General features: G+C 42.5%; 7 protein-coding genes across 18 annotated transcripts in view; 1 reads left to right on the forward strand and 6 right to left on the reverse strand.

Annotated features, from left to right (window-relative positions):
* Positions 1-393: 393 nt before the first annotated feature.
* AKIP1 (A-kinase interacting protein 1) lies at positions 394-8,368 on the forward strand. 3 transcript variants are annotated; one of them, XM_047691172.1, is made up of 6 exons: positions 394-551; positions 769-996; positions 1,476-1,556; positions 4,654-4,758; positions 5,846-5,917; positions 7,927-8,368. In XM_047691172.1, exons 2-6 carry the CDS (start codon positions 775-777, stop codon positions 8,065-8,067), a joined length of 621 nt encoding a protein of 206 aa, XP_047547128.1. In that variant the 5' UTR covers positions 394-551; positions 769-774; the 3' UTR covers positions 8,068-8,368. The 3 variants fall into 3 exon arrangements, with proteins under 3 accessions (XP_047547128.1, XP_047547130.1, XP_047547127.1); XM_047691171.1 differs by lacking the exon at positions 394-551 and having other exon boundaries at positions 582-996; XM_047691174.1 differs by lacking the exons at positions 394-551; positions 5,846-5,917 and having other exon boundaries at positions 580-996.
* On the reverse strand, positions 8,366-17,094 carry C10H11orf16 (chromosome 10 C11orf16 homolog). Of its 6 annotated transcripts, none has more exons than XM_047691167.1 (7): positions 17,023-17,094; positions 16,300-16,451; positions 14,874-15,030; positions 12,825-13,059; positions 11,344-11,988; positions 9,232-9,452; positions 8,366-8,707 (listed from the first exon to the last, which is right to left on the reverse strand). In XM_047691167.1, exons 2-7 carry the CDS (start codon positions 16,446-16,448, stop codon positions 8,660-8,662), a joined length of 1,455 nt encoding a protein of 484 aa, XP_047547123.1. In that variant the 5' UTR covers positions 16,449-16,451; positions 17,023-17,094; the 3' UTR covers positions 8,366-8,659. The 6 variants fall into 6 exon arrangements, 5 of the variants coding, with proteins under 5 accessions (XP_047547123.1, XP_047547122.1, XP_047547125.1 ...); XR_007120896.1 differs by having other exon boundaries at positions 8,648-8,707; positions 9,232-9,504; XM_047691166.1 differs by lacking the exon at positions 8,366-8,707 and having other exon boundaries at positions 8,924-9,452.
* A 1,216-nt stretch (positions 17,095-18,310) lies between these two features.
* ASCL3 (achaete-scute family bHLH transcription factor 3) lies at positions 18,311-19,527 on the reverse strand. The gene is made up of 2 exons (XM_047692848.1): positions 19,471-19,527; positions 18,311-19,258 (listed from the first exon to the last, which is right to left on the reverse strand). The coding sequence occupies exon 2, from the start codon at positions 19,241-19,243 to the stop codon at positions 18,701-18,703; it is 543 nt and encodes a 180-aa protein (XP_047548804.1). The 5' UTR covers positions 19,244-19,258; positions 19,471-19,527; the 3' UTR covers positions 18,311-18,700.
* A 7,909-nt stretch (positions 19,528-27,436) lies between these two features.
* Positions 27,437-42,224, reverse strand: TMEM9B (TMEM9 domain family member B). Of its 2 annotated transcripts, XM_047692635.1 has the most exons (5): positions 41,991-42,224; positions 39,775-39,866; positions 35,382-35,490; positions 33,146-33,280; positions 27,437-28,643 (listed from the first exon to the last, which is right to left on the reverse strand). In XM_047692635.1, the coding sequence occupies exons 1-5, from the start codon at positions 42,093-42,095 to the stop codon at positions 28,488-28,490; spliced, it is 597 nt and encodes a 198-aa protein (XP_047548591.1). In that variant the 5' UTR covers positions 42,096-42,224; the 3' UTR covers positions 27,437-28,487. The 2 variants fall into 2 exon arrangements, with proteins under 2 accessions (XP_047548591.1, XP_047548592.1); XM_047692636.1 differs by lacking the exons at positions 39,775-39,866; positions 41,991-42,224 and adding an exon at positions 37,384-37,517.
* Positions 42,225-55,715: 13,491 nt separating this feature from the next.
* NRIP3 (nuclear receptor interacting protein 3) lies at positions 55,716-80,944 on the reverse strand. Its single transcript, XM_047693781.1, has 7 exons — positions 80,707-80,944; positions 62,567-62,728; positions 62,002-62,084; positions 59,882-60,021; positions 59,242-59,294; positions 59,032-59,126; positions 55,716-58,731 (listed from the first exon to the last, which is right to left on the reverse strand). The coding sequence occupies exons 1-7, from the start codon at positions 80,878-80,880 to the stop codon at positions 58,716-58,718; spliced, it is 723 nt and encodes a 240-aa protein (XP_047549737.1). The 5' UTR covers positions 80,881-80,944; the 3' UTR covers positions 55,716-58,715.
* A 16,291-nt stretch (positions 80,945-97,235) lies between these two features.
* On the reverse strand, positions 97,236-164,901 carry SCUBE2 (signal peptide, CUB domain and EGF like domain containing 2). 4 transcript variants are annotated; one of them, XM_047692332.1, is made up of 23 exons: positions 164,461-164,901; positions 162,977-163,099; positions 155,956-156,081; positions 150,578-150,712; positions 145,077-145,202; positions 141,895-142,011; positions 140,967-141,056; positions 136,370-136,486; positions 135,298-135,420; positions 132,524-132,640; positions 131,045-131,167; positions 130,545-130,661; positions 130,197-130,283; positions 128,320-128,424; positions 125,511-125,666; positions 124,887-125,093; positions 110,331-110,501; positions 108,450-108,617; positions 107,550-107,711; positions 105,335-105,532; positions 103,976-104,128; positions 99,133-99,212; positions 97,236-98,444 (listed from the first exon to the last, which is right to left on the reverse strand). In XM_047692332.1, exons 1-23 carry the CDS (start codon positions 164,714-164,716, stop codon positions 98,292-98,294), a joined length of 3,210 nt encoding a protein of 1,069 aa, XP_047548288.1. In that variant the 5' UTR covers positions 164,717-164,901; the 3' UTR covers positions 97,236-98,291. The 4 variants fall into 4 exon arrangements, with proteins under 4 accessions (XP_047548288.1, XP_047548289.1, XP_047548290.1 ...); XM_047692333.1 differs by lacking the exon at positions 145,077-145,202; XM_047692334.1 differs by lacking the exons at positions 130,197-130,283; positions 130,545-130,661 and having other exon boundaries at positions 164,461-164,899.
* A 34,255-nt stretch (positions 164,902-199,156) lies between these two features.
* DENND5A (DENN domain containing 5A) overlaps positions 199,157-288,358 on the reverse strand; it is a 102,110-nt gene continuing 12,908 nt past the window's right edge. Inside the window, exons 2-23 of the mRNA XM_047747391.1 lie at positions 263,914-263,985; positions 263,048-263,157; positions 260,940-261,594; positions 251,323-251,510; positions 242,444-242,761; positions 240,615-240,830; positions 239,876-240,110; positions 231,194-231,344; positions 230,423-230,516; positions 228,026-228,157; positions 219,466-219,618; positions 213,387-213,471; positions 210,873-210,957; positions 210,290-210,418; positions 206,234-206,355; positions 204,893-205,038; positions 204,222-204,340; positions 203,651-203,832; positions 202,988-203,070; positions 202,394-202,517; positions 201,676-201,844; positions 199,157-200,191 (exon numbers count right to left, since the gene is read on the reverse strand). Coding sequence (XP_047603347.1) covers positions 200,008-200,191; positions 201,676-201,844; positions 202,394-202,517; positions 202,988-203,070; positions 203,651-203,832; positions 204,222-204,340; positions 204,893-205,038; positions 206,234-206,355; positions 210,290-210,418; positions 210,873-210,957; positions 213,387-213,471; positions 219,466-219,618; positions 228,026-228,157; positions 230,423-230,516; positions 231,194-231,344; positions 239,876-240,110; positions 240,615-240,830; positions 242,444-242,761; positions 251,323-251,510; positions 260,940-261,594; positions 263,048-263,157; positions 263,914-263,985 — 3,752 coding nt within the window. The 3' untranslated portion in view covers positions 199,157-200,007. The remainder of the gene's footprint in view (positions 200,192-201,675; positions 201,845-202,393; positions 202,518-202,987; positions 203,071-203,650; positions 203,833-204,221; positions 204,341-204,892; positions 205,039-206,233; positions 206,356-210,289; positions 210,419-210,872; positions 210,958-213,386; positions 213,472-219,465; positions 219,619-228,025; positions 228,158-230,422; positions 230,517-231,193; positions 231,345-239,875; positions 240,111-240,614; positions 240,831-242,443; positions 242,762-251,322; positions 251,511-260,939; positions 261,595-263,047; positions 263,158-263,913; positions 263,986-288,358) is intronic.

Consider the following 288,358-nt stretch of genomic DNA (forward strand, 5'->3'; position numbering starts at 1 on the left):
TGCCAGCTGCCCAAACTCTTCTCCAAGAGCCACCTGGGCAGCTGCACTGTTTGGCCTCTCCTACTCATCTCCTCAAACAAAAGCGTTTTTTACAATAGCGATACCCCAAGATAACAGACCAGGCGGAAAGAGTCGCCTGGAGGCAGGTGTCTAATTCCCCACAATTTCTTAGGCCTTAAGGAGACCACCTGACTTTACACCGGGTCCACTATGTTTGGCGTTGGAGACCACCTCGAAGGGTAAGGCAACAGCCCACGGGCTCTTGGGATGGAGCAGACAGGTGGCCCCGCCACAGGATAGACTCCAGCCTCTACGCCCCGCACGCCGCCAGGCTCCGCCCTTGCGCCCGGCAGTTAGCCAGGCAACCGGCATGCAGGGGCCGCGGCAGGGTCGCTGAAAGAAGGCGTAGCCGGCGCTGGCCATAGGCCCCGGCGCTGGCCATAGGCCCCGCCCCCCGCCGATGGCCTGCTGCGCCGGCGCCGGGTGCTCTAGGCCCAGCCCTCCCTCTCTCCGACACAGTGCTGAGCGCATGCGCCTAGAGAAGCGGGCGGGTGAGGGGTCCCCACCGAGGGGAGGGCGAGACGGAAATGGAGGGGATCTGTGCGCACCCGCTCGCCCCCGGCCGGGTGTCGGGTGGAGAGAGCGTTAGGAGCAGAGCCGGGGGCTGTGGGAACCGGGGAGGTCGAGGCTAGGGCTCCGACTCACAGCTGGAGCAGGGTCGCGGAGGCCCGCTGACCCGCCGGTGTTTGTGTGTATGTGCCCGCGCAGGGTGACATGGAGAACTGTTTGGCAGCCGCGGCGCTGAACGGGGTGGACCGACGTGCCCTGCAGCGCACGGCTAGGCTGGGTCAAGAAGTGCTGGAGCGGGCCAAGAGGAGGGCGGTGGACTGGCGTTCGCGGGAGCTTCCCAAAAGCGCCGTGGGGGCCACGTCCCGGGAGCGGCCCTACCGAGAAAGATGGCTGGCAGCCGGCCCCCCGCGCTTTCTCTCGGGAGAGGTGAGGGCTCTGTGATAGGGGATGAGCCCATTCGTTAGCTCCGTGGTAGCGGGTCGGGGCCACCAGGGCACGTTGAGCCCACGCACGGGATCCAGCCCTTGGCGGAAGCTGTAAAGTAACGGGGCAGTGAACAGAAAAGTCTTTTGAAAACTATTGACATTTGACAGATTCTTACTGGGTAGTTTACGGTACCGCTGATGCTCGGCCCTGGCTGGTTACTTTTTTTTTTTTTTTTTTTTAAGTTCTTACCTGCTACCATCCGATATTACAGGAAAGCTAGCAAGCCTTTCTTTGTCCTAGATAAACTGCGTGCCTGTTTATTCCTTTTAGAGTGGAATTCTTTCCCAGAAAGATCTTTCTTCTTGACTTAAATTTGCAGAGGCCTTTCAAAAAGTAAAAAAGATGCTATTCCCAAAATGACTTCATTCTCCAGCAGGGAATACCAGATCTCACCTGTGATCTGCCATTTATTCAAATAGAGAGAAGAAAGACAACCAACCCTTAGTGCTTCCTTCAGAACAATGGCAGAATTCATGGACTATACTTCAAGTCAGTGCGGGGTAAGTTGGTGTAAGCCAAAGCATACCCCGGTCCACCTGCAGATGGACCACAAAGGGGATGTTTGGGGAATATAAGGAGAATCTGGAGACTACCCGTTTATCCTATCCCACTTTCATGGTTAGACTGTAAAGAGGGATTTAAACCAGGTGATAAATCCAATTTAAAATTTATTCAACAGGTACTTACTGAACATCTAACTCTGTAGGTATTATTGAGGATATAGCAGTGAACAAGCCACAAAAGGTCTCTGTCCTCCCTATTGTTTTCAGACTAGTTGAGGGGTGGGGGAGTTTGTGGAATTTCAACAATCAAGTCCAGATATTAGGGATTTTTTAAACTTTGAAGTGAACTAAAGTTAAAAAACATCAGTAAGATCTTTCTAAACTAGAATTGAGCCTTTCTGGTTTTCAAAATTTATTGAAACAAAATCCCTTCACGAGAATTTAACTTCTGTTTCAAGTCCCCGGTAATGTAGTTTTTAATTTGTCTCTATGAGTTTGTATCACTTGCTGGCCACAAAAGTGGTCCTGTGGAACAGATGCAGTGCCCTCATCAGAAGTGCTGTGGCTTAATGCCAGGAGCAGCCTCCCAGGAATCAGACCCTTGTTCTGCCACTTAATGGCTATAATGCCCTGGGCCAGTTAGTCCCACTCAGCCTATCTTCCCTGTCATAAAATGAGGATCTCTGAAGTGCTTTCCAGCCTTTAGATCTGTTTCTTTGGTTTCACTGAGAGATGAACACCAGAAAATTGTCATAAACTATAGCATGAGGGACTTGAGTGAAATTTTTGGTACCATTCATTGAAATGGGTGTACAAAAGCCCACATGTTAAGCTCATCTTTAAGCACTTTGAGGGAAGGGGGAAGTCAGGCCAGCCTGCATCCAGGGAGGTCCCCTGCATGAAGGTACTCTGTTGTTTGGGAGTTACAGCAGGTTCTGGTCTCTTTCAGCCTTAACATGATGTGATTCTCTTGTGGTTATAAGGATGCTGGTCTATAAGGAAGAAGGAAGAGAATACTTTGTTTCTGTCCTGATTTTCATTTTTTTTTTAAGATTTTATTTATTCATTAGAGAGATTGAGAGAGAGCACAAGTAGGCAGAGCATCAGGCAGAGGCAGAGGGAGAAGTAGACTCTCCACTGAGCAGGGAGCCAGATGTGGGGCTCGATTCCAGGACCCTGGAATCATGACCTGAGCCGAAGGCAGGCGCTTCACTGACTGAGACACCCAGGCGCCCCCTGTCCTCTTCAATTTCATATATTAAGATTTCAAAAAATCTCTAATCTCTTTACATCTTTTGTAAAGTACCCTATGACTTCAAGAACAGGATTCTAATAAGTGAGATGATCCAGAGAATATTTTTATGTTATTCTGCTAAATGCTTTTAGAAAAATCCGTAACTTCAGCTCTTTTGTGAAGAGAGCAACTGAAACATTTTGGTTCATGGTTCACTAAAAGGAATAACAAAAAGTCTTTGGTCTGAGGTTCAGCAAATTGGTGTGTTGTTCATTTTGAATTTCAGTCCATACTTCAGGTTCCACTCTGGAAGGGAGTCTCAGAACCCTTGGGCTTTCTAGAGATAGAATTAGGAACAGTGTTCTGAGTTTGCCTTTACAATTTTGAAGCAGCCCCCAAAGTACATTATTAGACCTATATCCTGAAGTACTTCCCCCAGCTTCCCATTCTTTTGGTCTCATGCCTTAAACACTGTTCGTACACTATGTTCAAAACAAGCAGATTTGTGATGTCCTCATCATTAGTCATAATCAGGGGCAAGTCTAAGGTTAACTTCGAAGGGGAGGAAGGAAGTAGACAAGAAAAAATGTAACTGCTTTCTGAGCCTTTGGAGTATTCTCCTTAAATTAGAGACCTCTTTCTCCCCTCCACATGGAGAGAACTGTTGCGTAGCTATTGAGTTTTTGTTACATTTCCTGTTGTATTTGTAAATCTCAAGGAGATGCCCCCCTCTTCCTTTGTCATTGTCTGAAACTCAGACAATAACCATGGAACAGTTCATCAGAACTTGTGATGAGAGGAGTTGAAAAGGCATATGTCTTTGACATTGGAGCAAAAACGTTGTGAAAATTATTTAACCTGGCAGAGAGCCTGGTTCTGCCCAACCATAGCTGGCCAGAGTTCTTGCCCTACAAAGGCAGCAGATGGCAGCAAAGTCATGCCAAATGCAGTCTCTGCAGCCACTTCACAGGGGCTCAGATTTGTTCGATGACTTCAGAGGCCTGTTAAGGGAACAGGTAATTTACCTTTGCTATGTTGCCTCCCTCCTTAATCATACTTACCCCAAGTCATGGAGCTTTGTTTTGTTTTTAAATTAACATATAATGTATTATTTGTTTCAGGGGTACAGGTCTGTGATTCATCAGTCTTACATAATTCACAGCAATCACTGTAGCATATATCCTCCCTAATGTCCATCACCCAGCCACTCCATTCCTTCCACTCTCCTTCCCTCCAGCAACCCTGTTTGTTTCCTGAAATTAAGAGTCTCTTATGGTTTGTCGCTCTCTCTGGTTTCATCTTGTTTCATTTTTTCTCTCCTTTCCCCTATGATCCTGTCTTGTTTCTCAAATTCTTCATATCAGTGAAATCATATGATAATTGTCTTTCTCTGATTGACTTATTTCACTTAGCATAATACCCTCTAGTTCCATTCACATCTTTGCAAATGGCAAGATTTCATTTTTTGATAGCTGCATAGTATTCCATTGTATATATATACCACATCATCTTTATCCATTCATCAGACAAAGGACATCTAGGCTCTTTCCATAGTTTGGCTATTGTGGACATTGCTGGGGTCCTCAAGGGGGCCCCTTTGGATCACTACATTTGTATCTCTGGGGTAAATACCCAGTAGTACAATTGCTGGGTCATAGGTTAGCTCTATTTTCAACTTTTTGAGGAACCTCCATACTGTTTTCCAGAGTGGCTACACCAGCTTGCGTTCCCACTGACAGTGTAGGAGAGTTCCCCTTTCTCCACATCCCTGCCCATGGAAGTTGTTGTTGTTGTTTTGTTTTGTTTTTTAATTTGACCAGACTATTTGCTAACCCAACATCTTTCACGTTACTTCTGTAGAGCTACTATTCATCTGTGCTGGAGGAAGGAGGGGCGGCCCACGTCTCTCGTTATCACAGAGGGAAGTCCAAGCTACACTGCTGCTGGGATAGGGGGAACAGTCACGTACGTATCCTCAGCTCTCTGTGCTGTGTCCTCAGCTCCCCCTCCCTTTTAAAGAATTATTTTCCTAGAGCATTAGGAAATAAGCTATTAGTATTAGTAATGAATAATTACAGGCCTCTCACTACAAACTTACCTTTTACCACATGTTCTGGGGAAGCCCAAGATTCTACTTGTTGAAATGATGCACTAGGAATTCATTGTTGTTTTTGAAGAGAGTAGGCATGTTACATTGTTTTATTTTTTTCTTTTTAAACATCCCCTAGTTATACTCAAAGAAAGCAAACTTACGTTCAGAGTCTAATCCACAAGTTGGATTCTTGACTTCCTTGGCCTATGGATTTAGGGAAAGGATGGGATAGTGACCCCAGGGATGTGAGTGAGGGCTGGATGCACACTGGAAGTTTCCTCCTCTTTCCCTGGCCTGGGACGTGTGGAACAATGCCAAAGCCCAAAGCCTGGGTTTCTTTTCTAGCCTGACCCTAAGGGGGTTAACATGTGGGCAAGAGTCATTCCTGTCCCTCCCATTCCTTCCTATAAAATGTAAGTTGGTGCCTCTAGAGGAAATTCTGCCTTTCCCTGCTAGTACCTGGACTCCTGGGAGAAGCACAGAAGATAATTCTATTTTCTGAGAGCCTGTTAAGTGTCAGTCACTCTTGCACTTTAAATCTCCAATCTAGTAACCCCATGTTGTAGACTAGGAAACTAAGGCTTAGAGAGAACTTCATCTGCCCTTTTCAGTAAAGTAGGAGATAGGATTCAAATTCAGGTCTGACTCCAAATCCCATGGAAATACAAAAAGTAATCACAGTAAACATCTGACTACAAATACCTCACAGAATTCACTCAAAGTCTTTTAACAATTAAGAAACAACTTAGAAGAATCCGACAGAACAATTATTAGTTCCTCCCATCCAAGTACTAACCAGGCCCGACCCTGCTTAGCTTCCGAGATCAGACGAGATCGGGTGCGTTCAGGGTGATATGGCCGTAGACCAATTATTAGTTCCTAATAAACTAAGAAATTTTCTCTTTACAATCCAGAAGTCAAAGTCTGGGCACTAATCAATGTTTCTGCTTGTCTCTTCAGAGAAAAGACACCTCCCTCGGTCTTGGAGGCATCTCTCACGTGTCAGGGTGTGCTCTGGCGGCGTCCCAGCCTGTGAGTAGAGATCTCTCCTCTTTGTTCTGGGCTTCACGGCCAGTGCCATTGCATGAACCAGTTGAGCCAGTTACAGGGTCCTTTGTCCTAGATCCATAGTATTTCTAAGTTGGGATGTTTCATTCTTGAGAGAGTATAGCATTTGGATTCAGTGGAAAATTATGTTTTCTCATTATCCTTCCTTCACTTGAAGCTTAAGGGATACTTTTTGTGCCTGAACTCATAGTTGTGGTTGGAAAGAATGTGAAGTATTCACGTTGCAGTTCCTCCAGCTCAGCTGGGCTGGCACTGGGTCCTGCTGGAATTCCACCATCTGTTCAAGCAGCAGGAGGGGCCTGACCCTCCTGCTTACAAAGTGAAAACCATTGCTGAAATTCTGAAACATAGAAATTTGGTTAGATCGAGTTCCAGAACATTTGAAGGGATTTGTCCTTATTTTCCACAAATGTTTCTCTGTTAAAAACACAGTGATGAGTTTTTCATTTTTAGTATAAGGAAGTACTCATGAGTTCATGAACCCAGGGAATTTTTTGGAACTTAGAAGGGCTGGAATTTGGAGGAAAGGAACTCCAGCATGTTGCTGGAATAGTTTGCTTAATCTTTGTTTGTATACAGTGCGCTATTAGCCAGGACTCAGAATATACTGGAGTTAGTAACAACAAAGAATGTTCTGCTTCTTGTACAAATATAAGTTAGATTAAGATGCCTCCCATACTTGCTGGATTTTGGTAATGCTAATCTTCCTGATACTCGGGGTTTTGGAATCAAGATGTCAGTCTCATCCCCCTTGTTTCCTTTTATGCAGACAAATGAAATATTCCTGGCTTTCCGCAATTCTGATATGGCTGTACTTTCTGAAATCGACTTTTGTGTATTTACATAGTTGAAGACCAACAAATAGTTGTGGTGTAGTCATTTACACTCATGTCAGTTGAATGATAAGACCACCAACTTTGCAGTAACTGGATATGAAAGGATAGAATGTAAAATGGCTTTGCAAAAAGTTGGCTGTAAATCTATGCAAGGTGGGTGGGGAGAAAGTGTCATAAAAGTGTAAATATCACCATTTATTCCTCCTAGTGGAGTTTGCTGGCCAGTAATTTGTTGTTCTCCCTCTGGGTGTGGTGGCAGAGAGGACAGCTGCTGCCTGTGGCTCCTTCTGAGCATGGAGGAAGTCCGTGGTGGGTAGGGCAGGAGGGGTAGGGGTTTCCCAGCTGTGGGATAGCAACTTTGGCTCTTAATTACAGGCTCTTTTCTGGTTTGCAACTTTGCTGTCTGCTGTTTGAACTGAGACACCTCCTCTGCCTACAGTTCTGCCCACTTCCCAGCCATGTGTCAAGTCTGTCTTTGGAAGACAGTCTGTGCTCAGCACTGCTTTCAACACCTATCTTTCCATTAACTCTAGCTTTCAGTGTTTGGTACTATAGCTATAGGAGAACCAGTCCTCCAGGGGAGGGCTTTGGCCAGGCAGCTGACTTGCTGCATGACGACTTGAAATCCACACGTGTGTGCTCAGCTTTTGCAGAAAAGAATATTTCATCTTCCTCATCATGAATTTAGCAAACCAAATACAGTTAAAAAGAAAAATTCTCATTATTCCATGGTGCCTTGTCGTTACTGCTGATCTGTACTAACAAATGCCACTTTCGCTCGCCAAAGCAATGACCATTCGCCTTTCCTTCTACCTAATTCTCTTTCTACCATGGTTAGGCATGTCCCCTTTATGACCCTTCATGTTCATATAGCATTCTGACACTTGCCAAGTGTTTTCATGTACGTACTTATTTGTGATGTAGGTATTACCACAGCTTTAGAAATAAGGAAACAAGCACAAGGAGTGGCTGAGACTTACCTGGCATTCCTATTGTGTGGCCAGACTGAGCCTTGAAAGCAAGACCTCTGTCTCCCAGCCCAGGGCTTCATCCCACTGCGCCGCTGGCACACAAAGGTGGCCTGGTAGCGTTATGACCTACAGTCTCTCAACAGCTAATACGTGTTTTTCCTTGCAGGCTGAGAACACCTCTAAGGACCTCTACATAGAAGTATATCCAGGGACCTATTCTGTCACTGTGGGTACAAATGACTTAACCAAGACTCAGGTGGTAGCAGTTGACTCGGGACAGAGTGTGGACTTGGTCTTCCCCGTATGATGTGGACCATCATGGCTATCACATCACCTTTTTTTTTAAGCAGCAAGAAGAATAAAGTCACTGTATGATTCTTTTCATATTTACACAGTGATCCTGCTTTCAAGGCTGAACTGTAGAGGGTCAGCCTTCCTGGGACCTAGAGTTTGTCTCTTTCAGTGCCTATTTTAACTTGAAGTCTAGAAGTACCTCCCACTCCCCCACTTTCTGCTGAAAGTCATAATGTAATGATGCTATCTGAATAGTTTTTAACTGCTTACTTTCCAGATGGTTAATTATGATAATAAAGGGAACGATTTGGAAATGAAGAGTTCCTTTTTATTGGCATGAAGAGGTGAAACAGGGTCGCTCATCTATGAGCTATAGGTTTACAAGAAGGTGGCAGAGAGGCTGTGGACACATTTGCCCAAAGCCACGCCCTGGTGCGTCTGTGGAAGAGGCGCTCTGGAGCAGGTCCCCCAAGCCCCCCCCCCGTCACCCCCCCACACCCCGCAGGTGCCTTTGCGCTGCCCATCTGCGGTGACATCTAGTGCATGAGGACACCACTGCTCCTGCACCAGTCACGTGTGGCCTGCGCTCTGCCCTTGGTGGCCACTTAGCAGCACCTCCTCAGGCAGTTAATCACCACTGCTCTTTTACCTTCCTGGAAGAAAAGAAAAAAATCCTTAGAGTCTGATGCTGACTGTAATTTTAAAGCTCAAAAGTCGCTGATTTTAAAAAGTCCGTGATGTGCCCTGAACTCAAAGCTACCAGGCCAGCAGCAGGGCTGCATCAGCCAGTTTGGTTGCCTGGTAGTTCATCTCATTCTGAACATGACAAGTCTTCCCTCAGGATAAATGCCAGTGTTTTATATGATGAAAACCAAGTTTTAAGTAGGGCTGTGTTAGTGTTCCTAGTGAGGAACAGACTCCCACGGATGGAGGGCCTAGTCAGGCAGACCCATGCCCATCACCATAGGGTCAAGTGTCACTTAAATGGGATCCTTGCCTCCTTCAGGAGTCTGTGATCAGCTCTGTGGGTTCTGTAAGCCTTCTGAAATGGAATGCAAAATTGTGGGTATGTGCATTTTCCTGGGAGAAGACAATAGGGAGTACTCATTCTCAAATGGGGTTAGGAACCACCATGTGAGGAGCCCTTAGCAGCCCCTTCCCAGCCATCCTGCTTTACCTGGCTGCTCTGGGCTTTCAATCTGAGGGCATCCTGGTCCTTTTGCTGTGTCACTATTCCCTGACTCCATTTTCTGTGTTCACCGTCCTCTGGCAGGATCTGTGGTGGCTTCACGCCGCTTGCTTCCAGGACCAGCTCCTTCGTATTCCCCAGCACTACACTCTGTACCCTTGGTGGTTTGTTGTCCCTCTTTTCTCTCCAGATGGATCCATGTCTTGTTCCTAAACCCCAGATTCAGTGAGTTATGTTGCATGTGCCACCACGGGATTAGGCCTGATGATTGAAGTAGAAATATGTCAAGGGTCCCAGAATCTAACTATCTGTAAGTTCCTACCACTGCTCTCTATTTTTAAAGAGAAATAAAGTTTGTGAGTCAGTTTTGGCCATTATGTGTTTTGGATAGGTTGTATCTGATAACCACGTTTGGAATTAGGTGGGAGAAGGTATCACACGATTTTCAAAACAGCCAGTAGGAGAAGCAAAGGTAGCCAACTATCACCTGTTGAAGGAACTTCTAAATCACACTGATTACTAAGAAGAGGTAGTGGGGGGCAGAGAGCGCACTGCTGGTGCCTGAAGCCTTTGTGACTACCATGGCCCCTCTGGTTACCCTACTAGCATTCCCTCCTAAGGCTAGGCTTCTCTTTTGCTCCCTACAGACTCCTGTCTATGGGGTAGGTACAGCTTTCTCCAGTCTGCTAAGGCAGGAGGCAGCGGAAGCTATGGCAAATTTAGCATGAAAGCTCTAGGCTTGGGCACCATTTTCTTTAGAAAATGTTCCTGAGAGGAGCAGTTATTTCCATGTAGCTTCTGCCAGCACATCTCACAGCCTCTCACTGTGAGATCTGTGGCCCATCTCTCAGAAGCCGAAGAGGCTGCCCAGCTTTATATTTTCAATACAAAGTCTCCTCTCACAGAGACGGGAGGAGGAGCTCAGCTGCACACAACTGGCTTCTTGTTCCTCTGGTTCTCTCCCTGGGGCAGGCCAAGGAAGGTCTAGAACTGTCCCATAGAGTACAACAGCTGCCAACTTATATCCATTCCCACGTGTCTCTCCCCCCAACCCCCTACAAGGCCCAGGGGTCAGGAGTCACCAAGAAAGTGTCTCAGTGTAGAAACAGTTTCTCGACTTTCTAGACATGAAGACCAACAAAGTTCTTAGCCCTGGGCCAAGAGTGAAATCCTCATGGGCTAAGAGGTCTGCCCTGTCCGCTGAACAGCTGTCCTGGAAACAGGGCAGTCAGTGGCTTCAAACAGGGACCCACAGTGAGTCCCAATGTGGGTGGTGTCTGGGGATCTTTAAGCCCTTAGCCACGGTACTCTTTAACCACGCAGCCTCCCTGCCCTAGACTGAATGTTTAGTTCAATGTTCAGTTAGTGACCCCAGGGGCCCAGGAAACTAGTCTAGGGCTGGGCTTATCCCAACCCCCTCTGCCTGCCAACTTGGGCTTCTGCTCTTTCTGGGCCTCGCTGAGAATTTAGATAGGACAGGCATGAGGCATGTCGATGATAATGGCTTCTAAATCTATGAGGGCATCTTGTGGTTCTTAGCTCAAGGTGAAGATGGGGATGGCTGTGGATTGACAGTAACACCACCTTCCCTTCTTTAAGGAATGAGCAGTATGATGCAGGGCCCTACCTCTTCCCACTTAGATTTACTCGGGACCATTGGAGAGTAGGGCCTACCGACCAATGAACTTAGTTTCTGTGCTTCTCAGGGCATTGAAAACTAAACACCAGGAGACATTTTGACTATTCATCTAGAGAAAAGTCAAGGGCTCCAAGAAAAAAAGGCGGGCGGGCCGGTTGGGGATTTGCGCTTAGCAGGCAAAAACAGACAATGGCAGCGCCCTGTCAACAGAGACTAGTGAAGAAGGAAGAGTTAAACAGGGATGCAAACCTTCTCACAAAGATCAGCCCATCCTCTCCTATTGGGTTCTATTGCTTAGATGGAAACCTACTATGTCCTTTTTATCACAGCTTCCCCTTCAACATGGCCACACTCCTAATTGTTACTTCCAATCCCAGTACAGTGACATGTGCATGAGATTCCTAAGAGACATGGGAGGGAAGGGAGCAGGCCCCTCAGCCCTGCCTTACAAGAAGGTATACCTGGCTTCCCAGGATGCGACTCAGACCTGTTTCTCCTCCAGTACCTCCACTCGGGCTGGCAGAGGCCACCTTTTCTCCTCGGAGACTTCTCAGGAAGGATGGGGTCTGTGTTGACTGTGCTGTCCACTGTCAGCCTCTGGGGGAGGCCCATCTGCAGATCATTCTCCAAATCCTCTTCAGAGGAAGAGGAAGAAGAAGAAACACCCAGGGGAGCTTGCACTGTTCCTTCCTCTTCTCGGGGACTGTCTAGGGGCAAATGCTGTGCCATGGGCTTCAGTTCCACCTCTGGATGTTCTTTGGCTGTGACCCCCGAGGCCCTGGCTAGAGGCCACCAGGTAGGTCCAGCCAAGGGGCAAGAGCAGAGGCAGCCCTGGCATAGCAGTTGGCAGCAGGCCTGGGGGACGCAGGGAAGACACAGGGATGGAGTACCCAGAAAAAGCCCGTTGGTGACACACCCTGTGGCTGGTCCCAGCAGAGAGCAGCAAGGGGCCCAGAGAAGGGTGCTGGGGGGCTCCTTGGTGAAAGGCTTGTGCAGCCTCTCCACAGCCTTCTTCCAGACAGCCGGGGGCACCCACCTGACCCCGCCTCGAGGCACAGTAGCTGTCTTGCCATTCCAGAAGTGAACAGTAATTTCTCCTTTTGATGCTATATAACAGAGCAACATTTTGTTAAAATTACCACTTCTATATCATGGGGAAAGGGTGCTCCTAGCCCCCAGAGCAAACCTCAGTGAGGCCCCCTGCTCTGCCAGCCTCCTTCAGTGCAGCTTTCTGTGGAAAGCCTGCCAGGAACATTCCCTCACCTGCTCCCTAGTTACTGCCACTTCCCGTGCACTGGCACGCACCTCCGGGTCTCAATTTTCATGGGGAAAGAGGACATGCCTCCTCCTGTCATTCTGCTGACTGGCTTTGCAGAAGGGGCCTGCCCCAGTCCATGGATAACTTGATGGGGGGGCTAGTCATGAGTACCATTGCGGCTCCAGTTTAACCTCGTCACACCAGAGGTTAGCTAACCCACAGAAGACATCATAGTTTTAGGCTATTTTGCCCTGATGAAAGGTGTTTAATAATCTGAAAGATAGGATTTGCCTGTCTGTTGCCATACTCAGGATTAAGGTACAGGTGAAGGGGTAAGGATTTTTTTTTTTTTTTGATACCTTTATTTTTTTTTTTTGAATTTTTTTTTTTTAAAGATTTTATTTATTTATTTGACAGAGAGAAATCACAAGTAAGCAGAGAGGCAGGCAGAGAGAGAGGAGGAAGCAGGCTCCCTGCTGAGCAGAAAGCCCGATGTGGGGCTCGAAACCCAGGACCTGGGATCATGACCTGAGCCGAAGGCAGCAGCCTAACCCACTGAGCCACCCAGGCGCCCCTTTTTTTGATACCTTTAAGAGGCCCAGCTCACCTTTAAGACAGTTTTTACTCTCTCCTACCAGCCTGGCTCCCCCCTGGGGACCGCTAGGCCACACCAACTCCCCTTACCTCTCTGGGGGTCTCTTGCCTCCGAGGCCAAGAGAACGGTGCCAGGGCCATACCGCTGTTCACCTGGCTCGCAGAGGGCAAGCACCTTGTCCCCAGGTCGCAGCGAGCATTCCACGGATGGCAAGAACTGAATGACATCATCTTCTAAGACCACGTTCTGCCGCTGGGCTGGCAGCTTTGGGTCTGTGATGAGGGGAACCTCGAATTCCACCAGCAGGGCCCCCCATCTCTCCAACTGTGGAAAAGAAAACACAATAAGAACCGGCGTGCGGAGCACCGTGGTTCCCCGCAATGCCCTAGAGCCAGGCCCAGGGCCTTCCTTACAAACAGTGAGGGCCATCTAGAGAAGGGACAGGGACAGATGCTCTTGGACCTGATTGTGGCCAAGACAGGCAAGCTGTAGTGTGGATGCTCTTCCCTCTACCTCTTTTTGCCACCGGCAACTCTTGGGTTTCACTTCCCACCATTCCTTTCCCATTCTCCTCCTCTTCCTGTTTTTCTGTGTTCCTCTATATATTTGGCTTGCAGTTCCCAGGGACAACCTGGGTCCCTTGGATCTTTCTCTGGGGTACTTCCCCTCCTCCCAGCCCTTCTGAAAAGTGTTGTCCCTGTGTCCAAGACGAACCCAGGATAGTGCGTTCACACACAGGCCCGCACAGGCGACAAGCAGCTGTGGCCTAACGTGAGAACAGCCCTCGGCACTGCCATTACAGCAATGAGGAGAGGTTTGGCAAAGCAAATGAACATTGTAAAAGAGAGTGCAGGAGAAGCCTTTAAGCTAATTGAAGTATAAGCTGTTTTGAGAACTCAGTATGATTTGGAAGAGAAAATCTGGTTACAAATTAATCATTCAACAGTCTGTTATTTGAGCAAAACCCTAATATGTCATTTGGATTCAATATTAGTTCCTTGAAAACAACAAAATGACTTTTGAATGGAAATTCTCTAATTCATTTTTTGGAAGTCACACTAGTCTTCTCTCCATGAATCCACAGTCACAAAGTCTGACTCTGAGAAGAGAAAAATCCCAAAGAAGGAAGCAGCCACGGAAGTAAAGCACAGGCCTGTGGGGGACCAGGCTTCTGTGGGTACAGGCACAGAGACATGCATGTGGGCATGTTTTGTTTCTCCTTCACTTTGGCTGGTGCCCATCACACAACACACTGAATTTTCCTGAACAGAGCACTTTTTCCTTTCAATTTTCTTCACTGTCACAAGTTCAGTTGTATCCCCCCCATCAAATGCATCCGTTAGAACCCTAACCCCTAGTACCTCAGGTTGTGACCTTATTTGGAAATAGGATCACTGCAGATATAATTAGTTAAGATAAGGTCATACTTGGCTGAGTAGGGTGGGAGACTAATCCAATGACTGATGTTCCTATAAAAAGGGGGAACTTTGGACACAGACATGCACAGAGGGAAGACACTGTATGAAGGTGGGGCAAAGATTGGGGTGATGATTCTATAAGCCAAGGAACACCAAAGATGGTCAACAAGCCACAGGAAGTTAGTTAGAAAAGGCATGTCGAGCAGATTCTCCCTCACGGCCCTCAGAAGAACCAACGGTGCCAACACCTGGACTTCAGTCCCCAGAACTGAGAGATAATACATTTCTGTTCTTTAAGTCACCCCATTTGTGCTACCCTGCTACACAGCCCCAGCAAATTAATACATTCATTAAAACACTCATACATCAGGGCGCATGGGTGGCTCAGTGGGTTAAGCCGCTGCCTTCGGCTCAGGTCATGATCTCAGGGTCCTGGGATTGAGTCCCGCATCGGGCTCTCTGCTCAGTGGGGAGCCTGCTTCCCTCTCTCTATCTCTGCCTGCCTCTCTGCCTACTTGTGATCACTCTCTGTCAAATAAATAAATAAAATCTTTAAAAAAAAAAACACTCATACATCATTACATTGCCCTTCTAGAACCTGGCCGTGAAAGATGTGCACTTATCCAAGAAACTGTCCTGCTGGGCACACACACAGTTGAGGCCTAGGCAGGTCTGACAGAGCCACCCTGAGGAGTGTGCCAGGAGATGTGAGGAACTTGCCTCTGGAGCAGTCTTTATCTGAGCACGGTAATAAAAGCCATCTGGTCCCCTTCTTGCCAGGACCCATGTGTCAGCAGCATTTCCCACTCTTCTCAACCAGCCAGGCCCCTGCCATGCTGAGTCAGCAATGTGGAGACACGGGTGGTAAGACACATATCTGGGAAAAAGCAAATGGAATTAGGGAGGTGGAGAAGACCAAGCCCTAAAAACATCAAGAAATGCATCTCGCAGATCTAAGCAGCACTACCATGTGCATATGACATAGAGGATCATGTGAAACAAATCCATGTAGACAGTTGCTGGCGATCTGTGACCACCAGTAAGAAAAGATAAACTGCTGGAAGGGGCAGAAGGAGAGGACAGTGAAGGGAACTATCATTTGGGGATTGAGAACTGTTTCAAGGTCATCAAAATGTGATTAGCCTGGATATGTTCAAGTGAATTAATGCTGGTTCTGAGACTGAACAGCAGACCAGGAAAGAGCACTGGGGAGGGATATCCAAAGGCACTGCATGGGAATCCAGGATGAGGTATGCACATTTGGATGGTAGTACGAAAGGAGTAACACAGGAAGGATGTTTGGTGCTATGGGGTCAGAAGGGAGGAGGAAGTGTTTGAGCAGAGAAAGCACAGAGGAGCTGGCCGAGGGGCTGAGAGACAGGAAGAAGGACAAGCTGTTCCTGGAGAGGCTTGTGGACAGGGCCAAACCGGGAGGTGCAGGGGTGAGGGAGGACTACGGAGTCAGGGTTTGGGTTTCTGAAGAAGCTGTTTACTTTGTAGGCAGCCCTGTAGGGGCAGGGATGATGAACTCTGGCTTTGAACAAGATGGTCCACATAGGTGAATCCAGAAGGCAGGCTCTTAAGGGTTGAAGCTGGAATGTCCCTAACCTGGGCAGACGGAATTGAGTGGCATGGACACAAGCGAGTCTCTGGAACTGACATCACTTGTATATGACTGAGGGCTGAGCTTCCTCTCCCTTCTGCAATCACACTTTAGACAGCCCACCAACGATTTAATTCAGGAAAGGCCAGGATCCCTGAGGGTTACTGAGGGAACCTGAGGAGCACCCGGAGACCTTGCCTCAGCTCTTGGTTGCAGAAACCTTAATTTCTCACGTGGTGCCAGGGGAGGCTTGTAGTTGCCGGTAAAATGAGCTAGAGGCTCTTTAACTGGTGATGCCTGCATTCTCTGCATATGCCAACTCCGACATCTGCCGCCTTGCTACCAGTGCTACAAGGAGCACAGTTTAGACAGGAGTGATAGAACACCACAAGCAAATCGTAGCCCACACCGTAAAGAACCCTTTCAGCCTTCCCAGGAAGCAAGTTGTCTCCCTCATGGCCCACCATGGAAAGCCAAGCAGAGAGAGGAAGAGGGGTGCAGAGGGGTGCACATCATTGCTGCCAGAGGGGCCGAGACTAGTACCTGGAGAGTGGGTTGTGCCAGGTGGCAAAGGGGCAGGTGAAGGAGAGTACCCAGGGAGGGGCAGTGCCAGTCCAGGAAGGGGACTTCAGGGTCCTCGCCACACTGCAGTATTTGGCCAAAGGCGTCCCAAGCCCTGCAGAGGATTCCATGGCCTTCGGAGGAGAAACCTGGTGAGAACGAGCACCACCATGGCCCGAGTTGCAGCCCGCAGCCCAGCAGAGAGGGCCTGGCTGGTGCAGGGCTCCTTTCTGGGGTTAGCCGACCCCACGTGCTCCAGCTCAGGCTGTTCTCTGAATCACCTGCTCCAGGAACCTCAGCTCAGGAGGTAGGGGAGGGGTTGAAAGAACAAGTGTTGTGACTTTAGAGAAACCCAGCTCTAAATCCGTCACAGTCTGCGGCTGCGTGCTTACGTCACCACGCACTTCAGTGGAAAGCACCTGGCTGAGCAGTGGCTCAATATATGTTAGTTTTTTCCTCCTCCCCAGTTGTAGGGACTCCCAGGGGGTAAAACAGTACTTCCCTTCACAAATATGGCTGGCCTAACCCCTAATCTAAGCCCCAGACTCTCTTCCTAATCCAGTGACCTCCAGGAGCAACTCTAGCTCCAGCTGAGACCCCAGGGTTGTGTCCTCCACACACCTGACTCCACTACCCCAACCTACCAGAGCTCTGTTAGGGTCCGCCCCTGCCCAAGTCCCCAGGTCTGACCCCGAAGGGACTTACCACGGCCCCAAACTCTTCCACCTCAGCCTTCCCCTTCTGACAGTTGGGGCCCAGGGTCTCAGCCCAACTGACTCCAGGTTGCCAAGCAGGTTGCCATGGCTTCGAGTCAGCGGGAACGCAGCGCACGGAATGTACTGAGCATGTGCAGAGAGGGGGGGTGGGGCTTGGGAGGCATGGGCGGGGCAAGGGGGCAGAGGGTTTCTCCCGGGAAAGGCGAATTGGGAGCACTGGAGAGAAGGATCCTCGCAGCCTCAATTCCTCAAAGCTCAGGCTTCCCCACTGCTGGAAGAGGTGGGAAGTCTTCATGAATCCCAGGGGAGTCCTGTGAGGGAGGCAGCTGCAGAAACTAAGGGCTAGTGATCTGCCTCCATCCTGTGCAGACAGATGTGACCCAGATAAACCGTGACAGGACTGGAATAGGAAAATAAGAACACCAAATATTTACCCACAACATCTACCTGATTTGAGGCTCTTTGCTGGGTGCAAGGAATATAGGAGGACTAAGACTGGCCCCTGTCTACAAAGAGATAGGTGTGTGAGACCGTGTGTAAAGATAGTAGGATAGGAACTGTGAGGAAATATGTGTACAAAATAAAGGAACAAGTAATGGCTGGAATGGGAAGACTTCACAGAGATGATAGTGGAGATGAATGTGCCAGTGTATGGGATGTCTTGACTGGGCTTGGCGACCGATGGGACCTGGGAGTTAAGGGAGAAGGAAGAGCTGACACTAGTCATGGGAATGGAAATAGAGACATTTTGAAGGCAGACTTCAAGATATGGGGCAGTGAGGGTCCTTCACAGGGTGAAGGACAGGTGTGGCCCCTGCACATTTTCTGGCCAGAAGAACCTATAGAATGGTGATGTTATGGATAATACAAGATTAGTAATAATAATAATAAATGGTTAGGAATACTTATGTATCAGGCAGTGTTAATACTTCTAATAAACATAGGGGGGAACAGTTGCTGTTATTATTATTCTCGTTCTGTGGATGAAGAACTGAGACATGGAAAGGAGCGACCAGAGTCATAGTTTAAACTGAGGCAGTTTAAACTGCACAGCCTTCTTAACCCCCAGATTAAGCTGCTGTGAGGAAGTCTGCCTGCAGGAAAAAGAGGACTCCAAAATAATTTCAAATGACAACAAGATTTTGTTAGCTACCTTTGCTTCAGCCCTGGGACATTTCCCATCATGATGTGGATAGGGTATAGATGTAGATATCTCTTGTCAACCCCAAATTATAATAATAAAAACTACCAGACTTTGACAAATCAAGGGCGGTTCATTGTGATCACTTAGCACGAAGTGTTTGCAAAGGGCATTACAAGCATTGATTACTCATTGATCAGATCTTACAATACTCTCGTGAGGGTTTCTCACAGCTGAGACTCTGGCCAAGTGTGTGAGAAGGGCAAGGTGAGGGGTATAGAGAATCCTGGGGACTCCTGCCCCTCTAAATTTCTTGAAAGAAATCACCAAAGCTTAAGACACATCTCTTCAATGTCCATAAGATCATGTTTAGTACATCTGAAACTCTGGCAGGAAATACCCAGCACAGGTGGACAATTGAGCTGTTATCTCCCTATGCAGAAATTACACTTAAGAAAAACTACTGAATGATGCTGTAAGAGACTCCATTTTGTGAAATTATTTGTTTCTATTCAGAAACACTGAATCAAATAATTCTAAAAATGGGGTCAGGGTGGCGGCTGGTGACTGCCATTATGGAGGAAACTTTCCCTGGGTTATTCTTTGTCTCCGCCTTATCAGGATACAGAAGAGACTGCAGGTAATTAATATACTTGATAGCAGCTCTGAGGGTTTCCACTTTGCTGAGTCGTTTCTCCAAGTACTCCTCTGGCAGATGATGTCGGAGCTGGGCATAGCCTTCATTGACACTCTTTACCCGCTGCCTTTCCCGCTCATTCCTTTTCCGGATAAAGGCCGGCCCATAGGAGTATTCACACCTTCTGTAATTTGGATAAGGCACTGGGAAGGAGAAGGGGCAGGGTTCACCATAATTTTCCATGATCAGGGAATCACTGGGAAAAGACAGCAATGGCAGGTCTTCAGAGTAAGGGGATGGCACTGGGGCATCAGGATACAGGTGGAACGTGACCATGGGGTCCAGATAGAAGGACCTGGTCAGCGGCAAGTGGGTAGGATCAGAGAAGGCAGGCAGCTTTTCTGGCAGATTCAAGTAGCTTCGATTGTCCATCGTTTCCTCCTTAGCCTGGAAACAAACCAAGTTGATTTATTTGGCCAGATCAAGAGAGAGCAGTACCGTTCACTTTCTCAGAGATCAATGTTTTAAAGCTTCTGTGCTTTAATGACTAGTTTCTGAGCTCACTTTGGAAATGATATGAGGTTACAATACGCTGTGGGTAGTAAAAGAGACGATTTCTTGATGGTACAGAGAAACAGCATTAAATAACATTGACTCACTTTGTCAATTGACTCATTAACTCCTTTCAACTCTTTCAATCCAGGTGATTACAAAGATACAGATTTAGTTGTGTAAGAGAGTCTTCCACACTCCTGAATGCTTTCTGATCCTCCTCAGATGGAAGTCTTCAACAAATGATACTATCTATCTAGAATTCAATAATGGTTTGCTGTTGATTGCTATTAATTTTGAATTATACTGATTTCACACTTAGGGGAATGACACAAAAATTTCTTTTAAAAATACATCTACTTGAGCAAAATGCATCACTTAAAGAAAAATAGTAAGTGAATAAGAGTACAGGTGGAACGCAGATAATGAAGACCATGAAAGTGCATGCAAATAATTAAAGTTTGGGAAACACTGAAATACCACAATATTCAAATACATGTTGGAAACGTTACAAAGGAGTTAATGATCATGCAACCTCACGGGGATAGCCTTCTTAAATGATACCTGATATGCCAGGGGCAAAACCAAAAATAAAAATAAGAAAGGAAACTTTGGCTCTTAAAAATGCAATTTAAGATCCTTTGAATAAGGAACTCCCTAAATAAATTAAAAACAGTCAATTTACATATTTTTACTTACACAGAACTTCAAATATATTGAATGAAGTATATCTATTTAGGGTTTTTTGTCCATTGAACATAAGGATAAAGCATGACACCCCAAGAGGTCCCACACCAAGATAGTCATTTTTTCTGAATAGGTCTTCATGCACCTCATCGATTAAACCACCATTACTTTTTGCATTTGATTATAATAATAAAACCACAACAGATTTTACAGGGATACTGCAACTCAGCTAGTTAATTGCGAGACAGGGTAATGCTGTAGGAAAAGAACAGTTTTCTTTCAGTTATAATACCCTTGAGTTTTAATCTTGGCTTTGCTCCTTTCTAGCTGTGTATCCTTAAGCAAGTTTCTTAACCTTTCTGAGCTTCACCTTTTTCCTATGATCAACTGAGGTATTATTAACTATTCTGCAGAGTGGTTAAGATCAAATGAAAAAAAAAATGTACAGGCTTTAGTTCTTTTCCTCTTTCCTTTCTTTACAGATGAATACTTGTGCAGTGTCCTTTTCTAAATTGCACCTTCCAGAAAAACCTGGTTTATATTTTCCCTAACACTGAAAAATCAAACATTGATGTATGCAAAGCATATTTGTTGAGAGAGAACCATACCTAAAACGGAAAAGCAACATGAAATCTTCCCGGGGGCCTCCAGGAAAGAGGGAAATATATCTTTCTGTTCATTCCTCAGGATGTGATTTTTCAGCATTTTTAAGAATGAGGGCTTGACCTCTATGCTTGGCATGTGTAGAGAAAAAGAGGCCATACTCCTCCCCCCAACCCTGTTTATGAGCAAAATCAGATAACATTTTCCCTTGCTTCTCTACCTGAGCACAGCAACAACCTGCAGCCCCACTACGTAATGTGTGGAGCAGCCTCTAAGCCCCAGAATTCAAGCACGATGAAGTGTATTACTTTAAAGGAAAGTATGAAAAAGCCTATCCTATCTAGTATGGCTGCTGAAAGACAAAAATGAAAGGAGTAAAAAAATACCAGGCAAAGCTCTTCCTCATAGGGGTTTGGGGATGGGGGTGGGGTAGGGTGGGGAATGAGATAAATGTGAAATGTGCAATTAAAAATCAAAACAGGGGCACCTGGGTGTCTCAGTCAGTTAAGCATCTGCCTTCAGCTTAGGTTATAATCCCAGAGTCCTGGGACGGAGTCCCATGGTGGCTGCTTCTCCCCTTCCCCCTGCTCTTCTTCCCTCTCTTCTTTCAAATAAATAAAATCATTTAAAAAACAAACAAACAAACAAAAAAAAACAAAGATCTGGGCACCTGGGTGGCTCAGTGGGTTAAAGCCTCTGCCTTCGGCTCGGGTCATGATCCCAGGGTCCTCGGATCGAGCCCCACGTCGGGCTCTCTGCTCAGCAGGGAGCCTGCTTCCTCCTCTCTCTCTGCCTGCCTCTCTGCCTACTTGTGATCTCTGTCTGTCAAATAAATGAATAAAATCTTAAAAAAAAATAAAGATCAAAACGAAGGAACAAGAAAGGAAAGATTCCAAATTACTGACCAAATGGCCTAAAATAATTAAAACAAAAATCTCTAGAAGATTAAAAACTAGCCAAGATTCTGTCAAAAATAAAAAGTTGTTGAGAGAAAAGTTAGGAAATTCCCAAGGCAGGAATTCCAGGCATTAAGACATCAAGAACAGGTATAGCAGAAGCTACAAATTGATGGCACAATGGGCATGGAGCCTGTATTTCTACATTTCTGAGAACAGCAGAGCCTGATTTCTGCCTATGGTGTTTAACAAGCCAGACCTGGCACAACAGAGTATCAAAATGCAAAGCAGATGTCAGCAAAGCCAATCACACACAAGAGTTCTTTGGGTATAGTTTTATCCTGACAGATCATTTTAATGTCTTAAACCTTGATCCAGATGAAATCTGAGTAATATACATATAGGCCACAGGTACTTAAAAGTTTCTAGGCTTTAAGAAGGCTATGCATAATTCTTGGGGGAAAAAAAGCTTAGTGTCTCTGTAGACACACCGATGAGAAGCTTTTTTTTATTGAGCATTTCCCAAAAGTTCACCAATCAGTGTAGTAGCATTTAAATACGATCGTCTTTTATCCAAAGAAGAACATTTAATCACAACACAACAGAGTGATAGCATGAAAAAGGCAGTAAAGAAGAGAATCAAGATAGGAAGCCCAGTGGAGGATGGGAGTGTTTGTAGAGATTGAATACAAGTTTTTAAAAGAAAGCAACACAGACTATTGGTGCTGGGACTTGGCAGCTCCAGATACATGCAAAGCTAACAAATGCACCTATCCTGGAAAAATCTTGGATTTCTGTTTTCTGGGAAATAAATGATGAGGCCTTAAAGATAAAATCCTAAGATTCCGGTAGTGCTGCTGAGCATAAGAACCTCAACTTTCCAAAGATATTAAAAATATTTAGCATGCAAAAACCACAAAGCTACAACTGCACATATAATTGCTTCATGGAATGTTAGGGATGGCAGGAATCTTAGAAATCCTCTTAACCAATCCCTCATACGCTGTGAGTTGGCTAAGCTTGCAGAGCACGCAGCTGAGCAGGGGTCAGAACCTAGGACTCCTGATCTCCAAACCAAACACTACCCACGTTTCCAGATGATCTAATCACCAGCAAAATCCGGACCCTTTAACATGTGGACATAGGTGATAGTTTAAGACAATGGAATATTCAGCTCATAAAATTCATCATGTATCAACTGTGCCTGGGAATTTTCTTAAAGGCCATGTTCCTATTCTCCCCCTGTGGGCTACTCTGAAGAAGAGTCTCTTACCTGTTTTGTCGCTAAGATGCTGTATTTTGGGCTGTGTCAGACTTAACGTGATTTATAGGTGATCATTTAGTAACTATATGCAAAGTAGCTTACAGTTAAACAGAACTGCTTAGTTCTGGTTTAGCTATTTTTTCTACCTAATATGTAGGTATGACAACACATAACAATACTAAGTAGAAAGGTTTGCTTACAAAACTAGACTCTTGTAACAAATTCTTTTGTAAAAAGAATGCCTTCCCATAGATCCTATTTATATGATTTTCTATCAAAATTATTTATGGAAAATCTCTGTAAGTAAGAGTCTCATAATGTTGATCAATATTCTTTTAAATAGAAATTAAGGCCATAACCAGGAAGGTCAATATGAACCTAAATTTTATTAACATACTTTTAAAATTTATTTTCCTCTATTTAGACTTTATATTTTAGGGTAATTTTAAATGCACAGCTAAATGAAGCAGAAAGCACAAAGAGGGGGCACCTGGGTGGCTCAGTGGGTTAAGCCTCTGCCTTCAGCTCAGGTCATGGTCCCAGGGTCTCATGGTCCTGGGATTGAGCCCCGCATGGGGCTCTCTGCTCAGCAGGGAGTATGCTTCCCCATCTCTCTCTGCCTGCCTCTTGGCCTACTTGTGATCTCTCTCTCTCTCTATCAAATAAATAAACAAAATCTTAAAAAAAAAAAAGGCACAAAGAGATCCCATATATACCTTCCCTTATGTATGTATGTCCTCCCCCACTACCAACATCTCCCCCCAGTTCTCCATTGTATATTTTTACAACTGATGAGCAAATATTGATGCATCATCACTCAAAGTCCGTACTTTACTGTAGGGTTCACTTTTGGTGTTGTACATTCTATGGGCTTTAACAAATGCATAATGACAGGTAGCCACCATTATAGTATCATACAGAATAGTTTTACTACTCCAAATAGCCTTTGTGCTCCACCTTTTCATCCATCCCTGCTCCCAATACAAGACAACCACTGATTTTTTTTTTTTACTGCCTCCTTGGTTTTGCCTTTACCAGAATGTCAGAGTTGGAATCACGCGGTATGTAGCCTTTTCAGATTGGCTTCTTGCTTAGTAATATACATTTAAAGTTCCTCCATATATTTTTATGGCTTGATAACTCATTTCTTTTTAATAATGAATAATATTCCATTGTCTGGATGTATCCATTCACCTACTGAAAGACAGCTTGGTTCCTTCCAAGTTTGGGCAATTACGGATAAAGCTGCTATAACCATCCATGTGCAGGTTTTTGTGTAGACATAAGATTTCAACTTATTTAGGTAAATTCCGAGAGTGTGATTACTGGATCATATAAGTTCAGGTTTAGTTTTGTTAAGAAACTGCCAGACTGTTTTCCAAAGTGGCTGTACCGTTTTGTATTCCCACCAGCAATGAATGAGAGTTCCTGTTGCTCCACACCCACACCAGCATTTGGTGTTGTTAGTGTTCTGAATTTTGGCTCTTCTAATTGGTGTGTGGTATCTCATTGTTAGGTGTGGTGTGTGGTATCTCATTGTTGTTTTAATTTGTAAGTCCCTAAGGACATGATGTGGAACATCTTTTCATATGTTTATTATCCTCTATCTTCTTTGGTGAGGTGTCAGTTCAGGTGTTTGGCCCATTTATAGTCAGGTTGTCTTATTGTTGAGTTTTTTGTTTTTTGAAGATTTTATTTATTTATTTGACAGAGAGAGAGAGAGATCACAAGTAGGCAGAGAGGCAGGCAGGCTCCCCGCCTAGCAGAGAGCCCGACACAGGGCTCGATCCCAAGACCCTGAGATCATGACCCAAGCCCAAGGCAGAGGCTCAACCCACTGAGCCACCCAGGTGCCCCTTATTGTTGAGTTTTAAGAGTTATTGGTATATTTTGGATAATAGGACTTTTTCAGATATGTCTTTTGCAAATATTTTCTCTCAGTCTGTGGCTTGTCTTCTCATTTTTTTCACATTCTTTCACAGTACAAGTTTTAATTGCAATAAACTCCAACTTATCATTATTCCTTTCTTTCATGATTCATGTTTTTTGTCTTTGATCTAAAAGATTATCACCAAATCAAAGGTCATCTATGTTATCTTCTAGGAGTTTTAGTTTTATGTCTTTCATTTAGGTCTATAATTCATTTTGAGTTAATTTTTTGAAGGGTGTTAAGGTCTGTGCCTTGTTTTTTTTTTTTGTTTTTTTTTTTTGTTTTTTTTTTGTTTTTTTAATGTGGATGTATAGTGGTTCCAGCACCATCTGTTGAAAATGCTTTTCTTGGGACACCAGGGTGGCTGCAGTTAAGTGTCTGCCTTTGGTTCAGGTCATGATCCCAGGGTCCTGGAATCGAGTCCCACATCATGCTACCTGCTGAGCAGGAAGTCTACTTCTCCTTCTGGCTCTGCCTCTCTCCAGTGCTTATTCTCTCTCTCTATCAAATAAATAAATAAAATAAACTCTAAAAAAAAAAAAAGAAAAGGCTTTTCTCCATTGTATTGCCTTTGTTCCTTTGTCAAAGATCAGTTGGCTACATTTGTATGGGTCTATTTCTGGGCCCTCTGTTCTGTTTACCTGTCTATTCTTTTTTTTTTTTTTTTAAGATTTTATTTATTTGACAGACAAAGATCACAAGTAGGCAGAGAGGCAGGCAGAGAGAGAGGAGGAAGCAGGCTCCCTGGCTGAGCAGAGAGCCCGATGCAGGGCTCAATCCCAGGACCCTGGGATCATGACCTGAGCTGAAGGCAGAGGCTTTAACCCACTGAACCACCCAGGCGCCCCTACCTGTCTATTCTTTAGTCAATATCACACTGACACCCACTTGATTACTGTAGTTTTATAGTTAAGTCTTGGAGTTAGCATCAGTCCTCCAACCTTGTTCTCTTCCATTAATACTCTGTTGGCTTTTCTGGGTCTTTTGCCTCTTTGTATAAGCTTCAGAATCAGTTTGTTGATATCTACAAGACAACTTGCTGAGATTTTGGCTGGGATTGTGTTGAATCTATAGATCATTAGAAAGAACTAAGATCTTGTTAATATTGAGCCGTCCTATCCAAGGATAGGGAATCTCTCTCCATTTATTTAGTTCTTTGATTTCTTTCATCAGTTTTGTAGTTTTCCTCATGTATATTTTTTTAGATTTAATACCTTTTTCATTCTGGGAGTGCTAATGTAAAAGGTACTATGTTTCTAACTTCCCTTGTTCATCGATAGTATATAGGAAAGCAATTGACCTCTGTATATTAACCTTCCATCTTGCAACCTTTTTATAATCACTTAGTTCCAGGAGTTTTAGGGTTTTGTCAATTCTTTAGGATTTTCTATGTAAACAATCATGTCATCTGTAAACAAGATAGTTTTATTTCTTCATTCCCAATCTGCATACCTTTTATTTCCTTTTCTTATTATTGTATTAGCTAAAATTTGCAGTTTGATGTTGAAAAGAAGGTGATGAGAGAGGGTGTCCTTGCCTTATTCCTCATCTTAACAGGAAAGTTTTTGTTTCTATTAAGTGTGATGTTAGCTATAGGTTTCTGTAGATATTCTTTATAAAGTTAAAGGATTTCTCCTCTATTCTTAGTTTACTGAGTTTTGGGGTTTTTTTTGTTTTTAATCATAAATGGGTGTTGGATTGTGTCAAATGCTTTTTTTTTTTTTGCACCTATTAATAGAATCATGTCATTTTTCTTCTTTAGCCTGTTGCTGTGATAGATTTAATTGATTTTTGAATGTTCACTTAGACTTAAATACCTGAGATAAATTCCACTTGGTTGGTAGTTGAACTTACTTACATCTTTTAATACTAACAATAAAATCTGGATGCCTGGGTGGCTCAGTCAGTTAAGCATCTGCTGGGGGTTAAGGTCATGATCCCAGGGTCCTGGGAATCCTTGCTCAGCAGGGAGCCTGCTTCCACCTCTGCCTGCTTTTCTCCCTGCTTGTGCTCACCCTCTTGTCTCTCTAGCAAATAAATAAATATTTTTTAAAAATCTGTTTAAAAAAAAACACTAACAATAAAATCAGTAATTTCAGGTTTGGTTTGTTGGTTTAAATTTTTTTTTTTTTACTAACCAAAAAACCTATTAAGAACTCCTTAAACCGGGGCGCCTGGGTGGCTCAGTGGGTTAAGCCGCTGCCTTCGGCTCAGGTCATGATCTCAGGGTCCTGGGATTGAGTCCCGAATCGCGCTCTCTGCTCAGCAGGGAGCCTGCTTCCCTCTCTCTCTCTCTCTGCCTGCCTCTCCATCTACTTGTGATCTCTCTCTGTCAAAAAAAAAAAAAAAAAAAAGAACTCCTTAAACCTCAACCTTACTAATTTAATGTGATTTATTTATAACTTTTTGCCAAGAATTTCTTTGAATAAGCCATCCTTCATGCATTTTTTTCTTCATGAATTTTAATCTCTCAGTTCATCAAAATAATACTTGTATACTTTCAGAGCCCCATCTAAGTACCATACATTTCTACTTTCTTCCTTTTTCTCCACATGCACATGCACACTCATATAATTTAGTACCGATATTTTATGATGAAACACTGTTATAAAACAGTAGTCTCATAACAGGGTACCAAATGTCTTTGTATCTTTGAGTTTATTATACAGCAAAAAGGAGGAGAGAAACACTGGTGTTTTAAAAATTATTTTTATTGTTACATTCCAAAGAGGACATAGGAGGAAAAAAGCCAGTTATCCAATAACTGTTATACCTCTCAGAGAGAGGCACCCAGAAAGGAACTCCAGTCTTAGTTCAAAGCTGCACACACTAGAGCTCAAACAGCTGCCTCCCCACCTGACCGGAAACGTTGACAAATGTGTGTATGTCACCAATCCAGAGATGCTTGGGGTTCAAAGAAAATTCCTTTATTGCAAGTGTCCAAGCTCTTAGGATTCATCCTTAGAGACACTAGAAGATGAGAAAGACCACACACACACTGGACTATGTTTAGTCAGTAGAGTAAACCAGCAAATTGCCAGTTTGTTCTAGGATGCATTGCATCAGACATCACAGTACATGAAGAAAATATGCATTTTATGAAGAGCCACCAGGTAGTTCAGATCCACTTTACCATGAAGTGCAGTCACAGGCCAACCAGATACCTAGATAATATAGTCAGTGCAAAATTCAAATGGGTAAGTCAGGGCTTTGATGAGGCTGGCTACACTGCAAAATAGAAATGAAACTTGAAAATAGAATGTTGAATCTATTTACAAAAGCTTGTTTGGTAAAGTGACTTGAGGAAAGTTATGTTAACCACTTCCCAGCATCCCTGCCCTCCCCTGCCAGAAAGAAAAACAAACAAACAAATAAACAACAACAAAAAAAACACCTGAAAATTATCTTGAAAACCAAGTTAAAACTGTGTGATGAAATAGAGAGTGCTTGTTCCAGGTAAAGGACTTCAAGATAATTTATAGGCAGGCTTATTTTTATTAGTAAAAGTCACAAATAGGAAGAAGGTTAATTGGCCGACATTGAGGTGTGTGCTCTTAAAAATGTCTGTATTAATACGTTAACAAGAAAAGAAAATACCAAGCACATTTTTGTTTCCAATTCTGAATTTCCCAGCAAGAGTTAGTGAACTCAACAGGGTAGTAAAACAAAACCCAGGAAAACTCAGTCTATTTTTTTCAGTTGTCTGCCTCATTTCTTTCTAAACACCTTCAATTTGATTTCCAGTTAGCTGAGGACAACATGACGGTCAAAGACGGATTTTCGCTGCTCTTGAACTTGAAGCTTCCAGCGCTGCTGTGCATACTCTACCTTATTCAGTACATTGGCTCGACTGCGGGAGCGGGCCAGCACGTCGTGAGCATTTGCAAAAGGCTGGTGGTCCTGCAAGTCCAGGAATGGTGAACATCAGAGATGGCATTATCAGGGTACAACACACACAAAAGGGCAATTATCCAGCCAGAGATAGGGGCAGCTAGATTTTACAAACAGACCATCTCTTGGGCCAAGGACTCCCAGGCACTCAAGTGCCAGAAGTAGAATGAACTCAACTACAGAAATGGGTGGTTCAAGTAGCTTGAGTGATGAGAAGGTATTTGTGAAATGTTTCCATGAGTCATCATTTCCAAAGACATTTCCCATAAGAAGCAAGCACCAAGACAAAGACAGTGGTCATTTATGTTAAAGACCAGCCTTCCCTGACAGGTAGGGGAAAGAAAATCTACTTTCATGTTAAAATTCACATGTTACAGATATGGAAAGTAGAGCTTTTCCTTGCTGTATTCAATACTATATAGCTAATCTGGCAGAGGAAAGACTTGTCTTTTAATTTCCTGACTCCCGTTATATTAGAATTGTTACTTGTCAGCTTAGGGCCAGCCACATTCACCACTGGGAGATGGGTCTGATCTTGACTGGTTTTAATATTTCCCTGCACCTTTAACACACACACTAAATGGACTGGTTTCCAAAATCCTTTACATTTCCCTCTCCTCCAATCTGTAATGAAGAGACGCAACTCAAGAGCTACAATCACCCTCTATTACCAAGGACAGTAAGGATTTATTACTTGAGCATTTTTATTAGATGAACACCTGAATCTTTCACTGCTGAGCACTCAGGGGCTTCCATGTGAGTTGCTGCCTTAAGAAAGAGGATATTGAAGGGTTACCCAAAACCAACCTATCCTGGTCAAAGTAAACCAATGCCACTGATGTTTGTAGTCATGACACAGGAAACCACCATGCTAATCTATCTATGAAAGAGATATAAACACAGCTGCCTAAATGACAAAAAGCATTCAATACTAATTTATTGCTTTTGTTTACCCTTTCCTTGATCTCTTTTTCCTGGACCCTGTGTTAGCAAAGCTTCTAAATGTTCCAAAATAGGATCCAAGTCAACAAGTTGTACCTCTTACATTAAACCTTGCCTCAAAGAAAGAAATATTATTTTGCATGCATGTTTGCCAAAGCTCTATTATACATCCAAGGCAGGAGTCAGCATGTCTGTAGAAAGCTATGCACAACCACATAACTATATATACAACTTTAACTCATGGAACTACAACGCCTGGTTGTCTTTCACTTATACAATGTCTACATTTCAAAGACTTCAAAAAGTTTTCTATAAGGAATCTTTCCCTGCCTTCTTTACTGAAATTTCCTCAACTTTTCCCTTAATTTAGGTAACAACTGTTACAAGACAGGGAAAGAGGAAGACCCATTTTTAAAAATTTTAACCTTACAAATGAAGATAGTAAAAACAATTTCATAAAGTTCAAAATGTTTCAAAGATTTAAGAAAATAAAAGTCAGGAATGAGGGAGGCTAAAGTTGTTGGATTACTTGATTTCCCATAAGGAAATAAACCGATCCGAGGTCATCTAACAAATGAACACAAGACTTAGCTCACCTCACCTTGACTTGGTGTCATATCATCTCAACACACTGATTTTGTTTAAGAAGATTAAAATGACTCTATGGGAATACAGTGCTTCAATGAACTTGTATATAAAATAGTATTACCATTAGTTTGTTTTGACATAAACAAGACTGGGAAGAAGGATGTACTTTAACAGGAGAGCAGCTCTCAATTTCATAGACCTGTTGCCTACCCTTCAAGGTAGAGGGAGAAAAACTTTCCTAACGAACAAATTTAAAGGACTAAACAAACTGGTTAATCCTTTTGGTCCATTTTCCATCTATCAGAACAAGAATGAACTAGCTGCTCGTGGTCATGGGTGCTAGAAGAATGCAAATAGAGATTTACCCTTTTTATATGTTTGTTCTTTTTACACCTGATAAAATTACAATAAACACAAAACATGTTTTAATGCAATGCTTTGATAATAGCAATGATGTGTCATGGATACATGATAGGATAAATATTGTGACTACTTGCAGTGAGTTTCTTAACTATTTGTGCTACCTCTCACTTGATTTATTTTTTTATTTTATTTTATTTTTTTAAGATTTTATTTATTTATTTGACAGAGAGATCACAAGCAGGCAGAGAGGCAGGCAGAGAGAGAGGAGGAAGCAGGCTCCCTGCTGAGCAGAGAGCCCGATGCGGGGCTCGATCCCAGGACTCTGAGATCATGACCTGAGCCGAAGGCAGCGGCTTAACCCACTGAGCCACCCAGGTGCCCCTCTCACTTGATTTAAAATGCTCTACAGTGAACAAAAATGAAAGAATGTAACTGAGAATTTAACAAAGACATTTTTAAAAGCAGATAAACAGTCAAGAATTCTCATGTTAAGATAAGCAACAACTGTAGGAATTTAAATTTAACTTTTTTTGTACAGAGTTGTTACCAGAAATTCACAGCTAGAGGTTAGAAAACCTCTCTCTGCCCAGAATCAATTCAATAGATAGCCCAGAGTCAGGACTCTCAGAGATAATGTTTTCAGTTAATATATACACAGAATCGATTACTGATGAACAAAATGGTTAGTAAGCACATGACCCCACCAATCAAATGTCTTTCCTACATGTTTTCATCTACATATTTGTGCACACATTTCTTTTATGTTCTATGTGCACTACATTAATATTATTTCTAAAATCAGGAACCAAATATTTAATACTGTAAAGGATATAGTTTAAGTCAGACTTTCTATCTATCCATATGCCTATTAAGAAATAGTTTATGTGGCTTTTGATACATAACATTTTCATATGTTAGTTCTCAACTGGGGGTGATTTTGTTCCCCAGGGACATTTGGCAATATCTGTGGACACTTCTGATTATCATGATTGGGATGACAGGGGTAACTGGCATCAGGTGGGTAGAGGTCAGGGATGCTGCTCAGTATCTTACAATGAACAGGAAACCCCCCACAACAAAGAATTATCCAACCTAAAATGTCAGTGTTGTTGAGGCTGAGAAAAATCTGTCATATGTGAATGAGAAGTGACATGAGAACAGTTTTGGAGACTCTAATGCTTCTGGTACACAACCTCCTGTCCTTCTAGCTCTCTTTCCCTATTTGTCCCATATGCTTAGTTTTTGACCACAACAGATCTCCAGTCTTGACCTTTCTCCCAGCCTATCAATAATCCCCTCCTGGAATTCTTCAAAAACAAATCGGCATTTCTTACACGATTAAAAATAAAATGTGGAAACATACTATAATTAGTCATTTCTTTCACATGTCTGTTTCTGTTTTGTTCATCTCCCTATTCCTAGTTCCTAGCAGAGGACCTGATACAGGTCCAACTCATTATGTGTTGGTCGAACTCATAAGGAAGCAAGGAAAAAAGAGGCAAGCAGAAATGTATCTTTATAAGTTCTTGACAAAACATAAATCAAATCTTGCCTGAATAAGATGAGTATTCATAACTGATATTTGTATGATAACAATATATTGATCAAAAAGCAGGCTCTGTTTGTAGTAATAACTCAAGCCATCCAGTGAGAATTCCCTCTTCCCATCTTTTCTCAACAGGTCCACAAGCCATTCCAAGATAAAAGAACTTTTGACTATAGTAAGCAAGTGTTCACCCTGGGTTTAGCTTTTAGAATTGGTTCTTGAAACTCTTGAATTTTATCAATTTTAAGGAACGTAGGCCAATAAAGTAATCCAAAATAAAAAGTAATTTCTAAAAATAATTATATATATAGAATAATAAAATACTGGAAAATTTGAAAATAGGCCCAAAGAGGTTAATGATAAAACAACAGAATTCTAAGCTATACTGAATAACAACTTTGTGGACTATGTCAATTACCAGACATCTTTTTTTTTAAATTACCAGACATTTTTGAATGAAGTAATGTTAATACAAAAAGGAAACCCTAAAACAATTTACACACTGATTAAACCAATTATATGTATAAATAGAAATGTGTTTTTAAGAAAAGAAGAGAAGCGGGAATGATGGTTTTATTTTTCTCTAGAGATCGCAGATTTTTTTAAGGAGGAGAAAAGAAATATAAAACATCAGCAGGTTATCAAGCTGCACTTCATTAAGAAAAGAACACTGTCTTCATGCTTCCCTTCACTAAAGCCTCTTTGCCTTCTATATATTTGGTCATGTTGCCAGGAACAGTATCCAGGCAGGAGCTTGGGGAGAAATCTATCTCAGAAGCTTTTCTCAGTGTAAACATGGAAAGGCAATGAAAATTGTGCCCTTGATACTAAAGGGCAAAGCCTTATACAGCACAGTCACCAAGGATCATCAATTTAGACTGCCATATTGATGGCTATCCAGAGCAATTTCCTCATGAAGAGACATACTAAAATTAGAACAGTCCTTAGCTTCCCTAGTTGAAGATCTGCCCTAGCACAGAAACATCTATATGTAACTATTTTTCACTTGCTCTTTATATCGGATGGTGACAGAGATTGGCCATACACCAGCTGAGGCATGCCAAGTACTTACCCCAACATCGTCATCGCTCTGTATCAATTGTGAGTGTCCAAATAGGCGTCTCTTTAGTATGGGCTCAACCAGGGTAAGGTACACCATGTACAGAAGCAGAAGGCCCAAAATGGAGAGATAAATTATAATGGTAACCTGAAGGAAGTTGAAAGTAAGTTACATCTCTATTCAAGCCAAGAAATCAGAATTTTGTGTAATAATAGTGAAACCACAGTGAAGACTGATTTTTCTGCTAAGCATATAGGATTTCTATACAAACCAGATTCCAACATAAACTCAACTCTTCACCAAAATATTATTTAAAGAAAAAGAGAAAAGAGAGCATTTTGTCTTTGGGATCTTATTATGAGTCTTTAAAACTCCATCTTCACCTACTGCAAATCATTTGTCACCACTACTCACACACCAGTTTTCTTTTTTGACCTGAATACAGTGTCCTAGATTCAGCAGCATGGTGTTTAGATATCTTAAAAGAACCCTAACAAAACAACAAAAAAAAGAACCCTAACACCCTAACAAAAAATGTAATTCAGATGAATTTCCACAGAATACTCTTAAAGATTAATTTAGATATACAAAAACACATTTCAGGCCAGTGATTTTCCTGAGATCTTAATCTGTATGCTGTGAAGAAGTACAGTGTGACACCTTTCTCCCCCCATTTCTAGGATGGCTATAACTAAAGATAGTACCAAATGTTAGCAAGGATGTGGCAAACTGAATCCTCACACATTGTTGGTGGGAATGTAAAATGGAACAACCATTTCAGAAGACAATCTGGCAATCTCTTAAAAGGTTAAAATAAACTTACCTCTCTAAGGAATCTACCTGACAGGGAAACATATATCCACACAAAGATATGTGCACAGATATTTATGACAGCATTATTCCTAATAGTAAAAATCTGGAAATAACCCAAATGTCTATCAACTGATGAATGGATAATGAAAATGTTATATTCATATAATAAAATGATATTCAGTAACAGAAAGGAATTAAATACTGATAACTTGCTACAACATGGATAAACCTCAAAAACATTATGCTAACCAAAAAGAACCAGTCACAGAAGACTGCATGTTGTATGAGTCTATTTACATGAAATATTCAGATCTGTAGAGACACAAGGCAGAATAGTGACTGTCTAAGGCTAGGGGAGGAAATGAGATTAACTGTAAATGGGCATAAGGGATCTTTTTGGGGTGACGGGAATGTCTTAAATTTCCTAAAATTTATTCAATTGTACACTTACAATGAGTGACTTTTAGAGTCTATAAATTACACATCAAAAACTTAGCTGAAAAATAAAAAAGTACAGTGAGGATTTCTCTACAGGACAGCACCCTGCTGGAGCAGGAATTCTCCCACAGAAATCTTTGTTACAGCTAACCACCCGATTCCCCACAGGCCTTTTCTCAGGGGGAAATGAATGGGAAGCTCCATATAAAAATATTGGGGAGAAGAACTGTTAGTCACCAAAATAAAGTAATTGAATCCATTAGAGGTACAAATGGTGACGAGAGTGATCTACATTCTATTTCCTAAAAATAAAGAAAGGAAATCTTAGAATCCAGAAATAATATTTCTAGAATAGTCCATATATATATATATATATATATATATATATATATATATATATTTATTCATTCCCACCTCCATCCCCTGCCAAGGGTTGAGAGGACAGGAAGAAAAGGGCTTAGTCATGCTGTGCTCTCACCAGCTTCTGGCATATGTGGCTCATAGAAAAGCTGGGATATCTTTCAGGATATGCTAATTACACGCAGGGCACTTTGTGCCATTTCACATATCACATCCACGTAATATGTCCTAAGCAATCGACAGAGCATCTCAATGAGGCAGGCAAAGAAAAGACCCACGGTTCCTATGGGGCTGGTATTGGGGATAAGGAAGGAAGGGGTTAGTGGATGGTGGGGATGAAAGGGAAGAACAGTGATTGAGTGAATGAAATAGAATTCAGATGTCCAATGGGGCGCCTGGGTGGCTCAGTGGGTTAAAGCCTCTGCCTTCGGCTCAGGTCATGATCTCAGGGTCCTGGGATCGAGCCCCGCATCGGGCTCTCTGCTCAGCAGTGAGCCTGCTTCCCCCTCTTTCTGCCTGCCTCTCTGCCCACTTGTGATCTCTCTCTCTCTCTCTCTCTGTCAAATAAATAAATAAAATCTTTAAAAAAAAAAAAAAACTATTCCAGAAGCAGATGAGATGAAATTTTTTTATTTACCTTGATCGTAACAGAGCTTCTTTCCTCATATTTGCATTCACAGCGTAGACAGTATGCTTCTACATCAGGCCCGCGCACGGGCATGGGATCCACAACATGAAGGCAATCGCTGAAAAAATGAGGATAGAATATTGTTTGGCCTACCTGGATTTTCTACTTATATTGATCAAAACTTTCATGAGATCCAGAATAATCACTGAACTTAAGAATTTAAGGAACAAATAATAAGGGAAGTGAAATCATTTGCTCCCTCAGTGTTAACAATTTGGTGAGATTTAACAGTCTAAGAACCAAAAAGACACATATGTAGTAGCTATTTCCAAAAGTGCTGCTGTTAACAGTTACAAAATGCACCTGAAAAATCTCAGATGGGTTCAAAACCTACTTAGCACATCAAGTTATATTTAGACTTGTTCATTTACCAAGAAAAAATTGCTTTAAATGATTTAAAGTATCTTGGGGCATTGCTCAAATATAAGATTATCTCTTTTATGAATTAACATCAATCTTAACTGCCACAGAGTGGTATATGCCTGGCTAATCACACTGAACAGTTGCTAAATTCTGAAACTCTGGAAACAGGTCAAAAGTGCAATAAGAAACAATTACTTTTTTAAAAAAATTATCTTTCTAAATGAGCAAAAGCCTATTGAAAACATGGAGAAATAGGATTATGACAACAAAAATATTTAAAAATGAAAACTGATTACCCAGAAGAAGTATATAAAAAATAATAGAAGGCTAACTGTTTTTGTTGTTGGATGTTCTTTATTTTTTCCCCATTTTCTAGGCCACTTATTTATGGCTTATGAAAAAAGCAACTCTATAAAAAAAAATCTCCCCCCCCAAATCTTTTCCCAGAAACCTGCCAATTCTAGGAAATAATTAAATTATTAATTTCCCCAACTATTAAGAGCCTATTACTCTGTTCACTTTCAGCAAAAATAGGCAAAACTCTCCTGTCCCGTCAACTGCTGGGGTAATTTTCTTTTGTCATCTCTCCCTCGGGCACTTCTGACTGTCTGAAGAACCATGATAGGATCCTGTCTCATTCCCCACATCTTTCTTAGGGGCACCCAATGCTCTAAGCTACATCTTTCCCTCTGCCTGGCAAAATTTACTTTTTCATGTCCTGCTCCTTCTGAGCCATGGTATAAGAGAGAAAACCCAAAATGGCATAAATGATAAAAATTCAATCAGTTATCCCTAACAGGTAATTTGATTTTAACAAAGATACTAATGAAAAAATAAGCCTCAACTGGTAGTATGTAAGGTTCCACACTCACACCATACAAGTTTGTTTTATCTGTTCCAAGCATATAACAAAACCAGAAATGTATCCCACTTGATACAGGCATGAAATGGACAGAGGAAGCTAAATCCCATTCAATCACAGAGGTCATCCAGGCCAACACTTCCAGAGAAGCCACCTGCACAGGGTCACAGAGTAGATTAGAAGCTAAAAAGACCAGAACCCAGGGTTCCTACCACCTAGGTTGGCTCTCCTGTAGCTCTCTGAACCTCAGGAAAATAAGACTTACCTCCTAGTTTCCCATTTCAGCTTCAGAGCCTCCATAATAATACCTAGGAATTACTTGGGGGAACTAAGTGTTGAGTATTGAGTGTTTCTTTTTAAGTACAGATATAGTTTAATAACAAGGAGATACTGAGCCCTGTGCAAAAGTTGTGTACTGTGGGAGAGGAAGGTTGGTTCTGGCTGGCTAGTCAAAAACACAGAACCTAGACACAGAATTCAACCACTCTGAAAACTAGGCAACACCTCCCCCTAGTGCCAAAACAAGGTTATCATCAGCTAACGTCACACTCCAAACACAAACCACAGAACTCAAACTTTCCTTCTGTCAGACAGCATAAGTCAATAAAGAATTAAAGCTAAAAATGGGAGAAAATGGAAGCCAGAAGGTAAAACTGTATCTAGGACCAAACAGGTATCGGAGGCTTTGTAAAGTCATAACACCCTGATTGATCATAACCTGCTTACCCTTCTGAAACCAGTTAACAGCTGAGAACTTATCTCCAGTAAAAGGCTGAGCTGCAGGAAGGAAGCAAGGGAGAGGGGAAAGAAAAAATCGCAAAGTTGTTTCAACTGTTTCTTTTCAAAGCTCCCTATTTTGACCAAAAGCCAGAGTGAATGCCATATGGTTCCGTCTGAATCTGGAATTATAAAAAGTCAGTGAAAAGATTAGCGCTAAATACTTGAACAGTGAATTCACCTGCCACTCAAATAATAGACATCACATTCTATTCCTGATAATAGATTAAACTAATTATAAGTGCTCAGTGTATTTGGAAAATGTATAGGAATAACTTAAAAACTTATATGAGCTTTCTTGTATCATAAAAGTAACTTGATGATATAAAATCTATAAGAATATAGTTAAATCACTTTTTAAAAAATATTTTATTTATGTATTTGAGAGAGAGACAGAGCATGAAGGAGGGAAGGTTAGAAGGAGAAGCAGACTCCCTGTTGAGCAGGGAGCCCAATGTGGGACTTGATCCTGGGACTCCAGGATCATGACCTGAGTCAAAGGCAGTTGCTTAACCAACTGAGCCACCCAGGCGCCCTAAATCACTTTTTAATGTGAGACAATTTAAAGTGGAGCACAGAAGTTCAGAAGAAGTTTTCAAGAATACGCTTATCTAATATCAGATTGAACTATATATATACCATTGGAAGAACAGAAAATGGCATCAGAAAAAAGAAACATGCTCAAAAAAAAAGAAAAGAAAAGAAAAGAAAAGAAACATGCTCAAAGGCTGCCTTTTCTTTTTCAAGGTCAACCTGAAATATTGTAACCAAATGAATTTAATCTTGCTTTCAAAGTTTTGCTGATTATTTAGCTATGAAATCGGGTACATGTAAAATTTCCAAGCACTAGGAGCTATTTTTCTTATATGCCTACCCCAGCAATATTCTATCATGTTTACAAACCATAAAACATCGCAATAACATGAGAAGGAGCCCATCCATTTTGCTACAAAACAACTGCTTCGGTGCCCCTGGGTGGCTCAGTGGGTTAAGCCTCTGCCTTCTGCCTAGGTCATGATCTCAGGGTCCTGGGATCGAGCCCTGCATCAGGCTCTCTGCTCAGCAAGGAGTCTGCTTCCTCCTCTCTCTCTCTCTGCCTACTTGTGATCTCTCTGTCAAATAAATAAATAAAATCTTAAAAAAAAACTGCTTCCCAATCATTTTATGCTGTATGTAGAAAAGCTATCATTTGTAAGATCCATAAATAGAGAAGGCTGCTGGTGACTAGTGAGTCAAGATCCCAGTCATCACAGGCCTGCTTGATACTCCAAGGGCTGAGGGAGCAACTTCTTGATATAGGTAAATCCACAGCACACCAACAGGGAAACGATGATATACGTGGCTCATTCCCATTCCTTCCTGAGCCTTTTGAATTTTTTTTTTTTTTTTAAAGATTTTACTTATTTTTTGAGAGAGAGAGAGACAGCGAGAGAGGGAAAACAAGCAGGGGGAGTGGGAGAGGGAGCAGCATGCTCCCTGCTGGGCAGGGAGCCTGATGTGGTTCTTGATGTGGGGTTTGATGTGGAGCTTGATCCCATCCTGACCTGAGCTGAAGGCAGGCGCTTCATGATTGAGCCACCCAGATGCCCCTCCTTTTGACACTTTTAAACATAGTCTCCTATATTTGACAATATATCATTAAAACCTACAAGTTGTGCAAAGTATAACCCAGATAAAGGAGGCTTGCTTACCTTCCACAGAAAAGCAAGAGAGACTAAAATTTAAGAGGGCACAGGAAGAGAGCTATGGCCAGTGTAGGTGCCACAAACTCAGCTCCTTCCATTACAAAACCCTCCCTACTTGGGGCTTAGTGTTTTGGCTATATTCCTTTATGTTTATGTCACATACTCAGTGCCTTACTCTCGCTTTTTCAAATAGAAGTGGAATTTGACACACTTAAAAAGAAATACAGGTGACCCTTGAACAACAGGCTGAAATGCATGGGTCCACTTGTATGCAAATTTTTTCAGTAGATACAGTACAGTACTGCAGATGTATTTTCTCTTCCCTATGATTGTCTTAGTAACATTTAATCCAGTTTACTTTATTGTAAGAGTATAGTATATAATGCATATAACATGTAAAATGTGTGTGAATCAACTGCTTGTTTTATTGGTAAGGCTTCTGGTCAACAGTAGGCTATTAGGAGCTAAGTTTTGGGGGAGTCAAAAGTTACTTGCAGATTTTTGACTGTGTCAGGTTCAGCACACCTGAGCCCCATGTTGTTCAAGGGTCAATTGTATTTAAAAAGGAAACAATACATTGGATGAACATTCTGGGCTAACAAAGACAATCACAAAAAGAAATCTGACAGGCAATTCAGTAATCTAGAATACTTACCAATCTTTTTGGGATATGTTCTTATTATAAATATGCCCAGAATTATCTTTATAGGGCGGACAGATACATTTACATCGGACATCCTCGAAATTCTGCAACAAAAATGGAAACTTAGTATAGCTTGTTAACAGGTTAGCAACAATATTTTAAAAAACTGCACCATATACATTTTGCTAAGCATCCGCTGTCAAATATTCTAAAACAATTCATTTTGACAGACAGAAATTTATAAAAGCCACAGTTTCTTTTTGGTAATGCTAATGAATCTGCATACATATTACATAAAATTATTTTGAAATAATACCTGTACGTGATCTGTGATTTATTAATGACATTTGTAGGTCACGTGACAGTCCAACTGTGCTAATGTTATCACCAGCTACCTGCCAGTAAAAAGACACAGTAGACAAATAACTGTGCCTGCAAATAAGAATCTGATTACAAAAGGATGAGGAATAATCAAACTACAAATTACTCTCAAAACAAGTCACAATTCTAATCACAATCGTTTCACCCTTCGGTAGAATGGCACTAATATGGACAAAGGGGGTCCTACCAGAACTCTACAGAAGGGTGAAATTGTAGAGGCATTCAGCTATATTTAGAAAGGAAGTACACAAGGGAAGTAGCTGAAGTCTGAGATCAGTTTGGCCTACTCTTCCCAGGAAACTTTGCTTCTAATCCCTGGTAGACAGAGAGGATAAGTACTGATAAAGCAAGTTTCAAGACGTGGAGAAAGAGGTGACTAAACATAACAGTACAGGGACTAGGAGAAGCTTCATCAGCAAAGGGGAATTTATCTGAGAAGGCAAATGGCTCATTAGTCCCCAGAGGACAAGGCCTACTGTTCCTATATATGGTGCTATGTCTGGCAGAGCTGTTGACAACGCATTCATTCAGCCACCACTTAGTGAGCATTTGTTCAGTGCTAGACCTTGTGCTCAATGAAGTGGATTCAGATAAGTGTAAGACATGGTCACTGCCAGTAATGAGGACACACCCTAGTAATGGAGACTGTCAGATAAATACATCATTACGATACACTCTTAAAGTGATGACAGGAGATATGCAGAGGATGCCAGTAATGTTTTGAAAGACAGGATACTTGCTGTTGTCCCTATTGCTGGTGGGAGGTAGGAAAGATTTCTAAAAGAACTCCTGATCAAACCCCCCCCCATCTGTCCCCATTTAACCTGTCTTTCCCAGCCCCTGTATTTAAAGATATTCTTGATTAAAGCTCCTATTCTTAAAAGATGCAAATTTCATTGTTTTCCCATCATATTAATGTGAATTCCTTCTGTTTTCCCCAGTAAGGAACTAGCACATCAAGAAGGAAGAACAAATGTGTACCAGGGCAGAGCAGGTCTGGAGGGTAGGAGCATGAAGCAGACTAAGAGTAGCATGAAGAGGCATGAGAAGGGCCCAGAAATGGAGCAGGGGGAAAGGCTACAACATTACCTGCCTTGCAGTTTGGACCCTTCCTTCTCCACTAAAATACCAGAAGAAAGAAGGCAAAAAGGGGGCCAAGAGATCCTGGAGGGAGTTAGGTCGGAATATCAGGCTGGCGAGACTTTGTGTAGGTCCTATTGGCAAGGAAGTCTGCCAGGAGAGGCAAGTTCCTACATTGGGAAGGGAACTGGTTCAGGGATGAGTTGAAATGAGTTAGTTCCTAACCGGGAAGATCTCCGTGAGTTGGGGGCTTCTAGTAATTTTGATTTAGGCAACGGGGGCGGGGCAGGAAGAGGGCTGTCTGTGAGGCAGGTGGAGGACGGTGGTAGACTTAAGGAGCTTAAGGGTGGAAAGTTAAAGGCTCTCAGAGTTGGAAAGGTTGTAAAGTTTGAGGTGGGTGCTGTCGGGGCTGGGAAGGGAAATGGCTAGGAGGTGGAGGATTTGCGTCCCCGCTGTGGGCACTGTGAAGACTGGGTGGAGCTGGGGACGGGGGCGGGGTATCCGGCGGGAAAGAGGGGAGTAGTGTCAGGGGTACGGGTGGCAGTGGGGGCAGTGACTCTCACAATGTCAGGGCTGGAGGGCTAGAGTGCTAGCAGGCAGTTTGGTGCTGTCAGGCAGTATGGGGGTGTTGCAAGGGCTGTGAAGCTAGGGGTCGGGCCGGCAGGGTTGGGAGAGGAATGGGTAGGGAGCAGGTTGACAGACTCAGTTTCCGCAGGGCCGGAGGAGGGGAGGAGCTCCGGTCTGGAGCGAAGGCTGGGCGGACTCACCTTGGCGGCGTCTGACAGCTGCACCAGCAGCAGCACTGAGAGTGCCAGGCAGGACAGGCTGAGCAAGGAGCCAAGCCGAAGGAAGCCTCCCCACAAGGTCGCCATCGCTGCCAGGCCCAGCGGTTCCCACAGCCCGGAGCCCCCGAGACCTGCTCCCGGCTGGGGCTCCGGCTCGGGCTCCGGATCCGGCTCGGGCTCCTCCGCCCGCACTTCCGTCTGGGCCTTGGCGTCACCGACCGCGCCGGGTCAGCTACAAAAAGCATCCGCCCCGGAAACGGTTCCGGGTGCGCAGGGCCCGGAGGCTGCGCTGTGCCCGCGCCTATCCGGCGTACACTCCGGCAAGGAAAACGAAGGGGGCGCCTCTAGCCGGGCAGCCTCGGCCCAGCAGAGCTTTGAAGCGCGAGGCTGTCTTTCTTGGGCGCAGAAGCAGCGGAGGCTGTGGACCGCCAGTGCCCTGGGAAGTCCTCTCGCCCAGGGAGACCCCCAGCAAACACGGGATCTCAGAAGCGAGCCTCCCAACGACCCCTGCGAGGCTGGAGCCGTTCGTCGCCAGACCCCTGAGGGTGGAGGGAGCCCAAGCCCCAGGGATCGCTGGAGAGTGCGGCATATCCTACCGGCGCAGCGGGGGCGGGTGGTAGGCGTGGAGACGCTCCTATGGGACCGACTGGCCGAGCCTTCTCTTCCCAGCAAGCCAACCCCCAACCAGAGGGTCGGGGTCCTTTCGGGCACGTTGGGTACTAACCCGCCGCCCGCACGCACGCGCTTCCCGGACGCAGGTTTCTAACAATCTCTGCTTTCGCGGCCCTGGCTTCTGTTTAGGTCTCCCGGCTTGCGTCGCGGTAAGTGCTGACGGCTTAGGCCCAGCCTGCTGCAGGAACGGGGCCGCAGCGGCGCGAATGGGCTGGGCCGGGCCAGGTCTGGCCAGGCTTCGGAAGGTGTGGAGTTGGCGAACACCCGCCCCCGCCCCCAGTAGCCTCCTCCGCCCGGGAATCCTGAAGGTGGGGAATTGCGACGCTACCATCCTCTTCTGGGTGGCTGACCTCTAAGTCAGAGTTGGGGGTAGCGCTGACCGGTCTTCCTAGTGTGGGTCATCCTCTGCAGGTAATTTAAGAGAACCCTGGAGATGGCACAGTGTCTCCAATTAAAATATTTTTCAGTGAGTGGAGATAGTGTGGAGAGGGATAGTAGAAAGGATACAGAGCTCATCACCACCGCTACAGATTTGCTGGATGACCTTGGGCAAAACACTTACCTTTTCTGGGCCTCTGGTTCTTGGTTCACTCTGAGTAGATGAACTCATCTATGGATTTCAAATTCTCGCATGGAATACCCATGTTTCTTTATTTAAACAATAGCAGTTAAAGGTAGTTCTTTTCCTAGTTTGTGGAAATGTTTTAATTAGAAAATTTTTTGATATTTTTCTCCCGTATGACTCTCCTTTACTTAAAAAAAATATATATATTTTACGTAGGCTCCGTATCTAGCATACGGAACCCAAGGGCTGGAACTCAGGATCCTGAGATCTAGAGTGGCGTGCTCTAGGACAGAGCCAGTAAGGTGCCCCTCCCATGTGATTATTGTTGATACCAGAATCTAACACAGTGCGTTTGATACTGTGCCAAATTCATTTAGCCCCTTTCAATCTCAAGTAGCAAATGGTGCCTTGTCCCTGTTGGAACAGAGGGGTAGGACTGGATGCCCTTTCATCATAGCCCCTCCAGGCTGCTCTGTGAAGGTACTGTCCCATTAGTGAAATGTTAAGTCTTTTTTGTGGGTGTTCTGCTGGCCAGGGAACAACCTTGGAGACACTTGGGGTTAAATGTGTCTATGAGGCACTGTGGATCTGTGATTGCTAATCCCAATCTGTGATTGGGATCAATTTAGGGTTGTCTACGTCTGACAGTTAAATGGAGTGCTCACTCTAGCTAAAACCTTACAGGCCTTTTCTTCAAAATTGTTCTCTCAGGGACTTGGTGTACAGAGGCTTAAAGTAAATACATGGTGATGCCTCTGTCTGATGGGCCTTAACTGTTTAGTGAAGAATTACCAAGTACACTCATGGAAGCAGAATTTTAGTTAAACTGTTCAGTACAATAGCCACTAGCCACATGTGGTAATTGAGCACTTGAGATGTGGCTAGTCAGAATTGAGTAAGTGTAAAATATACACTGGATTTCAAAGACTTAGTAAAAAAACAAACAAACAAAAGATATCTCAGTATTTTGAAGGTTGAAATATTTTAAATATATTGGATTAAAAGATTTATTAAAATAGTTTCATTTGGGGGTGCCTGGGTGGCTCAGTGGGTTAAAGCCTCTGCCTTCAGCTCAGGTCATGGTCTCAGGGTCCTGGGATCAAGGGCTCTCTGCTCAGCAGGGAGCCTGCTTCCTCCCTCTCTCTCTGCCTGCTTCTCTGCCTACTTGTGATCTCTGTCTGTCCAATAAATAAATAAAATCTTTTTAAAAAATAGTTTCATTTGTTTCTTTTCACTTCTTAAATGTGGATACTAGAGAATGTAATATTTATGTTAGGCATCACTGTCCTAGAATATAGACTATGGCTACCATGAGTGGAGTGTGCCTGGCTGGAGACTGAAAGAAAACTCAGGCTTCGGTAAGGAGAAGGGTGACTGGGAGGAACTGGCACAGCCAGAGCCAAGGGTATGGGGGAGGTATATATACACCAAGAAAATGAAAGTAATTTTAGGTGATGGAATAGAAATAAAGAGGCTCCAAAAAATAAAAGAAAAGGGAAGAGGTTAGTTCCTCTTGTTCTGCCCTGCTCACACCTAAATAACACTTTTCCCTAAGGTCAGGGGTCTTCTAAGCTAGAAAGACTAACCTAAGTGCAATATAAACTATGTCTTCACGTCTGCCTCTATATTCCCATCCTCCACCCAAATACAGTAAGCTTTTTCAGGGCAGGAGCCTTGCCTTTTATCTTTGTACCTGGAAACTGGGATATTGTAAAAACTGATCAATGTTTGTGGGGACCCAGAAAAGAGAAAAGGTGAATGGGAGGGGCTTACAGGGTCTTGTCAAAGAACCAGGTTCCTACATGGTTCCTTTTCTGGCCATGAGAAGGTAATGCTGAGCCCAAAGAACTAAGGATGGGCTCTGAGATACCAGAGTAGGCAGGAGAGGAGAGAGTTCTGACCTAGAGTCTTCCTAGATCTTTAGGCCACATCAGAGTTCTTTTTACAGGCAAGGTGGACTTAGCACCCAATCTTCCCTTAGTACCCACCTTTCCCCTCCCTTTTCCTTGCTTCCCTGTGACTAAGTTTTTCTACTTCATTCTTTTTTAAGGAGTGACACAGGTCCAGGGGCACCCTCCCACCCGGACTGGGCCCTCTCACTTCTTTGTGAGGCCTGAAAAATTCCCTGGTGAGGGATTTAAGTGTGGAAGTCAGAAGGTTAGGAAGCAGAAGGGACCAGTTTTATGTATGTGGGACCATGGTTTTGCCAGGTCTGTCGGCACCCCCTCACCCTCTTTCCCCTCCAGTGGTCAAACAGCTTTCTGGATGTCCCCTTCTTATTTTTCCCACCTTACTTGATCTGCTCAACACTTTCCCAGGCCATGCCAGTCCAGAACGAACGGAGTCATGCACAGCATCAGTGATGATGGTTTCCTTGGATTGTGCCTCTAGTGGTTATGGCAGGACACGACACAAAACACACACACACACACACACACACACACACACACACACACACACACACACACACACACACACACACACACACACACACAGTTTCTATCAGTTATTTCTGAACATACCCAGGAATGTCTTCTATGTGGTTATGGCAGGACACACACAACACACACACACACACACACACACAACCAGTTTCTATCAGTTATTTCTGAACATACCCAGGAATGTCTTCTATGTGGTTATGGCAGGACACACACAACACACACACGCACGCACGCACACACACACACACACACACACACAACCAGTTTCTATCAGTTATTTCTGAACATACCCAGGAATGTCTTCTATGTGGTTATGGCAGGACAAGACACAACACACACACACACACACACACACACACACACACACACACACACACACAGTTTCTATCAGTTATTTCTGAACATACCCAGGAATGTCTTCTATGACCCATCTCCTTTACCATGTGCCTGGCCAGGATGCTTCCTCCTACCTGACCTCCTTCCATGAGATTTTCTGTCCTTCACTTCCTGTAAAGCCATGTACATGGGCCATGCCACATCACTTGCTGGTCCCCACCTTGATAACAATAATGTATAGGGCCAGAATACTGTCTGTTCCTAGAGATGGCCCCCCTATTGCTGATAAGTTACTGAAATCCCTAGAATACCAAAGTAACACAAGGTTTAGTACCAACGCAGGGAGAATTTTAAAACTTTCAGAGGAATGCTAAATGAGTATTGTTGGTTTCCCAGTGTCCTATGGTAACACTTGAGGAAAACAGTCCCTCCTCTCTAAACCCTAAGATTTTAAAATACATGAAATACATTATTTATTTTTACCAACATTATATATTTTAAAAAATTGAACCAACTTTTTCTTATCTTTTAGCTATCTCTTCTGGGATGTATCTCCATAATAATACACTTATAACTAGTTCTTGATTTTTCAGTTTGGTCTATTATTCTACTTACTCTTACAAGAAATAGACTATGCAGGGGCACCTGGATGGCTCAGTGGGTTAAGCCTCTGCCTTCGGCTCAGGTCATAATCTCAGGGTCCTGGGATCAAGCCCGGCATTGGGCTCTCTGCTCAGCGGGGAGCCTGCTTCCTCCTCTCTCTCTGCCTGCCTCTCTGCCTATTTGTGATCTCTGTCAAATAAATAAATAAAATCTGAAAAAATAAAAAGAAATAGACTATGCATATATACTTTAATGCCCTCTTGAAACACATATATTATTTCTCTATCCTTCAATGTATCTCTATCACCTTAGGTAAATAACCTCAATATATTATTATGACTGTATGTATTATTCATAGTTGGTTCCATTAGCATAATATTATATTTTGGTTTTTTGACTGAAATTAGCCATTGCCTCTTTTTCCATGCTTTAAGTGGCTGGCACTTAAGTACCTATAATTCATTTATCTAAAACTCTCAATACATTCAAACACATCAGATAGCCTATCAGTTTATTTTTCAAACTGGAGACAACCCTCCAGGAGTCTATCATTATCCTTCATTCTGGATTAGTTGTTCTCTAAGCCTGCTGTACAGTTTTTGTCCTAGGATAATTTATCATTTCTTCTCTTTTCTACTTCTTTTATTCTGAAAGATTTCCATATTCCAAGTCTTCCTTTAAATTTTTACATTTAAATTATCCTGTCTTACATTTACTAGAGTACCTTCTTGTCCACTCTTCCCTCACCCTTTAAATAGCATTCTGTTCCATCGGGGTATGCAATATCTTATTTCTCTGAGAATATTTCTAATGTTGTTATTTCTTGAATTGTCTGTGTTGAGTTTTTCAGTCCTTGTTTCTGTCTTTTGTGTTAGAAACTTTTCTTAAATGTCTGGAGATCCTTGACTATCCATTCATATGTAAGAGTGTGTTTAAGAAGGAGAGCTGATTGGAAGCCCTATGTACATGACAAGGCTTGTAATTAGGACACCCTGCAGTATTTTTCGAAATTCTGGTTGCAAACCCATTAGTGATCTGTGAAATAAATTAGTCAGTTACAACCAACCTTCTTCCCACCTGTCCCAAATGACAGAATAGAATGGAAAATATTATATAACATATAAAGATTATTTTGTGAGGGGTGCCTGGGTGGCTCAGTGGGTTAAGGCCTCTGCCTTCGGCTTGGGTCATGATCCCAGAGTCCTGGGATTGAGCCCCGCATCAGGCTCTCTGCTCAGCGGGGAGCCTGCTTCCTCCTCTCTCTCTGTCTGCCTCTCTGCCTACTTGTGATCTCTGTCAAATGAATAAATAAAATATTTAAAAAAAATTATTTTGTGAAACTTTGGTTTTATGCATGTACACATCATACATGCATATTAAATACTGAGTCAATCCCATAAAGTGGGGATTTGTTATTGTGGGTGTTTTTTCAAAGAGTTTCTAAAATTACCACTTAGTGAGCTCAAGGAGATCTCCAAGTATCAAAATAGGTGAGTTTTTCTCTTGGAAGGAAAGGTAGGTTTCTCTGGAGAAAAATTCCTCCAAACTTCTGCTTGCTAGTCTGGTAGCCAGTGTTCATTCATTCATGTATTTGCTGAATACTTACATGCTAAACACTGTTCTCAGTACTGGGTATACATCAGTATATAAAAAGACAAAACTCCCTACCTTCTTGGAACTAAGATTCTAGAGGGGAAGACAGACAATAAACAAACATGTTAAGTTTACGCAATGGTAAGGTACTGTACTACAGTAACAGAAGGGAAAGCTGCATATATGCATACAGATTTCAATAAAGGGGTAGATATGGTGGGGGTGGTGATTGTTACAATTATTTCATGAATGAAATTGAAAGCAAAGTAATCATCTAAGAGTGAGAATGGGGAAAGAAGTGTTAGAAATTTGAGAAGTAAAGAAGGTATGAAATAACCTAGGACATAGCTCAGCAAACTACAGCTGGGGGCCAAATCCTGTTTTTATATCGCCTGCAAGCTAAGGATAATTTTTATACTTTTAAATGGTTGGGGGAAAAATAAAGATGAATACTATATTGTGACAACATAAAGATTACATAAAATTCAAATTCAACTCATTTACATTTTGCCTATGTACTTTCTGCTAAAATGGCAGAGTAGATTAGTTGTGAAAAAGACTGCATGACATGCAAAGCCTAAAATACTTATTATCTGGCTCTTTACAGAAAAAGTTAGTGGAGTTCTGATCTAGGACAATGGGAAGGGGAATGACTAGGAAGATACAATGTTAGGCAGCAGTAAGGGTCTAAGAGATATGGACATGAATTTAAGGTAAGACCAATCACATTAATTTTCAACAAAGGAGGCAGGAATATGCAATGGGAAAAAGACAATCTCTTCAAATGGTGCTGGAAAGCTGGACAGCTACTTGCAAAAGAATGAAACTAGACCATTTTCTTACACCATACACAAAAATAAAATCGATTAAGGATCTAAATGTGAGACTTAAACCATAAAAATCTTAGAAGAGAGTACAGGCAGTAATTTCTCTGACGTCAGCCATAACATCATTTTTCTAGGCATGTCTCCTGAAGCAAGGGAAACAAAAGCAAAACTAAACTATTGGGACTACATCAAAATAAAAAGCTTCTGCACAGCAAAGGAAACAATTGACAAAACCATAAGACAACCTACCAAATGGGAGAAGATAATTGCAAATAACATATCCAATAAAGGGTTAGTATCCAAAATATATAAAGAACTTATGCAAATCAGCACCAGCAAAAAATCCAATTAAAAATGGGCAGAAGACATGAATAGACATCTCTCCAAAGAAGACATACAGATGGTCAAAAGACACATGAAAAGTTGCTCAACGTCACCCATCATCAATGAAATGCAAATCAAAACCACAATGAGATATCTCCCCGTACCTGTCAGAATTGCTAAAATAACTCAAGAAACAAGTGTCGGCAAAGATGTGGGGAAAAAAAACTCCTGTGCTCTGTTGGTGGGAATGCAAACTGGCACAGCTAATGTGGAAAACAGTATGCAGGTTCCTCAAAAAATTCAAAATAGAACTATCCTATGATCCAGTAATCATACTACTGGGTATTTACTCAAAGAATTCAAAAACAAATTTGAAGGATATATGCATTCCTTTGTTTACTGCAGGATTATTTACCATATCCAAAGTATGGAAGCAGTCCCAGTGTCCCATTGACTGATAAATGGATAAAGATGGAGTATGTACACACACACACACACACACACACACACACACACACACACACACACACAGGAATATTATTCAGTCATAAAAAAAGAACAACACCTTGCCATTTGTGACAACATGGATGGATCTAGAGAGTATAAATGCTAAGCAAAACAAGACACTCAGACAAAAACAAAAGCCATGTGATTTCACTCATGTGGAATTTAATAAACAAAACAAATGAACAAAGGGGAAAACAAGATAGACAAACCAAAAACACACTTTTAACTGTAGAGAACAGATGGTTACCAGAAGGGTGGTAGGAGGGGGCTTGGGTAAAATAGGTGAAGAGGATTTAAGAGCACACTTATCTTGATGAGCATTGAGTAATATATGGAACTGTTAAATCACTATATTGTACACCTGAAACTAATATAACACTGTATGTTAGTTATACTTAAAATAAAAAAGGATAAAATACGTTTAAAAAAATAAAGTGAGACCAATCAGCATGGTTACTGCACAGGTTTAGGCAAAGAACTGGCTTTAACCAATATTGTGGTTTTGTGAAATGACAAAAAGAGAGGGTAAATGGAGTTAAAAGTATATGCAAGTGAATCATTATACTGACTGATCCTGGGATCTAAACTGGTTATGAAGTGAGGAAAGGAACTCAGGAAGGGTATGGACAATGAAAGGTGGTAGTCAAAAGAGTGTTGAAATCAAGTTACTAGGAGAAGGCTGGAAGATAAAACATAGTGGTCAGACAGTGAGATACATCAGCCTGACATTATGGAGGGGTTAGTTTTGGGAACTAAGAAAATCAAAGGTATGACCATGGGAATGAATGCAGGAATGGGAGAGGATAATATCAGTGGAACACTGTTATTCAAGGAATATGTCAGGGTGTTGAAAGGATTATCCACGTACGTAATTTAATCACCAAGAATTAAATCAGGAGTAGTGTTGTGGGGAGTGAAATGAGCCAAGAGCTAATCTTTTTGAGAAATGAGAGTGAATGACCCAGAGATTTTTATGGATGACAGCAATAATGAAGGGAAATAAGTGATACAATTTGATGGCATGAGACTCAAAGCTGGGGAGTTTTAAAGGAATACAAAGGGAGAAATGTCTGGAAACAGTGATAAGGAACAAGAAGAACATCTACTTCCAACTCTTGACCAATAATAGGACTGTGGGAGGAAAAAAAACCACCTGAGAGGGCTGCAGTGAAAGCACTGTCCTAAGAGCAGAGCCAGGGACAGAAGTGCCTGATGCTTCAGAATGCTCAACTTTAAATTCCCATTTTCAGTGAGATGCCTCCTCCCAGCTCCCAGCTGTTCTTGGTGACTGGGAAGAATCCTGGAAAGAGTGAGCCAGTCAGACATGTCTGACCCCTTAACAAAAGTCTTACTGGCAACACCTTATTAAAAATGTGGAATGAAAATACAGTTTCCTCCTGAAACACCACTAAAATGACAGCAAAGCAATATTAAATGATATAAATCAATGAGGACAAAGAACATGGGAGAAAAGATAATAGCACTCAAACACGGTCAACAAAATCTTTGAATCTGGCAGGTAAAAGACAAGCAACAACTGTTGGAGCAGTTCAAAGAAAGCAGAAACCTAATGGGGGGTGGGGCTGAGGGCAAGGGGACAATAATAATAATAAGCAAGCAAATGTATACCACAGAACCCCAGAAAATACTGAGTGAGGAGTCTAATTCAGTTTCTCCAGAGGACAAAAGAATGAACAAATGAATGAGTAAGAGGAGAGGATTTCAGGTCTAATTTACTTTACAGTCTTTCAAGTAATCTTTGTGTTTTTAGCCCTCTACCCTTACCCCTTGCTATTCAGATAATTGATGTCTCCAACTCCTCACTCAGTCTTTTCTGGTTCAGACAGATCTGAATCACAGTGGTGGAATCAACTTAGGCTGATGCTGGGATTCCCGCTTTGGTTTTGTTTCCCTTTAATCATCACTCTTTATATTGCTGTCCTTCCCCTTACTCCTAACTCCTGAGCCTTACTATTTCTTAAATTCTACTCTCCATGGGGCATGCCCAGCTGTTCATACTCTCTAGCTATCCTTCCTCAGAGCTTAGCACTGGCCCCCTTCACACACCCCTGTGGTCCAATTGGTCTTCATGAGACCTGTTCACTTTAATATACTCCCCACGGGTTCGAATCTGTCACAGAGAAACTATTATGAACTCAGACATGTGTGGGAACAGTTTCTGTAGAACTTTCAAAATAGAGTAATTGCTTCTTCATATGATCAGACCCAGCACTGGTCAAATTCTCATGTCCTTACCCATTTTCAAAATAAGTAAGATGGGAATCACTATAGCAGCTCCCCACGTACAAGTCATCCAGTATATCCATGGAGCCCAGCAGTTCATAACAGAATCCCAAGACATTCCACCTTAGTTTGTCACATGATGAAAGCAAAGTTAAATTCCTATTACTTAAGCTCATAATACAAAGATTTCATTTCCCCCTTCCTTTACCCTCCAAGTCTCTCCTCTGGCACAAACACAAGTATGTCCACTAGGTCAGCCATACTCTGTTTTCCCAACCTGTTTCTCCTGTTTCAGGAAACTGGCATGGTTTGAGTAAGTCAACATCAAAGCACGTGATTTCCCTAGAGAGTTAACTTTTCTGTATTAATACAAATTTGGAGGCTACTCTGGCTCTAGTAAAAGCAATGCTAAGGGAGTGCCTGGATGGCTCAGTCGTTAATTGTCTGCCTTTGGCTCAGGTCATAATCCCAGGGTCCTGGGATCAAGACCATCAGGCTCCCTGCTCAACCTTCTCCCTCTCCCACTCCCCTGCTTGTGTTCCCTCTCTCACTGTATCTCTCTCTGTCAAATAAATAAATAAAATCTTAAAAAAAGAAGCTAAAAAAAAAAAGCAACACTAAGATTGAATTACCCTTTCTGATTTTGGTGGCGGTGATTTGCTGGTTAGAGGCACAGGTCTAGGAAAGAGAGTGAAAGGGTGGGCTGAAAAGAAAGAACAAAGTTTGTAGTCATCAGGCTACTTGAACGTTTGGACTGATCACTACTAAAAAAATCAGATAAAGACCCATTTTTCTCCATTTTGGCCAGATATCTGGCAGCCCCAGTCTTCCAGAACATACCACGACCCATGAATAAAAGTATCTTTAAGAAAACAGTTATCACAGTGTCCATATGCTTGACACAATGTGAGAAACAGCTGCCAGTAGGTCACTGGCCAGACAAATAAGACAGTAGCATAGTATAACTCAGGATGCACTAATAATGGAAGGAAGAGGTGGCAGCTGACAGAGGAGTCCAAGCTATAATAAAAACTAGTTTGTCTCTGCTTTCTGATTCCATGAGAACAGTAACCTTCAACCCTTCCAATCTGGGTAAAGAAGATCATAACTCAAGGCCAAATTAATGAGTTTGTTTGTAGTGATGGCAGGGAGTCAATAAGAGACTACATTTGGTTTACAATGCCATTTAATAAAGATGTCCTAGAGAATCAAAGAATTTTGGCATTAGAAATTACTTTGGAGGGACACCTGGGTGGCTCAGTTGGTTAAGCCACTGCCTTCGGCTCAGGTCATGATCTTGGAGTCTTGGGCTGGAGTCCCACATCAGGCTCCCTGCTCGGTGGGGAGCCTGCTTCTATCTCTGCCTCTGCCTGCCATTCTGCCTGCTTGTGCTCTCTCTCTCTCTGACAAATAAATAAATAAAATCTTTAAAAAAAAAAGAAAGGAAGAAATTATTTTGGATGCTGTGAAATGTGTAAGCCTGATGATTCACAGACCTGTACCTTGGGGGCAAATAATATATGTTAATAAAAAATTTAAAAAATAGAATTATGCATTATTGAAAAGCCTTAAAAAAAAGAAATTACTTTTGGGGTCTCTTTATTCCACCTTCTATCCAATGCCAAAATCTTTCACAATATTGTTAGGAAATGATCATCCCACCTTTCACTTTCAGTGAAAGAAAATTTAGAGATAATTCATTTAATTCATTTTGCTAAATAGTTGTACCTTGATACCACTCTGAGCCTTAGCTTTTCCTTCTGCAAAACTATGAACAATACTACCTTCTTTGCAGGTATTCTCATAGGCCCTGGTTTACAATAGATGCTTCCCTCCAATTGAGCTAGGATATGTATGCCTCTCTGCAACCTCCACCTACTGGAAATGCTCACCTTCTGGTGCCAGAAAGAACATTTTCCATGACAGCTCTGAAGACAAGAATCATGTTATCATTGTCCTTTCCTAGATGCTCCACAAATTGCATACATGTCTCTATCTTACAAATGACAACTACATACAGAGTCCTTAATACTTTTTTTAATACCACACAAGCTTTATTTGTACAATCTGTAAGATTTCTAAATCTGTCAGACCTTAATACTTTTATACTCCTTAACTAAACACCAACATCTTCGTCACATAAACTTTTGTTAATCCAAGCTCTCCCCCACTGTATAAAAGCAATAGATTTTTAAAAAATGAAAGTTAGGGGGTGGGGGGTGGGAGGTTGGGGGCACCAGGTGGTGGGTATTGTAGAGGGCACGGATTGCATGGAGCACTGGGTGTGGTGCAAAAATAATGAATACTGTTATGCTGAAAAAATAAAAAATTTAAAAAAAATGAAAGTTAGGATGTATTTTTTAGCTCTTTTAAAACTTAATTTTCTTTATTTCATTTTATGAAGATGATCATGAATCTTGATTCAGTCCCTCGTTATTTAAGGTTGGGTAAGTCTTTTTAATTTTTTATGTATTTCTTTATTTTAAATATTTTAAAAAAGAGTTTATTTGAGAGAAAGAGATCGTACGTGTGTACAAGTTGGGGAGGGGCAGAGGGAGAAGCAGACTCCTCACTGAGCATGAAGTCTGATGCAGGGCTGGATTCCAGAACCCTGAGATCATGACCTGAGCCAAAGTTGGATGCTTACTGAGCCACCCAGGCACCCCTAATTTTTTATATTTAGAATAAATGGACAAAAACAAGACAAAATCTTTTGAGGTGGAATGGTAGTACCATCTAAGTAGTAGTGGAATTGCAATTCTAAATTGTGATAAACATTGTCATAGCTAAAGAATGTTTCCTGTTGACTCTTTAATCTTACTATTTCAATATTAAAATATTAATACTTAAAAGTTTCTATCATCTGTAAAATGTGTTTATTTGAAATGTCATTTAGGCAATGGCTTTAACTATATATTAAGGCTCATTCAGTAATTCTTCCCCTTCTGAAACCTGCCTCATTTGTTTGAACTAAATAAATATGTCCCTTTCTAGAAAAATATTTTTTTTTTCTTAAATTTTATTTTTTATAAACATATATTTTTATCCCCAGGGGTACAGGTCTGCGAATCGCCAGGTTTACACACTTCACAGCACTCACCATAGCACATACCCTCCCCAATATCCATAACCCCACCCCCCCTCTCCCAACCCCCCTCCCCCCACCAACCCTCAGTTTGTTTTGTGAGATTAAGAGTCACTTATGGTTTGTCTCCCTCCCAATCCCATCTTGTTTCATAGAAAAATATTCTCTTAAGCACTACTGACCTACCATAAAAGGTTGTTCTCATGTACTGTTAAATCTTTAAATAACTACCACATGCCAACCACTTCATAATCGATACTGTGGAGCAAGTACTATCATCACATGTTTTATAGACTGAAAACCCAAGCTCAGAGAGGTTCACTAATATGACCAAAGACATATACCCAATAAGAGATTGCTGAAGGACTAGTAGCAATGGAAGAAATGAGGACCTCAAAGCCCTGTGTTCAGAGGACCCTATGAGAGAAACATTGATGCAATTAGGCTGTGCCTGGGCTCCCTCACCTTCCAGGGGCCCTGACACAGAGACTTTGTCAGACAAGCACACAGAAGGGAAGATTTCACTTTATTGTTACATTAATCTCACAAATAAACCCAACACAGCCAGAAACACTGAGCAGGTAGAAGTGCCAATGTAGAGGACTCGCAACAGAAGGAGGAAAGAATCCAGTTCATCTCCTCCATGTTTCCAGCCTGGAAAGATATTTCTATTACACAAAAGTCAGGGCAGCTGACACAATAAGTGATCCATTCTACAGACACTTTAGCTAAGGAATAGAAAATCTTACCAGGTGGGCTCTGTGCAAGGCAAGGAAATAGAAAAGTCAGAAAACATTTTTTCCTCATATAACTCCGGAACAGATATACCAAATAACAAAAACAATATTTTTCAAACTTCCTGTATTTGTGATGGACATCTAATAAGGAATGAGAGGGGTATTAGTTCTATAGGCTTACTTCCTGCTACTGCCTTCTTCAGAACACAGTGTGGCTAGACACTTTCTTCCCCAATCCTGAGTCAGAGGTGCCAGAGATAATTTTCTAGGATTCTGGGAAGAACTAACCTTACCTTTTCATCTTGCCAGCCCCTGAAAGGTAGATCAGGTACTCCCTCATGAATATCAAGGAGATATGGGCTATCAGAACAATCAGCCTGGCAGCATTTAAAGATTAATGAAGCTCAAGACTTCCCATAGTTGTCTTTAGACATGTTTAGGTACCTCTATCAAGCCTGGGGTTTAAAGTACAATTATTTGTCTAGTGAATTCAAATGATCTGACTGCAGAGAGTGAGATTATGATACCATAAGCTCAGATCACCCCAACTGTTTCTATTCCAAAATTGGAAATTCAGTGACGGATTCTCAGAAGCCAAAAAGATCACTAAAGTTCATCTAATCATCCCTCTGATGCCACAGAATCCTGAATTCAAAGGGCAGAATTAGTCACATCTTTCCAACACCTAAGAATTCCTGGCTTCACCTCATCTACATGGAATCCAAATAAGGATAAGCCAGGCCCAGGAACTTCCAACATGCCTTACTTGTGGCCAAGAGTCAAGGCTTGAGTAGAATATTCAACCTCAGGAGGAAGGGGTGAAGTATTTCAACTCAGCCTTAGGATAAGGAGCAGGGCAAACTGGTGCCATAAGAGGTAGAGTAGGAGAGCGGAGAGGCCTCAGTGGAAAGGCACAGACCCCCCTCCCACTGCCCTGCTCAGGCAAAAAGGGGGTGAATTTGGAGGGGGCACTGAAGGCTGATAAGGTGCGTGAGATCACTCTTGCTAAAGTTTAGATATGGCCTTCCCTGCTGTGGCTGTGCTTAGTTTTCCATCTTGCTCCCGCTATAAAGACTGATAAGGGGGTTTGGGGATGACCCAGGCTGCAGTATGGCTGCTTAGCTGTTCAAATGGGGGTCATTAAGTTCCTAGCCTTTAGGGAGCTTCTGTAAGTCTAAAAACATTCAGAGTTCCAAAGAGTTGTTTGATAGAGGCAGGATCTGAACACTTGACAAGATTGTTGGTGGGACCTGGCAAAATTCAATGTGGGATCCATTGAATGCTCTGGAAACTACTGCTATGAACCAAGGGCAGGCTTGGAAATCTCATAAGAAGATATTCACAGCTGATTATTTTTCTGACTTCTCCATGTACTTCTATGACCAAATTGAAGGGGAGAATTCATTACAGGTATCTGTGTGCCTAAACTGACACCCCCCAAAAAAGCTTTGAGGCACCCCTGTGATCTCCAACATCTTGAGAAGGGTCAGCAGACATTGCGCAGCAGGAAAATGTTGTCCTTAACACTGTCAGCTCTTGCCCTGCCTCTTTTCTTGAAGCAAAACAAGGCAGAAGAGTTTCCAACCTTCAGTTCCCTGTCTGGAAATTTCATTCCTGACCTCCAGCCCGGAAAGGTTTCCATAGGTAGGACTTCCCACCAACTGATTCTACTCAGTACTTCCTTCTATTCCGGATCTACTTGGATTTTTTTCATCTCCTTTCCCTATTCCTGATCTTAGCTAGTTGAGTCTGTGGCAGACAAATAACAGGCTGGGCAGAAATACTGACCAGATCTTGGGGGTAAAAATGTTTAATAATGATCCCCAGATTATTTACCAAAGCCTTCAATTCCATCTCATAAAGTGATTAATGTTCTTCTGGCTGTGATTCCTTCTCCTCACCTCCAAGAAGTTCAGGTAAGAGGTCATCCCACTTATTTTTGCACCCTCAGGTTTTAGGCACCAAAATAAGGTCCTAAATGTGACAATTTGGGGCAGAGAATTTTAGCAGACTTAGCACATGGGAGGAAGGGCTACCCAGAACCTCCTGGCATCTATCTCCAAAGCAAATCCTTCCCCTACCTTGCCTTTTTAAAACCTTACCTCTTCATCCTCCTTCAAGGCCTGAATACAAAAGAAGCAGCATGGGAGAATGAACATAGCCTTGGCTTGTCAAGTCTGAGTTCTAGGTTCCTCTGCCACTGACTTAGTGTAACAGTTTACATAATTCATTTGCCTCTCTGGACCTATAAATGAAAAATTGGACTAGATGATCTCTCTGGGCTCTTTCAGATAAACTTATTCTTGAGAAATCATGAATGAATTAGAAGAAATTCTAATTCTGAGACATAGATATCCTGCACCTCTTTGAAACAGCTGGAGGTAAAGGTCAGGTTCCTGTTTATTATACATTTTAACTATAGGAAAAGAAGCAAGTGTATCCATGGAGAAAGAGAACCTGGCAGCCCCTATACTAATAAAAGCAAATTCTTGAAAGAAGCAGAGAAGTAGGCCACAAGTGAGACCTGGCAGTGTCAAAAGGTCTGTAAATTAAGTGATCAGAGAAGTAAAAAACAATGGCTATAACCAGATAAGATCTCTAAGCACGGACTAAAGTCTAAAGAAGTCTGGGTGGAAGGAGCCCCTGGAGCTTCTATTAGAGGGAAGGACTTGGTCCACAGCAAGTTGCTACTGCATTTGGTTCAAACCCAATTTTCTCAATCTGTCAACCTGGTATGTGTGCACATGTGCAGACATGCTGCAGTCTGCAGTTATGCTTCTGAAGTGCTGAAATGAGAAAGAAATAGAAGAAATGATACCAAATTCAAAGAAGTTAGGTTGAAGGCAAGTACAATTTTAGTTTAAAAGCTACTTATTTTTCCCACCACTCTGTGCAGTACCATCACTACTTATTCTGGAATGTGGGCTAGAGAGTTATTTAGGATGGTGAACTCTAGGGTTTGGGGATGGGTGTACTTGTGATAAGATTGAAGGACAAAGACAAGACACAATCCAATATCCTGTGTGAGAACCCCTCCACTTAATGACAAATGGATTTTACTTGACCTGACCCATTTGGGCACTTACTTGTCTTCATTCAAGGAAACAGTCTCCACAAAAGGGATTTCTTCCTTGTCTGTCTTCCCCATGATCAGCCGGTGTTTATCCAAATTTATGATGCACTAAAAACAAAGGAGAATCACTGGTCACTGTCAGTGATCCCAAGGGCAATGGTCCATGTAAGAGGACCCCTGCCTCAGAAAGTAAGATTCAAAGGGAAAGTAGAATCAATCCTACCTTAAGGGATCGGAGAGTCTGGAGACCAAGGGACAAGTTTTTCTCATTGTCCTCTAAAAAAAAATTAAGATCCAACTATTGCTATGCTGGGTTAGAAGTCAGCCTTATCACCATTGGATTCCATCTCATCTTCCATCCTTCCTTCCTTCCACTCATCCATCCATCCATCCATCTATCCAATAAACACCTGTTAAGCATCTATTATATTAAGTAATTTTCCCAGATCATTAGAATTAAAAGATAATAGAGCCAAGATTCAAACCTAGGTCTTTTAAACTCTAAAGGACAAAGGCCTTTAGATAAAACTCAGGAATCTTAAGTAGTCTGGAGTAGAGTACATAAGGGAAAAGTACATAAGGGTAGTCAACAATTTAAGGTGAAGGAGTAAGGGGATCTAGCCCTCTACCTCCAACTAGGTCAGAGAAAGCTCTCAGGAGCCACTTTCACAGGCACACAAAAACGTTTCTTGCTCCTTACATTTTTTTTTTATCCTGAATTACACACTCCTTTTTCTTAGTGATTCTAAACATTTTTTGAAGAAGTCAATATTTACAAGCATGAGATTTTAATGAGGGTTTGGTGGAAGTAGGGAGGGCAATTACAATAGGAGTCCATAGGTCCAGTTCTCAATTCTACTCACCAACCACAGCTGCTGCACAGTCCAGGCGGAGGGAGCCCAGCGTGATCACCAGGTGCTCAATCTGGCCCACTACTTTCAGATGTCGGGGAAGAGAAAGCTTCTCTCCTTCATGCTTGTGAGATCTGACATGCTCCTTGAGTCTGCACCAGAGAGGGAGATATCGGAATCCCCTTGGCAGAGGTTTCTGATGGAATCGGACAATGTCTACCATATGACCCCACCCACACACCGTTGGACTTTTCCAGGGATTTCCTGGGATTAATTTACCAAAAAATGTGCTAGGCAGCCTATACTTCTTGCTTCAGAACTTTGTCCTACATATGCCAGGGGATACAAAAAACAAAAGATTCAGCTCCTATTCTCAAAAAGCTATGTCACTATCTGTACTGGTGAAAAATGACAGTTGATACACTCAGAAAATCCTATTCTGCATCTTAACATCCCCACCTATATGCAAGGCAATTTAGTTAACATGTCCTGTTACCCATCTGTGGGTAAAAGATATCAGAAAGGGCAGGAGTTTGTCCTAATTTTAGAAGATGCTTTTTGTTCAGCATCTAATTTTCTCTTTGCCTTCTCTATTTCAGTTTATCCTCCTCAGTTAGTCCTCAGATATAAGGTTAGTGGAAGCTGGTACTTATCTGGTAAGTGCACTGATATTGATATTGATATCAGCAAGGAGTATCATGGGGAAAGTCTTGATTAATTTAACTTGTCTCTGCAGGGGAGAAAGGAAAGGAACAGCACCCAGGTTTCACACAGTTATATAAGCAGATTGGAACAGCAAGCACCCAAGATATCATGGGTTGGTGGATAAAAACTTAATTATGGACTTTCTGTGCCAATACTTCTGCTTTACTCCATTTCCTCTCTTTTGGTGTTATAGCTCATCCAAAAGAAAAATAATTGCAGTTTTACAGATGGTTATTAATTCCTCTGGAACCATGGCAGACTGCTGCCTAATTATGCACCAGGACATTATTAGTCTTCCTGGAACCATCATGTTGCACTATATCTCATCTCTTCACCACATAAAAAAGCTCAGGATTCTTCCCACAAGAGCACTTGTGTCCTGGACTTCTCCTGCAAGCCTAAATAGCAATGTACAAAACCCACAGAGCCAGCCTCAAAGAGTCACAGTGGTGGGGAGGGGTGAGGACAGGGTAGAAACAAAAGGAAACAGATCAGGTAACAGAGATCACTAATTATAAAAATCCAGCCTTGTTCAAGTCCTACCTAAGAGTAGTATGAACATCTTGAAAGCAGCTTAGAATGAACCATTATATCTACCATAGAGATTGTTTCAATACATAGATTAAGCTAGGGAATGATCTGTTGTTCTTAGGGCTAGAAAAATGAAAAAGACATTGGGTTGATCTTTACAATTCTGGGCTAGACCTTAGGGTCCAGCTAGTACTTACGAGGGAAGAGAAGGAAGAACACATAAAAGTACAGATTGACTGAAAAGGAGGAAAGATATAGAATGGTTTTCTCTGACTACAAGAGGAAGAACCCAATTCTAGCTATTATAAAACCAAAGACATTCAATATACGAGGTATCTGCCTCACACGCAATCCCCAGCAGGGACAGCAGTAAGACTTGATTTTACATGTTCTTTACAGAGATGAAAGGCGCTAAGAAACTATTAGTTAATCACACCCATGATGGTTTAGGCCCAGCAGCAATAGCGGTCCTATTCTAAGATCTGACTGATGCTTCCTCGGACAGGCAGTGTGGCCTCCAGAAAGACCCTGAGTAAGCTAAGACCAACCACATCCCTGCTTTTACTCATCTGGGGTATACCAACAGGACTGCTCCTTCTAATTTGTTGTCTTTGCAGGGCATATATCAGGACCAGGGCATGGCTAACAATGAGCCAAGGATCTCATTGAGCCCAAAGGTCTTTGCTCAGAAATTAATAGGTGGGAATTAATGGAAAATCTGATGCTTTCCTGGCTTGCAGATTTCTCCCAGGTGCCTGAGAATCCAGCTTATATTTGAATTCTGCATACTTTTCTTGGAAACTTGGTAGAGATCTTCACCATCTCTAACTTCAAAATAGATTCAGGCAAAGAGTGCATTAGCACCTGACTCCCACCCAGCACAAGTGGTTACTTACCCCAGTCTATCCACACAGGCTGAAGAGATGAGATTATATTGACAACCTGTGTCAACCAAGGCTTTCACATCTTTTCCAGCACACTGTGAAAAAGAAACATACTGCTCAGCAGGAGCCAGAGAAGCAAAAGGGAAGGGTGTAAGCAGCAGATGTCACATGAAAGCAGGGCTGGAGAGCATCTCACAATTACCTGTTGGTAATGTCTCAGCTTTAACCACTGCTGAGTCTCCTTTTAGGAGCCTTTTCCCACTGAATCTAGAGCTGACAGAGGATCCCAAAGGACTTTCTGTATTTAATTCTATATACCAACTAGCTCTTAATTGTGCGTGTACGTGTGTGTGTCACACAACCTTTTGCAAATCTAATGAAAGTTTGGTCCCTTCTCCCATAAAGATGCACACACAATAAAAATATTCCATACACTTCCAGTAAAACTCACTCATGAATTCTATGATAAGACCCAAAGTCTATATACTTTGGAGGAGGGGGCACCACTGTGGGAATCACAATGGGCCCACATCCTACTCTCCAGAAAACCCTGGAAAAACTATTCTCAGAACATTACCTGGCAAGAAACCAAAATCATGTCATCATCGTCAGACTTCTTTAGTCCCTCAGACTTCGCCTGATTCATTTTGTTGGTCTTGGAGGCCCAAGGGACACGACTACTTCGAAGTTTAGACAGGTTGGTTTCCATGAGGCGCCTCTGCAGAATGTTATGAGGTTGCTTGAGGAATAGAAAGCAGAAGATTCTTAGTGACAAGTCATTTCCCCATTTTCCCATTGTCCTCCAGTTACCACAGAAATAATAAAGAAGCCTCACATAACTGGGCTCTACCTTTGCTTCTTATTTATTTTTCCTTCAAGCAGAGACTTCATTGGTAATTCAGAGCAGGTACTGTAATAGGTCACCTTGAATGAATCAAAGAGTAAGGTGGAACATTGGAAAATGTGGCTAGAGCCAATGAATATTCTATGGCTAAAGAGAATTGAGGGACCCTGCTGTATTTCCTCCTCTTACAAGGGCATTTCAGGAGAAAAGTGACCCTAGTCTATGTGGAATAAATGTATCCTCCCAGGTAACTTATAGAAGAGGCAGTTCATTCTCACAGGCCAAAGAAACCTACCCAGTACTGGCTGTCAGAAGCTCTGCCTACTTCCATTTCAAGACTTACTTGAAGAACTTACAGTCTCATCTTTTGGACTTAGTCTTCATATAACTTGGTGGCCTGACTCTCCTGTGGGCTGAGTAACCCATGAGGGGGTTGGGGTGGGAAGATAGGAATTCATATCTGCTGAGCAATCCTCCCAGGAGACACACTTTGGAACTTGGCAGAACCCACAGGAATAATCCTTACTAACATCTTCTGGACCTCAAGAAGTATAATGAAACTCTTGCCATATTCTTGATATCCATTCTGTCTCTCTCCAATGGGCCAAAAAGCGGGAGTAAAAAAGGGGCAGATACCAAAAAACAGGACACTTAATTAGACTTTATATCTATGTCAAGATACCTTATAGGAGGCAGAATGAGGAATGTGAATTCAAGTCTGCTCTCTGACAGAACTTAGAGTTCACAGAGCAGCTATATCCATGCTCTGCTCTTTCTACCCAAACTGGCCTCTAGAAAATATAAGTTACTTCATGATAAGAACTTATTTGACCTGAGGAATATCTATATACAAGCATCTTATTCTCCGTTTACAATAATATTTAAAATCTCTCAAAGGAAAGATTCCAAGTTTCTATGTAACACATACCAGATGCCTCTCAATTTTAGGGGGAAGAAAATCACTCTTAGAAGCTCAGAGCCTAGAATTTTCCCAGGAAAGGGGGCAGAACTGGATAAGGTCTTCATTATCTACCACCTTTCAATTTCTGAGGAAGAATGGAGTCAGAGCCATGACTCACTGTAACCCTGGTGAGGCGAAGAAATGGATTCCCAAAATACACAGATTCTTGGCAAAGCAGATTCTAAATTAGTATCCTTGGGAAAAGGAGAGAGAGAGGCACTTAAGAGAAAATGAGAGCTTCTTAACTTGATAAGGAGCTAGAGGAAGTGCTAACTCTGTCAGATTTCTTTGAAGAATGATTTGCTCCTCAAAAGAAACAAATTCTTCATTCTTATCTCTCTCACTAATAAGGCTGGATTCCTAGCTCAAGTCATATTAAAGCAGGGTGTTTGCTTCTGTCAAGTCCACGCTCAGCAGAAACAACTGAATTTGTACAACTGTAAGCTGAACTTATAGAACTGAAGATTAGAAAGGACTTCAAAGGCCAATAAATGAAAGCCCTCTTCACTGAAAATTTGGGGCTTTCCTTCCACATCAGTCTTGCTGAACACAGCTTTACTTCTCTACTCCTAATCTTCCAAAGGAGTCTAATCATCATTGGACAGATGAGGCAAATGAGGAAAAATCTGAAATTATTTTCCTTGAAGTCATCTGTCTTCTAAATTTTCCTCCTTCCTCCTCAGGTTATAAAACATACTCAAAGTTCTCATATACTGGGGAGAAAACACATAACCTCAGACCCTGCCTCCTCAGCTCCTCTAATTATACCCTTGTCTTAAATGGTCATCTTTTAAGGAAGCCAAACATTTCCTGATATCCTTCACTGAAATTACTTCTGATCCCACAACATCAATAAAAATCTCCTAATTTCCAGATCTGGTAGATATTTTTCAGTCTTCATTTTCCTTAACTTCTCTAAGGCATTTGACCCTGCTGACAACTCCTGTATTTGTTCTTTTCTTTAGTAATCAAAAAAGTATAAAAAATAATACATGCTCAGTGAAAAAAATTCAAGATTCACTGAAGTATATAAAATCAAAAGGGAAGGCCTCCCAACCTTTCAACCTTTTCTCGGTCCCACTCCCTACAAATAACCACCCTTAAATTCAGAAGTATAGGGGCACCTGTCTGCCTTCAGCTCAGGTCATGATCTCTGGGTCCTGGGATTGAGCCTTGTGGGCTCACTGCTCAGTTGGGACCCTGTTTCTCCCTCTCACATTCCTCCTGCTTGTGTTCCCTCTCTCCCTGTCTCTCTCTCTCTGTCAAATAAACACATTAAGTAAATAAATGAATAAATAAATAAAAATTTAGAAGTATATCCTTCCAAAACTTTTTGTACATTTACAAACATATATAAAATAGGAGTATACTATAACACTGTTCTAAAATTTTCTATTTTAGTTTAATATATGAAAGACATCTTTTCTATGTCCTTACATATAATTCTCTTTGTTCATTTTCACAACTAAAAGTATTGATAGTACAGGAGTTGAAAATTCACAGCTGATAAACCCATATGAAACTCAGGAATATTTTTCTGTGGTCATTTTATTATGCTGACATGTTTTAAATGACAGTATAACTGCACATTTACCTCTGCCCCCAACCAAAATTTCACTAAAATCATAATCAAGGAGTAAGAAAGGCCTAAACATACAAGAGCAAAAAGGAAAAAAAAAAAAGAAAGAAAACAACAATAACAAAAAGGAGAAACAAAAACAGACAAAATTTTGGAATCTGAGAAGCAAACAGAAAAGTGAAAACTGATCTAAGAGTAAAGAAAGCTAAGTGCTTCACACCATTCTACTTCACACAATGCTAGAGTGGCGAAGATTGCCAGTTGTTTATCAAAATCCGTGTTCTCCTATTCTTACTGTATAAATACCTAGATTGTTTTCCAGCCTTCTTTGCAGTTAGGCATGGCCAGAAGACTGAGTTCTAGCAAAGAGAATGTGAGGAGAAGTGACATATGCCACTTCTAGACTTGACCCATAAAAGTGTTCTATGAACACTCCTCCATTCTTTTCTTCTTCTGACTGATTAGAATGGAGATGACCCTAGGGGTAACCTCCTTGGAGGTCACATGTTGGAGACAGAAGAGCCACTGTCAGCCTAGGTTCCTAAGTGACTACATGGAAGAGGGCTGTCTTGCTGACCTATTAGTACTGTTACTTAAGAAAAACGAACTATCATGTTTGAGCTATTATATATTTGGGGGTTTAGCTGTAAAAGCAGTTTTCCTATTCAAACTAAAACTCTGAAAAGGCTGAGGAGTTAGAGGTATTAGAACTTCTACTGTTAGAGGGTGGGAAATAGATTAGTATAAAGCCTGCATAAAACTCCTACTTGACCCAGACAACCGGGAAGTATGCCAAAAGTTTATTCTTTTTGAAATAATAACTCAGAAAACTCTGGTTGGTTAATAGTTTGTCTAAGCTTAGCAATTATGTACTGTCAGATATCTAGAACAGCTAAGGGTGAGGATAGAGTGCCATACTAAGCTAGAGCTGAAGGATATGGGTTTAAGGATTGAAAAAATCCTTCATATAATCCTTTCATATAATGAAAGAAAAAAGATCCACAACAATATCTCACATCACTATGAATTTTTGGAATATTATGAGTGACACAGATTCCAAAAGCTTCTAAGGAAAAAAAGATGATCCAAATACAAAAGATTAGGAAACAGAGTGGCATAGGACAATTCAACGGTATTAATGAAATCTAGAAGACAATGGAATACTACTTTTTAAAAAATCTGATAGAGCACAATTTCTTAACCTCGCCAAACTATAAATCAAGACTCAGGAAAATTAATTCCCAATCATCCTCAAGAAGCTACTGAAAGAAATGAGGGGAACCAATGAACAAAGAAAAAATTATAGGGTTCAAGAATAAAGGACCCAACAGAAAAGAGAAGCAAAGGACATTCTGAGAATGGCCCTGAAGGAAAAATCTAGGCTACAGGATGTGTAGCAGACCTTGAGAGCAACCAGTACAAAATGAAAATTGGAGGATGGAGGGCTCCAGGAAGGATGTCTCCAAGAAAAAAGAGATGGATCTGCTACATCAGGTACAGTTTTAAGGTTCCTGGAGATTTAAACTTTACATAGAAAATAACTAGGCAATTATTAATTTTGAGAAAAAGAAATACTTGCATGGGAAAGGAAATATATAGTACATCATTTGAGCCAGCTGTGAATAATATGAATATAGTCATAATAACATAAGCAGTAAATGCTGATTGGACCCCAAACAGCTATTTAACAGAATATCGGTATAATAGGAGAGAGGACATGATAAAGAGGTGTAAGAAAATTAAACCCTTACCTATTATAATAGAAAATCAATAGATAATGGTAAAATCAATAGGTCAAGAAATAGTAGTATCACCATTTACCTAGATATATGGAGATAACTAGCACAAGGAACAGTCAAAATTTTTTTAAAGTTTTAAATTATAAATTATAGACATACTTTTTAAAAAAGATTTTATTTATTTATTTGACAGAGATCACAAGAAGGCAAAGAGGCAGGCAGAGAGAGAGAGGAGGAAGCAGGCTCCCCACCGAGCAAAGAGCCCGATGCGGGGCTCGATTCCAGGACCCTGGGATCATGACTTGAGCTGAAGGCAGAGGCCTTAACCCACTGAGTCACCCTAGACATACATTTTTCATAAAAATAAATATTAAGTGAAAAAATACATCCCACATATTAGGAAAGTGTTCAGTCACAAGAAAAACAAACTTACAATGACTTAAATGGAGGTGTATTTTTTCTCATATAACAAGAAGTCTGGAGGTAGGCAAATGTTAGCAATAATTCAGCAGTTTAACAGTTTCAGGGCTACTGTCTCTGTACTCTTGGATATCCCCTCATGATCATATGATGGGTGCCCCAGCTCCAGGTATTACATCTACATGTAGGAGGAAGGAGGAAGGGACTACATGCCATCTATCCCTTTTATCAAGAGAGCAAAAGCTTTCCCAGAAATCCCCTCAATATTTTCCCTAAATCTTTCTTGGTCAAAATTCTCATAGCCAGTCTTAACTAAAAGGGGGCTGGGAGAGAATCCAGCTTTTCTAATCTCTATAGAAGAATCAGGCAGATAGAAAAGGGCTGAGAATGGGTGATGATTTAGCTATCCCACAGTATCAGCCAAATCATGCAAAGACCAAAGTGTGTGTATGTGTGTGTGTGTGTGTGTACATACAATGTAACTTAGGCAGGTATAATGCCAGCTCACGCTGATAACCACCTTGGCACCTATTTTCTTACATCTGCCTTACTTTGTGCATTTTATTTTCAAGTATTTATCTTCTAGTTACTTAACATATATGGTAAAATTGGTTTCAGGTGTAGAATTTCGTGATTCATCACTTACATATAAAACACCCAGTGTCACTGCAACATGTATCTTCCTTAATACCTATCACCAATTCAGCCCACTACTTTCTGTATTTTAAGACAGCACATTATTGGGCCACCTGGGTGGCTCAGTGGGTTAAGCCTCTGCCTTTGGTTCAGGTCATGATCTCAGGGTGCTGGGATTGAGCCCCGCATCGGGCTCTCTGCTCAGCGGGGAGCCTGCTTCCACCTCTCTCTCTGCCTACTTGTGATCTCTCTCTCTCTGTCAAATAAATAAAATCTTTTTTAAAAAACAGCACATTCTTTGCAGACATTTGAGTTTGTGGTACAAATACACCTCAATTTAATTACTTAAATATTTTTTAAAGATTTATTTATTTATTTGACAGACAGAGATCACAAGCAGGCAGAGAGGCAGGCAGTGAGAGAGAGAGAGGAGGAAACAGGCTCCCTGCTAAGCAGAGAGCCCGATGTGGGGCTCGATCCCAGGACCTTGGGATAATGACCTGGTCCGAAGGTAGAGGCTTTAACCCACTGAGCCACCCAGACACCCTTAATTACTCAACTATTAATGGACATTTAGATTGTTTCCACATGTCTATCATTAGAAACAATACTACAGTAAAACTCAACATTCCATTTTATTGACACTCTCCTCACTGGCTTCTAAAATCACCTTTCTGTCTATTCTCCCTCTCTTTTACCACTTCCTTTGCCGCTCATTTCTTAAATCATCACTCTGTCTCTGGTCCTTTTCTCATTGTACATATCCTTTCAAGGCAACCTTATCTACTTTCATTGCATATGAAATGATGATTTTATGATGATGACTATCTCATGCCCAGACCTCACTTTTGAGTTTCAGATGCACAGATTGAACTGCCACTTTGAATTTTCCACTTAGACATTCCGCAGGTACTTTCAAACTTAACTTGTCCCACTGATCTTTGCCACAAAACCTGCACTTTCTCCCTTATTCCCTATCTTGGTGAATTAAACTCTGCCTCTTTAACACCTTGTATTTCTCTCTCCATTTCTACCATTACTGCTAAATTCAAGCAATCTCCTAAAAGATTACTTTCATGGTCTCCTTACTCTACAGTGGTTCTCTTGCCAGCTATATTGAACACAAAATCTTCAATTTAACATTTAAGATCGTCCACTAACTACCCACTCATCTTCCTTCCCAATCTTACCTTTATTTCTCCATGAAGTCTTTCTACTTTTTTTTTTTTTTTTAGGATTTTATTTATTTGACAGGGAGAGGGTGTGCACAAGCAGGGTGAGAGGCAGAGGGAGAACCAGGCTCCCTGGCGAGCAGGGAGCCTGAAGTCTTTCTACTTTCAGAAAAATGACCAGTTGTGACACACTATGCTGTGCAAATCGCTAATCTTGCTAGGTATTACTTTTCTCAGGCCTTGCTTTCTCCATCAGTAATAAAATAAGTTTGAGCTCCAAAGTCCTGCTCATTTCTAACACTCTGGATTATTTCCTTTCCACTAACTTGTAAAATGGCACCACCATACACCCAATAATTCTTTTCTTCTCTTTTTTTAAAATTAAGATTCTATTTGTCAGAGAGAGAGAGCAAGCACAAGCAGGGGGAGCAGCATCCCCGGGAGAAGACTGGCATCCCAACACCCATCCGTTCTTGATTCTTTTCTTTCCCTAACCCTCCCCCTCAAAGTACTGTTGTTGCTTCCTCTAAAACATATCTAGAATTGATCTACTTCTACCCATCTTTACCTCCAGTCTGATCAAAGCCACCATCACTTTTTTTCTTGTATACTTACAGAAAAGTTTCAAAGTTTGTTAGATCTTAAAAATGCAATGTAGGGATACCTGGGTGGCACAGTTGGTTAAGTGTCTGTCTTCTGCTCAGGTCATGAACCCAGGGTCCTGGGATCATGCCCTGCTGGTCAAGGAGCTTGCTTCTCCCTTTCCTGCCCCCCACTCATGCTCTCTCTCAAATAAATGAGTAAAATCTTTTTAAAAAAATGCAATGTAACTTTAGTTGTCCTCATCCTCTAAGTTTTATTTTAAATAATGCAATTTTTAAAAAAATTTGAGGTATAATTACATTATACATACATTATATTAGTTACAGGTATGACATAATGATTTCATATTTATATATACTGCAAAATGTTCACAATAAGTCTAGTTAATATCCATAACCACACATAGTTACAATTTTTTTCTTTTCTTATAATGAGGACTTCTAGATCTACCCTCTTAGCAACTTTCAAATATGCTGTACACTATAACTATAGTCATCATGCTGTGCATGATATCCCCATGGCTTATTTTTTTTTTATAACTAGAAGGTTTTACAATTTGACCACCTTCATCCATTTCACTCATCTGCCTTCCAGCAACCACCAATCTGTTCTCTGTATCTATGAGCTTAGTTGTTGTTTTGTTTTTCAGATTCCACATATAAATGAGATCATACGGTATTTGTCTTTCTCTGTCTGACCTATTTCACTTAGCATAATGTCCTCATGGCCATCCATGTTGTCAAAGATGGCAAAATTTGATTCTTTTTTTTTTTAAAGATTTTATTTATTTATTTGACAGAGATCACAAGTAGGCAGAGAGAGAGAGAGAGCAGCAGGCACCCCGCTGAGCAGAGAGCCTGATGCGGGGCTCGATCCCAGGATCCTGAGATCACGACTCGAGCCGAAGGCAGCGGCTTAACCCACTGAGCCACTTAGGCACCCCAAGATTTGATTCTTTTTATGGCTAAATATTATATACCACACACACACACACACACACACACCACATTTTCTTTGTGCATTTATCCACAGATGGATACCTATGTTGCCTCCATATATATATTTCTTGACTCATCATTTCTTATCTGAACTGCAAAAAACTCCTAACTTGTTTTCTTCCTCTTTTCACTCTTCTTCCAACTCATTCTCTACATAGCAACCAGGGTGAGTTTTTAAAAATATAAGTTAGATAATACATTCCCTTATTCAAAACTCTTCAATGGCCTCCTATTGTTCTTTGAACAAAACTCAAACTTCTTACCATGGTCCATATGGTTCTGCATCATCTAATCCCTGTCCATTTCTCCAACCTCTATCTATATACTATATACATGCCACACTCCTTTTGTTCATCCACACCTCCTTGCTCAAACACTTTCTCATTCCAGTGCTTTTGCACTTGCTATTCCCTCTGTCTGAAATGTTCTCCCACTAACACTTCAAATAGTTAGTTTGCTCTCATCAGCTCAAATGTCACTTCATCAAAGATATCCTTCTTGCCTATTATTTAAAATGGGTACCCCACCACTTTAGTTATTAACATATCCCACTATTTCTTTTGTAACAATTATAAATTATTTTGCTTATTTACCTGTTTACTATTTTACTCCCCCACTAGATTGTTAATTCCACAAGGGCAGGGACCTTAACTGTCTTGATCACATCTGTATCCTTAGCTCTTGATACAGTACCGAACAAACAAATCTCTACTCTTCTTCAAAAACCCTTTCTTAACATCATCTAGTTCTTTCTTTCAGAATCCCTATAATACTTACACATTATATAATTTGTACTACCTACTTTCCCACTCCTTGTCTATTGCTTTGTAAATTTACTTAAGTAGTTTATGTTTATTGAAGTATCAGGTTTCTAAGAACAGTCTTCTATTTTCTTGATGTCCTTCAAAATACACATTAGTAATTAGCTAGAAGGATACTATAGGTACTCTGGTAACCTTTTGGACAGAATTCTCAAGTCATCCTCCTGACATGGATCTTGCTTTATGCTTTACCTCAACATGGTAACTACTAACCCAAGCAGTTCCTGGTTCTCTACTATTCCTGGAATGTGGCTGCTAAACTCTAACCAGGGCTTAGGCATCTAAACCTTAGCAGTAAGCACAAATGTGCCGCCTTCATTATCATGAGTTTCTGAAGAAAATGGGCTCTGTGGGCAGTGCTGTATTCTGGGTAGAAATAGCTGAGTTTCCTCAATCTGGCACCCAAGATGCTTAAATATCTCTACTAATCAGGCTGTAGCGTGGGAAGAAAAGTGAGGTGAGAGGAAGTAGATTATACTGCAAGAATGCCACAAAATCATGATTTGAGCAAGAACTTCTAAGGCCACTTTCTCAATCCCTTTACCTATCTGCACTGAACCCAGACAGAATCAAACTAATGGAGTTTTGTGATCCACAGAATAGACCAGACTGGAAAATAGGGGAAATGACATAAGTCTACCTTCTTTGTAGCATTTACTCCCAGAGGAGAAACCCAACCTTTCTACCCACCAATAGAACCACAGCTAGAACCACTTAGAAATAGGGGTTAGCAAATATGGTCCACAAGCCAAAGCCAGCTTGATGCCCATTTTTATAAATAAAGGTTTATTGAAGAAAAACCAACCCCACTCATTTACTGTCTATGGCTGCTTTTGCACTATGATAGCAGAGCTGAGTAGTTGAAACAGAGACAGTTTGCGCTGAAAAGCTGAAAATAGTCACTCTCTGGTCCTTTACAGAGAAAGTTTGCCAACCCTTGCTTAGAGTAGTGTTTAAAATAAATGCTTTACAGAATTAGACCTATAAATACAGAGAACAAATTGATGGTTGCCAGAGGGAATGCGGTGGGAGGGGTGAGCAAAATGGGTGAAGGGGAAGTGAGAGATATGGCCTTCCAGTGGTGGAATGAATATGCCATGGGAAGAAAAGGCAAAAAAAATGATATTGTACTAGTGTTGTATAGTGAGAGATGGTAGCTACACTTGTGGTGAGCAAAGCATAACCTATAGAGAAGCTGAATTACTATGTTGTACACCTGATACCAAGGTAAAAATAGTGTCACCTTTTTTCAAATAAAAAATTAGAATTAAATCAATAAAAATAAAAATAAACTGTTGAGAGAAAACTCCACCAACCTCAAAATCTATACCTGTTAAATTATCCTTCAAAAGTGAAGAAATAAAGGCTGTCTCAGAAAAACAAAAATTGAAGAAATTTGTTGCTAGTGATGTGCCTTCCAAGAAATATTAGAGAAGAAAATGATATAAGTCAGAAAACTGAACCTCAATAAAGACAGGAACACCACTGTAAAATCAATAAGTGAAACTAAAATAAAACCTTCCTTCTTATTATTCTTAATTAATGTAACAGATAACAGTGTTTTCAAAATATTAACAGCAATAATGTATTTGATTGCATATGATCTACTCATCTTAGTGATGCTCAAGACAAGCCTCATATGTAAGTTCCCTTTGCTTATTAAACTTGTCAACTATCAATAAATTAAATTAAATTAAGAAAAATAACAAAATAAAATACATGCTTTAGAGTCAGACAAAGTTGAGTTCAAGTTAGTAAAAACTTTGTAGGGTATCTGTGAGGATTAAATGAGATATCCATATGGAGCACTTAACACTGTGTCAGGTATACAGTAAGCACTCAAATGTTGCTAAGTATATGTTTGTGTATGTGTGTATGTATGTGTGTGTGTGTGTATATATATATATATATATATATATATATATATTTAAAACTCTCACGGTCACCCTAAAATTGAAACTGATTACCATTCACCTTTTTTTTTCTTAAAAGGACATGAAATCATCCTATTCCATTTTAGTCCTTATTTAAAGTTTGTAGATAAACATGTACTCCCAGCTGACTCTCATTTCAAGTCTAATATATATGTTTATCAGGTCTTGGAAATCTAAAAGAGGCACCAGTATCTGTGCCTTCTCTTCTTCTCTCATACAACATGTGACCCATTCTACCCCCTGGAAACATAGACAGGTTTTCTCTGGGTTTACAGTTGCTCAAAAACACGTGAGGATGTATCTAAAGCAGGCTGTCATATTGCGCTAAACATTCTGTGTGACCCACAGATATGTTATTTCAAAGAGAAGAGCCTTATTCCTGATTGTTTTCTGCTCTGTGGATTGGTCTGAGACAGTGGTTTCTCTGGTGCCCATGGTGGACTGCATTTTTGTTAGGAAGGGTTCAAACATAGGCAGAGATTGAACCAGATAAACTGTTAAGTTCTTACTCTGAGGTTCTACAGGGCACACTCTGGCAATAGCCTCCTCTCTGTAACATCTCATAGTCGGCTGACTCAACATAAAATGATGAACCTGTAATCAAATGTTGATCTCCATCACTACTGTACCATTGGGTCAGAGTAATCACTTATTTCTCTGAGCTCCTCTAATGCTTATTGACTATAAGACCTTGGCAACTAGCATAAACTTCCTGGTGGTGTTATTTATTTTCTTGTGGAGGGGTCTACTCAACAGCTACACTGGATTAAGTGATATTCCAAACTCAACTCATTCAAAAATCAAATTCCTGATTCTTATTCCTTATCCCTAATCTGCTCTTCCTGTAGTCTTACCCATTTCAGTAAATGGCAACTTTATTGTTCCAACTGTTAGATCAAAAACCTTAAGGTCATTTCTGATTACTCTTTCAGATCCTTAATCCAATCTGTCAGCTAAACTTGTCAGCCTACCTTCAAAATTATCCAGGGCTTTTCCCTCCCTTTCACCACCATCACACTGCTCTGAGCCACCTTCATCTGTCAACTGGATTACCATATAACAGCCTCCTAACCAGTCTCCTTGCTTCTACTCTTGCCCCTCTTCAGGCTAATCCACACAGTAGTCTGAATAATCTTTTTATAAAATAGGTCATGTCATGTTACCCCTCTGCACTAAGTCTTCTCTTGGTTTCCCAAAATGGATTAAAAGCCACTATCTGTACAATGACCTATAAAGCTCTGAGTGGTCTGGCCTCCCACTACTCCTCTGATATTATCTCTTATCACCCTCCCACTTGCTCATTCTGCCCTGGCCACAATGACCTTACAGTTTTTCAATCACATCAGTTACACTGACACTTCAGGCCTTTGCACTTCCTGTTCCTTCTGTCTAACACATTCTTTCCCAAGATATTTTGCTCTCTGACTTCCTTCAGTATCTCCTAAAATGTAATCTTATCAGAGAAGCCTTCCTTGACTACATTTTATAAAGTAAGTTTGCACTCCACCTTACCCTGGCATTGTACTCTCTATTCTCCTTATCCTGGTTCATCTTCTCCATAGCACTCATTGCTACTTGTTATATTACATATTTACTTGTTTTTATTTTCTGTCTTCTCCTCTCACAACAATACAAGTTCCATTAGGACAGAAACTCCACTTTGGTTCACTATTGTATCTTTTTTCTTTTTAAGATTTTATTTATTTATTTGACTGAGAGAGAGAGAACACAAGTAGGCAGAGTGGCAGGGAGAGGGAGAGGGAGAAGCAGCCTCTCCGTTGAGCAGTGAGTCTGACAGAGGGCTCGATCCCAGGACCCCAGGATCATGACCTGAGCAGAAGACAGATGCTTAACTGACCGAGCCATCCAGGTGCCCCATGTTCATGATCATATCTTTAATGCTTAGAGTACTGACCAACATGTAATAAGCATTCAATAAATATTTGTGGAATTAATTAATGAATCTATCCTGTCCTTCCCCCTAATCTATATAAACTTCTCGTAGAAAGAAACTTTGCTATCTTCTTCGTGGTCTGAGCACCTAGCACTGTATCCTGAACACAGTAAGTGTTCAAATAATGTTTCCTATAATTAGGACACAATCATGGCTCTGGAAATCTTCAGTTTGCACCAGATCCTGGTATTATATTGGTATTTCATGCTCCTCTTCAAAAGCTCCAAAGTTCTCTGATTCAAAACCTGTGGTATTATGGATGACTTGTGGCATTCTGATCAAGTAGATCAGATATTCGGAGTACAGAGCTAGTTATTTCATGGTCAGTTTGCTTTGCTGTGTTCCATAACTCTAGGCTCCATTCATAATTCTAGTGAGTATTCTAAAGCATTTGGCTATAAGTACAATCAATCATAGATAGGAAAGAAAAATGCTCTCTCTATTCCTGGACAACTAAGGATGTGGCCTGATGGTCAGTAATATTATCATACAGGGAAAACATCATGAGAGGACTGGTTTGTTTTTTGTTTTGCTTTTTGTTTTTTGGGGGACAGGACTATATATTTTTTTGCATTTTTTTACACATACAAATATTTATTATTACGAGCTTATTTTAAAAGTATCATCTGCTACTATTGAGAGATACAACTACAATAAAAAAACAAAACAAAAAACCCCACCACATATTTCAGCAAAAATATTCTGGACTTGGTTCATTCTCAAAAAGTCTAAAATAACTCAGTCTCATAGGGAAGTAATATTATGCTATTTGTGTATCAGTACTATTTACTTTTTTTAATTTTTAAAAAAATTTTATAAACATATAATGTATTTTTATCCCCAGGGGTACAGGTCTGTGAATCGCCAGGTTTACACACTTCACAGCACTCACCATAGCACATTTCCTCCCCAATGTCCATAACCCCACCCCCTCCCACGACCCCCCTCCCGGCAGCAACCCTCAGTTTATTTTGTGAGATTAAGAGTCACTTATGTTTTGGGCGCCTGGGTGGCTCAGTGGTTAAAGCCTCTGCCTTCAGCTCAGGTCATGATCCCAGGGTCCTGGGATCGAGTCCCGCATCGGGCTCTCTGCTCAGCAGGGAGCCTGCCTCCTCCTCCTCTCTCTCTCTGCCTGCCTCTCTGTCTACTTGTGATCCGTCTGTCAAATAAAAAAATTAAAAAAAAAAAAAGAAGCCTTTAAAAAAAAAGTCACTTGTGTTTTGTCTCCCTTCCGATTCCATCTTGTTTCATTTATTCTTTTCCTACCCCCCAAACCCCCCATGTTCTATCTCCACTTCCTCATATCAGGGAGATCATATGATAGTTGTCTTTCTCCGATTGACTTATTTTGCTAAGCATAATACCCTCTAGTTCCATAGGACTATTTTTTTTAATATCAAAAATACCATTTTTCACTTTCGTAAAACTTTTTCAGTAATACTGTTTGATATTTATTAGGTAGAGGTGAAACCAGGAAGTGAGGCTCTCATGTTGCTGGTGGAATATAAATTGACCAATTCTATAGGAAAGCAGTTTGGCAGTGTTTCCAAAGTGATGAGACTGTTTTTAAAAATCAAAAGTCCCTACCTCAATGAAAAGAACATTTATGAAACATTTATGATAGCTAAGACAAAAAAATTACAAGAGCCAAAACTCCAAGAGTGGAGATTTTTTTCCCCAGCTTCATCAACTTTTTAAAAAATAATAAATCACATAAAATATTACTCATATCCCTAAATTTGGGTCTTAATCTAATACAGAAAAAAAGCCATCACAAAATGGAAGGATAAGCAAAATAAGATAATCAGACATAAGAAATAGGATTAATATCCACACTAGACTTTGTAGCAGCCAACTACACATGAACAGGAATAGGACAAATGTACTCTCCTGGGGCCAACAGAAGACCACATCTGATTGCCTATGGGTGCTTTCTGCTAATCCAAACAAAAAGTTGGAGGCTGGTATCAAATAGTGAATGTTACAGAAACAGCATGGTAAAGGTAGATAATTCATAAAAGCCAGGAGTATAATTCTAATATAGGTCACTAGTGTGAGGAAAACAACCCACAGTCTCCTCCACTGGCACAAACCCCAGAGTCAATTAAAACTAGTTTGTCCTCTATTTCTGTACCATCAGCAACAACGAACACCTAATTTGTCCTTTCACCCTATATCCCTCTGGTGCCATCCATTCCTTTTTCCCTCTTCGTTTAGTTTGCACTACAGACGTATTCAATCAGTTTTGGCACCCTCAGAATTTCACTTCGGTGAGAGGAAATTGAGTCAACACTGGTCTGTATTACCAGATGTATCCATGAAGTAAAGAAGTCAGGTACTTATAAGGTTATTTCTTGGATTGTACTGAGGCAGCAACATCAGGTCTAAGAGAGCTTAATCATGTCACCACACCTCAGTACTCACAGCTTTCCTTTCCCTACCTCAATCTGCCTTGGTTTCTGTGACCTGTTCTAGCCTTCTGTGCAATAATTTGCACATTAAGGGTGTGAGAACAGTGAGAAAGGGATATCAAGTCCATGGCAATGGTGGGGATGGAGGTGGGGAGGGAGAGAAAGTGTGAACCCCAATTCAGCGTCTCACAGTAAACCGCTGTGCGTCAGACCTATGGCAATAACTTGTTTAAGGATGCTTCCTCATTCCAGCCTACTGCCTGTTTTATATTATCAGCTCCTGTGTGGCTCAACTGACACAGACTGGAGTCAGAAGAGCAGATGGAATTCTTCCTACACAGGATGAAGTAATATAAGGAATGCTAAGCAGAAGGATAGAGTGGTAGTTCCTCAGGGCCAGGGAACTCTGAAAGCCCAAGACAACCAAATGTCAACCATTTCTTAAATCCAGTCTATGGGGAAGAAAAACGTTCCACACTTTACTTCTTTTCCTAAATACTCCCTCTTTATTCATTCCCGAGGCTTCTAGGAACTAGATTATTTTGGTCTGAAGATAGGAAGACTTAGATCTGGTTTGCTAAATGAAACGAGACTACTTTAAATTGAAAGAAGAGAAAAAAGAGAGTTCTCTTTTCTAGGAATGTATTTCAGTCACTCACCACTCTGAGTGAGCATAAATTAGACTGACTATCCTGTGGCTTTAGCAGGAAAACTACCTCTGGGGGAAGCGGGGGAAGGGGGAACAGAGCAAAATAACTGGGTAGCCAACCCCTGCTCAAAAATAACTAAAATTGGGTGCCTGGGTGGCTCAGTAGATTAAGCAGCTGCTTTTGGCTTGGGTCATGATCCCAGGGTCCTAGGATCGAGTCCTGCATCTGGCTCCTTGCTCAGCGGGGAGCCTGCTTCTCTCTCTCCCTCTGCCTGCTGCTTCCCCTGCTTGTGCTCTCTCTTTCTTAAATAAATAAATAAAATCTTATAAAAACAAAACAAAACAAAAATAACTAAAATTATTTTTTATCAAAATGGGGGAGGGCAAATCTGATATTAGGATCTGTCATTAGAGATATTTTTTTTAAAAAGGAAGTAGATTCAGAAGTTCTTCATAGTCATCTGGGGTTTTAAATGGCAATTTCAGTGAACCAGGTGACACCGTTCCTCCTTCCCTGCCAAATTAAATATTCCAAAATCTCAAAAAATACTGGAAAAATTGTACAGAGCACCTACCTCATTTAACGACATTCAACTAAAGCTTCACAAGTTATTGCCCAGATGCATAAAGTGATTTCGAAAACTACAAGACTCCAGATAGGGGCACCTGGGTGGCTCAGGTGGTTAATCAGCTGTCTCTTAATTTCAGCTCAGGTCATGATCTCAGGGTCCTGGAATAGAGCCTGTGTTGGGCTCCACAATTAGCAGGGAATCCTCTCTTTCTCTCTCCCTCTGCCCCTCCCCCCTGCTCTTGTGAGCTCTCTTTCTCTCATATAAATAAATCTTTAAAAAAGGAAAAAAGGGGCGCCTGGGTGGCTCAGTGGGTTAAAGCCTCTGCCTTCGGCTCAGGTCATGATCCCAGGTCCTAGGATTGAGCCCTGAATCAGGCTCTCTGCTCATCGGGGAGCCTGCTTCCCCTCCTCTCTCTCCGCCTGCCTCTCTGCCTGTGATCTCTGTCAGTTAATAAATAAAATCTTTTTAAAAAGAAAAGAAAACTTCAGATAAAACCACAAAGCTAAACATATATTTGGCCCAGTACCACTACGGTGACTGAAGGATGAGTCAAATACGGTTCTTTAGTGACCCTGGAACACCCACCCACCCCCTGTAGAGGACAACATGATCTTTGAACCCAGACCTCCAGTCCTAGAGTTCCTCCTTCTTAAGGCAAAGAAAGACCCTGCCAGAAAAAAAAGCTTGCACCAGCTCCAGCCGTTAACTGGTCAGTGAGATGGAGCAGCTGGTTTCCTCTCTCTATTCACTCTTTGTGGGTAGGGGGAGAGACGAGATTGCCGAAGAGATGTTTGGGGTTCAAGAAACCTCCTTCACATTCGACCCTTTCTCCCCCGCTACCCCAGGATGGAAGGTTAAGGCAGATAAGCCCAAAATCAAACGGAAAAGTTGATTTTGCATAGGGAGAAAAGGATTTAACAAAATCATCTGGGTATGGTGACTGCCAAGAGACCCCCCTCCCCATTCCCACTTCTATCTCTCCTTCCCAAACCCATTTGGAATCACCTCTGTCTGGGTCACTGGACCAAGCAGCCTGGCCAAGCGAGGCTCAATCAGGCAATCAGATTTGGTACTACGAGTAAAAATAACGGGAAAGAAAGGCGACTACAGGGCCAGACGGCAGGGCAGGGTCTCCCACTCGAGAGGAGAGAAGCACGAAAGGAAGAGACAGAGCGGAAAGCAGCGCAAGCTGGTAAAGCTACGACGGAATCCCGAGGGAAAGCGTAGCAGGGAGATGCTGGATGGAGAGGAATTCGGAACAGCAATAGCAACAGAGAGGACAGCGCCAGGAGAGGGCGGGAGCGGGGGCCTGGCCGGTGACTCAGTGAAAGCGGCCAAGGGCGGGCCCCGGGAGCTGCACCGCGCGAAGGTGACCGACCGCCGCGCGCGGGCATCCGGAGGCGGGCGCGGCCGCGGGGGCTCACCGTGTCCTTGGACGAGCCCAGCTTCTTGAGGCCGTCCAAGGGCAGCAGGTCGGCGGAGTCCTTATGAATGAACTGAACGGCCTGTTTCATCCGGCGCTGCTGCCGCAGCGACGCCGCCTCCCGCATGTCCGTCTCCTTGCGGCCGCCCTCGCTGAGGAGCCCTGAGTAAAACATCGCTGAAGCGCCCGCGGCCCAGCGTCCCCAGTTGCTCCGCGCTCACCCGCTATCCTCAGCCTCGAGCTCCTCCAGCGCCGCGAGAGCCTCGCGCCGAGCATTTTATAGCCGAGCGTGACGTCACGGGGAGCAGCCAGTGCGCGCGCGGAGGGGCGGAGCCAGCATGGTGCCCCACCTAGCGCGCAGCTCCCGGGCCTCCACCCGCGCTGTGGGTCTCCGCGCCGCCTCCGTGAAGGGAAGGACTCGCGGGGAAGGGTGACGCGGGCTGGACTGGCTCAGAACGCCGAGGGTCTACCAGGACCGCTTTACCCAACCGCCTCCCCCGTTGTGGGTGCCCTGCATCCCCTGCACCGGGATAGGGTGTGGTGGCCCCACGAAGGAGCAGCCTCTCCCACCCCAGCCGCCGCCGCCGCCGCCCGCGACTCACGCTCACCTGGCCACGACGTGGCCGAACCCGGGATCACCGCCAGCTGCGCCATGCTCCAAAGCCCTCCCTCCGCGCAGTTGCTTCGCGGTGCAAATTCCCACCTCCGCGCCCCTCCGGGAGCCCCAGCGTCCACAGCGCACTTCAGAGTTGGGAAGGCTCAGGATTTCTGCAACTTCAGGTCGGTCCCCACCCACCAGGCCACGTGACTGGGGAGGGGGCAGCCCCTGCGGGCGGGCGGGAGCCGGCTTTCCGGGGACCCCACTCCAGTGCCCTGGCTCTTGGCACCCTCTTTCCGCACGTGCGAACCCGGGTCTCAGTGGCGGCTGGAAACCTGCGGGGTCAGCTTAGTGGCGATGGTCTCCGCCTCCGTGCAACTACACAGGAGTGCGTGGCCCACACCTGCTCTTCGGAACACCGGCTAGAAAAGCACTTTTATCTCAGCCAGGGATGCAGGGTTACCGTTAGGGACGGTCTTTCAATCTACTCTCCAGCATGTTTCCAGGAGAAACAGGAACCCAGTATTCTTTTGAGTCCTTCCTACTCACTCTCAACCCATTCTTAAAAAACAACCAACCCCCCCCAAAACTAATAGACTTTAAAAATTTTTTTATTTAAATTCAATTTAAAAAATTTTTTAAGGTTTTATTTATTTATTTATTTATTTGAGAAAGAGAGGGAGAGCACAGAGGGAAAGTGAGAGGGAGAAGCACACTCTGCTGAGCAGGGAGCCAGATATGGGACTTGATGCCAGCCAGGACCCTGAGATCCTGACCTGAGCGGAAGACAGCCGCTTAACTGACTGAGCCATCCAGCCACCCTATTTAAATTCAATTTAGTTAACATATAGTATAGTATTAGTTTCAGAGGTAGAATTTAGTGATTCATCAGTTGTATATAATACCCAGTGCTCAATACCTCAAGTGCTCTCCTTAATGCCCATCACACAGTTACCCCATCCCCCCACACACTTCCCCTCTAGCAAACCTGTTTGTTTCGTGTAGTTAAGAGTGTCTTATGGTTTACCTCCTCTGTTTTCATCTTATTTTATTTTTCCTCCCCTTCCTCTGTGTTCATCTGTTTTGATTCTTAAATTCAACATGAGTAAAATCATATGGTATTTGTCTTTCTCTAACTTATTTCATTTGGCATAATACTCTCTAGTTCCATCCACGTGGTTGCAAATGGCAAGATTTCATTCTTTTCAATGGCTGAATGATATTTCATTGTATACACCATAGCTTCTTCATTCATCGTCTGTGGATGGACATCTGGGTTCTTTCCATGTTTTGACTATTATGGACATTGCTGCTATAAACATTGGGGTACATGTGCCCCTTCAAATTGTTATTTTTGTATTCTTTGGATAAATACCTAGTAGTGCAGCTGCTGGGTCTAGGTAGTTCCATTTTTAACTTTTTGGGGAACCTCTCTACTGTTTTCCAGAGTGACTGTACCAGTTTGCATTTAAGCCATTCTAATAGGTCCTTCAGGCTTCCTGGCTTTTGGCCTCTGTGTTGTGACTTAATACAAATCACATTTCCATGACCCCTGCCCCTCTTCCACCCTGTCTCACAGGAGGAAACAGCAGAAAGATCTGCGCTCTGAAGAGAACCAACAAAACTAATAATAACGACATTTACTGAGCCTTTACTGCGCGTCACATACTGGCATAAGCACTTAAAATGCCGTATTTCATTGAGTCCTAGCAATAGCTTATGAGATAGTATTATCCAATATCCCCCATTTTACCCGCAAATAACTGAGACCTCCTAACTGGTCTCCTGAATGTTCCTTGGTTCCCTTCCAATCCATTATTCGTTCTTTGCTGCCAGAGTAACCTTTTCAAACTACAAGCATGATCATCTCACCTCTCAGTTTAGAGCATCACAAAAAATTTCATATTGCTCTTAAGATTCACATTCCTTTTTTTAAAGAATTATTTATTTATTTTACAGAGAGAGACACGGTAAGAGAGGGAACACAAGCAGAGGGAGTGGGAAAGGGAGAAGCAGGCTCCTCACTGAGCAGGGAGCCAGATCCAGGGCTGGATCCCAGGACCCCGGGATCATGACCTGAGCCAAAGGCAGACACTTAATGACTGACCCACCTTAGTGCCCCAAAGATTCACATTCTTGTGTGGTCTATCCCCATGTGTCTCTCCAGTCTGTACTTCAGCCTCAGGAGTCTTCTTCCAGTTCCTTGGAGGAGCCATTCTTGCCGTATGACATACCTTGAATATCCTGTTCTCTGTGCATGGAATGTCCCTTCTACCCTGTTCAGTAAACCGACCTCAGCTCCATTATCATTTATTTAGGAAAGCCTTCTCTGACCTCCCAGAGTGGGTGAATTTTCCCTAAATATAAGCTCTGCAACTCTCCTGGACGTTTTACTTTTCTCGGTGGTAATGGTGGGGGTGTTATGGGTTGTTTGATTCATATTTATCTCCTTCCCTAACTATAAGCTCTAACAAGGCAATTGAGTCTTGTTTTTTGCTTGCCATTAACTCCTTAGCACAGCACATAGAAGGTGGTCAATAAATACTAGTGTAAGCATAGCAAGAAGTTAAGGTCTGGTCCAAGGAAGGCAAGTGGTACAGCTGGAATTTTAAACCCAGACTGTCTGCCCCCAGAACCTGTGCTGGACTTCGCAGACCTGGAAGGACTGGGTTGCACTTCATGAACCTGCTCCTTGTCCTCCATTCCTATCTTCAATGGCTGCCCTAGATTCACAGCTCAAAGACTGCTTGTGGGAAAATAAATCCAGAAGGCTGCTCACCTGGCTTCAAGAAAGCCCGCACCCGCAAGCCCCATTCATGGAGGGCAGGATCTCTTGGGAGAGACAGGCAAGAAGGAGGTGGGATTGTAGCTCACCTTCCAGTCCCTTGGAACGCTTCCAGCAGTGAACAACAGTGGCTGCCCTGGCCCCTTCTGTCCTGTTGCCTGGCTTTCTGCCTGGTCACTCCTCCAGGCAAGTCTCGCCCAGGGAACAGTGAAAGACAGCCTTGCCTTGTCTCTCCAGGACAGGTACCTCTGAGCTCAGTGGCAACGCATCAAGGCAGGCCCAACAGCTCCAGCCCCTGGGGCTTACCCTGGGACAGCTACTTTCCTCTGGGAGGAAGCCAAGCAGGCAGATTCCAGCTCCCCTCTCTTGAGGCAATTCAACTCGGTCTTACAGCCTTTTTCCTGAGGATGACCCAATGGAAGAAAGGGGCTCTTTTTATAGCAAGATTCCCCCCTCCCTGTGGGAACACCAGAAAGCTGAATGTCTCTCAATGAACTGAATTTGTCCATATCAAGTGTTGCTGAAAAGTAAACAGGGCTTTGACTGGAGCTAGGGATCTTTGTGAATGCAGAGCCCTTTGCTGTAGTGGGATTTGTGTTCTGCAACACGATCTGTGGCCAAATCACAATTGGTCCCCTTATCTCTTGGAGATCTTTGTTAGCCAGACTGATATCATCAGCATGGGTCCATGTGGTGAGGCTAGCCTGCACATACGAGTTTCTGCAGACTCCAGCCTGGCCGCTCCATTTGAGGAGCCTCACCTCTGCTCAGTTTATCTCATTTGCCCAAAGAATATGAGAAAGTCACTTCCTGCCTCTAAGCCTCAGCTTCCATATCTATAAAATGGATGCCGTGAGATTGCATATAAAATTGGGCTTTGTGAACTCCAGAGGGCTTTACCATCAAAGAAGATCATTATTATGATCTATTATTAATTCTCCATAAAGCCAACCTTCCCTGCCTTATTGACCTATCTTGGAAGAAGTATCATATAGTTGTTAAAAGCACAAGTTTTGTTGGAGCTTGACACACTAGGCTTGAGTCCCTGCTCTGCCACTTACCAGCTGTGTGACTAGTAAGTTTACTTCACCGCTGTGTTTTCGTTCCTCATCTAGAAAATGATGCCAGTAACACATCTACTTCTTAGGGCTGCTGTGAGGATTAAATAAAATAATACACATAACACACGGTGGTGCATAGAAAGGGCTCAGCAGAAGGTAGCTACCATCATCAGTGCTTGAGACAGACTCGGGAGAACCTGTAGGCTGCTGAGTCTCGGAGTAGGCCCTCGCCTATGCCGGCTACAAGGCTTTCTATGAAACTCCAGGCAATGCGAGTGAGACCTGAGTGCCTTATCCCATCTCTGGAGCCAAGGCCTCCCAAAGCAGGGGCTCGCCAGCCTCTGGATTCTGGATTTTCCATGTCCTGTGGTTTCTATACTAAAGTTCTCTCCATCCTGCCTTGGCCGTTGTAGATGATCAGTCCTTGAAAATTGTTCTAGTCAAGCCAATTCTGTTTCAATCAGGATTTTATTTGTGATGTTCATATGATAAGTGACAGAAGCCCTGTTGAAATTTTCTTAAACAGAAGTGTAAACTTTTTGGTTCCATTATCTAAAAGTGCAGGGATTTCAGGCATGGCTGGATCCAAGGGCCCAAGTGACATAACCAGTATAGGCACCGAGGTGATGCCACCGTAGGCAGGCTCTTCCTGTCTCTTGACTGTCAAGCTCCCAGCTTATAATCTATTCTCCTAACACCCCTCCTTTGGGTCTTCAACTAACAAGGAGACCTCTGAGAATGGATACACAATGAGTGCTAGGGCCAGGAGGCCAGAATAGAAGAGAAGAACAGAGGGGAAGAGAGATTGTCAAGGAGTTCTTATCCCTCTCCTCGCCTTCCCACCCACACAGATTTTGCTCTGACTGCCCTTGGGCACCCTTGGAAGTAATGGCCCTGCCCAGATCCCCCTTTGCTCACCACCCCCATCCTTATAGCTGCAGAGTCTGCTTTCTTCTCTGGTGCCCTCCCCACCACCTCATCTCCCTCTGTCAGGAAGATTGTTCAAACAGCTGTGCACTGCAGGTACCATATGTGTGCCAGGATCTCTGGCTACACAGAGCCCATGACTTGGCACCCAGCTCCGAAGATTGTGTCTACTTTGGCAGGTTAAAGCAAAGACGAGATATTTCTGTCTTCTTCCTTCGGAGTGATTCCCAGCATCACCGAAGCCTCATAAAACAGGGCTGATGGCAGCCCTGCTGGTGTTTTCCAAAGTTGGCTGAGTCTTTTGGATTCATTCCTGTTAGCAATGATTTTGTTTCATTTCTTGGGATAAGGACAGGCTGTGACCTCAAATCATACAGCAAAGAGGAGAGAAAGAAGGGGGGAAAATCCAGTATCTGAAGCAAGAGAACCTGGGGGAAAGAGGGGAGACTAGGCTTGGCTTTGAATCTGGCTCTGCCTCTTGCTCACTGTGGGACCTTGGCCAGATTACTGCAGTTCTTGGAGCCTCAGTTTACCCATCTGGCAGGGCTCTGTGTGGTTTAAATAAAATAACATGTAAAGCACAGGGCTGGGCACAAATTGAGCTCTCAATAAATATGACTCCTCTCCTCATTTCATTCTCCTCTCCAAGATAGTAGAGAACTTGGAGAAAGACCAGCCCTCCAGAGGCCAATGGAGAGCTCTTCAGTCTGGAAACAGACCTCTGAAGATGGCAAGCCTCTCAGAAGGCACTAGGCCTGACCTTCCTGCTCCCAGCCAAAGGCAAGAAAGCCTGCAGGCAGCTCACACTGGTTACCTCCATCTGCCTCAAGCACATGGAGGGCTCTACTGCCTTCTAACTTGGGGTGTGACCTGCTGCTTGGGTGTGACAGTGGGAGGTCAGTGGCCCGTGCTGGGCAAGCCTTAGGCCAGATGGGGCAAATAGCAGCTGAGAGGCGAAGCACCCTTTGGAACATGGGTAGGCAGTTGGGTGTGCGGACATCTACACACCACAAACGCTCACACAACATTCTCTCTGACCTGTTTTCATACAGCTCTGCACTGCCCAGCAAGAAAAGTCTTTTGTGATTATCTGCAAACTTCTTATTTGGAAACGATTTCAAACTTACAAAAAGTTGCAAAGACAAAAACAATCCAGATCCTTTAACCAGATTATTAACAATTTATTCCATCTGCTGTATCATTTGCTTTTCCCCAACACACAGTACGCTCACATTTTTTTCTGAACCATCTGAGGATGAGTTACCTGTATTATAACCCTTCACCGCTAATACTTCATTGTGTATTTTCTAAGAATAGGGAGCTTTCTCTTACACAACCAGTGTATAGATAGAAATTTCATAAATTTACATTGATACAAAGCTTTTATCTAAACTACTGTTCACGTTTCAGTTTTGTCAGTTGACCCAATAGTGTCCTTTATGACATATTCCTCCAATACAGGACCCAGGCTAGAGTCCGGTATTATATTTGGTTGTTGTGTTTCTTTAGTCTCCTTTCATCTGGAACATTTCCCCAGCTTTGTCTTTTATGACATTGATTTTTTTTCTAGTTCTTGGTTTATTTTATTTTTTAAATTTAAATTTAATTAATTAACATACAGTGTATTATTAGTTTCAGAGGTAGAGGTCAGCAATTCATCAGTCTTATATATTACCCAGTGTTCATTACATCATGTGCCCTCCTTAATGCCCATCACCCAGTACCCCCTCCTCCCACCCACCTCTCTTCCAGCAACCCTCAGTTTGTTTCCTATGATTAAGAGTCTCTTATGGTTTGTCTTCCTCTCTGGTTTCATCTTGTATTATTTTTCCCTCCCTTCCCCTATGATCCTCTGTTTTGTTTCTTAAATTCCACATATGAGTAAGAACATATAATTATCATATGATTATCATATGATAATTATCAAATTACCATATGATAATTTCTCTGATTGACTTATTTCGCTCTGCATAATACCCTCTAGTTCCATCCATGTTGTTACAAATGGCAAGGTTTCATTTTTTTGATAGCTGAGTAGTCTTCCAGTGTGTATATATACCACATCGTTATTCATTCATCTGTCAGTGGACATCTGGGCTCTTTCCATAGTTTGGCTATTGTGGACATTGCTGCTATAAACATTAGGGTACAGAAGTCCCTTCAGATTGCTACACTTGTGTCTTTGGGGTAAATACCCAGTAGCGCAATTGCTGGGTCATAGGGTATCTCTATTTTTTTAATTAACATATAATGTTATTTGTTTCAGGGGTACAGGTCTGTGATTCATCAGTCTTACACAATTCACAGCTCTCATCATAGCACACACCCTTCCAATGCCCATCATCCAGCCACCCCATCTGTCCCACCCCCCACCAGCAACCCTCAGTTTGTTTCCTGAGATTGAGTCTCTTATGGTTTGTCTCCCTCTAGTTTCATCTTGTTTCATTTTTCCCTTCCTTCCCCTATGATCCTCTGTCTTATTTCTCAAATGCCTCATATCAGATCATATGATAATTGTCTTTCTCTGATTGACATTTCGCTCAGCATAATACCCTCTAGTTCCATCCATATCATCACAAATGGCAAGATTTCATTTTTTGATGGCTGCCTAATATTCCATTATATATACACATAATGTATATATGTATATATATATGTACACACACACACACACACACACACACACACACTATATCTTCTTTATCCATTCATCTTTTGATAGACATCTAGACTCTTCCCATAGTTTGGCTGTTGTGGACATTGCTGCTATGAACATTGGGGTGCATTTGGTCCTTCTTTTACTACATTTGTATCTTTGGGGTAAATACCCAGGAGTGCAATTGCTGGGTTGTAGGGTGGCTCTATTTTCAACTCTTTGAGGAACCTCCATAGTGTCTTCCAGAGTGGCTGCACCAGCCTGCATTCCCAACTGCATTCCCACACAACAGGTCTTGTGTGAAGAAGGTTCCCCTTTCTCCTCATCCTCACCAACACCTGTCATTTCCTGACTTGTTAATTTTAGCCATTCTGACCGGTGTGAGGTGGTATCTCACTGTGGTTTTGATTTGTATTTCCCTGATGCCGAGCGATGTTGAGCACTTTTTCTTGTGTCTGTTGGTCATTTGGATGTCATTTTTGCCAAAATGTCTGTTGATGTCTTCTGCCCATTTCTTTTTTTTTTTTTTAATTTTTTTTTTTTAAGATTTTATTTATTTGTCATAGAGAGAGAAGCGAGAGTGAGCACAGGCAGACAGAGTGGCAGGCAGAGGCAGAGGGAGAAGCAGGCTCCCTGCCAAGCAAGGAGCCTGATGTGGGACTCGATCCCAGGACGCTGGGATCATGACCTGAGCCGAAGGCAGCTGCTTAACCAACTGAGCCACCCAGGCGTCCCTTCTGCCCATTTCTTGATTGGATTATTTGTTCTTTGGGTGTTGAGTTTGAGAAGTTATTTATAGATTTTGGATACTAGCCCTTTATCTGGTATGATATTGACATTTTGAAGAACATAGTCTTTCATATTTTAGGGAAAAATGTTTTATTACAATATAATTCACATACCATACAATTCACCCTCTTAAAACTTCACAATTCAATGCTTTTTAATATATTCACAGAACTTTGAAAATATCACTGTGCCAAATTTTAGAGCATTTTTGTCCCCCCAAAAGACACTATGTACCCTTTAGCAGTCATTGCCCATTTCCTCCCAAACTCTCCAACCCCAGGCAGCCTGTAATGTCTAGGTTCTGTCTTTATGGATTGGCCTATTTTGTCTATTTCAGTTAACCAGGATCATACACGACTGGCTTCTTTCACTTAGCGTAATGTTTTCAAGGTTCATCTGTGTTACAGAACTTCATTTCTTTTCATGGCCAAATCATATTCCATTATTTGGAATAATACTATTTCCTGTATTATCATATTTTGTTTACCCATTCATCAGTTGATAGACTTTCGAGTCATTCTAACTTTTGGCTGTCGTGATTACTGCTGCTGTGAGCTTTCGTGTAATAATTTCTTATGAAGACGTATGTTTTCATTTCTCTCAGAGTGGAACTTCTGGGTCATATGGTAACTCTATGTTTAACCTTTTGAGGAATGAACAGACTTTTCCAACGTGGTTGCATTTTACAATCCCTACCAGCAGTGTGTGAGGGTACCAGTGTCTCCTCATCCCTACCAACACTGGTTATTATCTGACTCTTTAACTAGAGCTCTCTTAGTGGGTGTGAAATAGTGTCTCATTGTGGTTTGATCTGAATTTCCCTGATGGCTGACGATGCTGAGCATATTTTCCTATGCTTCTTGGCCATTTGTTTATCTTCTTCAGAAAAATATTTTTCATGTCCTTTCCTCATTTCTAGGTTACTTGTCTTTTTATTATTGAGCTGCAAGAGTTCTTTAAATATTCTAGCTACAAGTCTCTTGTAAATTTGTACACTTTTTACATGATTTATAAAAATTTTTCCCCATTCATGGGTTGCCTTTTCACTTTTCTGATGGTGTCCTTTGGAATACAAAAGCTTTGAATTTCATTAGTGTACCAGTTATTTTTCAGCTTCATTCCCTTTTTTAAAAAGTGAAATATTCCTCCTTTGTTTGCATCTGAAGTTTCCCTATATTGAGGATAAGTTTTTGCATTCTTGGCCTGAGTACTGTATAGAAGATATTATGCTGGGACGCCTGGGAGACTCAGTAAGTTAAGCAGCTGCCTTTGGCTCAGGTAATGATCCCGGGGTCCTGGGAGTGAGTCCCACATCAGGGTCCTTGCTCGGCAGGGAGCCTGCTTCTCTGTCTGCCACTCCCCCTGCTTGTGTTCTCTCTCTAGCAAATAAATAAATGAAATCTTAAAAAAAAAAAAAAAGGCGTTATGTTTTTTCAGGGTATATGGAACCATGTGATAGATATCCTTATGTCCTTTACTGGAGATGATAATTCTGATACTCTGATCAAGGTATTGCCTGATATCTCTTCTGTATAATTATTAGATTTTTTTCTTCCCCATTCATGATTTTTCAAAAGATGAAATTCTTTCTTTTCTAAGCTATCTACACTCTATCAGCCCATTTGAGTTCAGTGCTCTCCAAGGCATGTGCTACATAGCGGACAGACCCCTATGACCTCATGTCTCATCCGGGACTTTGTCCCACTGATTGTGAGGGCTCATGCAGATTCCTCACTGTTTCCTTAAACCCCTCTGGCTAAGTGAATCTCTTTGTAGGCTTTATTTGTCTACAACCCTAAGTACTGCCTTTCTGGAGTCAGAAGTGGACTTTGCCATGTTGGAACATCAAACTTGAGATAAACATTTCTGGAGAATGTGTTATTCCGGCCTCAGTAAGATGTGCTGATGTCCTTACACATCAGGGCCTGAAGGTTGAAAATAAGAAAAGATGAAGGATTGACAGGCCTGTGTGAGTATGTTTGTGTATGTGTGTGTGTGCGTGTGTGTGTATGTGCGCGCTCATGCATGCGTGCTATTCCTGATCTGAAAGTTTTATAGGATTGGAAAAGTGCATTTCACTTTCTCTGCTCAGGAAGATAAGGGTTTTCAGAGGTCTTGTGTGAGAACCCAGATCAGGCATTGTGGCCTTTCTTTCCTACTTCAAGCTCTAATTCATCGGTTCTAGAACACATCCCACCAGAAAGCCTATGACTAAAGGACTTTTGGTGTCACTGAAATAGGAGAGACCAGCAGAGTGTAAACCCATTAACAAATAGATCTTGGATTTAGGCTGACCCTTGGGGTGGCTGCAAGGCCCAGGACAACCTCATCCAGGAGACTGACAGCAGATATCCCTACCCATCATGTCTCCTGAGGTGGGTGCGGTCCTTAGCCAGAGAGTTGCTTGTGGACTCGACCTAAATCCTTTCTCCTGGCACTGACATGGCTGGAGCTCTAAGGCCCCGGGTCCCTCTGTCCACCCACTAAGTTAAGTGTCTCCTGACTCAGGGAGGCACTCTGAGCTCTGACCGTCCCATCCCATCCTCTTTCCTGTCAGTGTTTCTTGCCTTATCTTCTGAATATTAAAATAAACCCAGGAGACGTCAAAAAATGTATCTTGGATTTAACTTCTCAAGTCTGAAGAAGTGGAAGAGAATAACGGTGATGATAATAGTTAACATTTATTGAGCCCTTATTCCATTCCAGGCAGTGTTCCAAGAGTTCTCCATGAGGAACTCATTTAATCCTCACAACAACCCTATCCAGTCAGTTTATGTACTATATGAGGAAACTGAGGCACAGAAAGGTTAAAATGACTTGGGCAAGGTCACACAACTATGATGTGGCAGAGCTGGGATACAAATCCAGGTATCACAGAGGACATAAGGGGAATCTTGGAGAAGATGAGCATCACAAAACATACTCGTAGAGAAATCTTTCACAAGACAAACAGAGAGAATGCATTCTTAGCAAAGTACATTAGGAATTCTGGGAGGCAGATATTGGATGACTGATGCCGCTTGAGTCGCCTCAGCTCCTCGTTGGAAGCCCCGAGTGAGGGTTTAACAAACCTCTGATACTTGCTCCCAGATCACCTCAAACTCCAGCTTTGGTACCTGTGTGGCTGCCGAAGCCTGCCTTCCTCAAGCCAAGTCACCTGGATCTAACGTCAGGGTTCTGGGCACATGTTCTTGCTTGGCCACCATTACCGTCTTGTCATATCATCCACAGCTGTGTATGATGGACAGGTGCCATGCACACACATTGGCAGTGTGTCCCAAGACCAGTTTGTGGTCACACAGCAAGACGGCCACAAGGCTGCAGAGGGCTGAGCACAACAGGCCTGGCCAGGGTTCACCACAAACTCCTACTCCAACTGCCACAGTCTTGCTGGATGTGGTCACATCAGTAACACACTGTCCTGCCTGCAGCTTCAGTTCCATTTCCTGTTCAACAGCTATTAATTTTTCTTGAATCACAAAGTGTGCATAATAAGGCAAAGCCAGCACCAAAGCTCAGATTTTTTTTTAAAGATTTTATTTATTTACTTGACAGAGAGAGAGCACAGAAGCAGGGGTAATGGCAGAGGGAGAGGGAGAAGCAGACTCCCTACTGAGCAAAGAGCCAATTGCGGGGCTTGAGCCCAGGACCCTGAGATCATGACCTGACCCAAAGGCAGATGTTTAACTGACTGAGCCACCCAGATGCCCCCCAAAGCTCAGATCTGAGGTAGGTTTGTATTTCTGCTTTTTGCTCTGTGGAGGGAAAAGACAGAAAACGCCAAACTGTATCTCAGTTATCCCTCAATTGTAGGATAAACTATAGGATCAGAGGGTGGTCCAAGTCAGAGGGTGTGGTAGCTCATGGAACTATGTGTGCTGAAATACTTCACAATATTACAGTTTGGGGACTCTCCCCCCTCATTCTTTCAACTCCTTTTCCCTCCTGTCTCAGCAATATAGAGCCAACCTAGCATGGTGCCTAGACCATTACAATGAATGAATGAATGTACAGGCTGGGGGTGTGTGTATGGGTGGGTGTGTTTGGACATGATTCAGAGCACTGTTGATAGTCTGGAAAGACCCAAATCAAGGCCATCCCACTTGGTCATTAGTCATTAGGCCAGGCAGAGAGAAGGAAAAGGTCTAAACAGATACATTCTGAGGGCTGTACTGAACAACATGCAGTCAATCAGTTGTCAAACCACAGCCCTGGTCCACAAATCTCACTGGTAACATTCCCCCTTAAACTGCCGTCATTTAAGCTCCAAAGCAGTGAGATGACAGAGACACACGTCTACTCCACCTTACAGCCACTAGGTGGCGCCTGTTCCAGAAATTGCAAAACCGCTTGTTCACAGCTTGGAGCTCTGGTCAGCCTGGGGTGAGAGGAAATGTCAAGTGCTTGCTGGGTGGGTCGAGGAGCTTGCCAGGGCCTGTGCTGCCAGCGTAGGTTTGAGGAGCCAGTGAGTACCCCAGGAGAGGCCTGGATTGATGACTGTAACGATGAGCTCACCCCACCTAAAATAGCAACTCCTTCTCACCACCTACTCATCCTGTATCATTTTGCCCTTTACCTTCTTTAAGCAGTTATCACACTTGACTTTACAATTTGTTTATTTTCTGTCTCCCTTCCTAAGAACCTAAACTCTACAAGAGCAAAGACTTCATTTTGCTCACTATAGCACCACCTGTCCCTATGGTACCTAGCGCTTTGTAAGCCCTCAAGAAATATGTTGGATAAATGACCAAGTGAGTGAACACATAACAAAGAACTATTAGTAACCAAGGTCTGTTGTTGCACTCCCCTGAGATACTCTGAAAACCAAATAATGCTAAGTTATTGTCATTGTTTGCAGCAGGTGAATTTGTGTCCCTTTTATTCAGCTAAGGCAACCTGGATGAGAATTAGAGTGGTTTCATTTTTCTAAATCTATTTTGATTCTACTGTGTTCACTGGAAAGTGAACCCTGCTGAGTAGTTAGGTTTTTTGGCTGTCTGTCACAGGAGCAGCCTTGCTGGGCCATCAGACCCCTGAGGATGGTCTCCTGCAGGCTGATCAGGACTGCCTGAAGGGAGAAGGAAGCAGGGAACCACAAATACTCAGGAAACTCAAGCTGGGTTCACAGTCCCCTAGAGTAGAAGATGCCACAGAAAGGAAGCCTCACCAAGGCTTTTAATTTCCTGTGGATGGGGCTCTCGTAGCTACATCTAGGTCCTGGATTCGGAGGATGGCTTGCCTACCAAGAAGGCCATAGCTAGGCCAAGCCTCCCTGAACTTGGTGAGGAACTGCTTTACTCTTTATCTAATCCATTTGCCTCCGAAATACTGGCTAAGAGTGACAAAGACTGGGGTAAGGCTGTCAGGACCCATCCTGCCATGAAAAAGGAAGCAAAGATGCTGACAGCCCTGGTAAGAGGCATCCCTTCCGGACTGAGGAGAGGACTGAGGCTGGGCTTGGTGTGGGTGCCCAGATTTCCCGGTGCCCAGGCCCACCAGCTGTCGTAGCCTGCAGCAGGCAAGAGCCCTCGTGCTCTCCCCATAAAGATCTGCCCAAGGGCAAGTGAGTCCGTGCCTTGTGCTGGGCAGCCACGATCTTTCCCAAATTACCACAGGACAATTTTAAGATCACCTGCAAACCTAAGTCCAGTGAATGCCTCAAGAAAACACACTTAACAGCTCAGAGAATGATTCAGAGGAAGCAATTTTCCACAGTGAAGATAATGATCTGGTAGTGTGAAAAGGCAAACACTCTTTTATTAGCATTGAAACTCGAGGGAAACGTTGCTAAATCCATAAATGCAGCACTTGAGTAAACGGCTCAGGAACAGTATTCACAGCTGGAAAGGAGGACTTGTGCAGATTCCAGTTCCACTCAGACTCTTCCCACAGAACTATTTCCCTCGGAGGGCAGGGGAAACAGCTCTGACCTCTTCCTGTTGACTGAACAATCAGCTCCTCCAGTCCCGGTCCTGTGCCCACACAGGGAAACCCAGAATGTAGAGTTCCCTGATCTTCTTTATGTCCATACTTTGCCCAGGTGTCCTCAACCTCATGTCTCATTTCTTTATTCTATGACATATTCCAGCGCTGACCTCTTCTGGGACTTCATAAAATCAGTTGCCTATCTGAACTCTTGAGTTTGGATTCCTAAACAGGTACCTCATACTTGAAATGGCCCATCTCCTCCAGCGACCAGTTGCTCAGGCAACTAGGAGGTCTCCTCAGTGGCTGCTTCTCCTTTCCCCTCCATCCAGTTCTCATGCAAGTTCTCGACTCTGCCCTAAAACAGGTCCAGAAACTTTCTCTCATCTTCACTCCATACCCTTAACCCAGACCACCTCATCTCCCACCGGGATGGCGGCTTGGTTGGTTGCGATAGTTGGCTGATGGCTCTCTGCCTCCCCGCCTTTTTCTGAAATCTATTCACACAGTAACCAGAAATATCTTTTTAAAATATAAATCAGCTCGTCCCACTCCTTTGCCCCAACCCCTCTGAAAGCTTTACAACATACCGAAAATGAAACCCAAGCCTCTTGTTCTAGATTCCAAAGCCTGATATGCTCTGGCCCCTGTCCACTTACCTCATCTCATCCCACTGCCTTCTCACTGGACGGTGACCACACACCCATACACACACGGGCTCCTGCCTGCCAGCCTTTGCACTTGGCCTTCCTCTACATGGAGCCCTCTTACTCCTGCCTTGTACCAAGCCTGGTTCCCTCCGGCCGTTTTCAGGTTGAAATGTCATTTCCCCAGAGCAGCCCTCCACAACCCGTAATTCTAAAGTAGCAACGCAGTCATCTGTCTTGTTAACCTACCACATAACACAATGCTAGCTGATACTTTCTGTGGTGATTTATTTGTTCCCTGGCCACCTAAAATATAAGTTCCTCAAGAGCAAGGACCCTGTCTGTCTTGTCACTGTGCATCCCTAGGGCCTAGAACAGGGCCTGGCACAGAGCAGACATTTAATAAATCTTTATTGACTTATAGGTAGCAACTGTAGCCACAAGCAGCCAGTCTTCCGTAGCATCTCTTAGGGTGGTTGGTGGGGATAGAGAGGGTGCTTAGGAAGGGCCTCAGTTGCTCACACTTATATCAGGAGCACAGCTCTGGTGAGCAGGCCTGCTTCTGGAGGGGGCCTCCTTCCAACCCCCAATGCATTTCCATCCCTGGCCTTCCTGTGACACCCGCAATACAGAACCACACAGTCAAGAACACAAAGTTACCAACATGCTTGGACAGGATGGCACGGTTCCGCTCACCCCACCCCACATTGGGCAGGTCACTGACCCTGGTCGTATTATATTTCAACTTTCATTTTATGATTAGACTCAGAAATGTAGGCAAAGTTCTGCGATGACAAACTCCAAATGCTTATTTTGATGATTATTTTTTAAAATGAAGATGTTTCAATTTTTGAAAAGAAATTTGGAAATGGGTACTTAGGACCCATCCAATAAAGAAGAAAAGTTTGATTAGGGGTTGTTCTTTTTTTTTTTTTTTTTTTTAAACAACAGGTGAAACGTGAGCTCAACAATAATGAAATAATCTTTGTTTGCTTTAGAAGTATTTGTTAACTATTCTTGAGTACTTTGGTGTTGAGAGTTGTGTGTCCAGAGTTAGTCTGTTACTGAAGTAACAACGCCATAGTTGTTTGTTCTCAGTCCCCTCAGGAATGGCAGCTTGTTTGATAGGATTTTTTTTTTAAATTCACTGTAATAAGATTTTTACTTACGGATTTAAATTTGTAAAAATTAACTGGTATTGAAAATTCCAGATTCTGTGGGAGAAAATGACTGTGAAGCCCCACTGTGCTGACCCAATGTTGACCGCAGTACCTAGAGAGCGGGATTTGTGTAGCTGCCTCTGGCAGTGGTGTGATGGTTAAGAGAAACTCAGGGTTTATGATGCAGTACTTCTAACTGTAGGTGATTCTCATCCACCAAGGAAATCACGTCTGCCCTGAACTCTCCACACCCTAACACGGTGCCAAGCAGGGTGCCAGAAGGACAGCTGAAGGCGCTAAAACCAGCACTGTGCATTTGCCGCTGAGCAGAAGCTGGCCACAAGGAAGGCCATCCCTAGAGCTATAGGATTATGTCTCTGGAAGTGCTTAGTTTTTATCTTTTTATTACTAATTCTTTCTGTTTTAAGTACTTTTTTAAATGATCACTGCTTAGAACCCAAGCTCCTGTCATCTAATATAGGTCACACAGGCTGGAGAAGGCCACGGGGAAACAGGATCCTCCCAGGTCTTAGGTGAGGCCTGGTGCCTGAAGCACTCTCCCTTCTTCCCTCTCTCCCTTCCTCCCTTCCTGCTCTGCCTGGTCACAGCCTCGGTGCAGAGGGCTCCCTTAGGGAGGGCTGGGTAGGAGGAAGCTGAAGTTTCAGCCAAAGCAGCCCCTTTTGTGGCCTCCTTTCCACCACAGCCCCCTTGAGGAGGAGTGAGAAGCAGGAGGGACCGGTGAGTCTTGCCTGAGCTGACTAGAGTCCCGCTCAGCCAGCCCTTGATGCATCTAAGACCTCTGCCCACAGCAGTGAGAGGTGGTGGGACTCACTGCCATTCTCAGTCCACATCCACAGTGCTGGCAAAGAAAAACCAAGTTCAATTTACCAAAATATCTGTATTATCTATAAAAATTGAACTCTAATGAGTCACTGCTACGGGAGGCAGCAATATCCAACTATGTTGGCCGCAGAGGCAGACAGCTGTGTCCCACCAGCCCACAGGCAGAACGTGGCACCGAGGGTCCCGTGGGCAGGCTCACTTGTAAGGCCTCAAGAACCTGGACACTTTGGAACGCAGCAATCGGATGAAGGATCTTGGAAACATCTCCCGGGATTCCTGGGCTGTGTACTTGAAATAGTTCTGGGGGTGGGCCAGGACATCAAACAGAGCCTTGATCAGTTTCTTATCCTAAAAAGAACAGAAGTTCTGTTGCTTGGCCAAAATACTTAAACATTCCAGCATTTTGCCAATGGAACTATAATAGGCCCAGTGTTGGACAGTAGGTTGATTAGCTGAGGAACACTTTGGGAAAATTGTTTCTTCTGATTTTTATCTTTTCTCCAGTTTTTATCTTCCCTGATTTTCTACAAAAAAGGTATTATTTTTATAAAGGAACAGTGAATATATTAAAAAAAAACGTTTTCTTTTTCTAAACCAGATGAGCCACAACACTGGGATTTGAAGAGTACTTACAGGGTTAGTGATGTGGCAGGTGTCTGATGATTACTTATAAGTATCTAAAATTTGGTGAACCTTAGGCTTGAAGGATAAACAAGGAGCCAGACATCTTCACCATCTGGAGAGTGAACATGGAAACATGATCTGCCACCGGCTTATGATCAGCAAGTTTCCCACTCTTCCTCCACACATTTCCAAATGTAAACAAATACAACTTCATTTGGCAACACTGAGGACAGCCACCTGATTTTTTTTTTTTTAATTAAGTCTAGTGAAGATATAAAACTGACCTCAGCCCAGAGCAGACTTTGTGTCTGACAGGTGGCCAAATGCAGCAAGAGGAAAAGCTTCCTCCAGCTGTGCTGGGAGCTCCATGGGTGCCGGGTGACTGCGGTGTCCACCACGGCTATATACTCACCTTCAGTATTTCCTGATGGTTTTCAGAGGCGTAGAGCCTGCCATCTCGAACTATGTCTTCAATGAGCTCCTGGTAGTCCTCTGTTGGAACACAGGACATAACTGACATTCAGAGTGTTTTGTTATTTCCAAACTCATTCTTTCCTTCATTTTAAAATAAGGTTCTGAGGAATGCCCCTTCTGTAGCTGTTATCTGAACTATGACTACTGTGATACTGAGAAGGTGAGCAGAAGAGAACTTCCACAGACGCCCACCATCATAGCCTCACACCTACTGGCCTCTGCACCCATCTCTTCTGTTCCATCTTCCCTCAGAGGAACTGTCTATGCAACCCGGTCAAAGCCCTTCCTCCACTTTATCCACCGACTCCATCTTCTCTCACCAAGGCAAGGACATTGGTTCAGTAATTTTGCCCTTTCTTCCCTATACAATGACATTCTCTCGCCCGACCAGGCATTCCCATCAGCACATAAATGTGCTGTTATGTCTCTAATCCAGAAAAAGTCCTTCCCCCTTGACCTCATTTCTCCCTCCAGCTTCTATCCTACATTTCTGACCCCTTTATTGCAAAACACCTCAAAAGAATTGTCAACACTCCTTCTCTCCAGTCATTCCTCCTCCCGGATCCACTTCCTCATTCAGTTCCAGGATAAGACACTCTGATTTTCCTCCTCCCCCACTGGTCGCTTTGTCTGAGGCTCCTTTGCTTTTCTTCCTCTTCACTCTGACCTCTTACTGTCGGAGGGACCCAGGGCTCAGTGCTTGGGTCTCATCTCTTCTGTCTATACTCACTCCCTGCTGGCCTCCTCCAGGCTCGTGGCTTTTCTCTGCTCTGCTTCTCTGCCTTCTGTCCTCCTCCCTTTCTTCTCTCTGCCCTCATATTGTGCAAAACAATTGAGCTTCTTACCCACCAGGGAAGACTCTTTTTTACTTTTTTTTTTTTTTTTTGGATGGGGGTGGGGAGAATTTGGTTGGCTGGAGAGGGAAGAAAGCTATGTTCGTTTTCTTATTAATAATTTTTGGTCCTGACGTATACATTAAAGCAGTGTACATCACATAAGCTGTCTCCAAATCTAAACCCCCTACAATAGTCTAGCCTATTTCCTACAGTCATAATTCAAGCCAGGCATATGCAAAACACAATCTTTTCCAAATCCCAGGATGAAAAGAATGCCTCTTTGTATGCATATCATGTGCAGCAAAACCAAACAAATCATAAGAACATCACTGGAATTGTGTGGGAAGAGTTCTTGAAAAAGTTTCTCCTAGTCAAGTGATGGTAAATGGAAACTCGTTAGCTCTTCTTAACTATTGTATAGTTCTCATAATGGCTAATTGAATACATGTACAACCCCACTGGTACCCTATGCGTGTGGTGTCTTCTTTATTAGTCTTTTATTTTAATGAGTATAAAATATGAGGAAGGGGACTTGTTTTTCTCGAATTCTTCGGCTGCAGAGTGTCTTCCTGGGTGAACCAGCTCCTTTGGGTGATGGGTGTTCACCCAAAGGAACACCAGCTGCTGTGCTGTGTTCGGGTGTAAGAGAGAGCGGAAGAGCTGTTGGCCGCTACACCAATGCTTCCAGACTGCTGTCAAAAAAATCTTCAAACGGTTCTCTCCACTCTTAAGAACTACCGTGTTTCGTCACTTGCTACAACTGTCATGAGAAAAGCAGTCGGGTGTTGTAGGTAAGAACTCAGGCCCTGGAGTCCCGAAGACCTCAGCAGTGTTGTCCTCCTGCGACCTCAGGCCGGTTGTCTACATTAATCTCTAAGCCTGAGTGGCCTTGTCTGTAGACCCAGCCATGAATCGTGTCTACTTCATGGGCGATCGTGAGGAATGTGCTGTGTCAGAGGCACTTAGCACATGCCTGGTACTCAGTACACATACTCAGTGCATGTCAGCCATGACTACAACTCTCCCTGTCCTCCAGGGGTCAGCGAGCCAGTCTGTAGCAGCCTCCCCTGCCTCCCCCCTTTAAAGATTTATTTATTTATTTGAGAGAGAGAGAATAAACAGGACCGGGAGAGGGAGCCAGAACCCTCAAGCCGACTCCCTGCTCAGCAAGGAGGCCAACGTGGGGCTCAACCCCAGGACCCCAAGATCATGACCTGAGCCAAAATCATGAGTCAGCCGCTTGCTGACTGAGTTACCCAGGTGCCCCAGCACCTGCCCCTTCTAAATGTGATTTCTATTCTTCTGGGCTTGGAAATCAGGTATCAAACTTGTCTGAAATATGTGTTTAAAAAAAAAAAAAAAGACTAAGCTCTGAGTGAAGACCTGCAACAGTTTTCAACCATTTTCTTCTGTGACGGGTAAGACACGTTCTCCTGGGCCTAACCGGGGTGACGTTGTAGCTCAAGCTACAACTCTTTATTTCAGAAAATGAGAAAAACATTACCATGTTTTCGTGTGTCAGAAAGGTAGAGTTGAGAACAGTCAGACTAAAATATGTGAGCTTTAGTGATATTTATTCTAGAGTCTCTGTGTCTTTTTTGGTTCCCTCACTGATTCCAGGGAAGGGAGGTTGTTGGCTGGCTGCTCTCGGGCAGATGAGGTGCTCTGTCTCGCTCAGCAGAGCCACCTGGGGGGAACTGCCGTCCACCCAGGAGTCTGACCCCAAGAGCCCCTGTCTTGAGGGTTTGACATGGTTTCAGGCACAGAGATGGTAATCCTGGCTTTTGTAACATGTTCGAAACAAACTATGTGAAATGCTTTTATAAAATCCATAGAACAATATCTTTCCAAAACACCTACTTTTGACACTTGCTGCCTAAAAGCCTTCTGCACTGCACTCCAGGCTCCTCATCAGCTAACTCCACACCCTTCTCATCTCGTCTCTCCCTGCTAAGCCCCATGCACCTGACCAACTGACCCAATCGGGCTATTAATCAGTCCCCGCACAAATGAGGTACTCTGTCCTGCAGCCTGTATCATTCTCTCTTCCTAATGTTCTTCTTCCCATTATAAAAACAAAAACACTCATATTCTTTGAAGACACAAATCTCTTGAGATTTTGCTGTATTCTTTCCAAAGACCCATGCAAAATTAATTGTTTCCCATTCTTCTCTCCTCACACAGAGCTCTGTATCTGCCATGTTATAGCATCTGTGAGCTGTGTTTCACCACTAACCCTGTGGTTCCTAGCAGCTTGCCCAATGCCTGGCACAGGAGCTGCTCGTTAAGTATTCATTGAGCTAGATGGATGAATGAAGAAGTTCATGAATGAACAGATGACTAGCCCTTCACGGAATTATGACATCTTCTAGGACAAGGTCCAGTTCATTTTGTATTGCAAGCAAATGTTTGTCAACCAAGGTCCAGACTTGGATAGGGCCCCAGGGGCCATGTGGACCACCCCTTTATTTAACAAGAGGAAAGGAAAACCAGAGGAGTCATCTGAGTTGCCCAAAATCACACAGCAAATTAGTAGCGGAAACTGGGCCAGAACTTGAGTCTTTTTCTCCCCTCCTCAAGATGCTGTATAATAAAAGCCACAGTCATAACTGTCTAGTATTTACTAAGCATTTACTATGTGCCAGGCCCTGCACCAAGTCCTTTATGAACTATCTCACCGAACTCTCCCGTTTGGTCTAATGATTATCCTCATTTACACATTAAGAAAATGAGGCTTAGATGGGGCAGCCACTCTGGAAAACAGTATGAAGTTTCCTTAACAAGTTAAAAATAGAGCTACTCTATTTCACTACTGGGTATTTATTCCGAAGATACAAATGTAGTGACCTGAATGGGCATATGCACCCCAAAGTTTATAGACCCAATGTCCACAAGAGCCTAACTATGGAAAGAGCCCAGATGTCCATTGACAGATGAATGGATAAAGAAGATGTGGTATATATATACAATGGAATACTATGCAGCCATCAAAAAAGAAATCTTGCCATTTGCAACAACATGGATGGTGCTAGAGGGTATTATGTGGAGCGAAAAAAGTCAGAGAAAAACAATTATCATATGATCTCATGATATCATGTGGAATTTAAGAAACAAAACAGGATCATAAGGGAAGAGAGGAAAAAAATTAAATAAGACAAAACCAGAAAGGGAGACAAACCGTAAGAGACTCTTAAGCATAGGAACCAAACTGAGGGTTTCTGGAGGGGAAGGGTGTGGGGGGGTGGGGTAACTGGGTGATGGGCATTAAGGAGGGTACCCGATGTAATGAGCCCTGGTGTTATATGCAACTGATGAATCACAATCTCTACCTCTAAAACTAATAATACACTATATGTTAATTAATTGAATTTTAATTTTAAAAAGGTCAAAAAGAAAGAAAGGGAGGGAGGGAGGGAGGGAGAAAAAGAGGCTTAAAGTTGGTAAGTAACTCACATAGAGTCACCGAAGAGATTAGGCCAGGGCTGGTCCATGTTCTTACCCATGAAGCTATGCTCACTTCTATTTATTTTCTGAAAGATCTTTCCATCCCTATAGACAGAGTACCCAAATGCCTGTTTAAAATCTGGCACTTGTAGGGGCGCCTGGGTGGCTCAGTGGGTTAAGCCGCTGCCTTCGGCTCAGGTCATGATCCCAGGTCCTGGGTTCAAGCCCCACATGGGGCTTTCTGCTCAGCAGGAAGCCTGCTTCCTCCTCTCTCTCTGCCTGCCTCTCTGCCTACTTGTGATTTCTCTCTGTCAAATAAATAAATAAAATCTTTAAAAAAATAAAATAAAATCTGGCACTTGTGAGTCAGCAACATCCTTTCTCCGTATCCCACCTGCCTTTCTGAGCATGTGTGTTTGTCAGCAATCCACCAGGGGTTGGTTTGACTGAACACAGAGAAGCTCCTTGCATGGGATGGAGCGTGAGCCTCACAGTGCTTACCATCATACGTCACGTAAGGGACCTGGAAGCCCCTGGCACTGTTCCCTTCGTTGGACTTGAACTGAATCCATAGCTTCTTTGATCTGGAGGTGAAGGCGATGGGCCGTTCGTAGGTCTGGCAGGTCTCATATGTTGTCACAGAATTGGATGAAGCTGCCAAGGGAATTTGGAGGGGGCAGGCTTCAGGACTCATCCTGAGCAGGCGAAAAGCAGCACTCATCTTTGCAAACACGCCATACAACAAGCGATGCTCAAGAGCTCCGCAGGCCCTGCTTTGCCGTCACAGGGGCTAAAGCCCTGGAAATGGAGAGGACCCAGCTGGCGACCGCAGGCCCCCAGGGAAGGCTCACTGAAATGCCCAGGGCTGGACAAACAGCAGCAGCCCAGGCCCCAGTGCTCCCTGCGGGAGCTGCAGAGGGGCCCTCCGATTCCAGAGCTACCTGCTGCCATCCAGAGAGAATCGCCACCTAAGACTGGGCAGGCAGGGCGGGGCCCACTTCACGGAGTTTATCTCACGTAACCCTCAGAAAACCATAGCAAGTTGTGTGGTTGTTAACTCATCTACAGAGGGTTTAAGCACTTGCCCAGGGTCACTGAGTCAGTATGTGGCTAAGTCAGGATTCAAACCTACACCTGACTTCAGACACTGTAACCACTAAGAAGAGGGGACAACACACAGTGGTTCCATGTGTCATTATTTCTCTCAGCGCTTTATGAATATGAACTCGTTTATTCCTCACGATGACTCTATAAGGGAGCAACTATTGTTATCCCCATTTTACCAGACAAGGAAACTGAGTCACAGAAAGATCCAGAATGTATATCCAAGATGATAGAACTAATAAGAGGTGAGGCTAGGTTCCGATCCAGGCAGTCTTGGCTGCTGGGCCCACTCACTACACTGCCTCGAAGTTGTGTTGATGGTAGCATCTCTCAGTGGACACTGGGTCATGCACCAAGGTGGGAGGAGGGTCCCTCCTGGCTGGACTCTGACCTTAGGCTTTGTCAGTCTCCAAGCGGGAGTGGCTTCCCATGGTAAAGGAAGTGGTAGGGTTAGCCTTCCATGAGCTTCATTGGCTCTCTGTGACCTTGTGGAAGAGTCCACGGTAAGGCCAGCGGGGAAAACTGGCCGACAGAATCACTACCTCTGGGGTTCAGCAAGAAGCCTCAAGAGGCAAGGGGCCCAGCAAAATTGCACAAATTTTTTTTCTTGGCAAATGCCATAAACTCATGTCCCATCTCTGTTCTAATATGGAGGTGACACCCTAGGCTTGCTGCTCACATTTAAAGCTGGGGAACAGGCCAGCAGTCTTCCCCACCAGCCTTAGAAGGGGAGGGGGGCCGAGGGAGGGGACGCACAGGTTTTCCGCATCACCAGGTAGTCTCCACAGTCGTCTTCTATGGGCAGGAAGATCTCAGGGACCACAATTAAGATTCGGCGTTTGGGCGGTGGGTTGATGGTCCATGTACACTCGGTGTTGGCTGGGTAATTGCCTGGGTAGTTTGGGGATTCAATGTATCCGGTGAAATCTCCCAGCTCCCCTCCACATCTTCTGTCTGGAAGGGGAAATGCCGTGAGTCATGAAGGCACAACACTGTCATGGCCACCAGCAGCTCAGCTGATGAAAGCTGCTGCATCCTATTGTCATCGAGGCATGGGGCCTGCAGATGGTGCCATTGTGGAATTAGTGTGTCCTGTAATGCCTAGGGCCCCCCAGGGGAGCCCAGCTACACTAACCCCCCTCACAGAGCTCACCCTACTGAGTCCCTCTCTGAATTACCATTTTCTCATTAACTTGAAGGTGATCTTGAATAGGCCCTAGTGAAACAAAGGACAACTTCAGTTTTCAATATTTTGTTTACAAATTCTAAGTGCCAGGGGAACCCATGACACAGAACTTCTAGGTCTGTCAAAACAGGAAAAGCAGAGCTTACTGCTAAATAGGGGACATTTGACCCCTTCCTAGAGACCTTGGATGAATTCATGATCGCTGTTTACTTTCTCTTGTCTTTCTGGTCAAGACCACATTTTATTTTTGGTGTGGAAGAGAATTCCAATAAAGTATCAGCCAATATGGGGCATGTTGGATACTCACCTCTGGGAGAAACACATTTGTGCACGCGCATGTGCGCATACACACACACACACACACACACACACAACCAGCTCACCCATGTCTTCATTCACTGAATCTCCACTCATCCAACATATGTTAGCAAAAGCTCTGGGGGTTCAGAAATGAGAAAGACACAGTCCTTGCCCTCAAGGAGCTTACTGTTTAAAACTGTCAGGTGAATATGTACAAGAGAGGATGTTGAAGGGACTATCTTTCTCCTCTCTCATTGTAACTGGGAATTATTATTCCCATTAGGAAAAAAATAGTCTTTTCCTCTTGGAAGGGGGTCAAGTGGGGAGAGCCATGGAGCTCAGAAATCTGCCTTCAAGCATGATGGACCTTCTGAGGATCTGTGCCATGTGGCTCCTAATGGTCAACGAAGGGTGGGGATGGGAGGGCAAGGAAACAGATTCCATCTGAGTATAGGGAACAAATCTTCTTCTTTTTAAGATTTTATTTATTTGTTTGAGAGAGAGAGAGAGCATGAGAGGGGAGAGGGCCAGAGGGAGAAGCAGACTCCTTGCTGAGCAGGGAGCCCAACCCAGGACTCAGTCCTGGGACTCCGGGATCATGACCTGAGCTAAAGGCATTCATTCAACTAACTGAGCCACCTAGGCACCCAGGGAAGAATTTTCCAACACTGTGAACCTCAATCCCAAATTCCTCCAGTGTGGGGAGACCTCCTTGCTCCCCTATACCACTGTCTGACTGACACTAGATTAGCTGTGATTTACTTCTGACCTCTCCTGGAGAATTTTCCATAATGATTAAAAACCAGTCAACCAGCCAACCATGTGGCAAGTCCTTGAATGATCTGCTTCCCCACTCCTATAGGATATAAATCCAACTCCTTTGTGTGGTGTTCAAGGCTTCCCTTTTTAATCTGCCTCAGATTCCCCTCAGACACTCCATGGTCCAGACTCAGGGGTCTCTTTCCAAAAAGCCTTTCACTTTTCCGTGTCTGCTCTTCCTCACAGCTGTGGTCTTGGGTATAAAACTCTTTGTTCTGCTCTCTCCCATGATCTCCATCAAAACCTTCTCATGCCTTCCAGAAGCCTTTCCTTATCTCTCCAGACAGAACAAAGTGCTCTTTCCTCTGCAACCCCACAGCCTGTCTACAGGGCCAGGGACTTATTCTGCTTGTGGTGTCTAGCACATAACAGGTCCTCAAACAAATTTTGCTGAACTAAAATTCTGCCCCTGGGAGGGAATGTTAGCAAGGGAGGGAATGTTAGCCTGTCAAGGTGCCTGGAGAAGCAGCCAGGCTCCACACGGGTGAGTACCTGGGGGCCAAGATCTCCTTTAGTGCCGACCTGGGTGCTGGGAGCTGGGCTAACAGTGTCCTCATGGCTCTTGGTGGACGTGGGACCCTGGCCCCAACCCCCTCCCCCGCAGTGTCAGGTAGACCCAGGCACTTTCCTCTGGGCCAAGACTTTGAAAGACTTAGAGAGACATACCTTTACACTGCGTTATGTTTGTGGAGCCGTCAAAGTCAGTGGTAGTATTTCCTGGGCAAGAAACACAGTTATCTTTTCCAAATTCAGGTTGGTATGTCCCTGCTGGGCAGCGAATGCATCGGTGAGTGGTGGTGTTGTAGAAATGTCCAGGTGAACACTGAACTGTGCGGTGGGGGGAGAGTGGAAGGAATGAAAAAATAAATAACAAAACTGTCTTTTCATCACTGGTCACAGAAAAGTCTTCACAGTTGGTGAAATAAATTGTATGCCCAGACGAAGTACTGTTTTCCTCCTAATCTGGGGCTAATCAACACTTAATTCCTGAAATAGCCGGCTTGGGTGGAACTTGTGACTCATGACACTGAGAAAAACACAAAGGGAACAAAGTACGGGTGTATCTTCAAAGTGTTTACAGTGCATGCAGTCAGGCCTAAATGAGCATAGCCCAGGCTCTCATACAGAGCTTGCTTGTGGGTTGTGAGCTTGCCAAACCGATGCTGGGCCTGGGGCTGGGCCGGGGCCCCTGGAAGAGGCAGAGTTGGGGCTCTGGGGCCAGGTAGGACCTATATGATAGGGAAGCTCCAGGGAAGGGGACTGGGATGGAGAAAGGCTGGAAAGAAGGAGCCAAGAACCTATTACACAAAACCTGCTCACCTCTCCCAGACCAGTTGCCCCCCGCCCCGTATGCAGGGGCCCAGGTGGCTGGGGGAGAGCACATCTAGGGAATTCCCATGCTCTCTGTACTTCCTGCAGGGGCAGATGGAGCTGGGCCCTGACCTCCCCGCTGCTGGGATACCACACAGGGCACTCCGGGCCGGGCTTGGTTGGAGCTTTACCAGACTCCCGTGGTTCTCAAAAGGGAAATTCCATTCGGAAAAAGGCAAGCTGCCAAGTCCTCACCTCTGGTTTCGCAGTCCTGGAAGGAAGTGGCTCCCAGGTGTTTGGTGGGGAGGCCTCCCCCACAGGGGAAGCAGGAAGTGCGGCCGGCCTCAGGCTGGAATGTGCCCAGGGCACAGAGCTGGCATGGTGCAAAGCCATCTGCAGAATATTCCCCAGGTTGGCACAGACCTGGGGAAACCAATGATCCTAAGTGAGCAAGTCCCCTGGGCAAACCCCTTCCCGTCTCTCTGTCAATGAGCTCAGAAGTGGGTCAGCCCCGTGGCCCCGTGCTGACCTGAGGTCCCACCTCAGGGAGAAAAGCCCTGTCCTGCCCCACCACTGCCCCTGAGCCTGTGAGTGCCGATGTTTACATGCAGGGCTACAAAGCACAGTGCAGAGATGGAGACCAAGGAGCCCAGTGATAATTGTTTCCACAGCATGCACCAGGCCTGGGTTTGCTTAAGGTTGGGGACTTTGCAGTGCCCAGCCAGTGCCTGTAGTGCAGGAACCCCAGGGAGGGCCCTGGGCTCTGGAATCATCTGGTAATTCAGCCCGGAAGTGCACCTTCACACAGCAATCATAGGAATAATTCACGTACTACATGTTGCTCGATGCTGGGCATAGGTAAGGATTCCGTAAATGTCAACAATTGTTGTTATTACTAGTATTATTGTTACAACAAATATATCTTTTTTTTTTTTAAATTTTTTAAAGATTTTATTTATTTATTTGACAGAGAGAGAGATCACAAGTAGACAGAGAGGCAGGCAGAGAGAGGGGAAGGGAAGCAGGCTCCCAGCTGAGCAGAGAGCCCAACGCGGGACTCGATCCCAGGACCCTGAGATCATGACCTGAGCCGAAGGCAGTGGTTTAACCCACTGAGCCACCCAGGCGCCCACTACAAATATATCTTAACAAGGCCACATACAAGTGTAAATAGATGCCCCAAAGTGCTTCCTCATCAACCTTGCAGTTGGACTGGGGGGAGGGGAGGGGAAGAGGGAGAGGGAGAGAATCTCCAGCGGACTCCCGGCTGAGTGTGGAGCTGGCCGCCTGGCTCCCTCGCATGACCTGAGCCGAAACCAAGAGTTGGACACAACTGACTGAGCCACCCAGGTGCCCCATGACTTTTAAACCATTTGAAAGGTCCTATAGTTGAGTCTGACGTGGTGTAGGTGGGGACTAAAGCTGGGGACTAAAGCTCTGGGAGTCACTGGGAGGAGAAGCAGGGGCCACAGGGCACCCCATGGTCTGTGCCATGGACATCACCTACAAACCACAGTGTTAGGTCACACTTTCTATTTGAGCCCACAGAGCCTCAATATAGCTGGCCCTTCTTCCATTTAATAAAAGGAAGACATTTATTAATAAAATTAATGGGAACCAAGCCCACAAAACCTAAGTAAGCTTGGCTCCAGAGTTAACATTTTATAAGGGACATTAAAAACTCTTCACAGAATTCTAGCAAAATAACCAGATGGATACTCTTTAAAAATCAATAAGGTATGAATTCAAGACCCACGTTGGAAAAATACTCAGAACTACTTTCTCCATGTTCACACTTTCAGATAGCCCGCCATACACGGGAAGGTCACTCTGGGAGATCACTCAGGTCTCAAGTTGTCTTTATTTAAAGTGAGTACAGATTGCAACAACAACTCTTACACCTTTTTTTCTGCCAATGTATTCTATCAGCTTTTCATTTATGTGTTCAAGTGAGCATCAGCCCAGCATGTGTTGGGCACCAAGGTAGGCACTGGAGAGCTAAAGATGAAGCCAATATGGTCCCCACCCATAAGAAGCCCACGGTGCAGTATGCATTGTTTGCACCGAAACGCCACTTATGCCTTCTAAGTAATACTGGAGACCCGGGGAATAAAAAGGGGCAGATGGAACTCTTACCTCCACATTTGGATATATTCCAAGCTTCTGGAGTCTTCAGGGCTCCAGGATTTTCTGGTCGTGGGCAAGGTTCACATGTGATTTGTCCTTCCTCATTTTGGAAGGTTCCATTTGGACACAAAATGCAGCGTTCTTGTTCTCCATCATAATACGTCCCAGCCCTGCAACTGACTAGCCAAAGGGGGAAATGATCTGGTCAATGAAGGCAGAGAAGCCAAGGAAGGATGATTTGAGTGCTAGAAATGAAGGTAAATAGATGACATTGAGCCCACGCTCCTCCACACAAATGCCCTAAATGCAGAATGTACCACCTTTGGGTTTTCTGTGCACACCCCTTGCCCTGATCCCTGTCGCCCACTCTTTGAGGTGTCCACATGGTTCCTAGACCATGAGCTCCTTAGAAGCAGGGATCACACTTGTCCTAATTATTTTTGAGCACAAGTACTTGATGACTTTTCCTATTTCACACGGCTGTCAGAATGATTATAAGGTAAAAACACTCACTGAACATAGGCCTAGTGCTTAAAGAGAGTGCTATTAATTCCGGCTGATGGCATTCCTGAAGCCTTCCTAAAGGAGACCACATCTGCAGGGCAACTTAAAGGTGAATAGGATCTCCCCAAGAAGGAAAAGGGACAGATCACAGAAAGTCATGCATGACATATGGGAGGAGAGGGAAGAAAGGAAGGTTGGGATAGATTTTAAAAATTCTTGAATGCCAGGCATTTGGGTTTTCTTCTTCAGGGGGAGGAGCCATTGAAAGAAGAGGAATATGACCAGAGCTGAGTTTTGAAAAGCTCACTTTCTGGTGGCTGTGGGGAGGGTGATCTCGAGAGACTTACCAATAAGCTCCCCAACACAATGTGCTTCATGTTTATAATAAGTTAATATGTTATGAAGCGTAAACCACGGTTAATGTCTCCCGAAAGAATAAACTATAAGGAAATTAATAAACTGTGTTTCTGGCTATATTTCTGGTACTGTTAGTTAAATGTAGATTCATACCTTGTTTTAGAATATGAATATAAAAGAAATATGTTTAAGTGGGTTCTCTAGTATCATATTCAGACATCAACATAACCATCAAAAGAGCCTTTTTAATGGCTAACATTTACTGAGTACTTTCAATCTCCTGTTCACCACACCAAAAGCTTTACATATGTGATCTCAATCATCCCTAAAAACAACCCTAAGGACCTAACAACCCTGAGGAGTTAGGTGCTGTTATTAACTCCATTTTACAGAAACAGATACTTAAAGATGTTAAATAATTTGGCCAAGGTCCCACAGCTAGTCTATGAAATACACCTACGGTGAGATAAAGAGCTTTGAATTTAAGGGGGATAAAGTTCTTCAGCGAAAGTGCGGACTGAATCATAATTCAGGACTTTGCCAAGGATTCTCTCTGTGGCATTAGGGGAGTCTGACTGGAATAAACACAGTCTCTTTTTAACTTAAACTGCTGAGAAACAGAAAACAAAATATCACATGATAAAATTAGCTATTACATCTCTTCAGTGTCTGTGAGGGGGATACCTGTTTTCACATCATCTGATGAAGGCAATCTGCATACACACTTCTAGGGTTAAACATGGCCAAGTTCTCTATTATCATTCTTACAAATGTCTTTTCTTCTTTTTCTTCTTCTTCTTCTTTTTTTTTTTTTTTTAAGATTTTACTTTTTATTTGACAGACAGAGATCACAAGTAGGCAGAGAGGCAGGCAGAGAGAGAGGAGGAAGCAGGCTTCCTGAGGAGGAGAGAGCCCGACACGGGGCTCGATCCTAGGACCCTAGGGTCATGGCCCAAGCCGAAGGCAGAGGCCTTATCCCACTGAGCCACCCAGGCGTACCTACAAATGTCTTTTCATTATTCACTTCATAATCTTAAAAAACAAAAAGCCCAAAACAAGGCTTTTCAAAATCCTAAGCTAAAATATGCCACATTTCAAATATTAGGTCTACAACTAAATGCAATCAATCAATAAAGTCTACTCTAAAATCTAACATTTTAATGCCTTTTTATGTTGTTTGGATTTCTTTCATAATATTCATGCATCATTTTTATTTATCATATTGAAAAAATTAGAAGTGAACCAAGCTCTTGCTATCTCAGCAAACAACACTGTAACAAGTCTGATGCACAGACCTGTGGCGGACAGAGTCTATAATTTCAGACCTGGTCTCTAAATGCAGTCTCCCTGGATAGTGGTTTCCCTGATGACTCAGTTTCAGCTCATCTCCCATGAAAAGGTGGGCTGAATTATATACTAGGAATTCATGACTTCTTATCCTGTGTCCCACTTGACTCTCCGAGGGCCCACAGTCCAGGAGGAAGAGGATAACTCCCTCATGGCTCTATAGGGTCAAGTGTCCTGAAGGCTGGCAGAAAGTAAATAAAACCGAGGCTATCCGGTTTTATTGGCCAAGCCAATGCCATTTCTGTAACATTCTATTGGCTAACGGGAAAACACCAGATGATGGCGATGATTTCAAGCCTCACTAACCCTAACCTGGAGTCAGATCGCATGGTCATAGTTCCTCTGGCGGAACACGGGTCCTCTCCACGGGTGTGCCAGCATGGCTCTGGTTCTCCCTGGAAAGCGTAACTGGATGGGCTCCTGCTGCTCCGGGCGTCTGCTAGCTTCCTTAGAAGTATTTATACCCCCCAAAAGACTTTTCGAGGTTACATTTTGAGAAGCCTCACAATGTCCCATATCTGTTGCAATTTTCCAACTGAGCAAAGGGCTGAGAGATGCCCCTCGGGCCAGCCTGCAGAAGGGAGGGCACCTGCTCTTTTTTCTCCCCGTGAAAGTCACGCTTCACAGAAACAAACTCACATTGCTGTTCATGGTTTCCATTTTCATTCCAGAAAGACCTACAGAAATCATTCCTGCCAAGCACCTTCCAAATTAATTTCTTTCACAAGGTAAAGATGAGCTAAACAGCAAAGAGGGACTCTGAAGAGATGCCTGAAATCTGCTTTTTGCAAATGTGCTGAAGATCTGGCCTGAAGAGACCTCAATCACACGTTCCAGTTGGTTCTCTTTTCTCCTTGAGCAGCCGGCTTGTTTTGCTGCCCCAAACAAAGGAGTCAATTGCCCCTAAACACTTCAGGATCACAGCAAAGCTTTTGTGTGTCTTCAGCGACCATTAAAATCCCATTCTCAAATCCCACACAGCTGTTTTCTCCCTCTCTTTAAAACAAAAAACAAAAAACAAGAAAGCTTTTCTGATGCAAAAGGGAGAGACTGGCAGGGGCCAGGATTAATGTTGACAAAGAGACCTGAAGGCTCACCCTCTTTTCAACACCATGGCCTTTGAGTATTTCAGACTATGGACAAACACTATGGTCTCTCTGTGGCGAAGATGGTGAACCTAATAAAAGAGGTCACTCTCTAGCATCTGACTGTTTTCTTAAGAGTCACGCCTTGACTTCTGAAGTAAAGCCACAAGCAGCCCACGTGGATTCCCAGGGCGCTCTGGAACCTCTGGTTTGTCAGAGCTCAGAGGCTAGGACCACCTGGTGGCCTTGGGATCCTGGTTCAAAACCCTCTCAAATGAGTGTTTCAGGGTAACAGGGGAGAGCAGCCCCTTACCTCAGAGGCTGAGCCGTCCTACCTGTCCAGGTTTTTGGTGTGTGTTCAGGTTTGCTAGAGTTGGGGCAGAGAGCTAAGTCCAGCCTGCCGCCTTCCTGGCTGGGTTCCCCAGGGCCTGCCATGTTCTCGTCATATCTAGTTAATGGGGGCCGAGATGTCACTTCCTTTCGAGTACCCCTTCTGCCCTCAATTTGAGTATTTCCCCAGACATGTGCCCTTTGCCCTCTTTTCTCTTAATGTGGGTGGTTATCCTTGAGATTTCACCTGTTGTCCCTATGAAAATTCATTAATTCCGTTTAATACTTAGCCCTGATTATGTGCAGGGTACTGTTCTGAATGGAGCTAGAGCTATCACACAGAAGTCAGACACGGCCCTGCCCTAAAGGGATTCTCATTCTAGTGGAGAATATGGACACAAATACAGAGTAGAATGCTACTGAGAGGTAAGTATGATGAAGAAAAGCAAAACAAGGTAAAGAAGGGAAGGCAGGGTGGTGGGGGTAGAGTCCTTGTGTTTGTGGTCTCAGAAGAGTGGCCAGGCTTTCCTCTCTGAGCAGAGATCAGACTGAAAGGAGTGAAATGATCCTGCAATGGTATTTGCTTAATAGCAAAAAATGCCAGTGTAGGAGGAACAGAGTGGAAGGGCCAGGGTGATAGGAGAGGAATACTAAAAAGCAAGCAAGGGCCAGACAATGTAGGTTTCTGAAGGTCATGGTAAGGAAAGTAGACCTTACTCAAAGCGTGTTGGACCTTTTACGTAGAAGAATGGCCTGGTCTGACTTACGTTTCCAACAGAACTTCTGACTGCTATGTGGAGAACACAGGGAGTCAGGCATGGGTGGGAAACAACTCAGAGCCTGTCACAACAGACTGGGCCCAGGATGTTGGTGGTTTGGAATAAGAGTGGTAATGATGGAGGAAGACAAAACTACTTAGAGTCAGAATATAATCTGAAGGCAGATATGACAGAATTTGCTAATGGACTGAGTGAGGAGCATGACAGAATGAAAGAGATCAAGAAAAAGGTGAAGATTTTTCATTTGAGCAATGAGGTAAATAGAGGTGCTGTTTCCTGAGATGAGGGAGAAGCAGGTTTTACTTGGAAGGGAGGGAGGAGGATAAAATGTTTTGTTTAGAACACGCTGAGTTGGGGCGCCTGGGTGGCTCAGTGGGTTAAGCCGCTGCCTTCGGCTCAGGTCATGATCTCAGGGTCCTGGGATCAAGTCCCGCATCGGGATCTCTGCTCGGCAGGGAGCCTGCTTCCCCCTCTCTCTCTCTCTGCCTGCCTGTCTACTTGTGATCTCTCTCTGTCAAATAAATAATAAAATAAAATCTTTAAAAAAAAAAAAAAAAAGAACATGCTGAGTCGAAGATGCCTGTTGGCCAGGTGAGTGCTGATACTGAGAAGGCATTGGTTTTACCAGGGGTCTCCAAGGTCGAATACTACACCTCGGGGGTTTATGAAATGATCCCCTGGGTGTGGGCAAAGCCTTTTCATGCTATGCCTAGTTATTTTTACCTAAAAATAAGAAAAAAGGAAAGGTTCACTGGTTCAGTGTATGGTATCAGACAGGTCCCTCAGTCAGTCCACATCTCCGTGAGGCATAGATACACTTGAAGGTACAAGGTCTCCAAGGAAAGAAGGACAGGCATTCCCCAGCTCTGGGAGTGGGAAGGTCCTGACTGTTTAGCTTCTTTTCAATGTATGGAGAATTGTAATTTGCCTGGTTGAACAGGTTTCCGGATTGTATCATCCACCTTCAACCAAACTAACTGGCACAAAGTAGCCAGCAACTTGAGAAAATCCTGCAAAAACCCTGGCCCGAAGGTACAACCAACAATGCAAGCCCAGGTGAGGGGCAGGGAAGCGGCAGGCAGATGCAAACTTTTACTCCAGGATGAGTTCTTTGTCAAATATCACAACACAGAAACAGAAATCAGATCTGACAAGAGCTGAGCCAAAACACCAGCAATGAACAAAAAGGTTATTTGAAAGATGGATTTACAACCTCTACTGCTAGCAATGGACCTTGCCAGACTATAAATGTGGTACCTAAAGATGCGAACCAGTTATTTAAAAAAATTTGTTTTAAAGATTTTTATTTAATTATTTGACAGACAGAGATCACAAGTAGGCAGAGAGGCAGGCAGAGAGAGAGGGGGATGCAGGCTCCCTGCAGAGCAGAGAGCCCGATGTGGGGCTCGATCCCAGGACCCTGGGATCATGACCTGAGCTGAAGGCAGAGGCTTTAACCCACTGAGCCACCCAGGCGCCCCTATTTTAAAATTTTTGTTTAATCTGTACCTCCTTTTTAAATCATGTACGTAATATATTAGCCAATAGAACAAGTATGTAGTTTTTAAATAAGTAAACGTTCATAAATTCAAAAATATTTTACTTTGGGGTGCCTAGGTGGCTCAGTGGGTTAAAGCCTCTGCCTTCGGCTCAGGTCATGATCCCGGGGTCCTGGGATCGAGCCCCGCATCGGACTCTCTGCTCAGCAGGGAGCCTGCTTCCCCCTCTCTCTCTCTCTCTGCCTGCCTCTGCCTACTTGTGATCTCTGTCAAATAAATAAATAAAATCTTAAAATTTTTTTTTTTTTTTTACTTTCAGTGTGTGCGTACCAGCGCATGGTGGTGGCAGTGAATGAGGTCAGGTAGGACAGTGTGAAGGACTGAGCCCAGGGATACCCAGTGTTGAGAGATCAAAAATGAGGGAAGAACCAACATAGGAAATAAAAAGGAAGCAACCCGGAGGCGAAAGGAGAACCAGAAGAGTGTGCTGTCTGAACCCCGGGAGAAGAGGGTGTTTCTGGGAGGAGGAGAGGGTATCCCCAGTATTTGAATGAGAGTCAGCAACTGATTTTGGTAACATAAAGGCAGTTAGAAATCTCGGGAAAAACGGTTTCAGTAGAGACGTTGGGAACACAAACTCCAGACTGGCTAAAGTTGAGGAGAAAATGGGAGGGGAGGAAACAAATACAGTGAGTTTAGACAACTCTTTTAAGGAATTTTGCTCTGGGGGGGGCGGGGGGGGTCAGAGAAATGAGGCAGTATATGGAGAGAAGCATGAAGTCAAAGGAGGGTCTGTTTGGTTTTTAAGACAGGAGATATGTTGGTGTGCTGTTGGCAATGACCCAGGAGAGAGGAAGAATGCTGAGCTGAGGGGTCAGTGGGGACAACAATGGGAGCGATGTTCTTGAGAAGAGGAAAGCAGATGGGCTCCAGAGGCCAAGTGGAAGAGCTGGCCTTGGTCGGAACATGGGTTGTTCATCCATTTTAACAGGAAGCAGGGTGGAGTATGTGTGGACAGATGCAGGACAGGAGGTTTGGTCTGCATGTGATAAGATAAAGTCATTTCCCTAGATATCCAGAAGCCCATGGACATCACTGCCTGGAAGTCTTGTTGCAACTTAAACTCAACGTGCTCAAGGGGAATGCTTCCCTTCCCTTCCTTGCCCAGTTATTTCTACCCCTCTGGCAAATAGCATCTCTGCTCCCCCAGTCACCAAGCCTCCAACCTTTGCAATCCAGCCCGTAGTTATTATTCCAGACCTTTCCTCCCTGTTCCATCAGTCAGCTGCAGCATTCTGCAGCTGTGTTCCCTTGGTCCATCGGCTAATCTCCATCCCTGTGGCACCAGAGTGCTTTGATCCTTGCCATCTCTAGATTCCTGCCATAACCTTCCAACGACTTCCCTTGACTGTGTTCCTCCTTGCCTCAGCCCTGTCCCAGCCTACCGTCAGACTCACCTTCCTGAAGTGCTTCTCTGACTGCTTCCCTCCCTGACTCCAGAGTCTCCTTGACTTGACTCCCCTCACTTCTCTTGGTGTCTTTGATTCTGACCTCAGTCTTCAGTCTCTTTTTCTGCATCTGAATTTTCTTTCTTCCTTGGGCTTTCTCTCAAGAGCCTATCTTTTCCTGCTTTTCCTATAAATCTTTTCTGATTATTTCTTCCCCAGTGATCACATTCATCCAACCATTCAACCAACCCACAGGCTTTCTCTCCATGCCTCCTGCATATTAAACAGGACCGGGTGAGATGAGGGACACGTGGAAGCAAGGGATGGATCAGAGGCAAAATCAGAAAACTCTGAGCTCACCCCAGCTCTTTCCTCTTCTAAGTCCCCAATCTAATTTATCACCAAATACTACTCACATTTCCTCCTAAATATTTCTAGAATCTATTGCTTCTTTTCTAGTCCATCTAGTCCATCTCTATTCTAGACCACATCTTGTGCCATCATGTTCTCAACATCTCTCATGCAAAGCATTCAGAAACTTCCAAGCTAGGTTTTCTGCCTCTGGTCCTAACTCTCAATCCAGTAAATGAAATTTTGCTAGAATACAAATACAACCTGACCCATTCCCTGATTCAACCCTCTCATGGCACCTTGTCACCTAGATATAAAGCCAAGGCTCCTTAGCAGCATACACAAGGTCTCTCATGACCTACTGTGCTTCTCCCACAAGCCAAGCCGCCCACCACATCCCCCCTTGGGCTCGAGGTTTAGTGGTACTGAGGTATCAATCACCTCCTGGGTCCATCTTGCTCAGTCACATTCCCCAAGGCTACTCCTCCGCCTGGATACTCCTCTCCATGGACGCGCCACCTGTGTATCCCTCAAAACTCAGTTTAGGGTTCTTCTCTCTGGGGAAGGCTTCTCTAACCCTTCCCTGGGAGGACCAAGTGTGACTTGAGAGGGATGTTGTCTTTTTTTTTTTTTTTTAATATTTTATTTATTTATTTGACAGATGGAGATCACAAGTAGGCAGAGAAACAGGCAGAGAGAGAGGAGGAAGCAGGCTCCCTGCTGAGCAGAGAGCCTGATGCGGGGCTTGATCCCAGGACCTGGGATCATGACCTGAGCTGAAGGCAGAGGCTTTAACCCACTGAGCCACCCAGGCACCCCGAGAGGGATGTTGTCTTATTTATAAAGGCCTCCTCGCACCCACCACAGATCTGGCCCATGGAGGGTTCTCCATACAAGTGCTATCGGAGTTAGATACTCACATGGCACAGGCTGTACCCAGAAGAGAAAGCATTCCCCTTGAGAGAGTTAGGAACACAGGCTCTTGAGACAGATCTGGAGTGGAAACCCGGCACTGCCTCTTACTTGCTGGGTCACCCTGGGAAAACACCTTACCTCCCTATGCCCCTTAGTTTCCTTATCTATTAAAAAAAAGGCATGATGCAAAATAGACTTACAATGAGGATCAAATGAGATAATATATGTAAAGTGCTTAGCACAGTGCTAAACACACTGTAAGTGCTCAATAAATGTCAACATTTTACATAATTTTACTAAATTATGTTTTGTTTTGTTGTGGGTTTTTGGGAGGGGTTAGAAAGAGAGAAAGGTGGTGAGTGCTATGAAATGTGTAAGCCTGAGGATTCACAGACATTTACCTCTGGGGCAAATAATACATGATACGTTAATAAAAATAATTAATAAAAAAAAAAGAGAGAGAGAAAGTAAGAGAGTAAATGGGGGTGGGGAGGGGCAGAGGGAGAGGGAGAGAGAATCTTAACACAGGCTCCATAACCACGGAGTCCCACACAGGGCTCGATCTCACAACCTTGAGATCATGACCTGCGCTGAAATCAAGAGTCGGACACTTAGCTGACTGAACCACCCAGGTATCCCCTAAATTATGTTTCTTAAACTCTTTTAATCAAAAGAATTTCCTACCCCGTTTGTGTGATAAGTATTGGTCTAATATTGGTTTATATCGCTAATAAAGACTTTATATCTTCCATGATTTAAACAGAAAAGAAAATTTTTGCCTGTTCGATTACAAATAATTTCTCAATTCTGAAAAAATTAAATAGAAAATGCCTGGCTCATTCCTGCTTCAGGCCATTTGAACCTGCTGATCCCTCCTCAGCCAGAATACCCTCTGCCCCCATCAGAACTTTACAAGGCTAGTTCCTTCTCACTTAGATCAAATGTCACCTGCTCTGAAAGCTTGCTGAACACCTGTGGGAAGTAATCCCTCCTCCACGCTGTCCTTCTCTGTATTTTTATCGTCATAATACTTTTAACTTCTGAAACTACCTTTTTCTTTACTTTTTAATTGTCCATGTCCTATAAGAATGTGAATGTCATACAAGCCGGCTCCCCACCCTTTATGTTCTCACTGTTTCATCCCAAGATCAGAGTAGCCCAGAGTGGTATCTGAATATATACTGGTGGTATTAATTTTTCTCAACTGCTGCACAGGGAAGCTACTGCTCTTGAGAGTTGAATTAAACCCTCCCAGTCTCTCTCAAGAGCCCAGGCACAAAATGCTTCCCTGGTTTGCCAGTTGCCTGGATGTGTCTTCTAAAAATTTCAGCAAGTTTTAAGAATAATCACATATAAAAATATATATTTAGGCAAGTACAGACCTTAAATAATTCACCCTTTATGAAGGGATAAATAGCTATGAAAGAAAAAGAGAAATCCATGTCACCATTAATTTTTCTTTAGATATAAAGAAATTTTTATTTAGGAATTACTGTTATTAGCCCACATTATTACTATTATTTAGGAATTACTATGCAGATTAAGGAATTTGTTCCTCAGAGAATACAATCACTAATTTTTTTCCATCTTGCTAGAATTGAACACAGATGGTACAAAGGTCACCTGCAGCAGGCTGTCCCCAAAGTCCTTAAATGCCAAATGAATGAGACTTTTCTATGCAAAATGATTATAAAAAGAAAGAGTTTAATTGGTCAGAAGTGATTATGTTCTTTGATAAGACTTGGGACTTTAAAATTAATTTTTTAAGGGATATTGGAAAAACAATTCAGTGGAAAAATAGGCAGAGAATGTGGATACTCTCAGAATGAGAAAACCAAATGGCCACCGACATATGACAGCAAACTCAGTTTTACTAAATAATCTAAGAAAAACAAGTTAACATTTGACTATCATTTTTGCTTATTAGATTTGCAAAAATTAAAAATATTAATGACAGGGCACCTGGGTGGCTCCGTGGGTTAAAGCCTCTGCCTTCAGCTCAGGTCATGGTCCCAGGGTCCTGGGATCGAGCCCCACATCGGGCTCTCTGCTTAGCAGGGAGCCTGCTTCCTCCTCTCTCTCACTCTCTCTGCCTGCCTCTCTGCCTACATGTGATCTCTGTCTGTCAAATAAATAAATAAAATCTAAAAAACAAAATCCATGGCAAGCAACCCATGTAAGCAATGATGTGGGACAACGAGCTCTCAGCTACAAGGCTGGAGGGAGTCTATAGAGGAATGGTCTTTTTGCAGGATAATTTGGCAGTGTCTATTAAAATTTTAAGTCTGCATGTCTTTGACCCAATAAGTGGACTTCTATGACATTTCAGACATGTTGGCCACATGCACACACACACAAAATCTTCACTGAAGCATTGTTTGTAGTTTAAAAATTAGGAATAACTTAATTAAATGTTCACCACGGGGGTGTCATTAATAAATACCAGCATCTTAGAACAAATACAGACTAGGAAGCTTTAAAAGGAATAAGGTAATTCCTCTATTAGAAGGATGCTCATGATCCACTCTATCATTAGACACAACCCAGCACTATTCAAATAGTATTGCTATATTTTTAAGGTGGGGGGAGGGGCAGAGAAAGAGAGAGAGAGAATGAATCCGGAGCAGCTCCAGGCCCAGCGTGGAGCCCAATGCGGGGCTCGATCTCACAACCCTGAAATCATGACCTTAGCCAAAATCAAGGGTCAGATGCTTCACTGACTGGGCTACCCAGACGCCCCATATATTGAGACATGTTTTTAAAATATGGTTTCTTCATAGGTAAGTTGATAGCTCCCAAAGTTCAAAGTTCTTTGAAGACATAAGTCAGAAACCCTGTTACTCTTCTGCTCAAAACTCTTCACTGGCTTTGTTTCTCACTCAGATTCAGAGTCAGAGGCCTTACCCGGCTTCCCATTCCCTCATGATCTGGTCCCTGGCGACTGCTCTGACCTTCTCCCTTCCCCTCTCTCCCTCAGCTAGCTTTCTGGCCTTCTTTCCCTTGCCTCAGAGCTTTTGGTACTTGCTGCATCCTTCACCTGGGACTCTTCCCCCAGATACCCCCATAGCTTGCTTCCTTCCATCTCTCACATCTGGTTCCGAGTGACTCCGCAACAACCACAGTCCCCGACCATAGTCTACATTTGGGGGGGATATATTCCTCCTCAGCCCTCTCCCTGCCCTGCTACTTTCTAGTCCCCTTCCCCGCTTACCCCTCACATGCCCTTACCGCCATCTGCTCTACAATACAGTTCCTTCTTTACTGGTTTGTAACCTGGCTCCCTCTTCCTAAGATTTTTACCTTTTTGTTTAATTACTGCATTCCCAGCACCTAGAATAGTACCTGGCACACAGTAGGTGCTCAATAAATATTTACTAAATAAATAAATAAAATCTCATTTTTACATGTGCATGAAAACAGATGAAAAAAAAAAAAAAACATCAAACCCACTGACAGTGATTCTTACCGAAGAATAGGATTAGGAGAAATTTTACCCTCACTGTATACGTTTCTGTACCACTTGGAACATACACTATTTTGGTAACTGGAAATGAAATAAAAAATATTTTAAAGGAAAAATGTAACAATTCCATCTGCCCTTCCAGTGACTTCAAATGCTTTTGGGGGACCCTTTTGGCTGACACTGAAAATAATTTTCAAAAAGAACTACCCTAGGCATAGCTCCACTGTATGTACCATCCAGAGTTCAGAAAATACCAGTAAAGTTGGTCTTTATGAGGTTCTAAGACCAGTCAATATTCCAGGAATATAAAGAATATTAGATACACTCCCTGCCCCTGCACACTTACTCACTCCCTAGCCCTAGTCTTTCTTTTTTCTGTGTAGAATGCAACTTTCTTCCTTTTTTTAATTGAAATTCAATTATCCAACATATATTACATCATTAGTTTTTGATGTAGTGTTCAATGGTTAGTTGGGTGTAACACCCAGTGCTCATCACCACACGTGCCCTCCTTAATACCCATCACCCAGTTACCCCATCTTTTTAATTAACATATACAACCCCTCCTCCCTTCAGCAGGAGGAAGAAATTTCACTGGTAACTCTTTGTGCTGTTTTCTCTACATGGTAGGATCTTCAACACTGCAATCAGACAGGGTGAACGCCATCTGGTTCCATGGGGCTACAAAAGTCATCCATTGCTAGAGGGAGCTCTTGAGACAAGACACATTGCCTCTCAGCAACAATCCAACTTAACTTAGCATGACAAGCATCTCAGGACACATTTACACACACAACAGCCACAGCATCTTTTCACAAGCTGTCATGGTCATGAGGCCTCTGTGAAGTAACTCCTGATCCTCATTCCTGGGCCTTTTTCCCAGGAGCACAGTCATGGTAGTATTGGCAATACTCTAGTTTTGCCTGATTTCTTAACTGGCCACGGAGGCTCCCTGGCAAGGCTGCAAGGCCTCTCCCTAACAGGACTGCAAATGCGGAAGGGGCTCCAGGTTAGCTCCAAGGGGCCAGGGGGAAGACTGGCCTGCCTGTCCCTGACAGCTTTCTGCAACTCACCCTGTGAAGTAGGTTAGCAACAGCAGCTCTCATCACCATTTTGGTATGGAAACCAGAACTCTTAGAATTGTAAATGAGAACAAACCAACCAGCTGGGTTGTTTCTTTTTTTTTCTTTTTCTTTTTTTCTTTTAAAGAGAGTCAGCTAGAATAAAAGTCAAGACTATTTGAGAACCAAGCCCCTGGTGGGCAATTACACTTGATTTTACACTTGATTTTTACTGCAGTTTGGCAAAGCAACAGATTTGGGCTGGGGGATTACTGCTGACAAGTCTCCTGAATGAGTGCCTTGGGCTCAGCTTTGCTTCTTCAGAAACACGGGTTTATTACTCCTTAGCTCAAGCCTCACTTCTAGGGCCTTCTAATGACGCTTGAGAAAGGACATCAATTTATTCTGGAGGGGGCTGGTTATCCAAACGCACCTTACTTGGGTCCAGAGCCCAGGCTTTGGAGTCAGATGGTCAGTGTGATCTAGAGCAAAAGAACCTATAGCCCTCTGAGCTCTGCTTTGTTCGTCTGTTAAGTGGAGTTAATAACACCAGCCTGCAAAGATGACCATTTGGGTTGAATGGGATAATGCAGGTACCATCTTAATGTTGTACTTGTGTCAGATGAAAACTCAAGAAATCATTTCCAGGATTATTATAAAGTGAGACTATAAAGGGATTACCTACAAAGGTAGAACCTCCCATAAAGGCCCAGAACAAACAAGTCTCCAGACTGACCATCCTAGTACGTCTTGCCCAGGTTCCCCTCGCCTAGAACTTCATGAGTTGGTATTGTTCAAATGCCGCGTCTCAAACTTAATTCTGAAACACACACACACGTGCGTACACACACACACACGCATGCACGCACACACCCATATATGGTACTGTCACTACCAGTAGTCTTGGGCTGAAGCTCAGAGATCGCATAAGGCTGCCAAGTGGCCTCCAAGACTTGCCTCTGCACGAAAATATGGACAGGAGACTGTTCATGGCTGCCAGCAGCTGGGCCAGAGGGAAATGATGGGAACTGACAGTGGGGCATGCAGAAGGCTCATGGGTGCCTCACACCTATAGTCCTTCCCCTGCCCAGGACCACAGTGCTCTAAAGACCACTGTGCCTCAGACCCCTTAAGGTCAGCACTCCCTCTCCTCATCACCCTACCTCTTCCTTTCCATTCTTCAATTTGGCAAATGTTTATTAAGTGCCCACCACAAGCCAGACACTGTGCCAGGCACTGGGGAGCTCCTGGTCCAGCAGACACAATAGGCCCCAACATGGTGTTCCTGAATGACAGTGGGTGTCCACAGTGTTCTCCGGAGTGAGCCCAGACAGGGAGAATGGGCCACACTTTTGGTGACCCCGAGTCTTTACAGAGCTCAAGACAGATCCATTGCCAAGAATATCCCGGCCAGGTGGTCACTCACCACATTGGTTTCCTGCGCGGCCCTGACCCACTCCACAGGACTGCACTCGGTGTTCAGGTGTCCTGGGAGACTTTTTTGCCTCTTCCAGGTCCATGCCTGAGAGCTGGAGGTGAAACTGCTCCCTGTTGGCAGCCTTCCGGAGTGCACGGATGGCTTTCCGGAGCCGCCTCTCTGTTCGTTTGACGATGCAGCTCAGGTCACAAGAAGCTATGGAAATAGGAGGGATGGCTGTGGGCGAGGAGGTCAGGCTAAAGCAATGAGGACGTCCAGACCCACTGCAGGACCCACCAGCAACACCCGCAGCTCCCTGAGGACAGAATGGGGGAGACCCGGGGCTGGGCACCTTGTAGGCTGGGCAGCATTTGATTCAAACAGAAATTGGTTGACCAAAATGGAATCTTTGAGTTTTTAGGAAACAGATGATACCATGAGGTTCCAAACTAATTCAGTTTAGTTTGGGAGTGAAAAAGAAAAAACAAAACAAAAAAACAGGAGATACTTCAATGGTTGCATTACTTCCCCTGCCACCGCCCCCCTCCCCCAAAGAATGATGAAAAGTGAAAGGCAAAGGAATAAGGAGCAAGCTGGGAGAAGCCTGGCACCAAAGACTGTTTTCAAACCAACCTGTCACCTCCTTTTGGTTAGTTTCAAGTTCAAACTCAACAGTGATAAACATTTCCTTAGTGGCGCTTGGGCGGCCAGGGGCTCCTGGGACGTGCTTGCTGGAGCTGCATGTAAGGTTTGCATAGCGGAAGCTCTCTTTTACTGAGCTGTGCTTCTCTGTATGAAGAAACAAAATGATCGGAAGCCAGATCCTGGCAAAGCACTCGGCTGAACATTCGCTAGAGCTCAGTAAACATTTCATTAAAACGACTCTCAAGGGACAAAGTGATTAACTCCAGATGCCAAGACACTGTTAGCCTCAGCTTGGAGCACGGTGACATTTTAATTTTGAAGAGCCTCCTATATAAATGAACAATTTAGCTCTCGAGAATGATTTTCATGGATGAATGCTGGATGTGTGCAACTGACCAGCCCCCTATGTGGAAAACAGGACACGGCGTTGCCTTGCAGTCCTAACTGATGGTCTGCTAAGGTGTGCTTGTGTTCTCACGGTTGGTTTCCTTAGAGCCAGACTGTGAAGTACCAAGCAGGGGCTGAGGCTTTGAACAGGGAATGAGCACAGGAGTGGAAAGGAAACCAACTCCTGCTTTCAGGCAAACTGAGCTTGGAGTAATTCCAACCCGAAGGGAAGCAGGAAAGCACATTAACAGTGATGTCACATTTTGGAATAACCAGGAGCAATATACGGCAGAAGGCATCTAGGAAATCAAAAAGTATCATGAAGGCATCTAGGATGGGAGGAAGTGTTGCATAAGGCAGGGCTCTGCACACCCCCATTCCAGACTCTGGCCGTCTCTCCCCACCACCTCCACTTCCAGTGGATCTTTTAACTAATGACTGTGAACCCAAACCAAAGAGCACTTCTGTGTATCATCCACACAACTGACCTGTCTCTAGTTTAAACTCTTTATTCAACTGAGGTGTCATCTGTATCACATTCCTCTTCAACATTATAAGGCTGTTCAAAGCAATAAGTCATCAGGAGCCAAAGGAAGGAGGGGGCAAATTAATCCCTCCCCACCCTACTCTCGGAAAAGTCCCCTTACCTTTTCAAAAGGCTAACTTCAAACCTCAAACTAAACAGATGCTTTGAACCTTCCTCTCTTTGAATTTTCCCAAATCTATATTTTCAAATTTTTTATTTTGGAATAAGTTTAGATTTGCAGCAAAGTCACTTAGATAGAACTGAGAGTTCCCATATACTCTTTAAGTTTCCCCCCATGCTAACATCTTACATTATCATGTACATTTATCAACACTGAGAAATTAACATAGTACGATACCATTAAGGAGATGAAAGACCAAGACTATTTTTAAGTAAGGCTTTTTTCCTGTGATCTAAAAGCATAAATTCTGGGGCACCTGGGTAATTCAGTTCATTGAGCAGCTGACTCTTGATTTTGGTCATAAAATCTCAGGGTCATGGGATCAAGGCCCACACTGGGCTCCACATTCAGTGGGGTGTCTGCTTGAGAGTCTTTCTCCCTCTCCCTTTGCCCCTCCCCCTCAAATAAATAAACATTTTAAATTAATTAATAATATATAAATATATTTATATTATATAGAATATATAATGATAAATATAAATAATATTAAATAAACATAAATATATAAATATATTTATATAATAAATAAATAATAAAATAAAATGATTAAAATAAATAAATAAAGTAAATGCTCACTGTGGAGAATTTGGAAAATCCTTAAGAAAAAAATGAAAATTTCCTGTCATCTCCCCGCTGAGCTATAACTACTATAATGATATGGTCAGCTTCCTTTCTTTTTCTTCTACTCACACTTTTTCTAACACAGTCTGGGTATATTAGACATACAAAATCTTACTCTCATTATATTGTAAGAACATTTTCCTATGTCAGTAAACATTCTTTAAAAACACACAATTAATAGCTGCATAATATTTCATCAAATGGAGGTACCAGGGGCACCTGGGTGGCTCAGTGGTTAAGCCTCTGCCTTCAGCTCAGGTCATGATCTCAGGGTCCTGGGATCGAGCCCCACATCAGGCTCTCTGCTCTGCGGGGAGCCTGCTTCCTCCTCTCTCTCTCTGCCTGCCTCTTCACTTACTTGTGATCTCTCTCTGTCAAATAAATAAAATCTTAAAAAAAAAAAATGGAGGTACCAAAATTCATCTCAGTTTCTTAAAATATGCAGTCATAAGTGACTACAGTGAGCCTCATACTTATTTGTATGACTTATGTGATGGCACACTGGGGAAAGAAGCCGCCCTAAGACATGAGTCATGATTTTTTTTAATCTCTAAAATTATTTTACGAAATAATCCTGGAAATGTGAGCTGGGGGGAGAGGAGTGTTGGGTTCTGCTCTCCTCTACAAGGCCAGTTCTACTTGGATGGTGTTCGTTCTGCTGAAGCCAATGGAGTCACTGCCTCCAAAGCCTGGATCCAGCAGGAAAGCTGGATATCACATCCTTGTTCATCAGAGATTATCTGAACCAAATCTTTCTCATTTCTTTGGCTTATATTCCAAGCAAACTCTGGGATCTAAAAAATTTAACCCAATACAATCACAAACTGCCAATCATCTTAAAGCCCTTACTGATTACTGTGAACTTGGGTTTCTCCAGGGCTCACCATGTGTGCCTGGTAAAGGAAGCCCTGAAGTCTAAGTCCAGAGCTCTACAGGGGTGCTAGGCTAGGCTCCTCTTCCTCCTATGGGGAGAGTACCTGGAGATTCTGGACTGTTCGATCCCATCTGAAGGGCTCGGCATGTTACAGGCCCCTTTCCCAACATTCAAGCAAGCTCCCTACACCAGCTATCTGATTCCATACCTGGTAGTGCTGGTCGCAGACCCTCGGGAAACAGCTCAGCCTTTTTCAAACTACATTTGCCTTCATTTAGTTTAAAGGTTACACTTGTCCTGATGGTGACGACATCTTCAGAAAGAAACAAGTGAGAGATGTTACCTTCAGAGGCAAAGGAATGGGGAAAGACCCGGATGGGGTTTATAATGGCGAGCTATCCCAAGGCTGGGTCCCACCACACTCTGCATATCCTGAGCCGCTCTCTTCTCCTGAGACCACAAAAGATTTGGCTCATGACCCTGAGGCTGGGGATGCCAGGAGCCTCCTAAGAGTTACACTTGTTTGTCCAGCTGAGATTAATCTAATGCTCAAATATAATAAAGAGAGGGCCCCAAACAACCTCAACACTGAAATGAACTATGAGGTCACTTTTGTGCCTTCCTGAGAAAGAAGACCAGAATCCCCTAATTCGAATTTGGACACGATTGCTGAGGGAAATGGTGGAGGGCAGATTCTCCTGGAGAAGCCTTTCCTGGGAGGACAAGTTTGAGGGAGCAGACAAGGATGGCACTCACCAAATGCGGCTAGGATGTCTGGGCTCTGGGGGGGCAGCAAAGGTCCCACTTTGAGGGCCTCATGTGCAAAATTCTGCTCTCCCCCCACAATCGGTCTTAACCATATGTCAAGTTCTGGAGCCAAAGCCCAGGACTCACACGCTAGCTCATTGACTTGTGGTAAGAACTTAAGCAAGTTACTAAAACTCCCTAAGTCTCAGTTTCCTCCTCTGTCAAACAGACAAATTTGAGGTATTTACTTTAAGGTACCTATATTACTATGAGGATTAAATGAGATGATGCAAAAAAAGAATAGCTTAGCCTACTGTCTGGCACACAGCAAGAACTGGATAACTAGTAACTATCGGTTTGCCCATCCGGTTAGAATCCCAACTCCACTGTGTCCTATCTGAGTCACTCTGGGTACATTATTCTACCTCTCTGAACCTCAGGTTCTTCATCTGATTAATAAGAAGAATAGTAACATTTCCCTGAGCACTGCAGTGTGGATTAAATCAGCTCAGTCCTGTAATACAGTGGCTGGTATATTTGAACTGCTCGATCAATATATTTGAGTATTATTATCATGGTTCAGGTCTCTAGCTCTGCTCATATATGTAATATGGACATCAAGCAAGAATCAGGGGCACCTGGGTGGCTCAGTCAGTTAAGTGTCTGCCTTAGGTTCAGGTCATGATCCTGGAGTCCTGGGATTGAGTCCCACATTGGGCTTCCTGCTCGGCTGCTTCTCCCCCTGACCCTCACTCTGCTTGGGCTCTCTCTCTCTCTCTCAAATAAATAAATAAAATCTTAAAAAAAAAAAAGAATAATTTCCTCATTGATGTCCTCATGATGTAATCACAGAGCTCTCTAAATCTGGGAGGATAAGGCTACTTTAAATCTTTACATTTCATTCTATGTCTTCTGACAAACAGAAAAGGTTTGGGACTGTTTCTCTGGACAGAATGTTTGCCCCGTCATGCCTGTCTATCTCCACCAACGCCATGTGCTCCAGGCATATCCTGCCTGCTGGGCCTTTGAGGTACAGGGAGTTTGGGAGACCTGAGTCTCCTGATCCCAGAGCTCTGTGGACCTCTGCCCAACAGGATGACCCACCAGGGCTGAACACGGAGCCTCCGAGCACACAGTGGACACTCGGTAAATATCTGTTACGTGGTGAGTCAGTTTTCAGGCGCCAAGGCTGTGGGCAAGAACAGTCTGTAATGTGCTCGCAGCACTGAGGAGATTAAGAGAAAAGAAAATAAAGCCAATGCCCAAGAACAGCACCCCAAGAACGAAGCCCTTTTAACACAGTGAACCCCAGAGAGAACACGCAGATTTGGTAATTACCCCCAAAAGCTGAGTCATTTGATTTTTGCTGTTTGCTCCTGAGAGAAGAGGAAGAGCCACAGGCGACAGAGTAGGCCTCTTGCAGTCCTGACAGACAGAACGTGGGTTGTCAACATGTAAGCAAGGTTACAGTCTCTCCTGGTAGCAGCTATATTCGCTCCCTGCCCCCCATGCCACAGAAACCACAGACAAATGCCCAGCATATGGGGTCTCAAAGCATGAGCCTCCCCAGTGGTCAAGCGGCAGCTGGCCAAAGACCTGGAAACCCTTTAAGGGCATTGAACACCTAACGCCAGGAAGGCCTGGCCCTGGCACGAGGACTCGCCCGGGGGACTGGGACCCACTCACCTGAAGAGAGGTGAATGCCCGAGTGACATCTGAGGAAGCACCTGTCTCCTCCGCCACTCTTACCGCAATGCAGGGACACATAGGGTGATACGCTAGTGGGCAGGACCCCCTTCACCTCTGGACAGGACAAAAAGCAGACACTTACAGAAAGAGCAGGACACTTCCAGGTGAGTCCCAGACACCCAAGGCCCCAAGGAAAGAAGGGAGAGCTGATACCCAGCACAGAACACAAGACACAGGGCACTATTTCCCTCCAAGGTAAAGAAGCTACTTGCATGCTCTTTTTTTCCCATGCAGGAAAACAGAAGGGAGTTCCAACCTACGCAGAAGCACAGACGGAAACACAGAAGAGCCTGTAAAGTATCTCCTGTTTTTGAACTATTTCAAGAACAGCTGCTGCCACTGAGGGGAGAAGCATCAGGGGCAGGATGAAGGCGGGTGCACTCCGGGCCCCATGGGGACAGAGCTGCCTGCGGACTGAGAGACGCGGGACCCCTTACCCACACAGTCTTTTTTATTCCAGTGGAGCTTGTATGCGGAGTGGCATCGGCATTCGTAGCTGCCCACTGTGTTCACACAGACCTGCTGACAGCCCCCGTTGTTGACGCTGCACTCATCAGTGTCTGCAGAACAAAACACTCTCCTGTCACAGCAGCCTGCTGGGGACCAGGCTGACGCCATCCCTCCCCTGAGGAAGGAGCAGCAGGGAAGTCATAGGGTCGAAACCCACTAACCCAAGGGAAGGTGCTAGCTGCCTTCAGGATGTGCACTGGGCCCCAGCTGACCCCGCTCCCCACTCTGTGGGTTTCCTGGCACGCGCTTCACCAGGATGGTCTCAAGTTCCATTCTGGACCAAACCTTTCCCCCATTAAGGATACTCAGAAGGGGACACATTCCACTTCCACGTGTCCAAACTCAAACACTGCACAGGCCTCAGATGTGAAGTTCTACCATCCTCCTGGGCTACATGCTAAGGGAGACAGAGTTAGGACTCCTCACTGGACAGTTCATATTCAGTAGTTGAATTATAGAGAAGGGAAATTACTTGCTTTAATCCCCATCTACCCAAGACCGAGTCCAGGTTGGAAGGCAGCTCCACCTAAAACCCAGACACACATCCGTATTCAGGCCACACATCCTTGGGGTTTCCTGATGGACTGAAAGAGGATGTGTGTAGCCATGCCAGGGATATATTGAAAAGAAGGAGAGACGATGTTATCTACACCAAATCACTGCTATCTATTCTTCTTAAGTACAGGGTACAAGAATTGGGCAGGAAGTATTTAAGCCCCGGGTTCCCAAATATTTGGATACTCAGGATCACCGTGGAAGCCATAGCCATTCTGAATCAGAATCTGAATCTGTATTCTCAAAGATTGTTGAATGAACCTGATGATCAAGGGGGGCAGGGTGGGAGTCATTTGAGGTCAAATCCGATTTATGCCATAGTCTACATGAGAATCAGAACAGATGACATCAGAACACAGGGCTACATGGGCACAGCACAGACAGATGGAGTCGATGGTCCACTTCCAGCTCAAAGATCAGCTCAGATCTTGAAACAGGCTTCTCAGCTGGTTCCCGGGCACAGCAAGGCTGTGGAAATGGTTGATGCCCTGCCAAGTCTAAGGACTGTGACTTTATGATTCACGGGGAAGTTCCAACAGACAGGGTATCAGCTCCTGAGAGATCCTACCACGGTCTGAATATACTACATCAATAAAGTCAATAAAGAGTTCACAGTTGATTAGCTCAGTTCTTCTCTCTGCTCCATAATGTAACATGTTAAAGGGATCAATGTTTTTAAGCCCTTAACAGATGCTTCCCTTGAGTCGATGAACTCACTACTGCTGTACTAAAATGTCCCACTCATTCCCCAATATGGGAAACTTGACCGGGACCTGGGGAAACTGTGGAAGGTAGGCCCGTCTCCCTTGCAGGACCAACCTCCCCTGCCTCTAGAGGGGCCTTCTGCTCACCTCCACAGTGGGTGAAGCCATAGAGGGTGTACCCTTTGTTGCAAGCACATGTGAATGTTCCAGGGTGGTTGAGGCAGCTGTGGTCACAGGTCCTATCCAAAGAGCATTCATCCACATCTGTAATTGTCAAAGGGAGAGGGAAGCTGAAACCAACGCTGAGGGGTGAGTACAAAGAACAGGTCTATAACTCCACTCACTGACCAACAAGAAAAACAACGTAAACAGAATTTTAAAAGTGTCCATCAGTTCTCCTGCTTGCTTGTGTTACAGAAAATGTTGAGCAGTAAGTATACTCACAATCAGAATCCTTATTTCTAAATTCTGTTGTAAACTGCGGTTGCCTTTAAGCTCAGTTGGTCTCTCTCTATCCCATGCTTATCTGCAGGGCTGAGTAATTTAAAATATTTAAATGAAGCTAAATGAGATAACATTCCTTAAAAGGGTTTGCAAATGATAAGCTAACCCATGCATTACTGTTGTTACATCACTATTGGTAAAGCAACAGTACTGATTATATGAGCTATAGCAAATGGAAAGGAGAAAACAGTTGGGGTTGGAAATAAATCTGGTTCTTATCTTTCCAGAATTAGCCTTTGGGCCCCAAGAGGCCAACTGGGTTTTAATGTCCTCTGCACTGAAAGAATGCATGAACACTAACATCCTCAGTGATTTTCTATCACAGACACTAAAATTTGGTTATTAAGCTCCAAACTGGATCCTGTTGGCCAATCCCTTGGCTTTGTTCTTCTGCCATGGTTCAGTCCCACAGAGCCCCTCCTGTCCTGGTCCAAGGTGGAGGCATCGCTGGCTCCGGCCGGGGTCCTGGAAACTAGCTTAGGAGGCTGCCTTTGTCAGTCTAATCATCTCTTCTCCCCTGGTCTGGTCCTCACATCTTTCCTGTAGACTAGAATTTCAGTGCTTCACTTCCTCAACTCTTTGGAGGGTTTTAACAGAGTTACGACTTGCATCTCCAAATGGATAAACCAGGACCAGTGCAGAACTCCGTGGAAGCCAACTATCCCAGAGCTAGATCTCTTTTTCAACATCAAATGTGCCATAAGAAACTATGTTAATAAAAAACAAACATTTGGAAGGAACTGGAGGGATGAAGAAATGAAATTAAAAAGGGCAAATTCTTACAAAACCTCTTCATCACTAGCTTTTCCCAGAAATCCTGGCAGTTTCTTCAGTAAATCTGTTTTGTGAAAATATTCTTTCTACCAAGACCAATCAGTGAAAAATAAGAAAAAGTCCATTTCTTTCCTAGTAATTGATGTTACTCTATGAATTCTGCTTATTAACATCAGCCAGTTGTTGAGAAAGTGGACTTGTTCAGTAGCCGGCTTTGGCTGCAAATGACGGGCCGTTGCTTTGCCAAAAATAATGAGATCACTTTTCTAATTTCTTTTTAATATGTTTACACAGCTTAAACAGTATTTCTGGCTCTATACATTCTGAAACATTATGTGGAACATCAAATTTGCTTTCCAAGTACAATGAGAGAAAGCCATGCAATAGTCATCTAGAATGAACTTGTTGAATTTAAACGGGGCTATACTTAAACTGCCTGACAAATTATTTATTTATTTTATTTTATTTTATTTTATTTTTTTTTTTTTTTTTAAGATTTTATTTATTTATTTATTTGACAGACAGAGATCACAAGCAGGCAGAGGCAGGCAGAGAGAGAGGAGGAAGCAGGCTCCCCGCTAAGCAGAGACCCCGATGCGGAACTCGAACCCAGGACCCTGAGATCATGACCTGAGCCGAAGGCAGCGGCTTAACCCACTGAGCCACCCAGGCGCCCCTAAATTATTTATTAAGAGAAAGAAAAAAAAAGAACAGAGAAACCTAATTCACACACCATAAGATTTAAAAAAAGGGTAATGTTACATTTTTATTACTTGAAGTAAGAGTAAATATTATTTTCTGATTTTAATTCTGGGATTTCTAACAAAATAATTTAGACTGTTCTTATTCCCAGAAATGGAACAAGACTACATGACAGCACATCTTTCCTGAGAGCGGCTTCCTGTATATCCATGGGGCATAAAAGGTGTTCATCTGAAAATATCAATCACGCCTCGTATCCAACACACCAAAGAGTTACCACCACCCCAAAGAGTTATCAATAACAACAACCACTCCCCAAAGATGTTTCCTTGACACCCCTTGTGTGGGAGCAATGCATCTAAGAGGAGTTCTGTAACACTGCCCGAAGATCAACCAGCATTGCCTCCACTCAGTCCCTCTCCCCAGGCCCCAAAGGCTGGTTGGTCATTAAAATAAGGGCTATAAGGAAGAGACCAACCGGTACATGACCTTGATTATGGGTTGACCCCAACTTATCGCTAGGAAAAAGTAAGGTATGTTAACAGAACCTACATATTTTAGCCACCAAGTTTTGTCATAAAATCCACAAAACTAAAGGAAAATTTAGAAGAGAGAAATTATTCATAATCTCAACACCCTAATGCAAATCTGTTTACGCTCTGTGATCCATGCCATTTCTGGCAGCGAGCTCTGCTGTAATCACACCAGATGGATGCTTTGAGGTGTTCTCTAATCATTAACAGCTTAATGTCCAAAATACACTTGTGAGCTACATCAGTGTTTTTATTCTACCAACAGATGAAATAAGTGAAGCATGGGCCGGAGGCTGGATTAATGACTCCGTCCAGAAGCCCAAGGAGCCAGTCTCTGCCAGCGTGGGGTTTCGTCTTCTCGGCTCCAACAGCGGGCACTGCACAGCCCAGCTACGTTTCAGCACATACCTTGGCAAGACTTTTCATCTGTTAATAATTTAAATCCCTTTTTGCAGCTGCAGTCAAAACTGCCCACGGTGTTTTTGCAGAAATGATCGCAGCCTCCATTGCGACTCTGGCACTCATCGATATCTGTAACAGGAAAGCATGGGCAAATCAGAGAGTGAAATGGGCCTGCTTTTCCCCAAATCCCTGACATGCTACTGTGTGTGTGCTTCGTTCCTCTCTGCTACAGAAACAGACCCGTGAAAGCATGGAAGGATGTTTGCTCATGTTTTCAATCTTACACGTTTTCTTGTTTGGCTGAACCAACTGGGAAAGGCAAGTACCTCAGCCCCTCAAGAATTCTGACTTTTGCTACCCTTGGCTAGCATTAAGGAAACAAGTTATGGGAAAAGAATGGTAATGTCCTGTTATATTCTCATCCTTGCATGGCTCTCTCGAGATAAGGGGGCTCCCTTCGGTATACTTTCCATTCCAGTTTAATGATTAAAGTTATAAGGAATTAGGACATTTGTTTGGGCAAATTATATGATGATCAAGTAGCCTCAAAGCTTTTAAATGATTCCTGATACTCAAATTAATCCTATCTTCTCTCAGTTTCATCTGGTAACTGGTTATCTGCTTTGTATCATGTTAAAGAACTAAGCCTTTGTACTCTTGCCCGTGAAATACTAGCAGGTCATTGAGGTCTCTATTCATCAGTAAAAGTTAATTGTACAGCTATTCATTAAGTTCTCTGGATAAAAATCTTGGCTGTTATTTCTATAATAATCTCTAGGCTGTTATTTATGAGATGTGATATTATCACCTGCAAATGAATGTTTTCTTGAACTTCTGCCTTTTTTCTAATAAGGCCGCTGCCTGGGTTATCTGATGTTCACAGAAGCTGACCTTCTCAACAGTTAGTGTAATTAAGTTGGCTCTAATTAAGCTTACTCAATTATAATCTTCCACTAGCCCAGGGAAGAAAAGCTTCCACCGAAATGAATCATAAGCTTTCTGGAATCTCTCTGGAGGTATGGAGGGGACAAGCTGCCTTTATCCCCACACATTAGCAGCTTGGAGAAGCACAGGCTACCTTTACAGGTCTTCCCATCCAATTGGAGTGTGAATCCCACGGGACAACTGCAATGAACACCTGTCGAAGTATCCTTACAGGTGCGATCACAGCCTCCATTGTTGACAGCACACGTTTCTGACAAGGGGGTAAGAAAGACAGTTAGCTTGCTAAAGGAGCCCTGATGCAGCTGGGAGAGAGGATAAGACTGCAGGATTAATGCTTGACAAAGTTCACGGAAGCCAAGAAGCACTGTGGGGCACTCACGGTTGTAGCCCAAGTCTCTACCACCTGCAGGTGAGATAAACGGAGAGCCGGTATAGCTCCTCTCATCCACCTAAATGAGTGACATCTCCCAAAGAAGCTTGATAGAAGATTAAAAATGTGTCTCCAGCCTGCTGAGCCTTTCCCCCCTCCACTGGCAGATCAGAAGCTACTACGTGTTCCTACTGATCCGTAGCCACTGACCCGCGCAGTGTGGCCACATCTGAAAAGCTAGATGCGAATGCAGAACAGGGCAAAGGAAGATGGTCCCTCCTTAATCCTGAACCCTCTCCCTTCAAAATAAGTAATGGGCAAAGCAAGAGAGGGCAAGCTTCGCCTACTCCAACCATTCCCTTGCTATAGAACAATGACTTCATCCTTGCAGCTGTCAGTCAACTCAGATTAGGGATTTACCTTTCCCTGAAAGGAGAAAGAATGGTCAGAAGTACATGAAAAATCAGCCACAGTTGGTAAGTCGCATCTATAGAGAAGAGAAACAATGAGCAAATGTCCTTCTAGTTTTACTTAACTGACTTTACTTCCATAGCTACATCAATGTAAAGCCTTGGAGGGAAAGCTTAGTTCTAGTTAAATATGCCAGACAGAATAGGTTTCCTCTCAAAACCTAACATGAGAGTAAATAGATTTTTTAAAGTATAAATCCTTTTTTTAAAAAAAGATTTTATTTATTTATTGGACAGAGAGAAATCACAAGCAGGCAGAGAGGCAGGCAGAGAGAGAGGGAGAAGCAGGTCCCTGCCGAGCAGAGAGCCTGATTCGGGGCTCAATCCCAGGACCCTGGGACCATGACCTGAGCTGAAGGCAGAGGCTTAACCCACTGAGCCACCCAGGTGCCCCTAAAGTATAAATCCTTAAGAACTGGTATAGCCACTGTGGAAAACAGTATGGAGGTCCCCAAAATGTTAAAAATAGAACTACCCTATGATCCAGCAATCGCACTACTGGGTATTTACCCCCAAAATATGAAAACACTAATTCAAAGGGATACATGCACTGCTCCCCAATGTTTACAGCAGCACGATATACAATAGCCAAAGTATGGAAACAGCCCAAGTGTCTGCTGATTGATGAATGGATGAAGAAGAGGTAGTGTGTGTGTGTGTGTGTACACACACACACACACACACACACACACACACACACACACACACTGGAATATTACTCAGCCATAAAAAAGAATGAACTCTTGCCGTTTGCAGTGACACAGATGAAGCTAGAGAGTATTATGCTAAGTGAAATAAGTCAGAGAAAGAAAAATACCATATGCTTTCGCTCATTGTGTGGAATTTAAGAAACAAAACAAATAAGCAAAGGAAAAAAAGAGGGAGAGAAGCCAAGAAACAGACTCTTAACTACAGAGAAAAAAGTGATGGTCACCAGAGGGGAGGTTGGGAGGGAGGATGGGTAAAATAGGTGATGGGGATTAAGGTAGGCTCTTGTGTTGAGTACTGGGTCATATACAGAAGTGCTGAATCACTATATTATACACCTGAAACTAATATAACACTGTATGTTAACTGTACTAAAACTAAAATGTTTAAAATTAAAGGTACAAATCCGGGACGCCTGGGTGGCTCAGTCACTTAGCACCTGGGCTAAGGTGCCCCAGGAAGGCCTTTAATATTAAATAAACACACCCAATCAAATGAATAAGGAAAAGGGAACTTGGAAGAAACAAAGACAATACAAGAAACAAGAGAAAAGTTTTTAAAATTTCATGACGAATTTCCCCAGAGAGCTAAGGAAAGCATTCATGAAATATGAATAGGCACCTCCAACAGAAGACTTAAGTAACATTTTTTAAAAATTAAAATATGAAAGCAGAAATTTCAAAAGGATCCTGTAGAGGGTTAGAAGAAAGAAGATGAAAAATCTCCTAGGAAGTAGAACAAAAATTAAAGTTAAGAGAAGAAAAATTAGCGGAGTTAAAACAGCCAACTGACAGAAGTTTCAGAGAGAAAGAATAGGGAATATGTAGTGAAGAAAATTTATCAAAGAAGGGCATCTGGGTGGCTCAGTCTTTAAGCATCTGCCTTTGGCTCGGGTCATGATCCCAGCGTCCTGGGATCGAGGCCCATGTTGGGCTCCCAGTTCCACAGGATGACTGGTTCTCTCTCTCTCACTCCCGCTGCTTGTGTTCCTGCTCTCATTCCCTCTTTCTCTCTGTCAAATTTAATTAATTAATTAACTAATTAATTAATTTTTTAAAAGAAAATTATCAAAGAAAAAAATGTAAGGAACTTTCTCAGAACCAGGGTGCTCAACTGTCTGTATTAGAAAGGCATTCGGAATAACAGGTGGGAAAAGTCCAATCATGAGGGTCATTATTGTGAAATTTCAGACCACCAGGGACAAGGAAAAAACCCTGAAAACAACCAGAGAGAAACTTTCATGGGTTCCATTCAAAGGATCAAGAATAAAAAGGACTTCAGACTTCTTGAAACAACACTGAATCCTTAAAAACAGTAGAGCACTCACTACTCACAACTCTGAATTCTATACTGAGCCAAATGCTCAATAAAAATAGAGTAAAAGGCATTTCCAGGCATGGGAGGTATTTAACAACCTATACCTACCCACATGAACTTACAGCAGGGAAGACATGGGGTCCACAGACACGGGAGCAAGGTGAAGGGGATTCCCAGGCTGGAGCTAGCTGGAAGACTGAGATGAGAGGTGTGCAGCCAGCCCCAGGGTCAGGCCCCTCAAGAACAGAGGAACACTCAGAAAAAAAAAAAAAAAAGATTTTATTTATTTATTTGAGAACACACAAAACACAGTGAGAGAGAGCATGAGCAGGGGGTAGGGGCAGGGGGAGAAGCAGGCTCCCTGCTGAGGAGAGAACCCAGTGAGGGGCTTGATCCCAGGACCCTGAGATCATGACCTAAGCCAAAGGCAGACGCTTAACTGACTGAGCCACCCAGGTGCCCCCAGAAAACACTTTTTAAGAAATGGAATTAATAAGTTGATTGCTGTATTTGAACACATTGAAAGGGTTTTAGAACTCTGCTCAAGATTTGCAAAAGAACTGGTAAGAGGTACTTAGAAACCTAGGCAAACAAAGACAATAATAATCACAGCACACTACATGGTGGGGGTGACTCACATTTAGATACTCATAGTCACGATGATATAAATATGCAATGTTGATTTTAATAGTGATAGAACTACAGTAAAGGTGTGGGAGAGGGAGAGCGTGTGCATTGGGGGAGGGGGCAGAAGAGAGCTAAAACTCGGTGTGCTCTGGAGTAAGAAGTCCCAGCTAACATCCAAAACTGTCATATCAGGAAATAAGTGTATAATATAATAAAACAAGAAAAAGAGAAATAATTGTATTCACTCTTCAGAAATATGGGGGAAGGGGAGTGAGAAGAAGAAACAACTGGGAGAAATGGAAATTGCAACCTCTGGCAAATGGGATGAGGGAAACAGAAGTTCTGAAGCAAGGAAATGATGTTTCATTACAAGCTTAATAGCATTAATTAGGTCCTTAAGGTTTTTTTTTTAATATTATTCATATGTAGTATTTTGAATTAACACAATTAAAAATAACTTTAAGAGGGCAGAAAAGAGCTCAGAAATGTCACGTACCCCGTAACCAGTGGCTGCTCAATATTACCTGTTAAATCTAGAAGCTATCAAAAAGTCGGCTTTGTTCCGGTCAAGCCAAGTTTTCTCCAAAATAAGAACGTGCCCAGGGATCTGACAGCCGCCCCCACAGCCACGGCCTCTACTTCTGCTCCCATCTCCAGCTCTGCCGGCAGACCTTCCCACACCCCACTGCCAAGTGCCACTCTTCTGCATTCATCTCTTTTGCCAGCAACAAGGGCTGAAGTCAGAGAGACAAGGACTTTGCTGACAAAAATCCCAGACACATGGCCATGTTGAGCCAGAGATGGCCCAAAGTGCTAGTTCCAGCCGCTCAGAACTGGAGTCGACATTCGCTGACCATCTATGAAGTCCCAGGCATTGGACTCTGGGCACTTCCGCACATTATCATCCTCACTGAGCTTGCTGAGAACCCTAAAAGGTAGGTTTTATGATCCCCAGTTGAAAGACCCAAGACACAGGCTCAGGACCATTCACCAGATGGGGGCAGTGCTGGGGCCCTAACCAGGCCATTCTGGTGCCCTTCCCACAACTGCCGGGTCCTTGGATGGGGACTGAGTGACAGCCGTGGGGGAAGAGCAGACACACCTGGCTTGATAGGAGCTGCTGACCCTGGTCCAGCTGGTCTGAGGGGGTATGGGCCCCAAGTGCAGGCCTGAGGTAGTAAATGAGGGAGGGAGAGGGTCGACGACAGTGGCCAGGGAAGGGTGGGGGAGGCGCCTACCCATAAGCAACCGCCGCTTCACCCGCTTGTCGCTGTCCACCAACAACGTGGCATTGCTCTCTGTCCCCTCCGGAGCAGAGTCTTCTCGCTCTGTAAGAGACACCAAAGAGCACAGTTCGCAGAGTGAATGAGTCAGATGACTCACCCCTGCACAACCACTTCTGCTGAAACCCCAGACGTGAGAACAATGGAGGATACGCGACTCTGTTCACTCAATAATAATGTGTTGTAATGAGGCTCTGTGGGGAACAAGGCCGGTTACATGGCCACAGAGCCTTAGTTAATGTTGGAAAAGATTTTTGAAGCATATGGCAGTGACCAGAGACACCAGGGAATGCAAGCTTCAGATTCCCTCCAATGCCCTTAGTCCAGGACAAAAAGAATCTTGGGCCTGGGAACCTCTAAATGGAGCCAGCGAAAGACATGCCATGAAGTACAGGATTGGCATTCTGACAGAAATACGCAACCCTGTCTTCTGCTCACCATAATGGCCACTGAGTCATCACAAATGGCTAGCTTTAACTTCACATCGCCCTGGACCCTTAGGATGCAATGTCCCAGTCCTCAGAATACCATCTTCGGGAGCCCCCTCACTCATCTAGGAGAGAAAGGGCTTTCCGAGGTGGCACAGGAAGAGAGAGAGAGACCCCCTCTGAGGACTAGACACTTACACTGTCACGTGTAAGGTAGCACGGGACCTGTCTGGAGGCAAATGGACCAGAAGCACCCTGAACCTGGTGCTAAACACCAGTCACAGTCAGGGGCAGGGTTAGGGGGCTAACCTAGTTAGGGGGCTAGAGGCTACAGGATTAGGGGTTAGGGTTAAGTTTAGGGGTTAGGGATTAAGGTTAGGGGTTATAGGTTATTGTTAGGGTTATGGTTAGGGTTATGGGTGGGCAGACCCTTACCAAGTATCGGGGTCACTCACCGAGGCAGCTCCTTCCATCTGCATGCATCTTGTACTGTGGATGGCAGCTACACTCGGGGCCTTCAGCAGTATCCTCACATGAGTGCTGGCACCCACCGTTTCCATGGTTACAGGTCACTGAGATGAAAAGGAATCAACATGTTGGGCCATGCATTTTCCACAGCTGGGGCTGCTTTTGTTTCAGAAGGTCTCTGATAATCATTCAGTAAGCATCTGAGCACCTCGTATGTGCTAGACACGGTGCATAAAACAAGTAACTCTGACTCAGACAGAGCCTGCCGCTATCTATGTAGATAGAATACGAATCCAGGAAATCCCAAAAGACGGTTTTGAGCAATTACATAGGAAGATGGGGATAGGAAGTCATTCCCCTTTCATTTTTCAAGGGGAATTATACCAAAGGATTCTAGACTACTGCTTTGGTCTATCAGGAGAATTTTGCATATTAATGCAGCTATACTGGGCCTATAGAAAATGTTATAGCACTTTATGGCTGGAAGAAACAGATAATGTTCATTTGTACATGTATGTTAAGATTTCTCTCATCTGATTCTATCTAGATTAGTTAGAAGGGAGGATATTCAGAGGAAATGATGACTCCACACATAATTAATGCAACATTACCCAAGAATTATGAAGACTGTATATGAATTCATTGATGATCAGCCAAAAAAAAAAAAAACCAACTCAAAACTATGTATTCATAAAAGTGAACAGTGGTTACCTCTAGTAGGAAAAATGGGAGAGGGAAGAATATGTTTTCTTTGAATACTTACACAGGCATTTGCAATTTTTCCAGTTAAAGAAAAAAACTAAATACATATTTGTGATGTTAGAAAGAAACTCTTCTGAGATCATAGTGAGGTAAACACATGAGATCAACTAAATAGGAATATGAAAAAAGTGAAGGGGCAGGAAGGAAGAGCAAAACAAAGTGAAACAGCTGGTTATATGGTACAGTTCTGCAACTTTTTTTCTTTTTGTTCTTTCCCCAAATGTGATTATAATATTATGTGAGAAATGACCTCTTTAAAATATGTTAATATTTAAAATTTTAAATTCCAGGTATTGGGACATCTGGGTGGCTCAGTGGGTTAAGCATCTGCCTTCGGCTCAGGTCGTGATCCCAGGGTCCTGGGATCGAGTCACATGTTGGGCTTCCTGCTTAGCAAGGAGCCTGCTTCTCCCTCTGCCTGCCATTCCCCCTGCTTGTGTTCTTGTGCATTCTCTGACAAATAAAATCTTTAATTAATTAATTAATTAATTAATTAATTAATTCCAGGTATTCTACTGGTCCCTGAAAGACCGAAATGCCCAGAGTCTCACTCCAGAAGAGAACCTCATCTGGAGACCCAGGTCCTCCTTGTGAAGAGACCAGGAGCGAGGAAGGCAGTTTCCACTTTGCTCAGCCCACTAGAAGTCCTCGGGGACAGCCTTACTTTTAGGGGCCCCAGGTGGTGGTTGTGGTGGTGGTACCAGCCCTGGTTTGACAGGTTTCAGGGCTGCACACTCTGCTTTGTGGTGGAAACTGGAGAGAAGGCCTTCACCAGAGAAACAACCTTCTCTCTCTTAACCACTAAGGTCGACTCGCTGTAAACAACCATCCCTAGCAAACTGCAGGGGAATTATAGAAGGTCCATGGCTTTGGGAAGATTGCTAAAGGAAAACAGTCCATGTTTCATCTGGCACAAATAGTGGTTTAGGAACACCTTTAATGGCTGGTTGTTTCCTATGACCAGTTGGAGTTTCATTCTTGTGTTTCATCATCATGGGGCAGCTATGTCCAGACTGTGGACACCATTCATTCATTTAGTAAACATCCTGTGCTGGGCACTGGGGAACGACTGAGGGGCAAAAATAAGAAGAGGTCCCTGACTGGGGGTATTCGCAGTTGGGGGGACAGACACATAAATGCACAATTCAGCACATGTGTCATGTGTTATCATTGAGGAACCAACAGTGTTGTGAGAGCCAAAATACAAAGTGGCTGCCCAGCTGGTCAGGGCAGGCTTCCGGGGACAGTTATCAAGGTGTGCCAGCTGTAGAGCTAGGAGGACCGACATCTGAATCCTAACTGGGCACATGCCCCCTATGCGAACTTGTTGCTTTACCTTCTCCACAATTTTCTCTACTAAAAATGAGGATAATAATACTTAGCTCAATAGGGTGGTGATATTAAGAAGTCAGTGGAATTGGTACATCTTTGGACAAGCCTTTACATGTAGTAAATGTGCTCTCAATAGTAGTTAATCTCTGGGTGCCTGAATGGCTCAATTGGTTAAGCATCTGTCTTCAGCTCAGGTCATGATTCCAGGGTTCTGGGATCAAGCCCCACTTGGGACTCTCTGCTCAGCGGGAAGCCTGTTCTCCCTCTCCTTGCCACACCCCTTGCTGTGTTCTCTCTCTCCCCCCCTCTCTCTGTGTCAAATAAATTAAAAAAATCTTTTTTTTAAAGTCACTATTCTGCTTGTCATTATTAGAAGTTAAGCAGAATATTAAAAGTTGAGTGAGAATTCACCAAGCCAGATCTGGAGGAGTGCTTGGAGAAGGTTTGGAGGTACAAAAGGACACGGGCTGTTCTCTGACAGGCAGAGGCTGGGTATTGAGGAAGGGAGGCAGATGTGGCTTGTACAAGAAGCAGGACCAGGAGGCACCTGGGTGGCTCAGTAGGTTAAAGCCTCTGCCTTCGGCTCAGGTCATGATCCTGGGGTCCTGGGATCGAGCCCCGAATCAGGCTCTCTGTTCAGTGGGGAGCCTACTTCCTCCACTCTCTTTGCCCGCCTCTCTGTCTACTTGTGATCTCTGTCAAATAAATAAATAAAATCTTTAAAAAAAAAAAAAGAAGCAGGACCAGGTAGCAAAGAGCTGGGGTTGCCAGATGACCACATCTGATTTTATTCTGTGGGAACAGGGAGACCAGCCCCAGCATTCACGGTCCTTCTGGATTTTATTTCCTTCTGATTGGTTTCCTTAAAAAGCATCATCTTCCTTCCTCCCTTCCCTAGGGGAGACCACCCCTGGTGCAGCGAACTTAGTCCTCAGTGGAGGTGAGTATCCTGTGATAGCCACCTTCCCTGACGTGACCACTGTGCCATGAGGTGGTGTTTCTGATGCTGGGCTGCACAAGACAACATCTGGGGCAGGCTGGATCCCAGCACAGGCATGTGCTAGGCTGTACTTACAGACACAGTCTCTCTGGTTCTTGGCCAGCTCGAAGCCTGGCCGGCACTCACAGGCAACGCTGCCCCTCGGGGCCTCCTTGCAGATGTGACTACAGCCGTGATTCTGATTCATGCAGCTCAGACCCTCTGCAAAACAGCAGCATGCAGCCAGTGACCAGACTGTGCATATAGTCCGCAGCCCCAGGGGCACTGCCAAGGGCTGGACGGTGGGACCTGACAGCCTGGGTCTCCGTCAGCCCCACATTTTAAGAGAACATGTCATTAAAATCCAGTCAGGTCAATTAACAGAGACATGAAAAATTTCCTCTGTCACCCAAGAGATACGATGTCTCAAGTCTCCTAAAGCGGAAAGAGCCCTCTCCTAATACACGGAAAAGAAAGCGCCCACCAGGGGCTCTCTGGTGGTTGTAGAGCCATGCCTGCAGACCCCAGGAACCAGCTCTTAGACTTCCTGTCAGGTTGTTACCCATGCTGACCAAGAAGACAAAGAAAGAAGGAGAATCTCTCTAAGAAAATCTGCAGATAGTGGTGCCTGGGTGGCTCCGTCCTTGAGCGTCTGCCTTCTCTTCAGGTAATGATCCCAGGGTCCTGGGATCAAGCCCTGCAGGAAACCTGCTTCTCCCTCTCCCACTCCCCCTGCTGTGTTTCCTCTCTCACTATCTCTCTGTCAAATAAATAAAATTAAAAAAAAAAAAGAAAGAAAGAAAAAAGAAAATCTGCAGATAAAGATGGTCAAAATTTTCACATACTCTTGAAGATGATCTTCTGAAAACATCAACCCTCATCTCTTCCCTAACCAAATGCACACTTTGGAGGTGACTGTGACTACTGTATTTTGGCATCAGCACACGAACACTGGCCCAGGGGCCTCTCTTCTGTGAGCACTCTCATTTAATCTCTGCACCCCACCCTCCATAGCGGGCTTGGAGCACACCAGCAAGGGAGCAGAGAGAGCCCGCACGCAGGTGGTTTCTGCAGCCACTGTAAAATTCTCTCCAGGTAGACTCTCATTTTCATTGCAGTCCAATCTTGTGGTAACAGTGCAGGGAAGGGGGGTAACTTCCCGAGCTGGTTTAACATGCATTTAAATGATGGGGTTTCATAACATAGTGTATGTCTGTGTAGTTTGCCAGAATCCTGCCTCTTCTCAAAACCTATTCTTTGAGACCCTGCCACCTGCCAGCACTCTGGAGGAACTATTATCACGCCCAACAGTATTCTCAAGACCTCTGCTCCACACGAACTGCTCCACAGTTCGAACTGTGTTACTGACAACACACCCATCTGATACTTCTTTGTATCTGTGCAAAGAACATCTTTCAGAGTAGGTTTTTTGGTTCTCAACTAACAAGACACTCTCTAATGTGGGAAGTAGTAATGCTGTTTTAAACATGAGTACAAGGGGTGCATGGGTGGCTCAATGGGTTAAGCCTTTGCCTTCAGCTCAGGTCATGACCTCAGGGTCCTGGGATTGAGCCCCGCATTGGGCTCTCTGCTCAGCGGGGAGCCTGCTTCTCCTTCTCTCTCTGCCTGCCTCTCTGCCTACTTGTGATCTCTCTCTCTCTCTCTCTCTCTGTCAAATAAATAAATACAATCTTTTAAAAAAAATAAAATAAACATGAGTACAAGAAGTTTTCATTCAACTTCTCCAGGATCCTACACTGTTCTGTATTGTGTCACTGAAACCTTAGTCAAGTGGTTCTAATTAAGTCAAAAGTCACTTCTGTCCAATTCTTACCACAGAGCTGTTGATCTGTGCTTAACTGGAATAGCCGTTTTAATAGCCGTTTTAATTAACGGTTAATACATCCCACACTCTCTTAAAACCATTTTGTTTTTTATCTGACAGTTACAAGCTGTTTGGACTCCCGCACTCCGTCTGCGGGAAGTCGCTGAGATCCATTCACCCGTGCCAAGCCTGTGGCCCATTAACACAGAATGGGGCTCATACCCGAGCAAAGCTCTCTCATAGCTCTGGCTGGTGATCTGTGGAAATGTTATTTGCTTCTTATACTGAGACGGCACAGGAGGTGAGAGCTGCCCCCAGAGGCAACGTTCTATCCTCCCAGGAAGGCCCAGCAAGAATTACATTTGTCCTTGGGTCAGCAGGACTTTTGGGGTCACAGGTGCCAGAAAGCACCCAGAGCTGAACATAACAGCACCCCAGAAAGGGCAGCAGTAACACCTGCCATGCACACTCCTCGAAGAGGTCAGCTGCTGCTGCTTCTTCTCACTCTGTCTACAAGTCTGGGAAGACATCTGCAAAGTGACCTTTCCTGCCTCAGAGCAGCAATTCATTCACACAAGAAATACTTCATAAGAATTGAGAGTTTAGGGGCGCCTGGGTGGCTCAGTGGGTTAAAGCCTCTGCCTTCGGCTCAGGTCATGATCCCAGTATCCTGGGATCGAGCCCCGCATCGGGCTCTCTGCTCAGCGGGGAGCCTGCTTCCTCCTCTCTCTCTGCCTGCTTCTCTGCCTACTTGTGATCTCTGTCTGTCGGGTGAATAAATAAAATCTTTAAAAAAAAAAAAAGAATTGAGAGTTTAAACAAACAAACAAAAACCTGACTATGTGCCAGATGCTGTGGGGATACATGAAAATTTGTCCCCTGATGCCCTATCCTATTGAGTTATACCAAAGTTACCAGGAGATAATAGATGTTAAAACGGCTCTGGAAATGCCGGGGGCTTTTCAAAAGGAGCCCCTGAAGCTGTTCATAGTTCCCCGATTCAAAAAAAAAAGGCCACTGCTAGGGAGGTAGATGGGTCTGGTCCAGACTGGGAGGTCCTGCATGGTTCTCACTCCCCTTGCCCAAGAAACTGGGCTGGCAATCATGTTTAGGGCTATTAGTTCACCAGGAGGGAAATAGCTCAAAAGCATTAGAGATACACTATTGCGGTGGTCCCACTGAGGAATATTTCTGGAAACTGGAGAAAGACAGGCCTTGCAAACCCAGTGGAAACATTCTATAAAAGACGGAAACTGTCCCTGCTGAGAGACAGCCCCTTCCTCACGATCCTGACACCTTCCTCCTACTCTGAAAAGGCAGTGGTGCAAACATCGAAAAATATTCTCAGAGCAGACAAAACGAAAGAGGAATGCTCATTTTGAGAGCCTGAGCACCCATGAATAGGGACAAAGCCTGGCTGGGGCAGAATGCCTCTCTCCAGCCTACCCCCATTACATGGGTGAAAACACACAGTCTCTTTACCAGAGCTTTGGTGTCTCTAAGAATAAAAAATAGAAGAAAAGAAAAATCAATAGCTTAAGCTTTCCCTCAAAATCATCTACTATGATCCCCTGAAGAACATTTAGTAAATAATTATTAAAAATAACCACAACACCAAAAAATACTAGCTTGCAGGATTACCTTCTTTTAACCAATTTTGGAGTATCAACGGGGGTTTTCAAGCCCACTTTAATACAGTTTCTAAGGGCTTAATATGCACATCAAGGAGGAAATCCTAAAGGAACACTGTTTACACACTGTTCTATTTGAAGAGTTGAAACCTTAGGATGGTCAGGGTCTCAGTTATCAATGCTATAATCTGTTGGCCCAGGCTGCTGTGAATTCAACAAGAAATCAGGCTGCAACGGCACAGACAGCACTCCCAGACCACAGCTCAAATTCTTGGATTTTGGTTTTAGCTCCAGACAAGTATGTTCGTTTTAAATACTCTTCAGGGACTCCAAGAATGTCTGAATTGTAGAAAATTTAGAAAACACAGATTGCAGAAAGGAACTGCTTTTGTATTTACTTCTGTTAGGAAGAGCCTGTGTCTGTAATCAGTCTGGAGGTTCTGTGGGAGGGGACAGAAGAGCTGAGCCACTGCTTTGGAAGCACAAGGGTAAGAGATGATCTTAATTGCCGTGAACTGCTTTGGGAGTGGGTGGGGATCTTTCCTGTGTTCAAGCAAAGGCCTGACGCATAGGTCCCCACTCCTGTCCGAGGCACCTGTAGGGAGAGCAAGTGACTTGAGGAGGTGCCCTGAGTTAGCTCTTCCTGCAGGCTTCTTAATCCTGCCTCATCCCAGATGTGAGGCTCACAGAAAAGTCCAGAGAACCCACCAGGAATATGAAACACAACTGCTACTCTATTAAGGGCCACACCTGCGTGAGATAAGAGATCTGCCAGTTAGAGTCAGTGTGTGTCTCTCCTGCCCAAACACTGAGAACCAGCAGGCTCAGGGTGATAAGACTCATCAAACCCACTGGCCTGTGACCATTCCTTTTTGTACCCAAACAGCCTTTTCCAGTCAGGTAGAAGGAAGAACCCATCATTCTTGGAAAATAGGCAAAAATCATCTTCCACAAAGACACTCTTGAAAAGTCACAGAAGGGGCACCTGGGTGGCTCAGTCAATTAAGCAACTCCCTTCAGCTCAGGTCATGATCCCAGGGCCCTGGGACTGAACCCTGCATCAGGACTCCCTGCTTGGGGTGAGTCTGCTTCTCCCTCTCCCTTGACCCCTTCCCCTGGCTCGTGCTCTTTCACTTTCTCTCTTTCTCAAATAAATAAATAAAATAAAATAACTAAAAAGAAAGAAAGAAAAGTCACAAGAACCCTGATTCAACAATAAACCTACAAATGTGTGATTAAATAGCAGAAGAACTTAAACTCGCCTCATTCTTCAGTGATGAGAATGAACGAGCAGCACATGCCAAAAGGAGTTAATAGTCTAGTGTTCAGAGCACTTCCCTCACAAACACACTCGGGCAACGCTGGGACGACACAGCCACCAAAATGTAGCCATTGGCTTAAGAAAGAGCAGAGAATTAAAAACACACCATTTGGTTAAAAGTGGCTGATCAGCCACGTGTGCTTAATGCCTTCCCCCCAACTCCAGAGAATCCACTGAACTAACAGAGGAATAAAAAAGGTATAGACCCAAAGCAAAGAGAACAAGATGGTGGCCATCAGAAGAGCCGTCTACAAATTTCTGGAGGAATGGTAAGCAGTGGCGCGGGGAAACCACAGCATCGAAAGCCCATGCCTGGGAGGGGGTCCCTCTGAGCTAGAACCCCAGAGGCTCAGAGTTCAAAAATGGGAGACCCGGGGAAGACTGGATCCGGGTCTGCCGTCCCTCTAAGAAGGCTCAGCTCCTCCCCACCCGCCCAGGGCCCCGAGCGCGCTTGCACTTGGGGCTGTGGTTTGCAGCACCTTTTTGAAAAACTTGGCAGATTGTCCATTACATTTCTCCTGAGACATCTAGTCATGTTTGAAATGTTCTCTATTTAAAGATTAGAATCAGGAATGTGAGAGTTTGAAGAGACTCAGAGCTCACCCCACCCAACCCACTTATTTTGCCAGGTGAGGAAGTGGAAGCTAAAATAGCTTGCCCAGGGTTACCCAGTGGCAGGGACTGGACTCATCCTCATGCCTCCAGATTTTCACATACTCCATGAAAATCACTGAGTGTGGGAGAGGGTCTCAGAGGTGACCTGCCCCCCAAGCCCTACCCACCTACCCACCCACCCCCGCCCACAGCAGAGCCGAGGCACCTTCCAAGCGGTGAATGCACGTGTGCTGATTGTCACTCAGGAAAAATCCCTCCTTGCAGCGGCACTCATAGCTCCCCATGACGTTGACACAGGTGTGCTGGCAGCCGCCATTGTTCTCCAGGCACTCGTCCACATCTGGAGGGAGAGGAGAATTAGCCTTTGCTCTGGGGACTATTTCAAATGCCACCCCTCCCTGCAGCTCAGGGACACCTGCTGAGCAGAGATGAGGTCTCTCTTCCTTCCCTGCATCACAGTAGTTCTCAAAACTGAAGTCAGCAGGGTCTGGGGCTCCCTTAACCAGGCCTTCCTCATGAACACACCATAATCAATTTAGTAAATATTCATTGAACATCTTCTGTTTCCAAAGTATGGTGCTAGAGGAGACAGTAAAACACAGATGAGTAGGATCAAATTCTGCTCTAGGAGCCTACCCTTCAGCAGAGGGAAACACAAATAATAAAATGCAAACGTCCCGAGTAATTGTGAGATCTGGTAAAAGTGGGTGCAAAGGAAAAAGAGGCCACCTGGTTGTGGGGTATCAGAATGGGTTTTATGGAAAAGCTGATGAAAGAGGGGCCCTACAGAATGTCTTCAGTTCTAAATCAGGAGAAGGGAGTCTAGGCCAAAGAAAGGGCATGAGCATGGTACAGATGCTGGGGAACATGGGTATGTTCAGATAACAGTGGCCATTCAGTTTGGCTGCAGTACAGGTCCATTCAGGGAAGTTTCAGGAGATAAAGCTGGGAATAGATTGGGTCATACCATGGAGGATTTCGAATACCAAGCAAAGAAGTTTAGCCTTATTTGGGCGGCAGTCAGGAACCACCGTAGCAAAGGTGGCTTGAATTGGGAAGACCCATGAGTTCAGAAGAAGGTAGTAGCCAAGGAAGGGGTAGGATGCAAGGAAGGAGAAGGATCGAAAGCCTGGGAGTCGGGCTTCACACGTGTACCTGAAATAGCCTCAGCTGGCACTAATGGGGGACCAGACCTGGGGCCTGACCATGGGGATCCCTAGGAAGGAAGAAATAGAAGAGAACTGTGGGCGGGGTGCCTGCAGGGTAGAAAACCACATGGGCATCTGGGTGGGGGTGGCCGAGAAACACGAAGACCAGAGCCGGGTGGGGAAATGGGGGTGGAGATGGGGTTGGCCCCTACCACACCAGGGAGGTGATGTGTGTGAGATGCTGACCTTCAGGCCTTGGTCCAGTAGGCAGGGGGAAACCTGAGTCTGGTGTTGTGAAGACACCTCTGAAAGCCATTGACTTGTGGTGGCCTGATAAAGCAGTGGATGTAGATGAGAAAGCCGAAGGCAGGAATGGGAAAGGAGAGAAGGGCTGCAGAGAGCACAGGGCCAGAGGCAGAAGTCAGGAGAATAGCAGGGGCAGGAGGATGTGGAGGAGAGAGTGGAAGACCCAGAGAAGGAGTCATCAGAAAGAGAGGGAGGGAGCCCTCTGCCGCTGGTCTTCATCCACCTCCCCTAGGGTGGGATAAGGGACTTTCCTTCTACTGTGTCATGTATTACTCCATACCTGGTTCCATCAATACACAGACCGTATTGCATTCTCAAAATCTTTTTTTAATTTGAACTTTTTGACCCATCAGAATCTTCCACTTATCCATCTCCACTAGACTGCAGGCTTCTTGAGGACAGAGATTTTTGTTTTACTTAGCACAGCCCTGGAACTGCGGGTGTACATTGCTCAGTGCATGAACAAAAAAACAGGAGAGCAGAGCATCACCAGAGCCAAAGCAGAGGAAACTTCTAGAAAAGTCTGAGACATGACAAGGCTCAAGGAGAAGACTGATATAAAAATAATTTACTGGGGCACCTGGGTGGCTCAGTGGGTTAAAGCCTCTGCCTCCGGCTCAGGTCATGATCTCGGGGTCCTGGGATGGAGTCCCACATCGGGCTCCCTGCTCGGCAGGGAGCCTGCTTCCCCTCCCTCTCTCTCTGCCTGCCTCTCTGCCGACTTGTGATCTTTGTCTGTCAAATAAATAAGTAAAATCTTAAAAAAAAAAATTTACTTTGGGGCACTTGGGTGGCTCAATCAGTTAAGCATCCGACCCTTGATTTCAGCTCAGGTCACGGTCTTGGAGTTGTGGGATCAAGTCCTGCATCGGGCTCTAAGCTCAGCAAGGACTCTGCTTGTCCATCTCCCCTTTCTCCTCCCCCTGCTCACTTGTGCGCATGGGCGCTCTCTCTCTCTCAAATAAAGAAATAAAATCTAAAAATTTAAAAATAAAAATAAGTAATAAAAGCAATTTACTTGTCCAGCCTGATTTCCCATGTGTCTAACACTAGCTTCTGGGCACATCCATAACAAGAAAATTCACATTTAAATATCTGTTATCTGGTTTCAAGCTTCAGATCTTACAGTCATGCATCCTCCCACACTACCAGGCAGATGTCTTTCTAAACAGATGGGACTCAAGCCATCCCCTCAAGCCTAACAAACTTGCCCTTCTCTATGCCAAAGGGTAAAGGGAGCACATTCCAAAGGTTGAGCTGTGCAGGAACACACCTGGCTGGGGTGTTCCACGATGAGGACTTGTGGCGAGCAGGAGAGATCTGCTCCCCTAAACGCCAAATCCTGGTTTGGTTTTGAGTCAAGGTGAGATCCCCTCTGAGCTGCCACTCACCCACCCTACAAGTAACCTACCATTCCTTTCTCTAAAGCCATTAGAAATGTTCCACTGAGTTGGGGGATGTACTCTGACTGAATTAATACAAAAAGCGTGCATGTTCCCAGACACAAATAGGTATCACTTGCTTGGTCAGTTTCACCAGACTGCAAAACACTGCTTCTCAACCCTGGCTGCCCGTTAGCACCCAGATGCCGGGACCCCACCTCCTGAGATACTAACGTAACTAGTCTTGGATGATACCTAGGCAATGGTGTTGTTTTAAACTTCTAGAATGTTCTAACGTGCAGCCAGAGTTAAGAACCACTGCCACAACACTGAATAGCTAGGAAGCACTCCTAGACACTCAATAAAAGGAAACTGAATTCAGGAAGGAGAGCTACATGGAAGAGCTGTGTTTCGTTTCTCAGGCTCCCAGACATTCAGGACCTTGGAGCATTCTGGGTCTGGTGCCAGACTTAAGTGGTATGTGTACTGTGTATATTCTGGCGAATATATTTGTGGCTAATCTGTGGTGAGGGGCCGAGGAGAGGATCGCGGTCAGCCCAGGGAATGCAAGAAAGTGCTGCTCCTGAGAAGTGTTGGCCCTGAGCTTCCATGTCACAAAATACTTCAGCCCTTTCAAGTCTATTTATTTGACAGACAGAGATCACAAGTAGACAGAGAGGCAGGTGGAGAGAGAGGAAGGGAAGCAGGCTCCCCACTGAGCAGAGAGCCCGACGCGGGGCTCAATCCCAGGATCCCGGGATCATGACCTGAGCCAAAGGCAGAGGCTCCAACCCACTGAGCCACCCAGGCGCCCCAGCCCTTCCAAGTCTAAATGGCACAGAAATCTCTGGGTCTGCTGGTCCTGCTCTTCTTATCACACCACTTCCTTTTCTCGTGGTTTCCTTTAAAGAATCCTTAGCCCCTTCAGATACACTCAGCGGATCTTCATGATATTTCTGCTAGGCAGATCCTTGCTACCAAGGCCACAAAGAGACCCTGAGAAGGGGAAATGGAGATAGTCTGTTGAAATACCTGTGTTAGCAGCCAGGGCAAGGACAGACTCCTGGCCTCGGGACTTCTGAGCCGTCCTTGACTGAGAACCACCCGACCCAACCAGACCCAGGTCCCACCCTGGGATGGTTTGCTCCTAGGAATCTCACACGTTCCCCCAGCCAGATGACTGGATCTGCCCTTAGGCATAAATTCCTGCAAATGGCACTTTTGGCAAATCAAAAGGAAATGTGAGATTCACCCCCAGAAAAATGGTAAAATAAAACATACAGCATGTGTCCCCAAAACTTACACACTGAAAGTGACTTTTTTTTTTTTTTTTAGTTTTTAATTAATCTCAATTGACTGCTTTTCTCAGAATTGGCTCTCTAGTGTCTTTTTGAGGTCCTGACTGCCCTAGGCAGTCTGCAAAGGGGTTAGTGAGGCCTTGGCCTTCAATCAAATCTTCCTGACAGCTGCGGGCTTGCAAGGCCAAGTGTTCTGGCCCAAAGACTGATCTCTCACACAGGGTGCCAACAGGAAGGGCCAGAATCTATATCAGCGTGGGGTTCCAGGGGACACTGAAGTAGGATAAACATCATACAAGGGTTGATTCCCAGACAGAAAGTCTTTCCTTGGGGCACCTGGGTGGCTCAGTGGGTTAACCCTCTGCCTTTGGCTCGGGTCATGATCTCAGGGTCCTGGGATCAAGCCCCACATCAGGCTCTCTGCTCAGCAGGGAGCCTTCTTCTCCCTCTGTCTCTCTCAAATAAATAAATAAAAACTTAAAAAAAAAAAAAAAGTCTTTCCTTCTCTACCACTTGAAAAACGAGTTCTGTCTGTACTTATCCAGTGGCTTTTATGCTGACCTCTTTTATGTTTAATCAACAGCCATTCCCCCTGCACTATAATGGAGCATCTCAACAGCTGTCCCCTCCATGTCAGGGCTTAGCGCAAGTTACTCCTTGGTCAGCCAAGCAGACATCAGCAGGTTAATCACACAAAGGGTCATCAGTGTCAAAGGACCCTGATGCCATCTGTTTCCCAGGATGTCCTTCTGTACAACTGATAGCACCAGCCTTAAAATGCAAACGGACCATGAACACCTGTCTGCCACGTGTGCTGTATCCTCTAAGACGATTCAACACCCAGCCCACTCAGCCCCATCCAGTTGCTGGCTAGTTCTGAATTCTGTTTTATTCCCAGCATAAGCAACAACCGTAAGCAACGCTCTTTGCAGTCCCTAACTCCAGGACTAAAGCTCCAACAGATGGTTCTCTTTTGTAGAGTCAAAGGAGGTTGTTAACGGAAGGTTTCTGTTTGAACTTCTTAGTCTCTCAAGCAAAAGGTGTGGGGGGGGTTACCTAACTGAGATGCAATCACACATCTGAATTTTCAGAATAAGCAGTTTTACCTAATTCTAGGACAGAGATACTTACAGCATTAAAGAAATGGTTATAAGTCTTTCAAATCAAGACCAAAGATCTTAAAGGGGACAAGTCAATGCTAGAAATGAGTAATAACAATGATGTCTGTCTCTTTAGACTAATGGAGAATTTATATCATAAATGATCCCACAAAAACTGAAACACTTTACCTGGTTTTCTGTCAGAGAGTGTGATTTCTAGGGGGCCAGGAAACACAAATCTCTGATCCCCTTTTTGTTTTAATGAGTATGTTTTCATCAAAGGAAGCAAAAGGGCAGGTCAGCAGCCGATAAGTGAAGGAGCACTGCCATTTCCAACTGTTTTCCTTACCAAGACAATTATGACCATCATGAGCCAACTTGAAGCCATCAAAACAAGTGCAGCGATAATTGCCTGGAATATTCAAACAGTCATGGACACAGCCTCCGTTGAGTTCATTTTCACATTCATCAATGTCTGAGGAATAAAACAGAAGTAAGTAAGAAGAAGTAAAGAAGGGGCCATTTCTTTAGGATGGAGATAGAAGTATTTACCCTCTAACCAGTCATCCCACTTCCAGGAATCTACCCTCAAGAAACATCTCCAACAACAGGAAAAATAACATGCATAAGGTTACTCACTGCAGTATTCTTTGTAATCACAAAATACTAGAAACAACCTAACTGCCCACATATAGGAAAGTGGTTGAAGAACTATGTTACATTTATTCGATGAAGTACTGTGAAGCTATTAAAAAAAAAAAGGGAATGAGAAAGATCTCTGAACTGATTTGGGGTGATTTCTAGGATATGCTACTAAGTTAAAAAAATCAAAATGGAAAAGAGTATCTGTAGTTTATTATCATGTCAAAAAAATCGGGGAATATGAAAAACACACACATTCCAGAGCACTTTTTGGCAGAACTTGACAAACTTATCCTAAAATGTATACTGAAATGCAAAAGTCTCAGAAGAACCAAAACAATATTGAAAAAGCAGAACTTTCCTTTGATTTGGAGGACTTTTACTGACCAAAAAGCTACAGTTATCAAGACAGTGTGGTACAGGCATAAAGAAAAACATACAGATCAATGGAACAGGATAGAGAATCCAGAAATAAACCATCATATATCTGTGGTCACTTGATTGTAGATAAGAGAGCTAAGGCAATTTTTTGGAAGAAATGACAGTCATTTCAACAAACGGTGCTGAGACAACTGAATGTCCATATGCAAAAAGATGAATTTAGACCATTAACTCACACCTACACAAAAATCAACTCAAAATGGATCAGGCTCCTAAATGTAAGAGATAAAACTATAAAACCTTTAAGATAAAACATAAAGCTTTTATGAGGAAAATCCAAGACCTTGGATTAGGTAAAGATTTCATAGCTACAACACCAAACATACAATTCATAAATTTTAAAATTAATGAATCAGAGTTTATAAAAATTTAAAACTTTTAAAAATTTTAAGGAATGCCTGGGTGGCTCAGTCGGTGTCGGAGCCTTTGGCTCAGGCCATGATCCCAGGGTCCTGGGTTTGAGTCCCACATCGGGCTCCCTGCTAAGCTCAGCAGAGAGCCTGCTTCTCCCTCTGCCTGCTGCCCACACCCCACTTGCGCATGCTCTCTTCCTCTGTTTCTCTGACAGATAAATTAAATCTTAAAACACACACACACACACACACACACACAAAATAAATAAAATAAAGACAAGCCACAGATTGGTGGAAAATATTTGCAAATCAGATACCTCATAAAGGATTTACAAAGAACTCTCATAACAATAATAAGACAAACAACCCAATTTCACAATGGGCAAAGGATTTGAATAGACATTTTACCAAAGATGATATAGGAATGGGTAATAGAAAAGACAGTCAACATCATTAATTATTATGGGAATTCAAATTAAAACCACAATGAGATACCATTTCACACTCACTAGAACAGTTTTGATAAAAAGGCAATAACAAATGTTGAAAAGGATGTGGAAAAATGGGAACCCTCATACATTGTTGATGGTAAAGTAAGTTGGCACAGACACTTTGGAAACAGTGTAGCAGTTTCTTAAAAGGCTAAACATAAATTTCCCATGCAATCTAGAAATTTCTATATACTTCTAGGTATATATTCATGAGAAATGAAAAATTATGTCCACACAAAGACTTACAGGTAAATGTTCATAACAACATTATTTATGACAGCCCCAAAGTGGAAACAACCTACATATCCATCAACTGGTGAATGGATAAACAAAACACGGTATACCCATTCAATAGACTATTAGGCAACAATAAAAAGGAATAAAATGCCTGTATAGGCTACAACATGGATGTGCCTCAAAAACATGGTAGGTGAAGGAAGCCAAAAGCAAAAGACCACATATTGTATGATTCTATTTATATGAAATATCCAGAAAGGCAAATCTGTAAAGGCAGGAAGTAGACTAGAGGTTGTCCGGAACAGGGCTGGGAATAAGGGATCTTACTGAGAAGAAGAAAATGTTTGAAAATTGAATTATGTGATAGTTGCACAACTCAGCTAATTTACTCAAAATCAATTATTTGTATACTTACTTTGAATTGGTGGATTTTATGGTATGTAAATTAGAATTCACTAAAGTAGTTCAAAAGAAAATACACATTTATCAGGGCACCTGAGTGGCTCAGTCAGTTAAGCATCTGACTTTTTTTTTTTTAATTTAATTTAATTTAACTTTTTCAGTGTTCCAAGATTCATTGAAACATCTGACTCTTGATTTCAACTCAGGTCACAATCTCAGGTGGTGAGATGAAGTCCCACATCAGGCTCCACACAGATTATGGAGCCTACTTAAGATTCTCGCTCCCTCTCCCTCTGCCCTCCCCCACTCACTCATAGTTATTCTCTCTCTCTCTCTCTCTCATTCTCTCTCTAAAAAAAAAAGAAGAAAGAAAAGAAAAGAAAATACACATTTATTTGCAAAAGAAATCTAGGAAGCAGGGAAGATAAACCTGGTTTATCTTCTAGAAACTAGAGAGACTGGTGATCCATGGTGTGTTGGAAGAGGTTGAAAAGGAAGAATGAGATACAGGGGAACAGGAATGGGGAGAGGGAGTAATATTTCTCTGTGTATGCCATTTTGTATAGTTCTGAATCTCAGAACCATAGTGATATACTCATTAATACATACATACATACATACATATATAAGGACATACCTATGTACTTTTGTACATACATACAATCAAACAGTATACAGAGGTGGGGGGAGGGGAACAGATAAAAACAGGGTACAAAGAGAAACAAATGAACTTAGCTATATAACAAATGAATAACAACCACACTGAAGGATATGTAAAAGAAAAGTACTAGCCAAGTAACTTTGAAAAACATCTTGGCTGAATGTTGTAAGGCTAAAAATAAAAAGAGCTGTATACAGATACTGTACTCTAACTAATAAATCTGTTTCACTTGCAAGGCTATGGAATAGTAGTTTTGTAGATTATTTATGTGTATACTTGGACTGAACAAACAGGTAACTAACTGTATTGCAGATAATGAGAGTCATCTTTCTCACTGTTGGAGAAAGAAGTTATGAAAAAGCAAAGAGGGAGATCAGATAGATTTTGTGGCATTGCTTTGGAGTCCAAAGCATCAGTGTAAGCCATTGTTTTTAATATAGATGCAAATGGATATATATAAGGAATAACTATAGATAAATGTATATGTATGGGTTAGGATACATACTTAGATTTCTTAGATCTGTGTACTGAAAGAGCCTAGGAGCAATGACATCCCAGTAACAATGAGAATACCAATCTTGGCTTCTGTGCACCATTTTCCAATCAAAGGAACTGGGGCTCGTTGGAGAAGTGCTTAGTTCCAGAGTCGGGGAAGGGAAAATACAAGATGAGTCTATGGTATCTTATGGTACCAGAAAACCAGGAATTTCTCAAAAAAGGATAAGAGCATGTCAAAAGGACACAAGAAACAAATGTGAAAGAGTGCCCAATGGGTAAAGCTGGAATAATTTGGGCCCCAAATAAATTATTATACATATAATTAACTACCCATGAGTCCATCTTGGCATAAATACATAAATCAATGTATAAACAAGGGAGAAGCAAAAGACCTTCCTTACAGAAGAATCTCAATTAACAGATGTATAAGGGATGAGGGAAATACAAAATTACCAGTTATTACATCACAGTAATAACTGTTGCAGGCAAGATCCACAGTTGGATGCTAAAATCAGTGGGCAAAGATTTGAAACAGGATATTAACACAGACTAGAAGTATCTGCCCTAAGATGTGTGTTCACTGCAAAATGAAAAAAAAATTGTAACATTGCAGTGGAGAAACCCAGGATGAACCATCTTAATCAGGGGATCAAGGTTAAATATCACCAGTAATGGGACATAGTAACATCATGTGCCTCTTCCCCCAAACACCCTCTCCCCATAGGATACGCTAAAAAGCACACAATACCACTTCTGCAGCAGCCTTGCCAAAAGCTTTACTTTTTGTGTTATTGCAATGCATAATCCTTATTTTATTGTGAGAAAACATGGGACATTCTCTTATGGGGTCAATTCCTACTGTATCAATTCTTATCATGAAAAACAAGGTAAACAAAAGAACAGAGCCTCACTCATCCCAAGTGTCGAAGTCACGGAAAAACCAGGAAAAGACAAGAACTGTCAGGGTTGGAGGAGACAAAGGAGACACAACAACTAAATGTAATGTGGGACTCTGAACTAGAATGGTCTGGGGGTGGAACATTAAGAAGAAACTGGTGAAATCTGACTGAGGTCTATAGCTTAGCCAGAAGTATTGAGCCAATGTTAATTTCCTGGTTTTGATATTGTACTATGGTTATCAAAGTTGTTAACACCAGGGTAAGATAAGCTTAAATCGTGTGTGAATTCTGCACTATTTTTGCAACTTTCATGAAATTTAAAACCATTCCAAAATTTAAAAAAAATTTTTTTTAAACAGCTCCTCAATACAAAGGCCAAGTTTAGATTCATCCTTGTTAAATCTGATTCAGTTCCCTAGACTGAGAAGTAAGAACAACACAATGAACACTGACCGCTGAAATGTCCCATCTCCAAAGTCTGGGATATAAACAAAGATCATTTAGAATAAAACTTCATTTCTTCAAAGCCACTTGGAATTATAGTATTTTTAAAATACTTATTCAGGGTCCATATTTTCATTCCTCCAACATTTTGGCAGAAAAAACTATGGAGGATAAAATTCTGGCCACTCTGAGCAAACCCACTTCCTATCCTTATACTTAAACAGCAGCAGCGAAGCTGACAATAAACACAACAGAAATGATACCAGGGTTGGACCCAAAAGGTTTAAACAAGTGAGCCAGGGAACACACATAAAAGAATTACATCTTTAAAAACCTACATCTTCGAACTCTTGCAATCTTTATTTTCTCACCTTTTCTTTCTTGGAAGAAAGTTTCTGCTTCCCAACACTTGTACCAAGAAATCTGAACTAAACAGGGACATCCTTACTCACTAGCTTTGTAGGTATTCATAAGTATTATAAGTATGTAAAAGATCATATCCCTCTGGTGTTTTAGTTTTAAATAACATTACAAAGAATATATACCCCTTGTTAACAGTGATTACCTGTGGATAAAGGAATAAGAGGGTCTTTAATTTACTATTTCATATATTTTCTGTATTGTTTGATTTTTTTTAAACAATATATATTATTATTATTATTTTAAAGCCAATTTAAATACATAAAAGCAATAACTCCAGTCAATCATTATTTTAAACTAAATAGTAGACTTCTCAATGATAAACTGTCAGTGATTCAATTTCATGTGTTATATGTTGAGCTCAACAGCTAAGAATAAGGAAATTCTTTCTACTTGTCATTCCACATCATTTGCTAAATATGTACTCTATCTCAAAGAACCCATGGCAGTTTCTGCACCACCCCCACTCCTAGAGAATATACAGTGACTAGAACACCAGTGAAAAAGTAAACATTTTTCCCCCCAAACAGGGTAAGAACATGTGTGAACTCCAGTACTGTAAGTTTAATATTTAATACAGTGAGGATGTGATAGAGAGGAATTGGCGGAGAGATGTTTCAGAGAGAGGTAGCCTTTTGGCTTCCCATGATGTAAGACAGAGAAAGAGAGAGATGGCTGCCTGACTCTGGGAGGACATGATCTTAGAGAAACACAAGGGCTCTAAGGATAGGCTACCAACCTCATTCACTGTAAATTTGACTGTGAGCACACCTCCTCTGATAGGAGAAGCAAGTTTTGCTTCTCATGAACAAAGAAAAATATAAATATTGGGATTTCTCACCCACCAATGAAGGACATCAGGATGCTGAGTGAATATAAGAGATATGGGTCCAGGGACAGAGCTAGGGTAGACATCTGACTTTCTTCAACTTGCAGGTTAGCTCTGTGGTTATGGCCACAAGTCCCTTTCCCAATTCCCCAGGGGCCTCAGTGTCTCACATCTGAGGGATAGGAATGGCTCAGAGTTCCCTGAAAGAGAAGAGCCCTGCCAGCTCCAACATGCCATGATTCCATTCCCAAGAATAGCCTCTTCCAATGAGTGCCCTGTGTCTGGACAGTTCTGAATTTCAGAGTTCCTGACACTGGCCCAGAACACAAGATGGCAGAGTCCAGACTTTTGGCTCAAAGATCTAGAACTCTAAGGGTTTAAAATGCCCTTTTGCACACCTTTCAGGTATGAGCATGCAGCTCCAAATGAGGCAGGCCCTTGGTATAACTCTAAAGCTTGGGAGGTCACAACACCAAACAGTCCAAAGCCATGAGCAAAACGGAGCCTCCAGAGCCAGCAGGGGAAGGCAGAACTCCCGCCCTCAGACTCAGGGCAAGGGTGTAAACTGCCCCAGGAAGGGGCAGAAGTGGCTGTCCTGATCCACAGGGCTGTTGACTTTCTGCCCCCAAACTGAATAGGACCAAAAATGCTAAAGCATCTCTTTTCCTCTTCACAAGCTAGACGAAAGGGCATTTTGGAACCACATAAAACTATATGATCTATTGGGGAGGGTATGTGCTATGGTGATGCTATGAAATGTGTAAGCTTGACGATTCACAGACCTGTACCCCTGGGGCAAATAATACATTATATGTTAACAAAAAGAAATTTACTACTTCCTGGGGGGGGGTGAGGGGAACTATATGACCAGCTCTAGGGAAGACCCGATATTCCTAGTCCTCTAAAGGTCTGAAACGCACTTCAGAAGGTGGGGGTATGACCTGGGGGGCAGGGGAGGAGCACTTTTACCACCATGAGTGGCCACCACATGAACTGAGGGGGTGGGGGCCTTCACCTGCTGGCCTATTTACCACAGGTCCCCAAGTTGCTTACCCTCACACTGCCTGCCCTCTCCCTGGTAGCCAGGCTTGCAGGAGCACTTGTAGGAGGTGAGTGTGTTCTGACAGAGGGCGTTGGTGTGGCAGTCATCCAGCCCTTGGGCACACTCGTCCACATCTGCAAAAGAGCACAGCAAGCTCCTGGTACAGTGCCCCAAGCCCTTCCTGATCTGGTCTACGCTGTTCTCTAGCTTCACCTCCTGCCAGCCCGCCCCACTTCACTCCTCACCCGCTAAACTCCTCAGGAGACCCTGGGATGAACCATTCCACTTCCAGCCTCCTGTTCCCAGGCACAGCCTGTTCCCTCTCACCAGACTACTCCCCCATACACCCTTTCTATTCGTCTGCAAGACTCAGCTCCAATCTACCTTCTCCAGGAAGCCCATCATGATCCCCCAGTGTAGGTGGTGTCCCCCACAACCTGCTGTCATATTTATCTCCTTTCATAGCACATATCACACAGGATTGTCACTGCTTTCCTGCCAGTCCTCCCCTCTAGATGGTGTCCTGATTACAGACTGCATCCTTGATGCCAAGCACAGTGCCCGGCACATGATTAGGCATTAATAAATGCCTGTTGAAGGAAAAGACCAGGTTGGCAAAAACAAAACAAACTGGAACAAAAAACCCAAAACCTGAGAACAAGCAGTGTCAGCTTTCTCAGGGGTGTGGGTACGCGGGGAAAGCTCGCCCTGGGCTCTGAGCTCACCATCCTGAGCTCTCAGATGGCGCAAAGTGGGAATGGTTTCCACACCCCATCAACCGCTGCCCACCCTCTCAACCTGGAAACCGGCCTTGGCTGAAGTATTTCCTGGGTTGACACCACTCCAGGATGTTAACTAAAAAACAAAAGTTTTGAAAATACTGCAAGTCCAGTTAGCGCAGCACGTCCAGAGGACTTACCTCTGACCGCGGGGGGGAAATCCGGGTTTGTTGGGGCTTAAGGCTCAGGATAAAACAGGATCCTCAACCCGTGCCCGTTTCTCAGAGAAAAAACCGGAGCCGACCCTGAAGCCGACAGAACTTCCTGGCTCCAGAAGAAAGAAGGAGCAAAGCTGCCAGGACCTCACGGAGGTACCGCGGCCGGGACCCTCAGTTTCCCCATCTACACAAATGAGGAGCTGGACCCCGAGAGTTGGGTGCCCTCCGTCCTTCTCAAAGTGGGCGGGAGTCGGCCCAGCAGGCGACTCTCCGGGAACACCCGGCAGCGCGACCCGGGCGAGAACTGTCATGGGCCCCGGGTCCGAGGCCGGGCGGCGACACTCAGGCCCTGGGCCTCTAGCCCAAGCAGTCGAGGTGCCTCGGCCGGGCCACAGGGTGAGGCCCCAAGGGGACGGGGGCCACGCGGAGCTCCCGCAGCGAAGCCCACCCCGGCTCGCCCCGCGCGATCCCACCGGGGGACCCAGGACCCCGTCCCGGCGCCGGCCCCGCCCGCCCCTGCCAGGTGCGTGTCGAGGCCCCGGAGGTGCTGGCACTCACCTTCTGGCGGCCCCGGGGAGAGGCCCCGGCCGGGCGGGATGGCGGTGGTCAGCAGCAGCGGCAGCAGCAGCGGCAGCAGCAGCGCCCGGGCGGTCCCGGGACAGCCGCGGCCCAAGCCCCCCATGAATGGCGCGGCGGCTGCGGGCAGAGGCGGCGAGCGTGGCTGCGGCTCCGGGAGGTGTGTGCGGGCGCCCTGCCCGCTGTGCTCTGACACCCCCGGCCCGGCCCCGCCCGGCCCCCGAGCCCCGGGCCTCATTTTCACACGGTCCTCCGCGGGCCAGGGCGGGCGGCGCGGGGGCAGTGCCGCCCCTCCCGGCCCCCTCCTTTCCCCCTCCGGGCGCTGGGCGGAGGGGGCGCGGCCGCGGTGGCCCGAGGGCGGCTGTCAGCCTGGCCAAGAGGGCCCGTGGCCCTAGCGCAGGCCCCAAGCCCCGTCACCAAACCGCCGGCTCCGCACCCCAGCCCCACTCCAGCCTTCAGAGCCTCGTGCTCTGCCTGTTTGCAGTGTCCTACAACTTGAACCAGTCCCTCTTGTGGGACAGATAGCACTCTGTCTATTGCCACAGGAGGCTCCCAGAAAGTGTCCTGTGTAGCTCAGAATCTTACAGTCCCCCAACCCTAAAGCCACCTGTCGGGCTTTCCCACTCTCCACTTGAGAGGGGTAATGTGGTTGGAGTGAGCAATTCCACGTACTTCTGACCCTCAGGAACCTAAGGAGAGGACCACCCACCTCAGCTTCTGCTCACCTTCTCATGCACGCTGCACCCTTCTCCATGCTGCCCAAGCCAGGCCTTTTGTGATCCCCAGCCCCAAGCAGGGGCCCACTGGTCCCACGGCCCTGCAGTGTGCTTAGACTGTTCCTCTCTGGTACACCGCTGGGCCTAGAATCACAGTAGAAATTGTTCATCTCACTTAACACTGGTTAAATGTATCTATAGGGCAGCCTAAAAGGTGAAGAGAAAGGGGGCTAGCAGTCAAAGGTGAGCCAGCAGGGACAGGAGACAGCACCAGTTTTGCCTGGGTCACACGTGGTATCTATGACCACCTGAACTCATAAACATCAGGTCTGGCCAGCTGCAAATATAGGCAGCTCCTGGCAGCCGGCCCTCCAAGCAAGACAGTCCTTACAAGGGAACACATGCATACAGGAACATCCCACACGGCCTCTCGCCATGAGCCCACTACACTCAGCATCACTCCAGGACAAATGTAGCAACGATTCTGAGATGCTGTTGTTGAACACCATACTGAGAGGTTTTAATCAGAGTGTCTCTTTATTACATTTTCTCCTATGCATACATATATATATATATATATATATATATATATATACATATGTATATATATATATATATACATACATGCATATACATGTATGTTTGTAGGTACGTGTGTATATATTTACAGGAGAAAATTTAATAATGAATGTATATGAATAGTGGATACACACACACACACACACACACTCCTTTGGTAATCAGAAAAAAATAAGCGTCACAAAAAACACCCACTTAGCTCATGCACAAGAACGTGTCTTCCTAGGGTCCATCCCTTTCCAGGGCACCCCGCTTTGTAGCACACCCCCACCTCTCCCACCCCACCCCCCATCTGCTGCCCCTGTCTTTCCCATGCCTATGTGAAGAATGCCTCCTCTTTGGGCCTTCATTGCTAGTGCGGCTGCCTGATGGAGAATCTGAGAAAATAACTTTTCTGTGGTTGTTTTTCTTTTGACCTTTTCATCCCCCAGTGAAGGCAGGCAGGTTGCATCCCTTTTTCTGTCTTTTGCCCCTCCCTCCTATCCCCTTTTGTTTGGTTCCGAGAGAGACACTCAGCTATTTCTGGTCATAAGGATGGTTTTTACACATTTGTAAATCTTCACTTAGTGAAACGTTCCCTCCGCCTTTGTCTTTGTGTCCTTAATGGTAGCCATAAATTACCGCTTTCTTTTCTCTGCGCTGCATCAGGCTTCATTGCTTTTGAAATGATCAAAGTTATTTTCTTTTAAAATCCAACTAGAAACTGCCCATTGTGTGGCACAGACCTCGTTAGCTCCAGTCAAAGCATATAAATACATAAAGCTACCCGTTAAACTCTACGGGCGCCTCCTCCAGCCCTTGTGCCTGGTAAAGAAATAAGACCTGTGCTGTTCTTCCCCCTCACTATTTCCCCAAGTTTATGTTTCAGTAAGAATACAAATTAATTATGATAAGACCCAGTGCTTTTTCGCCTAAGAGGGTCAGTTTTTGTCACGTTTCCCGGAAAAGTTCACTACTGGCATAAATCTCAAAAAATGTTCTGAATTCTGTTTTGTTTGCCCCGACTTCCATACAAATGTGCTTTCAGCTGGTTGGCTCCCAGACTCCTGGGCAACCTTTCTGACACTTCAGATTAAAGTCAGTATGGTTTCCCAACTGGAAATTTCCAGAGGAGAAAGGCTCCAGGAGAAGTTTGTGTTCTAATGTCAGTGTTTTTGGTGTTCCAATGCCAGGAGGGTCGCGGTGGGCCCTGCACTAGCTGCCGTCTGCCCTCTATTGTCCAGCTGAGGTCCCCACAAACTTCTCTGAGAGGCCACAGCCCCTGTCCCTGGACTGAGGCTGAATCTGCTTCTCCTTCTGCCTCTCCTTTCCCTCAGGCTGAGAGGCCAGTGAATAAGACCTGAGGGGGAAGAGAGGCTCAATAGCCCCACCAAGTGGTGTGGTGGGGCTGTTGGGCCTCTTTTCCCCCTCAGGTCTTATTCTGGCTTATTCTGGTTTATTCTGGCTTCTGGCACCAGAGAAACTGTGGAGGCAGAAGACCAGGGTGCCTCCGCACTATGGACAGCTAGGCTAAACTCTGCATTCACTAGACACCTTTCAATGGCCATCTCTTCTGACTCCTTAGCAGCCTTTAGAAACTCTTTTTGGAAACTTTCTCTGCCCTGGATTTTCATCACAGCAGGCAAGCTTCTGGTTTTCCTCCTACCTCTCAAGAAATGTCTTCTCAATCACCTTCTTGGGAGCCTCCTTCTACATCCCATCCCTGATGTTTCACTCATTCCCTTGCTTCCATAACAGAAATCTCCAGCTTGGATCCTTCTCCATAGCTTCAGTTCTATGTATCCAATTGCCTACTGGATACCTCCACCTTGATCTTGCACAGGCCCCTCAGATTCAAGATGTTCAAAACAGAGCTCATCTTCTCCTTCAAACCTGCTCCTTCCCAAGTGCTCCATTTCTCTGGAAAGGGCACCACCATTCTGCCAACACCAAGTCAGAGACCTGGCACTCATCCTGGACTCCAATGTCTCCACTACATCCAAACAATCATGTCAACTCTACCTTCTTTTCATCTCTCAAAGCCATCCTCTCCCTCCATGCAAGCTTCCAGAGCTCAGGGCCTCATCATCCCCCACCTGGTCTATTTCTCCTAGTCTGTGGTTCTTTACTGTAACCCCTGTCTCGAACCTCACCTGCCTTCAGTGCATCTTCCACAAGTGGCTGCTGGACTAAAATGTAAATTTCAACATACCGCTCCCAGTCTTCCTCAGGCCAAAGTCAAAACTCCTTCATATAACCACTCAGGAGAACTGTTGAGAAGTACCTACTAAAACAAAAATGTGCCTGCCCACTTCTAGGTATATACCCAAGAGAAATGAGTACATATGTTCACTAAAAGACATGTACAAGAATGTTCATAATAGCTTTAGTCACACTAGCACAAAACTGGAAATAACCCAAATGGCTACCAACAAGAAAACGCATAAAAGAGTTGCTGCATTTTTATTCAGTGGAATACTATGGGGCAAGAAAATGAACAAAGTCTCATAAGTTCAACAACATAGAAACATCTCATGATCATTACAATGAATAAAAGAAGCCAGATACAAAAGGGTACAAAGTGTGTAAGTCCACTTCTGTGAAGGCTAAGGACAGAACTAATTAATAGCAATTGAGGCCAGAACAGTATTCCCCTGGGGGTGAGGACTGACTAGGAACGGTGTGAAGGAACCTTCTGGAATGCTACACATGTTTTACATCTTGAGCTGAGTGGTGATTATATGGATGTGTATACATATGTAAAAATTCACTGAGATGTTGGCTTAAGCTTAATGTACTTTATTGTCTGTGTTTCACTTCAATAACTAAGCTGAAACAAGAACTGCCCAGCGAAAGACTTTTATGATCTGACCCCATTCTACTTTTCCAGCTTCTCTATCATTCCCTCACAGGCTACGCTCCAGAGACATCAAACTGCTTATACCGGAAGTTTATCATTTTTCCCTCATACACGCTTTCTTTTACCCACACTCTTCTCTTTGCCTAAAAGACATGAAGTGGGTCTCTATAAATATTTAAATGAATGAAATGTCATATCTTGATTCTAAATATACTATACCTCAAAGGAAAAGGTGTTTGCTGAGATGCTCCCGCAAAAGCAATGAGGTATGGATGAAAGTTCTGGAGTCAGCAGGTTAGCAGATCCTGAGAACTAATGCTGGAAGGAAAACTGATCTGCTCTTGTCCACACATTAATTTCTCCTTCATGGATGGTTTTCACATCTCCTGAAAAACTTTTTCAATATGTCTGAGCTGGATATGAGGCAGTACATTTTTCTAGTTGCTTACTCATCCTCATCTGCTCCTTTTTTCTTTCTAACATATATCCATCCCTTCCCAAGGCACACCATATTCCTAGGAGGGAAGCTGCCCCAACCTCAACTTCAGGCTCTGGAGTTGGCTTAAAATAATATCTTTCATTCTAGGGCACCTGGGTGGCTCAGTCGGCTGAGCATCCAACTCTTGGTTTTAGCTCAGGTCATGATCTTATGGTCTTGGGATTGAGCCCCATGTCTGGCTCTGTGCTCGGCGTGGAGTTTGGCTCAGATTCTTTCTCCCTCTCCCTCCTACTCACTCTCTCTCAAATAAATATATAAAATCTTAAAAAATACATATCTTTCATTTTATCCCCCTTAGAATAGTCATGGGTTCAGGGATAACCATATGTTTTAATCAGAGTGAATCTCAGTCCCTTTGCTTTAAAGGCTGGTGTGCAAGTGTTCTTTTTTCTTCCTGTGATGTGGTTGTGGTGAGAAACTGTGGCAGCCATCTTGGTACCAACCTGAGGAGGGTAAACTAAGAGAAACACTGAAACCAGTGCTGAGGCACTCCCTTCCTCAGGATCTCTGGTTATATGTGCCAGTGCACTTTCTTATTGTTTGCACTGGGTTTGTTTTTATTTTTGTTAAGATTTTATTTATCCATTTTGAAAGAGAGAAAAGAGAGAAAGCATGAGAGAGCACAAGCAGTGGGGCAGGTGGGGGGCAGAGGGAGACATACTCTCCCTACTGAGCAGGGAGCCCAATGTGTCTCAATCCCAAGACCCCAAGATCACAACTTGAGTGGAAGAGAGATGCTTAACTGACCGAGCCACCCAGGCGCCACTGTTTGTCTTTAAATTGTGGCAAAATATACACAACATAAAATTTACCACTTCAACAATTTTTAAGTGCACAATTTAGCAACCTTGAGTACATTTACATCATTTCGTACTGGTGATGTATGTTGGTACATCACCACCATACACATCCAGATCTTTTTTTGTTCTGCAAAACTGAAACTTTATACCATTAAACAGAAACTGCCCATTCCCCTATCCCACCCACCCCTGCTCCTGGCAACTACAATCATATTTTCTGTTTCTAGGATTCTGACTACTCCAAGCACCTCATATGAATGGAACCATGCAGTATTGTGGGTGGCTGGTTTCACCCAGTGTAAAGTCTTCAAGGCTCGTCTATACCGTAGCATGTGTCAGAATTTCTTCTCTTTTTAAAGTCTGAAGAATATTCCACTGTGTGTGTAGACCACATTTTGTTTATTCACCCATCAGTGGATACTTGGGTTGCTTCCACCTTTTAGCTATTGTGAATAATATGATTGTGAATATGGGTGTACAAACTGCTTTTATATCTCTGCTTTCAATTCTTCTGAGTATACATCCATAAGTGGAATTGCTGGATCATCCAATAATTCCATTTTTAATTTTTTTTAAGATTTTATTTATTATTTGACAGAGAGACACAGTGATAGAGGGAACACAAGCAGGGATAGTGGGAGAGGGAGAAGCAGCCTTCCTGCCGAGCATGGAGCCCAATGCAGGACTCAATCCCAGGACCCTGGGACCATGACATGAGCTGAAGGCAGATGCTTAACAACTGAGCCACCCAGGTGCCCCCCATTTTTAATTTTTTTGAATAAATTTAATACTGTTTACCATATCAGCTATACCATTTTTCATTCCTACAATCAATGTGCAAGAGTTCCAATTTCTCCACATCCTTGTCAAAATTTACTTTGTTTTGTTTTGTTTAAATGGTAGCCATCATCAGGGATGTGAAGTGGTGGTTCACTGAGGTTTTTTGACTGGGTTTTTTACTTAGAGCCCCAAAATAGTCCTAGTCAGTTTTATATAAGCCTCCATAAGGAAATTTTGGCTGGGTAGCAGGTGATCCTCTCAGTGAGATGGGAAAATGATAGTTGGATAGAACCGAATCCTCTCAGAAGCCTAAGAAATAAATAGTTGTTTTATTCACAAAGCTGATGCTACCTTGGTATAAATGCCAGGACTCCATTTATTTTTTCAATGGTTCTAAAAACTGCATCAATGTTCTCTTCTGCTTTAGGAGGGTTAAAAATCCTTCAACAAATATTTACCTTAAAATGATAATACTTGGGGCGCCTGGGTGGCTCAGTGGGTTAAGCCGCTGCCTTCGGCTCAGGTCATGATCCCAGGTCCTGGATTCGAGCCCCGCATCGGGCTTTCTGCTCAGCGGGGAGCCTGCTTCCTCCTCTCTCTCTGCCTGCCTCCCTGCCTACTTGTGGTTTCTCTCTGTCAAATAAATAAAATCTTTAAAAAAAAAATGATAATACTTAACATCTGAGTGGATACTAAATGTTGGACACTATTGTAAGTACTTCATGCGCATTAGCTCATTTAATCCTCATAGACACTCTATGAAGTGGATATTACCATTATCTTTATTTTACAGATGTAGAATCTGTAAAATTCACTTCTGAAGTGAAGCTTAAGTAACACTAAAAGTGGCAGACGAGGACTCAATGCCAAGATGTCTGGCATCAGATCCACCTTCTTGACCACTGCTCTGTATACCCTACATGTGCCAGGCAGTGTTAGGCATTATGGAAGATGCAAACTGAATTTAGAGGCAAATCCTGCCCTCAAAGACCTAAAAGTCCATCCTTAAGACCTCTTCCAAAATATAAATATGACAATTCCTGTTTAAAAACTTTCAGTGGGACGACTGGGTGGCTTAGTTGGTTAAGCGCTTGCCTTTTGCTCAGATCATGATCTCAGTGTCCCCTTGAGCTCCACATTGGGCTCTCTGCTCAGCATGGAGTCTGCTTCTCCCTCTCCCTCTCTCTCTGCCCCTCCCCCTGCTCATGGTGTGCATGTGCTCATATGCATGAGTGTGCTTATGCTCGTTCTCTCTCAAAAAATACAATCTTTTTAAAATAAACCTTTGGTGCTTCCCTGTCTGCTTTTCCTCCATAGGGAACCTCATGAGCAGGACAAGTTCCATAATTTACAGGGCTTAGCAACAAAATTAAAACGCAAGGCCCCTTATTCAAAAAACAAGGGGAAAGTTCCATTAAAGGTGCTAAAAATAGTTTTTTCTTTCAAAAATGTATTTTTTTAAGATTTCATTTTTTTTAAGTAATCTCTGCACCCAAGGTGGGACTCAAACTCACAACCCAGAGGTGCTCCCTTTCAAAAATATTTTGTACTTGTAAAACATAGTAGGGGTAATATCAATACATAAATAATAAGAGCTTATAAACTACAAAAAAGAACTTTTTAGGGACCTAATTTTATACAGTGCAATAAATAAAAATACTTTATTAATGTGTTATCTTGATCATAAGATTTTTTTCTGCCTAATTTTTCTAGAAATTCATGTATGAGGTCATCAAATTTATACTTTTAGGATCTTCATTTTCAGTCAATATAATTAAGAGGACATTAGTCATTCTCGGCATATGAAAGGTCACAAACAAATTTTGATAATCTGTAATTTTGAGAAGGATCCTTCTGCTTGATCCAACTGTTATTGGGTCTACTGAGAATATGTACAGGCTATAACATACTGGGATACAGTTTTGATCAATTATTTTAAAATATAAATTTTAGAGCTTACGATTTTTGTGGAACAATTTTTCTAAAAAGATTTAACTCTTCATACAAATCACTTTGGGGTAAGTCTGACTTTAATTTAAATGTAAATTTATAAAATAAATAAATAAATAAATAAATGTAAATTTATACAATGGTATGTCAATGTTTCCTTTGACATTTCCTGTAATTTGTGGAGGTCATATAAGAAACTAAAAGAGGCTTCATGATTTTATGTAATTCAAAACACCTATTTATGTATTCATCATATCTTCAATAAGGAAAAATTAATTTTAAAATTTTCTTCCCTGTTAATAATTAGTTAATCTGAAGCTTCATATGAAAATAGTATTCTTGGGGTCCCTGGGTGGCTCAGTTGGTTAAGCATCTGCCTTCGGCTGGGGTCAGGATCCTGGTCCTGGGTCCTGGGATTAAGCCCCTCGTCAGGATCCCTGATCAGTGGGGAGTCTGCTTCTCTCTCTCCCTCACCCCTCTGCTTATGCTCTCTCTCAAAGAAAGAAAGAAAAGGAAAGAAAGTATTATTCCTTTCCACCTCATGGAACAATTTTTGTATTTGGTTTCTAATTCTTAGCCTGGGATACTTATTTCCCAATGTTGTAGCAGTTTTAAAAACCAGAGATTCTAAACTCTTCAAAAAATTCTAATAACTCCCTGCTATGCTTGACTGCAGGATGTATACACTTGCTTTGATTTTGTAATAATTTACTGACAAAGTTTGCTGCCTGAGGGCGGGCAATTTCTGTTCTGGTGCTTGGGCCAGAATTAATATTTGTGCTGACACCACAGGAACAGGCTCTGGGGGTGGGTCAGTCACCGTGGGTCTCAACGCTGCCCCACATATAGACACCTTCCTTTCTTCTTGCTGCTGCCACTATCTCAGCTGCCTGTCTGAGCTTTGTATCAGGATATGAGCTAGTTTTATTACTCTCATGAAGACAAGTCACAGATACTATCTAAAGAAATGGAGGGTGAAGGACATCATAGAAAATTGTAATTAGGGGTGTCCAGGGGGTGGCTCGGTCAGTTAAGCCTCTGCCTTTGGCTCAGGTCATGATCCCAGTGTCCTGATCCAGCCCCACATAGAGCTCTCTGCTCAATGGAGAGTCTGCTTGTCCTTCTCCCTCTGCTCCTCCCCCTGCTTGTGCACTCTCTCGATGTCTGTCTCAAATAAATAAGTATTTAAAAAAAAGAAAAAGAAAATTGTAATTATAAAGGTAACTTCAAGAAGAAAAATCTAAGACTTCTAAATAGCAGAAGAGCCATGCACATGAAACTGGCCTTAGAAGAGACAGAAATGATAGAGATCCATTTATAATGAAAAATAAAGAAGGTTGTCAAAGAGTTACTCTACCTCTTAAAAATGAGGCAGGCCCAGATAATTTCACAAGCAAAATTCTAACAAACTTTTTTAAAAAGTAGATTATTCCAGGGCCACCCCCTCAGGTCCCCTCCCTCCTCAGGAGCCTCGTACTATCACTTTACTATCACTCAACAAAACTTGTTTTGCTGCCCATTTAAAAAAAGAAGAAGAAAAAAAAAAGTGGAGTATTCCAATGGTTTGTTGTTGTTGTTTTTTTTAATATTTTATTTATTTATTTGACAGACAGAGATCACAAGTAGGCAGAGCAGCAGGCAGAGAGAGGGGGGGAAGCAGGCTCCCCGCTGAGCAGAGAGCCCAGATGCAGGGCTTGATCCGAGGACCCTGAGATCATGACCCAAGCCGAATGCAGAGGCTTTAACCCACTGAGCCACCCACGCACCCCTTCCAATGGTTTTTAATTGTTGTAGAATCATGGAAAAAAGTTCAATTTTTTTCTATGAAGCAAGTATACCATTAATATCAAAACTTGAAGGGAACCTACCTGATACAGTCAGTGGATCATGGGACTCTTGATCTCAGGGTTTGAGTCTGACATTGGGTACAGAGTTTGTTTAAAAATAAAACCTTTTTAAAAAGGATCAAAATTTGATAATACTGTATACCCACATAAAAAAAAAAACCAAACTATAAATCAGTATCACTTATGACCATCAATAAAAAGTCCTAAACAAAAGTTAGCAATTAGAATTAAGCATCATAATTAAGTAGTATACATTTCAGAATGCAAATATGGTTTAATATTACACCATTTAGGGGCACCTGGGTGACTCAGTGGATTAAAGCATCTGCCTTCGGCTCAGGTCATGATCCCAGGGTCCTGGGATTGAGTCCACATCAGGCTCTCTGCTCCGTGGGGATCCTGCTTCCTCCTCTCTTTCTCTCTGCCTGCCTCTCTGCCTACTTGAGATCTCTGTCTGTCAAATAAATAAAATCTTTAAAAAAAAAATTATACCACTTACATAACTAAACATAATAAATAAATTTGAAGTAGCAAATCATATGATCACCTCTATAGATGCTAAACAGCATTTTAAATATGTATTCTTGGGTTGCCTGGGTGGCTCAGTCAGTTAAGAGTGTGACTCTTGATCTCAGCTCAGGTCATGAACTTGGGGTCGTTAGGCTCCACACTGGGCATGGACCCTGCTTAAGATTCTGTCTCTCCTTCTCCCTCTGGCCCTCCTCTCTTCTCTATAAATAAATAAATAAGCATTCTTGAGAAATTCTAGAGAAAAAAATTCTAGTGAGAAAAATCTATCTCAGTCCAAAAGCCAATATCAAACTCAATGGGTGAACACTAGAAAGATTTCTATTAGATTCTGAAACAAGACAAAGATGATCACTTGACTATTACTTAATACTCCACAAGACATACTAGTCAAATCAACTAGACAAAATAAATCAAAGGTGTGAAATTTGGAAGAGAGGCATGTTGCAGGTGATATAATTGTATACCTAGAAAATCTAAGAAAATCAACTGCAAAACTACTATAAGTAATTTTTAAAAAAGCACAATAAACACATAGGGAACAAAATCAACATACAGAAATCAAGTTTTCTCAATATAAATGATGTGATAGAAAGAATACCCTGTTTCTAATAGCAACAACAAAAAGTTAAATACCTTGGAATGAACATAACAAGAAATATTCAAGTCTTATGTGAAGAAAAATTTTAAACATGACTAAACGCTCTCCAAAAGAAAACTTGAGCAAGTAGAAATATAACATGCTCTTGGTTAGGAATACTCAACATCACAAAAATGTCAGTTCTCCAGAACTTAATTACAATTTTTAATGTGAGTGACCCAACAGGCTTTTTTTTTTTAACTAGATAAATTGATTCTAAAGTTTACCTAGAAAAAGAAAGGGGCAAGAATAATGACAAAAAAGTGTGGAAAAGAAGAGCAATGATGGGGGAGGTGGATCTGCACTACCAGATATTAAAAGATGTTATGAAGCCTCAGTGATCAGAACAGTATAGTGTTAGTATAAACACAGACAGACAGCTAATGGAGTAGGATATAATTTCCAAAAACAGTTGCAAAATCATACACAGACACAATATAATAAAGCTGAAAATATGGATCACTAAATAAATGGTACTAGGACAAATGAGTAGCCACTTAGACAAAAATGAAGTTAAATCCATTCCTCATGTCTCACTGGGTTAATTTCAAATGCATAAAAGACTTAACTTTTCTAAAAATTTCAAAAATATGAAAAGAAAAATGGGAAAATACCTTTCATCTTGTACTGAGGAAAAATCTATCACCCAAAATCCAGAAGCCATAAAGGATTGCTAAATTCAACCATCCAAAAATATACTCTGATGTTTTAAAAACATAAGTCAAACATAATAATAATAATAAACTTGGATAAATGTTTTTATATCAGATCACAAAGGAATAATCTCCCTCATATACAAAAAGTCATTAGATATAAATAAGTAGTGACCAGTAACCCAAAAGAAAATAGGCAAAGGATATGAATTAAAAGAAACATAAATTAATCTTTAACTCAAACATATGAAACAAAAATTCAAAAGTTGATAATACACTCTCCTTGTAAGACTAGGGAAATAGGCATTCAAATATTAGTGGTAGGAGTGTACAAGGACATAAGTTCTACAAAAAGCAATCTTAAAATGTCTATTTAAATTAAATATATAAAATTTTTAATATGGATTGACTTTCATGCCTGGAAAATGACATCTGGACAAAGCCATTCAGCAGTCTCTTTGTAGCAGCAAAAGATTAGAAGCAACTCAAGTGTTCATCAGTAAGTGGCTAGAAATAGAAATTTTGTGACATCCATAAAATAGAACATTATGCAGCTACAAAAAGGAATGAGGGAGCTCTATATGTTTTACATGGAAAGATCCCAAGATACAATTTTTGAGAGAGAGAAAGAGAGAGCAAACAGCAGGCAGAAGGGGCTAAGTGGGGGCAGAGGAAGAGGGAGAGAGAGAATCTTCAGCAGGCTCCATGCTCAATATAGAGCCCGATACAAGGCTCAATCTCAAAACCCTGAGATCATGACTTGAACTGAAATCAAGAGTTGGATGCTTAACTGATTGAGCCACCCAGGTGCCCCTCCAAGATATACATTGAAATAAGAAAAACAAAGTACAGAACAGTGGATATTCTGTTATCTTCTGTGTAAAGAAGGAAGAAAAACAATCTGTATTCATATTTGTTTATATACACACAAAGAATCCAGAAAGATATAAAAGAAATTAAGGTGGTGACTGGGTAGATGGAGGTAGAAAATGGGAGGGAGGAAAAAAAAAAACCATGTTAAAAAAAAAATGGGAGGGAGGTTTTCAGTGATTATCTCTTTATATATTTTAATCGTTGAGCCATTTGACTATATTGCCATAGAAGAAGAAGGAAGAGAAGAAGAACTAAAGTGGAGGTGGTCTTTATTATCATGACCACCAACGTAACTGAAAATTGAATGAAGTCTAGATCCCAACCATTTTTGAAAATCATGGAAATTTTCAGTTTGTTCATAGTTCAACTTCAGCATAAAGTATAAGTGAATTTCTCCTAGTGCCACAGAATTGTTAACACCTGATTATGGTGAATTATTGTCCTGGACCAATTTAGGCAAAAGAGGCAACAGATAACAATTTTTTAATTCAGATAACAGATAACAAGTTTTTAATTCTTGTGGTAACATTACTAACTATTGCCTAAAGTCTGTGGGAAGAGAATGGGATAATCAACACACACACACACACAGGTCAGTCTTTAAAATCATCATATAAGATTACATATTAGAGATGCCATTATCCTTTTAAATTAGCTCATAGAGCCTATTAATAAGATAACAAATTAAGGTGTGACCTGTGATTCCTTGCAATTATCTGTTTAACCATTCTGCAATTTTCCTGCAGATAACTAACAATGCCCTTTCATTAATTATTGGTCAACACAAGCCAGTTTGTCAATTACTTCTTACTTCTAAAATACTGTTTATGTCAATGTTCAAGAAAAAAGGAAAATAAAGAAAAAAGAAAAGGAAAAAATAGAGTTCATATATCTTACATCAAAAACTGGGCAGTGGGGCACCTGGGTGGCTTAGTCAGTTAAGTGTCTGCCTTCTGTTCAGGTCATGATCTCAGGGTCCTGGGATGGAGTCCTGCATTCGCAGGGAGTCTGCTTCTCCCTCCCCCTCTGCTCATGCTCTCTCTCAAATAAATAAATAAAATCTTAAAAAAAAAAAAAAACTGGGCAGCATATGCGACAGAAGAAGTAGGGACTTTACAGTTATGTAAATACATTTGTAGAAAAAGTGGCCCTTGCTTCCATCTCACTACCATGACACCAGAAGGATGATGACAAAGTTTCTACAATGAACATGTATTACTTATATTTTTTCGAAGATTATTTATTAGAGAGAGAAAGAGTCGAGGGCAGAGCCAGAGAGAGGGAGTGAGACTCTCAAGCAGACCCCTCTTCTGAGTGTGGCGCCCCATGTAGGGCTTGATCTCACAACCCTGAGATCATAAGCTGAGCTGAAAGCAAAAGTTGGAACCAACTGAGCCACCCAGGAGCCCTAAAATGGTATTACTTTTATAATTAAGAAGAGAGAAGATTTTTTAAAATGTAAATGTGTATAAGCCAGAGTGTGGAGATAGCCCTGAATGTTAACTCTGATCCTGTCCTGTGTTATCTGTGAGATCTTGGTCAGAGTCTCAGTTTTCCCATCTCTACACTGAGGGCAAGCATACCTGCTTTGCAGGGTTAAAGTTAGTTGCAGATGAGACTGTTTGTGATGGGCTGAGTACAGGCTCTGGCACGGAGGGGCACACAGTGAGAGAGATCCTCTTCCCGCACCTGGTAGAGGCAGGACCCACAGAAGCCACGCCTGGCTGGTGCCTATTTCCTAAGTCCCTCCTCTATTTGAGCTGTTCTGTGGCTGTGCCAAAGCACAGGTACCTGCCCCTGCCTGTTGGGAGAAACCTGGTTATTAATCCATACCCATGGCATGACTGTAATTAGGAAACCTGGAATTTCTGGAGATAAGCTAGCTCCGTTTAGATCCTAGAAGGGTGTTTCCCTTTTTATGCGAATGAGTTTTCAGTGCAGGATACTGAAATATCTCCAGAAATACATAATATAGAGAAGTGAGAAATTACAAAATGCTTGGAAGAGCAAGAAGCGTATGCTCTAGGCTGAGCCTTCAGGAATTCCTGGACACCAGCCCTGATTTGCCAGGGAAGCCGCTGCTTCTGCACAATGGGGCCAAGCCTTAAGAACTCTCCAAAGAGCTGTGAGTTCAGACACCTGAGCTTGAACTCTGTCACTTCTTATCTATGTAAGCTTGGGAAAGTTACTTAATTTCTCAAGAATCAAGATAAGGAAGTTACCATCATAGTATCTGCTTCTCAACACTGTGGAATTATTTCTCCAACTTTATGAGCAAAAACAAGGCCAAAAGCAAATGGAAAACAGCCCCTGCCTCACTCCTATTTTTCAAATCTCCCACAATGTCTCACTAGCAGAATGTAGGTCACATTGAGGACCCTAGCTGCAAGGGGGGTGTCTAGAAGAGCTGTTTATGCTGTTGTTTTTTTTTTTTTTTAAGCAGGGCTCAAAGGGATACCACAGGGACTTGGAAGTCAGTGCTGATGACCAAATAAACAAATCTATCACAGAAAGAGTTATTTAGTTCCTACTGAACTGGGGCAACTTCTGGCAACACCTGTTTCTGCTGCAGGGGCTCCAAACATAGTCAAGGTCAAAGCTCATTGTGCTCACTTGAAAATGTAGTAAGGCATTTTTGGTTGCCTCTCAAGCATCCCATTATCTCCTCCTAACAACACATAGATTTTCATTCATTCAGGTATGCCTCTACCTCTCCCCTACGCAACCTATATGCTTTGGAAAACAGACCCCCATTCCATTTCCAGAAGTGGGCCCTAACTGGTTTAATAAACTAGCACATTCTGTCTTCTTGGCCATAGTCATTGGCACAAGGAGAAGTCTCTCCCTCTCTACACAGGATCCAAGTGGTGAGGGTATAATTTATAATTCATCTCTCTCAGCTATAGGTTTCTTTTCTCTTTCTCGTTCTTCTTCATCCACTCCTACAACCACTTTTTCACCTTGTTCTCTGTCTTCTGTTGCATCTTCTGTATATACATATAAAATGAAAATATTATTCAGCCTTAAAAAATAAGGAGATCTGGGAGCCTGGGTGGCTCAGTGGGTTAAGCCGCTGCCTTCAGCTCAGGTCATGATCTCAGGGTCCTGGAATCGAGTCCCACATCGGGCTCTCTGCTCAGCGGGGAGCCTGCTTCCCTCTCTCACTCTCTCTCTCTCGCTGCCTGCCTCTCTGTCTACTTGTGATCTCTCTCTGTCAAATAAATAAATAAATAAAAATCTTTAGAAAAAAAAAAAAAGGAGATCCTGCCTTTCTTGATAACACCCATGAACCTGGAGGACATCATGCTAAGTGAAATAAGCCAGACACAGAACTAAAAATACTGAGATTTCATTTGTATCCAGAATCTAAAACGTTGAACACAGAGAAGCAGAGAGTAAAATGGTGGGTTACCAGAGGCAGGGAGGTGGGAGAAATGGGGGGGTTGGTTAAAGAGTAGAAGGTTACAGTTAAGTAGAATGAGTAAGTCTAGAGGTCGAATGTACAGCATGATGACTATAGTTAATAACACTGTATTTTATACTGGAAATTTGCTATAAGAGTAGAATTCAGGTGCTCTGACCACATACACAAAACTCACTATTTTTCTATTTCTCAAAATTCACCCTTAACAGAGTAAAGGTAAACCACAAAAGGGAAGAAGATATTACAATATCTATTAACAACTAATAGTCATATCCAGAGTACATAAAGAACAATTAAAAGTCAGTAAGAAAAAGACAAATCAGTTTTTTTAAAAAAAGGAGAAAGGGTGCCTGGGTGGCTCGGTTGGTTAAGCGGCTGCCTGCGGCTCAGGTCATGATCCCAGGATCCTGGGACAGAGTCCTGCATCCTTGCTCAGTGGGGAACCTGCTTCTCCCTCTTCCTCTGCCTGCTTGCCTGCCTACCGCTCCCCCCTGCTTGTGCTCTCTCTCTCTCTGTCAAATAAATAAAGTCTTTAAAAAAAAAATGAGCAAGAAACTTGAATGAGCACTTCATCAGAAAGGATATCCAAGTAGCCCATACACATATGAAAATATACTAGATATCATCAGTCATTATAGGAATGCAAATTAAAACCACAATGAGATACCACTGCACTCCTACCAGAATGGCTAAAAATAAAAAGACTGACAATAACAAGTATAGTGTAGGATGCAGAGAAAGGAAGGTACTTGCACCCAGCTGGTGGGCGTGAACACTGACAGAACCACTCTGGAAAGGAGTTTCACACATGCAGTGTGTACCAGCAATTCCCCTCCTACATACATATATAGATGTGTATGTGTATATATATATATATATATATGTATATATATATATATATATATATATATATAGAGAGAGAGAGAGAGAGAGAGAGAGAGAGAGAGAGAGATTTACTGTTTGAAAACCACTGGAAACAATAAAATTGATCTATAGTGTTAGAAGTTAGGATAGTGATCGTTTGTGGGTGCGGGGGCAGGGGCGTGTGAGGGCTGCAGAGTGGTAGTTTTGAGTTCCATTCCTTCGTCTGGGTGGGAGTCATGCAAGTGTCTCCCATTTCAGTGGTGATAATTAGCTGATATGAATGCATGCTTGTGATTGCTGCATGTTGTTTGTGTGTTGTATTTCATTTTAAAAACCTACTAGAAAAGAGCTACATGATGAAACTGAGGAAATCTTCATAAAAACAAAGACAAAAAGATGGAAAAATGAGTGAGTGATAAGATGAGGGACAGAACAGGGGCACCTGGCTGGCTCAGTGGGTTAAAGCCTCTGCCTTCGGCATAGGTCATGATCCCAGGGTCCTGGGATCAAGCCCCACATTGGGCTGTCTGCTCAGCAGGGAGCCTGCTTCCTCCTCTCTCTGCCTGCCTCTCTGCCTACTTGTGATCTCTGTTTGTCAAATAAATAAATAAATAAATCTTAAAAAAAAAAAAAAAAAGACGAGGGACAGAACATTCAGCATCTCAGCAACAGATATTCCAGGAAGAGAAAACAGAAAGAGGAGGAAAACCTCCAACAAATAATTTAGGAAAATTCCCCAGAAATAAAGCCCATGAATTTCCAAATTAATTGAAAGGGCCTATTAAGTACCTACAATGGATGAAAATACACATACTTAGGCAAATTTCATCATCAGAAACAAAAAAAGATCCCACAAGCTTCCAGAAAGGAAACATAGGTCTCATACAAAGGGTCTGACATCAGAGTAGCTTTGGACTTCTCAGCAGTGACATTGGAAACTAGAAGTCATGAAGCAATGCATTAAAATTAAGAAAAAGTATGAGCACTGAGAATTGTGTAAGATTGATGAATCACAGAACTGTACCCCTGAAATAAATAATACACTATATGTTAATAAAAAATAATATAAAATTAAGAAAAAGTATTTCCAAGCTAGAAGTTTATATTTTTCCAAACTAGGAATCTGTAAGAACAGAATAACAACATTTTCATATACGTAAGGTCTCGAAAAATGTACAGCCCATTACTTCCTAGGGATGTTACTGGAAAATATGTTCCACTAAAATAAGGGAATAAAGAAAAAGGAAGGCATGGGACCCAGGAAAACAGAATATTAAATACAGGAAAGTATAGTAACCACAGCCTCTACACAGTGGGACATCCTACATCCAGGGTGATGGTAAGAGGAGAGCCCAGGATGACAGTGGGCCCCAGGCAGCCACCAGTCCAGTCTGAAGCAGGCCCAGGGATAGAAGAGACTTCTTTAAGAGGATGGAAATGCATTGAATGCCTGGTACAAACTAATGGATTAAGAGGAGATTTTTGACAACCAGCCAAGGGCTCGGGGTTAAATAGTGATTAACTCAAGAAACTAAACAAAGAAACTCCAAGGGGGTCATTCTGAAGGACCACTCTAGCTCCAGAGCGCCCATGACATCAGTCAAGGCTGTGCTCATGCCTACATAGCAGCCTGGCTTCTCTCTCCCAAATCCCCATCCCTGTCTTCTTCCTCTCTATACACAGGTGTTGAGCCTAAAGGTACTCCCTAATAAATATCCAATACATGAAGCTCCATCTCAGAGTTTACTTTCTGGACACCCCAAACTGCAATACAAGACAACTCCAGAGAAAAGAAAATTTGGGGAGGGAAGGACAATCCATCATATTTTACTACACCATGCAGCTATCAATAGCACTTACAAAGAACTCAAACTTTCACTCTTTGCAGATGACATGATATTCTATGTAGAAAACCCAAAAGATTCCACCAAAAAATTGCTAGAATTGATACATGAATTCAGCAAAGTCACAGGATATAAAGTCAACATACAGAAACTGTGGAATTGGGCACCTGGGTGGCTCAGTTGGTTAAGGAACTGCCTTTGGCTTGGGTCATGATCCTAGAGTCCCAGGATCAAGTCCCATGTTGGGCTCCCTGTTCAGCAAGGCATCTGCTTCTCCCTCTGGCTGTACCCCTTTTGATGCTCTCTCTCTCAAATAAATAAATAGTCACTAAAAAAAAAGAAAAAAAGAAACTGTGGAATTTTTATAAATCAATAATGAGGCAGTGAAAAGAGAAATCAAGGGATCAATCCCATTTACAATTATACCAAAAACCATAAAATACCTAGGAGTAAACCTAACCAAAGAGGTAAAAGATCTGTATGCTGAAAACTATAAAATACTTGTGAAAGATATTGAAGAAAACATGAAGAAATGGAAAAACACTTCATGCTCATGGATTGGAAGAACAAATATTGGTAAAATGTCTATGCTACCCAAAGCAATCTATACATTCAATGCAATTGTGATTAAATAATACCACCATTTTTCACAAAACTAGAACAAACAATCCTAAAATTTGTGTGGAACCAGAAAAGATCGTAAATAGCCAAAGTAACACTGAAAAAGAATAACAAAGCTGGAGGCATTACAGTCCCAGACTTCAAGCTATATTAAGATAGTATGGTACTGGCATAAAAATAGATGTGCAGATCAATGGAACAGAATAGAGAATTCAGAAATAAACCCTCAACTCTAAGGTCAACTAATCTTCAACAAAGCAAGAAATGGAAAAAAGACAGGCTCTTCAACAAATGATGTTGGGAAAACTGGACAGCAACATGCAGAAGAATGAAACTAAACCACTTTCCTACACTACACACAAAAATAAACTCAAATAGATCAAAGACCTAAATGTGAGACAGGAAACCATCAAAATCCTAGAGGAGAACACAGGCAGCAACCACTTGGACCTTGGACGCAGCAACTTCTTACCGAACATGTCACCAGAGGAAAAGGAAACAAAAGCAAAAATGAACTATTGGGACTTCATCCAGATAAAAAAGTTTCTGCACAGCAAAAGGAACAATGAACAAAACTAAAAAGCAACTCCTGGGATGGGATATGAAATTTGCAAATGATATTAGATAAAGGGCTAGTACCCAAAATCTATAAAGAACCCTTCAAACACAATACTCAAAAACCAAATAATCGTTAAGAAATGGGCAGGAGACTGGGCGCCTGGGTGGCTCAGTGGGTTAAAGCCTCTGCCTTCAGCTCCGGTCACGATCCCAGACTCCTGGGATGGAGCCCCACACTAGGCTCTCTGCTCGGCGGGGAGCCTGCTTCCCTTCCTCTCTCTCTGTGCCTGCCTCTCTGCCTACTTGTGACCTTTGTCTGTTGAATAAATAAAAAATAAAATCTTTAAAAAAAAAAAAAAGAAATGGGCAGAAGACATGAACAAACCTCTAGGTCCTCACCTGCTACCAAACTACCAAATCCTTCAAGTCCTTTGTTCTCTTATGCAGAGTATCAAGGAAACTGCTTTTCCCAGCAGAAAAATCTTGACTTTTCATATACAAAAGATGATCAAGAATCCTTTTAAGAATAGTTCCCTCCAAAATGAACAAGCAACCAGAGCCAGTTTTTCTGTTTGTCTTCCCATTACATGTGTAAAAATGACCATGTATTATTGCTTTGTAATTAAATTATTTTCAATAAAAGAGACACCATGGAAGTCATGAGTTCAGCTTATGAATAAGTGTAAATGTCAAGTGCCTTGACTGCAGCTACTACCCACAAGTTCCCGCTCCACACCAGGCCAAGAACATGCTCATTAAGGCAGTGTGGGATGTTGAGGCCAAGGCAGATCCAGGGTTCCACAAAACTGCTGAGCCCAGTGTGGGCTGGTCAGCAACAGAACCCCAAGGAGAACATGTGGTCAATGCAAACAAGCTGAGACCTAGCCATGGGGGACCAAACTGCCTTCCCCTTTCCTCTTGATCAGTATCATCTGCCCAGGACTCACTCAGGTGTTGACCTAACCCCTGGAAGCCTTCCTTGAAAGTCCTCTCACCAGTTCTGCTACTTATTAACTGTGTACTTATTAACCTACAAACTCAACAGGAGATTGAAGAGAAGAAGAGCAGCAATTCTAGGAACAGAAAATCCACCACTTTCTGAAAGGTAGAACATGTGGAGAAGTGAATCCGAAGTGACAGAAAGATAGACCGCGGGGCAGGGGAGCAAAAGATTAACAAGGAAATAAAGATCTTAAATGACACACTGGGCCAGAAGGACATCACAGATATATTCAGAACATCCCATCCCAAAGCGACAGAATACACCTTATTCTCTAGTGCACATGGAACATTCTCCAGAACAGATCACATCCTGGGTCAAAATCAGGTCTCAACTGGTATCAAAAGATTGGGATCATTCCCCGCATATTTTCAGACCACAATGCTCTGAAGCTAGAACTCAATCACAAGAGGAAAGTTGGAAAGAACTCAAATACATGGAGGCTAAAGAGCATCCTACTAAAGAATGAATGGGTCATCCAAGAAATTAAAGAAGAATTGAAAAAATTCATGGAAACAAATGATAATGAAAACACAACTGTTCAAAATCTGTGGGACACAGCAATGGCAGTCCTGAGAGGAAAGTATATACCAATAGAAGCCTTTCTCAAGAAAAAAGAAAGGTCTCAAGTACACAACCTAAGCCTACATCTAAGGGAGCTGGAGAAAGAACAGCAAAGAAAGCCTAAACCCCCCAAAAGAAGAGAAATCATAAAGATCAGAGCAGAAATCAATGAAATAGAAACCAAAGAACAGTAGAACAAATCAACGAAACTAGGAGCTTGTTCTTTGAAAGAATTAATAAGATTGATAAACCCCTGGCCAGACTTATCAAAAAGAAAAGAGAAAGGACCCAAATAAATAAAATCATGAATGATAGAGGAGAGATCACAACCAACACCAAAGAAATACAAACAATTATAAGAACATATTATGAGCAACTATACATCCAGCAAATTTGACAATCTGGAAGAAATGGATGCATTCCTAGAGACATATAAACTACCAAAACTGAACCAGAAAGAAATAGAAAACCTGAACAGACCCATAACCAGTAAGGAGATTGAAGCAGTCATCAAACATCTCCCAACAAACAAGAGCCGAGGGCCAGACGGCTTCTCAGGGGAATTCTACCAAACATGTAAAGAAGAATTAATACCTATTCTCCTGAAACTGTTCCAAAAAATAGAAATGGAAGGAAAACTGCCAGACTCATTTTGTAAGGTCAGCATTACCTTCATCCCAAAACCAGTCAAAGACCCCATCAAAAAAGAGAATTACAGATCAATATTGTTGATGAACACAGATGTGAAAATTTTCACCAATACTAGCCAATAGGATCCAACAGTACATTAAAAGGATTATTCACCACGACCAAGTGGGATTAATTCCTGGGCTGCAAGGTTGGTTCAACATCCACAAATCAATCAATGTGATACAATACATTAATAAAAGAAAGAACAAGAACCATATGACACTCTCAATAGATGCTGAAAAAGCATTTGACAAAGTACAATATCATTTCTTGATCAAAACTCTTCACATTGTAGGGATAGAGGGTACATTCCTCAATATCATCAAAGCCATCTATGAAAAACCCACAATGAATATCATTCTCAATGGAGAAAAACTGAGAGCTTTTCTACTAAGATCAGGAACATGGCAGGGATGTCCACTTTCAACATAGTACTAGAAGTCCTAGCCTCAGCAATCAAACAACAAAAAGAAATTAAAGTCATCCAAATCAGCAAAGAAGAAGTCAAACTCTCACTCTTTGCAAATGATATGATACTTTATGTGGAAAACCCTAAAGACTCCACTCCAAAACTGCTAGAACTTGTACAGGAATTCAGTAAAGTGTCAGGATATAAAATCAATGCACAGAAATCAGTTGCACCAACAACAAGACAGAAGAAAGAGAAATTAAGGAGTGGATCCCATTTACAATTGCACCTAAAACCTTAAGATACCTAGGAATAAACTTAACCAAAGAGGCAAAGAATCTGTACTCAGAAAACTATAAAGTACTCATGAAAAAAATTGAAGAAGACACAAAAAAATGGAAAAATGTTCCATGCTCATGGATTGGAAGAACAAATATTGTGAAAATAAAGCAATCTACACATTTAATGCAATCCCTATCAAAATACCATCAATTTTTTTCAAAGAAATGAAACAATAATCCTAAAATTTATGTAGAACCAGAAAAGACCCCAAATGGCCAGAAGAATGTTGAGAAAGAAAGCCAAAGTTGGTGGCATCACAATTCCAGACTTCAAGCTCTATTACAAAGCTGTCATCATCAAGACAGTAAGGTACTGGCACAAACACAGACACATAGATCAATGGAACAGAATAGAGAGCCCAGAAATAGACCCTCAACTCTATGGTCAACTAATCTAAGACAAAGCAGGAAAGAATGTCCAATGGAAAAAAGAGTCTTGGGACGCCTGGGTGGCTCAGTTGGTTGAGCAGCTGCCTTCGGCTCAGGTCATGGTCCCGGCATCCTGGGATCGAGTCCCGCATCGGGCTCCTTGCTTGGCAGGGAGCCTGCTTGTCCCTCTGCCTCTGCCTGCCACTCTGTCTGCCTGTGCTCACTCTCGCTTCTCTCTCTATGACAAATAAATAAATAAAATCTTAAAAAAAAAAAAAGAAAAGAAAAAAGAGTCTCTTCAACAAATGGTATTGGGAAAATTGGACAGCCACATGCAGAAGAATGAAACTGGATGATTTCCTTACACCACACACAAATATAGAGTCAAAATGGATGAAAGACTTCAATGTGAGATAGGAATCCATCAAAATCCTTGAGGAGAACACAGGCAACCACCCCTTCGACCTCAGCCACAGCAACTTCTTCCTAGAAACATCACCAAAGGCAAGGGAAGCAAGGGCAGAAATGAACTATTGGGACTTCATCAAGATCAAAAGCTTTTGCACAACAAAGGATACAGTCAACAAAACCAAAAGACAACTGACAGAATGGGAGAAGATTTTCACAAACAACATTATCAGATAAAGGGCTAGTATCCAAAATCTATAAAGAACTTACCAAACTCAACACCCAAAGAACAAATAATCCAATCAAGAAATGGGCAGAGGACATGAACAGATATTTCTGCAAAGAAGACATCCAGAAGGCCAACAGACACATGAAAAAGTGCTCCACATCACTTGGCATCAGGGAAATACAAATCAAAACCACAATGAGATACCACCTCACACAGTCAGAATGGCTAAAATTAACAAGCAGGAAATGACAGATGTTGGAGAGGATGTGGGGAAAGGGGAACCTTCCTACACTGTTGGTGGGAATGCAAGCTGGTACAGCCACTCTGGAAAACAGCATGAAGGTTCCTCAAAAAGTTGAAAATAGAGCTACCCTATGACCCAGCAATCGCACTACTGGGTATTTATCCTAAAGATACAAATGTAGTGATCCGAAGGGGCACGTGCACCCAAGTTTATAGCAGCAATGTCCACAATAGCCAAACTATGGAAAGAACCTAGATCTCCATCAACAGATGAATGGATAAAGAAGAGGTGGTATATATATATGTATACACACACACACACACACACACACACACACCACACAATGGAATACTATGCAGCCATCAAAAGACATGATATATTGCCATTTGCAACAACATGGATGGAACTAGAGGGTATTATGCTGAGCGAAATAAGTCAATCAGAGAATGACAATTATCACATGATCTCCCCGATATGAGGAATTTGAGAGGCAGAGTGTAGGGTTTGGGGGGTAGGGAAGGAAAAAATGAAACAAGATGGGATTGGGAGAGAGACAAGCCATAAGAGACTCTTAATCTCACAAAACAAACTGAGGGTTGCTGGGGGGAGGTGGAGTATGGAAAGGGTGGTTGGGTTATGGACATTGGGGAGAGTATGTGAAACAGTGAGTGTTGTGAAGTGTGTAAACCTGACGATTCACGGACTTGTACCCCTGGGGCAAATATTACATTATATGTTAATAAAAACAATAAATAAATAAATAAATAACTTTGGAATGCTTGGGTGGCTTAGTCGGTAAAGTGTCTGCCTTCGGCTCAGGTCATGATCCCAGGGTCCTGGGATCAAGTCCCTCCCTGGGCTCCTTGCTCTACAGGGAGTTTGCTTATTCCTCTCCCTCTGCTCCTCCTGCTCTCTCTCTGTCAAACAAATAAATAAAATCTTTTTAAAAAGAAAAGGAAAAAAAGCTTTGCAGAGATGGGGGGCACCTGTGTGGTGCAATTGGTTAAGTGTCCGACTCTTGGTTTTGGCTCAGATCATGATCTCAGGGTCCTGGGATCAAGCCTCAAGTCGGGTTCTGCACTCAGCATGAAGTCTGCTTGAGGTTCTCTCTTCTTCTCCCTCTCCCTCTGCCCCCCACTTGTGCTCTCTCCCTCTTTATAAAATAAAATTTTAAAAAATTTGAAGAGAAGAAACAGGCCAGCTAAGAAGCTATATATCACCTGTTCTGAAACCCAATTTGGGTTCATTTTTGTATGTGATGCCAGGGGGCCAATGGTATTCCTTTGCATGTTGATACCCAGCTGTCCCTTTGTTGAAAAAGACTATTCTTTCTCCATTGAATTATTTTGGCACACTTGTCAAAAATCAGTTGACTGTAAATGTATGTTTTTCTGGACTCAATTCTATTCCACTGATGTATATGTCTGTCCTATCAATACCACACTGTCTTGGTTACTGTAGCTTTGTAAAGTTTTGAAACTGGAAAGTGTGAGTTCTCCAAATTTATTCTTCTTTTTCAAGCTTGTTTTGGCTCTTCTGGATCCCTTGAATTTCCATATCAGTTTTAGAATTAGCTTATCAATTTCTGCAAAGTCAAATTGAGTACTGATAGAAATTGCAGTGAAATATAGGCCAATTTAGGGAATACTACCATATTACCAATATTAAGTCTTCTGATCCGTGAACACAGATGTCATTCTATTTACTTAAGTCTCCATTAATTTCCTTTGGTGATGTTTGGTAGTTTTCAGAGTATGGGTTTTACACTCCTTTTGTTAAAAATTCCTAAGTATTTTATTCTTTTTGATATTATTGTCAATAAAATTTTCTTAATTTAATCATCAGTTTGTTTATTGCTCCTTTATGGAAACACAATCTATTTTTGGATACTGATTCTGTATACTGAAACCTTACTAAGTTCATTTATTAGTTCTAAGAGTTTTTAATAGACTCCTTAGGATTTTCTAAATACAAGATCATATCATCTGCAGATAGTTTTACTTCTTTTTCAGTTTGGATGCATTTTACTTAGTCTTCTTGACTAATAGCTACTGATTTGTTTTTGAAAACCATTTCTTTGCTGGGTCCTTCAATCTTCAGTACACACCAGTAACGTGAAGTTAATGTGCTCATTTTACATGAAGAAACTGAGAACAGGAAGTCACCCTATCTGAGTTTGTGGACCCAGTATTCTAAGACGGAGACCTCGCTGCTCCAGCTTCCCAGATTAAAGCCTGCATTTGGGATTTAGCAACCTTATTCTAAACAAAGAACTACCCAAGAGAATTACCTCTGTCAATTCAGTAAATTGAAATATGTTGCAGACAAAACCAAGTACCCATTTTAATTCAACATTCTGATTGCTTTTTGCTACAAAGTTGTATAAATTCATGTTGTCTCATCATGCTACAGGGGTAGGCTTAGCAAACTGCACAACCAGGTGTGCTACCATGGTGAGTTGAGGTCACCCAACTCCAGCTCTCACCAGAGTTTCCTCCAATCTCCAAAACTGAAATAAACATACACAAACCCAAGAGCAGAAAACTTTTACAAAGTCCTACAAGATGTTGGCTAAAGGTTTCTTTAATAGAAGGCCTGTCCCTAGTATGTTCAATGTTTTTGGTTCTCAGTTGTAACATCAATGAGAACAACATTTTGGAAAGTGGAACATAGAGATTCCAAGAGTTGTCTGGCCCACAACTGCCCACAGAGGTAGGGAAGGTATTATCAGCCCTCAAAGCCAGAACTTACTAAAGATGGAGCAGGAGATCAGGGACCAAGAGGTGAATTAAGATGAAAGAAAAGTAACACACAGTTTGGTCCAGGGATGTTCTTGGCCCAGCTCTGGGGTCAGCAATCAAGCAATTGAAACCAAGCTTCCAGTGATTAATCCTGCAGTTCCGAGGTTGCTGCAACTGTCCAGTCTGTGTGGCTCGAGTTAAAGGTCAGACCCTAAAATAAGCCTCTTTCGGAAGTTGAGATCACTGTGACTCCAGCCTAAGGGCCAAAGCAGAAATGTTCAGGGCCTGCCTCACCCTAGAGGAAAGAGCAGGGTGAGAGCAAGGCAGGAAGGAACCTCAAGTTCCAAGGATTCTCGTGTGCTCCGCCAGCCCCACGTCCCTCAGAATTAGTATGACTAAAGGAAGTTCAAAACAGCTAGACTGTGTCCCACAGTTGAGTGAGCCAGTAAGCACAGTTACACACACCATCTCACACACTTTAACTTGGCTACACGCACAAGTCTGCATACTGAACTTTAGTGTAGACTATGTAACCCTAAGGCCTAGGAGATAGGCTTGACAATGCTTCTTCCTCAGCCCATACCCAATCCATCACCAGGTCCTCTCAGTCTTGCCTCTGAAGCAACTCTAGAACCCCTCCCCTTTAACTCCGTAGTCCAAGCTGCTCTCATCTCCCCTTTGGCCACTAGCTGGGATGCTCACATCCCTTCCTCAAAATGAAAATCTGAACATGTCACCCACCTTCCAGAAACCCTTGCATGACTTTTCAGGGCTCTAATAGTGAAGGTAAATGTCTCCATGGCCCTGCACAGATGGGCTCCAGCTCTTGCTCGGCTTCCTCCCCACCATACTCCCCACCACCCTCTGCTCCATCCTCTGGGTTTGTGTGCTCTCTGCTCCTTCCCAGCACAGACACTTGGCATACCATTGCTCCCTCTACATAAACACTTTTCTTCATTTGCCCAGTCAGTTTCAAACTTCAACCTCAGGGAAGTCCTTCTGACCTCACTGACTAAGCCAAATCCCCTAGGTTCTCACAGCATTGGGTCTTCACAGAACTGATGGCAGTTGGAACTTAACATGTGAGTGATTTTTTTTAATATTAGTTTTTTTTTTTAAAGATTTCATTCATTTATTTGACAGACAAGAGATCACAAGTAGGCAGAGAGGCAGGCAGAGAGAGAGGAGGAAGCAGGCTCCCCGCTGAGCAGAGAGCCCGACGTGGGGCTCGATCCCAGGACCCTGAGCCGAAGGCAGAGGCCCCAACCCACTGAGCCACCCAGGTGCCCGGTGAGTGATTTTTTAAAAATTAGTATCTCTCTCTTCGTTAGACAGCAAACTCCATAAAGATAAGAACCATATATTTTTTTTAAATATTTTTTTAAATATTTCACTTCTTTATTCTGAAAGACAGAGAATGTGTGCAAGCATGACCTGGGAGGGGGCAGAAGAAGAGAGAGAGAATCCCAAGCAGACTCCATGCTGAACGCAGAGCCTGACGTGGGGCTCCAACTCACGACAGTGATATCATGCCCTGAACCGAAATAAAGAGTTGGTTGCCCAACAAAGTGAGCCACCAGGCACCCCTAAATCTTTTTAATATGAATTAGGGGCACCTGAGTGGTCCAGTCGGGCAAGCATCCGCCTTTGGCTCAGGTCATGATCCTGGGGTCCTGGGATTGAGTCCCACATCAGGCTCCTTGCTCACCAAGGAGTCTGCTTCTCCCTCTGCCACTCCCCCTGCTTGTGTGTGCATTTGCTCTCTCTCTGACAAATAAATAAAAACTTAAAAAAAATAAGAAAAGAAAAATTAATGAGCTTCCATGTATCTCACTCAGTTCCAATAATTAGAAAGGATCACAAAGCAGGATGCTGGGATTCTGGAGCTAAACCCTGCCATCTACAACTGAGATTTATATACCTTTTGAGAAAGAGCTCCAGGCACATGACTGGGCCCTGGTTTGGATGAAATGTTTGACCATGAGGATTAAGTGACAATACATCAAGAACTTCCCATTATGAACTGGGTTCTGCCAAACCATGAAATCAGGTGCAGGCATCAGTAGTTCACTGTAATGGAAATGGTGACCAAGCTTGGTTTGCTGATGCATCAGCTTGGTAGGTGGGTGGAATACAGAAATGGACAGCAGCTGCATGACAGTCACATTCAGGGACAGCCTTGAAAGACAGTGAGAAACAAGGGAAAGCAAGGGGAAATCTTCCCAAGGAGCAGAGTTGCAAATGGTTATAGAAGGAGAGCAATATATAGGACACTACGTATACATTCCTGAGCAGTGGTCAGTGGTCTAGCTGGCTAGTCTGAGGACTGAAAGAAAAAGGCCTGGAAGACTGGAGACAAGAAGGTCTGGGGTATGGGCATGTGGCTGGACATTTGGGAGTAGGCACAAAGTATGAAGACTTTTGTATCAAATATGAGGACACACCAGAGAGCATCCCCCACCAAAAGGAACTGAAAACTAAGTAGATTAAATCAGTCACTTTGTCACTGGCACCGGCAGAGATGCAGGCCACACAGAGGCCCAAGAGCACGGACCCCCACAAACCAAAACTACTCTAGCTACTGCTGCTTCAGAATGTCTACTCTGCCAGCAAGAGGCCAATGCTCAGCCCAGATAAACCACTATTCCTTGAGGAGCCCAAGCAGCCACTTGGGGGCAGATCAACTCCATCAGGCCCCTTGCATCCTGGCAGGGCCAGCAGTTCATCCTCATAGGGACAGAGATCTATTCTGGGAATAGGTTTGCTTTTTCTTCCCACAGAACCTCAGCCAGCACCGATATCCAGATGCTCAGAGAGTACCTAATCCTCCGGCAGGGAATTGCATCCAGCAGAGCATCCAACCAGCACACCCACTTCACAGTGAAGTGAGTCAGGGAGCGGGTTCATAACATGAAGTCATATATACTTTTACTGGTCATGTAGGCGCTACACCACCCAGAAGCTACCCACCTCAGAGAACACTGGGATGGCCCACTGAAGACACAACTGAAACACTTGCTTCAATGACGTGAGGCAGAAATCTGTGACCTTGGTGCCATCCTTCAGGATCTAGTATTTGCACTACATCCAAGACCTTTATGTGGGGCTATGTCCCTAAGGAAGACTACATGGGTCTAGGAACCAAGAGGCAGGAGTGGCCACACTTACCATCACTTCCAGGACCCACTGAGGGACACTGTCCCTTGCATACCTGCAACTCTAAGTTCTGCAGAGTTGGAAGTGCTAGTTCCTGGAAGAGTCACACTCCTAGTGCATTGAACCACAAGCGTCACCTGCCACCAGCGTACTTTGGACTTCTTATGTCTGAGGACCAGCAGACAAGAGTCACCAACTTGGCAGAGATAATTGAGCCTTAACAACAGGAGGTGGCAGGAAAGGGTAAAACATATGCAGAACCCAGGGCTTCTCAGACAAAGAATGATTCCAAGCCTGAGACAGAAGACATATAAAATGAGCCTGGGACATCTTGAAATTCCACAAAGCAACCACCAGGGTCATTACAAACAACTTGAGAGGCAATCTGAAGAGGCACCCAACTGCCAGGATGGGACAATAAAGATAATAAACGCAAAGGAATGAAACTCACCAGACACATGTTAAGTCTGTGAGTTCATAACAATGTTTTTTAAAAAATAGCCACCTTCTGAGTATAACTGGGAACCATCCCAGTACTTATCTTAGAAGTTAATAAAAGGAAAGAATTAAGCACTTACCCTGCCCTTCCTATAAACTCTACTGAGAAATCAAATACATGAAGGGCAGCATTTCCTTATAAAATTATGCCACCTAATAAATGAAACAAAATGATAGATTAGAACATCCCTATGTTGAAACCACCCCCCACCCCAGTGAATGACTTACAGGATGACAGCTGCTAACATTAAAAAAAAGTGAACACCAGACATGATGTGCCACCTGATAAACAAATACACCACCACCTAAAGTCTCCTCAAAGGGATCAATCTAGAGGCAAATCAGGTCCCTGGATCTAGCTGCTGCATTATAGCAAATGCAGAGGACAAAGGAGCACATTGAACTGTACCACCAGCATGGAATTAACAAAATCAAGCCTGTGGGAAACTACAGATCATACATCCCAGGTTCTTCAAGAGACAAACGGTAAGGAAAAGAAAGGGGTAGAGAGAACCCTTTAGACTAAAAGGGACTTAATAGATGTATCAAGTTAAAAAGGAAACCAATTTGCCTACTATAGTGTGTAGGGATGTACACTTGGGTGATAAAACAATAAAGAAACTCAAGGAAATGGTTAATATAAAGGTCACAAAGTTGGAAAGAAGGAGAAGGCGGAGACTGGGAAGAGGAACAAGGAGGACTCTAGGAAGGCTGACTTAAGCTCTATTTTAGATCTGGTGGTGGTTACAAGGGTATTCACTCCTCAATAATTCACGGAGCTGCATGCTTGTTTATTCATCAGTCCCTGAAATCTCAGAGTCTGAGAAGCCCTGAATTAGAGCAGGTACAAAAGCTAAAGCAGACAGCACTTGAACTGAATGCACTTGATCTACCCAGGGCTGCTGGAGAGGCAGTTAACTCAAGTGTCCTTGAAATAGTGAACTACTAAACACGCCTATTCTGTTAAATCACACATCATTCCAAAAAGGATTTGCATATTATAAAACAAAACACAGTAGAAAGTGAGGCATGCACAGCAGAATTAGCTGTGAGAAGGAGCAGACGGATAGATGGTCCCAAAAGAGCGTTAATTTCTAAAACATGGTTGACACTCACCTTCTCAGCAACGTCTGCTCGAAGGGGTGTTGCTCCTGCACGGCTTCGCTGAGGCCGCCAGCACCCTCCATTAAAGCACATAACTAAGTGCTAGGTGCTGTGCCACCACCATACAGAACCATGACCGACTGGACAGTTGGACAAGTCAGATCCCTCAGCACATAAAGGGTCAGTTAACTCTAACTGGCATGAGCACTGGCTCCAGTAATCAGCACCTAAAAGCTGGAAGAAGATAAAGGAGAAGCTCTCCTAGGTTGCCTTAAAGAGATTCCTCCCCTTATTCCCTGAGACATAAGGCACTGCCCTGGGGTGAATCGGTTGTGTTGTCCGTGGTCTTTCAGGCCACACACTGCACTTGAAACACACAGCTGCCATGCCTCAGCCCAGCAGTTGTGCTCTGACCACAGGTTTCCATGTCTCAGATCCCAGGAGGGCTCAAAGCAGCAGGACTCATCTTCACAGGTGCAAGCATGTACTAGGAATGCCACACACAGGTGAGGCGACTCTGGTTCAGGTGGTCTTTTCTTAGGTCCACATCTGCTGAGCACTAGTAAAGTTTAAGTCTTTCCTTTCTCTCCTCTACTTTATGGATGTGGAACCTACAAATCTGCTCCCCTCTTGGTCTCAGACTTGACTCTGGCGCTAGACATCCCAGAGCGTCTCAATCTGGCTGGCTCCTTCATGTCTGCACACCTTTGCTCATGCTATTCTCACTACAAGCAACATCCACTCCTTCTGACAATTCCCCACCCTAAGCACAGCTCATTATGGTCAATACCTTCCCTGGTGTCATACTCCTCCACAGTGGCACTGGCCTCTGAGTTCCTTGAGGATGGGGTGGGGTTCGGGTATCTGGGTCTCAGTCTGGAACCAGGGCTTGATACAAAAGGGCAGTAACAACAACCAAGATTCATCTAGCACTTACTACACACCTGACCCATGTGTGTAGTCAGCTAGCAATCACAACAATCCTTTGATGAAGGCACTACTATCATTCCCATTTTACAGATGGTGAGTAAATGGAGGTTCAGGAATTAGTATCTTGCTCTGGGTCACATTAGCAGTGCAGTGATTTAACTGAAGAACTTTTAGTTCCATAGTCTGTCATCTTAACCACTGCCAATGAATTCACTTATTCCACAAATACTTAGTGGGTATCTACCTTGTGCCAATTGCTACTTTCTGAACAGACTGTGTCCTTCCCTCATAAATCTAACATTGAGAATTGGCAAATAATTAGTACAACTGTTGCAGGTGTTAGGAAGGAAAATAAAGTAGAATAAGGGAATAAAAGTGACTGATGGGACTTGTTGGTATTTTAGAGTGCTCAGGGTGGGTGTCTCTGAGGACATCTGAGCAAAGACCTGAACCAAGGAAAGTAGTAGTTGTCAGTGGAAAACCTACAAGCTTGGAGTGAGACAGATCTCCATGCAAACTACTTAACAGATGTAGTGGCCTTGGGCAAGTAACTAAACTTCTCTGACATTCAATTTCCTTGCCTATAAACCAGTGATAATCTACATTTGTCTCACAGGGGTGTAAGGAAAAGGGAGAAGTACGTGAGTAAAGCACCTGGCTTACGGTCATCTCTGGCCTAGGCCCACAACAGACATACATGCAGGGAGTTCTGTGCTGCCCTTCTTGCCCAGCCAGGAATCTCCCTTTCCGCCCCCTGCACCTCCCCAACTTCCAAAACACTGCAGACTCCTATGGTCCACTCACACCCCCTGCTGGCAGGATATTGCACTGCAGCTGTCCTCAGAGCCTCCAGGCCCTTTCCTCACCTCTTCAAAAAGCCTTACCTGGGCACTCACCGCCAGCCAGTCACCACGGATGAAGATGAATGAATGACCCTCTTGGACCCTCCAGGATCTCACAGCCCAAGGAGAGGGCCCAACATGAAAGCAGCAATAACCCAGAGAGGTACCAGCATCTAAGCAACTATTTAGCAGCACAATGATAGAATGATTAACTGTGCCCACGGAGGATTAGGGAAGGCTTCCTAGTGGGTGACTCCTAAAGTGACCATGGACCATGAACAGGAAATAGGCAGCAGGGGATGCATTCCATCCAGGCAGGGAGAACATACAAGCAAAATCAGGGAAGCATAAAAGAGAACATTAATTGGTTTGAGGCCCTCTACCTGACCAAGCCACAGTTCTGAAACTTCCTGAAAAAGTGGTGTGGTTGAAGGAAGCTAGTTCTCAGGACCCTCATAAAGATCTACTACCTACCATACTGGGAAAAACAAATCCTTCTCTCAAGAAAAAGCTTCTTTCCCCCCCTGAGAGAAGATAGGGTCTCATGTACCCTATGTTCCCACCCCTGGTTTTCCTTACCCGTCAAGAAATATCTCACCTTGTCTCTGTCAATTGACCACCTTTGCAACCTTGTCCAAGTCCCTTCCCCTCTGTGCCTCAGGCTCGTCTTCTGTGGAGTGGGAAAATAACCCTTATCTGCATCCTTCTCAAATAGCCATTTGAGTTAAAAAACTAGGGAAAGCTCCTGGTGCTACAGCAGGAAGGACCCAGGAGCCGCCAGGCCCTGAGAGGGCACCCTGGGCAGTTGAGGGAGGGGCCTAGGCAATGCGACGCCTCTCACACTGGTCTCTCACATGGACCAAACTGTATCCCCCACCACCCACTGCTCACAAACCCCCCATAAAAGTCAGGGATCCAGGGGCGCCTGGGTGGCTCAGTGGGTTAAGCCGCTGCCTTCGGCTCAGGTCATGATCTCAGGGTCCTGGGATCGAGTCCCGCATCGGGCTCTCTGCTCGGCGAGAAGCCTGCTTCCCTCTCTCTCTCTCTCTGCCTTCCTCTCCGTCTACTTGTGATCTCTCTCTGTCAAATAAATAAATAAAATCTTAAAAAAAAAAAAAAAAGTCAGGGATCCATGCAGTTTTGTTTCAGGTGTTTTATTAAGTGGGCCATATTGTAGCTGGTTTCTAGGTTGCAAAACAACATAAATTTAACAATAATAACATAGCCAGTTAGACTGTGACAAGCTTTTTCCTTCCTTAAAAAAAAAAGAAAAAAGAAAAGAAAAAGATTTAAAACACACAATGGAGGGTTAAATAAATAAGAGGAAAAAAAAGAAAACGAAAACCTGTTAAAACATGCTTATGTTTACTTTCGTGCAGCTGTGTGCCAAGAGGAAACGTGATCTTCTGCACGATGGTGCATCCCGGCATGTCTCCGTTCCAAATAATACTGACAAAAAAAGAAAAGATGTGGGACTGACTCATCAGTGCTCACAGAGGCACTACTAAAAATCCCTTTGATTGGAGCTTGGGGCTTCCTGCTCAGCACACCTGTGTGTGGCCCGTGAAAGCCAAGTATCCATAACAATGTTAATATAGAAAACATTAGTTTAAAAACAACGTGGAATGGCCTCATGACCAGGTGCGGGTGAGGAAGCAGAGCTGCTCCGCCCGCACGCCGCAGGCTCAGTCCAGGGAGGCCGCAGGCTCCCAGCATGCGGCCATGGCGAGGGAGGGCACCAGCTTCAAAATAAGCGGCACCAACCTCGTCTCCCTCTCCCTATCACTCTTTCACATGAAAGTGTGTAAAAAGCAAATCAGCAAATAAACTCTAAAATAGATTATTTATTCCAAAAATCCTCTACTTTTCTTTTTACAGTGAGTGTACATCTCCTATCTCCTGCATAACTTGCTTAAATCCCCTTGGGAAGAAGGGTCAGAGCTGCAGGGTAAGTCTCTCGCCGTCCTGCTGCTAGCTGGTGCTGGGAGGTCAGATGTCGATGCCCTTGACAAGGGACGTCTCCAGTGTGATGTTGAACTCCTGCAATGTCTGAAGCACGCGGATCAAGGAATTGACAAGTGTGTGGTCTTTGATCAGCGCCACATCCTCATACATGTGTGCGGTGATGGGGCAGTCGGCCAGCAGGGCAATCCAATGGTGTAGAAGGTGATCTCTGGTGGGGAAGGGTCAGTCCCGGCGGATCAGAAGGGAAGGGGAAGGGAAATAGTTAGTACAAGATCAAGGGGGAAACTTGCTCCATCACTCCTTGAGCCAAGTGTGAGGCTGGAAAAGTAGATAGCTACCCCAGCCCCTTCTCCCTCCCCCAACAGTGCCTGGCAAAGAGGCCTTACATGGTTTTAAAAGGCTCCTGCTAGGGACTAAGCCCCAGGAACACCAACCCAACTTGACCCAAGTTGACCCAGTAACCTGCCACCAGGTCCACACCTCCTCCCCTGCCTCCCCCTACTTCCCCCAGTTCCCTAAACCCCAGCCAGACACGAGGTCCAGTCAGCACCACCTCTTCCAGCTCAACAGCCAATCTGTCCCAGAGCATCAGTCCTCCCCAGAGCTATCACCACCAGAACTAATCCTAAGCGCTCACATCCACATAGCACTTGGTATGTGCCAGACACTTTTTTTAGAGCTTTTAACCTTCATAACAACCCTATGATATGAGGTAGGTGCTATCAGTGTTATTATTACCCCCACTTTAGAGATGAAGAAATTGAGGTAGAGAGAGATTAAGTAGTTTGTCTAAGTTCATATGGCTAGTTGAGTGGCTGATCTGAAAATATGAACCTAGTGAATCTGGTTCCAGAGTCTGTTTTTAACTACTATGCCTTCCTTGGCCCAAGTGAACCACTGCCTTACATTTATTTGGTCTTCACACTCTCACCTGACCCACAGGAACAGCCCCTAACAATCTTCCCACTCTGATGTATACCATCCATAGTATCAAACTCATATTATTTCAGTGCCCTGATTAAACAACTCTGTCCTAATATGGAAGGATTCTCTGCCCCAGATCCCCAAGGCCCCTATCCTCCTTTCAACTGTTTCCTATGACTGCCCTTCCCACGTTAACTTGTTATTTCCTAACTCTACATCTTTTGCTTTCTTTAGGACCTCTCTGCTAATTCTGTCTGCTTCAAACTCCCTCCCCACCTCTAAGGCTCAGATACCACCTCCTCCTTTCTCTGATCTTTCTCCTCTATAGTTTCATCTCTGATCTTTCTCCTCTATAGTTTCAGTGTAACTATGAATGTATGCTTCCTTTTGGGACTCTCACAACCTTCTGCCTTGAACTGTCTTTAATTTGGACATGTAAACTTTTAAACGGTAGGAACCATGTTTTATTCAGCTCATTCCCCCTGCCTTCCATAATGCTTGACACAGCCAAATGTTTGCTGAAGGAATGACTAGATAGATTCTGCTTCAAATCTCACCAGTGGGATGGTTTTATTCCTCCATATCAAAATGGGCCGCCATCCAGTTACACACACTCTCATCCCCACACATATGCTTCATATGGGAAATTCAGGGCCTCCAAGGAATCCCCTGCCCAGGGGCCTCCAGTCATTAGCCGCTCCCCACCCCACCCTTCACGCTAGGCCCCCGGCACCACCTCCGAGGCTTGGGGCCACGCAGCTGCAGTACCTGGCTCCCAAGCACACCAGCATCTGAAACTTGCCGTCCTTGCCTATGTTCCGGGGAGTGTTATTGATTGCAGTGACAAAGCGGCAGAAGTTCCGGGCCCTCGTGTGCCAGTTTTCCTCAGGGACAAGTTCGTTCTGCTCCAAAGTCTCATAATAGGTTTGTGCTTTTTCTGTGAAGAGCAGAGAAGCTTCCCAGTGACAAAGACTCTCAAAACCAACCTATCCCTGACTATCCTGCGGGCAAGTCCCATGTCCCATGGGTCTCTCCATATTAATGCAGGTAACTTAATGTAACATGAATGTTCTGACATTGCTGGTCACATGTCAAAATATAAGGTCCCTATTCTTAGGTTTTAAATTTCCTTACGTGGTCCTTGATATAAAGGTGGTCTTTTGCTTGTCTGAAGTTTAAAAGAAGAAGAAGAAAGAAAAACACTCTTGAGGGAAAAGGTTCTTGCATGAAAATTCTCCAAGTGGGTACATCACAGGGGTTGGGTTCCAAATACTATCAACTGGCCTTTTGAGTCTACAAGGAAAAAGTGTGAGGACTTGTTTCTAAGCCTTCAAGAAAAGCCAGAGCAAACAAAACTAGATCTAATTTGAGAGTCACCTGGTTTGGCTTCTGTACCTCAGACCCCAGTAGTCAGCAGCCCCAGTGTGTGGGTGAGTCCCCATGTCTCTGCATACTTTTCCCACCCTCACACCCTGGCTCAACTCACCCAGGAAATCCCAAATGAAGACATTTTTGAAGAGCCGGGGAGATTTAAATCCATGCTGGAAAGCCTGTTCCAGGGCCGAGACAAGGCCACATTCGCCACAGAGCAACAGCGTCAGACTGCCTCGCTATGTAAAGAAATAAGAGAATGCCAGGCTCGCCTCAGCCAAGCTGCCTCCCCACCACTGCTTCCCTGAAACCAGAGTCCACAGCTGGGAGGGCAGCAAAAGCCTGGTTGGGACCTTGTCTGTCTCCCCAGCACCTGGCAGGCACAGTGAGGAGCACAGAGCAGCTGCCAGTGCGTAGCTGCTGAACAGATGGATGGATTTGGGTCCCCACGACAGGGGCAAAGCCAGAGTGACAATTGTTCAGGGAGATCCAGGAAAATCCAGAAGAAGACAGGAAAATACACTGCTCATTAGGGGCCCAAGGGACTCTACTGGGTCATTAGTGTGTAAGGAAACAGGGTAACCCCAAGTTGGCAGAGACCCCGAGGCACACACTCTAGACTCCGGGTTGTCCGCATTACATGGGCCTGGAAAAAGATTTTCTCTCTTGTTCAATATAAAGCCCTGGGTTGAAGGGCAGAAAGGCTCACCTCTTTCTCAGGCTTATGGAAGTGCTTCACGATGCCATTGACTGCCTCCCCGATGGACTCCTGGATCTGCCCGGTGTTCAGCTCTGATAAAAATCAAGCGGACATCCCTAACCAATCTCAGAGGCTAACAATGCCTAGTTGACTGAGCACAAGACTGAGGACATAGGAAGGGCACATGAGAGAGGCAGGATAGCCTGGACTGGACCCTAGGAAGAGTGGCTCTTGCCCATTCAACTTCGTTGAGGTAGCCCTTCCTAAAATCTTTGGGAAACGCAAAAGCTTTTCAGAGTTACCTCAGAATTCCATCTCTAAAAGAGGCAGGGAAAGTTTATTTTCCATTTTACCCTGGAACTTCTGGCAACCAAAAGAGGGCCAAGACTTGGCTGTGAGGCCAAGAACAAGGAAGGAGAAGGCCAGAAGGTAGACCTCACTCTCTAGAGTCATATATAAATAGTACAGAGGACCTAGGCCAGGCTGCAGAAGCCTCTAAGGGGTGTGACACCCCCCCGACACACACACACACACACAGATTCATGAGAGGAGGGTGACAGATACCAAGGCAGCTACACAGGCTGGGGTATGGACTCACACATCAGGGTCCCAGACATCTGTCCACATTCCCCACCTGGGGGGCATGAGGGCCCAGCCCCTCCTCCCACTTACTGGGCTTGTTGTTGGGTGAGATGGTAACGAGCCTCCGGATGACGCTGGGGGACTGCTGCAGGGGTGGGGTCCGGCACGGCCTCTCGTCCACCTCAGGCTGGGATGTGAGCAACTCCCCAACCAGGACCCGCTCCAAGCTCCCGTCATCTATGCCCTTCCCCAACCACCGACCACATGGGAACCTAAAGGTCAAGCAATGGCCTGTCAGAGCTGCCAGCTCCTCCCCTTGCTACTCAGCAAAAGCCATCATTTGAGCCAATCCCTGGAGACAGGCTCTGAAACCAGGCTGGGGTTCCTCAAGGCCCTGCTCATCCGCCCCACTGTGCATCATTGGGGAAGACACCTGAATGATGGGTGGCCCAGAATCTATGTACACTAACATCGGATGTCTTAGCCTGGAAAACCCTCCTTCTGTTTCTTTTCAGGTGCATGAGGCAGAGCCAAACAGGAAGTACCACAGTCTACCACGACCTAAAGGATCTCCTTGGGAACTCCACATACCCAGGCATCAAACCCAGCCCCTGGTATACCTTACCCCACGATCTCAAGGCACAGGTGAGGGAACACTTACTTGTAGGTATGTCCTGTGATCTCATTCCTGACCATCACATACTCTACCAGCCATTTAGCATATAACCCAGAGTTATCATGGCCTATCTGTACCGTCGTGAGCTTTCCCAAGTTCTGGCACTGTGAAAGAACAGCCAAAAAAAGAAGGCGGGTAGGTCAAGAAGTTAAGAGAACAGAGAGGCATTACTCAGAGGTACAGATCTGACTGGCTGCCTGCAACCTGGTCCCTTAGTATCTACAGGGACGAGCACATGACTCCCCTACCACCAAGGCTGGGGGTCTAGCACTCTCACTGATGGGGAATGATTAAGAAAGAAGATGCTACTACCCAAAGGAAGAAAAGGGCCTACATGCAGAAGGGTCTGGAAGTGGGAGAGTAGTCTGAGATTCAGAAGTCTCTGTGACTTCTGAACATGACAAGGGCAGGGAGTTATGCAAATCCAGACAGAGAAGTGCCTTCGAGTCAGAGACCACTTAGACAGGGCAGGCTCCCCCATTCTTGGGTCAACCCTTGGCTTTGTCCTCTGATCATCCCAGGACAGGTCAACTGTGCTAATACATTAGCATTATAAAAACAAGACCACCATAAAACCCTGCAGAAAGCCTCCATAAGCATTGTTGCTGACTCAGATCCCCAAGAGCCTGGGGTTGTGATCCCTGGATAACACTTACCTCGAAGGTCATCTCTAACACGTTCCTGGGAATCTGCAGGATCTGTGTCTCACCCAGTTCTCCCGAAATGCAGATCCATGGGTTGGCGGTGAACATGGAGCCCCCCAGCTTCTTGCTCGGTACAATCAGGATATGGTACGGGATCACTGTTTGGGGGAAGCCACAAAGGCATTGAGGGGGATCAGGAATCCCTCCACACCTGAAAGGGCCCTGACTTGCCTGCCCAGTTGTGCTGGCATGGTTGGAGCCCCTGTTGTACTGGCCTAAGCAGAGCCAGGAGCAGCAGATCCCAGGACCTAGTGTCTGGCAGGCTTAGAGAATCAGCTAATCCTACACGCAGTCTCACTCCTCTCAGGGTTACCACACATAGTCAAAGATCCAAGCCCATCTGCAGGCTCGGAGGCTAAGTGAATTTGTTCATCAAATAATATCACCAACTCTGCGTTGTACTGAATTGCTTTTCAGAGCACTTTTCAATCTATCATCTCGTGAACTCTAATAACAATCTCCAGAGAGGTCCTATAATGTTTTTTCTGAGGTACTGACAGGGAAATAGTTTCCTGTGAGTCTCCTAAGTTTCAGTCCAGTACTGCTTCTCCTGCAGCCTACAACACTCCTCTCTGAGAGGGAGGATGGGTGTCATACAGAAACAAGAGTCCATGCTGCTGAGGCTGCTGAGTCACGGGCCAAACAACTAGCCATGGGGCAAAGTCAGAGACTAACCCCTAAGGAAAAGAGCATCCTGGTACCAAAGGAAGATGAGGCTCCAAAAGCCTTCCTTGGACCATGCTGAACCCTCCTTCCTCACTCTGCAAATAGGGAGACAGGCCCACAGAAGGGGTCAACTCTGCTCACAGAAACCTAATGAGTTAGGGCAGACCAGAGCCTGAACCCAAATCTCCCACTGCAACCTGGAGTTGTCACTTCAGGAAGAGTAATTTTTCCCTGTGTGCTGGTCTAAAACCTTCTACGATGCTGTATCACTCTGAGCGCAAAACAAAAGGGAGATTTCTTTACAGGTGTGCAAAGAGGGCAGTGAACTTCACCACGCCATCCAACTCCACTCCACCTTCATCGCCTTAGGCCCCCAGAGCAGTGCCTAGGACAACAGTGACAACTTGATGGCCAAAAAGACTGAGCTCCCCAGTTCAGAACAAGAACAAGAAGCTTCAGAGAAAAAACAACCTCCACAGACAGCAAATGTACCTCTCTCCTACAAAAACAAAAGGCAAATTGAAAGTACAAGTGACAATCTTCTTTCTTTAAAAAAAGGGACAGTGCGCTAGCAGGGTCATGAAGATTGGCATTGTGAAGGCTAGTGGGGAGCACAGGGCTACTCACGGATAGTTGTGAAGACATTGGTGAAGCAAAAGTAATCGACGGCATTGAAAGAGAGGAGGTGATAGAGGAACTGCTCCTTCTCGTCGTCACAGCGCAGGAAGGCATAGCGCTTGTACAACTTTCTGTCAGAGAGGAGGCAATACATCAGTCCCCCGGCCAAAAGGAGGGGGAAAAGGCTAGAATTACTCAGTTCTGGAAGGAGACAGCTAAGGGAAGAATAAGATGTCAAGCTTCAAGTTTTTTAGAGCCAACTAAAAAAGGAACAAAGCCAGCTACTCCATCTAAATGAGGGCTACAGGGCAAGTGGCTGAAACCATAGCAGAAAGATCAAAACCAAACTCTACCTGTGTCCAAGGATTGACATTACTACAATGCAGTGTCAGAAGTCACAGGGTCTCCTTTCCTCAACTGGGGGCTGGAATTGTCACCCTTCAGGGATGGCACAGGCCCTCTCAGGCTTTTAGCTAGGGGCATCACCCCAGTGGGCATTGTAGGAGGAACAATGGCAGGAGGTCTGTGATCACCAGTCGTTACCGGGGCAGCCTCAGACCCTCCAGCAGACCTCAGACCCATGAATCCAAACACTGCTGTGAGTGTGAATGTAAGCCTGAGTCCACAAAGGGAATGATCCAGACCACAGGGAAAGAAGAGTTGCATACATCATGTCCTTCCCCTCTTTTCAAACTTCCTCCCATCCCCATCCCCACCCCCTCTTACTCATTTCAAAGGCCAGCTCCTTTGCCTGGCATTATAGACCCTCTGCAACAGCAAGGATACCTTCCCCAAACAGAGGCGACATGAAGAGCCAAGTGCACAGGCCTTCAGCACAGAGAAACAAAGAAGGTAACTGTCCTGGTTGCCAAGACTGCAATCACTGTGGCCAAAGAGATGTGGATTCAGTAAATCTGTGAAGTTTTACCTATAAGGCACACCCAAGAGATTCATTTGCCAACCATGGCCTACACTATGTGCAGGTGCCACCTATCCTCATACAACCCAGGTGAATACATCAGGTAAAGACCGTGGTATAAGACTGCCTGTAATGAGTTGCCAAATGAAAAGCTCTCTGTGGGAATTTAAAGAGCCATAAGCTTCAATGGTCCTAGAGGAAGAGAGGCCTAAAGGACAACATGGATTTAGACAGATGTTGCAGAAGAAAGAGGACGAGGAATGGAAACCAGTTTGGCTGGAATTGAGGGCTCAGGGAGATGACCAGTTAGCAATGACAGGCCTCTTCAAATGAAGAAAGGCCCTAAATAGTCAGGCTAAAGAGTTTGCAACTTACCCTAAAAGTACTGGGTTTCTGCAATTTACCCTAGAAGTAAAGGGAAAGCCACAGCTGGTTTCAGAAAATCTAAATTTAGTGCATCTGATGAGTTTAAAGGGCCCAAGAATGAAACTAAGACAGCAGCACTAGACAAGAAGAGAGGTGGAGACAGAGGCAAAGGGCCTGAAATGTGCACGTGGAAGGTAAAGCAAAGCAAGGAGTCAAACTGGACCCCAATTTCAAACTAGGTAGGGAAGAATAGGGACGTTCAGGGAGAAGAGTGGTGATAAAAACAAAACATTTGAGAGAAAGGTAGTTATGGTGAATAATTCTGTGAAGATTGCTTTTGTTATCGGTGAGCTAAAGGTAAGAAATCTGGATGGAAATAAATGCAGGAGTGGAGCTCAGAAGAAAAGTCAAAGCTACAGGGTCAGATGTGGAAGTCACACGACCGGAAACAGAAGTCATGAGAATGTGTGAGATCACTAAGTGAGAGAGAAAGCGTGAAAAGAACATGTGTGCATGCAGAGAACTGAGGACTGTGGAAGCCAACATCCTGGAAAGGGCAGGAAGAGAAAGAGAACAGGATAGTATAAGGCCACAGCAGCCACGCAAAGTGAGTTTCAGGGTAGAGGGGCTACTACACAGTATTAGTCACTGCATGAGGTCAAGGAGAAACAGTGTAAGTTCAGTATACAAGAGCTAACTTTCTCCCCTAGACCCTGCAGCCCCCTTACCCTGCCTCGACCTAACTCCCTTCTCCAAGCTGCAAACAGTTTTGGAGGCTACCTGGAAATCCCAGAGACTCAGGAACATTCTATCAAGATATACTCTCCAAGGCTGTCCTCCTCCTCCTGTCTGTGCAGCTATGCACACATTTTACGTGCCCAGGTGAATACCTACTAGGTGCGGGGAAACATGCTCATTCATGCCCTCAATGAAAGAAAATTGTAATAAGCAGCAAGCAACTAGACAATGACAACACAGTGGTGAGGAAGGTCTGAATAAATACTGCAACAAATGCTATGGGGGCCCAGGGGAAGGACAAACCAAGTCTTTGACATGTCTAGACAAACTCTAGCAATTTAGCACCTAGCATCCTGAGAAGCATGAGTGGTGTGCTGTGGCTGGAGCTTCAGGCAGACTGAAGAGAAAGGTAAGAGAGAGCAGAATGAAGGAATTAATAGGTTTTGATGAAGGGCCCCTTTTTTCCTCCCTTCTACCCCACCCAAAATGCAATCTGTGGCAGCAAAATTCATTTTCCACTCACTGGAGTAGCACTGGGGCCAAAATATAAGGAGGAAAGTTTCTAATACTGAGTAAATGCTGAGCTTACCTCCTTTTAAAGGGGCTACAGTTTAAAGAAAGCAAAACTAGCCTCCTGACCAAGGTCTGTGTGCCGTTTGCTGCTGCCTGGGCCTTTTGTCTCATACATACCCAGACCTATCCACTGTACCGGACTTCACAAAATTCTTTGTGCTTAACCTGCTTTCAGATGCCTCCCTGTCCTCCTGCTGGTGACACCCACACTGGCCAGCAAGAAACACTCCTGCCCTAACCTGCTACAATAGCAATTTTTTTTTCTTAGCCATACACAACTGTCCCTTAGAATCTGGTGTACAAATACTTCCCTTCCAAACTCCAGGCTTCTATGTTCACTTGTTCTCCCAAACTCCAAATTTTATTCCTAAGCCCTCCTGTCCCTCTAGGAAATCGAATTTAAGTGCTTTAAGAATTGCTGTTTCACAACCTCTAAGTGAGCTCTCTAACCTATGAAGGGTTTAAACCTACTTCTTGCTGTGGTTTACATACACAGTAAACAATCTAAATCATTACATTTTCACTTTGAATAAAAACAGATTCTGCAGGTTTACTCAACTGTCTACACAAAATTTCCCCAAGGCCCACTCCTCTGCTTTATCATCCTTGGGGAAGTCAAATAATAAAGGACACCATGAAAAGATGCCTAAGGAAATGCTAAACAAAAATGCCCAACAGGCTTGCCAGTGAAGAAAGAGCCAAACATAGACAGGAAAAGTGGAAAGTTTGTGGTCCAAGAGGCAGAGAAGGGGGGACAGTCTTCCTTCCCACTCCTCTGGTAGGTAGGGTACAAAAACAAATAAAAAGAAAATCAAATGCAGAGAAAGGAACTGTAGGTTGAATGGCCCCTGGGAGTGTGAGAATGATAAGTGTGAGAACCTGGGAATCTTTCCTCTTCCTCTTTCTAGGTGGAAAGTATGGAGGGAGGGAGCCCTACAAGGGCCACTGGGAAGCCCTTAAGCTCTATGGAGACTCCGGCAGGGTCCAGACAGGAAGAACAAGGACTGAGTTATTTTGGGCCCACCCCGGCCTCAGAAAAGAACAAGAGATAAGGGCTATCTTAGAAGTTTTCTTTTCTTTCCCTAATCCTTTCTTCCCCAGGACAGGAAAGAGACCAAGAAAATGCCGTGAGCCTAAGAGGTATACAAGTCACCCACATGCAGTCAGGAGAGGGGAGCCCCAAAACTCTGAAGTATGCAATAAGGACCCCAATCTTCTTACTACCTCTTTAAGAAAGATATTTGGGGACAGGCAAATTGAGAAGATAGGAAAAACAAACATAGCAGAATTTTTCTTCTATAGTTAAAGAGGGAGAAGAGGAAATATTACAAGATCTTCATATGCAATTTGAGTTTAGCTGAACACAGCAGAAATGAAATAGTGAATATTTTCCCTCCTAACACAAGGGTTTCCAAACCCTCCCCACCATTCCTGGGAGCCTGATTCTATTCCAGGTGGAATGGCCTTACTTGGTGAGTTCATGATCTGAGAGAAGCTGCTTCAGGTGTCTGGAAAGTAACTTTTTTTCCATGGATAGTCGCACCCATGCTCTGGCCTTTCCCACATCAGTCTTGATTTCTCCGATGTTCTGGATGTGCCTAAAGGGAGAATGGGAAAAAGGAGGTGGGGAGTGGGGTAGAAGAGGAACTCACTACCAATACCTCCCCCTGTAAAGCCAAACAGGCCTCGTGAAACAATCCGATCCCATCCTGGTCAGAGTCCATCTCTCTTATTCTTTAAATCCTGGGCTTTGCAAAAAGGCTCATCACAATTTGCAGGGGGCAGAGGGATGACAATACAGCTCTCAAAAAATCAGGCTAACCCTGGAGCCCTGTGATACTCTGGTATAATTCTCCAAAAATGTCAAGAAACTCAACTGCTCGTGCAGCTCTATAACTACATCATGAAGCACAAGACCAATGGTGAGTCTTCCTGGTTAATGGAGCTGCCATAGAAGCCCAAGTCCCCTAGACTCTGCTGTTGAAAGTAGACACTTAAGGAGCAACTGAAAACGGGCTCTTAGTGGCTTAGTATATATGAATCCAGACTGACCTCATATCCTGAATGAGGGAGATTCTCAGGGGAGACATGACTGAGCTGGCATCAGACTTCCTCCGTTCTGAATCAAGAAGTATTCCTAGAACAAAAAAGCTGGTCATGTCCAAAGAGAGATCTAAATATCCAAAGAGCTGACTACCCAAATTTGAACAAGGAATAGCTGGTTACTTTGGTAACATGTAGCGATTCATGAATATTTATGAAGTACTTAGTAGGTATCAAATGTTATGCTTTTATACATATCATCTCATTTAATCCTCTAACAACTAGATAGCCAAGGAAGGTATCACAGAATAGGGAACTGAAACTCGGAGAAGTTAAATGCTTTGCCCTAGTTACCAAGTGGCAAAGTCAGGACTGGAGGGAACACAAATCTTCTGGCTTCTAATCCAGCATGTTCTTATATCCACAGAAGCAGTATTTTCATTTGGAGCTATTCATGTCCTATTCTTGACTCAAACTGCGCTACAAAAGAGCCAAGGGAATGTGTAAAGAACATGTCCCAGAATGCTGCAATACAAGCATACCTCATTTTGTTGCGCTTTCACTTTATTGTGCCTCACAGATATTGCACTTTTTTTTTTTTTTTTAAACAAATTGAAGATCTATGGCAACTCGGTGTCAAGCAGTCTACTGGCATCATTTTCCTAACAGCATTTGCTCACTTCAGGTCTTTGTATCACATTTTGGCAATTCTCACAATATTTCAGAATTTTTATTATTATTATATTTGGCTTATTTAGATTTATTTGAGAGAGTGCGTGCACATGAGCATGTGCTCAAGTGCAGGGGAGAGGCAGAGGGAGAGGGAGAAGAAATCCCAAGCAGACTGCGCTGAGTGAGTGCAGAGCCCAAAACAGGGCTCAATCTCACGACCCAAGAGATCAAAACCTGAGCCAAAACAAAGAGCTAGAGGCTTAACTGACTGGACCACCCAGGTACCTCCATTATTACTGTATTTCTTGTAGTGATCCATGATCCATGATTAGGACTTGCTGATAGCTCAGATGATGGCTAGCATTTTTTAGCTATGAAGTATTTTTTAATCAATGTATAAATACTTTTTAGACATAACACTATACATTTAACAGACTATAGTATAGCATAAATATAACTTTTTATGCAGTGGGAAACCAAATAATTCACCAGACTCATTTTATTGTGATATTCACTTTTTTGTGGTAGTCTAGAACCAAACCCATGATAGCTCTGAGGTATGCCAATGTATTTATGTCCTTATGTCTGGTCCAATAGTTATAACTTAGTATCTTTACCATTTAGCTGTTGACAATTTTTGGCTATCGTCTATCCCTCAGCAGTAACTTCTATAGCCTTCCTGAGAAGACTTTTTGTTCTAATATCCAGAAAATGGACCAAAAAACTCATCAGGCTACTTACAGAGCTCTTACACCTGGTTTTCAGCCAACTATTTTCCCCACGTTCAGCGCTAATTGAGGTTAATTCTTTCTCCTTGAGGAGAAAGAAACATTGAATTCGCGCCTATGTCTTCACTTCCATTTGAACTGATCTTCACCATTAGGATAAGAACATCCAAGAAAACAAACTTCCTGGCAGAGAGAGGAAAATGAAGGATGGTACAAAGGGGAGAAGCTGCCAAGAAGTATAGGAAGGAGGGGAACTGTCCTGGAAGGGACACTGTAGAAGGAATACCAGACCAGGAGACAAGAGGCCTGGCTGCTAATCTGGCCTCTTCCATGAACACAGTATGTGATCTTGAATAAATTCAATTCCTCTCTGGATCCCAGTTTCCTCCTCACTCTGATATTTTTATTAAATTAGAAATGGAAAAGAAAGGGCAACTGGGTGGCTCAGTTGGTTAAGCATCCGCCTTGGGCTCAGGGTCATGATCCCAGGGTTCTGGGATCTCTGTCACATAAATAAATAAAATCTTAAAAAAAAAAAAAAAAAAGTAAAAGAAGTATTATGAGATCATTCACATTCACACCAGACCTTGACTCTGAGGAGTTCCAAGGTAGGACACAAGCTCTCTTAATAGATAGATCATCTCAATGCCCATCTCTGAGGTATAAAACAAAAAACTCTGAAGACAACCTGCTCCAAACAGAAGACACCAGTACCACACAAATTGATTAAAAACCTAAAATCATTTTAAGACTGTCCTCTTGCTGATATAAATCTTCTATCCCGCTGATCAAAAGGCACAGAAACAGAGATGCCTGACTGGCTCAGTCAACAGAGCACACAACTCTCAATCTTGGGGTCATGAGTTCAAGCTCCATGTTGGGCACAGAATTTTCTTTAAAAAGTGGCGGGGGGGTGTGTGAAGAAACACATAATGAAAGCAAACCCCATGGATTTAGCACACTCTGTGGTTCAGAGAAACAAGGAGCTTAAAATTTTAAAAAGGAAACATTATACAGCAAAGGTTTCAATGACCTAGAATAGTCTACTGCAGATGATTACTCCAGTGGGGGATAGGAAAGCAGGTGCAGGGGGTTCTCCCCAGTGGGGCAGAAACCATCTTACCTGAGGTACTGAGGCTTCCTGATGTGAGTTTTCTCTGCCGGTTTTCCTGATAATGTAACAGATGGGACCACAAGGCTGATTTCCCCTGGAACCAACACAAGGGAGAAACACCTATCAGTTTAGATTTCAGAGGCCAAGGCACCCAGTGAACAGAATCATAGATACTTTTAACATATAGACATGGGCTTTTACTAAAAAGTATCTGTACTATTATTTCCTTATATCGATGTACACCCAGATGAAGTGTATACAAATATATCAACCTACTAAAATGTAGGAGAAATATAAAGAAGAATAGAAAGGAAAAGAAAAGAGAAACGTCCACCACTTCAAACAGGACATGGCCAAAAAGAGTCTATGAATAGACCAGTGGATAAGAAAGAAAAAAAGCAAACAACCTATCAAATTCTGCTTTGGTTAAAGGCCAGCCTGGGTAGAGCATGATGACTTCTGTACAGAGAAGCTAATATCTAATCTGCAAGACCCTATGATAGCTCCTGAATTTCCTAAAACATCTAAAGCCATTATTGCCCTTAGCTCAGGCTGAGGAGAATAAGCTGTCATTAAGATGAGGATTTACTATTGAAGGTAAAAATGAAGAAGCCTGCAGGAAGGTAAGCCAGGAAGGTACACTGGCATTTAACTATAGTTAATATACAGAACCTTAACATTTGGAAATGTAAGAGCTGCAGTTTAAACTATCTGAGACATATAGTAATTTGTCATTTTACCAAGGCACAAGTCTGATTAACATTTGCAAGCCTGATGTAAGGGAGCCATTTGCCTAGGTGGTGAATGAGCCCAGCTGACCACCCAGCCATTGCTTTGTCTCTTTCTAGTCATCCTGCAGTACACGGTGCCCCTTGTTATGTGATAAAAACTTTATATTAGATTCATGGTAAATGCTTCTATATAGCTGATATAATGTAAACATAGTATTATGGTTTTTTAGTAGTAGGATTTATTGTAATAATTTTATAAATGACTTTAGTTCTATATTTCAGAGAAGTGATAGTAATAATAATGAGGAAGCTACCATCTCCTGAGACTTGCTACAAACTAAGCACTATGTTATATGTTCAAAATATAATACTTTATTTAATGCTCTCAATTATTCTACAGGATAGGTACCTCTATGCTCATTCTCTTTAGAAAAGAGCAAATTGAGCATTAGAAAGATTAAGTAACCTGTAAAAGATCACACAGATAGTAAACAGAGTGTTGGGATTCAAGCTTCAATCTAATGTCAGAACAACTGCTCCCAATTATATAGACTGCCTGGAAGAGATCATTTAACTTATGAAGTTATATATTCTGAAATAAAGTTTTATGCTCTCAGATGAATGTGAGGATTTAAGGTTTCAAGATTTGTCCCTTGAGGAGCTGATAATCTATTTTGTTTCTATTCATTTGATAGATTTTAGGGGGGGAACCAAGCATTTGAAAGGAAGAAAATCCTCACCTATAGATTAGCAAGCTGTTAACATAAACTTGCAGTATGTTTGGATATCCTATAAGATTTAACCAACTTAAAAAAAAAAAAAAAGAAAAAAGAAAGATCGGTGCCTGGGTGGCTCAGTCAGTTAAGTATCTGCCTTTGGCTTAGGTCATGATCCCAATGTTCTGGGATTGAGCCCTGTATCAGGCTCCCTGTGGGGAGTCTGCTTCTCCCTTCGCTCATCACCCCCACTTGTGTTCTCACTCTGCTCTTTCCCTATCTCTCAAATAAATAAATAAATCTTAAAAAAAAAAAAAAAGGATTTAACGAGCTTAAAACAAAACCCAATAATCATATTGGTATTAAAAACACACACAAGTTAAAACTAGAAAAGACTATTTTATTCATTGAAAAACCAAGTATTTTTTAAAAATTATGTTCAACAATATCAACAAGACTTACAACTTCTATACAATAACTGGTATATTGATATAATATATGTGAAAGACAACACAAGAGCTTAAAACCTTCACACTCTTTGATTTAGTAATTCAACTTCCGGAAATCTGTCCATCCCTCTACCAAAACAGAGTAGGCTCCTGAAAGGGCAGGGACTTTGGCTTATTCATCACTGTAGCCCCAGAATCTAGGAAGACTGGGAAGGCAGCCTCCCTTAATAGACCTGTGTGCCTGTGACATACACTAAGTATAGCCAGTCACCAGAGAGCCCTCACATGTAACACTGCTGAAGAGCCAAAGGCTAGAGCAGCACCAGCCCGCCATGCCAGAAGGGATGCTCTGGTTCACAGTCATTTTACTGGAGCGAGAGCAAAGGCAGGAGTGAGAGTGCAGCAGCTGGGCTGAGGCTCAGTGATAGAGCACTGGGGTCTTTCTAGTTCAGGAGATACGAATAATTCTTCTTCCTCTTTTGCACAGAGGCTGATTGAGACTGCAAGGTTCAATTTAGCCTAACTACCCATTTAGGGTATTATATAGGGAAAGCAAGATACAGATAGCACTGGATTCTCTAAGGATGTCATACACAGGTGAGAAACCACCCATTTTCACTTACCCAAAGGGCAGCAGTTACAAAACCAGTATGAAAACCAAACCTCACCTCTTAGCATTAGAAGAATATACTGGAGAAGGATGCCCATCTCCTTGAAAAATGTCATTGAAAACCCAGACAGTTGTGAGCAGTCACGGCCAATAACAAAGTTTAGGAAGCTAGCAGCAAAAACTGCTGCTTGGGTTCTCTCTACTTTTGAATAGATTAAAATAGGTAGTTGATCAGTAAGGTACCCTCAGAAAAAGGCAGTAAGATCACACTCAAAGTGAATTTGGTCACAATCTGGGTGATCGCAGGATCATACATAATGCATGATGGAGACCAGGTAACCAGGTTATAGAACTTCTGGACTGGAACATACCAGAGAATGTCTCACCAGAAGAAAGGTGTTCTATACACACGCTAGCAAAGTAAAGGTCTAAGGAGAACACGCAGTAGAAACGCAACATGGATAGTCACCATCTGCAGCTGAACATGTATGGGTCCCTGAGGGAATAAGCGCCCTGCCAGAAAGCACATACCCTTGCTTCCCTCTGGTGACAATGTCAGTGCTTCACTTTTAGTGCTCCAAATGCAGGATTCAGGACAAAATGGGACCTCAGTTGAAAAGTCCCCATTATTTTGTATTAGTTTCTCACTAAACAAGTAGCTTTTATCTATCCAAACTGAAGGGGGAATCAAATGGGCTCCAAAAAATATTTCTCATGCTATGGGAATTTTTTAAGAATATGGCTGCAAAGCCTCAGAGAACAGGTTTAGAACATGTGATGATATAGTATTATTTCTTAAAATGCAGGAGAAGGCTAACTCTCTAGAAATTTTATGGCAAACATCAAAGGCGGGGGGGTGTATATTTTGCCGAAACGCTAAAGAGCTCAACTATAAACTATAGCTCAACTATAAACTATAAACTATAAAAGCTCAACTTAAAGAAAAATGATTAAATAATTATGTATATATTCTACTCACTTGTTATACAGAAAAGGAAAGAAACAAATTCTTCATGTAGAGCCTAGCATAATAGCCATAATATGTTACATTCCTACCACATGCCAGGTATTTATGTTTATTATATCTAATTATCATAACCCTCAAAGGTAGATTGGATTAATTCCAGGGGTATGGATAAAGAAAATGAGATTCAAAAATCACAAGTTATGGTAAGTCATCCAGCAGAGCTAGGATTCAAATCCCAGTCTTTCTGACTCCGAAGTCAGATTCATAGTTTTAGCTCTTCAACACTTACTATGGTATCACCTAAAAATTAGGTCAGGACATGGAAAAAATTATTATTAGGTAAAAAAAGCAAGTTATGGGTGCCTGGGTGGCTCAGTGGGTTAAACCTCAGGTCATGATCTCAGGGTCCTGGGATCTGGCCCAGTGTTGGGCCCTCTGCTCAGCAGGGAGCCTGCTTCCCCAACCCCCCTCCGCCTACCTGTGATCTCTCTCTCTGGGTCAAATAAATAAATCTTAAAAAAAAAAAAAAAAAAAAAAAAAAAGCAAGTTACAAAACATTACATATAGTTATGATCCCATCTGGATTTTTAAAATGTTTTACTGAACTATAATTCACATTACCATAAAATCCACACTTACAAAGTATACGATTATCTGTTACCAAAAAAAAAAAAGAAAAAAAAAAGGGTGCCTGGGTGGCTCAGCTGGTTAAGCAACTGCCTTCAGCTCAGGTCATGATCCTGGAGTCTGGGGATGGAGTCCCGCATTGGGCTCCCTGACTGGCAGGGAATCTGCTTCTTCTTCTGACTCTCCCCCCTCACATGTTCTCTCTCTCATTCTCTTTCTCTAAAATAAATAAATAAAATCTTAAAACAACAACAAAATCTGGTTTTTAGTACATTCACAGATTTGTATAACCATCACCACTACCTATCTTATAACACTGTCATCACCCAAATAGAAACATCATACCCATTATCCGTCACTCCCTATTCTTTCTTCCCGCCCGTCTGACATCGCCTAATCTGCTTTCTATGGATTTGCCTATTCTGGGCATTTTATATACATGGGATCATACAGTATGTGGTCTTTTGTGACTGGCTTCTTTCACTTAGTATGTTGAACCATGTATCATCCCTCAGTCCTTTTACTGCTTACCTATATTCCACTGTATAGATACAACACATTTACTGTATCTACTCATCAACTGATAGACATCTGGGTTGTTCTATTTCTGGCCTACTAGGAATAATGCTATGAACATTTGTGTAAGTATTTTTATACAGACACATTTCCATTTATCTTGAGTAGGTAGCTCAAAGTGGACTCACTGTGTCATGCAACACCATGCTTAACATTGTTGTTAAATGTTAAATTGTTTTGTTAAATGTTAAAGTGGCTGCACCATTTTACATTCCCACCAGCAAAGTGTGAAGGTTCTAATTTCTCCAGATCCTCACTAAACTTATTACTGTCTTTTTTATTTAAGTTATCTTAGTGGATATAAAAAAGTATCTCATTGGGGTTGGATTTTTAAATATCCACAGTATGTGGGTACGATGTACACAGAAAAATGTTTTGGGAAAAAAAAAAAGAAAGAAAGAAAAAATGTTTTGAAGGACAGATATGGTAGATAGTCTCTATACCCATGACAATGGCACTCCAGAAGGGCAGAGATCTTGGTCTGTTTTGTTCACTAAGGTACCTCAAGTGCCTTCAACAACAATGCCTGGCACATTGTCAGCCCTCGATAAATACTTGCTGGATACTTACATGTATTTTCTATTTTATCCATATTAAAACCATTTTTTTCAAAAAGTTTACTTTAGAGAGCAAGAGAAAACATAAGTGGGGAGGGGGCAGAGGGAGAGAATCTCAAGCAGACTCCCTGCTGAGTGCAGAGCCCACTGCAGGGCTCGATCTCTATGAGATCTCTTAGGGTACGACCCATGACCTATTTTTAACTTTTTAAGAGTCGGTCTCTTAACCAACGGCACCACCCAGATGCCCCTAAAACTGCTTTTGAAAAGATTTCAAGTTCTCTTCAAATTTAAAAATGTATAAAAGTAGGGGTGCCTGGGTGGCTCAGTTGGTTAAGTGACTCCTTCGGCTCTGGTCATGATCCTGGAGCCCCAGGATCAAGTCCCACATCAGGCTTCCAACTCAGTGGGGAGTCTGCTTCTCCCTCTGACTCTCCTTGCTCTCATGCTCTCTTTCTCATTCTCTCTCTCTCAAACAAATAAAATCTTTTAAAAAATGCATAAAAGTAAAAGTTGTCCATCTTGACTAGCTATTCCAAACAGAATATTCTGAAATAAAGAAATTCTCTGTTATCAAGCAGCAAAAATCAAACTTACTCAATTTCCTGCAGTCCCTTCTCAAATCCTTAGACAGTTAAGCTATCTGTATATAAAAGAAATATTAATTACAGAGCTTTTCCCACTAGGAATGTACCATTAGTAAAGGATCTGTAGAGTACATTTGGTACTTATGAGCTCTCACCCCACACGGCATGCACCATTTTTCAAAGCCAGCCAGCTGGAAGAGTGTGGGAAAGCTAGAAGTGAAAGGAGAAAGAGATTTTGCTCAGCAGGGAGAATCTACACAATCCTTACCTGCTTTACTTGTAGCCCATGACTCCAGATCCTCTCTAGGAGGTCACAAAGGCTGGCAATCAAGGTATTCTCCTCCACCCCTGTGATGTTCACCTCCCCGTGCCCTAGTTCCACAGCCTCTCGGCCCATCTTCTCCACCAGCATCCTCTTGGTCTACAAGAAATCAGTCAGTAGGATTAGATAACCATGGTGAGCAGGATCACATTCAACTACAGAGGGCTGTGGTGACCCACACAGTACATCTGCTGGGCTGGGAAGGACAAAATGAGTGAGACCAAGAGACATTAAATGTATTTATCCCCCAGTTACAAAGATAAGAACACAGCAATCACTGTATGACCCTGGGCAAGTGATGCCATCACTCTGGATTAATTTTTTGCATTTATGAGATGAAAAGAGTTGAATAAAACCCTTTGGTCACATCAGTTTCGACATTCTGTTTCTCAATGTTTAACTGATCTTACCAAACAAACCTGCAAGCATTTAAGGCTAGAAATATATCTAAAGTACCTGTCAAGGGGATCAAAATTAAGGACAAATAATTTGTTTTTTTTTTTTTTCTTTCTTTCAAGATTTTATTTAAATTCAAGTTAGTTCACATATAGTATTAGTTTCAGGGGTAGAATTTAGTGATTCATCAGTTGCATATAATACCCAGTACTCATTACCTCAAGTGCCCTCCTTTTTTTTTTTTTTTTTTTTTTTAAGATTTTATTTATTTATTTGACAGAGAGAGACCACAAGTAGATGGAGAGGCAGGCAGAGAGAGAGAGAGAGGGAAGCAGGCTCCCCGCCGAGCAGAGAGCCCGATGCGGGCCTCGATCCCAGGACCCTGAGATCATGACCTGAGCCGAAGGCAGCGGCTTAACCCACTGAGCCACCCAGGCGCCCTCAAGTGCCCTCCTTAATGCCTATCACCCAACTACCCCAAATCTACCCACCTCCCCTCCAGCAATCCTCAGTTTGTTCCCTATAATTAAGAGCGTCTTATGGTTTGTCTCCCCCTGTCTTTATCTTATTTTTCCTTCCTTTCCTCTATATTCGTTTTGTTTCTTAAATTCCACATACAAGTGAAATCATGTATTTATCTCTTTTTGACTTATTTCACTTAGCAAATACCCTCTAGTTCCATCCGTGTTGTCATAAATGGCTCAGTAATACTCTGCTGTACATATATACACATCTTTTTAAAAAATATTTTATTTTTTTGTCAGAGAGATAAAGAGAGAGCATAAGCAGAGGGAGAAGCAGGCTCCCTGTTGAGCATTCTTGCTCAATATGGGACTCATCTCAGGCCCTTGGGATCATGACCTGAGCCAAAGGCAGACACTTAACTGACTGAGCCACCCAGACGTCCCTATACTACATCTTCTTTATCCATTCATCAGTGGATGGACATCTGGGCTCTTTCCATAATTGGGGGTGCATGTGCCCCTTCAAATTAGCATTTTTGTATCCTATGGATAAATACCCAGTAGTACTATTGCTGGGTCATACAGTAGTTCTATTTTTAACTTTTTAAGGAAGCTCCATACTGTTTTCCACAGTGGCTATACCAGCTTGCATACCCACCCACAATGTAGGAGGGTTCCCCTTTCTCTGCATCCTCACCAACATCTGTTGTTTCCCAAGTCTTTACTTTTAGTCATTCTGACCAGTGGGAGGGGGTATCTCAATGTGGTTTTGATTTCTATTTCCCTGACCGGGAGTGATGTTGAGCATTTTTTCATGTGTCTCTTAGCCATTTGTATGTCTTCTTTGGAGAAATGTCTGTTCATGTCTTCTGCCCATTTCTTTTTTTTTTTAAGATTTTATTTATTTGATAGATAGAGATCACAAGTATGCAGAGAGGCAGACAGAGAGAGAGAGGAGGAAGCAGGCTCCCTGCTGAGCAGAGAGCCCAATGTAGGGCTTGATCCCAGGACCCTGGGATCATGACCCAGCGGAAGGCAGAGGCTTCAACCCACTGAGCCACCCAGGCGCCCCCTTCTGCCCATTTCTTAATGATTATTGGGTTTTTATGTGCTGTGTTTGATTAAGTTCTTCATAGATTTTTGGATACTAGCTCTTTATTTTATGTCACTTACAAATATCATCTCCATCCCAGGGGATGCCTTTTAGTTTTTTGTTGGTTGTTTCTTTTGCTGTGCAGAAACTTTTTTATCTGGATGGAGTCCCAATAGTTCTTTGTTTCCTTTTCCTCTGGTGACGTGTTCAGTAAGAAGCTGCTGCATCCGAGGTCAAAGAGGTTGCTGCCTATGTTCTCCCCTAGGATTTTGATGGTTTTTCTGTCTCACATTTAGATCTTTGATCCATTTGGAGTTTATTTTTGTGTGTGTTGTAAGAAAGTGATCGTGCATGTTGCTGTCCAGTTTTCCCAACACCATTTGTTGAGGACTGTCATTTTTTCCACTGGATATTCTTTCCTGCTTTGTTGAAGATTAGTTGACCTTAGAGTTGAGGGTTTATTTCTGGGCTCTCTATGCTGTTCCACTGACCTGTGTGTCTGTTGTTGTGCCAGTACCATGCTGTCTTGATGATTATAGCTCTGTAATACAGCTTGAAATCTGGAATTTTTTATGCCTCCCGCTTTGCTCTTCTTTTTCAACATTACTTTGGCTACTGAGGGTCTTTTCTGGTTCCATACAAATTTTAGGATTGTTTGTTCTGACTCTCTGAAAAATGGTGGTGTTATTTTGATCACAACTGTATTGAGTGTGTAGACTGCTTTGGGAAGTATAGACATTTTAACAATATTTGTTCTTCCAATCCAATGGAATGTTTTTCCATTTCTTTGTGTCTTCAATTTCTTTCGTAAGTGTTCTATAGTTTTCAGAATAATTTACTTATAAGTAAAAATTTTCAAATGCTTGTTATAAAACAAAAACCAAAAAACACACTGTATAATGATAATTTCAACTATGTGCCAGGCACTGTATTAAACACTGCAACTGAGAAAAGTATTATTACTGGTCCCAATCTACTAATAAGGAAATTGAGGTCAGAGAACTTAAGGAACGTGCCAAAATCACATAGCCAAAAAGTAGCAGATCTGGCCTCTGAATCTAACTCTGCCTGAATACAGAGTTCAAGTCCTTAACTAAGATTTAATTCTGTTATAAATTTGTGACATACAAAAATCTAAAGAGCAAGAAGAAAATCATCCCTAATTCCACCTTTAAGAAAATAATTCTTAATACTTTGGCATATTTTTTCCATTGTTGTTATTTTTAGTGTTTTAAATACAAAACAGACCTCATAAGCATGTGTTTTTTTATATATACATACATATATGTGTATATATATATATATATATATACATATATATATATATATATATATCTCACACACTACTAGTAAATAAAACACTGCCCATTCATACCTTTGAAGCATCCCATGTGTCCTCTCTAAATTACCTTTTCACTCCGGAAATGACCACTATCCTGACCTACACAACAGAACTACAGAGAAGCAAAGAAATGCTTATCATCTGTATTTGCATTGCAAAACGAGGTGGTTTAGTTTTGCCTATACGTTTTCTTTTGTGATTTGCTTGTTCATTAAACTTTATGTTTGTGAAATTCACACACATTGATGGGGGCAACTGTTGTCCATGTCCATCACTGTACAGCATTCCATCATATGAATATACTACAATTCACTTATTAATTCTACTACTGATTGGCATTGGGTTGTTTCCTGTTTGGGGATACTACAAAGAATGCTGCTATAAGCTACTTGTACAGATCTCCTGAATCACACTGCAAAAAAAGGGAAAATATCCAGAAGAATACGAGATAATGCCACATTGTTTTCCAAAGTGATCACACTAATTTACATTTCCAACAGTACAAGAGTTCCCGTTGCTCTACAAATGGTAATCACCATTTGGCAGTGCTAGACTTATTACTGTATTTCTTCAATTCTAATACATACATTATTCTGTGTATTAACATCTCTGAAATTGGGATGTACTTCATAATCATTGTTAACCAAAGAATGGATATAAGGAAGTTGTCACTGCCTGGGCTTGTATCTCAAAACTTGAGAATGAATATTATCAGCTTGGAAAACAAACCTCAGAGACAACAGAGAAGGCTTCTTTCAAGAAAGACAGCACCACCAATGTTCTTGATAGCAGAAAAGACAATATTGTGTGGAAAATAATGACACCAATGACTCAGAGTAAGCCGATAGAAGCTGTTTTTTAAAACACCTGAATTCAAAATACCAGTACTGATATATCGTCTAATTTGTAACTGTAATGATTTCTTCTGGAAGAGAAAGTATATTGGATTTCATCCTATAATTGACCACCACTTACAAACTAAAAATGCAGGAAAATCTTTCTTTTCCACTGATGAATAACAGGATGTAGTAGAGATCAAGTTAGGTGAATTGTCCCAAAAATTATGGTACACTGATTTGGTTGACCGGCTATAATTTTATTAGAAATTACACTCATAGGCAACCCTCTCAGGTCCCCCCTCTTTGGGAGCTTTGTACTCTCAATAAACTTTGCTTTGCTGCCCAGGAAAGGAAGGAAGGAAGGAAGGAAGGAAGGAAGGAAGGAAGGAAGGAAGGAAAGAAGGGAAGGAGGGAAGGGGGGAGGGGAGGGGAGGGAATATGAGGGAACAGAAGGCAAGGTGAAGACAAACCACAGGCTGACATCCTGAAACCCCCCCCACCCCCACTCCTGGGTGGGACATGTGTGATATTCTTCCAGGAAATCTCCCATCTAACTTAATGTTAATGCCTTGCTAGAGGGGGAAAACAACCTTAATCTGACAAGGGCTTGTCTTTCAGAAACCTCCCTTTTTCCCTACCTCCCCCCAACCCCACAGTATATAATCAGCCACCCCTAACAACCCCAGGCAGAAGTTCTTTCCGCTCATAGGTCCTGTCCCCATGCCTCAATAAAACCACCATTTTGCACCAAAGATGTCTTAATAATTCTTTCTAGGTCTTTGGTTCCAGACTCCACCCCACTGAACCCCTCACCTATACTCCTAAACCACACAAAAGGAAGGGAGGAAGGGAGGGAGGGAGGAAGGAAAGAAGGAAGGAATTAATTCATAACTAAAACATGAAAAATTAAGAACAGCCATATTTTGGAGACACCTGGGTGGCTCGTCAGTTAAACAACCAACGGTTGGTTTTGGCTCAGGTCATGATCTCCTGTCCAAGCCCCACATGGGGTTTCCCACTCAGCAGGGAGTCTGCTTCCCCTTTGCCCCTCTCCTTCTCACACACACACTCTTCTCCCTCTCTATCTCATCTTAAATCTTAAAAAAAAAAATACGGGGGCACCTGGGTGGCTCAGTGGGTTAAAGCCTCTGCCTTCAGCTCAGGTCATGATCCCGGGGTCCTGGGATCGAGTCCCGCATCGGGCTCTCTGCTTCGGCAGGGAGCCTGCTTCCTCCTCTCTCTCTCTGCCTGCATCTCTCCTACTTGTGATCTCTGTCTGTCAAATAAATAAATAAAATCTAAAAAAAAAAAAAAAAAGGTTTTATTTTAATCCAATAATCCTACTCCTGAGTATATGTCCAAAAGAACTGAAATCAGAATCTCAAGGAGCTATCTGTACTTCATGATCATTGCCCCATTATTCAAGATAGCCAAGACACAGAAACAATTCAAGTGTTCATCAAGAGATAAATGAGTAAACAAAATGTGGTACAGATATTCAATAGAATCTTACTATACAAAACAATATTATTCAGCCTTTAAAAAAGAAAGAAATCCTGCCTTCTGCAGCAACATGGATGAACCAAGAGAACATTATGCTAAGTGAAATAAGCTAATCACAAAAGGACAAATACTGCACAATTCCATTTGTAAGAGGTACCCAAAATAGTCAAAATCACAGAAGCAAACACAATGGTGGTTACTGGGGGAGGGGAAATAGAGAATTGTTACTCTGTAGGTATGAAGTTTCAGTACGTAAGGCGAAGAGTTTTAGAGGTCTGCTGGTCAATATAGCACTAATTTTTATTTTAATTCCAATATAGTTAACATAGTTATATTAGTTTCAGGTGTACAAAACAGTGACTCAACAACTCTATACATAACTCAGTGCTCATCACAAAACCACAATGTTAGTTAAAAGCCAGCTCTTTGCCTACTCTGCCTAAACCTGTTCAGTAAACATGTCAATTGGTCTCACTTTTTTTTTTTTTTTTTTTTTAAGATTTTATTTGTTTGTCAGAGAAAGAGAGAGAGCACAAGCAGGGGGAAAGGCAGGCAGAGGGAGAAGCAGGCTCCCGGATAAGCAAGGAGCCTGATGTGGGACTTGATCCAAGGACCCTGGGATCGTGACCTGAGACAAAGGCAGACGCTTAACCAACTGAGCCACCCAGGCATCCCATCACTTTATTTTTTAAAATTTATTTTATCTTTTATTATTAATTTTATCTTTTTTATTTTAATTCCAGTGTAATTAACATACAGTGTTATATTAGTCTCAGGTGTACAATATAGTGATTCCACAGTTCCATATATTACTCAGCACTCATCAAGATAAGTGTACTCTTAATCCCCATCAGCTATTTCACCCATCCACCCTCCCATCTCCCTTCTGCTAACCATCTGTTCCCTACAGTTAAGAGTCTGTTTTTTGGTTTGTCTCTTTTCTTTGTTCGTTTAAATTCAAGACGTGAGTGCAATCATGGTATTTGTCTTTCTCTGACTGACTTATTTCACTTAGCATTATACCCTCTAGATCCACACATGCTGCTGCAAATAGCAAGATTTCATTCTTTATTCTGACTGAGTAATCTTCCTATACATATCCATCGATGGACACTTGGGCTGCTTCCATAATTTGGCTATTGTAAATAATGCTACTATAATCTTTTTGAATTAGTGTTTTTGCATTCTTTGAGTAAATACCCAGTAGTAAAGTTGCTGAAACATAGAACAACACTATTTTTAATTTTGTGAGGAACCCACATACTATTTTCCACAGTAGCTGCACCAGTTTGCATTCTCACCAACTATGCACAACGGGTCCTTTTTCTCTACCATCCTTGCAACACTTGTTGTTTCTTGTTTGTTTGATTTTAGCTATTCTGATAGGTGTGAAGTGGTATCTCAATACGGTTTTGATTTGCATTTCATTGATGATGACCATCTTTTCACGTGTCTGTTGGTCAGCTATATGTCTTCTTTGAAGAAATGTCTGTTCAAGTCTGACCATTTACTGGTGTTGAGTTGTATAAGTTCTTTATATATTTTAGATACTAACCCTTTATTAGATAGGTCATTTGAAAATATCTTTTCCCATTTTTTTAGTTTTGTTAATTATTTCCTCTGCTGTGCAAAAGTCTTTTATTTTGATGTAATCGCAATAGTTTATTTTTGCTTTTGCTTACTTTGCCTCAAAAGACATATCTAGAAAACATGTTGCTATGGCTGATGTCAGAGAAATTATTGCCTGTGCTCTCTTCTAGGATTTTTATGGTTTCAGGTCTCACATTTAGATCCTTGAGTTTATTTTTGTGTTTGGTGTAAGAAAGTGGTCTAGTTTTATTCTTTTGCATGTAGCCGTCCAGTTTTCCCAACACCATTTGGTGAAGAAACTATCTTTTTCCCGTTTCATATTCCTGCGTCCTTTGTCAAAGATTAATTGACCAAATAATCATGGGTTTATTTCTGGACTCTATTCTATTCCATTGATCTATTTTTAAACAAAGCACCTATTATTAACAATATATTATTGTGCACTTTAAAATATGTTAAGAGAATAGATCTCATGTTACTTATAGTTACCACAAAAACAAAAAAACCCATAAAATAACATAAGAAAATTTTTGGAAGTGGTAGATATTTAGCACCTTAATTATGGTGATAGTGTCATGGGGTATGCGTATGTCCCACTTGTCAATATGTGTATATTAAAACATGTGTGTAGGGGCACTTGGGTGGCTCAGTCAGTTAAGCTACCAACTCTTGATCTCACCTCAGGTCTTGATCTCAGGATCATGAGTAGGTGTGGAGTCTACTTAAAAAAAAAAAAAAACAGGTGCGCAATTTTTTGCATATCAAGTATACTTCAATAAAGCTTAAAAACATTACTGTCTGTAGAATTGAGAAAAACATCCCAACAATAAGCTTAAACTGAACAACATACTTTGGCCTGGCACATAAATGGCACCCCGTAAATTTATGTGTCTAGATAATATTACTGCCATCAAATTAAAACAGAGAGGCAAAAACATTTTCCTGTGTGTAAGACTAATCTTTTGAAGACAATTCCAAACAAGGATTTCATGTTAAGTAATGTAAGGTGTCTAAAATTGAAAAGCACAGCCATCTCTCAGTTTTAAAAAATACATATTAAGTTAATATCAAGGAAAGTGTGCTTGCTCTTAGTAACGGTATATTTATTTAAAACAAATACACCTAATTCCAAGTTATCAGGATCTTAAAATCAGTACTCTCCCATTATATTAACAAAATTTTTACAACCAAGAAAGAGTGCTCAGAGCCCAGACGTAGTCCCCCCCCCACCCCGGCTGCCAAGGGAAAGAGCACATAAACACAATCAACCGTGGCTCACCTTGTTGCGGCATTCCTTCAGCAGGCCCTCTACAAACTTCCAGTTGGTTTGAGCAATCACTGACGGGGAGAGGTTGGACAGTTTCGGTTGGCGGATGGTACTGCCCATATTCCTGGCTTCCTGGATGTACTTCTACAGCAAAGAGAAAGATCAAAGGTTCTTTGGATCCATGCACACAAACCACAGGTGACCAGTAATAATGAGAGCCTGAAGAGGGCACTACCATCACCCACACTTTTTTATTGCCTCCTTTTGCTTACAGTTGGGAGGTAGAAAACTTAAAATGAAACTCTTGCAGCAAAAAGAAAAACTAAGACAATATGATGAGTTTTCTCTGATAAAAGGCATTCCATGAGTACTGTAATTACCTTTGCTTTAATAATGTAAGAGGTAAAGAACACACGGCTAACACACAGCTAACATGGCTGCAGCATGTACAGCTCGGTGTACAAACCCAACCAAGTTTCAGAGTACTAATGAGAAACCCATTTTCTCACCACACTGCAAGGAGTTTAACTCTTCTACCCATATCAAAAATATCTACCCTTACTATCATAAAGTATATTGCCTTGCTAAATTAGGGCCTGGAAAATAAGAGTGCACATTTAAGACAACAATTGCATTTTCTGTTCTTCTACACTGTGCTGGTGATTCTCCATATGCTTTTTTTTTTTTTAACACACACACAGCAATTCAGTGAACTGCACAATGACATCCCCTCAGCAGCACAAGTTTGCAACCAATATTTTCACCCTAGACTTTATTCCAGTAGTACCATTCTGTCCATTCTATCTTCTGGTCCTCAGTCTGCCCCTCCTACCAACCTCTAAGGTTAGACATTTCAATTCCTTCACCTGAACTACTGCTACCTGCCTCCTATTTTGTTACCTACCTCCTGTACCTCTTTACTCCAAATGATTCTGTCCACAGCCTCCATCACACAACAACTATCAAGCTTTTGACCCTCTATTTCCTTTACTTGAATGCTCTTAACTTTGTCTCTCACAATCCCATCAATGTACGTAACAGGCTTAAAGGCTTCTAAGGCTTAGAGAGATGATGGCTTCCTCAGTCTTCAAAGTTTGAATACTACCCCAGGTAGAACTGAGCTCTGATAATCAGAGATCAAACACTGACTTGCCTCTCACATGGCCCTTTCAAAGACTGTTCTACTAAAGTTAGAGCTTTACAAACTGTGTATCAGTTTGCTCCCTTAATAAACTGGTATTCCTTGACAAGCCTACCTCCTGTCCCCTTCATATTTCAAAGTGCTTACTACAGTGATTTGACCAAGGAAACATGCTCAATAACCACTGCTGAAAAAATAATGTGGAGGTGAGGTGGAAGACCCAGGGGAGACTTCTAAAATAACACCAATACCCCAAATCCCTTATGCCACCTTCACAAAATGTCTAACCACAATCATATTCTATAAATCAGCAGTTAAAAACTCATAACCATACCTTGCAATTCTTATTCCTTTAAAAAACAGCAAAGACAAAATGGTATTTGTTTTCCCATTCACTGAGGTATCAGACATATATGAAAACAATATGCTTTAATAGGTTTTAAGTGTATAAAATGTAAACCGCAGGGTCTTTTCTCAAAGAGAAGCTCCTGAAATGGGATTCTGAAAGTGAAGCTCCATTTTCACAACTTCTCTGCAACTAAGACAGGGTCTCCATACTGAGGCTTAGAATTAGAAACTTCACTGGGAACAAGTTACAGTAGAGCTAAGAAACTCAGCTGGTAAACTCAGGAGGTCAATTCAGAAATCCCTAATCCCCAGGGACCTGATGATAACATTCCTCTCTTTTGCTCCTCTAAGAAAAAAAGTCAAGATTATCGGTTTTAAATTAAAATACACAAAAAATAGAAGAAAAGCCCCCCACTCCCGAGTTTCAGATATTCACAGTATTAACCTAAGTCCAGCTTTTCTTCCTTCTCACTCTAACAGAATTAACTTCTTTACTACCATACTACACACACAAAAAGACTCACAAATTTAAAAAGTAATTCTCTCAAATTTTAGACTCTTATCTTCTGAGGTTCCTATCACACTCCTCAGAGTATCATTCATGACTGAGTACTGGAAAGACAGTGAAAGGCTCTCTTCTTAAGCGGGACATCACTCCTAATGGGACGACAAACAGGGCATGGCTCAGGGAGAGGATCTACATGGTTAATAGCCAGCTGTCACTTGCAGAACATCATACATTCTCAATTTGTCATAACCAAGGCCCAATATCAGATATTAGGAACTAACTCTAGTATTAACCCTTCTTTATGGGGAGAGGTCATTGCTAAGACATTTGAATTAGACCAGAGGCCAAGGAAATGGGAAGAAGGAGAGTGTAGAATAGTCACAGCATCACTGTCACTCTTAACGTGTCTTACCTCTCTCTGGTCATTATCTAAACGCAGGTGTTCTGTGTGCTGCTTCTGCCTATCTTTCCGCCTCCACTGGGCAGGAGCATTCCTTTTTGTCCACCTGACAAAATTCAAGCAGATAAATTATGAACATCGCACTGAGAAAGTAAGGTCAAATTCCTGACAGGAAAGAACCTGAACATCTAGGCAACAACACCAGCCATGGGAAAACCACCAAAAAGTCACCTGAGATAGCTCAGAGACCTTGAGGAAAAGGAGCTCAGACCTCAGTGTCTGGGTAAGAAAAACTCCCCAGGGAACAAAGACATAGTTCTCTTAAAACATGTACCAAAAAACTTCATATGCAGACTCAAAACTATACACATTCAACTCTGACAGAGCTTTGATACAACCATCTACGAAAGTAACTAAAAAAGAGCAACACTGCTAAAGTATCTACTTTCAGTTCAGACTCCAATTATTTCAACTACCACTTACCGAAGACACAATGCCAGCTAGGTATGGTGTGGGATTTAGTCAAGAGATGATTGCAGTCTATCTGTAGCCTGGCTTTCTGCAGCCTCAGGCATGTGGAGGTATCTCAATTTGCAGAGTACAGACAAGAATTAATTATACTTTGTCACCTATATTTATTCTTGTTCAAACAAATGAACAGCCTGACAGTCTGGGTCTTTTCCGTACTTGTTTTATAAAATTCCAGGAGTCTTCTATCAGCTCAGGCCCAGATATTAGATAACCCTCACCATCTGGATCAGGGAATCCCTGAGGTTGACTCACTTGTTGCTGGCTGGCCCGGTGGAAAGTACATCAGACTGCAACTTAGGGAAAAAGCCTGGCTCATACTTCCCTTGTCCAATCTTCATGTCAAGTAAATGGGGGTGAATTGCAGTATGGTCAATTTTCGCCAGACGCAGTTCAATTGCTTTCTCTGAATGAGAATAACAAAAATAAGTCAAATATTTTTTTTAAATACACCACATTTTAGGCCATAAAATAAGTCTCAATACATTTAAGATCATTTGAATCATACAAAATATCTCCTCTGACCACAATAATCAATAATAACATCATAAAACTAAATAACACACTTCTATATAAAACTCATGGGTCAAAAGAGAAATCAAAAGAGAAATAAAGTATTCTGAAACTGAATAAAGATAAAAATGCAAAATATCAGCATATGTCATTAAAATATTACTTGAAAGGAGATTTACAGCATGAAATGCCTATTTTAGAAAAGAAAGGTTTCAAACTAATGACCTCAGCTTCCACCTTAAGAAATCAGAAAAAGACAAGGAAATTAAATCCAGAAATACAAGAAAGGATATAATAAAGGCCAGAGTAAAATCAATGAAATAGCAAACAGAGAAAATTAAAAATCCAAACATTGGTTCTTTCAGATCAGTAAAACCAATTTTTAAAAGTCTGGTCAGGACAAAAAGGAAAAGAGACAAATTAACAGTATCAGGAATGAGGGGACATTGCTACAGATTCTATAGATATTAATACAGGAATATTCAAATAATTTAATGCCAACAAATTTAACAATAGGTTAGATGAAGAGATTCCTTGAAAAACAAAAACTGCGAAAGCTCATTCAAGAAGAAACAGATATGAATAGGCCAATATCTACTTTAAGAATTAAATCTGTATTTAATTTTTAATTTATTTTTTTTTTTTTAGTGGGCTCCATACCCAATGTGGGGCTTGAACTCACAACCTTGAGATTAAGAGTCACTTGCTATACTGACTGAGCCAGCAAGGGACCCCTGAATCTATAAGTTGAAATCTTCCCACAAAAAACTCCAGGCCCAGATGGCTTCACTGATGAATCCTGCCAAACATCCAAAGAAGAAATAGTACCAGTTACATAAGCTCTTCCAGGAAACTGAAGAGGAGCAAGCACTTGTCAACTGATTCTCTGAAGCCACCTTTATCATCTTGATACCAAATCAGACCAAGACATTACCAAAAAAAGCAAAAAGAAAAATAGAAACAAACAAAAAAACACACAAAAAACTATGAATCAATATCCCTCAGGAACACAGTTGCAAAAATTCTAAACAAAATTTTAGTAAATCTAATCCAATAATATACAAAAAGGATAATACATCATGCCCAAAAACAGTTTATTTCAGGAATGCAAGTTGATTCACACACTCAAAAATCAATGAATGGGGGCGCCTGGGTGGCTCAGTGGGTTGGGCCTCTGCCTTCGGCTCAGGTCATAGTCTCGGGGTCCTGAGATCAAGTCCCGCATTGGGCTCTCTGCTCGGCGGGGAGTCTGCTTCCCCTCTCTCTCCCTGCCTCCCTGCCCGCTTGTGATCTCTCTCTCTATCAAATAAATGGATAAAAATCTTAAAAAAAAAAAAAAAAATCAATGAATGTCATTCACCAAATTAAAAAACTACATCTAATAACCATATAATTACCTCAACAGAGGCAGAAAAAGCAACATCCCCTCTGACAAAAACTCTAAGCTAACTACTAACAGAAACAAATATCCATCTAGTAAAAGATATCCACTGAGAGGCACCTGGATGGCTCAGCTGGTTTAGCAATCCAACTCTTGATTTTGGTTGAGGTCACGATCTCAGGGAATCAAGACTGAGCCCCATGTCAGGCTCCATACTCAGTGGGGAGTCTGCTCAAGATTCTCTTTCTCTATCCATCTGCCCCTCCCCCTCCATGTGTTTGCTTGCTTGCTCTCTCAAAATAAATAAATAAATCTTAAAAAAAAAAAAAAAGATATCCCTCTTTTTTTTAAACCTATGGCTAACATCATACTTAATGGTGAGTGCTTTCCCCTACAATCAGGAATAACTCAACAATGTCCACTATCACCATGACTTTTTGACACTGCAGTAAAGGTTCTAGCCAGTGCAATATGGCAAGATAAAGAAATAAAAGACATCTGGACTGAAAAGGAAAAAGTAAAACTATCATTATTAGCAGGTAAGATGATTATCTATGTAGAAAATCTGTTAGAATGTACAAAAAACTACTAGAAATAAGTACAGTATGGTTGAAGGACACATACCAATATGCAGAACTCATATTTCTATATATTAGCAATATTAATATTAACAATCAGAAATTAAAAATTTAAAATATCATTTATAATAACACCAAAAACTATAAAATACTTAAAAGATAAATCTGACAAAGGATATGCAAAACTTGCACAGTGAAAATTACATAACAATGCCGAAAGAAACTAAAGAAGACCTAAATGAATGGAGAGATATGCCATGTCCACAGAACAGAAAATTCAGTAACATTAATGTGTCAAATCCCTGTAAATTGATCTACAAATTCAAGGCAATTTCAATCAAAATCTCAGAAGGTTATTTGTGAAAAGTGGTAAGCTGAATCCATATATATATATGAAATACAAAGAACCCAGAATAGTCAAAGCAACTGTGAATGAAGTCAAAGGACTAACATTACCTGACTTCAACATTTCATATAAAGTTGCAGTAATCCAGACAGTGTGGTACTGATATGAATGTAGACTAAAAGATTAATGAAACTGAACAGAGAATCTAGAAATAGACTGACATGTATATAAATCATGGATATTTTGACAAAGGTTAGAAGGCAATTCACTGGAGAAAGAATAGTCTTTTCAACATATGATGCTGTAACAAGTGGATATCCACATGGAAGAAATGAACTTGGAGCCTTAGCTTATACTATATATAAAATTTAACTTGAAATGGATCATAGATCCAAATATAAAGCCTGAAAATATAAAAGTTCTAAAAAGAAATATGGAGAAAAAAAAATCTGTGACCTTGGTTAAACAAAACTTTATTACATATAATACCGAAAGTATAATCCATTTTTTTCCCTAGGATTTTATCTTTAAGCAATCTCTCCATCCAACATGAGGCTCAAACTCACAACACTGAGATCAAGAGTCTCATGCTTTATCAACTGAGCCAGCTAGGCACCCCATTTTTTTAAAAATATTTGATCCATTTTTTTTAAAAGATTTTATTTATTTGACAGAGAGAGAGAGAGAGAGATCACAAATAGGCAGAGAGGCAGGGAGAGGGGGAATCAGGTTCCCACCGAGCAGAGAGCCCAACACAGGGCTGGATCCCAGGACCCTGAGATCATGACCTGAGCCAAAGGCAGAGGCTTAATCCACTGAGCTACCCAGGCGCCTCTAATCCATTTTTTTTTTTAATTTTTTTTTTTTTTCAGCATAACAGTATTCATTATTTTTGCACCACACCCAGTGCTCCATGCAATCCGTGCCCTCTACTTAATCCATTTTTTTTAAACTGATAAATCAGGCCTCATCAAAATTTAAAATGCTGTTCTTAAAAAACCCCTGTTAAGAAAACAAAAAGACAAGCCACAGAGTAGGGGCAATATATGCAAATCATAGATAAAGGACTTGTATCCAGAATATATAAACAACCTTCAAAACTCAATAAAAATTAAAAAAAAAAAAAAAAAAAACCTCAATAAAAATTAAACAAACAACCCCAAAAAGGGGGGGGGAGCAGAGACATTTCACTGGAAAAGATTAAATAAATGGCAAATTAGCAGATGGAAAAATGTTTAATATCATCAGTCATCAAGAACACCCAAATCAAAACCACACTGAGATATCACAACAAACCTATTAAAACAGCTAAAATTGAAAAGAATGATCATACTCAATGTTGGCAACAATAAAGAGTAACTATAACTCTCATAAACTGCTAATGGGAATATAAAATGTACAACCAACCACTTTTTTGAAAGATAATTTGTCAGTTTCTTTAAAAAAGTCAACATACAAATTCACATGATCCAGTCATTCCACTCCTAGGTATTTATGCAAGGGAAAGGAAAACATGTAAACAAATGTTCATAGCCCAAATGCCTACCAACAGGTAAATAAACAAACTGCAGTAATAGCCATACAATGTAATACTACTCAGCACTGAACGGAATATGAATGAACCTCAAATTATGCAGAGTAAAAGAAACCAAACTAAAACACACACACACACACACATACACACCCCACAAAAACATACTGTGTGATTCCACTTATATAAAATTCTAAAAATGAAAACCCTATAGTAAGAGAAATCAGAGCATTGGTTGCCTCAGGATTTCAGGAGAGGATGGGGAGGGGACAGGATGGAGGTATTACAAAAGGCCATGAGAAAACTTCTGAGGGTGATGGGTGTATTTGCTTGTCCTTGATATAAATGTATATACATATGCCAAAATTTTAAATATGTGCAGTTTTCCTTAAATGTCATTTATACTTCAGAAAAAAATTTTTTTAAGATTTTATTTTTTTATTTGTAAAAGAGAGAGAGTGAGCACAAACAGGGGGAGCAGCAGGCAGAGGAGGAAGCAGACTCCTGGCTGAGCAGGGAGCCCAATACGGGACTCGATCCCAGGACCCCAGGATCATGACCTGAAGAGAAGGCAGAGACTTAACCGACTGAGCCACCCAGGCATCCCCAAAAAATATTTTCTTTTTTTTTTTTTTAAAGATTTTATTTATTTATTTGACAGAGAGAGATCACAGCAGACAGAGGCAGGCAGAGAGAGAGAGGGGGACGCAGGCTCCCTGCTGAGCAGAGAGCCCTATGCGGGAATCGATCCCAGGATCCTGAGATCATGACCTGAGCTGAAGGCAGCGGCTTAACCCACTGAGCCACCCAGGCGTCCCAGCCCAAAAAATATTTTCTTAAGATTTTATTTATTTAGGGACACCTGGGTGGCTCAGTCGGTTAAGCAGCTGCCTTCAGCTCAGGTCATGATCCCAGTGTCCTGGGATCGAGTCCTGCATCCAGCTCCTTGCTCCACGGGGAGCCTGCTTCTCCTTCTGCCTCTGCCTGCCGCTCTGCTTGCCTGTGTTTTCTCTCTCTCTCTCACTCTAACAAATAAATAAATAAAATCTTTAAAAAAAAAAAAGATTTTATTTATTTATTTGAGAGAGAGAGAGAGAGAGAGCACATGAGCTGGAGGAAAGGCAGAGGGAGAGGGAGAAGGACAAGCAGACTCCCTGATAAGCAGGGAGCCCAACTCGGTGCTTGATCCCAGGATCCTGAGATCATGACCTGAGCCAAAGCCAAACACAACCAACTGAGCCACTCAGCTGCCCCTCAACTTCAAAAATTTTAAAGAATAAGGCAGGTCCCCACCTGCGACCACTGTGAACTCTAACAGGTTCATACCCTGGACCCATCTGTGGGAGCCTGCCTGCAGGCTGGGAGAAGGAACGAGCTCATGTGCACCTTCTCACCACACCTCCAACCCTCATGTTTGTAGCACCTCTAAGTTGGTGTGAATCATGTGCTAAGTCAGACAATTAAGGAAAAAAAATTTAAAGAGAACGAACAAAAAAAGCTGGTAACTCTTCCGGCATTTCCTAGAGTCACATAAAAACATTTCAACCTTTGGGCCTTGATGTTATCCTAGGTCAAGTTGCATTCTCTCTCTGGGCCTCCCTCACTTCTTCCCACCCTTACTCTCATTCAACAGAACTTATTCAGTGTCCAAAACGTGGCAGGTGCTATTCCAGGCCCTGCAGATACAATGGTGAACCAAAGGAACACCTTTATCTATAAAGTTAGCAGGTAAATAGAATTGATTTCCATTAAGATCCCTTTTAAATGCAGCATTTTAAAAGATCTCCAAAAAGATCATTTTAGCTAATTGAACATAATAATTAAAAATTTTAAAAATTAAAATTTTGGGGCGCCTGGGTGGCTCAGTGGGTTAAAGCCTCTGCCTTCGGCTCAGGTCATGATCTCAGGGTCCTGGGATTGAGCCCCACATCGGGCTCTCTGCTCAGCAGGGAGCCTGCTTCCTTCTCTCTCTGCCTGCCTCTCTGCCTGCTTGTGATCTCTGTCTGTCAAATAAATAAATAAAATATTTTTTTAAAAAAATTAAAATTTTAAGCAAAAAAAGAAGACCCTTTTTGTTACGTTTTTACCATTTTCCAATCAGATTGTTTCAAAAAGCTGAAGTGTGAGATATGAGATGGAGTGATGACTGAACTAGTAGTCCTCTAAGCTGGGGATCTGAGACCAGGGGCAAGAACCCTGCCCTAGCATATTTGGAGTACATCTCTCTAGGGCATACCTAAAATATTGCCATTATTCCTAAGAGCAGAGCACAGAGTCGCTGAAGAATCTGTGACACCCATTTTTCTGAAATGAATCACACAAATGAGGGTTAGCTGACCCTCCTTCCATATCCCAAACCCCACATTCTAATAGGCCCATAAGAATATGTGCTCTGGCCACAACTGAGACCAGAGTAATTTAAATCAGTATGTCGCAGTGTTTGGTGTTCAACAAGTAGATTACAGATGGACTGAGAATTGACTGCCTAAACCCTTGCGGGGATGGGCAAGGCCTCAAGGGACTAGAGCTTCTCACTTTATAGCCTCTAGCTATACACAAACTCCTCCCTTTATTTCAGTGAATCAAATACAAATTTATCATTTTCAAGTGTAACACAACATGAAAAGACTGGGAAGTCCTGATTTAAACTGACGGCTTGGGGGATGTTTCTCTAAACTGACACTCTTTTTTTTTTTTTTTTAAAGATTTTATTTGTTTATTTGACAGAGAGAGATCACAAGTAGACAGAGAGGCAGGCAGAGAGAGAGAGAGAGAGAGAGGGAAGAAGGCTCCCCGCTGAGCAGAGAGCCCGACGCGGGACTCGATCCCAGGACCCCGAGACCACGACCCGAGCTGAAGGCAGCGGCCCAACCCACTGAGCCACCCAGGCACCCTAAACTGACACTCTTTAAAAAAATCTCCATCAAACTTCCCAGGACCAACATTTTAGGCAGGGTTCAGGAATACAAAGCCTGATGTGTTCCAGGAGGCAAGCATGACTATGTCAAACTAAGCCACTTGCATCGGCAACATGCCCTCAAGCCTTAGCCAAGAGGACTGTCATCTTAATGAAAAGCCTGGAACAAGAGTTGAAGGGTAAAGAGAGAAGGCTAGAGAATGTAAGTTTGACAAAGCTACGACTTTGTCCAAATTGTCACCAGTATTGGGGTGCCTGGGTGGCTCAGTCGGTTAAACGACCGACTCTTGACTTCAGCTCAGGTCATAATCTCAGGGTTGTGAGACTGAGGCCCACATTGGGCCCTGTGCTCAGTGCAGAAACTGCTTGTGATTCTATCCTCCTCCCTTTCTCTCCCCCTCTCTTCTTCCTCACACTCATGTACAAGCACACACACACTCATTCTCTCACTCTCTAATAAATAAAATCTAAAAAAAAAAAAAAAATTGTCACCAGTTTCATCTTCAAAACCTAGAAAAATGCCTGGCACATTCATTCACCCAGTAAAAATTTGTTGAACACTTACCATATGTTGAGCATGAACAGTTATTATACAATTTGGTAAATGAATGAACAAAATATACAAAAAGCCTCCAACAAGGACACTGAACAACCCACAAGGAAGTGAACACACTACTTAATGTGACACCTCAAATGAGACCATTCTCTAGCTAAGCTGATCTAGGGAGGGCCTCTGTAAACAAAAAGGTCTTTTCATTCAAGCAGGCAGTGAACAACTTTTAACATCTGTACGTGCTAGGCCAATGCTAGCAGATTAGGGGCAAGAAAATGAGTAAATAGTCTCTGCTCTTAAATTGTTCCCTAATAATAACAGCTCAAACTAGCAGAGATTACAGAGAAGAAGCAAGAACAAAGCAGCACAGGAACACAGAGGGGGAATCCACTGACTCAGCCTGAGGTCATCAGAGCAGGCTCCTCGGAGGAAGAAACATTTCAGCTAAGTTTTTGTGACAAATACTGTCCAATGCCTAATCATAACTCATTCACCCCTTCTTTCTTGCTAATAGAGCCCTGATATTGTTTACGGTAACATTACAACCAGTTCAATAGTTACTTTCACAGCCTCCCTTGCACTTAAGGATGGTCATATAACATGGTCATGGTCTACCAGACAACAGAAGTTGTTGGGAATTTCTGGGAAAGCTTTAGTTTTCTGATACAAGAGGGAAAATACCACTGGTATCAACCTTCCCCTCTTCTTGCCCTGAATATGAACATAAAAAGCCTCTTGTAACCATGAGGCAACGAGTATGAATATTAAAGTCAGAATGTTAAGGATTAGTTGGGTGAAAAGACAAAATTTCAGTTACTGATTACACTGCTGAGCAACTGAGCCAACACCAAAAACCGCTAATTCTGCATTTCTTACTAATTTGAGAAAAATAATCCCCATCCGTCTAATCCAAAGGTGATTAAACTCTTGATTACTTATAGCAGGATCCATTCCTAAGTGACACAATGTGAAAGGAGAAGTCTGCCAGGCAAAAAAATGGGAAGGCTATGGGAATAATTTATGCAAAAGCAGAAACGGGGAAAGAAGTTGGCATGTTTAGGAACAAGGACACTAGTGACATAATCCAACAGGCAAGTATAGCACCAAAAAGGCCTCACCTGCTTCATCCACAGTGGTACACTTCTGGTACATGGATGTGCGGAGAGTAGGTGTCCGAACATTCAACAGCCTGATTTTGTCCACTCGGGAATCAAACACCCGGAGTACAGGGTCTTTATCGTCATCATCATGACACATGATTTTGTTGTCAATAAAAGAAGCAAACATCTGGGTCTCTAGGAATCTTGAGAGGAAGGGCAGATATGGCTCAGGCTGGTCTGATAGAAAAGACGCCTGGTAGGACCAAAAGGAAACACAGTCGTTGATAGGGAAGAGGGAAGCTGTTATATCAGCCTTGACCAGCAAAGGCAACCCACCCAAGGGATCCAGTAGGTTAATATTTCTCTGAAGTTTCTTATGTCTTTATGAAAAGCAAACAGAAAAATCTCTTCATGGTTTGGTTTTTTTTTTAACACTCATAATTTCAGATGTCCTGAAACTCTGACACACTAGCCCAAACTTACTCAGGTAACCTACTGTGGTGACCAATCATCCCAGAATTCTCATGCCCGACCTGCAAGTGCACCTTAGCCTAAGAGAGCTCTCGGACTCAAGGTAAATCACCTGACAGTAATAACTAGCTCTCTGTTCTAAAGCAAGATCTTATATTCCATCAACATCACAAGGATTATGAACTTGTTTCCAGCATACAATGCAGGAAAACTCATCTTCAGTTAAATCTTCAAGAGAGTCTACAATGTTCTCATTCCTCACCACCTCCCTAGCAGGATTACTCACTTTATCAAAGTTTTGCATCTGCTCCCTGTTGGTAAACCAGGACTCCTTATCCTGGCTGGGCTGAATGACAAACACCTCATAGTCTGCAAACATCTGAGTAAAACGATTTGCAAAAACTTCACGGATCTGAATGTTTAGCTGGTAAATCCTGAGTTCTTCCTCATCACACTGAACCTTCAGATCCTTATTGCTGCTGGGGTCTTCACGCACTTCCAGCTACAAAAAAAAAAAAAAAAAAAAACAAAAAAAAAAACCAGTTGAAAATATAAGCTTTTTCTTTATCCCCAAAAAACCAACTCATCTGTACCCTACCACCCCTTATTTCCCTCCTAACTCCCTCCACACCTGCCCTACTCCCCCACCCTGCAATGGTCATTCACAGCAAATGGAGTAAAGAAACAAAAGGAAAAGAACGAGGAGAGGGGAGGGGAAGGAAGGGGAGAGAAGAGGAGGGGAGGGGAGGGGAGGAGAAGAAAAGAAGGGGAGGGGAGGAGAAGGGGAGGGGAGGGGAGGGGAGAAGAGGAGAGGAGAGGGGAGGCGAGGGGAGGAAAAGAAGGGGAGGGGAGGACGTGGGGAGAGAAGGATGAAGGGAGAGAGGAATTCTGACATGCAGAAGAGAAAAATGAGGGTGTTGGCACTTGCAGGTACCCAGGAACTCAATGATAATAGAGATAAGATCATTATGGGCAGAGATCCAGGAATAGAGGAAGGGCTGCCACTTATCTCAAGGATCATCGAAAGGAGGAAATCTGGAAAGTCAATGAGAAAATGATAATGCAAAGCAACAAAGTAAGACTCTGGCTCTCCCTTGATCTCTCTGATTTTCTCCCCTACATCACTGTTCTTATCTTTCTGCCTAAGAATTTCTCCTTACTGTGTCTGTTTTAACCTCTCTAAATATTTCTCTGCTCCTCTTTAGCCATGATTTTTTAAAAATATCTGCTTTACTAGGGTGTCTGGCTCATTGGGTTAAGCCACAGCTTTCAGCCCAGGTCATGATCCCAGCGTCCCGGGGAGCCTGCTTCCCCCTCTCTCTCTCTGCCTACTTGTGATCTCTCTCTGTCAAATAAATAAATAAAATCCTTTTTTAAAAATCTGTTTTACTAACTAAATAGAACAGAAAAATGAAATGTTTCACATTTTGCCAAAAAAAAAAAAAATAGCCCAACAAAATGATTACATTGGCCCATTCTGCTTATATGTAATTTACAAAAATAACTTAACAGTGAGAATCGGGGAGGGTGAATAGATGGGTAAAAAACTACAGAAAGCTAAAAAAAAAAAAAAAACCCAAAAAACTACAGAAAGCTGATAGTCTCATCAAAGTCAGGAAACTTCAGCCTGGAAAAAGCAAAGGACTAGCATTCAGGAGGACCAGGATCTAGCCTCTGCTCAGTCAATTACCAGACATTTAACCTTGGGCTCTCTAAGCCTTGGTTTCTTGATCTATAAAACAGTGTTAAGAATACCTGCTCGGCTTGCCATAGATTGCTGTGAAACTGACAGGGCAATGGATTTGGAAAAGGTCTGAATACAAAGATTACCACTGTCCTCCCTCCAAGTCACTCTGCTACAGTGTTCACAAAAAATGACAGCAGGTTCTCCTCGATGCCCAGTTGAGAAGCTATCCAAATTCAGATTTAAACAGCATTTCCTAAGATAATGTTCACCAGAGCTGAATCCGGAGTCTCCCATCCAAAAGCATTCTTCCACTGCTCACAAATAAGCCTTTCCCTGAACTAGGTGCTTTTTTATCTCATACTATATTTCACCAGGGCAGCCCCCTAGTACAGACCAAACCTGTCACAAACTCACATACAGCATCTTACCTTTTCCAGGCTCACCCCAGTCCTCTTGACCAAGGCCTGCAGGCGGGCAATAGTTTCATTCTCCTTGAGGAGCTCATAGGACTGCAAAGGGGAGCCTGCAATGTTCCCATTCCTCTTGTCAGAGACAAGCTCAGAGGCCCGGAGCCTCTTTAGCTTGGAGGCACTCTCGCTGCAATGAAGGTTTCCTTCAGGGGGAATGCCAAATGCCATGAGAATCTCAGAGACTTCCTGGACAAACTCCAACTTGTTGGGAAACTGAGGCAGGTCCTCTGGCAGCTCAATGAAGTGGTTGTCAATGTCCACAAAGCAGAGGTTAGCCTGGCAGTCGAAACAAGATGAGTGTAAACAACTCAAGAGCACGATGAAGGAGGTTTAGAAAGGATAATGAACAAGACAGAGAAGAGGAAATATCTGATACTGGCATGTATGGGATAAGGTATAAAGAAGATCGGGCTCAGGAGGGAAACTGACCTGAGTTCCAATCTTCCCCTGCCACTTTCTAGAGTAAGTTCCTTAACCTTTCTGATTTGGTCTCCGCAGTTATAAAATGGAAAGAAAGAGATAAAAACACTTATCTTAGAGAGTGCTAAGGATTCTGTGATGACATAATATTGAGCACCTAGCACAAAAGTCACACATATAACAAATGCCCATAAAATGTTTGTTGCATTCATGAATTCTTAGAGTAGTAAAGAGAACACCAGGAGTGAATCAGAAAGTCTAGATTCCAGATCTGACTCCAGCACTATCTCCCTATATGACCCTGAGCATACCATTATCCCTTCCAAGCCTTAGTCCTAATTTATTAGATTTGGTGGCTGGTCTTAATTATTTCTGTGCTTTGTTCTGGCTTTGAGGTTGCTTCTAAGAGGATACAGAGACAGAACTCTCATACACTGCTGGTGAGGTAGGTAATATGGATTAACAAAGAACAACTTGGCAATATCTATCCTTACTTTACACAAAACTGTTACAAAGAGGTTAAGTAACTTACTCAAAGTCACACAGCCAGTATGTAGACCTGGGATTTGAACTGAGCTAGCCTGACTTCAGACATACGCTCAAGCTCTTAACCCTCCATTATTCTCCTTAGAGGTCCTTTTGTAGCTCCTGTCCCTACTGGTATTTCCTTATAGCTATAAATTAGAAAAGCCTTTTAAAAAAATATTTATCTTACAACCATGAACCTGTCTAGCCAAGACAACTATCATTTCCTTCACTGCAGTGCATTATTAAATGCTTAATAGTGCTTCTGTTTCAAAATAAAACCAGAGAGGGATACAAACCATAAGAGACTCTTAATCTTGGGAAACAAACTGAGGGTTGCTGGAGGGGTAGGGGTGAGGGCACGGGGTAACTGGGTGACGGACACTGTGAAGGTTATGTGTTGTAATGAGAACTGGGCATTATATACGACTGATGAATCACAGACCTGTATCCCTGAAACAAGTAATACATTATACATGAATTAAAAAAAAAAAAAAAAGTTTGAGAACCGCAGACACACACACACACACACACACACACAGAGACACACACACAGAGCTGTTCAATTCTGCTAAATAATCCAAAAAATACAGACAAAATATTTTTCACCTACCAGGTTGGCAAAGATCTACAAGATTTATAAAGTCCAATGCTAGCCAAATTACTAGAAAACAAACATCTCATACACTGTTACTAGGAATATAAACTGAAAACTTTCTGAGGACAATCTTAAAGACATTTTCTTCTGGGCAATCCAAAAACTAGAACATTACCAATACTTTATCTACCTATATGCTCCTCCCCAATCTCATCCTCCAACCTACACATTCCCAACCCCAGGTAGCCACGATCCAGAATTCTCTATTTATTATCTTTTTGCCCTTTGCTAGACAATTTATCACATATAAATGCCTTTAAATGTCAGCTTGTTTTTTAAATTTATGAAAGGATTACTATTCCATAAGCAGTGTTGTGGTACTACTTTTCTTCACTCAACATAAGGTTACTAACGTTCAGCCCTTTTCTTATATGTAGCTATATGATATTCATTTGCACGCTTGTATAATATTCCACTGTGTGGACAGAGCACAATTTAATCAATTTTCCCTTTAAAGGGCAGTAAGTTCTTTCCTATTCACTGCTTTGACATTTTTACATGGTTTCTGGGACACGTGTGCAAGATCTTCTCCTGGGTGTATCCTACGAGTGGAACTGCTATATTGTAAGCTCAGCAAATGTCCAACTTTATAAGATAATGCCCAGCTGTGTCCAAAGTGGTTATAACAATTTATACTTTTACCAGCAATTTACTGATCAAAATCCTACCAAAACTCGGTATCATCAGATTTCTTAATTTTGTCACTGAAATAGGTGCATTTAATTTATACTTCTCTGGTTGCTAGTGAAAAAATGTTCATTTTTTTGTGCAATATTTGTTCATGTCTTTAGCCCATTTTTCTAAGGGGTGGCTTATCATCTTACTGGTTTGTACAATTTTTTTACAAATTCTTGATGCTAATTCTTCATAGGTTATACGTGTTATATATCTTCTAGGTTTTATCATCTTTTCATTTTAAGATGTCTTTCTCTTAATTTAAAAATTCTTATTTATACTCTGGTTTTTCTTTAGACCACATAAATGTTCCACCTTTTACTAAAAAAAAATCAAATTTATCTCTTTTATTTTAGGGATAGTGCTTTCTGTATCTTGTTTACGAAGTCCCTACCCAAAGGTCAGAATGTACTTAATATTATCTTTAGAAGATTTAAACTTTTGCTCTTGATGTTTATAACTTTTTAATTCACCTCAAGTTGATTTTGTTATGCTGGAAGATAGGGATCTTTTTACTTTTTTCCCTTTTGAACAATTTTTCCAGGTGCATTATTATTAAGCAGTCCCACCTTTGGGATGGTACCTCTATTGTATAACGAATTGCTGATCCACTGATCCTTCTATTTTCCCCTGTACCAATAAGTCTTTCAATCTATAAGAAGAGGTGGGAGGATGACATTAAATCTACTTAAATATAACTATTCCCCAAACTTTCAATCTATTAAAACTGCACATTTTAACATGTCCATGCATGCATTCATTCAATAAACACTTGCATAAACTACCCCATCTACCATTCCACAATCAAAGAAGAGAACTTTCCCATATCTAAGATACAAAGATTAGAAGAATAGCTTTAAAATTCGCTACTTTCTGGATCCAAAGGGGCACCTGTACCCCAATATTTACACCAGCAATGTCCACAAGAGCCAAACTATGGGAAAAGCCCAAATGTCCACTGACAGATGAATGGATAAAGAAGATGTGGTAACACACAGACACACACACAGACACACACACACACACACACACACACACAATGGAATACTATTCAGCCATCAAAAAAAAAAAATCTTGGGATGCCTGGGTGGCTCAGTTGGTTGGGCGGCTGCCTTCAGCTCAAGTCATGATCCTGGGATCCTGGGATTGAGTCCTGCATCGGGCTCCTCACTTGGCAGGAAGCCTGCTTCTCCCTCTGCCTGCTCTGCCTATTGTTCCCCCCGCTTGTGTGCTCGCTCACTCTCTCCCTCTGTTAAATTAATAAATAAAATGTTTAAAAAAAAATGAAATCTTGCCATTTGCAACAACATGGATGGAACTAGAGGATATTAGGCTAAGAGAGATACGTCCATCAGAGAAATAAAATTATCATATGATCTCACTCATATGTGGAATATAAGACAAAAAACAGAGGATATAGGAGAAGGGAGGGAAAAAAAATCAGAGAGGAAGACAAACCACAAGAGACTCTTAATCATAGGAAAAAACTGACGGGAGGCGGGTAGTGGGATGGGGTGCTGGGTGATGGGCATTAAGGAGGGCATATGATGTAATGAGCACTAGGTGTTCTATAAGACTGATGAATCACTGACCTCTACCTCTGAAACCAATAACATATGTTAATTAACTCAATTTAAAATTTTTTTAAGTGAAAAAAATTAACTTTCTGGAGTTCTTCCACTGAATAACAAGTTTAATCCTTGACTAGAAAAAAGGCCAATAAATGTTTAACACCTAAAAATAGACTTTTTGTTTGTCCCTTTAAGATTTTAAAATTAGGGGCACCTGGGTGGCTCAGTGGGTTAAAGCCTATGCCTTCAGGTCAGGTCATGGTCTCGGGCACCTGGGATCCAGCCCCGCCTCGGACTCTCTGTTCAGCAGGGAGCCTGCTTCCTCCCTGCACCCACCCCGCCCTCCACCCACCCCACTGCCTGCTTCTCTGCCTACTTGTGATCTCTCGCTCTCTGACAAATAAATAAATAAAATCTTTAAAAAAAAGATTTTAAAATTAAAAATGCTTTCATATCAAACCATTAAAAAGATAGTAAAGACAACTAAATCTAGTCATGAAGATCACCTGCCTTATAAGACCTGTCACAGAACAAAGCTCTGTGACTCACCAAAGGTACACAATGCAATCATTTATCCCACTGGTTCTCCTCTCTTTGTAGAAAAAAAGCAGTCTGTCCAGCTGGAAACACAGAGGCATCTAAAAATAACTGCAACCCTCAATAATGCTTGTTTGGCTTTTCTGCCACTGATGTGAGACAAATATAGAATGTCGTAAAGAATTTTATGAACTCCAAATGCTATGTCCACATACTGTTGATATACTCCTGGTGAGAGGTAGAGGACAGAATGCAGCTCAGGCACACTTCAGAGATGGGCTAGATTAAGACAGGAGCCTTGGATACCACTAGCCATTTTTTGTAGAGTTGGACTCAAGGAGGTAGGGATGAGAAGGCAAAGTGAAATAGGAGGTCATTCAAATACTAAGCTCATACAGTAGCCTCACACTATTTTCTCCCACACACTGAGAATTCTGGCAAACAGAAGCAACTTAAAAGCCTACCTCAAACTCCTCATGCAACCCTTTCTTCAGCTAAGAGGCCAACTCCTGCAAAACAGCCTGAGGGACAAAAAATAGCCTAGAGGAGGCACTGAAACCACATGATCACTCTTCCTCATTTTACCTCCTGCCTTGCTGGAAGAGGCCATGGGAAGACTTAGCTACTCTGGGGTAGTAACTACATGGACCCCCCAAATCCCAGAAAGTCTTCCAAATCTTTTCCTGCAGGAAATCACAATGCCCCTTCCTGGTCCTGAGTTCATAATACCAGTCACAGCCAGCTTCATCCCTAGTCTATCTCCATGTTATTCCTGGAAGGAGAGCTCAATACATACATTACCTGGAAAAGCTATTGAAGGAGTATCTTGAGAAAGGAGAAAAAAACAGTAGGAAAGAAAGAAAGACCCAAGATAGGAAGAAGTAACACCCTCTTCTTTACTCTAATATCCTCTGCCTGTTTTCCTTGACATAGCTATGGACAAACTGCCTCCTTCCTGGACCCACACAATGAAACCCAAAAGATAAGTGCAGGACAGAGAATGCCTCACAAAGGCAGCTCGGCACCCTCCCTTGTTCAGGCACAGCTGAGCTCATGGGTTGGTATAAAAAGGAACAAAGGGCTTTTTCACAGTCTTCTGATGCCCTAAGATGGGTCAGCAACTGATGAATTCAGATTCAGGGATCTAAGAAATGTACAGTCTTCATCCCCCTGGAGAAAGTCCCTTTTTCTAAATCAACCTTGCCCCATTACCATGATGATGCACCTTTGCACAGGCCCAGGTGAATTTTCCCAGTTCTGCCTCAAACCTCCTTCTAGCAGTGTAAAGATACCACAGGATGTCCACCAAAAGGTTAAAAGCAGTTATCCCTGGGTGTAAAATCTGAAGTCATTTTTACTTTTGTGCACTTTTAGAATTTTTTACTAGAAACATATATCACTTATGGGCACCTGGCTGATTGGTAGAGCATGTGACTCCTGAGCTCAGAGTTGTAAGCTTGAGTCCCATGTTGGGTGTAGAAATTAGTTAAAAATAAAACCTTAAAAAAATTTATACACACACACACACACACACACACACATATAATTTGTGAGACCTCCCAAAGTTGTCTTTTTGAGATATTATTAGTCTTCTTTCATTATGCATACATTTCAGGGCGCTTTACTCCTTGATAAAGTTCTCCCCAGTCTAAAGTTCCCAGGAGAAACTCCACAGGCTCAGGTATTCTACAGGTTGTCTGCTACAGGTTGTCTGCTAAAAATCCAGGTAAATATCCACCTATGAAATGACCTGCACAAACATGTGCCCTTCAAAAGGACAGTCTGGATGAAGTAGGACCCTGAAACCCTCGAATTGCTATGCACAGGTATCCCTCAGTAACATCATCATCTCTCCTTCCCAAGCAGACCACAGCGAGACACAAAGGATGCAGCAATGATGGAGAATACTGCAGAAGTGGAGACCCCAATACCCAGAATAGAGTGAACTTTTGGGTTTCTCATACAGTCCCACTGAGTCCCCCATTAAGAAAACTGCTGGTCTCTTAGCAGCCTCTTCATACACCCATGTACCTGAGGCACCCAAAGAACGATGCTGAGGGATCCTACATGGAACAGAACTTGCCCCAAATATGCAGCAAGCAGATGCTAAAGATGAAAATAAAACTGAGAAAACTGGCTTCTTGCCTAGTGACCTACTTATTACACTGGTATGTAGCATGCCTCTTTAGCTCTCCACCTTCAACCATTTTTTGTTGTTATTCTTTTTTTTTTTTTTTAAAGATTTTATTTATTTATTTGACAGAGAGAAATCACAAGTAGGCAGAGAGGCAGGCAGAGAGAGAGGAGGAAGCAGGCTCCCCGCTGAGCAGAAAGCCCGATGTGGGGCTTGAACCCAGGACCTGGGATCATGACCTGAGCCGAAGGCAGCGGCTTAACCCACTGAGCCACCCAGGCGCCCCTTTTGTTGTTATTCTTATTCTGACTTTACAAAATGATAGATTTATTCTGAAGAGGTGTCAATTTAAATATGCATATTTCCATTCCCCAAACTTTGACATGTACTCTTCATGTATATTTATCAGTAAACAAATATATATAAAAGCCCAATATCCCAACTCAATGATTTTCTCCATCATTCAGATCTTTTCTTCCTTAATTAACCCTGTCCCAATCCAAACAATACAAAGCTCTATAAAACCAAAGCAGCAAAGGGGGTGGAAAGGGAAGAAGCTACAAGGAGGACACTTTGCTTCTAAAACCAAAGGAGAAAGGAAAAGTAGAGATCCATCTGACTACAATGTAAATATTACAGGTGTGATCTAATGATGAAGGTTTCAACAAGGACACTGCCAAGACATGCCCAACAACATGAGTGAGGCTCAGATCCAATTCCATGAGACCGTACTCTTTGGAGGCTTCCTTACTAATATTACTTAGTTATGCAAAAATCTCTCTCCATAAACATTTTGGTAGAGGGAGGAAATAGAGCCACATAACACCAGTGTATGTATACTCCAAAATCTTGTTCCCAGGCCTAATGACTGAGAAATTCAGAATATGAAAACCCTTCTCCCAAGTGGTTTCATACCAGCCACAAAATGACATAAAAAGGTAGACCAGTTCCTTAAGTAATTCTAGAAAAATAAAAAATAAAACAATCTCATTTTATGCTTTAAATCTGCTTTAGAATGAAGCAGAAATAAACAAAAGAAATACATATTTATGGAGCGCCTGGGTGGCTCAGTGCGTTAAAGCCTCTGCCTTCAGCTCAGGTCATGATCTCAGGGTCCTGGGTTCAAGCCCCACATCGGGCTTTCTGCTCAGCGGGGAGCCTGCTTCCTCCTATCTCTCTCTCTGCCTGCCTCTCTGCCTACTTGTGATCTCTGTCTGTCAAATAAATAAAATCTTAAAAAAAAAAAAAAGAAGTACATATTTATAATCAATTCTCTCGGTATCTTAACCAATAGGAATGAGGAGCAGACCATCCTCACAGCAAGAGGTGAAAAGCTTCTCTCTCAAGGCCTTCCTTATCTTGAACAAGGAAGTTTTCAAAGCTGGCTTAGAACCACAAGAATCAGTATGATCAGGTCAACTTTTACAGATAAACCTGGCCTATAAAAGAAACACACTGATTTATTAATACTTGGTCTGAGTAATGAAGTAATAATGAAATTACATTATGTGGGACTCCCTTAAAATAATCGGGGGTGGGAGGTATAAAACTAAAATCCAATTTAAGGGGCGCCTGGGTGGCTCAGTGGGTTAAGCCGCTGCCTTCGGCTCAGGTCATGATCCCAGGTCCTGGGTTCGAGCCCCACATCGGGCTTTCTGCTCAGCGGGGAGCCTGCTTCCTCCTCTCTCTCTGCCTGCCTCTCTGCCTACTTGTGATTTCTCTCTGTCAAATAAATAAATAAAATCTTTAAAAAAAATAAAATAAAATAAAATACAATTTAACATTATGATAACTATTGAAGCTGCGTGCTGAGAACACGGGAATTCATTATGCTAATCTTCTGCATATATTTCAAATTTTACAGAATAAAAAGACTTTTCATTTTTATTTTTTTAAAGTGGGCTCCATGCCCAGCAAAGAGCCCAACATGGGCTTGAACTCAGGACCCTGAGATCAAGACCTGAGCTGAGATCAAGAGTCAGAGGCTTAACCAATAGAGCCACTTGAAAAGATTTCCTAATAAATGTCTTGAAAAGTATGTAAAAATACTTGAAAAACTATGCATGGAAAAGGCAATTCACAATAGCATAAACACAGAGATTACAATGTATATATAGTCAGATAATAAAGATGACAAATGACACAAACTAAGCTAAATGTTCGTTGCTTTTACATTTTTTCCTGGAAAGTTATTTATGTTCCTCAGAATAAAAGAAAAACTTTGTGACACCACCCTGGGCTCATCCCAAAGCCATTCTCTCTCTAATCCTAGAATGGGGTCAGGGGCACCAGCAACGAAGCTCCACATTCCTCTCACCTCTTGAGGCAGCTCCAGCTTTGACCGGTCATCCAGGCCATTGGAATGCAAGCCCATCAGGTATGGAACAGGAGCATCTAAGAAATGTAGGAGAGAAGCCGGGAGAATAGGGACATAGACATGCTGCCACTGGAAAGGAAACATGAGAGCTGTAATGGTCTCCGCCACAGTCATCAGTCTCTGGTAATCTAGGTTAAAAACAAAACAAAACACATACAAACCAGTCAAAAACAAAGCACTTGCTTGCCAAATAGTTAAGTTAAAACCTTCAATACAATTTCACATTTAGAAAGGATCAGGATAAACTTCAGCAAGGGTATGCTCAAAGTGTGGTTCTCTTATGGGTATCAGAAAGATAACCCTGAGACCTCAGTGATCACAAGCTGAAATATACCTACACATAACAGGTTCCTGCTAATAATAAAATTTAATATGGAAATACAGTAGAAATCCTAAATGGCACCTTGCTTCAAATACTAAATCAGAAGGTTTAGTAGATTCTCTTAAGTCGAAAGGGGTTGGGGAACTGCAACAAAAACAAAAAAAAAGAGGAACAGTGGCCTGGGTCTTCACTCAGCATAGAAGTTCTTTTACCACTCAGGTATGTCTATAAGGAACTAATGTGAGCTCTGCCTTCAAGACCAAGACCAAAGAACCACAAAGCATGCAGAAGCTGGTTTTCTGCCCTCCACCTGGAACTTTTCCTGAATAGGAATAGCACAAATGTGTTATTTTAATACTTCAATAAAAAGCTTCCTGAGAATTTGAAAGACTCAGAAGATTGACTTTCATGCCTCAAAACTCTTATTTTAGGTCAGAGATCTTCGTTTGGAAGGGAAGGCTTTGAGTTCAAAGTTTTGCTTTCCTTTAGAACACAATTTCTAGACCCATTTTATAAAAAAATAAGTAATAAATACATTGGCAAAGCCAATAAAATGGACTGGTTAAAAGTACAATTTTAAAAATTGCTATTCACAAATGGTATAATGGTTTCTGGCATTTAAAGACAGAGCAGAGGCACATAAATTTTAAAATCATATGAGTAACATCCTCTGGAATGGCTGATTTCAAAGGAGATTTCATAAGGGTTAAAGTGGTTTCATATACTAAAAACCCACCCCATCATTTAAAAAAATAATAGCTTGGTTCATAAAGGAGTTATAAGTAACAAACAGCTTTCCCCAAAATGAGGAAGGTTGAGTAAAAAGCAAGCAACAGCTGCTGGTATGTATCAACTAAGTAAAAGTTTAGCAAAGTATCCCATATTTGCTCATTACTCACGCTTTGAAAATTGCCTATCACCTTATTCCCGGCTAAGCAAAGAAGAGCATAATCTGGAAAGAATTTAACTAATGAGGCAAATATATAGCAATTAATGATTAAAACGTCATCATCTCTAACTTAATTTTAAGGGCACTACAGGAAAATGCCTCATATGCTTCTTGGGGGAAACTAAGGCACATAGGTAAATGATACAACCAATTAGTCCCTAAAAGTGAACTGAGAGATTGATCATCAATTAAACAAAAAATGGTTTAGCAGAAGGACAAAAGAATGTAAACTTCTCATACTCACTAAAGATCAAAGCAAACTAATAAGAGTTCAAGGAGAGAGTCTCATTTTTCATTGTGCCCACACAAAGCATCATCATTCCTACATTAAAAAGTATTTATGGGGCATCTGGGTTGCTCAGTGGGTTAAAGCCTCTGCCTTCAGCTCATGTCATAATCCCAGAGTCCTGGGATCGAGCCCCACATTGGGCTCTCTGCTCAGCAGGGAGTCTGCTTCCTCCTCTCTGTCTCTGCCTACTTGTGATCTCTGTCAAATAAATAAATAAAATCTTTAAAAATATATATATATTTAGTGAAGATTCCCACCCATCATTCAAGCAACAACAAAAACATTTCCCCAATTACAAAAAAAAAGTAACCTTTGGAAGAGTTAAATTAGGTTATATATATATATAATTTCAGAAAGAGGATTTAGTCCCACTTGAAAGTAAACAACTAACAAAATTTACAGCATTGAAAGCTCTGCCTTCAGCCTCTTCAGTAATACCTCAACTCCATGGGATGTCCATACAACATGGCTTTTTAATCTTTCTGCTGAAATTCTTCTCGATGACATTCCAACGATCTTTTTTTTTTTTTTTTTAAGATTTCATGTATTTGATTGAGAGAGAGAGCTGGGGCAGAGTGAGGGGCAGGACGAGGGGCCAACTCCCTGCTGAGCAGGGAGCTGGAAGCAGGACTCGGTTCCAGGACCTTGGGTTCATTACCTGAGCTGAAGGCAGCCGCTAACCAACTGAGCCACCCAAGCGCCCCTCCAACAATCATTATTAAGAAGAATTCTAATGAGGGGCACCTAGGTGGCTCAGTCAGTTAAGTGGCCCGCTCTTGGTTTCAGCTCAGGTCATGATCTCTGGATCATGAGATCGAGCCCCTTGTGAAGCCTGGGCTCCACTTAGCAGGGATTCTCTCACTCTCCGTCTTCCCACTCAAACATGTGCTCTCTCTCTCTAAAATAAATAAAAATAAATAAAACCTTTAAAAAAAAGATAAATTCTAATGATTCTCCAGAGGAGACCTCAATTCTTCTATCTACTGAAGAGCAATAATCTCAAGAATCTCAGACATCTTAAGAATTTTAAAATTCAAAATTAAGATGAATCAGAAGAATGCAAAAGTGTGCGAGAAAACCTTCAACTGATACTTAAAGCTGAAGGTCTATGTCCCAACACTGGCTCTTAAACATATTTTGAATAAATATTACACTGAAATATCCCATCCCCATCTACACTATGTATATATACCTACACACACACACACACACACACACACACAATCACTGCTGGATTTAAAGGGGGCAGGGGGAGTGGGCAGGCAGGAGTGCCAGAGGCCTTTTCAATCATGAGAAAACAAAAAGATTTTCTCCTTTCTTTGCCCAAAGTCAATAAAGCAGATATTTTATATGGCTGGCATTCCTGGCATGTCGGCTCAGGGACAGTAAAATTTCACAGAAGGCCAAAAAACAGTTTGAGTAAAGGAGTCCCAAAAATGACTTTATCATGAGACATCCTGGCACTGGACTACTACTTACAGTACCTAGCTGCAGCGTTTGGAAACATCTATTCCATAATCATAAAACAGGGCATGCTAGAGTCTGAAAGAAAAGGCTTGCTATGCTCCATCAAGGCAAGTTTTCCAATAGCAAAGAAATCTAGTTCTGGTTTTTCCCTACTTTTCAGGATAAATCTAATCTAGTATCTAAAACTCAGCCCACTTATTTCCTAAGAGTGGGTAACCTTATTTACTTCAGTTTGATATCTCTGAAGAATTCCTTGTGATGCACTTGAAATTATGGGATTCTTAGAAACAAAACACTTTTGGAGGCCAGAGATAATCTCCTCTCTCAAGGCTAAGTCACTTTCCATTTACATGGTTTAATTTTACATACACTAGAAATTTGGAATTGTAGGGCCTTTCTGGTCTGAGTTGTTGGTTTCTTTTTATATTTGAAATTTTTTTTACATTTTACATTTTTATATTTTGAAAAAGCAACATCCCACCTTGGAGGAGGGCCTAACAAATAATGCCTCAGGGATCCAGTAATCTGTGGTACCCACTAGGATGCTGACCTCCAAGAGCTTTAAGCAACAGCACAAAATCCATTTCTGTACACCAGTACAAATGATAAAATCAGTTTCTCCTTTGCTATTGCCTGTATCTGTGCTCATTATTCCAAGAAGGTGAAACCAATAAACAGGAAGCAGCCAAAGGTCATGTGCACACAAAGTATTTCAAACAAACAAAATCAACTGGAGACACTAAGGTTCTAGGCAATTATGTTCTCTTAAAGTTCTCATAACATTAGGGCACCTGGGTAGCTCAGTCGGTTAAGTGTCTTCCTTCGGCTCAGGTCATGATCCTGGGGTCCTGGGATGAAGTCCCCCATCGGGCTCCTTGCTCAGCCAGGGAGCCTACTTCTCCCTCACCTCCCTGCTCATGCTCTGTCTCTCTCCCCCAAATAAATAAATTTTTTTTAAAAGTTCCTATAATGTTTAATGAGCAATTACTTTTAACAAAAGAAGATAATGTAAAACATAGTGGGATTACAACCACCACTCCTGAGTGGTGAGGGAGGGAGAGAGGAATGTTTTCACGGCTTGTCTCTGTGCAAAGAAAGATAATAGCTGTGGGACCACTCTACAGATAATTTGTCCCTAAACAAACTATAGGGCCAATTCTACACATTGGAAACTGAATCATGAACTGTCCTTGCATACTCGCACTTTTGTGAAAAAGTGAATAAGGATGAATAAGGATGTTTCTCAGGTACTCTTTGTTCTTAGGAAACAACCTAATCTCTATGTTCCTTTCTCCAAGATATATTATTAAATGAAAGAAAGTGCAAACAATGATTAGCATATTTCCATTTGTGTTGTTTCTAAAAAGTGTGCATGTTGTATATGCATGATTATGTTTGGAAGGAAACAGCAAACAGTGGTAATCTCCTTGAGGGAGAACCAGAGACCAGAGGTGGAAGTCTTACACTTCACTATAGACCCTTTTGTAATGTGCTAAAATTCCTACCATATGACTGGAAGGTTTTTTTCCTACATTTTAATATACCATATTTAAAACATATACTTATGGTATATTAAAGTTTAACATTAATTTTAATATACCCTACACATATCATAATGTACATGTATACTTTAAAGAATGTTACAAGCCATACATATGTACTCAACACTTCACATAAAAATAGTTCATGGTTCAAAAATATTTGAGGGCGCCTGGGTGGCTCAGTGGGTTAAGCCGCTGCCTTCGGCTCAGGTCATGATCTCAGGGTCCTGTGATCGAGCCCCGCGTCGGGCTCTCTGCTCGGCAGGGAGCCTGCTTCCCTCTCTCTCTCTCTGCCTGCCTCTCTGTCTACTTGTGATCTCTCTCTCTGTCAAATAAATAAATAAAATCTTTAAAAAAAAAAAAAAACAGGGACGCCTGGGTGGCTCAATGGGTTAAGCCGCTGCCTTCGGCTCAGGTCGTGATCCCGGGTCCTGGGTTCGAGCCCCGCATCGGGCTTTCTGCTCAGCGGGGAGCCTGCTTCCTCCTCTCTCTCTGCCTGCCTCTCTGCTTACTTGTGATTTCTCTCTGTCAAATAAATAAATAAAATCTTTTAAAAATAATAATAATAAAACAAAAACAAAAACAAAAATATTTGAGAAGGGGCACTAAAAAAATTAAGAGATTACTTCTGAGAAGTAGGATTCTATGTGAAAAAGGAAACTTTCAACTTTCTCTGCCTTGTTTGTCCACACATTATTTATTTGTTTTCTAAAAAACTTATCTTTGAGGCACTTGGGTAGCTCAGTCAGTTAAACGCCCAACTCATGACCTTGGCTCAGGTCATGATATCAGGGTCCTGGGATCGAGCCCCAAGTCAGGGAGTCTGCTTGAGGATTTCTCTCCCTCTCTCTCTCTTTCTCTGCTGCCCTCCCCCCCACAAAAAAAAAATTAAATAAATCTTAAAAAAAAAAAAAAGGACTGAGTAGGGATGCCTGGGTGGTTCAGTTGGTTAAGCCTTCAACTCTTGATTTTGGCACAGTTCACAATCTCAGATTTGTGAGATGAACCCATGTCAGGCTCCCTACTGGGCGTGGAGGCTGCTTGGGATTCTCCCCTTCACCTTCTGCCTCTCCCCACCAAGCACACATACTCTCTCTCTCAAAAAAAAAAAAAAAAAAAAATTCATTCATATATATATATATATATATATATAAAGACTGAGTAATACAAAGTGGCTAAAAAATACCATAATTGAATTAAGCATATCATGAGGCTATTAAGTGCAAAAAAAAAAAAAAAAAAAGGGAAAACTGCAAAAATTTATAGGTAGTCTCCATTCTGGTTCTTTTGCAAGGTTCATTTAAATTCTCACTCCACTTTTATTTATTTTTAGATCTTATTTTTATTTATTTGACAGACAGAGATCACAAGTAGGCAGAGAGGCAGGCAGAGACAGAGAGAGAGAGAGAGAGAAAGAGAGAGGAGGAAGCAGGCTCCCTGCTGAGCAGAGAGAGCCTGATGTGGGGCTCGATCCCAGGACGCTGGGATCATGACCTGAGCGGAAGGCAGAGGCTTTAACCAGCTCAGCCACCCAGGCGCCCCCTCACTCCCCTTTTAAAAACAAAATGTATCTAGAAAACCTAGTGAATGCATTATGGGTGTGGTTTATAAAAAAAAAATGCAGACATCTGATTAGTAGACCCATAATCAAAGGAAATACCTAGTCCCTTCATCAAAAGACTAGTTATTATACAGTCATGTTTTAAGCTAAAATACAATGTTTAATGGATATATGTATAATTTTTATGATTATCAGACTTGAATGACTTTTTCAATTATCCAATCTACTACCCTATTAACTCATATCAGGTAAAGAACTTCTCTACATACAATTTAACAGCAAATGGTAAAAAATACACTATTAAAAAACCTGTATCTATACAAAGAACAAACATTATCCAGGAGTACAAGTTAAAAAAAAAAATTCTTATAACTGTCAGTTCAGTCATCCAATGGGTTACACTTTGTAACTCATACCATTTCGCCTGCATTTTTTCCCTAAGTTACACTTCTTTTCTATTCAGTAGGTGAGACATGCAGTGGGCAACACTGTGAGTGGTGATGACATGTTTTTGGAAAGCCAGAAAGATTTTCATCCACCTGAGGCCTTTGAATCATAAATAAAAACTATTTCAAGAAAACCAACCTCAACTGTTTAACTATTAATAGAGAGCATAACCTACATGCAATAAAAGGCAACACCATTTTACCATCAGCCCTGCTCAACAATATCCAGGAATTTTTTTGGAAAAATTTTTTTCCTGCCCATGCTATAAACATGGCTTTAGGTCCTGAGTTCCATTTGAGTCTATACACAAACCTTCTTAATCGCCTTCAAACCTCTTAAAATTTGTATTACTCATTGCATTATTGCTCTATTATTGATAGAATAACCCATATTCTGGGAAATTTAACCCAAATTCTGATGGAATATGTCACCTGTCATATTTCTGTTTCAATCTTCCTTCTCCCATGTCTACAACATCCCCCCTGCATTATAGGTACCTAACTTACGGAACAAAATAAAAATCTATGAGTCCATATAATACTAAACAAACGAGGAAAAATAAATGTTATTCCTTATAGTACAATGATAACTAATATATATAGATGGAGGGGCACCTGGGTCAAACAGTCGGTTAAGCATCTAACTCTTATTTCGGCTCAGTTCGTGATCTTAGGTTGTTAGATCAAACCCCCTGACAGGCTGAACACTTGGCATGGAGTCTGCCTGAGATTCTCTCTCCCTCTGCCCCTCCTGCTTGTGAGCTCTCTCTCTCAAATAACTAAATGAATCTTTAAAAAAATAAATAAATAAAGTATAAATAAATCAATAAATATAAGTGGAGCTAGAAAAATCACCATTTTGTGACCATGATGGTATTAAATAATTCAGACTAGAATCATCAATGGATGTTAAATCTATTGGGCAAAACTTCAAAGAGGAACAATATATTTACAGTTTCAAAATAACTTCCCACAACTTACTAATTACAAAGGGAAGAAGGACAACTTTCCATTTAAGAAACCTGGCAAACATAATCTTAACCAAGTGATCAAATTAACATTATCAAAGATGGGCAAACTGACATCAAGCGCCTCCTGTCATGATAAAAACACACATTATGTGCCTCCTAATACAATGCACTGAGAGAATCACAACCTCACCTCTGTGTATTATAACCAAAAATGTTTAACACCTGAATCTAATCACGAGGAAACATCAGACAAACCCAGACTGGAGGACATTCTACAAAATGTCTTGCCTGCACTCTTCAAAAATGTCCATGTCATGAAAGACTTTAAGAAGTAAAAAGTAAAAGCAAGGCATGTTACTAGACAAGACCCTGGATCAGGAATTTAAAAAAAAAATTAGCAAAGTAGGTATTTTTGGGACAATGGTGAAACCTGAATACAATATTGTATCAATGTTATATTTTCTAAATTTGATTATCTACTATGGTTATGTAAGAAAATGTCTTTGCTCTTATGAAATAAAAGCTGACACATTTAGGAGTCAAGGCACATGGGATCTGCGACGATTCTCAATGGTTCAGTTTTATGTTCACACACACACAGAGAAAGAGAATGATAAGACAAATGTGGCCAAATGTTAATAACTGGTGAATTGTGGGAGAGCACACAAAAAGTTCCTTGAATATTTCTTGCAACTCTTCCATAAGCTGGAAACTACTTCAAAATAAAGAGTCAAAAAACTTAAAACCTACAATGACTATGCATCTCAGAGTAACAAAGTCCTTATAGTGGACTACAATTGTAAAATCTAAGCTCCTGTCAAGTCTTAACAACATCTGTTTCTATATTCCTGCTTTCTCACTCTGTACCATCCACCCAGTTTTCTCAACTGTTCTTGAACATAACAAGCACATTCTCTTCTGAAAACCCTTATATGTGCTATGCCCTTTGCCTAGAATACTTTTCCCACAGATATTAACAAGGGTCGCTCAGAGAGGGCTTAAACGAATCACTCTGTTAAAAAGTGGAGGGGTGCCTGGGTGGCTCAGTTAGTTAGGCATCTGCATCTGCATCTGCATCCTGCAATCCCAGGATCCTGGGATTGAGGCCCGCATCCGGCTCCCCACTCAGTGGGAAGTCTGCTTCTTCCTCTTCCTCTACCCCCCTCCTTCCCTCCCTGCTCATGCCCTCTCTCACTCTCACTCTCTCTTGAATAAATTTTAAAAAATCTTTTTTAAAAAAACTGCAACTTCCCTTCCCCAAATACCATCGTCTTCCCTGTTCTATTTTTCTCCATAGACCTTATACCACCTTACACACTATAAACTTTATTTAGTCACCCCCTTGCTCTCCACTATAAGATCAGTTCCATTACAGGAAGGATTTTTACCTGTTTTGTCTACCACTGTATCTCTAGTCCCTGAAACAATGCTCGGCACATGGTAAGGTCTAAATAAATAGGTACTGAATGAATAAGTTTTATGCTATTTTTCTGATTTATTTAATAAACATCTGTTTCCTTCTGATCTACTTTACTATTTTGTCCAAACCTGCCCCTCACATTCAGTTCACCTCTAATTTATAAAAAACAATTCAGTTATAACAAACAACAGGAAGAAGTAATACATCCTCATTTTCTCAAAGGATCATTATTTGGGAATCCTCAGTTTTACTGTCAGGTTGCAGAAGGGGCAAAAGTAACTGCAGAATGATGAAAAGTCAGCTTTCCAGAACCATCATTTCCTACCACTCTTTTCAGCATCAATTAGAAGGGATGCCTGGAAGGAACTCCTCCCAGGCTTAAGTGCCCAACAAAAGGCGAGGATGACAGCCAATTAGAAACTGTGGCCCTCTTGTGCTCCATCAGTTTGCCATCTACCACCCACCTGCAAAAGATCTGAGTTTTGCTCAAACTGTAACAGCCCGTGACCTTTACAGTCAGTTCCACTGTATTCAATATGGAAAGAAGGGAAGCCCTATATAGGGAGAAAGCTCTAGTAAGCACTGACTTACGCTGTGAGTAGAGCAGGATCTGAAACTCCAGAAGGGCACAAGTAAAAAGCTGAAACACATTTTCCACCCCAAGCAGTTCAAAGACTTCTTTGACAGGGAAGTCAAATAAGGGAAGCTCATTGGTACTTGGTCTCTGGCAGATTATTGGCCCATAGACCCCGGAAAACTTCAAGGACCGGCCAGGAGGTGGGAGTGGCACCTCATAGAGTACATTGTATATGTAGCTCTCAAGGGGCAGTGGAGGGGGCTGAGGTGAAGTGACTGCCTGGTGAAGTTGTTCCAGCACACTCCGACATGCTTTCATGAAGGACATCGGTGTGATGAGGCAGATGCACTTAGAGACGTAGAGCGTGTCCCGGCTAATGTCATAGGAGTTGAAGCGCTGAAGTTTGGTCCCAGGAGTACCTTCACCATCCTCCATGCCATGGTCTCGACCATCAACAGAGGGAGAATGTAGAACATCATACTCAGCATTATGCATGTGGTAGAGGGTCTGCATTGCACTGCAGATCTGCTTGCTGGTCACTTCCTCATAAAATGTGAGTGCAAACCCAAATGTCCGAGAGCCATCCTCCCTTGTGATAATAAAGGCATGGAACTGGGGCTCCCTGGGATCAGCCTGGGTCTTGAATGCTAGCCCTTTGGGCATGCACAGCTGTAAAAGACAACAAGGAAACAAGTGGTGAGAACACTCACTGCTGGTCCTCTTTTCAGAATACCACCACTATTCATTTACTCACAGAGTACCTACTATGCTAGGTGTTTGGGATGTCAAGATCAACGCAGCAAAATATCTGTCCTAAGGGGGCACCTGGGTGGCTCAGTGGGTTAAGCCACTGCCTTCGGCTCAGGTCATGATCCCAGGTCCTGGGTTCAAGCCCCGCATCGGGCTTTCTGCTCGGCAGGGAGCCTGCTTCCTCCTCTCTCTCTGCCTGCCTCTCTGCCTACTTGTGATTTCTCTCTGTCAAATAAATAAATAAAATCTTTAAAAATATATATATATATCTGTCCTAAGAATCTCCCATTCTAAAACATATGAGTAAATAAAATTATAATGCAGTTATCAGGACTACCCAAAAACAAAGTGTTAGGGCAACACAGAATAGACAACCCAGCCCAGGACCATCAGAAAAGGTTTCATAGATGAGGTGATATTAGAATTCATCAGTCAGACAAGGGAAAGAAGGTATTTCAAAGACAGGAAGAAAATCCACAAAGATAAGGAGGTAAGAGAAAGCTCAGAGAATTTAGGAAGATGGTTAAGCATGACAGCATTTACTGGAAAACGATGCTAGAAATATACCTATATACTAGACAAATCCAACTTTGCACCTAAAAAACAAAGTTTTAGACTCTATCAGCTCATAAAACCCTGTCATGAAGAGAACCTTCTCTTTTCATAGGAAAAAAGGGAGCATTTCACATAAAGCAAGGAGATGACATAATCAGGATAAAGACACACTTTTTTCACCCACAGATGGGTTATATAAAAAACTTGGATAGCTAATCAAACTGACCTAAATCAATCAATCTCCATATGATCCCCTAGCAGCCTGGAGTAAACAAATAAAAGTCAGTGAAGTATCTGACTTTTGGCTCAGGTCATGATCTCAGGGTCCTGGGTTGAGCCCTAAGTTGGGCTCTGCGCTCAGCAGGAAGTCTGCTTCTCTTTCCCTCAGCCCCTCCCCACAGCCTGTGCCCATGCTCTCTCTCTCATATTAAAAAAAAAAATGCTGTCCTGTCCAAAATTAGGATGAAACAAAATACATTTCTGCCATATCACCCATATAAACACAACTGAGAATGAGAGAAAACTGTTTTAAATCAGACTCACCATGTAATCTCAGTACTATAAGCAACCAAACAGCTCAGTACCTCAAAGTTCACTGAACCATTACTATGCATTTGTCTGACAAAACAGAAACAATGTGATTTTCAGTGTATCTGATATGTTGATCAAAATGCAGAATCATGAGTAATATGCAGACAGCCCCTTCTTCAAAAGTTACTGGTAGTTAGTGGAACTGCTGCTATCATAGTCTGGACTCACAGTTCTACTGTAAATTCAATTGTAAATTATTTCATACCTGTAGCTAAGAAATACTAACCATTCCCACTGCATCTTGGTCAAAGGGATTCCATTCTACGTTCTCAGGGTATCGGGCAAGGACCTTAGACTTGAATGTTCGTCTCAGGGGTGTCTGCTCAAAATTTTCTCCTGCAAGAAAAAGAATGAAGCAAATCATCTCTACAGAGTCCCTCAAAATCACGGAGTTATGACTGTCTGAGCTTGGTAGTCCAGCAAGGTACAGAAATAAAGGCAAAGGAGTTAGTATGCCAACCATCTAAGAACAGGAAAGGTATTAAAGTTATTAGGTAAGTAAAGAAGCTGAAAAGGTATAGCATGGTTAAGAGTGGACACCACTAGCTATCTTTTCTTTTCTTGAAAATGAATTATTACTAAAACCACTGGTTAATCTTCTTGGGAGTGGAAACAGCATAAGGAATGACAAAGGATTATATCCACCTTTTTTTCCCTGTAAGCCACGTTTAGTTTGCTTATTCAATTGATATCATAGAAGCATAAATGATTTTAAATTCAGAATAAAGTATGCATTTCTATGATCTCTGAAAAAACAAGAAGGGACTAAAAGATTCAAGAACATTTAAAAAAGCAAATTTCAGGGTAAATCTAATGAGATATTTTGTCAATTCAGAAAAATGTGAAATTTCTAAAATTCTACCTTGTTTCCCCTTCCCCTTAAAAACATTAGAATATACTGAAATAAAGAACATTAAAGTGAAAAGAGGAAGAACCAAAGAACCCACCACCTAGACGGACTCAAATATGAAAAACCTACTGGTCAAAAAAGGGCACAAGAAAGTTAGAAGGTCAAAGGTACAAAATACCACTGTAGAGACATGTAAAAGCCACCAGAAAGCTTGGGTGTTCTCAATTTTGTTTTGTTTTTACCTTCAGTCGTACTGGAAATGAAAGGGCTGGCACCATCCCTGGCTTTAGAAGCCTGTATGTACTGGCATAATGCTATATGATAAATGAAATAACAGAGTATTACAATAAAGCAATATTATTCAAACTTTTTTGACCATGACTCCAGTATGAAACAAATGTTACATTATGAAGCAATATACACATACATGATGTGTACATATAAATTTGCCTAAAACAATTTCACAAAATAATACTTACCCTTACTCTGAGTGATGCCCTTTCATAATTTCTACTCTACATCATTAAAACCAAACTTAACTAAAACTACTAACACAATTCTTTGGGAAAAAAAAAAAACATTACAATGCAGCATAATGAGATGAAGAGCTCAACAGGTATCAAATTACTATAAAGTCACTGCTACTTTATCCAAAAGTATCCTGCCCCAAATACTGCTTTTCCCAAGGAGTTAGGGAATAGGGGACAAACTAAATGTACCCAAATATTTCAAACAAATAAATTTAGTAGGAGTCATGGAAAAATATGTGGAAAACATGATCAAAAACAATTCGAATGAATTTGATACCTATTTATTGAATAATCATGTCATACAAGGGCCTTGGGTACTGAGGGGACAGAAGTGAACAAAATGAAGCACCTGTCCTCTCAAATGTACAGGAAAAAAGAATATACACAAATAATCACTTCACAGGGAAGTTATTATCTGGGAGGCTCCAGACCTTTACTCTATGTGGTCCAACCACTGAGAGCACACTTGCACAAGATCCTGCTCACATGTTCTAGCTGATACTACAAATTCTGTTCTATAGTTGTCCTGAGTTGGTTTGGAACCCAAAGGAGCTAGTGATTAAGGAAGTTGCATTCTTCCGAAACAGGGTTGGGATAAACCTAAAGTCGCATAGTTCTTCACTCTAAATCATCCCAGAGGCATCTTAGCTTTCTAAAGAGTTTATAGTAACTCTAAGGTACTTGGTCCAGAAATTAATAAGGATTCCAGTCAGAAAGTTATCATTTATAACTAAAAACACTCATTTCCACTTTCTCTCAGGTTTTGCCATCAACATCATAAGAGGCACACTTATTCATAACTTTCAACTTCTGACAAGTAAAGCCAGTAACACAATTTCAATTCCTCTCATTTCCTGCCTTCTTCCAAACTGAGTTTTCCGAAACTCTTTTCCAGCAAATTTCACCTCTCAAAATACATTTTGTAATCTCCACTAAAGACTGGCAAAATCAGCAGGCAGCTGGTAACAGTGGTAGCAATACAGCCCCTACAGCTATGTACAGCTAGTCTCAAGCTTCCAGTAACACCTGTGAACACACCCATGGCAAGGCTGCACTCACTGTACAGAAAAATTAAACAGCGAGCAGCTGACATAATGATCTTGTCTACACTCTGAAATTCTCAGAATATGCATTTAAACTCATTCAGTTCTGAGAAGATAACTATGTCTTCCTCCTAAGCTTCCTCACTTGTAGTTGTCAGTTTGCTCATTTCTTCCTTACTAGGCCAGAAAATCCCCTCACTAAAAACCACAAAATACTTCAACAGAAACAGGAATCAGGGCAGTTTCCACTGTCCTTAATGAAAGTCTTTAGAGAAGCATATTTTTTTTTTAAGATGGTTATGAGATGACCCCAAGACATAATGAGCATTCAAAGGATAAAATAGACCATTTCAAACAACCAGTGAGAAAAGGCCAGAGGTGAAAATAACTGAAACGGAGTATAGACAAAGAGGAGGGGGAGGTTATGAATCACAAGAAGAAGTGGTCTTTTGATCCTCTCTCCTTTGCAGCACCTCTTCACCTCCTGCCCCTTTTTCAAACAAGCTAAGTAAAGATCTCTTGTTAAAGAGTCAGTAAAGGCACCACTGAGACTGCCAATCTTAGACATGAGTCCTTCTGTGTATTGGACTGGACCAGTATCAGGAATATAGTATTTTCATTGCAAGGAGAAAGGGGATGTATAAGAGGTATGAGAGCCCTGAGACCAAACCATGTTCACTACAGCACCCTATATAGAGTGTCAGAAAAGTCACAGAGGAAGGGGATTCACAAACCTAAGATATTTTTATTAAAACAATTCAGTCTTTCATCATTTGCTGAGGGCTATAGTTTTCAGACTAAGCAGTAGAGACTTAATGCCTCGGGTACATCTACAGAGACCCACCTCAGGAAACCTATACATGTCACAGATCGCTTAAATCCCTAATTATTTAGACCTTTGGAAATTCAAATGATATTAGGAATAAGACATGCAACCACAACTGTCCTATTGTCCTGGAAATAGTAACTACTTATTTGCCTAATACATATAGAGTCCACAAATGTCATAAGGTCTGGATGCCAAAATTAAGGCCCATTTCTAACAGCAACTTAAAAATTAGATAACTAGGTGTCAGTCTATCTTTGTGAATCTGTCCCTGGGGAAGTACAATTCAGATAAACCATAACAGATTTTTTTTTAAGCCTGCACGCCTTACAAGGACTTCTAACAGGTTCTTTATTTACTTGTTCTGCTTTGACCAAGCAAGAAACAAACTGACATTTGTATTGCTATCTACCCTGTTGGTAACTAGCTTGATTTGAATAATTCTAAATAAGGGATACTTACAACTGAGAAACTTCAAAGTAACCCCTAAACTCTCTGAAATACTTTACAAAATTTTGTATGAAAATGTGTGCATTTTTCTAAAGAGAAACGCAATTTTCATCACTTTTTTTTTTTTAAGATTTTATTTATTATTTGAGAGAGAGAGACACAGTCAGAGAGGAAACATAAGCAGGGGGAGTGGAAGAGGGAGAAGCAGGCTTCCAAGAGGGAGAAGCAGGCTTCCCACTGAGCAGGGAAACAGATGTGGGGTTCGATCCGAGTACCCTGGGATCATGACCTGAGCTGAAGGCAGATGCTTAACCATCTGAGGTGCCTCCAGATTCTCAGATACTTAAGCACCTGAGCTGGAAGCAGATGCTTAACCATCTCAGGCGCCCCCAGATTCTCAAAGGGTTCCATGACCCAAAAAAGTCAGAAGCCACAGCTCCAAATGTTTCTCCAATTTGGGCAGGAAACATTTGACCACTTACAGATGAGCCTAAATTGGTAGGCTTACATACAGTCTAAAATAAAACATACGCACTACTAAATAACTGCTTTCTGGGTTAATGATGACAACATTATTTCTCCTTTCTTATCATGAGAAGTCTATAAATGCAAACTTCTCTCTTTTTAAACATACACACATATGTGAATGAGTTAAAAAAAGAAAAAAAAATCTTATCCTCAAAATTTATATCTGAAGTCATCTGAAAGGTCATCAGAAAATGTTCACCAAGGGGAGCATGGGTGGCTCAGTTCGTTAAGCATCCTGCTCTTCATTACAGTTCAGGTCATGATCTCAGGGCTGTGAAATCAAGTCCCATGCTATGTTCTGCACTCAGTGGGAAGTCTGCTTGAGATTCTCTTTCCTCTCCCTATGTCCTCCCCCCTCCAATCAGGCTCGCTCTTTCTCCTTCTCCAAAAGAAACAAAATCTTTTTTTTTTTTTAAACATTTTATTCATTTATTTGACAGAGAGAGATCACAAATAGGCAAAGAGGCAGGCAGAGAGAGAGGAGGAAGCAGGCTCTCCAAGGAGCAGAGAGCCCGATGCGGGGCTCGATCCCAGGACTCTGGGATCAATGACCTGAGCCAAAGGCAGAGGCTTTAACCCACTGAGCCACCCAGGCACCCCAAGAAACAAAATCTTAAAAAAAAAAAAAAATTCACCAAAATCTCAAAGCCACATATTTATAATAAATGTATTACATGTGTGGGAAACAGTGATGGTTTTGAAATGGTAGTGTAGATACGAAAAGGCAGGTTCCAAACAGCTATGTGAAAAAGACCCAATATAGTCAAATCCCCACCTGGTTTATGTTAAATTACACAAAGCTTCTCCAGAACATAGTGTCAGCTTAGATTGAAGAAAAATAAAAGTAACCATCATTCCCTAAGAAAGTGTTTATGGGTCACATCTGTTATACCTCCATCTTGATTAGATATACCAAATAAAAGTATTTCAATTTCCAAACCTATCAGTAATTAGAGTTGACATATACTCAAGAAGCTTTACACAAGGGCGCCTGGGTGGCTCAGTGGGTTAAGCCCCTGCCTTAGGCTCAGGTCATGATCCCAGGTCCTGGGTTCAAGCCCCACATCGGGCTTTCTGCTCAGCAGGGAGCCTGCTTCTCCTCTCTCTCTGCCTGCCTCTCTGCCTACTTGTGGTTTCTCTCTGTCAAATAAATAAATAAACTCTTTAAAAAAAAAAAAAAGAAGCTTTACACAAAATTTGAAGTTTGAAAAAAAAAAAAAGAGAAAAAAGAGCTAGAGCTAAGGGCACTTTTTTTTAAAACTTTTTTTTTAAGATTTTATTTATTTATTTGACAGAGAGAGAGAGAGAGAGGTCACAAATAGGCAGAGAGGCAGGCAGAGAGAGAGGGGGAACCAAGCTCCCTGCTGAGCAGAGAGCCTGATGCGGGTCTTGAGCCCAGGACCCTGAGATCATGACCTGAGCCAAAAGGCAGAGAGAGGCTCAACCCGCTGAGCCACCCAGGCGCCCCTAAGGGCACTTTTTTAAGGATTTTTTATTTTTAAGTGATCTCTACACCCAACATGGGGCTTGAACTCACAACCCCGAGATCAAGAGTCCCATGCTCTACCGAATGAGCCAGCCAGATGCCCCTAAAGCATTTTTATATCCAGTCTCTTAGAAGGGAAGGATAGTATAAACATTTGTGAAACTACAAATGATTGTCAACAGAATAATTTATATCTAGGGCACATGGGTGGCTCAGTTGGTTAAGCCTTTGCCTTCAGCAACGGTCATGATCTCAGTGTCCTGGGATCAAGCCCTGAGTTGGGTTCCCTGCTCAGCAGGGAGTCCTCTCCCTCTGCCCCTCCCCATCCCAGCTCCCCATCCCAGCTCATTCTATCTTTCTCTCTCAAATAAATAAATAAAATCTTTAAAGACCGCCCCCCAAAAAAGAAGAAGAAGAAGAAGATGGGGCGCCTGGGTGGCTCACTTGATTAAGTGTCTGCTTTTGGCTTAGGTCATGATCCCAGGGTCCTGGGATGGGGCCCTGCATCAGGCTCTCTGTTCAGTGAAGAGTCTGCATCTCCTTTGCCCTCTGCCTGCTGCTCCCCTTGCTTGTGTTCTCTCTCTCTCCCTGTCAAATAAATAAACAAAATATTAAAAAAAAAAAAAGAGAGAGAGAGAGGGAGAGAGAGGAAGAATTGTTTCTATCCAGCATGATGCATATAAATACTCTTCCATGCTTCCAGTCATGGAAGAGTAGCTCCTATGAAGCCAACTCTCTTGCAGATAACTATGAACATGGACAGAATATAAAAAACAATACCTGAAGGTACTAGGGAACAAAAAGGCAAGCAGATTATGATAGAATAGAGAGGGTCAAAACTTGAAAATAGGTAATGACATCAAGCAAGTGTCTCCTGTTAATGGCTTTTGGCCAGCCAGGTCCCAGTCTGTGCCATGAAAGATGGCTAAAATTCAGATCAAAACCCACAGTCTTACTAGCTTCACAAACCAGTGGACAGACTTCAAGGCAACCACAATAGAGGAGTGAGGAAGGGAAATTCTGAAGAGAACCAAAAGGAGGTGCCTCAAACCCTGTGTATAAGTTCTCCTAAAAGAACTGAACTGAGATTTAAACTGCCATTCACTGCAGGGAAGAGAGTTTAACAAAACAAACAAAATTCAATGTTCTTTAGAAGAAGGTTTAAAAAAAAAAAAAAGGAAGAATCCAGTGTCTATACATATCATAATCAACACCAAGGACACAACTCAACAGAATTTTTTGGCATATAAAGAAACAGGAAAACATGATCTATTCTCCAGAGAAGAGTCAATCAACAGAAACTGACCCTGACTTGATCCAAATATTATGGTCAACAGACAGATTTTAAAACAGCTATGATCGGGGGCGCCTGGGTGGCTCAGTGGGTTAAGCCTCTGCCTTCAGCTCAGGTCATGATCTCAGGGTCCTAGGATTGAGCCTCGCATTGGGCTCTCTGCTCAGTGGGGAGCCTGCTTCTCCCTCTCCCTCTGCCTGCCTCTCTGCCTGCTTGTGATCTCTGTCAAATAAATAAATGAAATCTTTAAAAAAAAAAAAAAAAAGCTGTGATCGGGGCACCTGGCTGGCTCAGTCAGTAGAGTATATAACTCTTGATCCTGGGGCTGTGAGTTCGAGCCCCACACTGGGAGTGGAGATTGCTTAAATAAATAAAACTTAGGAAGGAAGGAAGGAAGCAAGGGAGGGAGGGAGGGAAGAATCAGCTATGACCATAATGAATGAAAAAAATATATCTCAACAGCAAAATAGACTATAATCCAGAGGATGGGGTTACGGCAGATTGGAGATGCAGAACAGTTAGTGAACTTCAAAAGATATCAACAGTGGTGCCTGACTGGCTTAGTCGGTAGAGCATGTGACTCTTTATCTCAGGGTCGTGAGTCCAAGCCCCACACTGGGCATAGAGCCTAATTTTTAAAAATTATAAAAAAAAAAGAGATCAACAAAAAGTATCCAATCTGAAGAACAGAGAGAAAAAAAGATTAAGGAGAGAAAGGAGAGTATAGGAGAGAACCCCAGAGATTTGTGCAGTAACCAGTCTAATATACATATAATTGGAGCCCCGGAAGAAAAGGATGGCAAACAAGTTAAAAAAAAATTTTTTTAGGGGCACCTGGGTGGCTCGGTCGTTAAGTGTCTACCTTCACCTCAGGTCATGATCCCAGGGTCCTGGGATCAAGCCCCACATCAGGCTCCCTACTTAGCAGGAAGCCTGCTTCTCCCTCTCCCACTTCCCCTGTGTTCCCTCTCTGTGTGTCTCTGTCAAATAAATAAATAAAATCTTTAAAAGAATTTTTTTTTAATTGAAGAAATAATGATCAAAAATTTCCCAACTTTGGTAAAAAACATACATTTACAGGTTCAAAAAGCTCAGTGGATTCTAAGCAGAATACATACCAAGATAATAAAAAATAGGACAATCACAGTCAAACTTTTAAAGAAAGGGAATAAAAGGAGGAAGATTATTAAAGAGAAAATCTTGAAAGGATACAAAGAAACATGATATATTAAGGAAAAGAAATGATTGAAATTACCACTGCTTTCTTACCAGAAACAACAGAGATTAGAAGACATGGAACAACACCATACAAATACTGAAACAAACAAACAAAACCCTGTCAACCCAGAATTCTATAAGTAGAAAAAAAAATCCTTCAAAAATGAAGGCAAGGAGCGCCTGGGTGGCTCAGTGGGTTAAGGCCTCTGCCTTCGGCTCGGGTCATGATCCCCGAGTCGGGCTCTCTGCTGGGCAGGGAGCCTGCTTCCCTTCCTCTCTCTCTGCCTGCCTCCCTGACCTCTTGTGATCTCTGTCTGTCAAATAAATAAATAAAATCTTAAAAAAAAAAAAAGAAGGCAAAATAAAAATATTTTCAAGTAAAACAAAACTAAGATAATTCATTGCCTGCAGACCTGTACTACACAATGGAGAAAAGTCTATCCCAATAATATGCAATATGATCCCATTTATACACTATTCTTGAAGTTACTAAATTCTAGAAATGAAGAACACATTGGTGGTTGCCAGAGGTCAGAGATGGAGAGAAGGAGGGTTCTATAAAAGGGCAATGCCCAAGAATCCCTGTGGTGATGGAACTATTGTTTTACTTGAGTGTATTAATGTCAATATCCTGGTTGTAAGAGCATCCAATAGCTTTGCAAGAAGTTACCATTACTGGATAAAGGGTGGAGTTTCAATTCTGAACTATTTCCTGCAACTGAAATTACCTCAAATAAAAAGTTTAATGTTTTTAAAAACCCGTCAAAGTTTCAAAGCAGAGACTTCAGGTAATACAATTCAAACATCCTAAGTTAAACCTTGGACCAAACTCTTCAAAGGCAGCTGAGCTATCCCTCACTCCAGGGCCAAAACACAGGCTTTGGCCTAATGGGCTGCCCCACCTCACCATATCCACACCAATCCTATAGGGTCTAATTCACATTATCTACAGCAAGAGTGATAGAATTTTCTTCCTCTGGGAATGGATACAACCAGGTTATTATGCCATCATTTGAACACTGGCATTCTGGGATGTCCTAAAATTGATCCTGCTGGTGACACTGGTGACCAATTCAGCGCCACTCATGCTATGATCAGTTTACTTCCTGTACTAAAAGATGTCACTGTATTTTTCCTGTTACAAACATTCCTGAAACAGACTGCCCATTGAAACAGTACTCCTACCAACTCATACATATATCTGGTATATGTTGAAAAATCAGCTTGTGTTTTGCCAATTCACTTGCTGCCTCAGTATTTCATTCCTCTTTGTCTTTCAGATAATTTTCTGAATTCTTGAATAAATCAGAGATCATCTCTGGCCATCTTTGACTAATAAGGCACAGTGTAATTAAGAGACGGGAATGTAAATTTCTACTAAACAAGAATTAACCTTGCTACTCCTTTTAGGTGACTATTTCATTACTATCAGCAGTTTTTCAATGGGGACAGCTTAAAAAAACACAGTAAGACTAGCTGAGTTTTGGTAGCTACACAAAACATCTAACACTATACTCCACTCGGGGCCCTGGGTGGCTCAGTTGTTAAGCATCTGCCTTCAGCTTACGTCATGATCCTGGGGCCCTGGAATCAAGCCCCGCATCGGGCTCCCTGCTCAGCCAGAATCCTGCTTCTCCCTCTCCCACTCCCCTGCTTGTGTTCCCTCTCTCGCTGTCTCTCTCGCTGTCTCTCTCTCTCTCTGTAAAAAAAATAAATAAATAAATAAATAAATCTTTAAAAACAAAAACACTATACTTCATTCATCGCTCTCCCTCACCTCTTCTTCATATGAACTTGTAAATTTACAGGTCCTGTGGCACAGAGAGGATACCTGCTCCTTGAAGAGACAGGCTGTACCTTGGCCCACATCATCAGCTGACGTGTGCTCAGGGGTCAGACGTTCACAAATACCCAGAATGCAAAGAATGAGCTGCCCCCCACTGTGGACACACCACAAAGCCTGTCCTATCTAAGTCACTAACCCAGAAAAGCTGCTCCCCAGGCTTTTCAATGAAAGCAACAGAAACCATCTGTTACCTCTTTGTTTTCCCCTGGAGGTAGATCTGTTCACTTTCTTTCTCAACATATTTTCTTGGTCAGATAACTTTAGATTTAGGGATACAGCCATTACTTTTATTGATGTTTTGCCTCCTGCTTGACATCTTCCAGGCTGCTCCATACCGAGTCCAACTCCTGCATCTAGTATTTCTAAAATGACTGAACTACTTATATACCCAGTTTTAACAAGAGTCGAGGATTTGAGAACCTATCCAGACAGAACTGCTCCAAACAACAGCTAGGACAAAACTTTGGTAGCAAGATATCAAGTGTAGACACTGCTTTCCTTTTAGCCCAGCCAAAAACCATGCAGGACAGATATCTGTTGAGCTAACATCTTGAACTTATGTAATTTGTTCTGCTTAGTATGGGAAGCAACAAGCTATTAAATTCATGGACTTTCAGATCAGTCTTATGAACACTGTCGTGTGTGTTGGATATACACATACCGTACTTAATTACATACAGTACATACTGTACTGAATTACTGATAGAGAAAGGACTCCCAGCGGTTATATGTGTACATAGGCACTTTTGTCTAAAAGCTAGCCCCTCCAGAAAAATGGACTTAGGCAAACCCAGTGGACTGGGATCTCTAAGTAAGAAACAGCAGAGGACAAATGTAAGCAATCTTCATTCTCGCCTCAATACGAAATTTTAAAATAATCAGCCTAAATTAACAGTAAGCAACTAGCCTAGAAGGCAGGAGATGGAGCTAAGATCTTACCTTGGCTACTAACTAGTTGTGTGACCTAAACAATTTGAGTCTTGTGGGTCTCACTTTCCTCACATGAAAGATTAAGAAGAAGAGGTCAAGTTCCTAATCTAGAAAGGATTTTCCCAGCTTGATCATTTCATGACTTAATAACTATTGGGCCTCCAGTCTGACCCAGCATGGAAACTGTACCTTTTAAATTGTGAGCAGAAGGGGCGCCTAGATGGCTCAGTCAGTTAAGTATCTGCCTTTGACTCAGGTCATGATCCCAGCATTCTGGGATGGAGCTCCGAGTCAGGGTCCCTGTTCAGCAGGGAGCCTGCTTCCCACTCTCCCTCTGCTGCTCCCCCTGCTTATACTCTCACTTTCACTCTATCATAAATAAATAAAATATTTTTTAAAAATAAAAAATAAAATAAATTGTGAGCAGAAGGCATGCGTTAGTTCTCCCGCTGGAGCCTCTCTTCCCAAAACCCCACAAAACAACAGTAGAGGGGTGGGGGTCAGGGTAGCATAGACACAGAATGAAAGTGAAGGTGATAGCAACAGAATTTTAGAAGCTGGAAAGCAGATGGATTAGTGGTTCCTGACAGCAGATAAAAGAAAGCTAGGATATAATATAACCTCCAAAAAGCTCAGGAACTTGTAGCATCAGGCACTTCTGGAAGTGGGGTTAAAGATGGGACTAAAAACAGAAGGACTGATTGAAAGTCTATTGAAGAACCAGCTGGCATCAGCTCAAGAAGAGATAAATTGTTGTAGAATTATACAATGGAACATTATTCAGCCATAAAAAGGAACGGAGTACTGTTACATGCTGCAAAACAAATGAACTTTGAAAACATTATGCCACAGGCTTCTCTCTACAAAGACTACATATTGTATTACTCCATTTATATGAAATATCTAAAAGAGGCATATTCATAGAAACAGAAAGTGGTTGCCAGAGGACTAACTGCTAACAGATATGCAGTTTCTGTTTGGGATGACGGAAATGTTCTGGAACTAGGTAATGGTGATGGCTACACAACAGTGAATAAACTAAAAATGACTGAAGTATACACTTTAAAATGGTTAATTTATGTTACATGAATTATATCTCAATTTTTTAAAATAAAAGAACCAGCTTGACCCCACCACACACTCTCCCCACTCTGCCGCTTCCAACATGCCAGAAGAAAACTGGGAGTTTATTCTTTACAAGGGATAAATAAAAGAAAGTGAGCTGGGTGAAATAGATGTCAGTGGTCAAAAGGTACAAACTTCCAGTTATAAAATAAGTCAGACCTGGGGATGTCATGTACAGCATGGTGACTACAGTTAACAATATTGTATTGCATATATTAAAGTTGCTGGGATGCCTGGGTGGCTCAGTTGTTTAAGCAACTGCCTTCGGCTCAAATCATGGTCCCAGAGTCCCAGGATGGAGTCCCACATCGGGCTCCCTACTCATCACGGAGCCTGCTTCTCCTTCTGACCCTCCCCCTCTCGTGCTCTCTCTCATACCCTCTCAAATAAACAAATATTAAAAAAAAAAAAAAGAAAGAAAAGGCTCATTTAAAAAAAGGGAAGAAGTTGCTAAGAAAGTAGATCTGAAAAGTTCCCATTACAAGAAAAAAAAATTGTAACTATGTGGTGATGAATGTTAACCAAAATTACTGTGATCATCATTTGCAATATACAGACATGTATCAAATCATTATGTCGTACTCCTAAAACTAATACCATATTATATGTCAATTCTATCTCAATTGAAAAATTAAAAAAAAAGTTTTAAAGAGTGGGCATATCTATAACTTGGGATTACAGTTGAGGTATCAGGCATCAACAGCTAGGAAACCAAAGGCATAGCTGAAAGCAATGGTATCATTCTAAAAACAGAAAAACAAAAATTTTACATACTGAATTTGAGATTCCCCTTCTACTACTTGGCTCTCACAAAGCTGGCAGTTGGGATTATGTCCTTGAGGCAGAGATTTAGAGAAATGTTTTCTATCAATCTGACCTGCCCAAGAAAAAAGACTTAGAGACTTTCATACTACAGGGAAGAAACTATACAGCCAGTGAAACTCTCAGAAATCAATCCCTCCCCCATGAAGATCAAGTTTCCAATCAGCTTCTTGATGAATTTTTCTTTTTTTTTAAGATTTTATTTACTGGGGCGCCTGGGTGGTTCAGTGGGTTAAGCCTCTGCCTTCGGCTCAGGTCATGATCCCGGGGTCCTGGGATCGAGCCCCACATTGGGCTCTCTGCTCAGTGGGGAGCCTGCTTCCTCCTCTCTCTCTCTGCCTGCCTCTCTGCCTACTTGTGATCTCTGTCTGTCAAATAAATAAATAAATAAATAAAATCTTTTAAAAGAATAGAAAAGATGTTCTTATGCACCTATGAATATAACTTTCTTATAAATTACAAAGAATGATACCTTGCTTGACATATATGATATTTTAAATGCTTTAACTCAGAAGAAGTTATAAAAATGAATACATGAAATATTAGATATGACTATATGACTTCTGGAAAGTGGAAGTATGGGTGATAGCTACTTTTTTCTTTATACTTTTCTGTATTTTCTGAATTCCCTACCTACTATGACCATATATAATCTCTATGATAAAGTGATTTCACTAAAGAATATAAATAATTTAATAGTGCATTTCTCTCAGCTGATGAAGAAGATACTTTTTAACTCAGATTTAGAATATTAACCTAATTCCTAATTTCTGTACTGCAACTACTCTGTACATTTCCTCCTCTCTATATTATATGGAATGAGAAACTTTTAATGCAAAAGAGAAAAAAAAGTATATATGTACCACTTGGAATCCATTGAACCACTTTCACATATATTATTTCATTAAACTTCATCACAGCCCTAAGAGAGCTTTTACAGATAAGGAAACTGGCTCAGAGATAATCATTCAACAAGTAGGACACAAAATGGGATTAGAAATTCCTCCAGACACCCTTGTCTAATACTCTTTTAACCTACTACACTAGAGTGGATGTCTCTTAGAACATTAGAATTTAGAGCAGTCAAGAAGTACAGCTTTGGGGCACCTGGATGGCGCAGAGGGTTAAGCCTCTGCCTTTGGCTCAGGTCATGATCTCAGGGTCCTGGGATCGAGCCCCGCATCAGGCTCTCTGCTCAACAGGGAGCCTGTTTCCCCCCCTCTCTCTCTGCCTGCCTCTCTGCCTACTTGTGATCTCTCTTTCTCTGTCAAATAAATAAATAAAATCTTTAAAAAAAAAAAAAAGAAGAAGTAGTACAGCTTTGGTGTAAAGAAAGGAACATTCTATGGGTAAGTAATCTTCATCAAAAAGTCTAAAAAGCCATAAAACCACAAATTCTCTACTGTAATAAAGAGTAGTATTCTCAATCTACAGCTCATGAGGGTTCCACCCTAACTAAAGGCAACCCAAAATCTCCTGCATCCTTTCACTGCACCAAGCAACATCAATCTCCAAGCTGCCCTAACCTCTAGCAGTTAGGACCCTCTAACAGATGGTTCCTCAGAGCCTCTTGCAGCTGGAATAGAGAGATCCAGGACAAGTAACAAATGAAGCTAAAGTGGTGAATGGTAGAGGGTGGAGAAGGGGTGAGGAGACAACCTGCCAGTAGGTGAGCTTATTAGTAAGAACAGACAGGAGGCTAAGGCCTTCTATCAGTTCTTGGAAGAAACCCAAGACTTAAAGCCACCACTGTTGCCAAAGTTTTAGGTGAAAACCCACAGTTTCTTAGAAAGAGCCAGAGGAACAAATGCTATGTCAGTTCTTTTTCTCTACCTTTCTCCACCTCAATTCTTGCTCTGTCAATTCCTGCTCTCCTCCAGCATCTGTATCTCTCATGCTCTCCTGTCTGGACACACTCTGAAAATGAATCAGTTCCATTAAGATCAACAACACTACAAAAACACTGATCCTCCTTTTCTTGGAAAATTATTAGGTCTGCTAAAAGCTAAAATGAGGACCCTAGCAGAATGACTAACAGGGTAGCAATCTTCCTGAAATGAGTCATTTATGAGGCAATAGAGGCAGCTAACAGTCTTTAAGCTATTATAGTCAAATACCATCATCTCTCCATTCCCCCACTATTCTTTTGTCATACAATCTAGCTGACACATCCTTGGTTTTTTTTTTTTTTTTTAATTTGTTTCCCCCAGCCTCCATTACTATCCTCTCTGAAGAGCATATTTCTAGTCAAACAGGATGACTCAATAGTCCCTAAACATGCCCAAGAGTCCCCTGTTGATCCACTCTTTACCAATCCCCATTCACATCCTCTAGATCTATGTCCTTCCTATCCTTTAAGACTATTGAAATGTCACCTTTATTAGGCAGCTTTCTCTAGTCACTATCAACATAATGTGACTGTTCTCCCTATCCAGTATCAGGTACTCTCTGACAGAACTAAATGCCAGTACTGTACTAAACTGTGACTTCACTAAAGGCAAGATTTACAGTTAATTCATTTCCATCCTTCCACCTGTTTGCAATGAAAGCCCAATTCTTTTGAGGAGAACAAAAATTATTCTTTTTATTCAGACTGTTAATATGCCTTAAAACCTTCATATGGGAGTCAGAGAATTAAACATTAAAAAGGTTCCAACCCACCAAGGAGGCACACACCTTTGACACAAGCTCAACCAAACTAGCATAACATCATAGAAGCTGTAAAAAATTTTTAAAAATTAAAAAAAAACCATACCCTTTAATCTGCTGCTAAATCCACTAAAATTCCACCCAAAAGGCACCAGAAAAAAAATAGCAACCACTAAAATAGTACCCCAATAGCATTTAAAAAAAAAAAAAAAAAGCAATTTCAGAATGCCTGGTTGGCTCAGTTGGTTAAGCGTCTGTCTCCCAATAGGCTCCTGGCTCAGCAGGGAGCCTGTTTCTCCCTCTGCCTGCTGCTCCCCCTGCTTGTGCTCCCTCTGTGACAAAAAAATAAATAAAATCTTTTAAAATAAATAAATAAAGCACTTTCTCATAGTAGAGCTATTTACAGCTACAAGAAAAAGAAAATATGCTGAGTGAAATAAGTCAAGCAGAGAGAGTCAAGTATCATATGGTTTCACTTACTTGTGGAGCATAAGGAATAACACAGAGGACATTGGGTAAAGGAGAGGAGAAGTGAATTAGGGGAAATCAGAGGGGGAGGGTTCTGGAGGGGAGGAGGGTGGAGGGTTAGGTAAGCCTGGTCGTGAGTATTATGGAGGGCACGTATTGCATGGAGCACTGGGTGTGGTGCATAAACAATGAATTCTGGAACACTGAAAAGAAATAAAATAAAATGAGGAAAAAAAAGAAAAGTAAACACATAACATAGTTTGGTACATCAACACAACAGAATATAATCTAGCCATTAAAGCAACAAACATAGGAAAAGAAAATCAAGAACATTTATGAATTACAGCTGAGTTAAGAAATCTAGATACCCAGACACCTGTGTGGCTCAGTCAACTGAGCACCTAACTCTTGATTCAGCTGGAGTCATGATGTTAGGGTTCTGGGTTGGAGCCCCAGGCTAGGCTCCCAACTCAGCAGGGAGCCTGGCTTGAGGATTCTCTCTCCCTCTGCCCCTCCCCCTCCTTCGTGCGTGCATGCATGCACAGGCACACTCTGTCTCAAATAAATAAATAAAATCTTTAAAAAAAAAGAAATCTAGATATAAATAAGGTTAATAAAATTGTTTAGAGACAATGGCTCTCAGGACACCTGGGTGGCTCAGCTGGTTAAGCAACTAACTTCAGCTCATGTCATGAGCCCAGGGTCCTAGGATAGAGCCCCACATCCAGCTCCCTGCTCGACTGGGAGCCTGCTTCTCCCTCTGCCTGCTCTGCCTGCTCTGCTTGCCACTCCCCTTGCTTGTGATCTCTCTGACAAACAAAATCTTGAAAAGAGAGAGAGAGAGAGAGAGGTGTGAAGGGAGTGCAGAGGGAGAGAATCTTTTTTTTTATTTTTTTAATATTTTATTTTTTTATTTGACAGAGACTGACACAGCAAGAGAGGGAACACAAGCAGGGGGTTGTGGGAGAGGGAGAAGCAGGCTCTCTGCTGAGCAGGGAGCCCAATGCAAGGCTCCATCCCAGGACCCTGGGATCACGACCTGAGCCTAAGGCAGACACTTAACACCTAAGCCATCCGGGTGCCCGGAGGGAGAGAATCTTAAGCAGCAGACTCCGTGCTGACCATGGAGCCCTATGGGGGGCTTGACCTCACAGACCTGAGATCACAACCCAAGCCAAAATCAAGAGTCGAAGGCTTAACCAACTGAGCCACCCAGGCAACCCCTCACCTAGAAAATTTTGACCAAAAAAATCTTAATGACAAATATCTGGTCGGTCTTCAAATTTCCTTGTTGACTCATAAATGTTTGAAATCAGTTTTTGTTTTTGTTTTTTAAGTAGGCTCCATGCTGTGTAGGAAGCCCAACACAGGACTTAAACTCAAAATCCTGAGATCAAGACCTGAGCTGAGATCAAGAGTGGGACACTTAACCGACTTGAGCCAGCCAGGCACCCTTGAAACTAGCTTTTAAATCACTAAGTGAATGTAAAGGAAAATTATTTCTAGGAATTTTTTTTTATAAAGTTAAGAGCATGAGGAGAAAAGACAATTTCTCTGTATAAACAAACCACAAACAAATTAGAGAAACTTCTGCAACATGGGGGGTTAAGGGGGTAGGAGAAGAATAAATGTAACAAGATGGGATTGGGAGGGAGACAAACCATAAGTGACTCTTAATCTCACAAAACAAACTGAGGGTTGATGGGGGGAGGGGGGTTGGGAGAGGGGGGGTGGGGTTATGGATATTGAGGAGGGTATGTGCTATGGTGAGTGCTGTGAAGTGTGTAAACCTGGCGATTCGCAGACCTGTACCCCTGGGGATAAAAATATGTTTATAAAAAATAAAATTAAAAAAAAAATTAGAGAAACTTCAAGCTGGCTTATGATAGGAGAAGGATGGTTAGAGGTAGACATAATTTTCAAAATATTTAACTATCAGTGCAGTGTGGACACCAACCACTGAGAACAAACACTACTCATACACATATAATATACAGGCTAGATACCAATCTTGGATAGAGCCCTAAGAAACAAGCAGAGAGGCCTCAAGAACCTGCTTCTCATGAAATTCAACCCTGCCTGCAGTGGAACAATAAGCTACAACCACATCATTCACAGCCAAAATTAACACAAGGTCTTGATAAACACATGTTGGCACAGCTGTTAACTGCTGGATCACTATAGCTGCAATGTTCATCCTACCATCTATCATCTGAACTAGGCAAAGAAAAAAATCCTCTTCTAAGCAAATAGCATGGTAAAGTGGGAAAAGTTCTTGATGTTAGCATAACCTATACTATAGCCTGCCTGTCTATAAAAGTTAAAACCATAACAACTGATGGTGGCTCAGTCGGTTTAAGCATCTGACTTCAGCTCAGGTCATGATCCCAAGGTCCTGGGATAGAGCCCCAAGGTGGGCTCCCTGCTCAGCGGGGAGCCTGCTTCTCCCTCTGCCTGTCTCTCTTTCTCTCAAATATACAAATAAAATCTTAAAAAAAAAAAAAAGCCATAATAACTGGGATTGTTTAAACCCTTCAACCTACTGCTTATAGGTCATAGTTTTTCAGATAAGTTTCTTTAGCTTGCTAAAGAATGTAAAAGATAGTCCAGGGTGATTATTTAGAATCCTTTTATAAACAGAGGGCAGGCATATCCTGACCCTTTTTTTTTTAAAGATTTTATTTATTTGTCAGAGAGAGAGAGAGAGAGCACGAGCAGGGAGAGGGGCTGAGGGAGAGGAAGAAGCAGGCTCCCCACTTAGCAGGGAGCCCAATGTGGAACTCAATCCCAGGACTCTGGGATCATGACCTGAGCAGAAGGCAAACACTTAACAGATTGAGCCACCCAGGTGTCCCTATCCTGACCTTTTATTTTTTTTTTTTAAGGTTGTATTTATTTATTTGACAGAGAGGAGGCAGAAGCAGGCAGAGAGAGGGGGGAAGCAGGCTCCCCACTAAGCAGAGAGCCCAATGTGGGGCTCGATCCCAGGACCCTGAGATCATGACCTGAGCTGAAGGCAGAGGCTTTAACCCACTGAGCCACCCAGGCGCCCCTATCCTTACCATTTTAAGGTAAACCTAAAACAACATACCAAAAGGAAGAGAATGAAAGAGCTCTTGAAGGGAAGTAAGAAAGCCTGGAATTCCTCCTGATTTAATACAATCAAATCTCCTGGGCTCCAGTTCCTCCACCTTCAATAAAGCACCTGCCAGTCTTACCTCCTACCCAACCCCTCTCTCCTTCTTTAGACATTATCCACACCAACTCACTTGTAGTTGCTAAAATATGGCATGCTTTATCATGCCTTCATTCTTTTTTAGACCCTATTCTCTGCTTAGAATGACCTTCACTGGCTTCTTTGCCTGATTAGCCAATCTACATTTATTCAAGTGAGTGCTATCAAAATCTATGGCATTCCAACAATGTTGCCAATTCTGCAACTCCAAGTTCTTCTGAAACTCTTCTGTGGGACCTATTGTCAGAGCCATTTACATCATAAAACAAGTCTGCTCCTTTGAATTTAATTCCTACCATATGGTTTTCAGTTCCCTCACCTCCCTAGCTCCTAGAACTAGAATCGGTACTCTATTTAAGTGTGGTCTAACAACATTTAAAATAGGACTATCCACTTCTCTGACAATACCTATTAATACAAGCTAAAAATCACAACTTTTTGACATAAATCAAAGTTTCAGCCAACTAAAAGTCTCACATTTTAGTGTTGCCATTAAGTCACATCTTCTTTTTTTTTTTTTTTGGAACATCTTTCTACCCTGCTACTTTCACATCACTGCCTTCATCATACAGCTCAAATCTGTTTCTTATCCCCATGTATATCTTAATCCTTCCCATCAAACCATTCCTGAATCCAAAAACGGTGGTGACAGTTATTAACCTCTTCTACCAGTCGACTCCCCCTTAATAAAGAAAATGTAGTCTGACCTAACGTGTTCCTAGTGGGCCTGTGTCGACTCTTAATAATCAGTTTCCTTTTCTAAATCCTCATACCATATCCTTAATAAACCATTCTAGATTTTGACTAGAAATGTCAAGCTCTTACCTTCTCAGTCTTGAAAATATGTCTTTTTGTGGTAATTCCATATCCTTAGACGTGACAGACAGCAACTAAATGATCTCATCCCAATACTCTTACCGAACTCTAGGGTACAATTTGTTTGGGTCAAGAGACTTGAATTCAGGGGCACCTGGGTGGCTCAGTCAGTTACGCATCTGGTTCAGGTCATGATCCCAGGGCCCTAAGAGTCCTGAATCAGGCTCCTTACCTAGTAAGGAGCCTGCTTTTCCCTCTGCCTGCCACTCCTGTGCTCCCCCCCCCCATCTCTGACAAATAAATAAATTAAATTAAAAAAAGAAAGAGACTTGAATTCATTCAGAGGAATTAAATGCTCCTATATAAACGCTTAATGGTCTCAGGTTTGGGTCTCCTCTCACTAATTTATTTCTACCCTTTCCAATCTATAGATAATTTACCATGACAATGTGGGGAGGAGTTTCTGGGGGCATTTCAGTCTTGGGAGATATTTTTTTTCCAGTGTCGATATTTGAAATTTCACATTTGAATACTATCTAGCATAAAATGCTCTTCTTGAAGAAATATTTAGCACAACGAACATTTCTTTTAGTTTGTTTCTTTTTTGGTTCTTCAAAACAAATCCATAAAACTGTTAGAGGAAGCAGAGATGCTAATTATAACACAGTTCTTTTTACCATAGCAGCAAAAACCGAACTAGCCAATCTATTATAAAATAAGGCTAAAGAAGAATTCTAAAAATAAATACACCTCTGCGACCACAGAGAAACAGAAGAAATGTGCAAGCCAAAAATTTAAATTCTCCCTCGAGGTGAAAATAACCCCATAATTCATCAACATATCAACCCACAAATATTTACTGAATGTGCAAGACACTTAAAACAATTCGTCCAAAACCTCACATTTTACTCACACCCTCCCACCAAATCCAAGCTATAAATATAAGTACAGTGATGTTTTCTCCACTCAGCCACCATAGGATACTTGTCTACCACACCCTCAGCCACTCTACTACATTACTACATTATTCCATGCTCAAGCAATTTATCAGTCTTGACTGATAAGTTCCTATTGATAAGTCCCCAATAAGTTCCTATTGTTTACACAGCTCTGTACTAAGTGTTTTAGAGACATAAAAATTTATCATTATAGGGGTGCCTCAGTGGCTCAGTCGGTTAAGCATCTGCCTTTGGCTCAAGTCATGATCCTGGGGTCCTGGGATGGAGACCCATGTCAGGCTCCCTGCTCAGTGGGGAGCCTGCTTCTCCTTCTATCTGCTGCTTCCCCTGCTTGTGCTTGCTGGCTCTTTCTCTCTCTCTGACAAATAAATAAAATCTTTAAAAAAAGAATTTGGGAGCCTCCTATCAGGTTACTCTCAATAACAGAGGTGAATTCTCTTTACCTTAAGACATCTTAGGGTAATATTATTTTTTTTATTTTTATTTTTTTACAGTTTCCTAAACACTAAAGTTTTACCAGCTGGTACTAAGTCAAAGCACAAAGACAAGCATTTGTTTTACTAAACGTCTATCAAAAGGACTGTATTTGGTTGTATCAAAGCGTTGTTGTACTACAGGCCCAGCTGTGAAAGCAATGGAAATGTTTCTCTTCCACTCTGTAGAATGTTGAAAAGTGGCACCCATGCGAATGCCCGTGTGCACGGTAGAAGAGCTTTTTTCAGGCAGTATGGAGTAATGTCACAGTATAGTGATTAAGATTAAGCTCTGAGATTGCAAATCTAAATGGAAAGATAGAACAATAAAGCCTTTAGTAGGAAACAGAACATCTTTGTGACTGTGCAACAGCAAACATATCTTAAACAGAATATCAAATGCACTAAATATAAAGAGAGAAAATTAATAAATTTGATATTATAAAGACTTTTGTTCTTCAAAAGTCAGCATTAAGAGAATGAAAAGGAAACAAATTAGGAGATATTTTCAATACATGTAACTGACAAAAGATTCATATGGAGAATATATAAAGAATTCCATTATATCAATAGGGGGAAAAAAAAGACCAACTGAACAAAAAATGGCAAAAGACTTGGTTACTTCTGAAAAGGGGATTATAGGGACACCCGGGTGGCTCAGTCAGTTAAGCGTCTGCCTTCAGCTCAAGTCATGGGAGCCTGCTTCTCCCTCTGTGTTCTGCCTGCTGCTCCCCCTGCTTGTGCTCTCTCTCTCTCCGTGTCAAATAAATAAATAAAATCTTTTTTTTTAAAAAGGTATATAAAAGTCTGATAAACCTTTGGCAAGTGCTCAACTTCATTAGTCATCCAGAAAAATGCAAATTTTGGTAATGCAATACCACTACATAAACACCAGGATGGCTAAAATAAAAAGGAAGGAAAATGTTAAGTACTGATGAGGACAGGGAGCAACCTACACTCTTATGTACTACAGGTGAGAATGTAAAGTGGTACATACACAGTGGAAAACAGTATGGCAGTATTTACTAAAAGTGAATATATACCTATGACCCAGCAATTCCACTTCTAGGTAAACACCCACCCCAAAGACCAAAGGGCACGTTCACAAAAAAGGCACATACAGTAATGTTCATAATATATCACTATTGTTAATATTCAAAATCTAGAAACTACCCACAGTGTCATCAACAGTAGAACTGAGAGATAAACTGTGGTAGAGGTACACAATGGAAAACTACACAGCAGTGAGAATGAACAATCGAAAACTACTTTTAACAATATGGATGAATCTCTCAAACATGATGTTGTACGAAAGAATCCAGACAAAAGAGAACAGCATTTGATTCCATTTATATAAAAGTACAGAAAGGCAAAACTAATCAATGCTGTTAGAAGTCAGAACAGTCGTCACCTCTGGCAGACAAGAGAGCCAATACTGACTAGAAGGAGCACAAGAAAGGGTTCTGGGGTGCAGGCAACACTTCAGTTTGTAAAAACACATCACAGTGTGAACCTGAGTATGTGCACTTTACTGTATACTATATTGATATCACTGAAGTTTAATTCCTTAAAAAAAGTAAACTCTAGATTCCGACAGATCTGTTGAATCCCAATCGTCCCACGTATCAGCCGAATGATCTCCGGCAAGTTATTTAACCATATTGTGCATCACTGTCCTCACATAAAAAGTGCAAATAACAACAGAACATTCATGTGGTTGCTAACAGGCCCAAATGAAAATGTATGTAGTACTATTACCCTTTCTTCACTTTGCATTAATGTCAAAGTTATAGAGTTAAGTGATGCAAGGAAAAATGTTAGTAATAGTGAAAATACTTAATGCTTATTCATCATGTGTCAAGTACTATCCCAAGCCATTTAATATATTAACTCCTTTAATCCTACAACAACCCTATGAGATAGATTTTAAGTCCACGTTAAAGATGAAGAAACTTCAACACAGAGAAGTAAATTGTCCACCATTAATCAAACAGTAAATGGAGGATCTGGGTTTCAAATCCACGTAACAGATACAGCTTTTAGGCTATACTATCTCCTTTACTACCCCAGTAGGGAATCCCAGCTTTAAGGAAGAAAAATAAATAACCACAAATCTATTCTTTCTTTATCCATTGCACAGCCTGAATACTATATCATGGACAAAACACTCAGCCACCTGAGGGTGGCTCAGTCGTTAAGCGTCTGCCTCCAGCTCGGGTTATGATACTGGGGTCCTGGAATCAAGCTCCGTGTTGGGCTCCCTGCTCAGTGGGAAGCCTGCTTCTCCCTCTCCCTCTCCTACTCCCCCTTCTTGTGTTCCCTCTCATGCGCACGCTCTGTCAAATAAATAAATAAAATCTTTAAAAATAAAAAAAGAGAAGAAACACTCAACCAAGAGTTAAGGAACCCAAATTCAAGTCTCAGCTCTGATACTAACCAGCTGTGAGGATTTAATTAAGTTACTCAGAACCCTTCCAGCACACTTCCTTCCTCTGCAAAATGAAAGGTTTGGAAATTCTAATCAACTCCTGGTTCTTTTCTAAGAGACCTATGTTGCCTATTTTAAAAGAATAAATCCTGTACCTTTATGTTCACTGCAGCATTATTTTACAATAGCCAAAATATGGAAGCAACCTAAGTGTCCATCAGTAGACAAATGGCAAGGAAGATGTGGGGTGTGTGTGTGCGTGTGTCTGGACACACGCACACACACACACACACACTGAAATATCACACAGGGGCACCTGGGTGGCTCAGTGGGTTAAGCCTCTGCCTTTGGCTAGGGTCATGATCTCAGGGTCCTGGGATCTAGCCCCGCGTCAGGCTCTCTGCTCGGCGGGGAGCCTGCTTCCCCCTCCCCCTCCCGTAGCCTGCCTCTCTGCCTACTTGTGATCTCTGTCAAATGCATAAATAAAATCTTTTAAAAATTTTTAAAAATATTACACAGCCATGAAAAAGAATGAGATTCTGCCGTTTGAGAAAAAAATGGATGGGTCTAGAGGATAGTATGCTAAGTAAAATAAGTCAGACTAAGAAAGACAAATATATGATTTTACTGATATGCAGAATCTTTAAAAACATGAATAAACAAACAAAAAGCAGAATCATACCTATAAATACAAACAACTGACAGTTGCCAAAGGGGAAGAGGATAAGGGTTTGGGAAAAATGGGTGAAAGAAAATGGGAGATACTGCCTTCAGGTTATACAATGATTAAGTCATGGGATAAAAGGCACAGCATAAGGAATAAAGTCAGTGACATTTTAATAGTGATGTATGGTGACAGATGGTAGCCTAAGCTTGTGGCGAGCATAGCGTATGTATAAACTTGTCAAATCACTATGTTGTACCCCTGAAATTGATATAACACTATATGTCAACTATACTCAAATTAAAAAAAGAATACAACACAAATTATACTTTAATTCTTATAATAATAATAAAGAATAAATACAGCATAAATAAAAGTACTAGAAATGATAGTGATGATTACTGATGACATGACAATGAATCCGAATGGTTCAGTAGATACTGGTTCAGTATCACAGTGCTAGTAAAGACTTTTATTATAGATAAGAATGTTCTACCACAACAGAAGCTTGATTTTTTTGAGTTAATGGCTTTTGTCAAATAATTCAGACTCTTAGCCATTTTTATCCTAAAATCCTATCTCTGAATCCTAATCTCTGAATATCAAGTATAGTAACAGTACAGAGCACTGATGATATTAGTGTCTCTTCTCCTTAACCATTCTTCTTGGGCTCTCCTTTTTACTCCTGTCTGCTCCCCGCTCGCACCTGAGGAAATTCAAGACCTACCTTATAGACCCTCGTAGTAGGCTGAATGGTGGCCCCCCAAAATAACATGTCTACATCCTAATGCCCAGAACCTGTGAATATTATCTTTTTTGAAAAGGGTCTTTACAGATGTAATCAAAGATCTTGTGATGAGAAAATCATCCTGGATTAGCTGAGTGGTCCCTAAATTC

This window comes from Lutra lutra, chromosome 10 (genome assembly GCF_902655055.1).
Source record: "Lutra lutra chromosome 10, mLutLut1.2, whole genome shotgun sequence".
In the NCBI taxonomy this organism is placed as follows: Eukaryota; Metazoa; Chordata; class Mammalia; order Carnivora; family Mustelidae; genus Lutra; species Lutra lutra.

Excerpts from the sequence above, each read along its gene's own strand:
- AKIP1 (XM_047691172.1), top strand. The coding sequence starts at position 775 with ATGGAGAACTGTTTGGCAGCCGCGGCGCTGAACGGGGTGGACCGACGT. Across the intron at positions 997-1,475 it reads CGCGCTTTCTCTCGGGAGAG|AGAGAAGAAAGACAACCAAC; the intron begins GTGAGGGCTCTG and ends TTATTCAAATAG. Across the intron at positions 1,557-4,653 it reads ATACTTCAAGTCAGTGCGGG|AGCTACTATTCATCTGTGCT; the intron begins GTAAGTTGGTGT and ends TTACTTCTGTAG.
- C10H11orf16 (XM_047691166.1), bottom strand. The coding sequence starts at position 16,448 with ATGGAATCCTCTGCAGGGCTTGGGACGCCTTTGGCCAAATACTGCAGT. Across the intron at positions 11,989-12,824 it reads GGCAAGAGACCCCCAGAGAG|CATCAAAAGGAGAAATTACT; the intron begins GTAAGGGGAGTT and ends TCTGTTATATAG. Across the intron at positions 9,453-11,343 it reads GTCGCATCCTGGGAAGCCAG|GAACAAGACATGGATCCATC; the intron begins GTATACCTTCTT and ends TCTGGGGTTTAG.
- ASCL3 (XM_047692848.1), bottom strand. The coding sequence starts at position 19,243 with ATGGACAATCGAAGCTACTTGAATCTGCCAGAAAAGCTGCCTGCCTTC.
- TMEM9B (XM_047692635.1), bottom strand. The coding sequence starts at position 42,095 with ATGGCGACCTTGTGGGGAGGCTTCCTTCGGCTTGGCTCCTTGCTCAGC. Across the intron at positions 39,867-41,990 it reads AGCTGTCAGACGCCGCCAAG|AATTTCGAGGATGTCCGATG; the intron begins GTGAGTCCGCCC and ends TTTTTGTTGCAG. Across the intron at positions 28,644-33,145 it reads AGAGCGATGACGATGTTGGG|GACCACCAGCCTTTTGCAAA; the intron begins GTAAGTACTTGG and ends CTGGACTTGCAG.
- NRIP3 (XM_047693781.1), bottom strand. The coding sequence starts at position 80,880 with ATGTTTTACTCAGGGCTCCTCAGCGAGGGCGGCCGCAAGGAGACGGAC. Across the intron at positions 62,085-62,566 it reads TGATTTTGGTTTCTTGCCAG|TGTGCTGGAAAAGATGTGAA; the intron begins GTAATGTTCTGA and ends TCTTTTTCACAG. Across the intron at positions 60,022-62,001 it reads GCCTGTGTGGATAGACTGGG|ACTCAAGGAGCATGTCAGAT; the intron begins GTAAGTAACCAC and ends TCTCTGGTGCAG.
- SCUBE2 (XM_047692332.1), bottom strand. The coding sequence starts at position 164,716 with ATGAGGCCCGGGGCTCGGGGGCCGGGCGGGGCCGGGCCGGGGGTGTCA. Across the intron at positions 132,641-135,297 it reads AGATGAAAAGTCTTGCCAAG|ATGTGGATGAATGCTCTTTG; the intron begins GTATGTGCTGAA and ends TGACAATTACAG. Across the intron at positions 107,712-108,449 it reads CCAGGACTGCGAAACCAGAG|TTCAGTGTTCACCTGGACAT; the intron begins GTGAGGACTTGG and ends CCCACCGCACAG.